Raw genomic sequence first — 227,540 nt, forward strand, 5'->3', positions numbered from 1 at the left:
TAGGGGGGTAGCGGTGTTCGAATCCAGGTGGCGATGAGGTCCGGTTTGAAGCGAGGTAGGGAGGTGAAGTGGAGAGTAAGAAGCCTTAGTAGTGTGGTGAGATGACTGACTTTATTTTTCCCGGCGGGGCTATATATACAACATTTTGCCGTGCGGCGGTGGGCTAGGCCAATAGCGGGCGGTGCTAGGTTGACCAATCACGCGGCGAGAGAGATAGCGAGCACATTTGCCGGCTCTATCGGTCTCTCTCGCGCCACGTATAAGGTCCCCACCCTCCCGCTACCGGCCGCAGTTCCCGCCGACCGCGCGGCGATCAACACTTATACAGAACAACATAAAAACACATTATGGGCATACAAATATTTTCATGACTTCTAATCTATATGTGGGCTTCAGTATGGCGATCACCACCCCCGAAAGTGACAAATACTAGTCTTTATTGAGGAGGTGGTAGATCGCTTACACATACTGAAGCCTCCTATGCTACATTAAAACCCCAGGAAGGGCCGCCAAGTTGGTGCATGTACTTTTACGTCGGCAACAGTGCCATTGGAGAGAAGGCATGAGATATTACAACTGAAATCATACTAATGAAGTTTGCTAAAATAATAAACACAAATTTTAAACGATTCTGCAGAATTAAAAAAATGAGTTTCATATTACATCATACTGTTTAAAATTGCACTGCACTTGTTTCAGAATTTGCAGTCTTAACTTAAAAAAAATTGTGTTTTGTTTCTCTGTTGTGAGGATTCAAAAGAGGAGGTGGCTTTGATAGAACTGTTTCTAGGTTACAGACACAAACCCCTTAGTTGGTGGTAGTGTAGGGAATGTACAGGATAGTGGGTTTGTTTGCATCTCAGCTTCTGCAGCTGTCCTTCGAATGTGTGGAGCGATTTCAATGAATGAGTATAGTTTATAAGTCAGTGTTGGCTTTGGCTTGAGGCATCCTGCTACTATTTGTGCCATTTCGTTGACCGCTATGTCCACCTGTTTGGAGAGGCCAGATTTTTGCCGCACTGGACACGCATACTCCGCTCCTGATATATACAAGCCTTGTGCCGAAGTTTTAAGTACTGATAGTATTGCGCCTATGTGATCTCTGCTTGTATTTGTATTGTATTGTTTCTTGCACATACCTTTTGCTTAGTTTTCATGCAATGTCCTTTATACATTAGCATTCTATCAAGTTTGACTCCAAGGTATTTCGGTGTTTTGCAGTGTTCTATCTTTGTTCAGCTCTCTGGCAGCCTCCCTATTCCTCAGGTTAAATGCAGAAAGTTGTGTTTTTCTTGGGTTTGGTTTTATGTTATTTTATTCCATACAGTAAAGTCTCCAAGTATCTGCAGGAATTCAAACAGATTTTCCTCAACCATCTGGAATGTGTCCTCCTGGGCAATCACGGCTAAGTCATCGACATAAATGAACTGTTTTGTTTGTAAGCCAGTGGTGGGTTGGTTGTCTGTATAAATGTTGTAGAGAATAGGTGTAAGAACACTTCCCTGAGGTAGTCCATTTTTTTAGTTCTCCATCTGCTGTTTTGCATGGAACCTTCTATTGGACTGGAGAAAACCAATAGTCTGGGCAAGCTTATAGTCTTTTGTTAGGGTGTAGATTTTTTTAGGGAGTTCATTGTGGTTGACTGTGCCATATGTTGCTGTAAGGTACACGAAGGTTATGCCCGTCACACTTCCCTTCTCAAAACCATCCTCTATATACTGTACAAGATTTATCACTTGACCCACATATGATATAACCTGGTCTGAATCCGGCTTGCTCATGTATAGTATTTTGATCTATTTAGTATGATATTTGATTTAGGATAAGTCATTAAAACACCTTACTTAGTTGACATGTAAGAGAGTCCGGTCGAAAGTTTTTCGGGTCAGCGTGATCTTTTCCAGGTTTTAGAAGCGCCACAACTCATGCCTTTCTCAGTGGATGTATTCGTAATTTTTCATCCACAGTTTTGTTTCCATATATCATCCAGTCCTGCTGCTTTGTTTGACTTCAGTGTTTCCAAGGCTGCTTTTATTTCTGTCAGTGAATTTTTCCTCCAGAAAGTTATTCTCAAATGGTTCTGCTCTACTGGTCTGCTTCTTTGGGATCCTCTTTTCTGATTTTCCATTCATTAGTATAGTGGTTGAACACTTAATTAGGAGAAACTATGTACGCGCTGTGTGTGGCTGAGGTTGGGTCGTTGCTTAAATCTTTAATTGCTTTCCATGCTTTTCTGTTTTAAACCAAGGTTTTCTAATAGTTTGCACTACTTCTCCGTTTTTGAGTTTTATATGGCGTTCGTATTGAACTATGTGAAAACATAATAAATTTATATGTTCTAAAGAGGATTGTACAACAACGTTGTATTTACAAAATTATTCTAATTTTCTTGTTTAAATTTATTTTGGTTTTTGTAAATCATAAAACAAACATCTAAAAATATATAAAATAAAGTATTCAAAGCTCATGCAGTAGACACTATACATTTACCTAATACCTACATTCTATTTTACAAATTTACAACGAAGAAAAAATAAACAAATTTGAGATGAATAAATCACTCAGATACCAAAATATCAAACCATCAAAGATGTTACTACATTATCTCTGTTTAAATCACGTCTGAAGAAACATCTCCTTTCTCTTCCTTAATCTCTCCTCCTTTCCTTTTTCCTCTTTCCTCTTTTTTCCTTTTTCCCATTGAGTAATAGTTTCGATTTAAGGTAATTTATAAACAAATACGTTTATTTCTATTTTTATATATCTTTAAATTTTTAATCTTTTTTTTCTATTGAATATGTTCTGTAACTTGAATAATAAAAATAAAACTTTTATTTTATTGGTTGGTTGGAAGAAATTGCCATTTGGCAATAAGCCTGCCAATGTACAAATAACATTATGTACAAAAAGTTAAATAAATAAATAAAAATAATATCCAAATTCCTAAATTCCACACCAGTCAAGGTCAAAGTTTTCAAAGGAATAAAAAACTACAATAATTTCCCTTATGAACTAAAAACTATTAAAACTAATATTATGTCAGTAAATAAATTCAAAGTAAATCTAAAGAAAGTTTTTGAACCGGAGTAAAAATGGTTTTCTATTTAAATTAGTAGGTATTACTGTTTTATTATTTTCTTTTTGTTTTGTATAATTTCATTTTTTTTTCATGTATATTCGAAATTATATAACTTAAAATTACTAAATAAATGCAATAGTGTGAGTCACTTTTCAAGCACAAGAGCTAGTCTCTGTTTTGGAGAGTAACAGCATTAAAATTTAAAAAGTATAAACGGAGATTGTACAGAAAAAAATGTACCTATTATATAATTATAAATCTATAAAAAAAAAGCATGATTAGTTATCTTACCGGAATTTAAACGCCCTTGCGAGAGGCAAAAAATGAAGGTACGGTAAAGCTACTGTAGTCTAGTAAGACGCACGAAAAATAAGGACTCATACAATTTTGCCATTTTCAAACGATATTTTTGAAAAGTCACGCAATTAAAAAAAAACATACCACACATAAAATCAATAATTTTTAAAAGTATTTCTATACTTATAAGTTGTATATAAATAAATTATAATTAGTTTTCGACTGGCAGATTACGCCATTTAAAATTTCGACCAAACTTTGGTACATCGATATTCGTATAAAGACTAATTATTGAACTAAAATTTCATGATAATAGATTAAGCATTAAAAAAAGTCTAAGCAAATTCTTATTTTTTTGTTTTTGAAAAGAAATACAAGCATTTTAAATCACATAAATTTTGTAATATTTTTCTTTATTTCTGCGTAAAATTATACCTTCTGTAATATTCTTAAACATTTGAAATTAGTAATAAATTTTATTTGATACCTCTTTTTAAAGAACTAATTTTTTTTTTAAGAAGAGAATTTTTGTGGTAAATATTCAATTTCTAACAATATTTTATATTGATTTTTATATTTTTCATACCGGCTGGCCCTGTGCACAGCTAAAAATATATCAACGCCGCATAGAATTAAGAATAGCCGATATGTATTTTCATAATTGACAGCAGACCGACAGCTAAAAAAATAAAATGAAAATATATACCATATCACTAAAATTAATGCGAAAAAAATAATGAAGTAAATGTTTTCGAGAGAAGAATAATTATTCAATACAATCGTATTACATGAGTAAAAACATATTTTTGAACAATTTATAATATGTCATTATTTATAAAAAAAAACCTCTCCAGGGATCGGGGTGGTGTTGGTAGCCTTAATGTTTTTTCAAAGCGTTGTTTTGCAAAGTACCTACCTAAGTTTACGGGGATTTGTCTATGATCAGAAACATATTTTTCCTGCATTTTGTCTGAATTATCGATAATACCGATTGCATTCTGAGTCTATGGTAATCTCTACTGTCAGATTCGCTTTATTTTTATTATAAGAACTTCAAACCTTCAAACTTCACGTAATATTATCCAACATTAACAATGAATAAACATAAACTAAATATTTTAAGAAAACACAGATAACATTTTAAAATAGTTAATTTTTGACTGTTTGATGGTTAGTTTTATTCGAAGATATGAAATCAAAACGTTAGAATTGCATTTTTTTCGATATGCAACGCTCTCGTCGCATAACAAAGAATCAGAAAGAATACATGATTGAATTTTGTGTACAAAATCCCGTATTGTTGAAACTGTCACACCCAAAATTGGAAAGAGAATTAAAATGGAGAGAGTTAGCTAGGGCACTCAATGCTCAGGAGTCTGGTACAAGTAAAACTACCGCACAATGGAAAGAAGTGAGAATGTTTATTTAAAATAATATTTATTACATTTTTAACCCATTATAAATATACTTCTTACTTATGTAAATCATTTTTATAGACCTACAAAGATGTCAGAAGTGGTGTTCGCAGAAAATATAGACTTTCGCAAATGCACGGCAATCAGGGATCAAACAAACTTACTGAAGCTGAAAAAAAATTAATGAGTATTATAAATTCTCAAGATACTAGTGGACAGCAAGGATACGGTGTGAATGACGATGATCAAAGCCATTCTAATGATCAGTCTTTTTTGTCGTCTGAGGTAAAGAATAATATATAACAGTCCTTCTCCACAAAAAAAAGGTGAAATCAACATATTGTTGATTCGACCAACTGGTCCGAGAAGAAGTATAAAAATTGATAATTATTGTCAGGTGAAATAATTTAGTCAGATGAATCTCACTCGCATCAATAAACCCTCTTTAACTCCACAAAAATCAGCTGTGAAAACATTCCCTGTACATACTCATAAACTGTTTTAAATACCGAGGGTCTTTATATTCAGTTTCGCTCATACTAAAAGATTTTTTTTTGTCCTCGAAATCGAGTAACTTTATTTTTTTCAAATTCTTAAACCGCGATTTTATTGAATTTAATTCTACTGCTTTCATTGCACCTTTCGATGTGAGTTTGGAAAATTGTATTGAGGGCTTATGTCCAGTATTGTCATTCTTTCTCATGACCAAATTGCAATGAGGAACTTCAGCCCTACGGGAAATTGGATACAAAAAATGTTTTCTTACGTGGGGTGAAAATTAGAGCATTAAATTGTACGGCAAAGTTTCTTGAAAATGTACAGAAAAAATAATAAAAAATATTTTAATAAAAACGCACTACTTTAAATGACGTCATTGGTTCATGTGAATCAACCTATAATCTGAGAGCTATGGAAGATTTCCGGTCTGCTTGTCGCTTCTGGACCAATAGGAAGAACCGAATGGGAATAAGCGGAAATGAACCTCTGACGTCACACGCGGAGTTATTTCAGAAATACAAAACTTTAAAACATCGTAGCGCCGATAATACGATATGTAAAAAATTAAAAATTTTTTTTTGACTTAGTTTAACAGTCTATTAACGAATAAAACATTTGAAAAAAACCACTGAACTTCCTCATTAGAGGAAAAGTAGCACTAGCTGTTTAATTCATTTGTATAATCTAGTTACAAAAAATCCTTAACCATTATGATATTGAATATAAACAAAAATACTGATGTTAAAACATAGGCAGATTGATGAATGTTACACGGTGTATAAAGTGGCCACTTAAAATGGCCAATGACAGATCATAAGCCCCGTAAATGCCTAGACTTTCATATTCCCTTCTCTAAAACGTTCTGTATTGCTGTTGTAATATGTTAAGTATTTTAATTTGGGTGTGCTCACTGTTGATTTTTGTGGAGTAAAGCGTGAGTTCTTCTAATTTTAGTAAATTTCAATTTTAGTTTCCATTTTTTATTTGTCTTTCGTACAATTTAATGATTTCTCAGGTTCATATTATATTGTCTGTTGAATTAATCATTTTAAACCCTATCAATATTTTGTATCATGTAAAAATGCTCATTGGTCATAAATAAATATAGTATGCTGTAATTCACTACTGTAGTCAAAAAACAACATTTTAAAATTCTTGCAGGATTTGCCAGATCTGAAATTAAAAATGGAATACCAATGCGCTCCATCAAGCTTAGAATCAAGTAATTCCAAACCGTCTGAAAAAGAACCAGAAGCAATATTTATTAAGGTAACACCAACATATAACCCACACATCTTACCCCTAGTATAAATGTTAAACTACTCGGTGTTCATTCAGATTTAGATCTTTCTCATCATTCTCAGGTCAATAAAACAGTAAGTGCTGATTTCTTCCATCTCCAGCAGATCAAATCCGTACGGAGAAATATTCCTATAGACGCAACTAAAGTTCTTGTGAAAATGAAATGAAAAAAAAAATGAATGCTTATGTTGTTTCGCATCTGGATTACTGTAATGGAATATACGCAAATCTCCCAAAATACCAAACTGATAAACTTCAATCTGTTTTCAATGCAGCAGCGAGGCTTATTACGGGAATAAAAAAATATTCTCACATCTCACAACATCTTCGAGGTTTGCACTGGTTAAAAAGCCCAGAGAGAATACAATACAAGCTTTGCTGGACCGCATTCAAATCCCTTCATAAAATGGCTCCAATATACTTATCGGACCTTTGTTTTAGGGAAAATACATGTCAAAGAAAATGTACTCTTAGATCAGCATTTGATTCAGGCAGAAGAAAACTTTTCGAAATCCGCCACTCCCCAAACACTAGATTCGGAGATCGTGCTTTTGCTGTTGCCGCCCCCTCTGCCTGGAACCAATTGCTTTCAAACTTACGAATCATCGACAGTCTCAGTCAGTTCTGATTCCAACTAAAATCTCACTTCTTTAGTTTATCATAATCTTAAATCAGGAAATATAATGTCACTTTATGTAAATTAACGTATACAATTGTAAAGCACCCTTGAGGTGATTTTTCCACAAAAATGGCGCTGTATAAATCAGACAAATTTATTATTATTATTATCAATTTGATACTTGTCTTCTTTTCATTGATGAATATTGTATTATTATTCTTGTTTCTGAGTGAAATGGAGAAATGTGTGTACAATAAAACCCGAAACTAGGTGTTAATCACTGCAATGTTTCATAGCCCCTTCTTTCATTTTTAATGTTTTTGAGATTTGTAAATTTTGAATGGAATATTCCCTCAGAAAACATTAATTAGCTATTTCTATTAAATTCTTTCATTTTACTTTTATTAAAAGATCCTAGAAAAATAAACTACTTCCTTTTTTATTTCAAATGTTTGATTCAGAGCTCAATTATTGCAAACTCCTGAATCTTATTAACTTTAAAATACCGAACTGTACTAAACATTGATTTTATTTTTATCTTTTTTTGTAACGTTGAATTTAATTTTTATTTGCTGTATGATCCTTATTTGTTTCTCTCACATCTTTAAAAGAATTATTATGTTGTTTTTTTCTAAAAATGATTACTTACTATGTTTGTACTTATCTACCTACAATGCTATTTTTGTAAATGCCCCTTGGGCGTCCATGTGAAATTAAAAAAATATATAAATGATCACCGATCACTGCAATTGTATTATGTTGTCTAGTGATCATCTCTACCACAACTTGCTTCCAATTTTTTTACACAGGTAGGGGCCTTTTTATATTCAAAGCAAAAACGCCTGTCCATGATTACTTAATTATTATATTCATGTTTTTGGAGACTAACAAAACCAGTAGCAAAAGACTATTTCTAAGTTCAATGTGCAACTTGTGCATAGAAAATACTATTTTTAGTTCAATGTGCACATTGAACTTGGAAGAAATTGTATTTTTGCTAGTGATTTTGTTTGTCTTCCCAAAAACAGAGATCTTGGAAAGTGGTGTTATTGCTTTTAACTCCCTCTGCTAACAGAAAATGACCTTTACATTGAAATATTTGATAACTATGTAATTTTTTTAGTAATCAAACTTATTAAAATCTTGTTTATTTGTTATTACAGAGTTCAAATATGGATAAGAATCTAAGATCGGGAAAGAAAACAAATCATAGAGGTGAAGAGTACCATTCTAAGAAGGGTCGCCTTCAAGAACGCCTTAAATCGCAATATAATAATTCACTTTCGTCGCAAATTAACAATCACTCACTGCAGATAGAACAACTGTCAAAGAGCTGCAGTAGTATGGCAGAGTCCATGGCGTTACTTGCTCAAGCAAACAACAATATAGCTGCTGCAATTAATAAGGCAGTAGAAGCTTGGACACAACAGACTTGATTCATTTTTTGCTGACAAAGATATTCACTTTTTGTCAAACAAGTATTACCTGCTGGTGTCTAATTATTAAAAAAACCCGGATTGGTTTTCTCGTATTATGTACTGGTATTTTTGTAAAATATAAACTATGCATAAGTGAAATAATTATAATTTATCATAAACATGATACATAACTCTTTTATTTTTACATTACAAAAAATTTTTTGTTCTGTTGGTCTGTCATAGTGGCGTATACTCACGGATTAGAAGCCCGAGGATTGAAATCTATTCTATCACAACTAGATTCCCAGTTTTCTAGTACAGTTCTGTACGATTAGTCATAAGTAAACAAATATTTATTTAAAAACAAGGTTTCATTTATAATGCATGAGAGGATCTAGATTTTTTTGTAAACCTGACCCAGCTTTTCCGACAGAATCCTGGAGGCAATTTGTCGACTTGTGTGCCATAAACTCCATTCGTAACACGAATTGGAATTATGTATTAAAAAAAGAAACCAATTATTCCCGCAGACAACAAGATGAGAGACTTCTTAAAATGCATTTTTTTAAAACAGTTTTTTTATTGTCTTGAAAATATTGTCTTCAATATAAGTATAAAATTACAAATGTTTTGTACATAATAATGTTTCAGCATCTATAATAGAGTAAAAACTCATCAAACTTTAGAGAGGGAGTTTGTTTTACATTAATTTTTATTGTTGTATATATTATCCCATCACAATAGATCTTCACAGGTCGCAGTGACGTCACGAGCTTGAATTGCACTGACCCCCACCTCTAAGAATATACATATTATATTTTATTTTCTTTATCTAAAACAGGTTCCTTAAAATTAGATATTATATTCTAAAAGATACACAATTTTCTACTGCATGGAGTTTAGGATATTAGGTCTTGCATGTTTTTTTAATTTGTATTTAAATGTTTTAATATTTAATATTGATTTTAAAGCTTCTGGAAGATTATTAAAATATTTTTTACCAACATAGGAATAATGATTTAAAGCTGCAGTTGTATTGCGTCTATGTAAAATTAAATTATTTGGGAATCTAGGTTGAAACGAAATATTTGTGTAAATAATTATTTATTGGCAAAAAAAATGTTTTTACTGGACAATTAAAAAACATGCTCATGTTTGAGTAAATCATATTATTCAATGCGTATTACGTCAGTATAAAATTTTTCAATTTTAAAGCCCAATGCAAGGATCATAGAATTATGATACACCTCAAAGCGCATAGATTCATGTTTGTGTACATCGCACTGTGTCTAAAAGTCTGACCGCCTAAGCGCATGCGTGAAGTGGCCGCGTAATGTTACCAGACCGCCAACAATATATTATCATGACACAAATTAAAAATAATTTTGTGTAATGTTATGTTATGTTTTACCACAAAAAATATTTTACTGACTGGACTATAAAAGAAAAACAGGTACTTTTATTAGGCAAACGTAGAAAAAATACTTAATAATCATTCAGTAATTAGGTAAATTAATGCCGCTTAATATTATACTAAGGTTTATTAATAGAAAGCCGGGTAAAAAAATCGACTACCCTGGCAATACTTACAAAATGTCTACTTTTGATAGACAGTAAAATAATTCTGAAATAACATTATTTGTGTATTCGCTGTTTACACATGAAATGTGATCCCACCGTATTCCCTTTTAATCCCAGCAGTATTTCGACACTTACAAACGACACAATACGGCATAATTGAATTTAAATCAGCATGCAATTGCGTACTAAGCGACAACTACAGAGTAACTAATCGCCAAAACATAAAACTACTCATGTATGAGCAGTTTAGTCGGCTTCAGTTTGATGCGTGTACGCGGTTTTTAGACGAATATAATTCTATGGCAAGGATATTTAAAATTTGAATCCGATCTAGTTTTCTTCACGAAAATAGGTATTTGTTATTAAAAAAAAGCCATATTTCCTAAGTTTTTATTTATATTAAATTTTAACGCATTGTCATACCAACCTTCGATAGCTCAGTTGGTAGAGCGGTGGACTGTAGAGTTATCTGGATTGTAATCCATAGGTCGCTGGTTCAAATCCGGCTCGAAGGAATCTTTTGCAGTTTATTTTTAAAAAAATTATTGACTTATTTTTAATTATGAAAAACTATAATTATTTTTCATAAATACCTATACAATAAAATAAGATCAAATCAATAGCAAGAAATAAAAATATATCCACGCGTTAAAATCTAGCTCCAAGGCGGAACTTCGCCTCTTTCTTAAAAAAAATAATTTTTAATCCTAACGGTTATGCACTTTTTTGAATAAATCGTAATTGTTTCTTCGGATTAAATAAAATGGATGATTTAATTTTAAAACAAAAAATAATAATGTTCATAAAATTATTGAAATATTTACTTATTATTAAAATATTTAGTGATAGGTACGTTCAGTAGCGTCAACAAAACAAAACAATAGTTCAGTAACTGTTTCATAGATGTCGCAAAAGGTAGATTTATTCGCTAAAAAAGAAAATGAGGTACCCAATACAAGATATTGTTACAATTAAATAGTTATTTACTAATAGTTTAAACATTTTCGGCCCACCTATTTTAACCAATTTAAAAGTGAAAATTTTACTGGTTTTTGTGTATTTTATTAAATAGATATGGAGTGTAGATAATATTTTCTGCAAGCAGCTGAGATCTCGACGAATGTGCCAAGACAATATTGTTAACGTTTTTGAGTCCGCAATCCAAGATCAGTACGAACCTGGCGTTTGCCAGTTACGAATGGTGTATTCTCGCGGTAATTTATTATACAGCACGCGGGTGTTTTGAAAATCGCGGTTGAAATTAAGCATTGCGCAAATTATTGTTATTAAATTCGTATTCATTCAGTTTTCTTCGATAAGAAACCGGTTTAGACATTGCATTACCGGAGTGTTGTGAAGTTTGACTAGGTGTTTCTCCGTGCACCAAGTTTGTTTTGAAAAGTAAGTAGTTTCAAATAAATTATTTATGTTTTTGCACCATGCATTGCGTGCTGCTAAAATGCACACGCCCGCTTACAATCATTTAATTATTAGAGTTATTTTCGTTAACATGTACAACCATTATGAAAAGTTTTGTTTACTTACCCGTGAAATGTTTTAGTACAACTAAATTCCACCATTAGAACACGTAATAACATATTTTTATGCAACTAATAAATATAAAAGTATTGATTGTCGGAAGCAAGAAAACCATACAATTAAAACAATTTAAGAATGAACGAGTCTTTGTGGTTCATTTTAAAGTAATTTTTTTTTCGTTATCGTTCGAGTTCAAGATAATTTTTTTGAGTTTTTTGTGCCATTAACACAGAATGACATATTTAAATATTTTTAAATATTAGGATTCCAGTAATTTTAGGATTCCATTGCTATGTAACTATTATTATTTTGTTGGAACAGGAGACCTCCAAAATAATCACAAAAAAATATAATTTTAGAATTCTTAATGTTTGCCGACAAGAACTATATTTAACCCCCTATGGAGCTGTTAATATTAACATATTACAACAGAGATGCAGAACATTTCAGAGAAGGGAACGTAGAAATATAGTCATCCAATGGCAGGTCATAAGCCCCGTAGATGCCTATGTTTCTACATTCCCTTCTCTAGAATGTTCTTTATCTCTGTTTGTAATATGATAATATTAACAGCTCCCAAGGGGGTTGAATCTAGGCCTTGTCTGCAAACATTTGGACAAACTCAAAACATTGTTGAGAGAAGTATAAAAAATGAAAAATATTTTCAGACGTTGCCTAGTATGTGAGTGAAATAATTCAATCATATGAATCTCACCCGCAACAATAAAGGTTTCAGCTCTTTAACTTCACAAACGTCAACAGATGGAAGAATTGAAGTAATACAGATGTTCAAATATAGGCAGAATGGTGAATGTTATACAGTGCGTAAAGTGGCCACTTAAACCAGCTAATGACAGGTCATAATACCTGTTGATGCCCATACTTCTACATTACCTTCTATAAAATGTTCTTCATCTCTGTTGTAATATGTTAGTATAAATAAGTTTAAATAAGCAAAAAAGAGGGACGATGTTTTTTAAAATGGAATACGGAAGTCTAGGCATTTACAGGGCTTATGACCTGTCATTGGCTGGTTTTAGTTGGCACTTTATACACGGTATAACATTCACCGTTCTGTCTATATTTAAACATTCACATTTCCTTAACTCTTCTAAAGTCGAATACCTATTGTTTATCGTGCAATATTGTTCTTATATATGTAGTAATCTAGCTTCAATAGGTGAATGTTATCAACTATCAAATATATAAATTTAGTAAATTCCAACCGTCCATGCGCTCAGTAGCTGCAAGACTTGTGGTAAAATAACTTCTATTTTTATAAATTTATTTTCTAAAATATCACTTAAACTCTAAACTTGATTGTCAAATATTTTTTTTTAAAAAAAGGGCCTGTATTTCTTACTGTCCATGCGCTCTGTCGTTCTGTGATATTTATTTATTGTACAGCGCCCCTGAGGCGATTTTCACAAAAATGGCGCTATATTTATTTATTTATATACGGCATTTCTGCCGTTTACATATATGTGGTATAAAGAGTGCTTAAAAATAAAAATATTAAAAAAAAATCGAGTATGAAATATTAATATACTCGTACTGTACACATTATTGATTACTTGAAGTACATATATATTTTAAAGAAATTATACACTAACAAAATACACAATCTTCTGAAGATGATTTGCTCTTTTTGATAAAAATATGTTGGTCACTTTATTTTTTAAGTTAGGCAGAGATAAACTAAATATATCAAAATGTGATGCATATTCATTCCCGGTATTCTGTAATCTAACAATAGGTGAGTTATATTGAGCTACCGTTCGAGAATTTTGACAATAACATATTGTAGATGTTCTGCTTAATCTAGGTGGTACATAGAATGAAATCAATTTCAGTAGATCAGGGGTATCAAACATTGGTTTTATTATTTTATATAAGGTCGTAAGATCGGTCGATGTTTTTCGTTCTCGCAATTTAGTTAATTTAAGAGAGTCTAAAATTTTGTTATAATTTAATTGATTAGTAGAAATTTTTTTTTATTTTTTTTAATTTTCCATGTATATATACATCGATTCAAACATTATTTCATCTAAGTAAATTATTTTTGATCTCGAGGATAAGGTGGAATCGTACGACAATAACAATAGTAGGAATAATAAATAGATTATGAACATTAATTTCAAGGTAGGACCAAACAAAAACGTGGGTTTTGGGTCTTCAAAACGATAGAGACTCGCCAATCTATAATGTGAACAAAAAACACCGCTCAAGTGCCATAGTCCAGGGAGAAAATATGGGAGTTAAAAGCGCACCAGGCGGGCATAACGTGTGACGTCAAAGTGACGGGAAAAACCAACGAAAAAAAGGTTTTAGAAATGAGATGTTTTATGTATTGGGTTTTAACATAAGTTTTGTTTGTTTTTCTCCCGAATGAAGAGAACAAGAGGACACAAAAACAAACAACAAAATAGTAAATAATTCATGTAAAAATTAAAATAAAAAAAAGTATTTGCGTTTTTATTATTTACCCAAATATTTCGATTATCAGGCCATTTTCAACGAGTTGTAAATAACTCACTTTTAGAAAATGAGAATCAAGTTGTGGTAGAGTGAGGTTCGAACCTCGGACCTTTGATCCGCAAGGCCGCAACGCTAGCCACGGGACCACAACCTGATTCAAAATGTATTCATGTATTCTCTTTCATTACACTACGTAAATATTGCGAGCAGTTTTGGCAGCTTTATTTTCTCAATTAAACGTGAAAAGAAGGTGTTGAAAATGCTCACTTTTGTCTACTTGACATTTCATTTCGATGAGTTGTAATCAAATAATACAAGTAACGTAAAAGAAAACATAATATATTGTAGAGCGAAAAACGACGCAACTTATGTTAACACCTAATACGAGTAGTACAAATATAGATATACATACATACCATTATTAGGTTTCTGTAAGGGCAGGCAGAGAGAAAAGAACGCCATATTGTACAGACTTCGCTTCCTCTATTATAGCCATTCTTGAATCTTCTCATACATGCTTTTTCTTAAATTCTGAGTTTAGTGGGTAAAAAAAGGGGAAACCAAACAATTTAAAACAGTGTTAAAAAAGTGTTTATTATTTTTTATATATTTCGGTATCAAAAAAGACTCTACTTTAAAGATTTACTTTAATTTTACTTTTATTTTATTGATATATTGATATAGAGGAAAAAAAATAATCATAACACAAATGTAAGGTAAAAAAAAGCAATCGGTTAATTTCTCTAAAATTTTATTGTGCACGCGGAAATATTGATAGACACAACAGAGTAGATAAATAAAAGGTCATTTAATAAGTGTAATTAAATTAATGAACTTAAACTTAAAATATAAAACAAATTTAATTTAATATAAAACTGATATTTTTATATCATGTTAAATAGTATTTGATGTTTTGAAGATAATATCTGTCAAATGTTCACCACAGAGCTGTTTAATCCGAGGTCCAATTTTCATTATTTCTCTTATTAGACGAGCAAAGTAGGGCTTAAAAAAATTACTACCCTGTCAACACTAACGAAATTTCCATCTTGTTTCTTCGACAATCTGACAGATGGAAAAATAATTAAATTTTTATGTAATGCATTTGCTACTTAAACATTCGTTTGCTAATTACACATGAAATGTAACACCATCCTGTCTCTTTAAGATCCTAGTGGTATTTCTACACTTTAAGAAGACACAACACGGCATAGTTGAATTCAAATCAGGAGTTGCGTATTGAGCGACGTTTACAAAGAAACTAATGGGTCAAAACGTAAACCAACTCATTTATGAGCAGTTTAGTCGCCTTCTGTTTGATGTGCATATGCGGTTTCTGGACTATTCTTAATTCTATGTGAATTACCTTTTTAAAAATGTGATATTTAGAGACTTCATTAACGCCAAAATATAGTAATATGGTGGCGTTCAAATATTTGCATAAATAAAATTGGCTGGAAAGCGATAAACGATATTTATTTTGGCGCCACTAAAATAAATTCAATATACGCTTTGTAAACCTGCCCACACCGGCGATGGCATAATAATCATGATTATAATTTGCTATAGCCTGGCAGCATTTGCTGGTGCAACTATATCTCGTGTACTACTTTTTGACTGCGTTATTTTTCCTTCAAAAAAGCATCTAAACGGTTTTTGAGCTTGTTCACCGAAATGGAATGGACAACGAGGCTTGGCGATTTATTCAAGTCTGAACTAGACGTGGGTAAGACCCTGTCACCGAGAGGATACGTGTCACTTGATCTGCATCACCAAAGTGACCGTATCTTTTAAGTAGTTCAATTGAACGAATGTGTCTTTTGCTCATTCATTCATCCCAACGTAAATAATAATTCATACAATAGCATTTTTATCTCGACATTTCATAATTATTGTCAATTAAATTTCAAGTGCGGCGCGCGGGAAATAAGGGAGAACAAAGCAGATAGTTTAGGCATTTAGGTACCTACTATAGATACAGAGTGTATATGTAATGTAGGTATCTAATCTACCTACTTGCCACAGAGATAAGGACACAATCTCGTTCAATGAATGAACGAAATGAGCTAGAGATCCATAAGACACGAAGATATGAAAGATCCAAATGACACAAAGAGCCAAATGACACAAAGAGCCATTTAGTTCGCGAACTAACTGACCGAGATGAAAGAAACATATCTCTAGTTCAATGTTTCTGACCTTGTCAGTATGACAGGGTCGTTCGCGAACTACACACCTCTATTCTGAACCCATTCCGCCGGAAAGAAAGTTTTTTTTAGGATTGAAGTGGAATTGGTTGTGTAATAACTTCCAGTGGTGGTACTCTGGTATAGAAGATCCAGAACCTACACTGATATACAAAAAAATTGTCAATATTTGTGTACATACTGCGTGTTTACCCAATAAAATAAATAAATAAATAACAACTTTTTCTGCAGTTCTCTAAACATTATCTCTCCGCTTCAGCTGTTGACAACAGAAAATTATTTATTACCAGTCATCTATCAAATCAACTCAAACAACAATTGTTATTGACTTTTCGATATATGTAGCTATTTTCTACACTATTCTAATACAACACTGGTACAAACGTTTACTAAAAAATAATGACATTAATTACATAACATGTTTCCATTACTATTGAAATATCAACACTTAGCACAGGCCTAATCCTTCTACAAATGAATAATGCCAAGTCGAGCGCCACATGTCCTATGGTATTGTCAACTGTATCATATCAAAGAAAAGTCTTTAGGAAATAGTGTTCGAAACACCATTTTTCAAATACAGAATCTTAAAATAATATTTGTAATCTGCAAACTTACTCAAGGAGAGAACTACCGCAACTGGGTTTGAAATTTAAAACATGGTATGCATTTTTAAATGAAGAAATAAGTTATGAGTCCGCCTCGTAGTGTTTTAGTTGGCGCGATGGACAACTATGCTTGAGGGCCCGAATTCGATTCCCAGCAGGTTTAACGTGAAATATTTAGATTTAAATTCGTTGCAACAGAGAGGGAAAACATTTTTGTAATGGGAATGTGGGCGTTTAGGTATTAACAGGGCGTATGACCTGTCGTTTGCTCGTTTAAGTGGCCACTTTACACACTGTATAACATTCACTACTCTGTGTATGTTTAAACATCCGCATTTCCTCAACTCTTTCGTTTGTTGACTTTTATAAAGTAAAAGTGCTGAAACCTTTATTGATGTGGGTGAGAATCATCTGGCTGAATTTTTAAAATTATTTTATATTTCTTATACCGTTAGTTGAATCAACAATGTTTTGAGTATGTCCAAATGTTTGCAGATAGGCTGGATTTCCTCCTTAGAAAGTTCGAAAGATCTAAATTGGTTGCAACAGAGATGAAAACCCTTTTTGAGTGGGTAATGTGGAAGTCTTTGGCTGATTTAGGTATTGAATAATGCCAAAAGAAGCCTCCTTTGACTAGATACGAGTATACACAACATTTAGAAATGCAAGTACCTAGATTTCCACATTTCCTAATAATTCTTTCGTCTCTGTTGAGACATATGTCAAAGGTATTTCCATTGTCTCTGTTGAGGTACTGGTCTCTTTAGATGAAATTCTAAGATGGTTGAAATTCCAGTATCAGCCTATAAAGATTTGGACATGCTCAACATTTTGAAAAATGTGCAATGTACAAACTACTAAATTTATTATCCCCATTCTTATGCTAATTAAATTATCGTTATTAAATACCCAATTAAATATAATAACCGATATAAAATAGATTTAATTAGAAGAAATGTGATATTTTTCAGAAATAACGGACCGCCCGTGAATAAAATGTGTATCAGTTACTTAACCCTTTCATCCCTGTACAAAGGATTGAGTTTTTAAACGGTGTCTTTTTGAATTATGTTATTTATAGCTTGAAAACGATTTATTTTTCTTCAACTCCATGTATAAAAAAAATACTGATTCAAATTTTTACCGTCAGGGAATGGCAATATAATTTTTTTTTTAAATACGATACATTTAAAAATATAAATGAAAAACCGTATTGTTATATTAAAAAAAACAATAATGTTTCAAGAAAAAAAACTTACGTGCAATCATAATTATTATATTGAAGTTTGTGAAGGAGTAATAATTTTGCACAGACAAACAGAAGATACAGTAATGATATCTTCACCATGGCGGTAAAGTTGAAGAAAAATTCTCCCGAGCGATCATGAAGGTATGCTACCGACACTTTATTTTCAAGTTTTGAGGTAGGTACGCCGATATGTACCGAGGGCTCAAGTACCCTACGGTAACAATATCTACACACTAAAAGTTACGTAAAATTTCTTCCATTGAGCAATTTCTGCTTAAATTACGATTTATTTCAATTTTAAATCGTTTTGAGCTTTTATCACTGAAGTTTATTTAAAATACAAAAGTAAAATACTTATTTAAATTTAGTTTTGAACGTGGATTAAAGTTACGGCGACAACTATTGGTTGAATTTAATCATATGACGTTTAAGATGAGGGGGGGGGGGACGTAATGAAAACACGTATTGACAGGTCAGTAGAGCATACCGAGGTAGATAGAGATGGTTGATAAGTTAAGTATACCGTGTCGGTTTAGCGTTTGTAATTGAAGAGTAATTTTTCAAAATGGCTGAAGTCAAAAAAGACCGCTTAGAGAAAAACAGTAATTTTTTGTTCTGTCCGTTTTTATTAGATCAAGCGATTTTTAAAAAATATGACATGATAAAATGATTTTAGACTTAAGTCATGCTATCAGATCACTAAGATACACTTTGGTTATTTGCAATCATCAACGATTTTATTGAAATAAGGATTTTTGAATGCATTTTGAAGAAACATGCAAAATTTTAAAGACTTATTGTTAGTGAACAATTTGTTTTTGCTGGTTATGCAGCTTTTAATTGTGATTACAATGACATTCTTCTTTTGAAATTCATAAATGTTAACTTAGGAAAATCACTCTTCGATTGCGACCCCGGAGTCATTTTTTGGAACTAATTATTTAAAAATGACCGAAACTACGCAAAAACGTCCAAATATGTACAAACAGTGATTGTTTATATTAATTGCGTTCTCATATAAGACGTATACGAGTTATTTTACACCAGGACAACTTTTTACCGTTGGGGAGTAAAGGGTTAGAAAACTATTTATTTTATGTTTCAATAATATTTTTTACAATCGATAATAAAAAAAATAAATTATTTAGCTATGCATACATATATAAATATTTGGTTCTTACGTATGAAATTGCCGTTTTGTGTAAAAAAACTTTTTTTTTAATATCTACTAATATGATGTATTGAATTAATCGAAATATCATCATCATCACCATTTACCCATCCGAATCCAGTGGTGCATAGGGCACTGTATTGGTACTCCGATCGCAGCCTATCTAGATAATTTTTGTTACATGGAAGGTAAGGGTAACATGTAGAAATAATAATACATAATATGTCGCCTGAAGTAAAAAAAATATTTGAACTATTGAGGGCATAATTTTAATCCTAGAATTTAATGAAAATGCCACGAAACTCGTGTCATTTAAAATGCTTTTATTTAATTTTGAAAACCAAAATTTAGATTTTTTCTTTAATAATTTTTCTGTTTACTTAATTATTTTGACTTTGTCTCTTTATGAGTACCAATGTACCGTCAGTTCATTAAAATCTTCAATAAACTTTGCTTATAAGAACGTAACAACTAGTTTTTACAAAATCATTCAAATGTGCGTGCTTACACAAGCAAAAATTGCATGTTTACTTAATTCACCGACAGCTACTGTTTAATCTAAATTTCAAGAGGCGTAATCTGCCGGATGGAAAATAATTAGATTTTTGTTACATAAAACTTTGGAAGTTTTTTTTTTTGAGAAATACTTTAAAAATAATTGTTTTTAATCAAACTCCAGCCTTGATAATATTTTGCCGTTGTGAAATTATCTGCAGTACAAAAGTAAAAAGATATAAAACTATTTTAATAATGCGAAGGTCATATCACTCTAGATTTAAATGAAATGATTTGTGCTCGGATTAATACATCGACTCCGTGGCGCAACGGTAGCGCGTCTGACTCCAGATCAGAAGGTTGCGTGTTCAAATCACGTCGGGGTCAATTCCTTTTTATAGTAACATGAGTTTCGTATTTGACAAAAATTTCAACACTAAGACCCCCTGAGAATGAAATTTGGTCTAGCTTAAAGCAATATTATAGTCTTTTCCACACCACGGCAAAAAAATAATATGTACATTTTTTTTATTTCATGGTAGATAAATGCACTTACCTGTGCTACAAAAGGCCGAATAATTTCAACTCGATTTTCTTTTCTGATATTTTTACCTAGGAGTAGAAACGAAATACTGAACGATACCCAAACTAATTTAACCGTGCCGCGTGGATTTCAATAATACGCGTGAAATGGGGATTTGGTATTATTACATAAATATATTTTGTATGCAATAATGTATGCACTCGTAGATAAATAAATAATCTATATCTATATTTCTATACTAATATTATAAATGCGAAAGTGTTTATTTGTTTGTGGGTCCACGTCTCAACATGCGCCCGATCGACTTGATTTTTTGCACAGAGATAGCCGGAGAGATGAGAAGTAAATTAGGCTACTTACTTTTTATCCTAAAAATTAAAATAGTCCACAAAAATATATATATAGTTACATTGAGTAAAATTATTTGAGAAAGAGTAGGCGATAAGGTAACAATCGATTTGAAATTAATTTTTTAAATTTCTATATTTGACTTGCTTTATCTATGGTTAGTTTGGTTCGCTTTTGGTTTTGGTTATGTAGCAGGATTTTGGATTTTTAAACATAATACATTGACATATTAATGCATAGACGCGCCCTATAAATTAAAATAGTTTAAAAAGTAGCAACACAAAAACGTATCCATAGTTATTAAGTTTGTTTATTTATACCAGGGCTGCATTCAACGATCATGCATATGCTCCCAAAAATTGGAAGATTCAAATTTTTGGATATGAAAAAGGTTATATATTAATGTTAAAAATTAACATTCGTTTTCAATCGATCCCAATCAAATTCTTTCCTCAAATTCCTTAAAATTTCGACGGATTTATTTATTTTCACTAGATTTTACGTTAAGAGGGAACGTAATGTATTCTTCGCAAATATTTTGAAGAAATTCGCTTCTGTCATAGAGGGGACAGTCAAATATTTTGAAGAAATTTGCTTCTGTCGTAGAGGGAACAGTCAAATATTTTGAAGAAATTCGCTTCTGTCGTAGAGGCAACAGTCAAATAATTTGAAGAAAATCGCTTCTGTCGTAGAGGCAACAGTCAAATAATTTGAAGAAATTCGCTTCTGTCGTAGAGGGAACAGTCAAATATTTTGAAGAAATTCGCTTCTGTCGTAGAGGCAACAGTCAAATAATTTGAAGAAATTCGCTTCTGTCGTAGAGGGAACAGTCAAATATTTTGAAGAAATTTGCTTCTGTCGTAGAGGCCACAGTCAAATAATTTGAAGAAATTCGCTTCTGTCGTAGAGGGAACAGTCAAATATTTTGAAGAAATTCGCTTCTGTCGTAGAGGCAACAGTCAAATAATTTGAAGGAATTCGCTTCTGTCGTAGAGGGGGCAGTCAAATATTTTGAAGGAATTCGCTTCTGTCGTAGAGGGGACAGTCAAATATTTTGAAGGAATTCGCTTCTGTCGTAGAGGGGACCGTCAAAGAACAGATGATCTAATGTCTCATCGTCATTTTCACAAAGGCACATTCCCGAAGTAAAGTTATTTATTCTCAATAAGTGCGAGGCAACAAGACAATGTCCTATTTTTAATCTTGACATCAAAGAGAGTTTTTGTTTTTCAATAAGAATTTTCCTGACGGAATGATATATTTTATCGAATTGGTTGAAAGTAGCTTGGTCTTTCAGCTATCACTATGGAAGAAATACCACGATACATTAGACAATGGTGACGTAAGATTTTTATTCTGTCATTGACATATAAATACATTTGGATATGCCCTGAGCCCTCAAAAATGATGACACTTAACTCATGCCCGCGCATCCATGCCCAATGCGTATTTAGTCGTTCTTCAACTAGGCGTGACGTATTAAATCGAAACTAAAATACCCAAAATATTTGCCTGCCCCCTCTAGAGGGAACACCCCTCTGTCGTAACAGAACCGAATTCTTTCAAAATATTTGACTGTCTCCTCTACGACAAAAGCGAATTCCTTCAAAATATTTGACTGTCCCCTCTACGACAGAAGCTAATTCCTTCAAAATATTTGCGAAGAATACAATACGTTTCTTCACTCGCTCAGAATAATTGGATACTTATTTATTTCTGACTAAATTCTAATTGATAAATAATAAAAACATTTGAAATTATTTTCTTTTATTTTCTGAATCTAAATAATAATACTAATTGAAATGTCCCTCGTTACTTTTGGCACACAATTTCATGTGATGTTTACGTTTAATTTAGACGGTAATAATATTTTACAGTCACATAACTATTTAATACTGATTCTGAACATCTAACATTATCAACAATATTTTGAGTTTGTCAAAATTTTTGTAGACAAGGACTAGATTCAACTCCCTGGGGAGCTGTTAATATTAACATATTACAACGGAGATGAAGAACATTTTAGAGAAGGTAATATAGATGGGGCTACAGGGCTTATGACTTGTCAATTATTTATTTAACACTTTATATACATATACAATATATATATTCATATAAGGGCGGGCATATTGCCTTAAGGCAATTTCTTCCTACCTACCCAAACCGTTCAGTTTGAGAAAATTACAAATACATGGACATATTGAATCCTACAATTTTATACAAAAATTAAAAACAAAGATTAACAAAATTAAAACGTGTAAAAAATTAAAACTATACTACGAAAATAAAAAAATAACACTATACCATGAAGAGAGGAGAGAGGATAGGAAGGAAAAAAGAAGGATAAAGGAACAATTTAAATATTAACATAGTGACATTTCAATCTTGACTTAAATGTAAATAAAAAAGGGGCGTCTCTAACGTTAGTGGGTAGATTATTCCACAATCGAGCGGCTACTACTGTGAAAGAGGAGGCAAGAAAATTAGAGCGATGCCAGGGTATTAAAAGGGTTTTTCGTTACTAGAACGAAGAATAGTCCGTGTCATTGGCTGGTTTAAGTGGCCACTTTACACACTGTGTAACATTTACCATTCTGCTCATATTTGAATATCTATATTCCTTCAATTCTTTCATCTGTTGATGTTCTAGACTTCCATATTACCTTATCTAAAATGTTCTTCATCTCTGTTGTCAATATGTTAATCTCACATTATATAATATAAATTTTTCCGGGGTAGGTGTTTTTTTTAGTTTCATCATAGCGTATATTCACCAACTTTATTCTTGTTTTTAAGAGCCAAAATCGCTCGCAAACGAGTGGAGGCGTATATATAAAAAAAAATTTTTTTAAAAGAAATCGAAAATACTTATTTATAAACAACACAAATAATTAATTACCCAAGATGATGAGCAAGAAGACATATTGGCACATTAAAATATTTTTTTAGAACGGCTAAAATCTAAAAAAAATAAATTTGGAAAAAAACAAACGGTTGCAACGAGGAGGGGTGAGGAGGGTGTCTGGTTATCCGTCAACCGCACGGCCGCGCCCCCCTCGCTTCTCCCCTGCAGAAGTAAGCAACCATTCGTTTTTTTCTAAATTTTATTTTTTTTGATTTTAGTCGTTCTAAAAAAATATTTTAATTTACCAATATGTCTTCTTGCCTATACTGAACATCGTGGTTTCAGATGTGACAGGGTTTAATGAACACCCTGTATGTGTGTAACTAATGGCACATATCATGCACGTATGTATGCAGATGTAGAGCGGCCATACAATTCAAACCTTACAAAGAAGCACAAAACAATTTATTTTAGTCGGTAGTATTTTTCTTTTACTTAACATTTTGTAATAAGTCAACGTGTCTTTAGTGATGTGAAAATCCATGTTTCGAATATTTTACTTAGGTACCTGCCAAATATTGGCATACATAACCGATTACCGATTCGTGGTTGTTATGTGTAGTTTTACGCATGTTACAAAAATGTTACTTTATTTTTTTTGTTTATCGGTGCAATAAACGTTCACTTATAAAACTATTTATGTTTTTGGAAGAGTCGAACATAGACACTACGTACCAGTAATAAAAATAATAATAATGGTTTAACATACTTAGGTAATAGATTTCTCTGGATTATGTCTAGTCTGTCTAACTAGGTACAACCTGTTTTAAGACAGACATTTTTATGCAAAAATAAACAATAACATGACTACTTACTTGTTAATTTATTATAAAGTTATACAATAAATATATCATTTACTATTTTAGAATATTTTTTAATAAGTTTTCCGATTTTTCTCTACCTAAATCCAGTAACCATTTCATTTAACCAATGAAAGCAAATCAATCACTCTGATATGATATTGTTACATGTATTCGATATCTTACTCATTTATCTTATGGTTATAACAATAACCGGTTATTTCGATAATTCATGAATCAAAAGAGACAATTAATAATTCGCCAGTCATAATAATTTGTTTACCATCTTTATAATAAATCATAATTTATTATTAGTAAAACAGGTAATGTAAAATCTAATAAATGCCACATAAATCACTTCCTATGGTAAATAGAGTAATTTAAATCAATTTATAATAACAGGTGAGACGAAAATAATAATTCGTATTTGGGCGTGTAAAAATACAGATCTGTGAGTGAAGTAGAAGCAGAACCTTATGAGAGTACACTGAAACCTTATTTTACTCGATATCGAAATAACATGGACTTAAAGTTGTACAAATTTTTTTGGATCATTAATTCAACAATCAAAATCCATACTTAATATTATAAACGTGAAAGTGTATTTGTTTGATTGTTTGCGTTTCCTTCGTGTCTGAACGGAGCTACCGATTAGGTGAGAAGTAAAACAAGATACTTATTGTTCATCCCAAATTATATAAATATATATAATAATTCTTATCAACAATGAGCAACATTATTTTTAAATGATTATTAGGTGGGAAGTGAAACAAAAAATATAAATTAATTCCTTAAATTTCTATAATGTAAGAAGCGTGCTGGATACGCTACCATTGTAAATATTTTATTATTTAAAAAAAAAGACATATTTGCGTTCTTATGATTAACCCAAATATTTAATTTTGAAGGCCATTTTCAACGAGTTATAAATAACTCACTATTAGAAAATGGGAATCAAGTGGGAGTAGAGTAGGATTTGAACCACGGACTTTTTGTCCGTGAGTCTGAGACACTAGCTACAGGACCACAACCCGATTCTTCGTATTTGGTCATCGGGTAGTCCAGGTAAGAATACTGTACACCGCTAAGTTAACTTTTAGGTAAGGATGTCCATCCAGACCTATCCCTACCTCCATATAGTATCTCAATGTCCTCAGCCAGCTTAGTGTTGCGAGTAAGAGCCCTTTAGTCCCAGTTGGTTGGGTGGACTCTTAACTTTATTCTGTTCTAGCCGAGATACATCGCGTCGAGAGCATGTTTTCTTCTTCACGCGAGAAAAAAAGTGTGAAGTCAGCCGCGACCTGAATATCGCCCCGTTTTGTCCGGGACACTAATTGAAGGGTCAATTTACTTGTATCGAATTGGTTCACGTAGGGATTGCCGCGAATTTTGTGGTGGTTTGAATATTCAACAACGTATACGGGAAATAGGTAACAGGTTTTTGACCTGTTACATAAGAAAGCGAATTTTAATAAATACAGTGATTTTCTTTTGGGCTTCATGGGTTTGAATTATTTGGCCAGTGAAGGGGTGATGATGGTTCTGGTTCTCCCGATCGGATTTGTTTCTTCCGGTTTACTTATAACCTAATGAACTACCCAATCGCCGTCAGAATTACGAAAATTAGATTGAGGGTGACAGACAAATTTACCATGTATACTTAGGTTGCTCTGACAGATTGAAAGCTGGAAATGTAAACTCTAAAAAAAAAACGTCAATCTTATGTAAAACAAAGAATTTAAAAAAGAAAACAAAAATGTTTTTGCAACAAATAAATGAGGTATAATTAAATAAAGTTGATGCTTCATCTAACGATAGGATAGCATCAACATTGCCCTGCAAAACGCGTAGTAAAGGAAAAAATATTAACTGTCTATGCCAGTTTACTGTAAATTGAATGCTATATGTTGCGCCTTTTTACGCTGCTTCGCATTTAATGACCGCTGAGCACACCATTTCCCACCAAATACAAGTTAAGTTCCGGAACCTCAGTTGAATGGAACATAATACGTGTGCTTAGTGTCGCATTTAGTATATACATATGATAAATCTCTGCATTTTTACGCAAATTTTAAAAAAATTCGACATTTTCCAACTAATGTCATTTTTTTGGTAGGTAACGAGTTATAATTTGTGATTTTTTTTCACATTAAATATTTCACTGGGGTGTCCTGTGTCAAGTATATATATCTACTTTAGTTAGGTCTATCTAATTAGTTAATTAATTAGTCCAGAGAGATTAAAAATAGGTCCTTCAACTGTCACCATGAAAAATTTGTTTTTCTATTTTAATGTTGAATTAATTTTTATATTAAGAATTTTTCTGAGGGAGCGAGATGTTTTTTCGGGACGAAAATGCAATATTGACACTTGTCAGCTCTCCGGCTATCCGTATGCTAAAAATCACGCCAAACGGTCGCTTCGTTGCGACGTAAATATTTTAGATGTAGCTAGTATAGGAGTAACGGGTTTATTTAATTATACGTCAGTTAAGTTAGATGCACTATTGCTCATTTTCGTAACTGGTTACATTCGATTGTTCCATCAATCGGTTATGCGCATCGCCACCGTTGAGTTTTGACAGCTGTAATGTCGTTCACAGATAACATTGAAGGCGATTTCACGGTCAATTGTGACGCAAGGTGATCTCTTGGACATTATCTGAATAGAAAACGGTTCTTATACAGATATCTTTCTACTAACTCTCATAAACCTGACCAGTATCGCTGATTCACTCAACTGATCCCCGAGAAAAAAACATTATCCACATCCCCATACAAACAATCACGCAATGCAACTAGTCAAAACTTTTTTACAATTGTGTATAGTTTTGATTGGCGTATCTCGTGTATTTTCAATTGGCGGCATTTGCTTTGAAGGTTGGAAAAAAACACGAAAATTCAAACACGATTTTGCCATTCTACGGTTAAAGGTTATTTTTGTGACAGAGGTTTAGGCTTTCAGATAGGATTCACTATCGTTTTAAAAAAATATATTTTAAATTTTGCAGTACGGCACACATAAACATTTTCTTGTGTGCTCTAATAGTAATATTGTAAATACATTTTTTTATGCAATTAAGATGAAGCTTGCAAATTGCCTGACGATGTCGCGAAAGCATTGAAACTGGTAGTTAAACTAATATTCTTCTTTTTCACACTAGTGAGGAAATTGAGAATTAAAAATAAATCCTGTTTTACAATTTTTACAGTGTTATAAAACAGCTATAAAACGTTTATTATGCATCGATATAAGAGCACGTGTAGCTCCAAAACCGGTAATTAAATAAATAAATACTGGTTAAAAAGGAAGTTTTTAAAACAAAGTAAAATTCTATATATTTTGTAAATTGCATTAAAATATTTTTTTCCTACTTACCCAACCGTTCAGTTTTAGAAAATAAGAAGCATACGGACATATTCTAAGTATTAACATAGAATCTCAAAATAAAACTGGAAGCAAAAATAAACTAAAAATCTACACTCTATGAAGAGAGGAAAGGGGGGGGGGGAGGAAAGAAGAAGGAGAAAGTAAAAAAATCAAATATTTAGATAGTGAAATTTGGATCCTGATTTAAATGTAAATAAAAACATAATTGGGTGGATTATCCCACAATCAAGCAGTAACTACTGTAGGGCAAAAAAAAAATAGAGCGGTGAATGGGTATATGCATATGGAATGAGCAAGTTTAGTGCCTTTTTGTGTTTTTTATTTGAATAAACTATAAAACTAAGCCAAATTTTTATTTTCAATTTCTATGTATCGTATTATAAGCGCTATGATTTTTTAAAGTTTTGTATTTCTGAAATTAATCCGCGTGTGACGTCTGAAGTTGTCTTTCGCTTCTTCTCGGTCAGTTCTGCCGATTGGTCCGTTGACGGCAAGTAAACCGGATATCTTCCACAACTCTCGTATAATTGATTGATTCATATAAACTAGTGACGTCGATCAAAGTGGTTCGTTTTTATTGAAATATTTTTTATATTATTTTCGTACATTTTAATGAAACTTTAAACTATCATTCAATACTCTAATTTTTACTACGCGTAAGAAAACATTTTTGGCATCTAATTAACCCGTACGGCTGAAGTTCCGTATTGTACTGACGAATATCTAAAAAAAATGTTTCTTTTTAGTAAGTATCATTGTGTAATTACCTTATAAAATACAATAAATTAAAAAATTCTTTAAAGGATTATCTATCAAGTTATCATTAAATCTTTTTTTTTTGTATATTTAATATCTCAATAGATACAAGAGTAAAATGAGTAATTATAAAGCAGTTACAGCGGCCACGTTCGGCATCTGGTTAGCAGTAAGAAGTTGTATAGTAATTTATTAATATTTATCTTATTATTAATTGATTTATCGTATCTGAAGAAAGAGACGGGTCCAGTTAGATAGTTTTATGAAAAAGACAAACGGAACTTCTTCAGACGAGTAAATGGCTCTCAGTTGGCACTTGTTAACGTGTGGTCGCGATAACTTTACTGCATTGAATAAAGAGCTAATATACACATGGAAAAGGCACCATATTATTAATCTTTAATTTGTCTGCATTCCATGAGTAAAATAAAACCAGAATCTTGGACCAGCATTTTCAACTCGATTTCTACTCCCAGGTGAAAATCCTAATAAAGGAAACCAATTGGGGATAACTCGGGTTGGTCGTTTAGTAGCTGATTCATTCGCCTACCATGCTTGAGGTGCTGGGTTCGATTTCTGGCGGGGTCAATGTGAGATACTGGCTTTAATGGCGGTTAAACATCCAAATATTTTCCTATCCCCGAATCATAAGACTAATCGAGATACGCTGCAATCCGTTTTGTGCTCTAAAAGTTGTGCCCTATGCACCACTGGGTGTGGACAAAAGTATGATAATGGTTATGATCTTTGACTCTTTTTTATTTATTTTTTATTAGTTAAATTTCTTTGTTTTTATACAATATCCATTAGAGGTAAAACAGAGTATTAAAAAAATAATGGATAATTACATAGCAATGAAATACATATTAATAGTAAAAATAGTAAACAAAAAAATCCCACAAAGGTATGGCCTGTTCGTGGGTATACAAGAAAATGTTAATTAATTTTTACTCCTATAAATAAATAGACAGTTGTAATATTTTTGTGTAACATAAGAAAGAGAAAATAAAATATTTTGTAAAAGATTATAATGTATTTTTTTTATAGTAATTAAAAGGAAATAAAAAATATACAAAACCATAAAAATATTCCTTATTATTAAAGAGTAACAAAATATATCATATAAAAAAAGACTTCATATCTTTAGTTTGAATCCAGGATAGTGCGTGTTTTTTATAAGAAGGAAAATTTTGAAAGTTTGGAATCAATGAAATGTTATCAGTAAAAAAAGAATTAAAATTTTTTGGGCCTATAAAATATGCATGTCTGTGTGCGAGCCTCGTTTTGCAATGTGGTATTTTTTTATCCATATAGTTTCCACAAGGTATCTTCAGATCAATCTATAGGCGGCCAATTCATGTCAGATCACAAGGACCCGACGCTTTCAAATATAGTCAAGATTTTCGAGGGACAACTCTATCACCTCCGCTTGATACCGGAGGTTACTGCGTCATTGCCTAAGTTATATATTCCTTACAAAGTCTAACCATACCACCCAGAATTCTTCTGATGCAGCTATTCTCAGTTTGCGGTTCTGAACACTAGTCAGGAGTCATGTTTTTCATCTATAAAGGATTATAGATTTTGTGCGAGTATTGTGTAAGTGAGTTTTGGTCTACTAGAGCAAAATGCTGATTTTCATATAGTCAACATACTACCTTTTTACGTGGAAGTTGCATTTATTATTTACCTTTGCTTATTATATATAAGGTTTATATTTGATTCTGCTTTTAAGAAGCTTCTACTTTCTCTTTCAGTGTTGGAATCACGAGGAATAATTCTATAGTGGGCTAATTGAGAACTTTTCAGCATTTGCTCTTGTGAAGAGGGAACTAATTAAAGCCCTTCAAAATAAGCCAGCCTGTTGATAGTAATCAACAGACCTTCCGTTCCATAAGAAGAGTTTCTGTAATTGTCCTACTTTGGTTTATTTTACCAATGTCTTGCACTAACTTGACTATGTAAGATACTACCTCTCGTGTGAGTTCTTTATGAAGTATCACCGATCCGATGTCTCATAGCTCAGACTTAGACTTATTTTCCTACTCTTGATATATCCATCTTTAAGTATTTGATCGTGCCATGTCTTTCTCGCTCTTCCTCGTTTTCTGCATCCATCATCATTTGCATCGTATATCCTTTTAGTCATTCTTTCGCTGTCCATTCGCTCTACATGTCCAAACCAACGCAGCACCCCTTTCTTGAATCTGTCGACAATGCAGTTTACGGATCTCGACATTTGTGCACCTATCATACATCGTTTTACCACGTATTTGTGCATTTTGACATAATTTAAAGATTAAACCTACTTTCATAATTATTTTTCTAATTCATATATTAGAGTTGGCACTAGAACTCCATTGTGAACTGCTCGTTTTGCGTCCTGCGACAACAATTTGTTTTCCAAGGTAGATTTCAGTGCACCGTTCACCCTGTTCCAGGCACTCGCCCTCCTTTCAATATCTTTTTCAGTTTTTCTGTCCCTAGTAAACACACTTCTCAGATACACAAATTCTTCTACCTGATTCAAAATATCTCCGTTCACACTGATCTCACATTTAGATATATTTTCATCTTTTTCAAAAACGATTACTTTCAATTTATCAAAATTCATTAGCAAGTCGCTTTCCTTGCATACATCGTAGACTTTCCATACCAAGAATTGCAGGTCTTGCTGCTATTATGAAGCACGGCATCATCAGCTTCCAAATATCCCCTTTTAAAATACTGACTAATTATTCTATTTATATTCCAATTTTTGGGCGACTTCCTTAATTGTACATTTTTTGTTCAATGGTTGCCGTGTGGTCGCGATACTTGAAATGTTGGTTCTATGTATTTACGTTTGTATTGGAGCCATGCGCGGAACTTGTTTGAAAGTCGAACGCAAAAACCAACCCGCGCAGAGCACTAGTATAGGAACTCCTTATTTGAGGAAAATAGCGTACTTGACTTCTATTAAATGTTATTTTACAGTATAACTCGACAGGAACACGGTTATTCGCATATACAACCGAACTTGATGGAATTGGGTCTGAAACCGCATCACGAAGAGACGATAAAAGATTTACCGATATTTGCTAACTCAGTCAAATCGAATTTATCAATAACTCTTAAAAGACTGTGCTAAAAAAATCATTTGGGCGCGGTGTTGTAACATAATGTTACATCAAACAAAAGACAGAATATTCTGAAGTTTAGACATTTGAAAAAAAAACAAAGACACACTTTATAGCATCCTTTTCGATAAGTTATAAACATATGATTTGGGCCTGAATTAGTTAAATAAATTTAAAAATGATAAATACTTCTTCCTTACTTCCCACCCCCCCCACTCTTCATAGTTTAGTGTAGTTTTTTAGTTAATTTTTGTTTTCAATTTTTTTATAAAATTATATGACTCTGAATACGTCCTTGTACTTGTTATTTTCTCTTACCGAACGGTTTGGGTAGACAGGAAGAAATTGCCTTTAGGCAATATGCTCACCCTTATATGTATACAAATTATATAAAATAACAAATAAATATATGGTGTTAAATAAAATAAATAAATGCGCCGGTCATTTAACTAGCATAAACTCCCGCTCACTGCCAATAAACGACTAAATCTCTTTCACACAAACACCGGTCACAGAATAGCGTCTCTGTCTTCCTTGTTATAAGTCCTATCTTCGTGCTCTCCCTTATACAGTCAAACATAATTATTGTTATATTGGCGTCACTTCCCTCCATATAATTATTCTTCGCATAGCTAGGATAGATAATTTTTTGCATTAATATCCCGCATATTAATATAAATTTTATTTTCCAAATCCGGTGCGTAAATGCCAATTTATAACAATTACAAAAAATAGAACATCATTATTTTAAAAAATAAGAGAAAAATATCAAGTTATGTATCCTGTATATCATCCTGTGTTAGTTTATAACAATGCTACGATAGATGTGAGGATTTATGAGGACACAAAAAATTATAAAATCAAAATTGACAAAGGTATCAGACAAGGGAATACAATATCGCCAAAGCTCTTTACACTAGCCTTGGAGGGTGTATTTAAACCATTAAATTGAGAGGATAAGGGTGTAAAGATCGATGCCATGTACTTGAGTTACCTTAAATTCGCAGATGACATTGTGGTCATAAGTAAAGACATGGGTGAACTGGGCGAAATTATTATGGAACTAAATCAGGCTTCAACAAAGATTGGTTTGAAAATAAATATTCATAAATCAAAGATTATGAGGCCAACAAAAAGAGACATGTTCATTAACAATAATAAAATCGAAGTGGTTAATGAATATAATAATAATATAATAATCTAGGACACAAAGTAAAACTTGGTAAAGATAACCAGACAGTGGAGTTGCCAAGAAGAAAAGGGCTTAGTTAGGCTGATTTCGGCAAACTAAAATATATTTCTGAAAATAAACAAGTCTCCCTTAAAATCGTGTATATTACCGGTGACGACATTCCGACTAGAAACCGTGTCTGTAACACAGAAAAGTAGCCAGAAACTAAAATGCACGCAACGATCCATGGAAATACAGATGCTTGGTATATGTCTAAGAGACAGAATAAGAGATGAAGAAATATGGCCCCGAACCGGAATCGCGGATGTCATGGATCGTACAGCAAAATTGAAATGGTAGGGGGCAGGACACTTAGCGAGGCAAAATGATGGCAGGTGGACACTTAAAATAATAAAGTGGAGACCATGGGCAAACAAAAGAAGTATTAGAAGGTCACAGAAAAAAAGGGTCGATGGTATTGCCTCAATAGCCGATAAAACATGGACGATGAATGCCAGTAATAGGAAGGAACGGAGAAGTTTGGAAGAGGACTTTATCCAGCAGTGGAGAGGATAAGGCTGAAGAAGAAGAAAAAGATCCTGTGTAGATTCGTGTTACATCACAGCTACACAAGAGTTAAAAATCTAGGAGAGGTATGGGTAACCCATATAGGTAAGGTGGAATGGTTGGGTGGACCGAATGGATGTTAGAAAAATGGAAGAACAAATATACATATTATGTATGCATATAGTAAAAATGAATGGTAACGTGTTCAGGCGTGAACGAAGAATACGGGCATGTGTATGAAATGTAACGAAAGTTTAGACGAGAGTTTGTTTCGTCTTTGTGGACGAGTGTTATAAATTCGTTAAATTTCAGATAAAAATTCTAAAAATCAAGTCGGTCACAATCGCAATGCCCTATGCACCTCTAAGAGTAGATAAAGGAGTGGTGATGACAAATAATACCCTTGAATAAGAAGTCTCAGTTCTGTGTGTGAAATAGAACCAGAATCCTGGACCAGTGTTTTCGACTAGATGACCACTCTCAGGTAAAAATCCTGAATAAGGAAATTGATTGGAGAAAAGTCCGTCTCGTAGTGTGATGGTTAGCGCGTTCGCCTACCATGCTTGAGGTCCGGGTTCGATTCCTGGGAAGGTCTACATTAAATATCGATTGATTAGTTAGTTCGGTGCACACACCTACACACACCTCATCACTTACTCGCATACAAATACACATAAACACGCTCTTACATATATCGTTTATATACGCACGCACACATTTAAGAAAGAACCATAATTTACTGTGGAATCATTTCTCATCCCCTATCAAATATGTTACTACAGTATCTCTGTTAAAGTCTCCCGTGAAGAAATATCTATTTTCTTTTCCTTAATCTCTCCTTTTTTCTTCTTTCCTCTTTAATCCTTTTTCTCATTGTGTAACAGTATTTTTATTTTATATTTTTTATTTGTTTCTTAAAATTTACAGTCAATATACATAATAACACGGTAATAATATTATAATGTACAAAAAGTTAAATAAAAAAAAATAATTTAATATGAATGCTTATTACGAGGGTTGTGTAAAAAATAAGGTTTTCAAATTGTTTTCAGGTTTAAGGCATTTTTTGTTGGAACTGAAAAATACATCATTGGAAAGCTTAATTTCTTAACTATTTTTCAACATAATCACCAGATTTTTCAACGCATTTTTGTTGACGACTAATCCACTTTTGGAATCCAGCTTCAAAGAAGTCCGCCGCCAGTCCGTGGAGGAATTTGGTGGCCGCTTTCTGCACTCTTTCGCCAGTCTCGAAACGTTGTCCACCCAAGTGTTGCTTTAATTTTGGAAACAAGTGAAAGTCACTCGGTGCAAGATCAGGGCTGTGGGAGCCTGTTTCACGAGATCCCAGCCAAAATTTTCGATTAAATCCTTGGTTTGGCGAGAGACGTGCGGGCGCGCATCGTCGTGGATCAGTCTTAACACCTTTCGTCAGTCTTCCTCTCCGGCAATTTAGGGTGGCTTTTCTGAGTTTTTTCAAGGTCTCGCAATTATTTTCCGAATTTATTGTGGTCCCTCGAGTCATAAACTCAACAAGCGGGACGGTCACCAAATTCCTCCACGGACTGGTGGCGGACTATTTGAAGCTGATTTACAAAAGTAGATTAGTCGTTAACAAAAATGCGTTGGAAAATCTGGTGATTATGTCGAAAAATAGGTAAGAAATTAGGCTTTCTAATGATGTATGTTCAAATAAAAAATGCCTTAAACCTAAAAAAAAATGAGAACCTTATTTTTTACACAACCCTCGTATTTATAAACTTCGCTGATCTGTCTTTTGACATTGTCTTTATTATGTTATTTAATAATTGTTGACTGTATGTTTCTACAAAAGAAATAAATATTATTAAAAATAGAATATTACGAATAGAGAAAGTTCAGTAAAAAATAATTGATTGAATAGAAAACTATGTTTTAAACTTTCAAAACTATGTTGATATGTATCGATTATGTATGCACATAATAAATATGTTCTCTACTTTCCTTGTTGATCATTTATCGCCATGTTTAATTACCCGACATCACGCTAATTCACTTTGAATGTTGTTTATTTTGAAGTAATTTCACTCTCAATTAGTTAATTACCAATTTTTTTACATTGTAAAAAATACATTTTTATTAGCTTGAGTGCATTTCAGCTCCTAAGGTAAAAATCCATGTCGAGCGGAAGTTTCATCGTCATAATTCCCTTTCCGCACATAGTGGTGCATAGGGCACTGCATTGGTACGTAAACCGCAGCGCATCTTGATCGTTTTTGTTACTTGAAAGTAAGATGATCAGTCTTACGCTTTAGGTGCCAGTCCAGGGACTAAGAAATACCCTAGTAAAAAAACATTTTATGTGAACCATGTCGGGAATCAAATCCGAGACCTCTTGCGCGGTAGGCAAACGCGCTGACCATTACACTACGAGGCCGATGTTTTTTAATTTCATATGCTGTCACAATATTTTAAATAATCCCACTTCGCCTGTTTATCTGAGAGAGCTCATTCAACCTCTTTCACAACACGGACTATCTCTTCGTTCTAGTAACGAGAGAACCCTTTTAATACCCTGTCATCTCATCGCTCTAATTTTCTTGTCTCCTCTTTCACAGTAGTAGCCGCTCAATAGTGGAATAATCTGCCCACTAATGTTAGAGATACCCCTTTATTATTTACATTTAAGTCAAGATTGAAATGTCACTATCTAACTATTTAAATTGTTCCTTTATCTTTCTTCTTTCCTTCCCATCCCATCTCCTTTCTTCATAGTAAAGTGTTAATTTTTTAAATATATTTTTATTTTGTTAATCTTTGTTTTTAATTTTTGTATAAAATTGTAAGATTCAATATGTCCATGTATTTAAAATTTTCACAAACTGAACGGTTTGAGTAGGTAGGAAGAAATTTATTTAAGGCAATATGCCCGCCCTTATATGTATATATATTGTATGTGTGTATGAAGTGTCGAATAAATAAAATAAATTAATAAATGATCGTAGAACGACGACGCATGTGATTTTATAGACTTGTTTTTTTTATTTTATAGTTACTTTACACGAGAGAGGTTTAATTTTTTTTTTGACATTTGATGTCAAATCTTGATAAGTTCTGAAGTACATAATTTGATACTTGGGTAAGCTATATTTTTTTGAGCCTGGAATATGAATCCTTTATGTAACCTTTTCAAGATCAATTATTAAAGAAAGTCAATGTCGCATTTTTGCATATTATATTTCTACATGAACAGAAACCTGTTACATAAAATAATATTAAAGTTGGTATTTGATTTTTTTATTACGCATTCGAAATTATAAAACCAAAAATAACTAAAACATAATAATACATACAGTTATCTCGAATAAAAATATAATATTATTTAATATCAATGCATTGAAAAACAAGTTTTTAAGTAAAAAAAGTGCAATTAATGGAAAAACAAAAATTGTGAAAAAACATTGAGATATAATATACAGAGATAACACCCAATTGTAAAATAAAAGTAACTGCACATGCAAATAGTGTAGCTAGAGATTTTTTTGAGAAATATATGTAAATCGAAAAACGTAGTACTTTACATAATTGGTACACATATTATATATATTTTTATGTATTTCATTGCTTTATATTTGTTTTATTATATATTATACCATATTATTTATGTTTAAGTAACATGTATTTTTGGCACATATATTTATTTTATATTTGTATAATAACGATTTCTAATTTCTTACATTTGATTAGCTAGGCATTTATAATTAAGTAGTTTTATTTTTTATGTTATTGTTTTATTAGTATAGGACTACTTATGCTCTAAAGATAGAAAATCTCCATCTTAGAAAAGGCTGTTCCATGTTAGATGGAGACTATCATAAATAGAGAACACTCCGTTTTCATTTTATATTAATTGGTTTTATATAGATTCCCTGTTATTAAGTATGTATATTATTTTTTGCAATAAATTTATAAATAAAATAAAAAAATAAATAAATCCAAATCCGAGCTAAAAAGTTGTCCCCAAAGAACAGGGATTGACCGGAGGAGATAGCAAGTATCGTCACGTCATATCACGTCGACTTTGACAAGCAAAACAAGTAGTACAGTAAAAAGCACGGACTGTTTACATCGGTCTACTGTAAGTTCTATTCAGTATGTCGCTCCCTTCCGCATACGCGTTACCTTTGTTTGTCGTTCCGCTTTACGCCCGACCAACTGAGCCGGACGGAGACAGGAGATAACTCACGAATTGTAACATATTGATAAGACGTTTTTTGACATTTCAATAGCTATTTTAAACAAGTATTGATTAGGATAAGAACATTACTTACGGGTGAAAGGTTATACCATCGTTTTTCCAGATCGATTTGAGCAGTATCTTAGCGTACATATAGGTATTTTAGTAATTTCGAGGAGAAAAGTAGCTGGCGAACGCTCGCAGCAGACTAAAGTTCGTTATATCAATCAGACCAATTGGCCGCAGGTTGAGGGAACATATTTCGAACGCTTATGTTTACTCTAGTACCGCTTAATACCGCAATGCGAAAAAATGAAAATTAAGAAAGACATTTTATTGCTATTAATAAATAATTATTTAACGCAAAACCATTAATCCAATTATAATTAATACATTTTTTTTTAAATATCAGTAATACTTTGATGATCTTAAATCACATTTAGCTTTGCATATAGGTGAAATAATTCGGTCGGATGAATTTAACCCGCATCAATAAAGATTTCAGCGCTTTAACTTCACAAAATACTGAAGTCTTTATCCACCCTTACATATTTAATGAAAGTGATTAGATATACAATATTTTCAGTGTGTCTCAATGTTTGTAGATTGGATTTTAAGGCCCATGGAGTTATAAAAATTGACAAATTACACCAAAGATGGAGGGAGAACATTTAAGAGAAGGAAATGTGGAAGTCTAGGTGTAAAGGTTTCTTCTCTTTTACTTCACTAAAATCAACATATGGAAAAATCGAAGAAATATTAAGAAATATGGTAGCTTATGACAGGTCATAAACCCTGTAAATGTTTATACTTCCACATTTCCTTTTCTAAAATATTCTCCATCTTTGTTGTAATTTGTAAATGATTATCTAAGTTTTGCAATTTCTAGTGGCATATTTGTGCTACGGTTCTCGGTAAAGGTACATTATTAATTGGTTTGCTTTGGGCTTTACATAAATTGCACAATAAATGCAGTTGTATGTAAATAGGAAACTTGCGTGAAAGACGTGTTATTGCAATTTGCAACGAGACGCTAACTTTCAAGGAAATTGAATACAACGGAAAAAGTTTCCCCGCAACGAAAAACTGCGTCGTATAATGGCAACAATACTTCAGCCACATTGAAACTATTATAAAAAACGTTCAAGTATAATTAGATGTTTTAATTATTAAGATACTTTTAATTATTTCAATTTATTAAACCAAAAAGAAAGACTACTTAAAGATGCTCATTGTGTAAGATGTTATAAACTTTGTACCGCTAACGTAATAAGTATTTAATTGTTACATATTACTATAGTATTTTGTATTTGCTTTAGAACTGACGCAAAACACAATGAAATAGATAAACTCGAGGTAGAACCAAAAATCAATAACAAATACATGGATGCAGGAGAAATAATGGTAATAATGAAATATACTACAGGTCTTTAGTTGTTTGATAAAATATTTTAACTTCTCTTATTATATATATTTTATCTTTCAGGAATGTTCTTCAGTATTTTTTTTTCCAAAAGTTTTAAAACGTGTCTGAGCGTCCAAAAACATTCATTCAGATTTTTTGTAAATTCTCCAATGATTGATTATTAAAAAAAATAAATATTTTTGAGTAGGTGCGTAAGTAATTAACAATTATTTATACATTTCGACCGAGTAATTCTATCAAATAAATCAAATTCGGTTAATTTTGATCACATACTGATAAAATAATAACATAAATCAGTTCACTATATGTATATAGTGCAGCCATAAATAAAAGTTAAAATTACAAGGTAATTACAAAACGTGGGTTTTTTAATTAGCAGTAAACACGTGGGTAGATTGATCACGTTGTTCGTTGAACAAATCGATTTTAAATAATACAATCCAAAACAATTTCAATAATCTGACAAAGATTTGAATAATATGACCTGGTTGTGGTCACATACATAATAGTATTATTGTGGATTCGCGTATCATAGTGTAGTGGTTGATACCTGCGCCTACCATGCTTGAGGTCCTGAGTTTGGTCGGTAGTTTTCCACTAGGGTATTTCATTTTTCTCTGGACTCACACCTGAAGAATAAAACTGATCACCTTACTTTTATGTATAAGATTACCAAGATACGCTGTATTTAGCAGGGGTGAATCGTCTATATAAGCAACTATGCGCAGCTTACCATTATATATGAGTATCCATAACATTTTATTATTTACAAAAATACAAACAAACAATAATTATTTTTCTTTACTTTTGTATTTTTCTCCAAATATGAATAAAATACGCTGAGCGTCAGCAGCAAGCCATAAAACTAGCCGACTATTTCAGCTTATTTCTTTATACACATAAGTATACTGTATAAGCTGGATATCAGCTTGCAAATTACACAAATTATTTGAAGATTCTTGATTTGGAAAACAGCATTTTAAACATGGCTTCTTAAAACCTTTTTTCTTTGACCACCGTTACTTCTATGCAGTCATATAGCAAGACATGTGGGGCCTGACGCGACTGTTTTTAGCATTATTCATTTCTAGAACTATTGGGCCAGTTGACGTTTCAAATTTCAATCGTAATGGAAATATCTAATACCTACTGAATTCATTGTGCTACTTTTTATAAACTTAAATATCAGTAACATACAATATAGCTACATTATATAATATATTACGAAGTTAATAATAATCGCCGTTTCAGTTGATTTTATATATGAGAGATATTGTATCACACAGAAAAACTGGAAAAATATCAATTTATTGTATATATTACTTATATTATGTACTATGTAGTTACAAATCAATGATATTTTTTATTGCTTACCTATAAATAAAATCCCCGTTCGCTACTGGTATTTGCAGTGTCCTATGCCACCGAGTATGCAAAGGGGTTTTATGATCATGATAACGATGAATGAGAACTCTTATTATTTATTTACCATACATTTCGTTTTATTTTTATAAAATGACAATTTAACATTGATATCTTTTATTTAATAATTTTTATACACGTATCGATTGAATTATTTGTAAGATGGACTGCGAAATGCGTCTATGATGAATGTAAAATAAATACACGTTGGGAATACAGTCAATTTGTAGGTGCCCGGGATCTAAATTAACCGAGGCTAGAATGGCCGGTAAATTGAGGCACTGAGGGCCGATAAAATGAGGCCCGAATTATTTAACACATTGACTGCTAGTTTAATTCTTTGTTCTCGGCACATGGATTTGGTAGAGTTTTTGAACATTTTCTTTTCAAATTATGTTATTTATAGCAGAAAAATGATTGGGTACATATTTTTATTTTTTTGTAAATAACTCTTCATATAAAAAAAATTGTTACACAAGTTTGAACCATCGCGTCAAGGAATTGTTATGGAAATTCTAGAGAAAAAAAAAGGAAAACCCGCATCATAATCGAACTACAAAAATATTTGAAAAAAATGAACTTAGCTACTTGCTATCATAGTTATAATATTGAAGTTTGTAAAGTAGTAATTTGACACAACCAACGGGTGGCAGCTCTGCGCAAAACTGATCCCCAGGAGTCAATTTTTGGAATCAATTACTTCAAAATGACTGAAACTATGAAAAAATGCCCAAATGTGTACCAAATAAGATTAGTTTTTTTTTACATGAGAGTTGCATTTATTATCTTCCTTGCATCTACAACTTTATGTATCTTAAAGTTATTTTTTTCTGCTTTTTAGAAGCTTTTAATTTCTCTTTCACTGTTAGGATCAGGAAGGATATTCTATAGTGGCCCAATCAGGAACTTTTCAGTATTTGCTCTTGAGAAGATAAAACCCCTTAAAACTCTTCAGACAAAGCCGGCTCGTTGACAGTCATCAACAGGCCTTCCGTTCCACTTGAAGAGTGTTCGGCATTTTGCGTCCTTCTTTGGTTTATTTTACCAATGTCCTGCACTAACTTGGCCATCTAAGATACTACCTCTCGCGTGAGTTTTTTATGAAGTCTCACCGATCCGATATCGCATAGATTCTTGCGCAAAATGTGTTAATATTATTAAATTAAAATAAAATAGATCCTGTTGTCTCTGAAAACGGAAAAAGAGGCAATGCATCAACAGGCGAGGGACGTCTTAAGGCGTTTCACCATCACATGGACAGCTGTTGATGTCGAAGATCTTAAAGCGATGCAGGTAGCTCATAAACCTACCGTGACCTGTGAGGGTTTGAGTCAGCTCAAAACAGACTTTTTGCACTCTCCTGAAATCAAAGGCAAATGGTAGGAAAAAACATTTTAGTAATTTGTCCGGTAGTTTCATTCAAATAACGGAAATTCTAGAGTTGAAGGATTAGTTACATCAAATGTATTCTCATATAAGAGATATATAAATGAGTTATTTTATACCTCGACAAATTTGTATCGTCAGGGAGCAAATGGTTAAATAAATATTCAAATCTTCATGTTTATAAATTATCAATGGAGGCGAGGCGTGATTTCCACCAATAAAATTTAATGACCCATTTAATTTGCTTACAGTTTTCTATTTGCACGACAATTTTTCTTTACTAATTAACAATAGTTTAAATGGACAATAATAATAATTGTTTAAATTATTCTTCATTCAAAACAATGAAATGGCTTTGTGATGCAGTTTCAGCTTGTATCCAGTTTTCAATAGGCACGATCAAGATTTAAGTAAATCGCACATTTAAGGAAAAGCTTGTTTCTTATTATGGCCAGCTTACCCAGGGCAAGTGATTGTGCGGTTTTTTCAAACTCGGTGGCTTAACTTAATTTTCTTTTATTGTTATGTTCGGCATACCTCGTTGTTCAGGTTTGTGACATTACCTGTTTCGAAATCCCAGCCGTACACCTCATTGATAAAAATATTAGTTGTTTGGAAATGGTCGTCGCAGGACTCCGAAGAGCGAAATTTTCATTCACCTAACTTATTCGCTAAATATGTATACAAAATTATCAACTAAACCTCGTATATGTATTTTGTCATATTAAATAAATCAATTATTAGTTTTCTTTTATTTTCCATTGCAAAAATATTGAATGAAGAGTGAGTGCCGGAAAACAGAGTGAACGGTGCACTAAAATCAACCTTGGCAAATAAACGTTTGTCGCAAGAGGCGGAATTAGCCATTCACAATGGAGTCGGGCGAATTTATGATAAAACTATGTATGATAGATGCACAAATGTCGAGAACCATCCATTATTTATTTATTTGTATACGGTTCAATGAACCTTTAAGAAAATTAAAATAACCGTCATGAAAAATTTCAACAAAGACTAACATTACACTGATGATTGTTGTACATATTTCTTGATAAAACTCCAAAGTTAATGATTTAGATAAAATTATTAAATAAAAATATCAATAAAACTTCATGGTTTATTTTTATTTTATTTGACCAACGAACGCTTTCGCCTAAATAGGCATTTTTAAGACTGGTGAAACTAAATAAAAGTAAAACTAAACAAAGAAGTTTTATTTCTAATTTCATCTAAATCATGAAAAATAAAAATATTTTGAGTTTGTCCAAATGTTTGTAGACATACTGGATTTCACTCGCTAGAGAGTCATTAAGATTAACAAATTACTACGGAAATGGATAACAGTTTAGAGAAGATAATATGGAAGTCTAGGTATTTACAGGGCTTATGACCTGTCGTTGGCTGGTTTAAGTGGCCACTTTACACGCTGTGGAAATTTTTTTTTTAGGCGTTGCCTAGTATGTGAAATAATTCAATCAAGTTAATCTCTTCACAACAATAAAGGTTTCAGCTCTTTAACTTCACTCAAATCAACAGATGGAAGTATTGAAGAAATATGGATGTTCGAACATAGACAAAATGGTGAATGTTACATAGTGTGTAAAGTGGCCACTTAAATATATAATTCTTTTTGCTTTTCGTGTTTTGTATTTGTATCCACACAGTGTCTGTATGAAAATATGTCATATACTCGTACATTTGGCATTTGTGCGGATGTTGGGCCACCGGAAGCTGACAGTAGCTTGTTACTTGACCTAATGTCTGCACAGTAGTTAAATGTGTGAGCTGTACTAATAATATAATGTTGTTTTCTTTTTCTTTATTTTTTTTTTCTCTCTTACTATTATATATGTATATATATCTGTGTGGATTTAAACGTGAATATGTTATATTTTATATGTATTTTATATATGTTTTTTAGACACTATAAGTATAATATATTAAATCATGTAAATGAATGCCTCGACACGGATTGTGCCCAGTGAGGTATTCATATTAAAAAAATATAAAAAAATCAGCTAACAACAGGTTGTAAACCCCGTAAAAACCTAGACTTCCATATTCCTTCTCTTAAATTTTCTCCATCTCCGTTGTAATTTGTTAATAAAAAAATAACATTATTTAAAAAAAACTAAATCCTAAGAAAAATACATTATTAGAAAATAGTAGGAAAAAATGAATGTACCGTACCATATGTAAAAAATACAAATATTTACTAATATTATAAAAAGGTAGGTAAATATTAAATTATACAGCATAATAGTTGTGAATAAAAAAATGAAAAAAAATCGGTTTTGAAGTTAAGTTTTTATTCAAAAAACCGTTATAAAAAGAACGAAGAAAAAACTTTTGTTTTCAACTAAACTTTAAATAATGAAGAATAAAATAAAAAAAAAATAATAAGGCCAAAAGGGAAAGAATTCCTAGAAATAAATGAACTTTTATTTCCTAATCAATGTTTGCAGTTTGATTTTCCATGAACCGTACCTTTGCTCCTCTTACAACCTTGGAAACTCGTTAAATATATTAAAGTATCCTACAGTAATTTAAGGAGGTATTCTATCCTAAGCTTAGCTTAGAATATGGAAATATCACATACTACGAATACTTTTTAATTTTTTTTTTTATGGAGTCTTTATTCAATAAAATATACATATTAATACATTATAAATAAAACAAAGTATTAAAATATATTTTGTCCCGATAAACTATTCAATAATAGTTTGTCATCGGGTGCTCAGACATTAGTTTTAATTAATAATCAAATAAGAAGAGTACAGACAATAATACTGTATACGTATAAAATAATAAACATAAAAATAGTTTAAAGATATTTTTTTTAAGTAAGAAAATAGAGTAAAATAATACAATTAAAATTAAAGAATAGTAATTTACTTAAATATATTTTAAATATAAGAAAAAAAAATAATAGACACATATATAAATAGTGTGTGCTCATAAATGTAATCAAAACAAGATAAAAAAATAAATTAAACAAAGTCAAGTAAAATTAGTAAGAAAATTGAAAGTACATATTAAAATTAAAAATAAAAATATAATAAAAATGTATCAAATAAATTAATAATGATTAATTGTATTTTCAAAATCAGTATGGATTTTGTGAAGAAATGCATCTGCTTTCTGCATACCTACGTTCAATTTAACTAGGAGTTATTTTTTATTTTATCTTGAAACGTCGTGCATACAATAATATTCACATGTTTGGGATCACAATTTTGTAAATGCTTGATCATTTGGAGCTCGTAAACGCAATGGATTTAAATACATTACTCCCTAGGGGGTGAAATCCAGTCTTCTGTCTACAAACATTTGGACAAATTTTATATTATTATGTAAGGTAGGTCCCATAAGGTTATGTCAGGGGAAGGATGGAAAAGAAAGGTAATTGGCCTGGAATAATATCGATAAATGCTTTTTTTATAATAAACATAAGGATTGAATTCTAGAAAGTTCCTTGTAATTGTTTGAATGACCTATTTGAAAAATTGTATATATTGGTATCGAATCTTATAAGAATTACATGTAAATGACCTACAATTGCTCCATTTATTTTTTATTGACTTGTATCAATGATTCATTGTCATTTAACTTTGTTTTCCAGTCTCGTCTATTTTTTCTTTGTTCTGTATATTTGGCAAGATCGCCAATTCAATGGGATTATAAATGGAACGGAGTCTGTTTGAACGGCATGATTGATTGGCCGACAGATTCAAGTAATGCTGAATCTTTAAAGAAGTCACGAAAGTGGTATAACACGACAAATAAGTCTAGAAAAATAAATTGCCTTCATATTTATTATGTTTCGTTATGTAGGATGCTTCGAGATATAAAAAAAATATTCTGACAAAGAAAGTTTCGATTGGTAGATGTTGAATGGTGATGTCACTTATTATTTGATTATCACAGCCTTTTTATTCAGTTTTTTTTTCACACAGCTCATTTATATTTTTGTTCAACTACGTGAAGAAGTATAGTGGGATTGGCATATTAGTGTCATTAAAGTCCTGATGAAGAGACGGGTACGTCATGAAACGGGTCGACATATAAAAATCAGTATGGTAATGCAAGCAAAGAGTGCGCACTTAACAAGCTTTTCATTTGAATAAATTTTTTAATGAAAAAACCCACCAACAATATTAACCATACAAAAATACAACATTTTTGGAAACAAAACAATGTATTGTTAATAAGCAAAAAATAATTACACCATAAAAAAATAGCATTTGTTTGCGTACTCTTTCTTACTATACTAGGTAATAGTACGCATAGCCGTTTTTTTGTAGATACAAGGTAAGAGTACGCATGTAATACAATCGTAATATTTCATTCACAAATCACTTTTAAATGCTCTAAAACAAATGTAATCAGTGCACTCATCGTGCCACCATGCTTCACATTTAAAAATAGATCCAATGGCATATTTCTTTGCAAATAGTGCAAACGTAGGACTTGTTGGCTCGTTTGATCATCTGAACTCATTGGTTTCATTCCTGCTTTTTTGATTTGCTAGTAATTTTTCTACCTTCCCTTCTTCCTCTATTCTTCCTTTTTTGTATATTTTTATGAATATCTCTAGAGTACGCGTGGGTACACTTTGGCACCCATTTGTTGACATAAATAAAATTATTTATAAAATGCCATTCGGTGACGAAAACAAATTCACTTGAAAAAGTTTAATGATCTTAAAATAAAATCAAATAATACTCACACTTTCTACAGTAGTCTTAGTTTTGTAAAAAAATGATTTTTTAAATCAATTTTCAGATCAAAATCACATTTTTTTGCTATTTATGAAAAATGCAATCCAACACGTAACGCGAACGACACGCTGCGCCAATTGATAGTTTAGGCTTTAAATAATCTGCTAACTCTTTCACCACGGTACTCTCATACATCTGTGAGCGCCTATGACAGCACTACTACACAGTTCTCACAGCATATGTGAGTAATTTATTATCAAAAAGGTTAATAGCTGAAGTATTCATAAGTGTAGAGTCTATATTCATGGTCAATAGCAAAATTATTGTTTAAACTAATAGATAAAATATGTAAAATGAGTATTTAAACAAATATATAAAATAAATACAATTTTAACGCGGGGAAAGGGTCAAACTTGCAGTGTTGTTAACTTGGGAAAAGTATTTCGAATAAATCGCGATGCATTCTTTGGTAGTGCGCACTTTTTGGTTGCTTTACCCTAAGTTGTTTAATACAAACATTTACTCACATTTATTGAAGGAATAATTTAACTTTCTTTTTATTTTATTAAAAAATATGGCACTTTATGCCTTTTAAATATACGGAGAAAAATATACGTATTTAAATTATAGCATAATGTGCCGTTTGTTTGAAAGTTAGGTGTCTTTTACAGACTATTTCTAAAACGGCCACGTTGGTTATTCTTTCTGTCTAAGGTATTTTCAATAGGCGCTTGTAGACCCACATCACAATTAAGATGCTTACGCTTATTGATAAAAATTCAAAAAAGGTAATATCTTTTCGCTTTGTCTTACAAGATGGAAGTTCGGAAGATACATCCGCTCTACTTGCGGTAACCATTTGTCGGGATTATTGCTCAAATGCCCGCCATTCACATCAAATCCTAATTGCAGCAACACGAGTCGCCAGAGGCTCAGCGGTCTACTTCGGCCACCACGTCAGACCTCTTTATTTCACACGACCACTATTAATAACAGGGCCGAGAACAGAAACTGTTTGGTAGTTTGTCATGCTTAATATTAAGACCCTGATATTATTTGGGCTTAGCAAATCGACGACCGCCAGCAAGCACAAAACTTTCCTGGCATATTTATTGACACGCTATCCTGCCGCCATGAGCAAAAAGGCAATTATTTGCAAAAGTCATCTTTTGAAATATGTCACTTTTTAGTATTTATCAACTTTATGCAAATTAAAAAAAAAACTGTAATTAATCATTACTAAAAACACAGAATATCAATTGTATCTAAAGTATAAATCCCATATTCATTTTGCCATTTTCCGTAACATATACTCCCAGGAATTTGAAACTCACGAGCATTTCGATGACTTGGTTTGACAGAGTCGTGGAATTTTGGACATCAAGGCATGAAGTGTTTTGCAATGTTCATTTTTAAACCGATGCATGCGGAGTACCTATTTAGACTATCTACAATGGTCTGAAGACCCGTGACTAAATTTGGTGCCCTATTTCTTGTATGTTAATTGTTCAATAGACCATTTTTTTTAAATTGAGTTATGAATATCAATATGTTCATTATCTTATTATGCATTCATTTAGCTGAAGAACTATTATATTTTCCGCTATTAAATAGTATTTTCAGCATTTTTTGAGTGCCAATCTCTACTCACTGATTTAACTTATTTGACTTTAAAAACAAATAAAATGTCTTTTGTACAATGTGCAAAATGGTCTATTGAACATACAAGAACTAGGATAGCGAATTGTCAATTATAACCGCATCATCGCATAATGTAAGAGCTATCCTAACCTAGACAGGATTCTTAAAAAAAATACCACACATATCAAAAAGTATGTTGTACGTAACATGTACTCGTTTTTCCTCTTGCGTTTTTTCTGCCATTTAAATTACGTGAACTAATTTAATTTGTCTCAGTACTATACGAGTATGCACTCCAGTTAACCTTTCGCTAATGGTCTAACGTCATACTGATCTGAGAATGCAATGTCCTTTATTATGCACAAGCTATGAGACACATAATGCAATGATCTCATTTGGAAAGCGAAAGCAACCGCAACTGTACATTGCATAGTCTGGTGAATAACACAACATAACGCATAGCACACGGCACATGTTGTCCTCATATATTATGCCACTTTATGATCATAATAACATATCAGCTCTTACGCAAACTACCGATAACTGATATATTTAACGATAATGCTAAGATTTATAAGCGTTGAATTTTACTGACTCAATTTCAGATTATAGAAAATGAGTTTTTTAGACATATTGTTATGATCGGTGGAACAAAAACACATGTCATTTTCTTCAACTTTATGTGAGAGCGGTTCAATGAATTTTTTCGGCCACTTTATGTCAACTCGATAAGTTCAAAAGTTTCCTTTGATACTTGGGTTAGTTATATATATATTTTATTTTTTTAAACCTGGAATATAAAGCCTTTATAGAACCTTTATGCAAAATGTCATACCACAGAGTGTAAAATGTTTTTATTATAATAAATAGACAATAAGGCTTGTACGTTTCAATGATTTACTTTGTTGAATGCTAAAAAAAAGCCCAATCAGCTTCTCTTTTAGAGGCTTGTCCGTTGGTGGAAAAGTTGGGGATATGGAAGGAAATTATGAAAAATACAACACAACACCCAGACCAATTGAGAAGTTGCAAGTGGCGGAAAGCGAACCCGCGACGCCAGTTTTACAGTTGGACGTCTAACCAATTGCGCTACGGCATTTGTCTGTAATACGTATGTACATAAATAACATACAATTCAAGAAATACAGGATGAAAAAATAAAAGAAAGTACAGTTGAATACGGAAACGCTTTTTTTTCAAAAGTATTTACACAATAATCTTAAAATTAAAGTCCTGGTGAATTGTAAGCACACAATTTAAAAAATACAATATTTACCTTTGCAATTTTAATTAAACTGGATACAAATTAGCATATACAATATACATCTCATGCCCGTGAACTTGTTCTAACTTGCTAGAAACCCCGTGTTGAATTTAATAAATGTGTAATTGAGATTTCTATTTCATTTAATTAGATTTATAAAAATAAGGAGACACTCTATTGGTGATACAACCAGGACCAACCCTTGCCAGGAAATTTGTCCCGACTTGCTATAAAATTCGTGTTTAGTCGAATCACATCTACCTTGATGATGGACGCTCCAATACGTTAAAAACTTTTCATTAGCAAGAAAAATTAAAAATATAAAATCAGCAGTGTTAAATGTGATACAATTTTTCTATTTTAGAAATATCGCTTAAACGCATAAACAAATAAGAGACGTGTTTTGCAAGTCTAGAAAGGAAGACTGGATCCATTTGATATCAGAGTAATCACAATACGTGTAATTAGGTTTCCTTTGTTCTTCTTCTACGCTTCTTGATGAAGCAAATCAAGTTCCAGTTTCGCAACGTTGTACCATCTAGCATCAATTTTGTACAATCTTCGCGGATATCGATAAGTTCAAAAGGTAATAGGCCAATCGTTCCAATTTGTGTGTGGCACTATGTGGCAATACCTAGTTGGTACAGAGCAGGGCCGCCTTTGGAGCGTTTGGGATCCAATTCACCCGACGTCAATGCACCTGGGTGTGAGATATCCGACAATTTTTTGAACGCTCATTACTTATATAATTGACAATATTGAGTAAAAAGACTAACGTATCAATAGCATGCTTTATTTTAGTAGTGCCTTGCGCCTGGGCTAAGATAAAAATATATATTTTTTTAATAACATAAACGGCAAATCTGCCTTTTAGAAAAATTTATAAAACTTACATATTTGTCTTTATTTTTTTTTTTTTTAAAAACTTAAATTTCCTTATACCCAAGATTTAAAAAAAAAAATAAACCTAAAAATTATATAAGATTTATATTTAAAAAATTAACCTAAAAATTATACCGCATATTCAGTAGAAAGTTTAAACAATTCAAGGATAAATGTAAAAAACAAAATTAAATAATAAAACATTCTACAGTAATACAAAAAGAAAATCAAAGTACTGTTTCAAACAGCTGGGCAAAGTGAACAAAAAACTGTGTATATTATGAAATGCATGAATAAATAAATATAATTATCATTCACCATCTTTGAAAAAGTTCAAAAGGTTTGTTCTATAGGAAAAATACCCTACACTAAATATATCAGATACGTGGGATATGTGGGTACAGGGTGTGTTTGGGTGCCTCACACGCAGTTTTTGTGACATTTTCGGGCACATACAATCAGAAAGATATCTCTAAGTAAAAAAAAACTATGCTACGCCCCAAATTGTTATTATTTTTTAATTGGACCTAGTTTTGATTGTTTTTTATTCTCATCAGAAAAAATATGTTTTTATTTAAATCTCGGTTTATTTCATTTTTTTTTTTACTGTTTTTCAAAGAAAGTTTTTATTGTTTCTTTTTCACATAGTTTCACAATTTATTGAATAAATGTCTAATTAAAAAAAAAACAGTATTTAAAAAAAATCATACAATAAATATGTATTGTAGTTTATGCATGCAAGAAATAAAAAAATATGCTAGTAGATATATAAATGGATAAATTTTATTTTTAATTATGGGTGTCCCACACTCGGTTCATTCACAGCGTAGCGTAAAATAGGTTCATTGTCGCCGGGTTAAAAATAATAAGCGACATCAAACCCTTCGAAACTCGTTTTATTGACCGAAACTTTGGTCGCTCACTAGCCAATGAGTATTAGCTTATTATTAAGAATAAAACACCCTTTGGGCCGATGGTGCGTTTTATACCTACACCTACAGAACAATATTTTGATGTATTATGTGACGTTAGGTTAGGTTAGGATAGGTTAAATTAGCTCATTAGTTAAATAATAGTTGTTTCATTTAAATAGTTTGAGTTTGTCCAAATGTTTGTAGACAAAATACTGGATTTCACTCCCTAGGAAGTTATTAAGATAAACAAATCACAACAGAGACGGAAAACATTTTAGAGAAGGGAATATGGAAGTCTAGGCATTAACAGGGCTTATAAACTGTCATTGGCTGATTTAAGTGGCCATTTTACACACTGTGTAACATTCACCATTTTGCCTATGTTTGAACATCAATATATCTTCGATTCTTCCATTTGTTGATTTCAGTGAAGTGAAAGAGCTGAAAAATTTATTGTTATAAAAAGATTTATCTGATCGAATTATTTCACATACTACTTCGATCAGACTGAAGAAATATGGATGTTTAAAGATGGGCAAAATGGTATATGTTACACAGTGTGTAAAGTTGCCACTTAAACCAGCCAACGACAGGTCATAAGCCCTGCAAATGTCTAGACTTTCCCTTTCCCTTCTCAAAAATGTTTTCCATCTCTGTTGTAATTTGTTATTATTTTTTAAAATTAAAATTAGCAGGAATTACAAATAATATTATCTAACCCAACCTAATCAATTGATTAAAAACAAAATTAACACGTTTTCTCCATGTAAGTAGTATTATTATATTGGTCACCCCAACGCTCTGTCTAAAAGTCCTAAAATCTTGGTCAATTCACAAAGCGGTTAAATAAACGTAACTAGTCAAATTGTAAAATGGATAATCGCCGATTAGCCCTTTTACAATACTGTGCCGTTTTGTAATTTGGCTAGCCAATATGTATTCCAGCTACTACATAGACTTGTGCCGTCCCTGGTCAATCACCAATAAGGTGTAATAAATAAAGAATTTGCCTATACATAAGAATCGTGAGCCGACTCGAGGTAATGTAGGGCAGTACGTGCGCTTGACGGTTTTTTGTTCCAGTTGCAAAATTGAACAGTGTTTTGTTCTGTTATTAATCATTTTCTACGACATGCACAAAAGGGATTTCATCCGATTTCGGACATTGCGATAGGGAGGGCATTCCTTCTAATGTGGTAAAATGCCGTAAATTTTGAATGTTTATTTATCACCTTCAATTTAATAATAACAAATAAACGTCTTTTTTTTAAAAAAACTGTACAAAAATATATTTTAAGAAAATAAATAATTACTTTTTTTCTATGGAGACTATTACTTTACACGTATTTACTACTTGGAAATCCCCCCCAGTCGCAATGCTCTGTCCCACCAGTCACAATTAAACGTCATTTTACAGAAAACAGCCAGTCAATAATTTCGGAAAAAAATGATGTTGGTACTATCGGGTGCAGCAATGTCAATTCCATCTTCTGCTAAAAATAATCAGACCACTTTCAACAATGTTTGAATATGTTCAAATGCTTGCAGACTGGCTGGATTTCCTCCCTAGGGAGTTATTCGTATTTATTTATTTATTTATATATACGCCCAATGGGCATTTCTATGGACACATTTAAACATATAAAATTATTATAACAAAATTAGAAAGACTCAATGGTTTATAGTAGACTTTGTGGGAGTGAAAGCGGGAGAGAGGTGTTTATAATTGAATTTGATTCAGTGATCGTTTGAAAGAAGACAACTTGTTATCAAAGAAATCAAGAGTGGTATGTTTGTTGGCAGACCTAAGAATTCTAGGCATAGGGGAATGAAAACCATAGTTAGTTCTATGGTTATCGGTATGAAAGAGTAAGTTTTGTCTGTCGTTTCTAGTTGGGATATTTAATTTTATTGAGCTCAGTAGTTCAGGCGCATTAAAGAGTGGGTTGAGAATTTTTAATAGGACTATACGGTCGGATTTATTTTGACGGTCTTCAAATATAGATATTGAAATATCGATATATAAAGATATTTAAATTTATTTTACCATTTCACATTTAACCATTTCACATTTCGACCACTTTTATACAAAAAACTGTAATAGCCACCTTCTGAAAATAGTATTGATCACAAAAAATCAATTTTTCAATTTGCAGAAAACACCCACGGCATTGACACGGATTGTCAGATTTTCTGATTCTAAATCTGAGCCGGTTTTCTGATCTATGTAATATGGGCTTTAATATGCTGTCTTCGATAGTGAAATACTTAAGTGTTGAGTTATCTCTACTCTTATCCTGTTGATGAAAGCTTTAAGTTGTAATTAATTTAAATGGTGTGTATTTAGTAATTTCTATATCATTTAAACTTGAAAAGGGAAGTAGTTATAGGTATTATTATGATTCCCACGGTAAAATTCCTGAAATTAGCTACAATTTAAGTATTGTTGCTGGTCATTAATGTAAAAAAACTGTCATTATTTATTTATATTTTTTAAATATTTTTTTATGTGGGAGTTACAGTATTACTAATATATATATATTTTTTTTATGTATAATGTAAATTGTTTGTTGGTAGGCTAATTGCAAAAGGGTAATTTCTTCCAACTAACCAACCAATAAAATAAACGTTTTATGCATATGATTCAAGTTACAAAACATATTCAATTTAAAATAAAAATAAAAGAACTAAAGATTTACAAAAATAGAAATAACTGTATTTGTTTATAAATAACCATAAATCAATACCATTACTCAATGGGAAAAAGGAATAAAGAACAAAAAAAGAGTAAAGGAGGAGAGATTAAGGAAAAGAAAGGGGATGTTTCTTCAGACTTGAGTTAAACAGAGATACCGTAGCAATATGTTTGATAGTGAATGGGAGATGGTTACGCAGTCGAGCCGCATGGACACGTTATGAATTAAAGAAGAAAAGAAAGACGATTTGTGGAGGGGTATTAAGAGGGTGCTTTGATAATTAGAACAAAGAGTTAAACCAAGAACTGATAAGCGTTGAAATTTTTCACGGAGGTATAAAGGTGCGTTAGGACTATGAAGTACAGTGAACAGAAGTGAGAGGGAATGATAGTCTCTCTGCTGCCCAATTTTGAGCCATTTTAGTTGCCTACGATAATCGGAAATGTGGTTAATTTCCTAAGACTAAATATATGCCTTATGCATGCGTTTTGAAGTCGTTCAAGTTTATCGAGTTGTTCACTGCTTAATTCAGACATGGAAACATCAGGATAATCTAGAATACGAATATGTGTAACTAAATATGAACATTTTCATTTAGACCATTATTGCAACTCTAAGCATAACCCAAAACCCTTCATTAGGTTAAATTGACCAAAGTGTATTCGTTTTTTTCCGTTTGGACATTATATGAAGCAAATAAAAAAATACAAAAACTTCAAATAAATCACTCTAGATCCAAAATACCACCCCTGGAATTGATCATAATTTAGGACATCTTAAAAAGTGCGACTTTTTTTTTATCATGTACTTCAGTGAGCACTTCGATCCTCAGGTTAAGTGACATAAAAACAACCCAGAGCTTAAACAGATTCCAGATAAATCGTTCTGTATTCCTTAAAAGATCAAATGGCAAACTGTCGTCAAATGGAATTCAATTATCCACGATTAACTTTTTAAAGCTCCCGAGGTATACGTAATCAGAAGCTGATATTTGCTGCATAATTTTGGTGTGATATTCTGAATCTCCCCTACCCCCTAAAGAGTGATTAAATTGAGGATTTATATTTTCTGTATGCGTTTACACTTTGCTCCATGTATGCCTCACTGATGAATTAACATCAAATTAATATCGAAATATGAAATATCTATTATAAAACTGTTTGAAAAACGGGAAAAACTGTTTGGTCAATTCAACCTAATTAAGTGTTTTAGGTAATGCAATAAAAGTCTAAATGATAATCATCATGTTTGATTTCACGTGTTCATATTTATTTGACGTTTAGTCATCGGTGTGGTCATGTATAAAGCGAAGTGTCGCATGCAAAAAAAAAGGTAGAGAAGATTCAGAATAACACCTTGGGCCGCGATTACAAACGCTATCTTCATCGGTAGATATCGAGACGGTATAAACTAAAGTCGATATTTATTTACGAAATATTTTAAAAAAATAATTTAAACTAAATTTTTTAAAGTATCTTCATCGGTAACCTGTAATTGAACATGTTTCGAAAACAAATTGTGTAGTTATTCTATTTTGAATACAGAAAATTTAACTTTAATTTGTAGATAAAACTGAAGATACGGGATACATTTTAATACGAACCCTGGTGTCATTTTCCATGTGGGTTTGAACACAGACAAGATCGAAAGTTCTATCAAGACAAAAAAATACCCGTTCATGGATTAATTTAGTTTCCATTCCAGGTAATTCCTTGGCAAATATTTTTTCAGTAACACGGAGCTTTCCAACGAGGAACTTTAGCCCAACGGGAAATTGGATACAAAAAATGTTTTCTTATGTGCTGTAAAAAATAAAGTATCGAATTGTACGGCAACTTTGAAAGACGTCACTAGTTCATATCAATCAATCAATGAAAAGAGGGTTGTGAAAGATTTCCGGTTTACGGTAATCTAACGGACCAAACGGCAGAAATGACCATGAAGAAACGGAATAAATCTTAGGACGTCACACGCGAAGTAATTTCAGATATACATAACTTAAAAAAATCATAGCACTGACAATTTGATGCTTAAAAAAAAGTTTACGGTTTAGTTTAATAGTCTATTAACAAATAGAAAAAAATATACAAAACCACTGAATTTCCCCATTGAAGATTGTATCGTGTTGAACTGTGTATTTTTTATTATGAGTCTTCCATGAAGTTATGCCATTTACAAGCTATGCGAATTATTGTCACTGAAAAGAAGATATATAACTTTTTATCCTTCAGTGATGAAGAATACCGAGACTCGTCGATTATTTAATTCCTTATTTATTAATTTGATGCGTAGGCATTCAATAATAGCTCTTGTCTTTATAAAAGAACTGCGGTGTGTTGATATAGTATGGATACAAAACTACGGAGAGTGTGTTCGTGTATGAATAAAAAAAGTACATTCTATAAGACCGATATCACAACAGAGACGAGGAGAACTTATGGATAGATATGAAGAAGTTATTGGGCATTTGGAAATCTAGAAATTTACAAAGCTTATCACTGGCTAGTTTCAGTGACCACTTTACTCGCCGTGTAACATTCACCATTCTGTAAAATATTTACTCAAATAAGCCATCAGTTATTTAAATGACTAAATATCCATATTTCCTTATTTAATTCTATTTATTTATTTATCGGCCTCGTAGAACAGTGGTCAGCGCATTTGCCTACAATGCAAGAAATCTTAGGTACGATTCCCGACATGGTTGACATGAAATATTGATTTATAAAGGTGTTTTCACCCATAATATTTCATAGTACCTGGACTGGCGCCTGAAGCGTAAGACTGATCATCTTACCAATGACGAAGTTCAGCTGTTTTTAAAATGCTTTTATTTGTTAAAAGACAATCAAACTAAGTCTTTTTTCAAAGTATTTTTATGTATCTTATTATCAGCGCAATGATTTTTTTAAGTTTTGGAATTTTAAAATTACTCCGCCTGTGACGTCACAAGTTCCTTTGGTGATTTCAGCTGCGATTGGTGAATTGGCTTACCGTAAACCAAAAATCTATCACAACGCTATCGTTGGATGATTCGTAAGAAGTAATATCGTCGTACAAAGAAGTTGTTGATCAGTTTTATTATTTTTTTCATACATTTTCAAGAAATTTCGCTGCACAATTCAATGCTCTAATTTTTACCGCGCTTAAAAAAACATTTTTTCATCCAATTTACTAAAGCACTGAACTTCCTCATTACAGCGGTGAATTAATGCAGCGCTCTATGCACCACTGGATGTGGAAAGGGTAAAGAGAGAACCCTTTCAGTACCCGCCCTATTTTTTTTGCCTCCTCTTCACAGCAGTAGCTGCTCGATTGTGGAATAATCAACCCCCTTATGTCAGAGATTTCCCTTTTTATTCACATTCAAATCACGAACTTATATTTGCCACTTCCTGAATATTTGACTTTTTCCTACCTCCTCGCATTTCTCAAACTGAACCGTTTGGGTCAGTAGGAAGAAATTGCCTTAAGGTGATATGCCCGCCCTTATGCACATGTATTTAAACCGCATATTTATATGTAAATGATGCTTTGATGTAGGATTCAAACAAAACTGAACTGATGGTGTATTACTTCATTTTTATTATTTTTATTATTCCGTATGAAACACCATCTGTCAGTGAGTGGCGTAAACATGGCGTAAACTTCGTGACGCGTCCGGTTTCTGGAAGGAATTATCGCTGTGTTCTATCGATCCCATTTCACTGATCATATCGCCCGGGGCTCAAAGCCCAGAGAATTGAACCCAGAACCCACAGTCTTCGTAGAGATCACAAATATGATTACGTACGTACCAAGCTGAAGTTAGTACTCATCCGTTGGCAAAGAGCAATTCGGATTTTAACGAGCGTTTGCTATTGGAGATGGAATAACTGTACCAGTCCTAACTACTGCCATTACAGTTCTATAGTTTTCTCTGATGATGAAGCCTCATCAGACAGGGTTAGCAAATCTGAATCTATTCATATTATTATATTAATACATTTACAGTAAATATTGGGTGTTCAATTAAGTTGTGTCCGATTTTTTTCCAAATTAAGAACAAGAGGCCACAGCAAAAAAAGCATCTTTGACAACTTTGCTACCCGTATTGAACGTGAACAGAAAGAGGTGTTAAACATGCTTACTTTCGTTTACTTGACCTTCCATTTTGAGTTATCCAATAAAATAATCTATGTTACGTAAAAGTAAATACAATATCTTGTAGAGCAGAATTTTCTTTCGAATGACCTTCAATAACCTTTGTATATATATATGTAACTTTTAATATTTTGTTATACTTTTGGTGTTCATGGTTAAATTTGGAAAAAATGGACACAACTTGATGTGATAACACTAAATATTTTAACTAATTGATTTTATGCTAAATTTTATATGCTGACAGCATTCAGAACACAAATGTTTCTTTCTTCAAGGCTCACAAATAAACAAAACTTATCGTCGCTTCAGTTCGTTTTTATCCTACATATAAAAACATAAATAAGTAAAAGTAGAGCTTAAAAGTTTTTTTTTACGATATGGACATAAATAATGACCACTACTTTAAAAAAAAATCGTTAAAAAACCCTGCAAGCAATTAAAAATATTGTTTTTTATTTGAATTTCATGAATGAAGGTTTTCTCAGAATTTATGTACAATTACTTCAATTTTGTTAAAAATGGTCTGTTAAACAAAAATGAACTAAAGCGACATTATGTAGTAAATCTTACCAAAGTAGCATTAAATTACAAGTTTATAATTTGTTTCCTATAATGGATGATAATGTTTTTGAGCTATTGTGTCAGAACAAATGTTGTTCAAAGTAAAGAAAAAACTATCCTCTTTATTTATTTGGATTGTATTAGTGCTTCATCGGTATGAATTATTCCAAAACGGTAAACTACTTAATTTTTCTAGTGTCTCTGTCTACCTCGGTATTATGAACCCGGCTCTACCGACACATTGATACGTGTTTTTAGGGAGATATAGCTGTCGATAAAAAATATAGTAATGTTTATTTTTCACAGTGGCAACATTTATTCCGAAGTGTTGCAATTTCACCTTACGGCACATGCGCATAACATTATCTCGCATCGACGCATGCGTTGTAACTTGAATAAAATCTCTAATTTGTAAATCTTAACCGCTAAATGGTACTGTTTTAACTGTCAATGTCACATTTAAATTAATGAATTTCTCTTTCGTTTTTTATACCGACTTCTGCGATAAAAAGTAGCCATCTGAAAACGATTTTAAATTGAAATAAATTGCAATTTAAGCAAGTGCTTGCTTGCATATGATTTTTGTCACTTCCAGTGAGTAGAAATGTATACCGTGGGTACGGGTGCACTCGATAACTATCGATGTACTTATATAAAAAACTGGAAGATACACGGTCGATAGTGTATCTCAATCATATTGCTACAAGCTCCCCCCCCCCCATCCAATTGTTCCATAGGAAAGCGATGACTGTACAAGTGCAGAATAAACCATTTTAATAGTATTTACCTGGGTATAAATACTTTACCGTTTAAACACATAGGTTATATAGATTAGTCCATTTGAGTTGACAGTCAATGATTACTCCCAGGTATTTTATGCACTTATCAAACCATTAGAAACTGTTCAAAAAATTATCGTCAAAAAAAGTCGCACTTTTCCCTCTTTCCAATTGTTCCAAGAAGCTAAACTTCTGGAAATTAGACAAATATATTGTTTTCAATGTTTAAAATATATATTTAAGAACCAAAATGTATTGACAAGTAATTCAAATAGATCAATTCAAAGAAGGAATCGTGTGTTAGAAATACCACATTTTAAAACGAGGCTAGCACAGAGACATGAATATTTTATAGGCCCAAAAATTTTTAATTCTTTTTTTACTGATAATATTTCATTGATCCCAAACTTTCAAACTTTAAAAATTTTTCTTCTTTTAAAAAACACGCACTATCCTGGATTCAAAATACAGATATTAACTCTTTTTTGTCCATGATATATTTTGTTGTCCTTTTATAATAAAGAATATTTCCTTTTTTAATTACTATAAAATTAATAAAGTACCTTCTAATCTTTAACATGATATTTTCTTTTCTCTTTTTTATAAAATTAATAAAAAAAATTGTATACCCACAAACAGGCCATGCTTTTGTGGTTTTTTTTTGTTTACTATTTTTATTGTTTGTTTTTATGTATTTCATTGCTATGTAATTATCCTTAATTTTCTGAATACTCGTTTTACCTCTTATGTTTATTGTAAAAAAACAAAAAAAAAAAAACAACTGAAACGCCATGGATGGCTTTGAAAAAACGGTCCTCATTTCTTTGTTATTCGCCTCGTGAAATCTTCTTTCTCCATTCTTTTTCTTCTATTTTATGGTTGTCTTGCATTACGTAACCCTGTTAGCGTTATTGATGCAATGGCAACAATGCCGCCATTATGGCACTCTGAAGGCGATTGTTTGTTGCGTGTCCACCCGATTTACTGCCGATGTTTTTTCCGTCAATCCGAATCATAGCAGATATATTTTATTAATAAAACGTGATGTTCTACATCCGTGAGAAACCACAATCAATGAGATGACCATTCAAAGTCAGCAGAGCTTATGAACAAGCGAGAATCATCATTCCTGGAACCTAGAACTCATAGCGTATTGCGAAGCTTTTAAGCTGTTTATCTCAATTATTTATTTCACTGTGTCTTTTATTTCTAAGTGCAATCGAAATGAGAGTTTAGTTAATATTTATGCGCAATCATTATTCGATTCGCGTCCATCATCACACATAATTTTACCTTTGATTTGTCTTTTTGTATTGCTTGAAAATATACTCCCATACACATATAATTTTGATAGTTGGATACGCAATTAAATATTTGTATAATGATGTTAAGCCTTGATTTTCAGTCAAAAAAATAATTTGATTAGTTTTTAAGACCGGCCTCGCGGTGTTGTGGTCAGCGCGTTTGCCTACTATGTAATTTATGTATTAACGAGTAAATAGTGCATTTTAGTATTTGCATGTCGGTGTAGTGATTGTCCGGACAAAGAGACTCATATTTACTGATAATAGTCGATACATTTTATTACATAGGAAGAAAAGTAGCGATGTTTAGTAAATTTCCCCACATACATACATGAAGAATATTTGCTCCACATATTCCTCAAGTGCAATAAATCCTTTGTTCTGTATTTCAACTCGCTAACAACCATGTTATACAATACCACATACAATCAATAAAAATGACCATAAACGGGAACAATTGCATACAATAGAATAGTGCAATGATTTCACAGTTAGATGCACAGTTTAGAAAGCTCTTCTGCATGTATTGCAGTATGGTGTAATAGTCTTATTGGAAAATATAAATTTTATATCAACATACGATTTATTTTAATTTAATTTTATTTTATTGAAATAAATGGCACTTAGTGCCTTTTACATATTAGTTGCATATATAAAAAAATACATACATGCAAGCGGAATTATAAGTAAAATATAGTATTTAAACAAATTATTACTAAACTGTTATTTACAAACTAAGGAGTCAAAAAAAAAACGATACACAGTTTAAAAATTATAATACCAGTTATAAAAATATTTGAAAAAGAAAAATTTAAAATGAAAAAATCCTCTCCTCTCTTCATAGTATAGTGTAAATTTGTAAGTTATTTTTTGTTTTTATTTGTTGTTTAAAATTATAAGATTCTGTTTAAATACGTCCATGTACTTGTTATTTTCTCAAACTGAACGGTTTGGGTAAGGCAGGAAGAAATTGACTTTTTAAAATATTTTTATTTATTGGGGATATCAACAGTAATACATGTAACAAAAATATAACAAATAAAATATACAGAGAATAAAACCAAAGACAGAAATACATTAAATACACGTACAATACATACTAGTGTGTTTGTGTGAGTGTAAGTGAGTGAGAGGGTGGGTGAGTGGGTGTTATATTGGAATGAGGGTGGACATGTGTCATGTGTGTAAATATTGCACAAGTGTCAAGTGTCGAAAATATAAATGTATATACAATATTAAGAATTAGAAATAAAATAAAATAAAATAAAATAAAATAAAATAAAATAAAATAAAATAAAATAAAATAAAATAAAATAAAATAAAATAAAATAAAATAAAATAAAATAAAATAAAATAAAATAAAATAAAATAAAATAAAATAAAATAAAATAAAATAAAATAAAATAAAATAAAATAAAATAAAATAAAATAAAATAAAATAAAATAAAATAAAATTAAATAAAATAAAATAAAATAAAATAAAATAAAATAAAATAAAATTAAATTAAATTAAATTAAATTAAATTTAATTTAATTTAATTTAATTTAATTTAATTTAATTTAATTTAATTTAATTTAATTTAATTTAATTAAATTAAATAAAATTAAATAAAATTAAATAAGATAAAATAAGACTTTATTATTGAAATGGCAACTTATGGCAATATGCCCGCCCTTATATGTATATAAATTGTGTATGTAAATAAAGTGTAAAATAAATAATATTATTTATCCGCCCGGACGAGGTAACCAAAATTTGTTCCGAGATTTGAAACAAGCACAACTGCACCTCCAAATTGCGTTCTTTTCGCTAACCTTGAATTTGGTGCATTCATTTCTTGCTTGAACCCAGGTTTGGCGACCGCTCCAAATAAGAACCCGCTATCACCACATATGGGGCGCCGTCACCGTCCCCCTGCGGGCGGTCTCATACATAATAATAACATATGTATGTACACATGCGTAATGTAGCATAATTAGCATTCGCGTTGTAAATTCATAATCAATTTACAATAGCAGTTGCTAAGAAAGTTTTCTATTTTTAATTTAGTATAACGAAATTTATTGAAGGCGTAAGGCTTGCGACCGGTAATGTACGTTCACCGAATTTAGTGCGCTGGTTACGTGCAGTAATAATAAATAAATATTGTACGGAATTACATTAATTTATTAAACATTGAGACTTATTTATCAATCATTCGCGGATTAAAAAAAATAAATTATTATTATTATTATTTTGCACCACAACAGGCCAGGAGGCCTAATTACAGTGGTGATTAACATCACGGAACACTAAGGATTGAAAAAAAATCACATTTCATTTTTTGTGTTTTCACCGGGAATCGAACCCGGAACCTTCAGTGTGTGAGTCAAGCGTCTTGGCCACATCACCACGGAGGCCGCCTCAATCAATTGTTAGGGATGGTATTACCAGTTGGGGCCTTTCTTGTAAAACCAATATTAAAAAAATCAATTTTTACAAATATCGGTTCTTAAATTGATCAACAGATCAGCTAGAATTGATAAGGAAGAGGTACCCGAACTTTTAAAAAGTTCAATCTGTTTAAGGTTAACTTCGCAAACGTCAACAGACGGACGAATCGAAAAAATATAAATGTTCAAATATAGGCAGAATGGTGAATGTTATACGGTGTGTAAAGTGGCCACTTAAACCAGCCAATGACAGGTCGTAAGCCCTGTGAATGCCTGGATGTCTATATTACCTTCTCTTAAAAGTTCTTCACCTCTGTTGTAATATTTTAATACTACATTGTTATCAATCGTTGGCTGATAAGATTGCTATGTGTGTTGCTGCGGTTGAAGAATACAGTTCTATGTGTGATATAGAACCTCTAAAACCTCGTAATTTTATTTATATTTATTTTATTTATTTATTTACATACAAAAGGTTATTGTACATTTTTTGAGACAATAAGTTCTAACTCCATGAGACTCAAAGTCCTGTGTTGAGATGGGACGAGCAATTATATGACACAGACACATGAGTATATCTCCACAAATATAGTATTAGAAACATAAAAAAATAATTATAAAAATATTTAAAAAAACATATATATGGCACATCAACATAGTAAACATTAAGCTCTAGCATTTGGAAAATCATCAAGGAGTTTCCTACTCAAATCTCTCCCACTAAAGAAAATCCAGTCCTTAACTCCTTTCTTGAAAATAATTTTTGTCCTTGAGAGCTAAATACGTTCTTCCAAAATATTAAACACTCTTGGTGCGATAAATGAGAGATGTCTCTGAGCAGTCGTATGCGTTTTGGGTATGACATAATTCATGCTTTAGGAAAACTAAAAGAGGGAAAATTAAAAGAGAATGAATTCTTATTATTTACTGAAATATAAAAATTTTCAGATCATTTCCAAAAAGTTATAAATAGCTTGTGCTGGAAAAATGGCAATCGACTTGTAGTCCGTGAGTTCACACAATACAACTATAAGACCAGAAATTTATTAGGTTGGAATTGAGAAATGAACAAGAAGCATTTCACATGCAAAGTGAATAAATTTCGCATGTTAATAAAATGAAATAACAATGCAATAATTGCTATCGCAAATACAAGCAATTCTTATATTATGATGCATTCGGTGTAATGCAGTTTGCCAAAAATTCCATAAAAAGTCCATTAACATGCGGTTGAGGATGCGAATAAGTCCATGTTGGTGGTAGTTTGACATGGTACAAATCGCATAAAAAGAATTTTTATTGTATCTTTTCCCTCCATCAATTTTTCCCCAAACCTTTGTCGTTAATCAAATGTACGAATTAACATATTACAACAGAGATGAAGAACATCTAAGAGAAGGTAATATAGAAGTCTGGGCATGTACAGGGCTTATGACCTGTCATTGGCTGGTTTAAGTGACACTTTACACACCGTATAACATTCGCCATTCTGCCCATATTTAAACATCTATATTCCTTCAATTCTTTCATCTGTTGATGTTTGTGAAGATAAAAAGCTGAAACCCTTGTTTATGCGGGTGAGATTCATCTAATTGAATTATATCATCTACATACTAGGCAACACTAGATTTAAAATATATATATATCTATACTTCTTCATGGACCAGGTGAATTTATCAAACATCAAGGAAGTTAAATCCAGTACTTGTCTAGAAAAAAATAGACAAACTTAAAATATTGTTGATAAATGTACGAAATCAATACGGTCAGGATTATATTGTTTGAAAACAAAATTAAATCTTTGTCGACGTTTATTTTTTGAAAGGTGATAAGAAATTTAATAACTTTATTTTATGTGTTTTTTCTACAGGTAAAATTATTTCATTTATTCGGAATATCAGCAGTAATACATGTAAACAAATTTAGCAAACAAAATATTCAGAGAATAAAACCAATGGCAGATAGATATTCACAGATATACTTTAAATGTACATAAATCGGTTTCTTTGTGCATGTAAATATATTTTAGACATTGCATTGGTTGTGAAGGTTAGTGTGTTTGTATGATTGTGTACGTGTATGAGAGGGTGGATGAGTGGGTGTTATAATGGAATGAGGCTGGACATATGTTTTTTTTACGCAAGTATCAAAAAGATATAATCTATGATGAACAAAATAAGATTGTATTAATATGAAATTGAAAAACTGATGAAATGTATTTATAGTATCCGTACCTTAAAAGATAAACCACAGGAGTCACATTAAACTAAATGTTCGGGTAACGAGATGATGTGGTTTTCTGGTTTCCAAAACATCATAACTTTTGAACCAAATTAAATAATTTGTGATATTTTTAACAAAAAATCTGTAAAAATGTGTAAATTAATTCATAATTTCAATCTAAAAAGAAATTTCAATGTTAAATAATGATTTTTTATATAAAAATAGTACATGAAAGAATAGCGTACTTGAGACTACTGATGTCATAAGCCTTGTAAATGTCCAGACTTCCGTATTCCCTTATCAAAAATGTTTTCCATCTCTGTTGCAACAAATTTAGATCTAAATGACTCCCTAAGGAGAAAATCCAGCCAGTCAACAAACATTTGGGCATACTAAAAACATTGTTAAATAATTTTAGTAAACATCTATATTCTCTTTATATTAACATACACGGCACGCAGTGCCTTTTACTTTACAAAAAACACAAAAAACACACACATTTAATAGACCATGAACACTTCGATATAATGTGAAAAATAAAATAAAAATAAATTTACACGTGAAAAGAAATATTCAGAGCAGCTTTACTTGACAAAAATACCCGTTCTTAAACAACACAATATCGTACATATAAGAACAATATTAATATACAATAATAACGACCTAATTTAAAAAAAAACTATGACTAGATTCAAAAGAGAATTACTGATTAAATAAGTATTTTTAAAATAAATCTAAAAAAAATAAGAACTTTTTACTTGACGGTCTTTTGGGCGGTGTCCAAAACCTGGCCTAGATTTATTTATTTATTTTTTTTGGAATACGAATCAATTGTACATTAGTTTAAAACTTATTAAAAAATATGGAGTGTCTAGAATAACCTACTTTGCGTAAATTTATTGTGAACAATGTGGTTTTAGCATTTTATGAAAAACATTTATCGTAAATGTCAACTTCGGCTATTTTTCTTGAATTCTAAGAATTATTTATTAAAAATAACAGATTTATTTGCGTTAAAAATAAATTATTCATCTATCCATGTTTTAAAAACACAAAAAGAAATTAACACAAAAAGTAGTATTTTTCGTCTAACATGCTTGAGGTCGAAGGTTCGATTCATGGCAGGCTGGAAAAACAGATGTATTTGCGTTGATATGATTTATCTAATCATTTAAATTTTTGGGACCATTTCCAACGAGCTGTAAATAACTAAGTATTAGAAAATGTACATCAAGTTGTGGTAGAGCAAGAGTCAAACCTCGGACCTCTGATCCGTGAGTACGCAACACTAGCCACGGGACTACAACCCGATTTTCTTGATTTTAAAGGTGGCTCTTTAATGCAATGTTTTATAGTTCCTGGCCTGGCACCTGAAGCCTAAGACTGATCCTTTAATGTAACAAAAATGATCAAGATACGCTGCAATTGGAGTATCAATTATACGCGCCAATAGATGCGGATAGAGAAATAATGATAACGAATATTATTTTTAATTTTTTAATTTATTTTTTATTTATTATGTACACAAATGCGGTCGATGCAACAAAAATAATAATGGAACGATTTGGTTACATTTAAGTACAGTAAATAAGTAAAGTAAGGATTGACCTACTTCTCCATTAAAGTGTATAACCTACTAATTATCTATAAGGATAATTAGTAAATACTATCACTATAAAATCGCTATTAAAAAATGGATAATGGAGGTGGGATGCGCACGGATTACAAATAGGTAGAAATATGTTTTTATTTATAGTTTTTTATTTGTGAGTTTTATGTATTTGTATTATATTTTATATGTATGTAAATTATGATCATTGTGTTCAATAAGACATGTTTTCAAATTATTTATAAAATGTCTTCTTTGGCAAGGGAATGCATAAATTGTAAAAGAACAAATAAATAAATAAAGTAAGTTGGAATTTCTGGGCAAATAAAAGTCAATAAATAAATTATTTGTGTATGTGCTAATAAATAAACAGAAATTACAATATTGATAAACGCCCTACGTGATTCAAATCTGTACATGTGTACAAACATTGGAATCTAATCAAAATAATATTATTCCCCTTTCCATTTCTCGATTTACCGCATTATTCTTCAACCGGATTATTCTTCAACGCCTTTTTTTCTGCTCAAGATGCCAAACTTTGGAATGAGCTGCCTCTTCCTGTAAAAAAAATCACCATCCTTGCTCACTTTTAAGAAACGCTTGAAACAGTATTTTATATTCATAACCTCCCTTTAATTCTTTATATTTTTTAATTCTCTTTATTTACTGCATCCGCTTCCTGTCTCCTTACAAACTTATTACCTTAACCCACATCCCTTAGTGTTTAATGTGTATAACTTTATGTATTCTTATTTAATTTGTATGTGCAAGCTTTATTTCGAAACAAAAAGAGCTGTTATTTTGAATAAATTTTTTTAGTATATGTTTTGATCAATTTTTCTTTTGATCAGACTCTCTTTTGGTCAGCTGGAAGAAATTGCTTTTAGCATTAAGTCCGACAAAGGACTCATTCTTTGTATTTGAAGATTTATTATAAATACCTATAACATTTTTCTGCTTTTTGTGAATAACTATTAGATATTTTTTGGATTGTCAATTTTACCTTTGAAAATTATTTTTTTTCCCTTCAATATAGTACAATTATATTTCGTTTTTTTTGTTTAATGTACTAACTATGATTAAAGACATACCATATTAAAAAAAAAAAACAACTTTTTTATTTCTATTAAAATTTTCATATGCCCAAACTGATCCAATTTTTTGTTCAACATAATAAATAATAATAATGTGTGAAACCGCCGTGTTATAAAATGTTAAATATTTTACGATTTTTTTTCGTTTACCTACTGTATTTTTAATTATAATTATATAATTAATATTTTAAGTGTTTATTTATACTGACTATGTATTTTTTATACGGTTAAAGGCTTTACGTGCCGTGTATATTAATAAATAAATAATGTTAAAAAATCTTTTAATCAAGAACTTTCAAACTGAGATCACACATTTAAAAAGTCAAAGCTAATGATTTTATTATCCAATCGATCAATTTGAAGATGATTTGATTTGACACCCGATTTTGATGTCAAGGTTTAAACAATTTGGCAGTGGTCCATTACAGTCATAGTATATATTTCTCTGGTTGAGTTGTCGATGCCTCTACAAAAATGGCTCCCACGTGAAGTCTTCCAAAATAGCTTTTTCAATTATAATTATCTGATTCAAGATGATTGTACATATTTCGACATCTCACCCGTGACCTAGTAAACTTCACCCGAGAAGAATGCTCTTCAGTATCTTGGCAACCATTTCAAGATCAGTTTTTCAATTTAATTAATTAATTGAAGGGTAGAAATACTATATACTTATCATCAAATAAATACTTCCACATAAGAACTGAGATGAAGAACATTTTAGAAAAGGAAAGGGAGAAAGGGAAAAGGGAGAAAGGGACCTGTCTCTGGCTGGTTTAGGAGTCCTCTTTTGACACTGTGTGACATTCACATTTACAGTCACTTTAAGTTGGTCGTTGTGTAATGCGGCTACTTACACTAGCCGATGACAGGTCATAAGCCCTGCAGATGCCTGATTTGCATATTCCTTTATCAGAAATTAATGTTTTCCATCCCTGTCGAAATTCGTTAATCTTATTAACTCCCTCGGGGATTAAATCCAGTCTTTGTGTACAAAAATTTTAGACACACTTAAAATATTGTTGAGAGGAGTTAGAAACTACGGGTTCTATGATATTTATAACTTTAACTGCAAAACGTACAAATATGACACTACCTTGTAATCAGGGGCGAACCGTGTATAGAAGCGATTATGCGCAGCTTACCATTATATTTGACTAACCATAATAATGTTTTACTGTAACTTTTTTTACAGAAAAACAAATAAATAATTATTATTTAATTTAAATAATTTCCACCGCTCGTATTTTTATCCTAATATAAATATTAATATTAATAAAGCGCGCCCAGCGCCTGCGGTGAGCCAAGAAACTAGCCGATTATTCCAGCTTATTTTTTCATACAAATAAGTATACTGTATTTTGAATACCTTAACCCTAGTGCGGGTTTTTTTTTCCTATATTAAACTTGCAGATTACACAAACTATTTGAAGATTCTTGATTTAGAAAACAGTATTTCAAATATTATTTCTTAAGGGCTATTTTTCTTTGAGATGCTTCTTTTGACATAAGACCATAATTACTTTCATGCGTCATATTGCAGGACATATGGCGCTCGACGCGGCCGATTTTCGCACTATTAATTTCTAGAACAATTCGAACAGAAGAAATTTTAATTGAATACCTAGTTGTGTATTAAAGTAATGGATAATATATCTATATAATATAAATATATCACAAAGTTACGTCGTTTGAGTTGATTTCATGGATGAGAATTGTTGTATTACACAGAACCACAGAAAAATATAAATGTATAATATATATTACTTACATAAGATTATGGTTCTTCTATGTAGGTACAAATATATGATTTTTTATAGCTTACCTGTAAATAAAATCACCATTTGCCACTACTTGTAATACATGCCAGGGCTAGTATTCTAAACGAAATCATAGCGCGGTATAGCGCGTTTTTACGTACTAAATACGCATTATAGCGCGCTGTAAACGCGTTCGGAATACCAGCCCTGGTAAACATAATTATTTTGTAAATTCTCCAATAGTCAGACTTTACCGGCTTTCACGTTTTTCATTGTCAGTTTTTAGAGTGAAAACTCTTTCGGCGATAAAATCAGAATAATTTTCATTATTCGAATGCTGTAAATCTCTCTGACATTTTCTATTTTGCTTATCTACTCTTAAATAATGCCGACTATAAACTTTAATGTTTTCACTAAAAGTGTTAATGTCTTTACACATTTAATTATTTCGCTTAATTATTTCATTTCATTTTTTTTTTGCACAACAACAGGCCAGGAGACCCAATTACAGTTGTGAATTACATCACAGATCACCCAGACTTGAGAAAAATCACATTGAATTTTTTGTGTTCTCACCGGGAATCGAACCCGGAACCTTCCGTGTGTGAGTCAAGCGCCTTGACCACTACACCACGGAAGTCGCCGTTAATGATGTCGAACCTTCTTATGTGTATTATTATATCTTTATGTTTATAAAGATGATGTCATTTATACTTCTTTATTCTTGTTGTTGTTTATTATGTAAGTACCTACAATTTACTCGTTGTACCATGAAAACCTTTAGGTTTAATTTCATACCTGCAATATAAAAGCATTCTAGGGGTATGTAGATAATAAATATGTTAATATTTGTAAAAATTGATTCGACGGACTTTGGGGGTAAAAATAAAAAAAAATAAATTTCTGAAAATTGAAATTAAAAAATGATTTTTACTTAAATAAACTAAGAACAAACGCAGAACAGTAAAAAATACTACACATTAGACAACATTACTGTGATTCATCTGATTACTTAAAAAATATATTAGAGACAAATTAAAAATAGCAATTAAAAAGCATATGATGACTGTGGTTCAAACTGTCAGTAGAGTCACAGTGAGTCACATCTTGCTGAAGGGTGTGATTCTATAAAATGCTGCAAACGCCCAGTTGCATTCCATCGGCAACACTACTGACTAGTCCTACTCGTTAGCGTCCACGTCGCGAACCCCGGACAGTGGGATCACAATCGTAACGGTGTGATCGCAGCAGATAACAAGAGGATGCAAGGCGAGTTTCTGGCGCCTGCAAACCAGAACCAACCAGCTAAGGGAAGGTAACCCCGACAGAAAAATCCACTAGAGAAGGCAACGGGAAACCACTCTGGTCATCTTTTCCCAGGAATTACTATGGCGAATACATACAATAAGCAGTTGTCCTGGCTGCGGAGTAGCGCAGGACCGAGGTGCTTTCGCTGTAGTGATCGCCAACGTCGGGGGATCTGACAAGGCACCTCAAGAAGAAGACGATGACTGTAATTAACACGAGGTATTACACGGTGAAACATAAAAAATACGTTCCTTATACCTCAATTGGATTTTTATAATGTAAAAAATATTTTTAAAAAACCTTGGGGTGCAAAAAATGATATCAATTTTTGAAGTCTAAAACCTTTCTGAAATATGATAAGCATTTCCCCTAGAGCTTTTAACATGCCATGCTATTTTAATAGAACGCCAGTGAAATAATAAAATAGCAACCAGTAAAACACATGTATTAGATAAAATAATATTTTTGGATGTAAAATTGAAATGTGTCAGATACATAAAGGTTTGCTTTCATATTATGTTGACTTCGCTTAAGCAATGAATAATTTTAAATACGTTAGTATTGATAAAATTTAAATTAAAAAGGAAATAATTGTTGACGGAATAGATGTCAGTGGCAAGCCGCGATTTATTTTATAGGTAATCTTCAAAAAATGATCATTAATTTGTACCTGCACATAAATAAATAATATGTTAGTAACATAATTGTAAATGCCTTTTTTTTCTGTGGTTCTGTGAAAATCAACTCAAACAATTATTACTAACCACGCGACATACGTAGCTTTATTCTACACTATTTTCATACAATAATTGTACAAAAGTTTATTAACAAATACCACAGTGACATTTAGCAGTAACTGGCAACACTGAGCGCTGGCCGATTCCTTTTAAAATTAATAATGCCAAAAATGGCCACTGCGAACGTCACATGTCCTATATGATACATAATATGCCAATGGTATTCTATCAAAGAAAAATAGTCCTTCGGAAATAATGTTCGAAACACTAGTTTTCAAATAGAGAATCTTCAAATAGTATTTGTAGTCTGCAAGCTTGTTTAGGACTAAAAAAGCTGACTTAGGTTAAAGATGAAAAATATGATGTACATTTTTGTACGGAGGAATAAGCTGAGGTAATCGGCTAGTTTCATCGTTCACTGAGAACGGGCTGGGCGCTGGGCGCACTTCATAGATATTTTTTTGTAGGAAGATATGAACGGTGGTGGTGATTTATTATAAACATAAATAATTTTATTTATTTTTGCAGAAATATGTTTTCTATAAAACATTAATATCGAAAGTCAAATGTAATAGTAAACTGTGCATAATCGCTTATTTTGACGATTGGCCCCTGATAGATGTTCAGTAATATTCAACGTGATAACGAAATTCTTTGCCAACCTACGCGGGGAAGTGATTGTTCAGACTCCCGAAAACAAGAATCAAGGCAACTCAAAATAATCTGGATCTCAAACGAGAGATTAGGGGTTCTGGTTTGTGGATTCGTGGGATGGCGATGGTTCATAGGTAGCTAGTTTAATCACAGAGCGTCTAAATGATTAAGAAACATTTTTTTTAATGAGTTGTTTGAAATATGAAGGGTGGAGGATTATGTTTTCTGTTTTTTTTTTTGATGAATATTAAAATAAACATATAAATATAAAAGAACCCGCTTAATAAAATAACCTACACTGTTTTGTATGATCTTAAATGTTTTTTTTTTAATATGATTAAATTGTCGTTTACAAATTACAACAAAGTTGTAAAACTTTTTTTTTTCAAGAAGGACATGTGGAAGTTTAAGAATTTACAGGGTTTGTAAGCTGTCATTATCTGCTTTAAGTGGACACTTTACACTGTGTAACATTCACCATTTTGCCTATATTTGAGCATCCATATTTCTTCGATTCTTCCATCTGTTGATTTGAGTAAAGTAAAAGAGCAGAAACCTTTATTTTTTATGAAGAATTTCATCTGACTGAATTATATCACATACTAGGCAACGCCCAAAAATGATTCTTTTCAATTTTTATAGTTCTTCTTGAACCAATTGGTTTGAATATAGTATTTTGTGTGAGTTAAAATGTGTAAACTTCCAAATTTTCTTCTCGAATTTTTTAAATATTTTTGTTGTTATTTGTAAACCTTAATAACTTCCTATGTAGAAAAATCCAGTCGTTTGTCTACAAACATTTGTACACACTAAAAATATTGTAATGAAATTATCGTTGCATTTTTTTAGTATTTAACCGACATCCGCCTTTTATGCGTTTTTTTCTTGTTCAATTATCTTGGAGAGTAGAGCCTTTATGACAAATTTTATTAAATATAAATATAGATCATGTGTTACTGTTGTTAGAAGCCATTATTAGTTAAAAACACAGAAAAATTGATATCCATCTAATCTTTCCTGTACCCATCATATCATTTATCATTACCAACATCCGCTTTTCCGTACCCAGTGGTGCAAATAGCACTGCATTGTTAAACCAAATGCATCAGAGTTCGATTATCTGTTATGCTATATGAAGGTAAGATGAACAGTCTCACGCCTTAGATGCCAGTCCAGAACAATGAAATAAAACAGTTCTAAAAACCTATAAAATCAATATTTTACATCCCCCTGCCAGGAATCAAACACGAGGTCTCAAGAATGGTATACGAACGCGTCAACCACTACACAACGAGGCGGGCAACTAGATGTTAATTTTTTTGTACAACTGTCTGAATAAATACATTACATTAAATTATAAAATTAATGTGAACATTCCACATATTTCCACTTTTTGTTTGCAAATATTTTGTATTGAGGCCAGTGGAATTTTCGCTGTGGTCCACGGGTTATTTCTCGAAATGGGACAACACGTACCTAATTAAAGTGCACCAGAAACCGGTTAAGTAGGTACTTAATGAAACTTCTCCTTTTTCGGTGGAACGATGACATTGTTACATTTGGGACGAAGTTTATAGTAATATTTATCAAATCGGCAATTCCATTTCTTTACATAAGGATACATTATTTGAAATAATTATTTTAAAGCAGTTAAGGCATTTTTCGTGTTTGTTCGTTTTTTTTTATTTTTTAAAAGGAATAACCCGCTAAGCCTTATTTTGAGGCTTGTCAGCAGGTGGGGTAAAGGGGATATGGAAGGAGGTAATGAAAAATACACCACAACACCCAGACCAATTGAGAAAAAAAATCTATCTTGGATTTTTTTCTGACAACTAACTAACTATAATGACATATTTAAAAGAAGGTAATATAGAAGTCTAGGCATCTACAAGGCTCGTGGCCTGTCAATAGCTGGTTTAAGTGGCCACTTTACACATTCACCATTCTGCCCATATTTGAACATTTATATTCCTTCAATTCTTTCATCTGTTGATGTTTGTGAAGTTAAAGAGCTGAATCCTTTATTTATGCGGGTGAGATTCATCTAATTTAATTTTTTCACCTACATACTAGGCAACGAATGAAAATGATATTCTTCAATTTCTATAATTCTTCATGGAACCGGGTGGATTTATCAAACCAGCCATTGACAGGTCATAAGCCCTGTAGATGCCTAGACTTCTATATTACCTTCTCTTAAATGTTCTTTATCTTTGTTGTAATATGTTAATATAAACAGCTTCCCAGGGAGTTGAATCCAGTCCTTGTCTACAAAAATTTAGACAAACTCAAAATATTGTTGATAACTATAATGCTTTTTATTAATCTATTGATTTATTTTACATGCCCCTTAATTTATTTATAAATAAAGCTAGGGTTTCCTAGGACAGCGGTGCCCATATTTTAACGGCCGTAGTGAACGGTGATGCAATGGACAGCCGTCGTAAAGGTGACTAGAGTGTGGTTTTCTAGGAAAACGGTGTTATCAACACCATTTAACACCGTTTTCCTAGGAAACCACTCTCTAATCACCTTTACGACGGCTGTCCACTGCATCACCGTTCACTACGGCCGTTAAAATACGGGCACCGCTGTCCTAGGAAACCCTAGCTTAAATAAAGACACTGGCTCCGATACGATCCCACTTACTATTTAATGATACACACACCTGAACACTTACTCCTACACTAATACACATAAACACACATCTACACTTACTCTCATACAAATACACATAAACACACCCTTTTGTTGTAATCTCAATTTAACAATATGTGTGATTCTTATTTAGAAACTTTGCTGGTCTGTCTTTAAACTGTATTTTTTTAAATGTTACTATATCATTGTCGACTGTTTGTTTCTTAAAAATAAATAAATAACACTTGATATCGATGAATTAATATTTTTTCGTATTATACATTCATCTTGTTCTTACAAATCCAGATTTACTTTGATGATGATTATATAAATAGTTTTATGTACTAAATGAATGAGTGAAACCATGTCATTTGAATATGAGCAATAATAATGGCACAAGTCAACTCCCACAACTTGATACCCATTTCCTTATAGTGAGCTATTTACAACTTGGTGAAAATGGCCCCGAAATTGAAATGTTAGGGCAAGCCATAAAATCTAAAATATTGATTTTCTTTAATCTTTCCGGGTCTAAGAGGGGTATCAAATTGATTTCATTGTTTGCATAATACTACCCATAATGTTAAGAATGTATCAAAATTATTAAAATAATTAAATAAACATTACAATTCATCGTTCAGCAGTTTAATAATTTTTGATCTGTTGGTTAGTTTGCACGTGTGCTTTTTGCTATTTGGTCGCCTTTTTCCAGCCATAACCACAACAATCTGGATTTTGTGCTTAACTTTTTAAATGCACTCCCCCTCCCAATTTTTCACTGTACCTCTACACTAGCGGGAGGGGCAACATTAGATCGGTGCTGTTCAACATGTCACAGAAAGAACAGCGTGATATCATATAAAATCCTCTCGAAACAGTATTTTATGAAAAAATGTATGAATTTCGAAGAAAACTCGAAATATTATGAAGCAGTTTTATAATTACCAGCATGACAATCATAATGGCGTAAAAAAAATATATTTGAAGAACTCACTTGGAAGTTGTTAATTATAATAAAATAAATACTATAAAAACAAATTGTAATTACTTTGATTTAAACCACCTTTTTTTTCTACCGACCGATTTCAAAGCCAAACAAGCTTCTTTATCAAAGTATAATTTTCTTACGAATAAAGCGTTATGTTTAAAGCATTTATATCCGTATGCAGAGACAAAACTTAAGGTGAGGAAAGTACATTCTTATTTCAAAAGCAGGGAATAACCCGAAGGTGAAGACAATAGAATGTACTTTCCTCACCTTAAGGTTTGTCTCTGCATACGGGTATTAGGCTCTGAAAAGTCAAAAATTTACATTTTGGAGTTTAGCCAAAAATGGCAATATTATCCGATACGATTTTAGTCGAATTAAATAAATAAGAGTGACATAATCATAGCTTTATCTTTCTGATAAAAATATGTGCCATAAAAAGGAACTTCTGCCCTACGGGAAATTGAATACAAAAATGTTTTTTTGCGCGCGGTAAAAATTAGAGCATTAAATTGTATCGCAAAGTTTCTTGAAAATGTACAAAAAAAATATTTTAATAAAAACGTACTACTTTGAACGACGTCACTGGCTCATATGAACCAACCAATGATATGAGAGATGTGAAGTAAATCGGGTTCGCTTACTGTAAACGAACCGATCGGAAGATTGACAGAGAAGAACCTCTGACGTCACATGAGGAGTTATTTCAGAAATACAAAACTTTAAAAAGTCATAGCGCTGATAATACGATACATATATAAGAATAAACAAAAATAAAAGTTGGCTTCGTTTAATAGTTTATTAACAAAAAAAACAATTAAAAATTACACTGAACTTCATTATTGAGTAAACTTTTATTTCTGCATTAGTTTTAGTAAACGAATAATGGTTTACTGGTAGCGTGGGTGTGTGCAAATCTGCCCTTTCAAGAAAGTAGGCAATAATAACAAATATTATTAAAGTTTTTAGAAATTGAGGTTCCATTTATTTGGTAATTTTCGCAGTACTATATTTATCGAAACTCGCTTTACAAAACATATTTATTTGAGTTTGTTTTTTAGAAAGATGAAAGAGTTCTTAAAGCACAAATTTTTAATTTGGTGTTTTTGAGCTGTGCCATCGTTATTTTGGGGTGCAAATGTATTTTATATAATGGGTGAATTCATATATACGAAATTCCAAAATTTTTGATCTTCATGTACTGATCAAATTCATGAAATCTAATAATATCCATACATGTGATATTATTCCCATGTAGTTTTCGAAGCATTATTATTTACAATTAACAATATTTAGTCGTTCTCTGCTGGAAGTATTTTTTATACGCCGAGGACTATCTGCACATAAGACAAATTATTCAATGAAATTAATTAGAGAATTTATCTATTGACCGAGAGTTTTCGTAGATTTATAAATGTATATTTACCTGAAATTATTACATTTTTTTATCATAACATTGATCGATTTATACTTCGAGTGTACATAAACAGATGAACAAATAAATAAATCCCTCTCTGAGACGAGAAATGATTTATCGCTGTTGTATATGGTTCGTGTCTATGTATAGTTCAATTATTTTAATTGAGTTGTGTTATTATGAGGTATGTAATTCTGCGTCTATAAATGGCGATGCAATTGATCGAACTCGGATTTGTATGAATTATTGGCATTCATAAATGTATAAATAAATTACATTTACAGTGACGCATTTCTATTGAAGTCCCGGGGAAGAACATACTATTGTATTAATAGATTTAACCGTATTATTATGAATAACTTACATAGCGCCATTTTCATAATATTATAATTGTTTTGTAATGCTATTATTTTAATTTGATTTCTTCTACTTTCTTATTTTCCGGTCTTGTTTTCTTCACTGCTGGTTAAAGGCCTCTTCTAAACGCCTCCACTCTTTTCCATCACCATCTTTTATCATTCATGTTTTACCGGCAATGGAGAAAATGTCGACCCATCTTTTTTGTGGTCTTCCATACCTCTTTTGTTTGTCCTTGGTCTCCACTTTATTATTCTGGGTGTTCACCTGCCATCATTTTGCCTAGAAAAACGCCCTGTCGAATGCCATTTTAATTTTACTGTACGATCTTTAATATCCTCGACTTCAGTTCAGTGCCTTATTTCTTTAATTCTTTTTTTTTCTCTTGGACATTCACCCAGCATCTGTCTTTCCATAGATCGTTGCGTGCATTTGAGTTTCTGGCTAATTAGAATCGATGGTTGTCGCATCTCCTAAGCTTTGCATATTATAAAATATTTTCTTGAATACTTTGTATGATGTGTTGATGGTAAACGTGACAGTGTATTTTAGTGTTTTCATACATGTTAATGTAATGACAGTCCTAAGAAGGGTACGCTTCGCAACCGGTAGACATTAAAAAGTCTGTATATGGTTATATACAAATATTTACTAGCCATCGTCATCATTCTCTTTTCACCCAATGGTGCATAGAGCACTAGTGTAAAATAAATAAAGTCAACACGACAAGTTCTTTTTTTTTATAATTCATTGCCCAAAAAAAAATATGTTCAAAACTCGTTTATTTATCGTAGCTGCTCCAAATTTAATTTACTTTGTCCGCATTTAGATATTTTTATTACAAACTTTTGTGACTTCAAAACAAAAAAAAAACTTTTTGAAACACTGTAAAATGAAACATTTGTCAGTGTGTAATAAGTTTATGTTCCTTTAAATATGTTTATTTTATTATGATATCAAAATTTTGAATTGGTCAGCTATATTATGAAAATCCCTCTCCTCCACCCCTCCACTCTATTTCCTCATCCCTTAATCTTTTTACGAGCTCTTTTTTTTCTCATGTCTTATATACTATATTCTTTTTCTCTTTACTATGTAACATCTTCTCTCATTATATTTGTGAAAAACTTAAACTGGGTGTATGTACTATTTTTTATATTTTGTATTCTTATAAAATAACAACTTTTGTTTTTCTTTAATAAATAAACATAAAATAAAATAAAAATGAAATGTTGTACATTTCGATCGTCTGTTAGATGAAGGTGGTGAAGTGATTAGTCCTACACTTCAGGTGTCAGTCCAGGGACGATGAAATATTGCAGATCAAACAACCTTTGAAATTAATATTTCACGCCCATTCTGCTAAGAATCGGACCCAGGACCTCAATAATGGTTGGCGAACTCGTCAACCTCTACACAACGAAGCGGGTAACTAGATATTCCAATCGATTTCTAATCGGATTCCTTATAAAGGATTTTAACCTAAGAGCAGCTATCGAGTCGAAAACACTCGTCCAGGGTTCTGGTTATATTTCACACATATGACTAAACTAGCTTTTACCCGCAACTTTGCTTACGTGGTATTAGGGAGACATTATTTAGCTAATTAATAAGTTGTGCCGTTTATCAATAGTTTTTGTTTATTAATAAGAATTTCCCCGATGGAATGATACATTTTGTCGGGATTGGAAGTAGCTTCGTCTTCTTACTATCACTATGAAAAAAATACGATGATCCGTTAGTACACGGTGACGTAATATCCTTATTCTGTTCACAAGTTCAAAATCCTTTTTTTTTTTTTTTTTTTTTTCATTTATTATGGCGTTTACCATTCTTGGTAATACTAGCCAGAAACAAACAGTATTTTAAATGGAGGCAAAACAATATTACAGACAAGACAGAAAAAAAAGATAAACCTCTAACAACTTTAACATAATAGATCTTAAAATTAAAATAACAATAATTGGAAATAAAACGAAAATCGATAATCAATAATAATAAACATTATTTTGAAAAACACCCAAAACGTTGATAATACATATTTTACAACGAAAATACATATAATATATAATTGAAACTTATTTGACAAAGGTAAACTATTCTAGAAGTAAAGGTAATTTAAGAGAACTTATTTCTATTTACATAATGAGAGCTTAAAATATTCAGAAACAACAATAATTATTTCAACAATGTTTGAGTATGTCCAAATGCTTGCAGATTGGCTGGATTTCCTCCCTAGGGAGTTGTTCTTATTTAAATTTATTGTAAAAGAAGAAGTATGAAAATTGGAAAATTGTTTTCAGGCGTTGCCTAGTAGGTGATTTGATTCAGCCGGATGAATCTCACCCACGTGATAAAGGTTTCAGCTCTTTTACTTCACAAAAGTCAACAGATGGAAGAGTTGAGGAAATGTGGATGTTCAAATATGGGCAGAATGGTGAATGTTACACAGTGTGTAAAGTGGCCACTTAAACCAGCCAATGACAAGTCATAAGCCCTGTAAATGCCTAGACTTCCATATTCCCTTCTCAAAAATGTTTTTCCTCTCTGTTGAAATAAATTTAAATAATTATTTGATGGATTATATTTTACAATAAATTTTATAACATTATGCAGTAATTCATTAAAATACCATTTTAAAGCTGTGACATACAAAGAAATTATTTAAAATCATTTATGTCTATATTATATACATATTGTTATCAATTGAATAAATATTTATATAATCCAAAATCCTACGATAAAACAAAAACAAAAAGCAAACCAAACTAACCACAGATAAAGCAAGTCAATAATAGAAATTCAAAGAAAAAATAATTTGAAATTCATTCGTTTTGACATTCCACCTTACCGCCTACTAATTTTCAAATAATGTTGCTCATTGTTGATACATACATATTTACTTTTTTCGATTCGGGATAAAAAATAAGTATCGCATTTTACTTCTCACCTCTCCGGCTATCACTATGCAAAAAAAATGTCAATAGGTCGCTTCGTTGAGACGTAAAGGAAACACAAACAAACAAACACACTTTCACATTTATAATATTGATAAGAATTCTTCATCCGCCTGAACCTGGGGTTTAAATCTTTACATTTCGATATTACGTCACGAGACAATTAATTTATATGGTGGTGTTTCTCTTAGAGTGTGTCGGCCATCTTTATAGTCCACCAATTACAAGAAGCATTTCGCGTTTAGTCCCTAATGCATATCTCACGACTTCCCTTTGAAATTCGTAAAGTGACCAGGCTTGGTCAGCGGACCAGAAAAGCAATTAAATTGGAAAGTCAACACGTTCTCTAGCGCCTGCTGTGCAAGGTACTATGAAGTACTGACAGGTGAACTTGGACTACGCTTATTTAAAAAAAAAATATTTCTTTAAAAATCGATAAGACAATTTAGGCGTGTTTTATAACAATTATATGCATATACAAATATTTATATTATTTTTGGAATTGCAATGTCAGTACCAAAACCAATTCGAATCATATTAACGTGATTAAACCTTGGATGCAGATGAAAACTCCTACTGTATTTCATAAGAAGGCAAACACACTCGTTTTACAATACAAAAAATGTGGAAATATATTTTTCATTTAAAAAAAGTGATAAGTTGGAAATGTGTATCGATGAAATAAAATGTAGGTAATAGAATACCAATAGAACGTAGTTATGCAGAGAGCAGCCAGTCCACAATTTCGGAAAAATTAGATATTGATGTTATCAGGTGAAGTAAGGTCGATTCTATGTTCTACTAAAAACAATCAGACCGCTTTTATATAAAAAAAAAACTGTATTAATCACCTCCGGAAAAAGGTGTCGATCACAAAAACGGCATTTCTCAATTTGCAGAAAACGCCCACAAAACTAGGAAAATCTTATGGTACTTAAAAAATCTTTTAAACTGGTCAAATACACAATAAGATTATTGTTTGTAATATATAAAAAAACTTATGTATTCATTGTTAATAGTTTGTTAAAGTCAAAAACATACAAGATTTTGTGTAGATTTTATAATTTACTTTTTTCACCAAATGGCTATTCAGTTTCACTTTTCTATGGCTGGCTGTTTTCTGTATAACTACGTTCAATAATAACTCATATTTTTATGCAAAGGTTTAACGTTTTATTTATGTGTTTTTACATACGACCAATGGGCATTTTTAAGGACATATTTATGCATGGAAAATTATTATAAAGGAAAGTAGAAAGACACAATGGTATATGGTAAACATGGTGGGAGTGGAAGCGCGAGAGAGGTGTTTATAATTTAATTTGATTCAGTGATCGTTTGAAAGAGGACAACTTGTTATAAGAAATCAAGACTGGTATGTTTGTTGACAGACCTAAGAATTCTATGTTTATTGTTTTAATGCAGCTTTCCTTAACAAATTTTATGGCTAAAAGGGACAAATTTTCTTGTAGTCCAAATTAATTCAGACAAAAAATTAAAATAAGCCATTGAAAAATACCTGTAGCAAAAGCTTACTCTATCTAAAAGAAAGAAAATTTCATGATAATAAGAAAATAGACATAATTTTTTTTCAAAAGTACATAAGGTTTCTTTATACCAAATGGACATTTAATATGTTTTTTACGTACAGTTCTCCGTAATTTATTCTGTAGCTTAACTAAAGTAGGCACATAAAAATTTTCATCGTGTAAAAATAATTTACATACGATAATAACACAAAGGAAAATATTTCATATGATTACAACATTACGAAATAAAGAAAAATAAATTGAAAATGAATACTCATTTCATAAATAATGCAATTATAATGAAAGATAAATCGTTAATATAATACCAATAGTACCGATCCTAGGGTAATTGTTGGCAAACCTGCAGAAAGTGGTTAAATATTTATTTTAACTTCGAACTTCATACTTAAATATCTATCTATATAGAAATTCAAAGCAAAGTTCCGGCTAAATTTTGCAGTGTAATACTGTTTGAAATTCCATTCATGTAAAATATAAACTCATCTTCTCTAGAAAGTATCCTAATTCTGCCCACCCAAGATTGAAGCCTTGACTAATACTCGTAGCTTCGCGAACTTCGATAAATAAATTACTGTTACGGTACGCCTTTATAATTATTGAGATGTTTTGATGAAGAAATCAAATTTGTTATTTGAACAAACATACCATGAATAAAGATATGTATTAATTGACGTTTTAATCGTAGCTGTCTTGTATTGTAAGCCATAAGGAATTGCATAATGTAAAATGCGTAGGAAAAATATTTGTGTACGAAGATACAGCTATTTTATTTAACCAGAAATCATGAATAGGACTGAAAAACTATAATTTATTTGAGGAGACAAATATCTCAATAAACACGAAGGAAATATTAGAGAAAGAAACATGGAACTATAGAAATTAATTTTATTTTATTTATTTACAATTTTAAAAAACCCGTTAGGGTAACATTAGAAATTTAATATTGTCTAGTCATTTTATGTCTCGTCTAGTCTAGTTAGTTTAGTCATCATGTGCTTTTTGAGATTGATTTTAAATTTGTCTCCAGTAAAAGTTTTCAAGTAGTAAGGTAAGTCGTTGTAGTGTTTAAGTCCATTATGTAGTATTTTTGACTGTCCTGTGTTTGTCTTTGCTTTTTCAATATGATAGTGTTGTGAAGTTATGTGATCACTTTTAACCCTCATGTGGCTATAATGTCACATGAGTCTACATAGAATACTTTCAAATGGGCCGGATTTCCTCCCTAGAGAGTTATTTGGGTCTAAATTTGTTACAACGATGAGGGAAAACATTTTTGAAAAGGGAATATGGAAGCCTAGGCGTTTACAAGGCTTATGATATTGTAACATTAACCTGCATCATTGACATGTCATTGGCTGGTTTAAGTGGCCACTTTACACACTAAAATATTTCATAGTCCTTGAACTGGTACCTGAAGCGTAAAACTGATCATCTTACCTTCATGTAACAAAGATTATCAAGATACGCTGCGTTGGTATACCGATGCAGTGCCCTATGCACCATAAGGGTCGGAAAGGGAAGGATAATGATGATGAATATATATTTTTACATGCAATTATGGAAAAAAAGAAACAAAAACATGTACTTTCATTTAAATTATTTATTGATAATTCTTGATGGAATTCCAATTGGTTAATAATAAATAAGTGGAAGTGTACCAAGTATTTTTTAAATTAATAACTTTTACGTAAATATAAGTTTTTACATCAAAAACATTTACTGTGTATAAATAAGCTCATTTCTTGAACTTACAAAAATGATGTCGTTGCAGACATTATTTTGTTATTTAGATTTTTTTTTACAAGCTGTGATCCCATGTGTGGGCTACATTTCGTAAATTTTGAATATTCCGTTTGACAAAAAAAAATAATTAATATCTCGAAATGCGTAAAAAAAATGTATTGAGCTTGTTTTGGCCGTGTACTCTTGAATATATATTTTCATTAATTTTACTCGGATGTTAAAATTACTTTGCATTTTTACATGTTTAATAATACCATTGTATTTTTCCAGTTAAGTGCTTGGAACGTTGCGGTTTTCTGGAGCTTTGTGTGTCGGGACTCGAACCCGTATAGTGTTCGCTTCGGGTCATGGACTGATGGACCACCTGATACTTCCGTCAGAAAGGAGACAAGAACAGGGTGTCTGAACCCGAGACTTTTATTTCTATAGCACGAGCAAAACTTCATACTGGCTCTCTCGTACGGTGAGTAAAGTAGTAATATTATTTATAGTATTTAAGGTAAAATAAAAAAAGTATAGTCTTGGATAAAAAAAAAAAACTTTTGAAAAGATACTTTTCATAAATTAACAAAAAATATGAAGTGTCAAGTTGATCACTGTACGTATATGTCGTAGTCAGATTGTCATTTAAGCCAGAATACATATTGGCTAGTCATATTACGAAACGGCTCCCTATTGTAGAAGGGCCAATCGACGATTACTCATATTACATTTTGACTGAATAACCACACGCCACATTGAATGATATATTTTGTCATTCATTCCGACTGACCGAATGATCAGCCGTTACGTTTATTATGTAAAATAATTATGTAATAAGGTGGCCATGGTTTCGGGTGATAAACGGACGTCCACTCCTTACTAATGGGAGAAGAAATACTACCTGGGCCCCGATTCCAATGGGAAGTTATCAGAGTTATCTTCGACTGTCTATAAAGTAAAATTAAAATTGATGTACTAAATTGTGGATATTTGTACGAAAATTTTTAATATCTTCATCGGGAACATGTAATTGAATATGTACAAAAAAAATATATTTGCACATTCAATTTTTTAGACAGAAAACTTTATTTTACTTTGTAGATATAATTGAAGATAACTGTTAATTTAGCGTTGTAATCGGGGCCCTAGGGTGGTATTATCAACGTAATTTTAACGCATTATATCACCTATTCACTATAGCTAGGATTTTCTAGGACAGCGGTGCCCGCATCTTAACGGCCGTAGTGAGCGGTGATGCGATGGACAGCCGTCGTAACGGTTTCCTAGGAAAACGGTGTTATAGGAAACCACTCACTAGTCACCGTTACGACGGCTGTCCACCGCATCACCGCTTACTACGGCCGTTAAGATATCGGCTCCGCTGTCCTAGGAAACCCTAGCTTGTAAATATTAGCGACTGACCGAAACAAGATTTTCAGTGGACACCGACTTTTGGCTGCTGTTCTAGTTTCGTCTAAAATGAAAACTTATTTAAATAAGTATAAAATAAAATTCTTATGTATAAAGCCTATTTCGAATCTAAAATATTTTATATGCAACAGCTATGGGGAACAGGAAACCAAAATGACGTAAACAGACTACAACGACAGCAAAATAAAAAATTGAAGCTTCTATATGACCTCCCTTATCTAACACCAACTCAAGAACTCTTAAAAAAACTGAACAATCTAATGTGAATGAACTTTTTCAACTAGAATCTTTAAAATTTATCCTTAAGTTAGCCACTGATATTATTCCAGACAAAGAACTAAAACATGAAATTAATTGTAATAAACATGGACATAATACAAGAATATCAGAACAATACCACATACAACATTCCAAAACAAGACAAGGACAATCGAGACTAATAAATCACGGACTGAAAGTATACAATAAACTACCGGACAAAACTAAACAAAATACTCAGACAAACTTTTCAAAAGGCGTAAAAAACATAATTATCAACATCAGGCTATAAATAAAATATGAGATATTACTTTTGTAAAATGAATGTAATAATCCGTAAGGGTTAATAAATAAATTTCAAATTTCAAAAAAAAAAAAAATAGGGAAATATCACGTTTATTTTTAAACATTTTTAAAGTAGGTACCTAATAAAGGTCTATGAAATACAGTCCAGTAAAAAAAAATGCAATTTTGAATTCCCGGAAAAAACGGTCATTCCATTGGCCGCGCCCCTAATACGTCACGTTTTATGTTTATTTGTTACTGGTCATTGAAATTTGATTAGAACATTATCACGAATCTTGACGTCACAACAAACACGTTTCCTTTTTCTAGCAACGTATTTTCATTAAATTTATATTTTACATTTGTGTATGAAAAAATTTCTCCACAATATCCATATTGATTTTGAAAATACAATTTATTATTCTAAATCCATTTTATATATTTACGGTATTCGTAGTATGGGATATTTCTCTATTACCGACAAGTGCGGCCATTGTGATTGAGCGGCTGGAGGATGAAGACGTTTGTGCGTCTTTTCATTTATTTACATTTTTCATTTATTTATTCAGATATTTAGAACATTACAAAAAAAAGATCCAATTTATTCTAAATACAATAATAGATCACAAATTACAGTAGATAGTTATGTTATTAAAATAATATAACAAAATGTAAAAAGAAAAATTAAAATTTAGAAAGTGCTTTCCTAAGGGAAGGCCCACTGTCGTGAAATATGTCGACATCCGAGGCGATGCAATTAAGTAGCAAGATTGCTCTACCAATTGGCATAACCATTGGCAGGTTGGTTCTGCATAATGGTAGGTAAAACAATCGATGCTGTCTTTGTCGAAGATAGTTATCAGGTACGAACAGACCTACATCCATCAGAATTTTAGAGTTATATATGCGACCATCGATCACCTGGAAAAAGTCGGTTGCGAAGAGCCAAGGATAATATCCACACTCTTTTAGGTGCAGATAGCGCAGAATTTTTTTCTGCACTCTCTCCACCATTAAAGAGCATCGAGCCTCATGTGGCGACCAAATAATGGAACTAAACTCCAAACAACTTCTTACCAAGGAATTATACAATGTCCTCATAATCTGAGTGTTAGAAAAGATCTTGGCATTTCTAAGAACAAAAGCAAGCATTTTAAGGGAGACATTACATATATTAATTATATGAAGATGAAAAGATAACTGAGCATCAAACAACACCCCGAGATCTCTGGACGTTGAAGCCCTTTCAAGCCTCATTCCGTCCATGAGATAACGATAGTTTATTATTTTGGATGCTTTTGTGTATGCCATTACAAAACATTTGGAACCTTGTTGTCCTCTATGGTTTGTGCCCTCTACCGTTCGTTTCCAAAAAGTGTGCAATATATTTTCATGGAGCAAAATAAGACCGATCCAATTGGATCATCTTTTCACTCAGCTGTTTTACAGCTACGAGTATTTAAATACGACGATAAGAAATGTGGCGCCTTAGAGTAACCACATAAAGTATCGGTGATGTAAACACAACAAAAAGGAAACATTTACAAACATATTCAAAAGGCTTGTTTTGTATGTTCATGGCGGATGTCTGAATCGGTTTGAGTATCTAAAGGAAGCAAAGTTGTTAGAAAGTACGTGTATTATTTTTTAGCCTGATTTAAGGAGGTCAACTTACATCATTTGACTATGATGTGGTAATTTTCGCAATAGAAATAAGTGTAATACATTTTATAAAAAAAATGTATCAAGGATAACTTAATATCCTGCAAAACCCCAATCTCTTCACTACTATAAATCGAATAAGTTCATGGATTAAATCACACAGGTCATACAAATTCACATGACGCGGTAGTATTAAGATTGATTATTTTTTATTACAACAGCAACAACAAACCATCACGCCATTTCCCCGTAGGAGTAGGCAGAGAGAATAGAACGCCATATCACTCTGTCTTTGCATACAGACCTCGATTCCTCTACATTCATACATCTTTTCATGCACGCACGCCGATTCCTACTCTAGTTTTATGTTCTTTTTGTTCAGTTTCTTGTACTTAAGTTTCTTCATAAAACTGTTGTTATTGGCTTAGGCCGTATATGAAATTAATAAATAAACAAATAAAATTTTTAATGCAAATTGAATAAAAAATTTGTAAAAAGTACAAAACATAATTATGACCATATTTATTTATTTAATTATTATATATATACGGCCTAAGCCAATTACAACAGTTACATGAAGAAACATAAATGCAAGAAACTGAACAAAAAGAACATAAAACTATTTAGCAAAGACAAACAAGGGCAAAACAATAATAGTATACAATATATTAAAAAAAACGAAAGACCAAAAACTTTGAGCTAAACCATGCCAATCCAACTTCATCCCACACTGTTTAGTCGCGAAGAGATCTACGAAAAGCCGGAAGATCTATCCCAAAAAAATCCAAGTCGTGTGATGAATTGACTAATCTACACATTCTGGACATTGGGGCATAAAAACCAAAGTAGCTCTTAGAAGATTTTATAAATAGCAGATTTTGACTTCTGGTGACACGGTTGAGAACATGAAAATAAATTGATTGCAACAGAGATGGGACATCACTTAAAGCATTTAGTATTTTGAAAATGCATATAAGGTCCCTCTCAGTTCTACGTCTCTCCAATGAAGACATATTAAGAGATTGCTCTATTTCAAAATAAGAATAATTACCCCTTTGTAATCCGATAATGTATGTATTTATAATTAACAAATAACTTGACAGACGCACCATCAATTCATCATGTATTTAGTATAGGAGATATGAAATATGTCTGTGACCGGAGAGAACGGTATTATAATAATAAAAATGTTCTACGGAAAAAAAAATCTTTCTCGAATTTGTCCTGGGTATCGGCAAATTGAATATGATTCGGAGTCTTTTTCTGTCGAGTAGAAAATATTCTAAATATCTTGTAAGTAAAGGGCAATATACGACATTGTTCACAAGTTTAAATAGGAATATAATTTTAAAATACGTGGTACACTTCCACTTATTTATTTGACCAATTAGCGCTTTCACCCTCTTATCTATTTCAACTTATTTTTAAATGTACCTTCACTTAAGAAAATATTTAGTTTTATATAAATTATCCATACACTATATAATATTCACCAGTCTGAAAATGTCCATTAGAGGGTGAAAGCGCTAGTTGGTCAAATAAATAAGTGGAAGTGTACCAAGTATTTTAAAAAATAACTTACATGTAAATAAAAGTTATTACATCATTACAATGGAATTCCATCAAGAATTGTGAATAAATACTTTAAATAAAAAAAAGGAATATAATTGATCTGCAGATACTGCAATACCGCTTAACTATCAATTGAATTTTTTTTGCAAAGGATCCTAAAAGCATTCTATTGATATTTAATTTTTTTATATAAAATTATTTATTACAATTTTAATCAACCAAGATTTATATTTATGCGGCCCACAACGTGATTTTGATCCATCGCTAAAACGAAAATTTTCCTATTTACATAATTTTTTTCGAAGAACTTTATTTTATTTTAATGGCATCCCAAATAAATAAATGAATTCATATCCGGACTGTGTATCTGTTTATCCAAACCAATGAATCTTGGCTTAAAAATTGTGTCGATGATGTGCAGTACATATTTGTGTGAATCTATGAATTGTATAAAATCTAAATAAAGGTCTTTATTATTAGATAAATCACTAACACACGCATTGCGTCTGGCAACAACTAATATTCACGTTGATACTGACAGAATTGTAAAAGATAAATTAACGATGACATCCCTGTATTTTTATATTTTATTAAAAAAGTTTAAGTGTATGTTTTTGCGGCTCTCTAATCTATATAATTATTTGGATTGGCCCGGGATCGAATCTGGTGAGGACAGCCCTGATTTAGAGTAAAAATAGCAATAACTCATATCTAAATCTAAATCAGGTGGTGGTCCCGTGACTAGTGCCTCGGACTCACGGCTCAAAGACCGTGGTTCGAATCCTACTCTAAAAGTAAATCATAAAAAAGTATTGTGTTCATGTGTGAGCTTTTGATACTTTTTTAACCTATATTGGGTACATATATTTTGTTAATTTAAAAAACTTTTTAATTCTTGTAATTTTTTAACATTTGCACTTTCATACATATGCATGAAATTTAAAAAAATTTTATATTTTAAAATTTTTCTATTTTCTCTTTACTTTTATCGATTGTATTATGTATAAATCATTTTGGATTCATTTCCATACCTTGTATTATGTTTATTTTGTAATTTTTAACAACTTTTTTATACACTTTTAATTTGTAGTGTATCATAAATTTTATTCTGTTTTTGTAAATAATGTTATAGTTTATAGTATAAAAACGTCTGTAAATAAATATTGTTAATTAAATTATTTTAGTAAAACATTTTCGTAAAAAAAAAACAGATTACGCGGTATCGTCGTATCGCCGGAGAAAACATACTATTTTTACTACAAGTACAACAAAATTTGTATTATAATAACCTTTTTTCATTCTTTCTTGCAATATGTCCGAAGAATAGTAAATTTTTTAATCTACACGTGGACAGTCTTGCGGTGTTTTAGTTCCTGGAGGAATATTGTATCTTAAATTTTTTTTTTAAAAAAAAACATTTAATTTTATCAATACAAATAAGCTCACACTTTCAGTGGTTTTGTATTAAATATTAAGTAGGTTGCTATACTTAAATGTCACTCTCATTAATCTAATCACTTTCACTGCATATACAATACGCGGTAAGTCGGTTAGAAAAACTACATTATGCTCCACGAGCGAGATCCAATGTATTTCTTGCGTAGGAATTTGTTCTAGTTATGTACGAACAGATAATATCTTCTAATAATTCTAAATACACATATTTTCTTCCATTCAGAATAGTGTCATAATTAGTAATATTATTTTTAATTCTCAATATAATATATTTCATAATCGCAATATTAAAAAACTGCTAAAAGTACTTAAAATTTTCTTGAAAATTTTTTCTGAGACAATTTTCAAATCTTAACATGATGTTACAAAAGAGATGAAAAACATTTTAGAGAAATGATATGGAAGTCTTGGCATTTACATAGTTTGTGATTTGTTTGCTGGCTGGTTCAAGTGCGCATTTAACACACATTTTTTTATGCGTTGCCTTATAAGTAATAGATTAATTAAACTCTTTAAATTAAAAAAAAGTCAGCATTATCATCATTCCCTTTCCGCACATAATGGTGAATAGTGGTGAATATACACTGCATTGGTACACCAATCTCAGCGGCGTATCTTGATCATTAAAATAATCGGTCTTACGCTTCAGGTACCAGTCCAGGGACTATGAAATTCTGGTGTGAAAACACCCTTTTTAATAAATAATTCATCAACCATATCAAGAATTGAACCCAAAACCTCTCACATGGTGGGCAAATGCGCTGACCGTCTTTATAACCAACATAAATGTCTGTGTTAGTAAATTTATTTGTTCTTAAATTTCCTTAAATAAAGTTTTGCCTTGAAATTTTATGTTTTTAATTAAAGGTGACAAATAGGAGAGAAAATACAGACTCAAAAGTTGGTAAAATTAAGTTAATATTCATATTCATAGGCAGAATGGTGAATGTTACACAGAATGTAGAGTGACCTCTTAAACCAGCCAGTGACAGTTCATAAGCCCTATAAATACGTTGACTTCGATATTAATTCTTTTAAAATGTTCAGCATCTCTGTTGTAATATGTTACGATGTGTAAGTTATTTCAAAATTGATTTTTTATTGATTTTGTTTTTTAAAAAAATCGGTAACTTAAAAAAGATACAACACGTCATGCAGCTACAGAATGCATTGACGGTTGGAATTCTGGACCCTTTTCACGAATTTTGTTTGTAAAATTTAATCCTTGATGACATTTTAATACGAAAATTTCATTGACAGACGTCTTGATAATATACATTAAACAGAGTAAACGTGATTTTTATGACGTTTATAATAGATTCAATGAATCGTATGTAAAAAATAAAAGAAAACAAAAACATGTTATATATTACAACGGAGATGAAGAACAATTTAGAGAAGGTAATATAGAAGTCTAGGCATCTACAGGGCTGTTAAATTTGGCCAGAATGGTGAATGTTACACGTTGTGTAAAGTGGCATTCCTAGACTTCTATATAACCTTATCTAAATTGTTCATCTCTCTTGGAATATTTTAATACTAACAACGTCCTAGGGAGTTGAATCCAGTTCTTGTCTACGCAAATTTGGACAAACTCAAAATATTGTTGAAAAACAAGTAAGTTTGACAAGTGTTCATGATAAAAAATAAGCATCAAACACCAAAAAACTAAATAAGAGCTGTTATTTATGTAATATTATCTGTATATTTATTTATATTTGTATATTACCGGATATATAAAACGACTTACTCGGGATTATGTCATTACTCTTTCAGACTTGCTAATTATGATAAGAAATTACAGCTGTGAGATTTTATCTCCAAGTTTATGTTTTAATTTCATAGCGCAGACGTTTAAGTTAATTGACTTTTCCGATAATGACCAACGATTCCCAAGCCGAAGCGACACATTAATAACACCATATTAACACATCGACTCTTTTTACCACCTACACACGTAAATAATAATTGGCAGTGCAAACTAAGTACTTATTATATTCTTCCCTTTAGCTTTTTTCAATTTTGTAATTCATATAAATATCGTTTTCTTTTTTTTTCGCTTGCATCATTTTTAGAGGCAATTGCGATGGGAATCCACCCCTTTAGGGTGGGTTACCTTTATTTTTTTTACTTCAATCCGTCAGCGCTTAGAATCTTCTTGGGTATTCCTTGATCACTTGACTATGCAGTTTTTATAAGGTCATGGTAAATTTAAAGACAAATTATTTGTTTTTAATATTGTTGATTCCCTTTCGTGCTGCTGCGAATATCCTTATCAATCTTTTGAATACATCCCGTGGTCTTGTTTCTTTCCTCCTCTTGATGATTACTAAAAAGAGCTTTTTGCTACTTTCCGTGGCCTTGTTATAGGTCCTGTCGGATATACATATCTGGTGGTCTCTAAAAAAGAATTTCAAGGCTTTAAAAAAGTTTTTTATTCATTTCAGCGAATTGATCATGTCCAATCAATTTAATCTTAGTCAGTGAAGAATTCGCTTCCCTCTTTTCGCAATCCAATAAAAAGCGTATTATGTACTTCTAGATTACCTTCTTTCAGCACAAAGATGCTAAGGCTACAACATTACCGAGGGTCCTTTCGGGCAGCTTTCCTCGTTCGGCAATCAGCAAATTTCCCGTGTATGATGGGCACCGCCAAGGAGACTTATGTCCTTAGATGCGATGTGCGGTATGTGGTGGGAAATTTATTGTCAAAATAGCACTTAATTTTTCTCATTTACTTACAAGAAAGACATCTTTTACTTATTTTTTTTGTATTATTTTGTCGATTTAACTTTTTGTACAAACATATTTGTACCTCAGAGGCAAATCCAAACGTCAAATTTTCATCACAAGCCTAAAGAATCTACTTCCTATGAGTGATTTATAATAATTTATAACATCAATTTATATATTCGGTATCTTAATACATTGGTTCATTCATTATAAGACTTACATTTCTTCAAAATCAACGGGCAAGATTATAAACTGGATACGAAAATCGAAATGTCATTTCATCGAATTCTGGATTTGCATCCGCCTGCCTCAGAGGTACAGATATATTTGTACATTTGTGGGTTTATTACTAAATGGACATTCTCCCAACCAGCAAAGTTAAAGGTATTTTTAATAGAATTTTTATTTCAAACAATTGCGAGAAAAACATGTTTTTTATTGTTATTTCCATTTTCTTAAGTTTTTTTGCAGTTTAATATAAAATATCGATTTTCGTTAAGAAAAATAATTATTTAAAACTAGCATAGCTGATGGATATTTCATCAAAGATAGAGAACTTCGAAACCTGGGAAAATGTCTTCTTCTTGATTTTACATAATATTTAAATAAATATCTACTCTATACCGGTTTAATAAACTCTCCTGTAAGAAAACCCAAAAGTCGTTTATAAAGTTTGGACAATCTCAAAATATTGATAGCTCACAATAAAAGCGTTCTCACGATTTAAATTTTTTGGTAGATTTTCTTTTAACATGGTAAATAAAACTTTTAGAAAATGGAGAACAACTTGTGGTAGAACGGGGTCAATCGAACTTTCTGAACTGAAGTTCACGACACTACCGTGGGACTATAATGTATTACAAGTTATTTATAATATAGTTTAGATTTCAGCAAATGACAATGAAAATCAATATGATAATATCTTACTAAAATTACAGTCTCCATTTATTGTGTTGTCTGTCGTGTCTAGTCTTTGCATGTAGGCAAATTTAAATAATTCCGATCCATTCATTCATAATTTCTGTGGTACATAAATTCAGTGAGATGGCGCCGTTCATAATTATACCTAACTCGTGAGCAATCAACTTATATTGTTCCGTCTATAGTTTATAATCTTAAGTAAACCCTATACTGACTACTGGATATATTACACTTATAATAAATACAACCGGATTTGGTTACATGTAAGTTCAATTTGTTGTCAACCATCTTAGAAAAAAATGCTACTACCAAGAGCAATTATAGAAGAAATGAATAATACTACTACTGGTCTATGGGTAAAGTATAAAATTATTTTGGAAATACCTACGCTTAAAAAAGAATTAAAGTTTCCTACAAACGAACTATTTTTTGGGGATGGGTATGTAAAACGTCAACGCAATATAATTAATTATTGATAAGTACAGTGCGTTAATGTGTCAGTGCCTGTCAGTGAAGCAAGGAAACACACAAATTTTGTTTGTTGTAGAAGGCATTTTAGAGTATTTTGTTTGGAAGCGTTTTGTCAAGCACAAAATTTATGGAATATTTAAATGGACTGCGCGTCTCGAAACGTAGGTGGTTACATTTAAATATTTGTAATATATTTATTTACCTTTTAAATCTCAGCTAGTGTTCATATAAAGAATGATTTTGAACTTGGAGTAGATACCAAAACAAGTTAACGTGTTTTTGTTTGTTTATTAATAGACTTTTTTTTATTTGTTTGTTTATCAAACTAAGCTAAAAACATATATATTTTTACTTTTATACACGGTTTTTCAGGGTCAGACCGCGAAACTTCAGAGGAACATTCCTCGTGGTTAGATTTTTAAAAAATCCTAACAACATTTTTCCAAAAAGTAATTAAAAAAAAAAAAACTGACATCTTAAAATGTAGTAAATCCTTAATTTCTCGGACAAGCAGTCCCTCCCCAAACCCCTACCCCTCTCCTACCCAGCCGCTTCCCGTGTCCGCGTCTGGTGCATATCGCTTCGTAGGTCAAATACGTTTTTATCGCATTTTTTTGTCAGGGAGGGGTAGGGGTTTGCAGAAGGGATGCTAGTCCGAGAAATTAAAAATTTACTCCATTTAGAGATTACTATTATTATTATTGTTTTAATGAATTTGGAAAAAAAATATTAGGATTTTTTTAAAGCTTACTATGGGGAATGTTCCTCTGAGGTTTCGCGGTCTGGCCCTGAAAAACCGTGTATATCGTATTATCATCGCTATGTATTTTTGAATTTTTGTATTTTTGAAATTACATCGCCCGCGACATCACGAATTTTTCTGACATTTAAAAACTTTAAGAACTTCGTACCTTTGAAACACAAAACATGGCTACCCGGAAACTGGAAATCTATCACAACATGTACCTGAGCCTGTGACGTATCAAAGTAGTTAATATTTTTAAAACGTATTTTCATGATTTTTTTGCGCGAAGTATATACTTTTACTATTTGTAAGGAAACATTTTTTATATCAAATTTTCCGTGACACTGAACTTATTATACGATCTTGAAAATAAAAAAGTGAAAGGGTTATTTCAGGGTTAAAAAATAAATGTACCAGTATGTTGGTCGTTAATTGATTAAAATAATACCCATTGTAAAGTGTCGCGCGTGGGTGCCATTCTTAGCACATGGCGCCCTCCCGGATGTTAATAGAACTAAAATGCTTCTGACCTATGGCGCCTGGTTGAACACCACAATGCCTCGTACTTCATTGGTTCGTGTTTTCACTTTTATCCATTGTTCTTTTTTTAAACCTTTTTAAAACTGTTTAACGTCTTAACCCGTGTTCTTTTTTATTGTTCTTGACTTTAACGTTTGTCTTACCGCCTTTTTTAGTGTTTGATATTTTTTTTATATTTTTCATTTATCACATTAAAAACCACCAGCTGTTTGTATTTTTATAAATATTTAGATGCAATTATTTTTACATGAATAAGGGGTTTTTTCTCAGCTCCACAATACAACGAAATAAATGAGAAATCTAACTGCGGAAGGTAAAACATTACTAACACTACCACTCAGTTGCAAGAATATTGGTGAAGATGTATGTAAGTATACGATAATTTTAAAATCTCAATAAAATAAGCAATTTATTTCTCAATTTGTCACTCAAGTGACAAGTGACTGTACATTTTTTTTATTCCGAAAAGAGTGGCGAAGGTTGTAATTTTATTAAAATTTCAAAAAATGGCAAATAACTTGAAAACTATGAGACTTTTAAGGCACAATTTTCAATTTTCTAAACCATTATGATGTACTCTTGTACGTAGGTATAAGATTATCCATTCATTACGCCATATCCTGTATATGTACTTCAGCGATTGTGTGTTTGTATGTGTTTTTATTTCTATGGATAATTTATACAGTGCCTTATTTAATAGCGCTTTACAAATATAAAATTAATTTTAATTTAAATAAAATGATTAACACCTCCTTTACTCATTCCAATTTCAATTGTATTCATTTATGTATGTGTAAATTACAAAATATAACGTCTTAATTCTACATAAATTATTAAAAGTTCATACAGTAGACACTATTTATAAAATAAATTGTATCGTACAAATTTACCAAGAAAAAAAAAAAAAAGAAATTGAGATGAATAAGTCACTCAAATACCGAAATGATATTAAAATCCTTAAATTTCACACAAGTCATGGTCAGAATAGCTTTTTCTTCAAAGGTGTCAAAAATTACAATAATCTCTCAAACAAACTAAAAACTCAATATTATGTATCTTTTTGGGTGATACCGTGTATGTTGGATTTGATCCGACGTTTCGGCTACCATTGCAGGAGCCATCTTCAGGGAAAACTGTGTGTTTTAAAGAGAAATGTATGTGTTTAAGTACTAGTAATTTGTACCGTGTCACAGTCAGCAGTAGGCACATTTCTAGTTTTGTAGGAAAGAATAATTATGTTTATGTACTAGTAATTTGTACTGTGTCGCAGCCGGCAGTAGGCACATTTCTATTCGTTTTTGTCATATGTAGTGCTGGGAACCATGTTGAATTTAATTTAAGCCCGTCGTCTTATGGTAGCCGAAACGTCGGATCAAATCCAACATACACGGTATCACCCAAAAAAGATACATAATATTGATAACAGTGACCGTGAAAACCTTCGCACCTATTAAACTAAAAACTATTAAAACGAATATTTCAATAAATAAATTCAAAGTAAATTTAAATAAATTTTTTGAACCCGTGTAAAAACAGCATTTTATTTTCATTGGATAATTGATTTATTATTTTCTGTTTTTTTTTTTAATCCGCATGTACTCGTATATTCAAAATTATATAAATTCCAATAAAGAAATAACTATAACAGTGTAAGTCACTCTCAAAGCACAAGGGCTAATATCTCTTTTAGAGAGTTACATTTATAACTTTTACTGGATGTATAAAAGTAGATTTGTATTAGAATTTTAAAAAACATGTATCATTTATGTAAATATATTGTTAATTTTTTTTTTTTTTGATAATCACATGTCTTTGTATTTACTTATCCGTCATTGATTTTTTTTTGTTTAAAAAAGAGAAATACTCTTACTTTAGTTCTGATTATTTACTCTAATATTTAAATTTTCAGACCATTTCCTAAAAGTCGTAAAAAACTTGTGCTGGAAAAATGGAAATCGATTTGTAGTAGAGTGGGGGTTGAACCTCGGACCTTTGGTCCGTGAGTCCACAATACTACCTCGAAACCACAACCCGGTTCAAAACCATGATTCGCACGATTAAAATAATAAATAAAAGAGAAGATTTGAAGGTTTTGTCTAGAATGTCATCAAACTCTCTTAGTTTTACACTTCTGCGGGAGAGCATCAATCGCAAATGCGTGTGCATCGAATTTAGGGCGCTGTTTGCGCACAGCTCGGTTTGATGATTTTCCTATTTATATAAGTTTATAAGTGTTGATAAGGTAATGTATAGTAAAATCGGGCTGTGGTCCTGTGGCTAGTGTCAAGGACCAACGAATCAAAGGCCCGAGGTTCTTCCTTACTCCAATTTGTTAGGATAATAACAATCCATAGTTAATAATTTCATCAAGCATTAATTTGTTAAAAAATACAAAATATTATGTTTTTTTTAAATATGTGTATTAAACTTAAGCAATAATAAAAAAAATCTTTGATACGAATGAAAATGCATAATCACAGAAATGACATGAATAAATTTTTTAAAGAAAACAAATATTTGCGTAATTGTGATTTACAAAATATATTTTTTTCCATAAGATTTATAAAACCAGCTGGTCCAAGCAGAAGTACAAATATTGAAAAATATTTTCAGGCGTTGCTTAGTATGTAGGTGAAATATTTTGGTCAGAATGTCACCCGTATCAATAAAGGTTTCAGGTCAGTACCATCGCAAAGATCAACAGTTGGAAGAATTGAAGGAATATAGACTTTTAAACATAGGCAGAATGGTGAATGTTAAACCATGTGTAAAGTAGCCACTTAAACCAGCAAATGAGAGGTCATAATCCCTGTAAATGTCTAGACTTTTTTATTCCTTCCTTAAGATGTCATTTATGTCTATTAACTATGTATTTTTACGATGTATTTTTTGTAATTCTTTTTTATTTAAAGATCTTCCATATTAACAATGGTTTTCTGGAGATTATTAAAAAACCGTAGTTTGCTGTGTCCGTTCTCTTATTTTTTCATTTCTCACAAAGTCAAACCATCGTATACCCAATACTCTTTTTAGACACCTTTTCTCTAAAACATCAACATTAGTTAATTATCAACTTCTTACTGTCTGCCGCGTGTCGACGATTATTTATAATGCACTAGCGGACCCGACAGACGTTGTCCTGCCCGAACGTTGGCTTGCCTGCTATCATCTTGGAAAAATATTTTTCATCTCGGTACTTGTTTGTGATTAAGTTCCAAAACTAAAAATTGTTGATATTAAAAAATATTGAATTTAAGTAGGTACTTGTGTATGGTTGAATTCCAAAACATAAAATAAATATTTTTTCAAATATGGCTTTCTTTTTGCACACGTCAAACTCCGGTCGCCTCACCAACAAAATGGTGTACTTATGTAGAAATACGATTTTTAAAAATGTATTGAATTTAATATTATTTTAGTGTTACCAAAAATCTAATAAAAATAAATAAATGGGTAGAAATTATAAGGAATTTAAGGAAAGAATCTGATTGAGATTCACAAAAAACAAATGCTGTTTATCAACATTCAAAAACAAACTTTTTACACTAAAAAAAACAACATATTTCCATTTTTTTGCAAATGCATTCTCCTCGAATGCAACCCTGGTAGATCGATGAATAAAACATTTATGCTCCTTACTTTTTTTTAACGTATTTGATTGAATATATCTACGAACACGCACAGCGCAAAGATCTATATTTCTCTGAAAACCGCACGTAAATCGGTTAAGCCGTTTAGGAGGAGTACGGTGACATCACACGTACAGAGGAATTATATATATAAAGATGCACGTGAAGGTAAGATAATCAATCACTCCTACGCTTCAAGCCCCAGTTCAGGGACTGTTAAATATTGTATATATAAAGTGAAAATTTACTTATGGAATCTTCTTTTTACTGCAACCTTACCGGGAATGAAACTTGGACCTCAGAACGGAAAGAAAATGCGCTCAACACCCAAGAAGAAGACTCATTTCCGTACGATTTCCTTTTCAAGGATATGAAAGCATTTTAATGCTTAAATTTATTTCAACAGAGAGGGAAAACATTTTTGAGAAGGGAATATGGAAGTCTAGGCATTTACAAGGCTTATGACCTGTCATTGGCTGGTTTAAGTGGCCACTTTACACACTGTGTAACATTCACCATTCCGCCCATGTTTGAACATCCACATTTCCTCAACTCTTCCATCTGTTGACTTTTGTGAAGTAAAAGAGCTGAAACCTTTATCACGTGGGTAAGATTCATCCGGCTGAACCAAATCACCTACTAGGCAACGCCTGAAAACCATTTTCCAATTTTTATACTTCTTCTTTTACCAGGTGGTAATTCAACAATGTTTGATTATGTCCAAATGCTTGCAGACTGGCTGGATTTCTGGAACCAGCCAATGACAGGTCATAAGCCCTGTAAATGCCTAGACTTCCATATTCCCTTCTCGAAAATGTTTTTCCTCTCTATTGAAATAAATTTAAATATGAACAACTCCCTAGGGAGGAAATCCAGCCAGTCTACAAGGATTTGGACATAATCAAACATTGTTGTATTTTAATGCTTTCATATCGTCCGAAAAATAGAATGCCAGGTTCTGGTTTATATTAAATAACATAGTATAACTTAAAACACGATTAACTGCAAATTTCAACTAGTTATTTTAAGGCACTGGGTCATCAATGTAAACATTGTTAGTAATAAAACATAAATAAATTAAGATGAAAATAAATTTAATGGCATACTTAATCGTCAATCATTAATTAAACTCTGAGATTATAACGGTTTTGTGAAGACTCGATCAAGACAAAGCTGTCTTTCAAACGATTTTCAATAACCCTTCTCAGGAATAGATTTTTCAAATACATTAACCAGAGTTATGGGTCCAAATGGCCCGTCGAAAGTATACAATTTTAAAGGTCAAAGCGGCACTAAGCAGTACTTCGCGGCGCGTTGCGGCATCACAAAATATAATTGTCACTGTTTTGGATAAAACAAACTGAACTTCAGCTGCGTATTATTTCTATCGATAATCCATAGAAAATTTGAGACGGTAGTGCAGTTTAACCTCAAATCGGACGATAATAAATACAAAGAAATAACGCAATTTACGTACTAAACGTATTTTTAATTTTTAAAATTATTTTATTGTATAATTGTTTCATTTATTTATTATACGAGTTCACAGTTAAGTGACGTTTATGAAATTTAAAATTACAAAAATATATCTACACTGCTTTTATGTAATATAAATAAACTTCTCCAGTATTATATAGTAGATTAATGTTTTGCAAACAGTTATTTCATCCATTCAAATGTATTAATGTATTATTTTTTATTCGCCATGCATTTTTGTTTCTAAACAGAAACAATGAAAAAAAAAGCGTAATTTTATTTTATATTATATTGTACACAAAAACAAAAACAATTTTTTTGGCAAGTTCAACCTGAATTATTGTTCTTATTTTTTTTGTGTATATTTTTCTGATAGATAATGGTTTTATTTTTCAAAAAAATATTTGACTACACAATCAAAATTAAAATACAAAATAATCTGTTCAATAAAATGTTTTCGTTTCCAGATTTTTTGTCGCAAACCTTTTATTTCTATCAATCTCTTCTGTTCTTGATTTAACACTGTTATTTGGGTTCCTGTCACATCTGTACATTAAAAATTAAGCAAATCCATTTAAAACTATTGTATAATCCAACCGTGGTACTGTTAGAAATTATTTGTAATGTAATGTATTTATTTAGATAGTTGTACAAATAAAGTTTGAACGACCGGTTATACCTTAACTAATAAAACAACAAAAGTATAAATTTTATAAATTAATTTAAAAAACAAAACATTCTTAAAAAATCCAGACGCTTTCCGATGACACTCCATCTACTTACATACTCGTGTTTGGATGTTTGTTTTTAACAAAATCATCGCCATCCGACGAAATGATGCTGTGGACCCAGCATCTCATATCTCTTTTGCCAAGTCATTAAACAGTTTAAGTCCTTTATGATATAGATTGTTTTGAGCTGCCTAGATTTTTGTTTTTTTGGGAGGCTGAAACCCTCACCTCCCCACGTAGGATAGAGATAAATTTCGTTATTACGCTGAACATCACAAAACATGTATTCGGGCAATAATTTATGATATGATATGATTATTTATAATACGATATCGTAATCAACATTCGAAATTTTATTTCTCAAAGTTAGTAATTTAGTTTTCGATCTTTTAAGCATCTGGCGAATGCACATTTTTTTTTTATAAGTTTTGTAATTTGTCAAAATGAAATTCGTTCAATAATATTTGAACACAATATTGATCGATGTTTTAAGAGTCATTATAAAATTATTCTAAATAGGCAGTCTCCTAAGGACAAGACAAATGCAAGACCTTGAACTGATAGATGACTTTGTGTACCTCGGCTCCCTTATCTCCAACAACGGCTGTTGCAGACCTGAGATTGGTCGCAGGATTCAAATGGCCAAAGAAGCAATGATTCGTTTGGAGAAGATTTGGCGAGATCGAGATATATCAATAAACACAAAAAAGCGGTTGATGGAAGCCCTGGTATTCTCCGTTTTTCTTTATGGGGCTGAAACGTGGACAATGCGTGCTTAGGAAAGGATCGATACATTCGAGATGTGGTGTTGGAGAAGGCTGATGCAAATGCCTTGGACAGCCAGAAGGACGAATGCATTGATACTGGAAGAGCTCCATATTATAACTCGTCTATCAGTGGTGTGTTTGAGAAAGATGCTGTCTTTCTTTTGACATATTGCTAGACGAGAGCCAGACAATCTAGAAAAGTCAATAATGTCTGGCCGAGTTGAAGGTAGGAGAAGCCGGGGTAAAATCCCATATAGATGGACTGACCAAATAAAGGTGGCTACGGGGCTAAAATTTGATGAGTCAGTACGTCGGGCTGAGGACAGACTGGAGTAGAACAGACTAATTAGAAGTATTCATGGTGATCACAATCCTCAGCATTGAGGGACCGACTTGGAAGAAGATAAAATTATCGAAAAAAACAACGATTTTCATTTCTTTGGGTCCAATTAGACCCACTTTCTGTTTAAGTGTTAACAAGGCGACCTATCCGAAATAATATAATACAAACCGAAGACCATTTCTTGTATCATCAAAGCGATCTTCCGCGTGTCGGATCGGATACAGAATAATGATATGAAGCATGCATAATTTATAAGAAGAATCTTCAGCGCATGTTTACTTTAGCTTGGTGACATTTCCGATGCAACCAGGTTACGAACTTAACAGTGGCGTGCGGTTGCTTTACATATTATTTTTACACCGCACCAACAGGTTAAGAGGATATACAGTGACAAAGAATTTAAAGAATAGGTATTTTAACATTGTTTTTCTGTCACTTTCTCGCATATTTTTTATTTTATTCATTAATTACATTATACATACATTTGTTAAGGACAGAGACACAGTTTATAGCGACACAATCAGGAACGACCCATGTCCGTGAACTTGCTCCGACTCGCTAGAAAATCCGTGTTGAGTCGGGGCACTTGTAATGCATTCATAACCATACATTCACACACATATATACATATATATTCGCACATACATATTTTTATTATATTTTATACATACATATACATATATATTAAGTTTATACACAATATTGATACTTCATACATTATTACATCTTACATTTATAAACCATTTACCAGTTAGTCCACATTTGATCGCAGAAATCCATTCCCGTTCCAGCAAACCAGTTACTCAAACCAGATTTGAATTTCGAAAATGACTCAGATTCCTTTGTTACCTGATCTAGTAAATTAAAAATTCTTGGACCTACCACAGAGAAATGTCTCTTAGCCAAAGTTATTTTACTTTTTGGTACGTAGTAATTTACTTTTGAGGAATATCTTGTTATTATTTCCTGTTGTGTTCTTTGTTTACTACTTGTGGTCCAAAAGTTGATCAGACATGACTTATAATAGATTTGTCTAATTGAAAGGACTTTGGCCTCTTTAAAAAATAAATCCGATGAAAAGGTAGGAGGATATTTAAATATTATTTTTAGTATGGTTTTTTGGGTTATCATGAGCGGTCTGTAGATTGTCTTATTTCTGATATGCTTAACTAAAACCGACAAAATTGTCAAAATCAACACTTCGTTGTCCCGTTTTTTACACCCCGAAACTGAACCGATTTGGTTTTTTTTTTTTTAAGAAAGGAGTATCGAAATGAAAAAATGATCATCTATTATCATATTTGTAAACCGTGCGTCCGAAGAGGGCGGATAAAACTGGACGCTTCTCAAGGTTCTTAGATGGCCTTAGTTCCCATGATATATAATTTATCAACAAACAAAATAACAAAACGGTAGAGACACACCAATGATAAATAAACAACAATAACTTCTCTAGTGCCGTAATTCAGAGAGAAAATTCGGGAATACGTTTGAATGGAAAGGCAAATCGCGTTTTTTCTTAAAAGCCTCAATAAAACTAGTGAATTACAAAAAATATCAAGAATTAAAGAAAAAAAATTATATTTTTTTTATTTTATTTATTTGATTAAAAAGTGTACATGGATAAAAATTAAGATACGTAAACAAAAATACATCTAATAAATACAAAAACCTGACCAAACCACTTTTTGTGGCTTGTTGTTAAGTTTACCTCCATAAATATTGATTGATTTATTTTATTTATTTAACTTTTGTACATGATGTTATTTGTACATTGGCGGGCTTATTGCCAAATGGCAATTTCTTCCAACCAACCAATAAATAAAAGTTTTATTTTTATTATTCAAGTTACAGAACATATTCAATAGAAAAAAAAGTTTAAAAAGCTAAAGATATATAAAAATAGAAATAAACGTATTTGTTTATAAATTAACTTAAATAAAAACTATTACTCAATGGGAAAAGGAAAAAAGATAAAAAAGGAAAGGAGGAGAGATTAAGGAAGAGAAAGGAGATGTTTCTTCAGACGTGATTTAAACAGAGATAATGTAGTAACATCTTTGATGGTGGATGGGAGATGATTCCACAGTCGAGCCGCATGGACACTATATGAGTTAGAGAAGAAAGAGGATTTGTGGATGAGTATTAAAATAGTGTCTTGAGAATAAAAACGAAGAGGTTAACCATTAACTGATAAGCGTTGAAATTTTTCACACAGGTATACATGAGCGTTAGGACTATGAAGTACATTGAACAGAAGTGAGAGGGAGTGATAGTCTCTCCGCTGTCTAATTTTGAGCCATTTCATTAATCCTACTTGAAAGTAAATATCTTTTTACAATTTAATTGTGGTATCGCCAGAACTAACTTAAAATCATGCCTTAGCATGCGTTACAGTTTGTCAAACGATTTTGTTGCGCGTTCTTATGATTTACTCAAATATTTAAATCTAAACAGCCATTTCTAACAGTTCAACTTTGACACTAGTCACGTCCACAATCTGTTACAATGTGTATTATAATATTTTCTCTGCGTGTACGCCTGTCGGCGGATGTAAAATACATTTTTGTATGTGAAACAGAACCAGAAGCCTTAATAAGTGTTTCGATGGCCGCTCTCAGGTAAAAATCCTGATTGTTGGTTGGCGCGTTTAACAACCATTCTTGAGGTCCTGGGTTGGATTCCTGGCAAGTGGATGTGAAATATTGATTTTCAAAGGTTTTTGAAATGCAGTATTTAGTTGTTCCTAGACTAGGCTCCTAGAACGTAAGACTGTAGAATTTACTCGGAAACACATGCCCACTGTCAGTTAACCTACTATCATCTCAAGGACAGTGCGGAAAGTAAATCATACATTTTTTAATGACAAATTGCTGACATGCGCGAAAATCATAGAGTGATAACATACTTTATCGGCCTTGTGTTCAGTGCGTTTGCCTACCACGCAAGAGGTCTCGGGTAGGATTTCCGACATGGTTGATATGAAATATTTATTTAAAAGGGTGTTATCACACAAAAATATGTCATAGTTCCTGGAATGGTACCTGAAGCATAAGACTGATCACATGAAGGCGGCAGATAGGCGCCGTGGTGCAATTGGTTTGACGACCAACTGTGAAACTGGAGTCGCGGGTTCGATTCCAGCCAGTTGCAAGAAAAAAATCCAAGGCAGATTATTTTCTCAATTAGTCTGGCCGTTGGGGTGTATTTTTCATTACCTTCTATAGAAGAAGACATGGAGTCCTCTCTATACCACTTGCTGACAAGCCTCTAAATATGAGCTTAGCGAGTTATTTCTTTTAAAAAACAAAAATCATCAAGATAGGCTGCGATTGCTGTACCAATGCAGTGCCCTATGTACCATTAGGTGCGGAAAGGGAATGATGATGATGATGACCAGCCTTAGTTACTCAGTCAAATCAGTTCCAACATGTAGTCCAGTTTAGTGCTCAGTGACTCTTGTAAAACTTGTACGCCGTGACTCTTTCTGTTACTCTATTTAATATGACAGGTCATAAACACCAATCGCAACACAACATCGTTTTCTTGTGTCAACCTCCAACTGGGTAGGAGCTATCATGTTTCCCACGTGAAAGGAGAGTGATGATGATATTTGTTAAAAACTTTCATTAGGTTTTTTTTCCGTGTGTTTTTTAATATTTGTGTTCTGTTATTTTGTCAAATTCAATACAATTCATCACTTCGGAATTGCCAAGATGGTTCTGTACGCCTCTGTAGCCAAAACCGTATACCTAACAGATGTACGCAACCACTGATGTTCGAACGGTACTCGAATATTTGTTTTTAACTACGTTACATTAATTTAACATCGCATAATTTAACATCGCTTCTTTCTTTCGAAGAGACAATAAAACATCTCTCATTTACGACAGTTGGCCCAATTCTTACCAAATTTGTCCGCGCCGTAAAATTGCTGGGTAATTGATTTTGTCCAACATTTTAAAGCTTAATTAGTGAAAGATTTTAAACACAATAATTAAATTGGAACTGACATCAAAATTGACAGTTACTGTTCCAAAACTTATTAAAAACGTGTGATTTAAAAAAAAAAGAAACCCGCAAAGCATCTATTTATTTTATTAGTAGATGAAACAAATTATATGGAATTCAGTTATATAAATAAATAATAAAACTGGATTTTTTGCAACAGTATTTTCTGCCTAGTTTATGGCACTAGACCAATTTTAATATTATAAAGACTCATTTTTGGTATGTTTCTATTATGTTGTTTTTTTGATAAATTGTTTTTTATGGGAGATACACCCAGAAACCTTTAAAATGCGTCCATAAACCCAAATATCGTCTTCGGACGTAGGGTAATAAAAATGAAAAGTAATTTTGAAAAACAAAAAAGAGAGGAAAGAAAAACAATGATTTTAATTTTTTATTGTTTAACTTTTTGTAGATAATGTCAATTGTACATTGGCGGGCTTATTGCCAAATGGCAATTTGTTCAAACCAACTAATTTAATTTAAGTTTGATTTTTATGATTCAAAGTTTAAATGCGATCTCTTATACGAATGTGTGGGAAATCAATGTATGACAAGGTTACGAATGATGAAATCAGGCGAGAGTGTAAATCTGAGTCAAGTATAATTGATAAGATTAAGAAAGGGTCTCTGAGATGGTTTGGTCATGTATGAACGAATGGACGACGAAAGAATGATAAAACAAGTATATATGGCGAAAATGAACGGCAACGTGAGACGATGACGACCAAGAAAGACGTGGCATGATCAGATAAACCAAAATCTTAAGTCTGGTCATGTCAAAAGCAGACAAAACCGAAGGGCATGTATGACAAGATGTATGAATGTGTATGCCAGGATAGACGTGTGTGGAGGTCCATTCTATCTGCCTACCCCTACGGGGAAATGGCGTGATGGTAGTAGTAGTAGTAGTTAAGTTACAAAACATATTCAATTGAAAATAATAAAGCTAAATATATAAAAATTAAAGAAAGATTTTTAAAAAATGTTTAAATGCCTATTCATCAAAATTGTCGAACATCGCATATCTTTTTTGTCTATTTATATTGCCTTTTTTTCCTTTTGAAGATTAGAAACTATAAAATAATGAACACATTTTATCTTATTTAATCAAGCAGATTGGAAGAAATTGCCATTTGGCGATGAGCCCGCAAACGTGAAAATAACCTTGTACAAAATGTTAAATAAATAATATTATATCTCGTTGTTTTCCAGTATTGAGGATGTAACAATAATAATTGGCATTAAAAGTGACTTGACTCCTGACTGTGTGCGGCGCAGGGTGCAGAAGACGCGGGATGGTGTCCATTGTTCATGGAGAGATTTATGGGCCACGATACCCGAGGTCTCAACTGCGCATGCCCCTTGATCACAGCTAATAGGGTGACCACGTGTAAAAGAAAACACTGGTCTGAATAAATAAATAAATAAAATGTGGATAATACTTTGCACAAAAAATATTGAGATCGGTTAAAATATGTCATTGTTTTATATACATACTACTTCAGGAACTACACTGGCTACGTTTTCCACAGAGGATCGAATACAAACTCTGTTGGCTTATGTATAAGTCACTGCACAACTCTGCTCCGGAATATCTAAGGGAACTATGCATTCCAGATGAACTAGCTGACAGGCGTCTCACGCTTAGATCAGCTACGTCTACGGCAGGAGGAAAAGTTATTATCCCTCTACGAAAACAGCGAACTAAATTTAGTGAACGCGCATTTGCGGTCGCAGGTCCTATGGCATGGAATGCTCTTCCACCAGAGGTGCGAGGCTGTAAAAGTAATGTGATGTTTCGGAAAAATACTTAAAACCCTCTTGTACTCTAAATCATTTGAATAAATCCGTAGCATGTGTCAACAAAATACATTGTTTCAATTAAATTACAAATTTAAAAGCTTCAATAAAAAAAAAATTAACTACAGAATCACTATGTAAAGAGCCCTTGAGGTATTATATTACAAAAATGGCGCTATATAAGTTATCCATAATAATGATAATGATACATATATATTTTTTATTTCACGTTTTACATAATACTTTTTTAAAAATATGAATACCTCACTGGGCATAACCCGTGTCGAGGCATTCATTTACATGGTTACGTATTTACTTATGGTGACTAAAAAATATACCTTAAATAATACATATTCATACTTTAATCAACACAGATTTATTTATACTTTTACATTGTTGGTATTCTTTTTTTTATACATAATAATTTTCCCTCACTGGCATTGCCGACGGAAACATTTTACAAAATGTGAAACACGCCTTAAATTAGTTATTTAACAAAGTTAATATTGAGTATAAATTAAATCCAACATGTTTACAAATGTTTCGACATGTACAAAATATTATTGATTAAATTAACTGGTGTGAAAAAGTGTAAACTATGAAAACTATTTTCAGGCGTTGCCTAGTAGGTGAAATACTTCGACCAGATGACTCTCACTCACATAAATAAAGTTTTCAGATTTTTTGCTTCACAAAAGTCAACAGATGGATGAGTTGAGGAAATGTTATGTTTTTTCCATTATGTTGTATCCTAACTCAACACAAGGCTCTTGGCCTCATAGAGTTAGGGATACATTATTTTTTGTATGAATAAATAAATAAATAAACGCAAGTGTTTATACATAGACAGAATGGTGAATGTTATACAGAGTTTAAAGTGGCTGCTCAAACCGGCCAACGACAGATTATCGGCTCTGTAAATGCCGAGACTTCCATAATCCATCCTCAGATCTCGTATTACAATTGGAAGCCAACGTTTGTCTTTAATGTTATCTAAAAAAATTGATTAAGTTTTCTCTATTAAAAATATAATAAATATAAATATATATATATTTTAAACATGTTTAATTATAGGTTACAGACGAAGATACTTTAAATTTTTATTCAAATGACATTATCGTACCTAATGATTGATTTTACGTATTGTACCTAAATTCGATATGTACCGATAAAGTGGCGTTTATAATTGCCCTCTAGAAATATAGTTCCTTTTCAGGAATGTTTTCCCTCTTTAGAATCTGCTATAAATGTTAATATACATAGTAAAAAGTAATAATAAGAGGAACACTAAAAATTCAATCAATACTCAAGTTTTTATTTAAACTTTATTCAGGACTTCTCTAAGATAAAATCGCTTGAAAGGAAATTGAGTCGATATAAATCGGCCTAATGGTGTATGTACTGGTTATTGCGTTTGCCTGGCGTTAAATGCCAGGCGCCAGGATTTGCACACATATTGGAGTATTGGCATTATGCAAAAATGAATAATCGGTATTTCGACTAGAGTTCTAGCAACTCGCTTCACACTAGCGAGCTCCCACCTTATTCGGTAGAACCAAGAGACGCGGGACTGATGTGGGAGGAGGCGAGAGTCCTTGCTAGCGACCGGGTCTCCTGAAGGCGTCTGATGATGCCCACATGCTCCAATTAGGAGCGGATGTGGGAAAAGAAGATAGAAGAAGATAAATAAATATGCGTCTTTAAGAAAATTCTTAATTAAATGTTGGGTGTTAAATTAAGCTGTGGAATTTAAAAAAAATATATTTATTATTATTTTTTGTTATTTTTTTATTATTTTATATTTTTATTTATTCATTTAAAATTACACTAATTTAAATATTAATAAACTTATCAAGGCTTTTTAGGCTATGCCCGTGTCAAGCCACAATAAATAACAATAAAAATACGTAGAAAAATTAATTAGATTAAATTATAATGACATGTGATGCAATAGAATAACAATCTAGAAAAAAAGGTGTATTATTGACTGATTTGTTGTAATTTATTATCTCTTCATTTGGAAAAAAGTACACAATTTATGTAAACACCCTTATTATTTCATGTCCGTTCCCTAGTTGGAGCAAATGGTGTCCACAAATATCTTCTAAGCATCTCTGTCGGCTGCCAGCTCCTGTGCATCCTCCCACGTCAGATTCGCGTCCCGTAGTTCTGACATGAACTGCCGACGAACAGTCAGCTGTGGACGTCGAGAACCTGATGCCTTGTAAAGTAGGCAAGCGCGGTTAAGGCTCTCAGGAGGCATCCGCAGCACATAGCCAAGCTTTCTTCTGAGACACCTATTCTCAAAACTCAGAATTTTTGCTGCTTTGGGCCCTAGTGAGGTGCCACGATTCGCATCCGTAGAGGAGAACGGGGGTTATGCAGGCGTTATAAAGGCGGCATTTGGTTTTGACTAAGTAAATATCCGATCTCCACACAGTTTTCATACTATTGAATAAGGCGCCTGCTACTCCTAGCCGCACTCGCAATTTTTTTTAAAGCTGCCATTTTCCGTAGCATATACTCCCAGATATTTGAAACTCTCGACACTTCCGATGACTTGGTTTGACAGAGTCAGGGGATTTAGGATTAAGGTAAGAGTTTTATAATTAAACTTTCATGACGGTTTTAAAAAATGGCGTTCTTATTAATTACCAACTCGGTAATATCAGCATATGTTAATTTGGTTTTTCTTTTATTTTTCTTTTCTTTTCTTTTCATGGTCATGACATTCCATATTTATATGCCATAAACTTATTATTAATTAAAAAAGAAATGGCCCACGCTCAGACGCTGAAGTCTTTGTGGGCATTTTTTCCAATTTATGATTTAGCTTAATTTTAGGATGTATTTTTCTAAAGTGTATTTTTGTAATTATATTTCTATGTAAAGAATATATGTCTGGAAAAAAAAAAGTATGTAGTTATGCAGAAAACAGCCAGCCATAGAAAAGTGAAACTGAGATAATAGCACCTTAGTGGAAAGAGTGAATAACCAAATCTACACAACATATTTTTGACTTTGACAAATGATAAACAATGAATACATTCTTTTTTTTTATTACGAACACGAATCTAATTATGTATTTGAAAAATTTTAATGATTTGTAAAGTACCGTAAGATTTTTCTAGTAGTGTGGGTGCTTTCTGCAAATTGAGAAACACTGTTTATGTGATCGACACTATTTTCAGATGGTTATTATTACAGTTTTTTTTTATGAAAACGGTCTAGCTGTTTTAGCAGAACATATAATTGACCTTACTGTACCCGATAACACCAGTATCTATTTTTTTTTAAATTTTGGATTGGCGGCTTTTTGCAGAACAACGTTCAATTCTTCTTCATAATTTTACAAAAAAATAATAAATAATATATTTTAATTCTGTTGCAACTGAGAGGGAAAACATTTTGAGATGGGAATATGGAAAGATGTTTTCCGTTTCTGTTGCAACGAATTTAGTACTAAATAACTCCCCAGGGAGGAAATCCAGCCTATCTGCAAACATCTGGACATACTTGAAACATTGTTAAATAATTTATAATCTTTATTTATTTTCTCCTTTATTCCTTCGATTGAATGTGGTGAATGAAGGTGTAAAAAATGCTCATTTTTGTCAACTTGTCATTATTTATTTTATTTTATTTTTAAATCTTAAAATAAGGCACTCATAAACATATTCTTATGTGTGCTCTAATAATAACAATGTTTATATATTTAATTATATTTTGAAGGCTTGTAATATATTTTTATATATATTTAACTTACAAAGTAATACAATATCTTATAGTGTAGAAAATTTCCTTCGAATTGCGTATAGCTATTACCATTTTTTGAAACTTTTGGTGTTCTTTTCTAAATTGGAAAAAAAACAGACAAAACTTTGATTGACACCTAATATAATATTATCTTCTAGCACTTATGTACTCTCTAAGCTCAAAACATCATTAAAGTTCAGTGTTATTTTGGGTGAGGTGCCAAGATTCAAACCCTGATAGAAGTAGCTGCTGACATCATACATGAATTGAACTGTCGGCATTTCGTTTTAACGAAAAACACGTATTATTCATATTTGGGTCACCTTATTCAAATCAAAACGTATTGAAAAACGATTAAAATTTCATCCTTGACATTATTCAACAAAAACCATGAGTCATAAATTCATGAAAAGTAATTTATTATTTGAATTTAAACAATGGCCCATAAAATATATGTATCAATGAATTATAAGACGGTACGTAGAAACACAGTTATAAATATGTTTATGTTATAGCGTTGTGTTTCAGGTGGTCCCTGTCATGACAGGACCCGTGTAACCGCATGACATCTGACATATCGATCACAAATCACGACCGATATGATACAACGTCGATCGCAGTCGATGTATTTATCGACTCCTTTATTTTTATTAAGAATACTTTGAAAGCTACTCTGATGTTTTGTTTGTATAAGATATGTACCGCCTCACAAATCTCTACGAGATTGACTTGAAATATTTACTTACTTAAATAGCTGTGATTAATGAACAAATTTTTTAATTTATCCAAACTTTTGTGCACTAGAGCTGGATTCAAACCCCTTGGGATCAACATTAATACACTACAACAGAGATGACGAACATTTTGTAGAAGATAAAATAGAAGTCTAGGTATTTACACTGGCTTATGATCTGTCATTGGTTGGTTTAAGTGGCCACATTACACACATGTAACATTCACCATTCTGTCTACCTTTGAACATTTATTATCCTTAAATTCTTCATCTGTTGATATTTGTGAAGTTATAGAGCTGAAAACTAAATAAATATAAATGCCTAATATGTTCTTCATCTCTGTTGCAGTATGTTAATTGTGATTATTAAAATACGCTTCAATTTGTGTACCAACACAGTGTCTCATTGTTTTACACCTTGCAGTGGGAGAATTAAAGTTTTTTTTTTAAAGGAATTACCTATCAAGCCTCAGAAGAGTTACTTGCAAATCACCAATCTTCGAAGTTCTGTACAGAAAAGTTTTTATTAGAAATATTTTTACAAACAATATGTTGTAATTCGAGATATTTTAGGAAATACAACCTTACAACGTAGTGTTTGATATAACATATAGATTTTATTTACAGGTAAAAAATATTTTCTTTATTTGTTTTTAAGTAGTAGTTTTAAATAATACTGCCGTCATAAGAAAGAAGGACTTTTCTACATAAAACAAAAAACAAAAAACGGAGAAAATAAATATTTTGTAACTCGGAGATTGAAAAATTCGCTGTGTGAAAAATACTACCAAAAATAAGTACATTATTATGCGACAGTATGTATTATAGTTTGTTCTAACGGAACATATATGTTAATTTTAATAAATTTTACGTTATGTATTTAAAATTAACATTTTCATCTTCTTTTTAGTAAAAAAAAGTACATGAAAATATGTTATATTGCAATGAAAAGACGTTTCTAGCTAGAAACGCCCTTTTTATTTAAGAATTCAGTAAACGTCTTTCTTTTTTAGTGTTAATATGCCAATTTATTCTACTTAACTAAAAAAAATAAACGTTACTAGTCATTTACTGCTTTTCGAAATAGTAACGCTGACCTAAAAATCAATTAGCTTCAAAATTACTAGCCGATCTTAAATTTAATTGAAAACGAGTATGTACATTCATTTCAGAGGTTTTTAAAAACGGAATGGAAGAAAAAATAAGTATTTTAATCAGTCTTTTATAATTAAAATAGTCAGAACAGCCTTTTATATTTAGTAAACTTTAGGACTTTTTGCAGTTTAGTCTAATTTATTCGTGAAAATAATAGGGTTGTGGTTATTTTGTACACCAATCGCAGCGTATATTGATATTTTTTTGTGTATTATTAGTCCAGGGACTATGGAATATTCTAGTGTGAAAACCATAGAATTAAGAATAGTCCAGAAAGAGCGTAGAATCATATTTGAATACATCGGACTGTGTCCAATAATTCCCCCACTATGCTCAACTTTCACCGCGCGCATTCACGAGGTCGTAACGTAATGTTGCTTGATGGGAAAAACAAAATCATTACACAAATATAAGGTTGAAAAAAAGCAATCTGTTAATTTCTCTAAAATTTTATTGTACACGCGGAAATATTTATTGACACAAAAGAGTAGATAAGTAAAGGGTCATTTAATAGGAGTAATTAAATTAACGAACTTTAAACTTAAAATATAAAACAAATTTTATTTGACATAAAAACGATATTTTTATATTATGTTAAATAATATTTGATGTTTTGAAGACAATGTCAGTCAAATGTCAACCACAGAGTTGTTTAATCCGAGATCCAATTTTCGTTAATTCTTTCATTAGATGAGCAAAGTATTGCTTATTGATAGCTTTTGTAATCACAGCCCTGGTCTATGTATGCATATACCCATATGTAGTAAGCAGGTATTAAGGATTTTAAGGATCTCCCGCTAGCTTTTAAATTACAAGTTAAGCTCTTATATTTATGATGCAATATCCTCTTATGTTTGTATTGTGTAATGTCGGAGATATAACTGCACTTTACTTGCACAAAGAACGCCGAATGATATGTTTTGTGAATGAAATTAACCCGTTAAATGCATTACGTTCGCGTTAATTACACGTGTTGAAGGGAGTGTAACACGTATAAACCCGGCGTTATTTTATTTTAAGTGACTGTGTTTTAGTATTTCATTTTTAAATACTAAATACTACTACAATATTTGTTTTATTTGGAGTACAAACAGATGTACATGTAAAATTGCTTATATCTATTTAGAGAAAGATAAAGGTTATGCATAATAGGGCCTGCCATCAAATTGTACGTAATTCTTTTAATTTTACAAAATAATGCGACGTTTTAAACATTATTTAAAAAAGGATAATTAAAAAATAAGATAATGGAACAAAAAATGAAAAGAAATACCCACAAAACAAGGAGATAGTGGGAAGGGAAAATAAGGAGAGTGACAAAGAGTGGTAGAGGATGAATGAAAGAAAGTAGGGGTGTAAAATTGCGCTTGATTTAATGACAAGAAATAAAAATAAAAAAAATATACAAAACTTTTTTTCTCCGCTATTCTGAATAAATTTGCCAATTCTTTCCTTTAAATTTGTTTGGTGACTTTTTGGAAATTCAAAGGCTGTGAAAATCCAAAGATTTAATGAAAACTCTGTTCAAAAATAATCCAGATAAAAAACGTTTTGGCGTTAACCTTGGAAATATAAGTTTTCTATTGATACATATTAGAATACAATAAAATATTATGTGCATGTCTCTTTGCACATCATTATGATATTGTAATCAAGCTCAAACAAACTATGATTCTTACATCAGGTTGCAAAAGTGCATTGTTTGCAAACTGTTAAATTGACTAGGGAAATGTTAAAGATGTACCGTTGGATTCATGTAAAATAAACTCGTAAAACGGTTAAAAAGTAGAAAAAAGAAGAGATGAAAAAAAATACACTGAAATTTAAGCATTGAAACCACATCATTCATTGATTTTGGTTTTAATGATTTTAGAATGAAAAATAGTAGGTACTTATAAATGCAGCTAAACTAAGATAAAAAAATCAAAAATAGTATAAAAATAAAACACAATATTTAATGATGAAATGCTATGTATTCATGTAATATCCAATGCACCTTTTTAGGTATTGTTGTTTTGTTAACAGAATTATAAAAATATATTCTTGGGTTGAAAAGAGTTAAGGCCCGTTACTTACACAGTGTGTGTGGCAGCCATCTGTTTAGCATTGTGATGTGAAAAAGGTTTTTTGTGAAGACGAACTCCAGTACAATGGAAATAAAAACGTTGGGAGCAGTACTCACCATACAGGAAGGAATACTTCTTCTGTCTTCTGATTTCCTGGGAACATTTCTATCGATATTACAAATATAAACAACTTTTCATGGAGGGAAAAACACTGCAAGGCCCGTTGTTAACGACCGTTTCTGCAGCGGGTATGCACCCGTTTTTTTATAGTTTTATATGGGCTAGTATGAACAAACGGATCGTCAACAAGAACTCCCGTTTCTCACCGGCCCGTTTTCACGGTATAAAAACTGAGAAAAACAGTGCACATCCGTTGCAAAAACGATCGTTAACAACTAGCCTAAGGAGGACTTAAATATTTTTACACATTGCGCAGGTAATAAAATTGCCTACCTTCCTAGGCAATGAGTTATAACAGTGCCAACTAAAACAAAATGCATTCCGGATGAACCCTATGAAATACATCTAACCGAAGTATGCAGAAAACTGAGGCTGAAATAATACAACTTTAATGAAAGAGTGAATAATCAAATCTACACAACTGTTGGAATGTTTTTTTATTTTAACAGATGGTTAATAATGCATTCATTTGCAATTTTTACAATGCAAAAAAGAATTTTATTATGTATTTGACCAGGTTCAATGATTTTTAAAGTCTGGCTGACCACACAACCTAAGATGTGCATTTTTCAGAAAAAAGCCAGCCCTCGTAAAGCTCTGATGTATGTTGTGTCATTATGTATTGAACATGTTATTTCATATTAACATTAAGGTACTTCATCGTATAGAATCACTTAATTTTTGTATTAATAATTTAATTATGTGTTAAAGAAATTTTGGTGATTTTTTTTAATCTGACTGACCACACAACTTAAAATATGCATTTTGCAGAAAACTGCCAAATCTAATATTAAATGATACCTCATTCAAACTTTGAATGTATGAGGTAATATTCTGCATTAAAACATATTTTTTTTAGTACAGGTAATTGTAAATTAATGAATTTATAAAATTAAAGTACTCAAACAATTTAATTTGTCGAGGACAACTATATTTTTGGAGGCATTAATCTTCTCATCATCATCTATACCATAAGATTTTTCAAGTGCTGTGAGTGTTTTCTGCAAATTGAGAAATGGGGTTTTTCTGATCAACACTATTTTCAAAAGGTTATTATTACAGTTTTGTATTTCAGCTTGGCTGTTTTTAGCAAAACATAAAATACACCTTACTGCACCCAATAACAACAATATCACATTAAAAAAATGTGAACTGGTTGCTTTCATCTGCATCAATGCTTAGTAAATATCTTACTTTCTCAGTGTGCGAAGTATACGAGCCACGAAAAGTGGGAAATATTGTGTTCAAAAAATATTTCTAATTAACGCTGTCGGGAATCGAATCCGGAACCTCGTAATTGTGCCGAACTTGACGAACACTTCAACAAGAGGCGGAACATTCTTTCGAGCAAAGCAAAACAAATGTTATATTATCCTATTACATATTTAATTCATTGTTACGTGCGATTTCTACGGGGGATGTCAATGCCATGGGAACAGCGAAACCTGTGTGTGAAATTATAAAAAAAATAACAATACTTAAGCGTTTTTTTTAAACGCCACAATCAAGTCGCTTATCTGCTCTAATGCATTGTTAGATTAAATCTCTCGTTTTATTAATTGAACATTCGTTAAGCTAAGTTAACGAGCTGTTAATTACAGAATATAATAGATAAATATCTCAATTAAGACGGATATTATTTTTAGTCAAATTGTGCATTACAGGGCTTGTAACCCGCCATTGTCCGGTTTAAGTGATCACTTGCAATTTGTACCACTCACAGTTGAACCCATTTTATGGTTAAAATTTTCTATTAGTCGGAAATGGGAAGTTGTGCCAGGACCTGTATTACAATGCAAATTTAACAGGGTTATCTTCATTTGTCTGTAAAGTAAACTTGATTTTTCTGTGTGAATAGTATACAATTCAGTGTTTTGTTTCTATGATTAAATAATTACAATTAACTCCCTGTAAAATTTTTCACTAACAAACTATATTTTCAGTCACATTAAAACAAAAATAGATACGTAAGAGGTCATGTAATATAATATATGAGTACGTATTGTGAGATTATATTAATAATTATTTTTAATGTTGGCGTGGCGCAGTTAGTTAGACGGTCAACTGTGAAACTGGTGACGCGGGTTCGATTCTCGCCAGTTGCAAGAATTTTTTTTTTTTTAATTGGTTAGGGTTGTGGTATATTTTTTATCACTTCCTTCCATATTATCTCTTACCTTAACACTGACAAGCCTTTAAAATAGAAGCTTAGCAGCTTATTAGTTTAAAAATAAATAGTTTTCCGTTATCCGTGGTTTTAAAAAAATCGGCGTATGCCGCATCACTTATTTATTTATTTAAAAGTGTTTTAGGCTTTTACACGTTTTGCATACTACTGTGATAAAAAAAAACAAATAAAAAAAAAAGCCGTTATTTTTTTATCAAACATACGCGGGCTCATCGATTCTAAAAAATCTATTTTTTAGGTTGGTTTACTGACATCTGTGTCAAATATCATGTCTACACCTGTATTTGTCCAATAGTTACGCACGTGTTTTGTGAACAACAAAAAGTTTATTTAACGATTTTTACAATGTCTGATTTTGTTGAGCGAAGAAGTTGCGTTAACTTTTGTTTGCGGAATGAAATTTCTGCTGCGGAAACATTAATAATGTTACAGAAGGCCTTCGGCCAAACAGTTAGCAAGGAATATTATTTGAGCGTTATGTAACGTTTACGTGAAGCTAATCGCAAAAAGAGACCAGAATTATGGGCAATTATCATGGTGCAAAAAACAATTCTTGGTTTTTGCACCATGATAATGCTCCATTTCGCCAAAAATTTAACCCATATCTTTCGACAACCATCGTATTTGCCTGGATTAGCACCGTGTGACTTCTGGCTATTCCCTGAGCTTAAAAGACCGCTCCGAGGACACCGTTTTGACACGATTGAAGAGATAACAACCAAATCGCTGCCCGCTTCTTCTTCGCAGTCTCAATCATGGGGATTGGTTTGTAGCAAAGTCCCGCATCTCGTCCTCCATTGGTCTCTATTTTCTGCAGCCCCCTTCATCTTGACATATGAGACGCAGTTTAAATCTTCGCACACTTGCTCCAAATATTCCCGTCGGGGGCGCCCTCTATAATTTGTCCCCTCAGCCATTCCCTTTATGATGTCGTGCAGGAGACCCTCATGGCGCATAATGTGGCCAATCCATCGAGGTCGCTTCTCTGAGATTGTTTTGATTAGGTCCCTACCTTCTTTGATTCTGTTGAAAACCTCGTCATTAGTGATGTGGTCTCTCCAAATTCCTAATATTTTTCTGTAGCACCACATCTCGAAGGCCTCTAGTCCTCTAGGCCTCGGTAAGGCACCATGTCTCGCAATCGTACCTCAATATGCTCCATACTCATGTCTCGGCAAGTTGCTTGCGGAGTTGCCCGATATAAAAGCTATTCAGAAAATCTACTTTAACAATTGTTTCGAGGATTAGAAAAAACGTTGGCATTAGTGTATTGTATCGGAAGTAGTTTGAAGGCGATGAAATATAATTAGAAGAACAAATAAAGATTTTAAAAGTTATAAACAATTTCACCTTAGTTTTTGATCACAGTAGTATATAAATATAAAGGCAGACATTTATTTTACAACAGAGTAGCAAACAAAAATAAATTAAGGGAATAAGAAAAATGAAGAAAAAATAAAAAATAGATTACATACATACATATTTTATATTACAGTGGAACAAAAATGCATTTTTTCCATCAGTTATTGTGTAAAAATCTTAAAACGATATTATGATAAACATTCGATTGAATTTCTATCATAAACATACATACGATTACAAACAACCCCCTGTTGATCGCGGGGGAAACGTTCTGGACATGGCCACGATAAGCGAAATTTCGCGGTCCATGGGAGATTTTTCACGAAACTCTATCGGATATTTTTCAGCTGATTCCTATGTCTGCACTTGTCAATTCACCAATTATTTTAAGGGAATGTAAGTTTGATCGTTATTTAAACCGATCAAATCAACCATTTCTTGCTTTAAAAACAGTTTTTCCCTTTTTTTAATTGATCGCACTGTAGACTCAGGCAATTTCAAATTCCTGTATACAACTGAAATATTATCACCATTTTTAACATTTTGATTATTTATAGTTTATTATCTGACGTCACTACATTGCAAAAAATATCGCGTTATAACGAATCCGCACTTGCCAGGGCCGCGATCAACGGGGGTTACCTGTGTTACGTAGGTACCTACATGAGAGAGGGTGATTGGTCTAAAGCTTTAACTATCTGTTTGTTATGCTCTAATGATTTGGCAATTTTTCCATGATTTTACTATTGTTTAGGAGTTAACTCGAAAACGATGAATCAAACAGTTACTTAACTAACTGTTAAAACAAAGATGGTTGCATAATGCTACCTAACGGAGCAGTAAATCACGAAATAATACGAAAATCATTTTCACATCGAAAATAAATTACAAAGATATCATCGGGTGTGGTAAAAATACATTAAATTTAATAACATAACTGCAATTGTAGGTTATGAAGATAAATGAATACGTGACAGTTGTTTTTGATAAATAATATAAGTACCTACATACCTACACCGAAATTTGAATTCGGGGTTAATAATTCTATGACTTGAATCTAGAAGAGCCAATGTTGGATTTTATATTTTTCTAGCCGCCATTTTATAGAGGGTCGATGTCGATTAAAAAAACTTGTGTATTTAACTATTTCATGCACACATACATGTGTTGTAATGTTTTTAAATAATATTTGTTTTCAAAAACGTCAAACAATTCATTGTAATGCCACGTAACGGCTAAATAAGTACTCTCCTGTTATATTACGATTTACGACGTTGGTCCTTAAAGATCCAAGCAACGTAATTATTTGTGTAGGTTTGCCGCGTGTTTTAATGGTCAGCGCGGTTATTAAAAAAAATATTTTTTTTATTCATTTATCAAAAGCATACAAAAATTAACATATAAATTATCAAGTCCTACTGAACTGCATAAAATGCAGTTCATCAGCAGGTGCTTATAGTTAAGTTCTAATATATATACATAATATTATCTCTTAAATTCTATAAACATATAAAAACTCTTATTGCTATGGAAAAAAAAATATGTACACCGTACAAGAGGTTTGGGACTCGACTCCGGACATTTATTTGTTTATTTTATTTATTATGGCTCACGTATTATAAACAATGCATTTGACATTGGTATAATAATTACAAATTGTTATTTTAGATATTGCTTATCAATTATTATTATTACACAGCATGCACAAATAACGAAAAGAAAAATTTACAATAGATTTTTTAAAATTTTGCAAGCTTAATTGAATTCTAAAATTTTTAACCGTAAGACTGAACATCTTACCTTCATGTAATAAAAATGATCAAGATATGCTGTGGTTGGTGTACCAATACAGTGTCCTATGCGCCATTGGGTACGGAAAGGGAATGATGATGATTTTTATTAAAGTTATTACAATAAGTTATTACTAACAGGTTTTTTACAAATTATTTTACCTAACATAAGTGACTGTTTGATTTTATAAATTACGTTATCATTAAAAATATAAATATCAGCATTAATTCTTACATTATTATACGATCTTAATATACGTGATAATGCATTAAAGTGCGCCATGTTATTATTGAAGGTTTGAGGAAAAATGTTGTGTACGATCTCAATCGCCGACTGGGAACATTCAGGGGTACATTCTCTAAACAAAATGCAAAATCAACATAACTATGGATTATTTTATAAAGATAAATCAAGTCTTTAATCCTTCTCCTAAATTCCAACTTATCTAGACCAAAATGTTCTAGGCGTTGATTATAAGACTTTGTGAAATAAAAAAGTGTTTAGGACTCGATAACTACTCTCAGGAGAAAATCTGAAATAGGCAATCAAATGGACATAAATCCGCCTCGCAGTAAAGTTATAAGCGCGTTTGCCTTCCATATTTGAGGTCCCGAGTTCAATTTCTGACGGGGTCATTGTGCAACATTTATTTTAAAGGTGGTTCACTTCAATATTTCACTATCCCTGAACTGGCTTCTGAAGTTAGACTGTTCGTCTTACCTTCATGTAATATACGATTAAAGTACGCTATAGTATTGGTGCACAGATACAGTGGCCTATGCCTTACTGAAGATTAGAATTTAAATCAGGAATATTTTTAATCTTGCACTTCAGAGACCCGCGAAAACGGGGAACGCACAATAGGCCTGTCGTTTTGGGAGCTAGGCAAGCAATGCACTGGAACCTACCCTCAGCGAAACACAAAATCTAAACGACATCAGTATGATGATGTCGGTGACAACAAAACCTGGTCACTGGTGAGAATTATTAATAAACGTAGAATAAAACTAAATGCGTATTTTTATTATTATACACATTTATATTTGTATCTTGCCATTTGAGACAAATGTCAAGGATAGGTGAAGGATTTGTATCGACAAAAGGACACTTCGAAGCTTTGAATTACTCCATATCACTTATAAATTATGATTGTAAGTTATCGTTGAAATCGATATATTTATAATTTACTCATTAATAATGTATTTTTTGAAATCTTTTGATCTTTTCGTTTAATATTTATTGATTTTTTTGTGGAAAAATATATTGATGGTGACGGACAAATTAATTTATTATTATAATATTGTATGTATATACTGAGGTTCACTAATGGTAGAAGGGGCATTAGAAGCAGTATATGTGAATTCTAAAGAACGCGAATCTTTCGCAAATAATACAATTTTTATAAAAAGTAATTAACCGTTTATTAAAAAAAGTTAAACCTTGTTTTTGGAATGTGCGGATCTGAAAAGAGGCCACAAGATCTTTATAACAGATCTGGATAAATGGGTAATAAGCGGTTTTTATTACAAATCACCTTTATTGCTAAATATTTCGGGAATCGAACTCGGGACCTCTTGCATGGCAGGCAAATACACTGATGATTTGTTTGTTTTGCATGTTTAATGATTGACAGAAAAGTAAATGGTACTTGCTTATAAAGTAATTTCTTAAACCAGCCGATGACAGGTCATGAGTCTTATAAATTTTTCATTTCGGTTAAGATATTTATCTATCTAGCAAATAATTGCCATTGCGTAAAACGTGGTCGGGTTTTTTGCTCCTGGCTGAATTCCCCTATGCTGTCAAGTACCCGATTAATATTGAATCAGACACGGTTGAAGTATGCATGTATATAAATACTTTGTTCCAAAGAGACATAATCTATTCGGAAGTGGGAGTCGTATGACATATAAAAAAAGTCCTTGAATCGAGAGATGCCACAAACGTCAATTTAAACTTAAATTTCTTCAAGATTATTTTGTTTTGACAAAACAAGATTTTTCCTCTCTCCACACTCAGTGGTGAATAGGGCACTGCATTGGTAAACGAAACGCAGCGTATTTTGAGTATCTGTTGCATGAAAGTAAGGTGATTAGTCCTGCGCTTCAGGTGCCAGTCCAGGGACAATGAAATATTAAGTTCAAGCAACCTACAAAATTAACATTTCACGTCCTTTTTGCACCCAGTAATTGAATCCAGGACCTCGAGTTTGGTAGGCGAACACTCCAATCACTACCCCAAGAAACGGACGCAACCGACTCCATTGATTCAATGGCTTCCCGGGTTCCTATGTTTCTAGTTGTGGTTTTAGCTTTGTTATGTTATATTTTGTTTTGTACATACAAAGATTCACATATTTCTATGTCAGTATTGCTAGTAATTTATTATTATTAAAAACAAAAAAAAACATTACATTACATATTTGATATACATGTATAATTGAATTATGACCACGTATACGTGATATCGTTTTTTTAAAGTAATTAGACTAAAACCTTTAAGCAAATCTCTATTGAGTAATTTTTTTGGTTTTTAAAATAAATCAATGCTTATTTTCCGAAATTCAATGATTGTCAGTAGTACTTCGTTGTTTTATGTATCTTTATCAATTTACGTTTAAATAAAACTGCTTTTGCTTCTTTTTGTTTTTTTTCGTTTGTGTGGTATGGCACAATTCAATTATTCCACTTTATCGTATTGACTTGAGAAGAAAAGTGGTTTCTCTTTTCTTCATATAAACGTATTCCTGTATTTTCTCCCTAGATAATGGCACTACAACAATGTTTTTTTCGAACTCTTTAGATATACATGTATACCCTTGGCGTGACAGAATATTTTGCTTTTTAATGAATTGTTTCTTGTAGGATCTAGAATCATTCAAAAACCCAAAAAAACACTCAGTTTTATTTGCCGTCTCTGGACGTACCATATTCAAACATTATAAATAATTTGGAAAAACAGAAAAAAAATCGATTTAATTTTTTATATTTTGATACTGTTTCTTAAAAAAACAACAAAATCGATTCAGTTTTGAGGTGCAAAAAACGTCCGACGTCAGAGAGGCATTTGAGAAAGAGTGACAGAAAAATAATTTTTAAAAACTTATTTATTAATATTCCCAGACACTGCTTATCCTACTAATTCTCTTCATTTATTTAATTTTGATATCTTCATCATATTCCATATTTTACTAAAGACATAATCATTATATTTCATGCGGCGTACCTTGTGATTAAAAAGATGAGTAGGTTTGATTAATACTAGGAAAGTACGTTAAATATTTGATTAAAATATAAGCATATTTAAGTAGGCGGTTAATTTTATTTTGACGAATATAATTAATACCTATAATAAATATGGATACGTTTTATTACCGCAGTAAGGAGGAATCATTATTCAAAATAGTACCTTCCTACGCGTAAACAATAACTTCAATAAGATAAAAATATATTAGCACGATATGATACCTTGCAAGGCATGTTGAATTAAATTTTCGACTTTGAATAAATGCAATGGATTTTGAGGTATTGGAATGCCTCGAGTGTTTAGTCATTTTAAAAGTTAGTAAATGAAGTGAAAACTTTCCCTATTTGTACCATTTAAATGCCGATGATTTGCAATTGTATATTCATTTCAAACCCTTTGACATTGTTGAAACACGTAAAGTATTGTCACTTGCACTCAAGCATATCTCTTCATGGACAAAAATACATGGACTTCTCGTAAATCCAACAAAAACCCAAATTGTACTTGTTGGTAGTAAAAAAATGTATTCAAAAGTTGATTTTTCCACACTTCCTGTTTTCAAAATAGATGGTACAGATATTCCATTCATGACTTCAGTCAAAAACTTAGGTATTATCATTCATAAGCATTTAGGGTGGCACGATCAGGTTAACGAAGTTAGTCGTAAACTGTATAGCACTTTGCACTCTCTTAAAAGATTACAGAATATCTTGCCAATTAATGTTAATCAAACATTAGTCCAGAGCTTATTTCTTCTACTTTTAAAAAAAAAATATACTGTGTAACAAGTAAATTACGAACTTTTGAATTACTTCTACTACAACTTCTTGAACATGTTTTTAATCCAATTATTTTTTGACCTTTGTACTCGTATAACTGCTACCTATTTTTGTTTATAAACTTTATTATGTATTATATAAGCACACTTGTATTGTAAAAGCCCTATGGGCGTTTAATGTATAAAAAAATAAAAAATAATATTATTTCGTTGACAATGTTAAAAGAAAATAGGATAAAATTCATTAGTTAATGTTTGTTTGTGTAGTTTACCTTGTTTGTGTAGTTTTGAAACCGGTCGGCAGAAAAAATAATGAATAAGTCGTTAAAAACAACGATGTTTTGTATTTATTTTATTACTATGTTTATTATTTGCTTATGCAAATAGTGACTACTCTGTCAACATTCACATGAAGGGATCGTTTACAAGAATCCGCCCACATGTCCCCCTATCGCATTGTATCGCATTCAAGTGATGTGTATTGTATTACCTGCATATGAGCATGTATGTACGCCGGTATTGACAAGCACTACCACATAACACGCCCATGTCACATTATCTTGTTTGACAGATCTGTCAATTATCAAACTTTCGCTTCGTTCATTACGCCAAAGCCGTGTAACTGACAGTTTTTATTAACCCACACACACGTATGTTTTTCTGTAGTGCAACAGAAAAAAAATGTTATCCAAACTAAAATATTTTTCACATCCATGTCAGTATCCTAACATCCGTACTGTATTCATCGATTCTTATAATAAAATATAACGTCTATACAATTCTAAACTATCCTATACGGATGTTTGATACAATGATGTGCTGCTGCGGTGATTGGTGAGTGGTTCAGTGATTGTGTTGTTGGTGATTTTACATATCAACAAATCTTCTGGTTCTTTCCAAAAATTTAAATTAAAATTTTTTGTTCGCTGCAATATTTTTCGCTAGCGTTTTCAAGTGTACGTATATTACAATATTTGAGTTTGTCCAAATGTTGTACACAAAATACTGGATTTCACCCCCTCGGGAGTTATGAAGATTAACCAATTACAAATGGCGAATATTACACAGTGTGTAAAGTGGCCACTTAAACCAGCCAATGACAGGTCATAAGCCCTGTAAATGCCTAGACTTCCATATTCCCTTCTTGAAGGTATTCTCCATCCCTGTTGTAATTTGTTAATCTTAATGATTCCCAAGGGGGTGAAATCCAGTCTATCAATCTACAAACATTTGGACAAAATTAATTATTGTAATAAAAGCAATTAGTCCAAGAAGAAGTTTAAAAGTTGGCGAATTGTTTTCAGGCGTTGCCTAGTATGTGAAAAACTCGTAATTCAGTATTATCAATTTACTCAAATAGCCGTAAAATAATAAATATTCAAATAAAAATACAATAAATAATTCTTGTAATTTTTAATAATAAAAATGAAATATATCTATTCGTTGCGTTGGGGAATCTTTAATCTAAAGGAGAAAATAATGTAGAAACCTCTTCAATATTACTAGTGTATGGAACTTGATTAAACTTTTCAACAAGACACCTGTATATGTTATGAAATTACACAAAGCAGCTTAATATCTCCCTTCTTGTATTGATTATTTAAAATTGTCAACCTTTTAACTTCCTCTTTAATTAAGCCATGTTTTTGCCGTCATTACTTTCACCCCTTTAGTAACAGCGGAGTTTAAAAACCTTAGCGACCACTTAAGTCGGTGAACACTATCTCTCAATTTTTTTATAATATTATTTAATTATATATTATAGGCATAGAAATAATCAAAGGACATGTAGGATACGATGTATGAATAAGGAAGAAGATAGTACTGTAAAAATGTTGAGGTATACGCATTTGCAGACGTCTTTTCTTTTTAACATATTACAACAGAGATGAAGAACATTTAAGAGAAAGTAATATAGAAGTCTAGGCATCTACAGGGCTTATGACCTGTAAATGGCTGGTTTAAGTGGCCACTTTACACATTCTGCCCATATTTGAACATCTATATTCCTTCAAATCTTTCATCTGTTGATGTTTGTAAAGTCAAAGAGCTGAAACCTTTATTTATGCGGGTGAGATTAATCTAATTGAATTATTTCACCTACATACTAGGCAACGCCTGAAAATGTTATTTTTTCAACTTCTATACTTCGTCATGGACCAGGTGGATTTATCAACAATATTTTGAGTTGGTCCAAATTTTTGTAGACAAGAACTGGATTCAACTCCCTGGGAGCTGTTTATATTAACATATTACAACAGAGATGAAGAACATTTAATAGAAGGTAATATAGAAGTCTAGGCACAGGGCTTATGACCTGTCAATGGCTGGTTTAAGTGGCCACTTTACACCTTGTCTACAAAAATTTGGACAAACTCAAAATATTGTTCTTACCTCTTTGTTTATCTCTTCCCTACAGAGAAATCGAGTGATGTTGATATTGGCAAAAAGTTTATTTTTTTAATGAAATCTACATTCATATATACAATTTAAAATAGTTTATAATATAAAAGATACTTAATACTAGATGAAAAATGATTTCAAGCTTATAATTTATTGACAATATACTTAGGTAATGTGTCAAAAGTTGTAAGTATTAAACTAAATTCGCATTTCTTTTTTTTTTTAATGTTTGTACACATATACTATTTAAATTAAAAATTAAAAATAGTATTTACCCAGCATTCATTACCTGATATTACTGAAATTACTTTGTTAACAATTTAAAAATGAAAGGAAATTGACATATTTTCGGACGTCAGAAAATAACTTGTGGTTGAGCGGGATTTGAACCTCGGAATTTCTGATCCTTAGTCCGAAACACTGCCTAAAACTAACCCGTCTCTTTATTTATATACTGTATTTTAATTACTGTGTTATTAATTGACCACCTTATCACAATTTGATTCCCATTTAGCACGATTATTACCGCCTTTTCGATAATGTTTCCAAATGTGAAATATTTAGGTCATCATCAAAACAAAAAGTTAAAGGCCGTTTACACGTGGGCACTGCAATATTGTTATGTTCCAGAACCCGAGCATTATCTACGTAAAAAATCCATTTGTAGGAAAAAATATTGTTCCGAGATATTGTCACCGTGATAGACGGCAGGCTATCTCCTCGGAACAATGATATCCCCCCCCCCATGTATTTTTACTGCCGCAAATCGTCACTTTAGTTCGTTTTTGTTCAACATACCAATTTAACGAAATCGAGTTGTGTGTACAGGAGTTCTGAGAACGCTTTTATTTATAAAATTCAAACGAAAAAAATGTTTAGGGGTTTTTTTTGGCGAATTTTGACTTAAGTTGTGGTCATTACTTATGCCTATTTCATAAAAAAATAAAGATGTATTTCTGCAGATTTGTGTTTTGGTATGTTTGATAAAAACAAACTAAAAAAACGAAACAGGGAGAGAATTTTTTTTTCTTGTTTAGTTTGTTATTTAACAATTCGAATACATCTTAGTATAAAATAAACAATATTTTTCGCAAACTCACTCGTAGCAAACGTTGTAGTTCGTAGTACATTAATTTTCGCAGCGTTCACGTGTGAACTACGGCCGAATTTCCGTATTGCCTCACCGTTGTATGCGGTCCAGGCTGTTCACGGAGCTGGGATAAGACAATATTGTCATATCTATTTTATTGTCCCCGTGTATACGATACTGAACGAGCGAATCAACCCGAAAATACCATTGCTATATATATCTGTTGAAATAAGGAAACCGGGTTATGTCTCTAAAGAATTACAGAATGCCATTGATTACAGAATACCTACAGTAAAAAATGATTATTCTTATAAAACTCAATCTTTTGTAAGGTATAAATAAGTAGAAGGGTTCTGTAATATGATTGACTCTGGCAGATGCGCAAAGCGTCCATTTTTCTTATTTGACTGGTAGGCAGAGTTTTCACAGAATGTATGTATTTATTTCGTAATATCATATTTTTGCATTTTAAAATTATCTGCTGTGAAAGCTTGGGAACTGGTAAATTATCGTTAATAATAGAAAGTTTGTTCCAAGAAATCGCAAATATATTCCGGTGAACGAAAATAAACATAGGTTTGTGACGTCATATAATATTTAAATGGTTCCAATAATAAAATACGGAAATCAATAAACTTACGATCGTATGAAAGTAAAAAAAAAAAAACAGTGAAATGCGATTTCAGACGAATGTGCAATAGAATTATGTAAAATAGGTGCACAAATTAATGTCGAGATTCGTGTGTAATTTTAGGCGGAGATTATCAACAAATTACATAGTTCTGCTTTGGTTTGGCCATGTAGAGCGAACAGACGGCGAAAGAACGGCTCAAAAGATTTACGTTTTTTTTTTCTTTTTCAATTTTTTTTTAACAGTATGTAATTATGTGTATATTTATATTAGTTATCTAAGTAGTAGATTTCAATAATAATACATGTAATTTATAAAAGAAAAATCTTCGCTTAGTGTTATTCAAAATTGTTTTAATTTTTAATTTTTTTTTTTTTATTAATATGTGTTGCTTTCTTACTTTCTTTTTTTTTCTCTTTTTTTTACAGGTTCAAAAAATTTTTTTCACCAAACACTAAATTTTTTAAGTATTTTTCTAACTAGTAATATTATTTTAAAGCGTGTATCTTTTTTTTTTGACTTATTAATTTGTAAATAACTGTTTAGTAATAATTTCTTTTAAATACTATATTCTACTTATTTCACCTACATGTATGTATTTTATTATATGCAACTTATAGGTGAAAGGCACTAAGTGCCGTTTATTTCAATAAAATTTTAAAAAAAATGTTGATGGATTCAGAAAACTAAAAAGACCAAAAAACATGGAATTACTAATTCCAACAAATGCCCGAAGATGGACATGTCAAAAACTCGGAATAGTCGGCGGGCGTGCACGAGAAAATGTATGATTTTAAAAAAAGCGAGATAATCGTATGTATGCGAAGCCCGGGTTGGCATTCTATCCTCTCTGCCTACTGGGATACGGCTTGATTGTTTGTATGTACATATTATCTATATAAATATAGCTACCTATATATGTATATATGTTTAAATGTGTCTAGTTGTCTGTCATCGTTACTTAATACAATAATACGACAAAATAGAAGATCAAAATTCATACTGTCAATTAAACACCTTGTTTTAAAAACCTCAAATGTACAAACAAATAATGTTTCAGGAGTGTTAAAACTGAATTTATCAATTTATTTATTTATTCATTCAAAATTACACTAGTTTAAATATTAATGAACTTATTAAGGCTTTTTAGGCCATGCCCGTGTCAAAATTAATTAGATCAAATTAGGCGTCCTCCGTGGTGTAATGGTCAAGACGCTTGACTCACACACGAAAGGTTCCGAGTTCGATTCCCGGTGAGAACACAAAAATTAAAATGTGATTATTCTCAAGCCCGGGTGTTCTGTGATGTAATTCACCACTGTAATTGGGCCTCCTGGCCTGTTGTGGTGCGAAAGCAAATAAATAAATAAATAATAACATAGAATAACAATATAGAAGAAAAGGTAAATGTAATAAATAATAAAATTCCAAAGAATACAATGCAAAAAAGATAATCAGAAATAATTTTTTCAATATTAATTATACAAATGAAGAATCACACATAATCAAATATACAATATAATGGTATCATTAAAATCAACAAAATAATAGGAAAATATAGTAGTATTAACAAAAAACAAAATAAGAGTATCATTGAAATCAACAGAAAAAGAATATATATATAAAAACATAATTGAAATGATAATTGAGATTAGTTTTCTAGAAACTCACTCAATACTATAAAGAAATAGGAGCAATCAATCATATACTAAATAATAGTACGTACGTCATTAAATTATACAAAAATACATAATGAAAAAAACATAAAATATAAAGATAAATAAAAAGCGAACCACAGTTTAACTGTTGTTTTTCTGTCTTTTTATGAAATAAAATCATAGATATACTTTATGTGCACTGTATAGAAAATGCAAATATTATAAATGGTATACGTAAATATGAAATAAGGTGCAAGTGTGACTTTTGCTGCTTTTAGATAATATTTGGACATTTGTAGTTTTAAAAGCTGACTACAGGCGCCGCGCCGCGCCGTTGCGCAGATGGTTAAACTGAGAAACTCCCGTCGTGGGCGTGGGTTCGATTCCCGCCAGTTGCAAGAATGATTTTTTTCTGAATTGGTCTGGGTGTTGTGGTGTATTTTCGATTACCTCCTTTTATATTCTCTTTATCCCATCTGCTGACAAGCCTCTAAATAGAGACTTAGCGGGCTATTCCTATAAAAAAACAACAAACTAAACAAAAGTCAGTATCAATAGTTGAAATAAAAATTACGGCTTTTTAAAAACTTATATATTTGTCAAAGTCTCTGTAATTATATTTTTTTTATATTCAGTAAACACTGAATTACTCTGAGTAAAAACTTATGTAAAAGAATATCCTGAACAGATTTACAAAGATTTGAACCGTCAAACAATAAGTGATTATGGTTCTACATGGTGCTAATAAAAGAGTTTCTTTTTTATTCGTACAGATTGATGTGGGCAATTGCTAATTTAAAAAAAAAATATGCGAACAATTTTTGCTGTTTTTTTTACAAAAACAACGTATTTTTAAAAGTGAATTTAGAGGTTTCTACGATTTTTTAGAAATATTTGGAAAAGACGCATAGCCACAGAATAATCAAATCCAATTATACCGTTTTGGAAAATTTTGGATATTTCATATTATTAGAACGAGGTCTTCAATGATAATATTTTTGTCATAACGGATTTACATATTATGTATGGTTTCTAAAAAAACGGTATTTAATATCCATCGCCTCTTTTGAGATTTGAGATACGTCCCTATCTATGCTTAAATATTATTTTTATTTCGATGTTATTTTACAATATCGTTCCGCCTTGATTTTTACACCTAAAATTATGATGCTTAAGTTATTCTAAAACATACAACGAACCGCTTTATTTTATGTTCTTGATGGACGCCTTTCCGGTTTTGCTAAAAAAAACTTAAATTATAATGCCGATGACTTTTATTTTGTTGTTTACATAATCAACGTGTTGATTAATTGATATAAAAATATGCTAAGTGACCATTGCACATAAAATTTTATAATTTGGGTGTCTCTCTGTCAATATTTAAATATATTCGCCATCAATAATAATAAAAGTTTTATGCAAAACCCGATCAATAAATATAAATAATAATGATCTTGTGTTTCTTTTCGCCGCCTCGTGGTTTAGTAGTCAACGCGTTTGCGTTTAACGATTTGATTCCCGACATAGTCGATATAACATATTTATTTCAAACGTTTTTTATTTACATTAAAATATTTCATAGTCCCTGGACTGGTACCTAAAGCGTAAGATTAATCGTCTTACCTTTATATAACAAAAATGATCAATATAAGCTACGATTGGTGTACTAATATCGTGTTTTATGTACTATTAGATTCGGAAAGGGGATAAAGAAATTCATTAAAATTAATTTCGCCAATTCTTAGTTTAAGGTGTAAAATTCACAATTTTGTCTATCTTCGAGCATCCGTATTTTATTATTTCTTTTATCCGTAAATCTTTTTGAAGTTTAAAAGCTCAAACCTTTATTTAATGTTTTAGCCCTTTTACTTTGATAAGAATTAAAGGATAAAATAATGGAAGAAATATGACTATTCAAAAATAGGCCGAGTGGTAAATGTTACACACTGTGTGAAGTGACCACATAAACCAGACAATTATTAAGGATAATAACAAGTTCCCAGCGGAGACAATATTTACGGAAAAAAATCGATTCTTCAGTTAATTAAAGAAAACGATAAAAAAATTATTAACACAAGCACATCTTTGCGATTTACAAATAATTTCATCTTACCGAAATGTAAACTAGATGATTCCAACAAAATAACGTTTATTTAGACATAAAAACTTAAGCAGCATCCCTAAAGAAATTAAGAAAATAAATGATAAAAATAAATAGTAAACTAAATTAAATCGGGTTGTAATCCCGTGGCTAGTGTCTCGGACATACGAATCAAAGGTTTAAATCCTACTCTTCCCAACTTTATCCACATTTTCTAAATTTACAACTCGTTAAAAACGCCCTTTGAAATTTAATGTTTGGGTAAATCATAAGAATGCAAATTTGTTTTTTTCTTAAAAAAAAAAAAAAAAATTAAACCAACACGTTGCAAAAAAACTACTTGATGAATCATTATTACTAATAATTACTAATGAAAAATGACGTTTTTTTATATTCTTACTTTAAACTCGTATAAAACTTGTTCTTATTATTAACTTTGTGTAAGCCCCTCTCCAAATACAAGACCGTGTCGTTTTTTGGAGAGGAACACCATAGAACCAAAAAACCATCAAAAAACGTCTGAAACATTATTATATATCCCCAGAATCCTGAACTCCTTGAGTTTTTACTGCTTTTTTTTCTTCAAATGTATTTTTTTATCTCTGTTTCTTTCCTTGGTTTCTCTTTCTCTCTTTTTCCAAACTCATTATCTGATCCCACATTTCATCATTATTTAATACGAATAAAATAAAATACTTAAAAAAAAAAATATAATGTTAATATGCCGGTGCTGTGGCGCAGTTGGTTAGACGGCCAACTGTGAAACCGGCGTCGCGGGTTCGATTCCCGCCAGTAGCAAGAAAAAAATCCAGGAAAGATTTTTTCTCAATTGGTCTGGGTGTTGTGGTGTATTTTTCATTACCTCCTTCCATATCCCCTCTATCTTACCCACTGATAAGCCTTAAAATAGAGACTTAGCGGGTTATTTCTTTTTAAAAAAATGTGCAAGCCTTATCTCCCAATTAAAAAAAAACTTTTATTTTTAATTAATTAGGTTTTTTTAAAAAATATATTTTATTTTAACACATGTCGTCGTCGTCGTCTTTCCCTTTCCGCGCCTAATGGTGCATAGGGCACTGCATTGGTTCACCAATCGCAGCGTATCATGATCATTTTTGTTACATGAAGGTAAGATGATCAGTCTTACACTTCAGGTACCAGTCCAGGGACTATGAAATATTCTAGTGTGAAAACACCCTTTTAAATAAATATTTTACATCAACCATGCCGGGAATCGAACTCGAGACCTCTTGCATGGCAGGCTAACGCGCTGACCATTACACCACGAGTATGTCAACATATGTATGTATCTTTAAATATGTATTTATGGTTTTTTAGTACAAAATTTTAACCAATCTCTTCTTTTGACCAGTCTGTTTTTTTGGTTGGCTGGAAGATATTGCTTTTAGCAATTAGTCCGCCAAAGTACTTATTATTCGTACTTGAAGTTTTAAATAAATAAACTATTAATTTTATAATTATATATAATAAATTAATTTAAATAAGTAATTAATGTAATTTAATTATATGTAATGTATTAAATAAGTAAATAGGATTGTAAATTCTTCTTTTGCTGTTGATTTGCATGGTTCAAACTATGCCAAATACTCACCTATTCCTCGGTTCTACATGTTAGCAAACAAACATGGAAACTTAGATTTATTTAATTTTTCTTTATACCAATTAAAATCATTACTTTTTAATCACTTCATTTCTAAATTATAAAAATGTACCAAGTGTTACACTTGCTTTACTGTTTATGCTATGATACATCGCCCCTGTTACTTCAATACTTTTTTTATTTAAACCCTTTATTTATTGTTAATTTGCTGCATACCTATGTAATAATTTCTTATATAATTTTTCTTTATTATTTCGTTATTTTCTGCTGATTTTATTTCATGTATCTATATTTTTTATACTGTGTTTTGTTTTATTATAATTGTTTTTCAATATTTTTTTATACTTTGTTAAAGGCGTAAGCCGTTGAAATAAATAAATTATAAAATATATACAACGCCATTTTTGAGAAAACCCCTCAAGGGCGCTAGCATCCTCAATAGTAGGTCATGAACTCAGTAAATGCTTATTTTTCTACATTATCTTTTTTAAAATCCTCATGCCTTTTGAATTATTTTTTCAATCTTAATAAACTCCTTGGGTTAAATCCAGCCCTTGACCATAGATTTAAATAACTAGATAAGCCTTTCTAAAGAAAGCTATCAAACTGTTGTGTTCTGTTTCGTTTCGCGATGCAATAACTCAGCCCACTTCATACATACCGTCCGTACCCACACGATACGAGAAATTTAGGGTGGATTGATTTTGATTATATTCAGCTTTATTTTTTTAATTAATTTAGAGGTTACTCTCAGGTTTTGGCCTCGTGGCGTGATGGTCAGCGCATTTGCCTACCACGCAAGAGGTCTCGGAATCGATTCCCGACATGGTTGAAATGAAATATTTATTTAAAAGGTGTTTTCACACCAGAATATTTCCTAGTCCCTGGACTGGCACCTGAAGATTAAGACTGATTATCTTACCTTTATGTAAAAAAATTTATCAAGATACGCTGCGATTAGTGTACCAATGCAGTGCCCTATGCACCATTAGGTTCGGAAAGGTAATGATGATGACGAAGATGACTCTCAGGTGAAAATCCCACAAATGGGTATCGTATGGAGATTAGTCGACTTCATGGTGTAGCGGCTAGTGCGTTTGCCTCCCAATAAATAAATTTAATGCAAATTCATAATACAATGGAGATCCTTATGTAATAATGAAGTTTAGTGCGACGGGAAATTGGTTATATATTTTTTTCTTACATGGAATAAAAATTATAGCAGTTAATGAGGAACTTCAGCCCTACGGGAAATTGGATACACTAAATGTTTTATTTTGCGCGGTAAAAATTGGAGCATTAAATTGTACGGCAAAGTTTCCTGAAAATGTACCGAAAAATAATAAGAAAGGTTTTGATCAAAACGGAATTTGAACGACGTCACTGGTTCATATGAATTGACCAATGATAAAAGAGTTATGGAAGATTTCCGAATTGCTTGTTTCCGATAGTAGAAAATGGGCCGATGAAATCAGCCTATCTTCCCTTTCTATGTTCTAACTTATAAATAGAATATTATTCAAAATGTTGCTTGTGAGTATGGTACACGAATATTATCTATACGCCTATCTATGCTAGGTACTGACATAAGTATTTCATCTATGATTTCTCATTACAAATCCATAGATGGCGTTTCTTGCGCTCTTGCAACAAAAACATTCGATTTGAACTCTGGTGTCAGCCATCTTGATTGTGTATTGTCAGTCGAAAACGTTTTCCCGCGCGCGCCAACCGACGGCAACGCGCAAGCCGCGGCCTGTGTGCGCATGCGCCTGACGTATAACTAATTGCATGGCGGGATGATTGACTCGCGAATTACCTGAGCGCCATAAACAGCCTCCAGGGATAGAGATGTACCGTCGACTCCAAAACATCGATTGAATAAAAGATCGATGTTTGAGAAATGTTGTCGCTAGTTGTTAATTTCAGAATATTCGATTCTTAACCCAGGAATATAATTAACATTTATAGCCTAATATTATTTAAGCAAAAATCTGCAAAGGAGTAGGTTGTACCTAGATACATTTATAATTTATCCTTTTTCTTATATTTTGTTAGTGTTTTTATATTAATTTCTCAATACTAGTATTTTATTTTACTTATAATTCTAGTAGCTTGCATGCCGTGGATATTTTCAAAAAGGCAGATGTAACAAGGATACAACGACAGCAAAAAAATAAATAAAACCAACTCGAATCGGGTTGTGGTTAGTGTCTTGGACTTACGGATTAAAGGTCCGTGGTTCGAACCCCACTCTACACCAACTTGATTCTCATTTTCTAATAGTCAGTTATTTGCAACGCGTTGAAACTGGCCCTCAAAATGAAATATTTGGTAAATCATAAGCACGCAAATATTGAAAACAAAAAATAACGTACAACGTATATACACTACTTGACTCCTATGACTGAAATGTAAGAAAAAATACATAAGTTTGACTAAAATACAAGACCGTGTCATAACAGTATCCAAAATACTACCAGGCAACACCACTACCACGTTCAAAAAGTAAATAAAATACAAGACAGTCAAAAATATTTCATACGTATAATATAATTAAACACTACAATGACTTACCTTACTACTTACAAAATAATATTTATAGTTTTTATTGAATATGAAATAAATAGTAAAAAAACACTTGATGACTATACTTACTACAAAGACATATCATGACTTCACTTTATGTAAGTAGGTATATATACAGAGTGTTCTTTAAACCCGGTCACATTCAAAACCACGATGATCAGTATGGACAAGAAGACATATTAGCATACTTAAAAAATATTTATAACAAAGAATTTTTTTTTCAAATAAAATATTTAAAATAACAAATTGTTGCTTATTTCTGCAGGAAAGAAGTGGGGAAGCTCAGTTGTCGGTGTATCAGACGCCCCCTCTCTCCCTCGTTTCTCCCCTGCAGAAATAAGCAATCATTTGCTTTTTTGATTTTTATTTTTTTTGTTTTAATTTTCGTTCCAAAAAAATATTATTATGTGCCAAGATGTATTCTTGCTCATACTGATCATCTAGGTTTCGGATGTGACAGGGTTTAATGAACACCCTGTATAACCCTATCGGGTTTTAACAATTATAAATTAATAAAAATATTACTGGCCCAGCTACATTTTGCTCTGGACTTGCCTATGTGAGTGGTACTAGTAGTTTATTATTGTTCCAATAAATAAAAAAATAAATATACGACACTTTTGATTTTTCAACATTTTTGTCTCTACATGGGTATCTAAATTTTGTAATTGTATTGTAATTGTAATGAATGTTTTTCTCATTATTATTGTGAAAAATAAACAACGATCTTCTTGGATAATGAAATTTATGATTTTTTGGTAAATACGTTAACGTAAAATGTACTGTATTTTTAATGAGTGTGTTTACTCAATCTGCAAAAAAACAATGATAAAAGACAAATAAAAGATACACTTCCATATTTTTTTTAAGTTTGAAAAGGTTGTGTTTAAAATGAGTTAAAGATTTAAAACCGATAATTGTAAGAATTTTGTCGATATGGGCAATATTTGTTGTTTTATCTTCCCATTTTATGCAACTCATTTTGTCAATTTCGACGAAATGTAACAATTTTTTTATTTGTCTTTTTTCAGTGTAACCGTCTCTAAGTCTTTATTAAATTATGGTTGTTTTATGTCTTTCGTCAATCGATTTTTTAAAATATCGACGCATCGTTAGCATCCCTACCTAGGGCTAATAATTCCGGCCTCACCTTCGCCCCGTGGCGTTTAAGTATGTAGAATACTCGCTGATTGTAAAATAACGGGGCGAGTTGCTTCATCTAACAGACCGTGAAATTGAAATAATCAAGTCAATGTTGATGTCTACAATATAATTATGGCAATAATTACGATCGTCTTCTTACTGTCGGCAATACAGTGTATTTTTTCCCCACTTTTTTGCGATAAATTTGAAATTAAAGTACCCACCCATTTGTTTTTTCTCGTCGGTCCGCCTAGCACATGTGAAGCCGAAATAATAATTTGTGTTTTTTTAATATTTAAGAAAATGTCTAATTTTATTCATTCACAGGACGTCGAGAACCTGATGCTTTGTAAAGTAGGCAAGCGTGATTAAGGCTCTCAGGAGGCATCCGCAGTAAATGGCCTAGTCAACTTGACGACAGTTGTTACTGGAGGTTTCTGCGTCCGTTTTTTTATAAAATTTATTCACACCTCACAAAGATAAACCTCCGCGAATCCAATTTTTTTCTTATGCACTTATTCTGAAACAAATTATTTTTCTGTTTTGGGCCCTGGTAAGGTGGCCACGATATGCAACCTTAAAGTAGACTCTTTTTATATAAAACACAAGAGTGCACTGTTAACTCTTTTTACAAAAGGCTTTTTTTATATAGTTTCTTTTACATAATTTCGAAATAACACCGCACAAAAATGAAACTAAAAATATTTTTTTGGGCGTAGTATTAATGGAATCCCAAAATCAAATATAATTGGTTTAAGGGATTTCCTATATCGCACTTTTACTTAATAGGTGAAGTGAATAATCTTTTTTACGATTTTTAAGTATTTTCTTGTCATGCTTATGTTCATGTCAATGATTAACCTCAAAAAAGTAGACTACACTTACGGAGAAATGGATTCAATGTTAAAAAAATCTCATGTAGACAATAACGTAGAAATACCGGTGACTCCATATTCATGTTTAATTGACTAAATGACTTAATCGGTGTACCATTGATACTGGAATAAAAGGTATTCAAATTTCCGATCCACCGGTTGCGAAAAAATAATGTGCTGTTCCTTGATCAGCACAGCACACACTATGGCTTGCATGCACCAATGTCCCGGTTGTGTCGCTTTGTAAACTCTAGATAAGATCGGAACTTTTTGGTGTAAATCTTTCTAGATTTTTACAATCATTAATATAGACCCGACCTTAAAGTAGTAATATTACTATTTTTTGTTCTTTCTTTAATTTTCTTTACTTGCGTTTTAATTTTTTTATTATTATAAATACATGGTGATTTCATATGAAATATGTTCTTTTTTCTATTACAATCTACTTTAATATATTTAGTAAATACTGTAACTTTTCAAAAATGAGACTAGCTCTTTTGCTTGGAGATATGTAGTTATTTAGTAATTTGAAATGATATATTTTCGAATAAAAATGAGAAAAAAAATACTATGAAAAAATGAGAAAAACAGAAAATAATAATAAAGTTATACTAATTAAAAGAAAATATTTTTTTTCTAGGGTTCAAAAAATTTCATTTACTTTACTTATAATTTATTTTATTTTTATTGTGCCTGTATGTATTATGAAGAAATGTATTTACTGTTGTCAAGTGGACTGAATAAGTCAGTAAATAAATAAATAAATGTTGTGTTTTCATTTTCTTCTTATTTTTCACATCCGCTCCTAAGTGGAGCATGTGGACATCACCTCCAGGAGACCCTATCGCTAGCCAGCATTTTTGCCTCTTCCCACGTCAATCCAGCGCCCCTAAATTACGCCAAATAAAGTCTAAAGATCGTCATTGACAGCCTTCCAGGACGGCTTGAGCTCGCAGATTTAAAAAAGAGGCAACTTGGGTTTAGGTGTGTTTTGTGTTTTCATCAGGTACAAAAAATAGTATATATTTTTTTTTTCTCAATTCCGAAACGATTTTTATACTAGGACCTACCCACCATTGTTCTTTTTTAGTCCACCTTTTTTACCCCTTAGCGTGGAACGTATCCCCCGTGTAAAAAGAGCTTCCAATGTATGTATGTTAATGGAATGTCATGTTTTGTAAGTGGCCTATGAATTTTGCATCAAAAATTTGCTTTTCGTCATTTAATCTATTCAAATGTCACCGGCAAGGCCATGCAGGGGTCGTTGACACGATGGAAACATTTTCACAATTATTTTCCTACACAAGTCTAGGTGGTTTTTTCGCAGTCCAATTAGCCGCTTTATTATGCCGCAAGTCGTTATGTAACACGGTTACTGCGATAGCGTATTATATGGATTCCGGTGTATCTGGTAGTTGATGGCTGTGGCGGTAACACTATTTCATTGCCAAGGTAATCTCGTACAACAAAGCGGATTTCATCGGAGATTTTGGGCTTTATAAAATACAGCGAATACGTTGTGCTGGAAACGGTCTCAAAACACTTTTGTGATTCGGTTTGAAAATGACCACACAAAGCGAAACAGCTGTCAATTTGAATAAAAATCAACATACATAAATGCGAAGTAAATTTCCAGTAGAATCAGGTTTTTTTTAGAAGGAAGTCGCTTTATTTTTTGCCTTGCTTTTTTAAATATCTTCTTTGGAAACATAACAACCTACAGTGCAGCCTATGCAAATGTGTAAACACCTGTCGGTGAACCAAGTAAATATGCGTATATTTGAATATTTCAAAATCTGTTAAGCACACATGAACAAAGGCCGTTAAAGATTAATACGGACTGTACATAATTATTATAAAACTATTTCGTGGGTTCAATACTAATGGGTGTCTCAAAACCATTTTGAATTTTGAATTTCGATTCATTTTCGTTGTGTCAAACATGGAACGCGGATATTTTGCATTTGTCAACAACATAGTTTGAAGCATAGATTAAAGAATTGTCCAGAAACCGCATACGCGCATCAAAGAGAAATAATTCAAATCAGGAGTTGCGTACTGAGCGACGTCTACAAAAAAACTAATGGGTCAAAACGTATAACTTCTCTTTTAAGAGTAGTTTAGTCGCCTTCTGTTTGATGCGGGTATGCGGTTGCTGGACAATTCTTAATTCTATGGGTGTAACATTGATTAAAAAGGAACTTTGGTGTTTATTTTGGATTTGGTAAGCACTGAAATGGTTTGTAACAAATGTGTCACATGATGCTATAAAGGTTAATTCCTGGATTATTTATATAATGTTTTTTTTTGCGAAAATCACCTCAAAGGGAATCGTACAATAAACATTCTAACACGTCTTGTAGCTAAAGAGCGCATAGGCGGTTGGGATACTAGTTATTTGTTCCCAATGTGAACGAAAAGAGGACTGTATAGTGTAAAAACGAATATCATTTAATTTAGTGCAAAGTTGGAGTGTTTAAATAAAGGAAAGGAGCACAGGAATATACCTACTTTTGATGCAGATATGGTGTTCTTTAATATTGGTGTACTGGATAATGGATGATCACCATGAATTATGATATTAAACGACTTACTGTAATAACTTTCACAACGACGCGCGACGATTCTAAGAATTCATATGCCATGTGTTGTAATCTCCAAATTTTGTTTATAATTTTCCGAATTCATTGTCATTTTTCCATTTTCGCTTATATGCTATCTCGATGTTAGGTAGGTCCAGGTAAGGATGGGAAACAAAGGTATTTAAAAGGGTCCGTAAAATCGGCCAGGAAAAATATCAATGTATGCCGTTTTATACAAAACCCCCAATTATGTTAAATTTTAACTATTGTATTTGAAAATGTTATAAATCCAGGCCCCGCCCCATCGACATTTGACGAAAAACGTAATTGATAGCCCAGAAATTGTTAGAGGCATTTCATATCGAGTCCCTGTCCGTAGAACTCGTCAATCTGTGCTCTTCGACATTCCTAACTCAATGACTAATTATTTAAAAAATAGCACTCTACGAAGAATACAGATTACCTATAATGACAGTTTTAGTGACATCGACATACTACATTGTAAATACCATATTTTTATCAGATCAGTTAAAGACATTTTAAATTTATCTCCTGTTGACTTTTAACTTTTAATTTGATTTTTAATTTTGTCTTTCAATTTTAACTTTTAATTTAAACTTTTAACTTAATTTTAATTTAAACTTTTAATTTTAATTTTAATTTTTACTTTTAATTTTAAACATTTGATTTCAACTCTTAATTTATACTTACCTACATCTACTACCTGCATCGAATAATTTATTGTTGGTTGTGATTTTTTACAATTAAATTGAAATGTTCATGGAAGCAGAGAGAGAGGGAGGAAAGTAGCTTTACAATGTCTTCTCCTTTTTATGAACTTTTTATGTAATATTTTTATTTTTACTTTTTTAGAATTAAATTATTTTTCTTCTCTCCTCTTGCATTCATTAGTGTGAAATCTGTAATTGGTCTTACTTTTTTAAAATTGTTCTTTTGTACCTTGTTTTATATAAAGACTGTATGATTTCATTAATAAATAAATAAATAAATAAAATGACAAATTGTTTTGAATAAAAAAATAACCACATTAAAATTTATTACAACAGAAAGGGAAAACATTTTTGAGAAGGGAATATGGAAGTCTAGGCATTCATAGAGCTTATGACCTGTCATTGGCTGGTTTAAGTAGCCACTTTACGCACTGTGTAAAATTCACCGTTCTGCCCATGTTTAAACATCCACATTTCCTCAACTCTTCCATCTGTAGACTTTTGTGAAGTAAAGGAGCAGAAACCTTTCTTTCATGCGGGTGAGATTCTTCCGGCTGAACCAAATCACCCGCTAGACAACGCCTGAAAACAATTTTCCAATTTTTTATACTTCTTCTTTTATCAGGTAGTTAATTCAACGATGTTTGAGTATGTCCAAATGCTTGCAGGCTGGCTGTCTCTGTTGCAATAAATTTGAATAACTCCCTAGAGAGGAAATCCAGCCAGTCTGCATGCATTTGGACATACTCAAACACTGCTGAAAAAAATAATCGTTTACGATATTGATCTAAATTATAACAATGAACAAAAGAAGGCATAAAAAAAAACAGTATTTTTTTTCATGCTTCTAATTTTACGGTCGGTTGGGGTGTTATGATCTTCGCTTTTATGCATCCAGCCATGGTATGCCATGACACAGTATTTTCAATTCCATAATTTATCGCTAATCCCATTGATATTGCCTCATTTGGGAATCATCTCTAGTGAATTATGATGGGATTTTAATTTGGTAAGACCAGAAGGCGTTTTGGTTCGTTCCGCCTTGTTCAACCCAATAAAGCCGACAAAATCAATTATTATTATCACAGAACATTTATTTTTTTATCACTCTAATTTTAATCCGATAACTGATTAACTGGTGCCTCAATTCAGGCATATCATGATTGGGATATGCTAATTTAAAATTCCCAGAAATATGCGTTTTTTTGCCTGACAAGAAATAAATGTTTTTCAACCAAATAATTTTTTAAATACCTTAAACCTAAATGATGAAAAACGGGATTTTCAATTTCTTCAGTTCAGAAAAAAAATCATTGGTTTTTTTTAATATCGAAGATTTTTTTTTTGTTATCTTATGTCTATTGTTATATTTTCATACACATTTACATGTCGGTTCATAAGGAAATTTTAGGTTTTTTGCGAATTTTTAGCCTTCATTTATTTTTTCTTGTACATAGTTTGATTGTCGATTATATTTTTGATTATTTTTTCATTACAAAGGTGCCTTATTAATTGTACCTACCTATCAATGGGAAACATGCATGCATATTTTTTCCCCTGAAGTTTATGTAACTCAACAATGTTTTGAGTGTGTCCAAATGTTTGCAGACTGGCTGGATTTCCTTCCTAGGGAGTTAATCAGATTTAAATATTCCATATTCCCTTCTAAAAAATGTTTTTTCTCAGTTGCAACCAATTTAGATCTTTGTAATTCGTTTATACAATTTGAATCCATACTCAACACAAGTTTGTACAATTCGTTTAAAAATTGATCAATTGCTTTATCTTAATCTCACGTATGGTGTACATATATATGCATTTTTTTCCTAACCTTAAGCGATATTCTGATTTTTAGTCACTGGATTCCGAATTCCAATGGTTTTAATCAAGATTGTGTTTTATGTCTTAAATTAGCATGGAAGGAGCAGATAGACACATTCTTTAAAAAAATAATTAAAAATAAATGCATACTGCAAATAAATCATATTTTCGTAATTTCAGCAAATGTTAATTTGGTTTTTCTTATATTTTTCTTTTCTTTTCTTTTCTTTTATTTTTCTTTTTTCTTTTCTTTTCATGGTCATGTCATACCATATATATGTGCTATAAACTATTTAATAATTAATATATTGAGTTTTTCTACTGACATTTCTTGGTGGAACTGCATTTTAATTATAATAATAAAAATACGTATATGGTTTTATTCCACTTTTATTAATATATATATATATTTTTTTAATTTTACCAGCGACCGGATTTCATCGTGGCCGACATCGTCAGACTGGTCCACCAGTCTGACGTGAATTATTTAATAATCAAAAAAAAAAATGGCCCACGCTCAGACGCTGTAGTCTTTGTAGGCATTTTTTCCAATTCATGTTATAGCTTAATTTTAAAATGTATTTTTCTAAAGTGTATTTTTGTAATTATATTTCTATGTAAATAATACATGTATGGAAAAATAAACAAATAAAATAAAATATATTTGAAATTTGAATAATTAATTGAAATGAGTTGAATGTTAAATAAGATTTACCCAATTTTATCAACTTAATACATCAAATAGTTTGGCAATCAAAATGCATTTTTTAGTAACATTTAACTACCTAAAAATGAAGCTTGAAATTGAGGTGATCCGTTACTAGAAATACTAGTATCCAATTAAAACTTCGTGTGATTTTAATTCGAATTTTTTTTTGTCAAATTAGCTGACGATATTTTACTACACGCCTGAATAATGATTTTATGTGTTTAATTATTTACTTATTAACTTATATATAATTTTTCTTATTAAATAAAATTTATTGATAATATTTAAATTTTGTCTTCTAAAAATAGAAAAACTCGTGCTTTGAAAGCGACATTGGAAATTGCATTCATTTTGCATATTAGAGTGAAAAAATGTTTAATTATTTTAAAATATTAAATCTGGAATTTAATTATTAATAATGTTATGTAAAACTTATCAAATTTGTTTGTTGATAAGAATATCTATCGAAAAAAAAAATGTTGAAAAGATCCTAAATATACCAGGTTTACCTAGTTAGGTTTGTTGTTACAGGAGTGGAAAAAAATCAATTGCAATGTCCCAGAACTGCCTTATATACACAGGAATAAAGTTGTTTGAAAAAACGCAGGAAAACATTCAAAATGAGAAAAGAGGGAACATATTTGAAATCGAGTAGAGAAAACTACATCTTGTATACGTCGACGTGAAATTTTGATTTCAAGGTGATCCTGCTTTGGAACATTTCGTTTTTCCTGGACAGGTACATGAATACTTTACCTTTCATGTAAAAAAAATGATCTAGATTGCTGCAATTTGAGTGCTAATGGAGTGTCTTATGCATCATTGTGTGCGGATAGGGAAACGACTATGATAGAAAACTGTACATTACTTTATCCGAGGAACTTTAAGGAGAAGCTATTTTTTGCGATCGGAGTAATGCCGTTACAGGGCACTGCAGATTGAATAAACATCTTGCTAGAATCAACCTTAATGAAACCAAATGAATGTTTTGCAGCGCAGATGCTAAAACACCTACATATATTTATGTAAATCCTGCGCTTCATATCATAAAAGAAGCTGCATCTTTGGGGGACCACTTTCCAGTGAACCCGAAAACCCTTTTGGAGACCGCGGATCTTCCTAATGGTTTAGCTCATACCAAAAAGAAATTATTATTAGTCAACAAACGAGTGAATTTATTCTTTAAACATTTTCGATTTCATGATTAAATGAACATAGTTATGCAGAAAACAGCCAGTCCAAAATTTTGAAAAAATGAGATATTAAAGTTATCGGGTGCAGTAAAGTCAATTCTATGTTCTACTTGAAACAGCCAGACCGCTTTCATACAAAAAACTGTATTAATCACCTTCTGAAAATGGTATCAATCACAAAATTGGCATTTCTCAATTTTCAGAAAACACCCACAACACAAGAAAATTTTTGCGGTACTTAATAAAATCTTGTAAATTTTAAAGTACTTGGTTAAATCATTAAAACTGGTCATATACATAATTCAATTCTTGGTTGTAATTTTAAAAAAAAACTAGTGTATTTATCGTTTATCATTTGTTAAAGTCAAAAACATTCCAACTGTTGTGTAGATTTGATAATTAACTCTTTTCACAAAAGTGTTATTATCACGTAAAGCCCGATGGTCGAAAAAATAACTCAGGTGGCAAAGTGGTTACTTTCGGACCCAGTTTAAAAAGTCGCTTTTGGGCCTGTTTCGTAGTGTTTTTTTTTATTTAAAAAAATATACTTTTTTAAACTTCACTTTTCACTTTTCTATGGCTGGCTCCTTTGCATAACTACGTTCAAATGTAACTCTACTGCTTTCATTGCCCCTTTCACTTTATGTTTGGCAAATTGTACGCAGGGCTTATGTCGGATATTGTCATTCTTCCTCATGACGACATAAACACGAATGGTAGCAGGATCAAACTTGAGGATGTGAGAGCACTCGCCTCTATCTACCTGTAATGGTCAGGGCATGGAGGAGAAGATTTAGCCATATACGTAAATGAGAGCACTCGCCCTTTACTTAGTTATCCAACACGGCACTTTAAAAACCTAAGCTTGGAGGGTGAGAAGTTCTATACGGGGACCTGTCACAATACATCTTCATAGGTTGTAGTGACGTCAGAATGTTATTTAGCACTGCCCCCATCTAAAATAACAAATAAATTTCACAAATATTGTTGCTTTATTCATTCAATGTGTAGCAATGCAATTCTAAAATTAAATGCTTTTTTTTTCAGAATAAGGTTTGGAAATCTACTATACTTAATATATTTTATTTACTGATATATTTTCAAAAAGGTTTTGGAAGTAGGTATAAACTATTTTATTTTATTTTAAACAATCAAACCTCTTACTAAGCTCTTTCCTTTACCTTTCATAAAAAAGTTTTTAAAAATACTTACGCACCCACACACAAGCACACAATTATGTAAACTCTTTTCTTAAATATTATGTTCTATTAGATTTACAGTGGATTTTTTCAATTGGCTCTAGTATTGTTAATATACTTCTACGTATTTGTAATAGCTGTAATATGTAATAGTTGTAAAAATTCCAAATAAAATAAAATAAACAAATAAACAAATAACAGAATGAACAAATTATATATCAATTATAGTTAAAGCATTAACTTTGTTGTCAAACTTTTTGATAAATGTTTTTAAATATTTGTATATAACCACTTACCGACTTTTCTATGTCTACCGGTTTCGAGTTTAATTGCTGTCCTGACGAAGAGACGGGTACGTCTCGAAACCGGTAGATATAGAAAATTCGGTAAGTGGTTATAAACAAATATTTAATAACATTTATTAAATTATTTATCGTTATTATCGGGTTAATTTTTTAAGTTATTGGGAATAAATATTTAAAAACTCGTTGCGGCATAAATTATTTTTCATAATTTAAAGCTGTAAAAAATATTAACGTATTTTAACTTTTATAGCTCACTTTTAGTGCGGCTTTGCCAAAAGATACAGGAATCGGTAGCACAATGGACTTAAGCCACTTACTTTAAAAAAAGTAAAACTTAGTCTCTAATGGAAAACATAATGTTCGCACTTAATCTCTCCGTTATACCTCTTAGTATAAGAATCACTTTGACGTTCCCGCAATAAATCGAAAACAGATTTACCGATATTTGTCGATTTCATCATCACCATTACCCTATCCACACCCAGTAGTGCGTATGGTACAGCATAAGTACTCCAAATGCAGCGTTTCTGAAATCTTTTTTGCTAAAAAAACAAACATAAGAGGTAAAGTAATCAGTCTTACTCTTCAGGTTCCAGTCCAAAAACAAACAAAAAATGCAGTATACACAGTAATATACTAGTATCACTTTTTTTTTTTTTTTTTTTTTTTTTTTATCAATATTCCTACAGAGATGAGGTAGAATTTTTTTTTTCAAATTCAGGATTATCGATATTCGAGCGTTTACAGGGCTTACGACCTGTCATTGGCTGGGTTGAGTGGCCACTTTACGTTTTCAACAACATTCCCCATTCCGCTTATTAGCGAATATCGGCATCATTTTGATTCCTGTATATATCCTATTAAATGAGAAAGCATTCACTAGCGTGTTGGAGCACCATCTATGTATTGATATTGAAGTTAAGTATTTTTAATTAGCATATTACTTTATTTTATGTATTTAAGACTCTTCCGAGTTAAATTAAGTACTAGTAATCGCCTGCAGATGATTCTGCAATTTATTTATACTTATATTTTGACCAGATCTTATTACACAACATTATTTTTTGGTATGTGTATTTTTTGTACATACACAAATCTGGATTTCTCCCGAGGGGGAGTAGGTATATATTTATATATATACCTACACTACCTACCTACTAAAATATATACCTACTCCCCCTCGGGAGAAATCCAGATTTGTGTATGTACAAAAAATACACATACCAAAAAATAATGTTGTGTACTAGTATCACCTTTGAAACATATATGTATTTAACTTTTTTTAAATTATTATTTTTTTTTATTTATAAATCATATAACACAAAGTATTTAACAGGTATAATACGTTGAATTACATTTCCAAGAGTCACGACAACTCAATTCGGGACATAGATAATATTAGCATTTAGAAAATAACACATATTGAGAACAACAAAGAAACTAAGCAAGTTTAGCACCTTTATAACTAAATATACAAAAACAATATATACGCCTAAAACCTTTTCTTACACAGACAGAATAAATATATATAAAAAAACGTTTTTAAAAATAAAAAAAAGTAGTGAATATACTAAGGGAGATAAGGTCATTAACATCACATCCCATGCAGATGATGCTGCCATAGTGATGATGAGAACACATCCATCTCAGTTAGTAAAGATCTGGATGCCTAAGAAATGTCGTATAGTACAATGAACACATGATTATTGGAAACAAAATTCAGATAAACAAAACGTGTGTCAGACCAAATCATGGTGTACACAACAGAGGCGAAGATAGATGGAAAATACGAAAAATCAAGTAGAAAAACTAAATAGAAAAACTAAATAGAAAAACCAAATAACCGCTCAGAACGTCAGAGATGAAAGTACTAGTTAAGTAAGTTTACCCTGCCTACTTACCTACTCATACTAAGCCTTCTTCTTGAGTCCAGTGTTGAACACAGGCCTCTCGTTTGAACCTCCACAATTCTCTATCATCTGTCACCCTTTGTCACTTTGGACCTGCAACTCTTCTGGTGTCGTCAGATTATCTAATCTTGGGCCTCCCTAGACTCCTGCGTCCTGTTCTCGGCCTCCAGTCCATCACTTTTTTGTCCATCTACCATTCGACATCCGAGAAACACGATTTGTCCAATTCCACTTCAGCTCCGCAATTCTTTTTCTTACATCAGTAATTTTGTGATCCAGTCCATCACTTTTTTGTCCATCTACCATTCGACATCCGAGAAACACGATTTGTCCAATTCCACTTCAGCTCCGCAATTCTTTTTCTTACATCAGTAATTTTGTGATCCGCTGATTCATCTTGTGAACCCTGAGCGACCACCCTGCTAACCTGGGCAAATTGAACGTTTTATAACCACGGTTTCAATTAAATTTAACTCTAATGCTATCATTGCCCCTTTCATTGAGATTTTGATTAATTATATGGAGGGCTTATGTCGGATATTGGCTATCTTTCTTGTGACCAGTAAAAATGTTATATTCTTAACAAATCTAGCTTAAAAAAAACTATTTCCAGTATTATATTTATTTGCAAATGAAAAATAATAAACAAAGATTTTTTTTATCACGATTTTGAAAAAAAATAATTAACTCTGACGACCATTATCCAAGTTACGAAAATAAAAGGATTTTTAATAAATCTGCCCCCTAACAGAAAAAAGGGGATTAATTCTGTATATTCCCGTGTATTTAAATCTGAATCGCTGATTTTTCCATTTAATTTGAGGTAAACCAACCACCACTTAAGACAGATGACATAAGTAGTCAAGTTATTTGATAATGTTATTTATATTTCCTTTGCTCTTTCTAAAACCGCATAAAACCCTTTGATTTCCGCAGATATTAAAATATTTGCAATACCTTTAAATTATATAATTTGTGGTTACAAAATCCAAAGTATTAATATAAATTGATGGTGACTTTTTACTTTTCTTCGAAAAACCATTAGTCACGCCTTAGATTCTACTGGTCATATTATATTATTTAAAATCGGAAAATATTTAACGAGTGAGTTTGTAATATTATGTTTCCATTTAAAAAAAATATTTTTCATGTATCTTATACATGTAATTTTAGGTTTAATGATCATCATCAACATCATCATCCCTCTATCCACTACCGATTGTGCAAAGGGCGGTACATTGTAACATCAATTGCATTGTGCATCGATCATCTGTTGCATCAAAGTCGGGTGATCAGTTTTACTCTTCAGGTACCAGTCCAAAGACAGACATATTGCAGAGTTAAACCACCTTTATAATAATTATCTCATATCGACTCTGCGAGGAATCAAACCTGGAACCTCAAATTAGGAATGCGAATACGCCAACCACTTGACAAAATATTCTTAAGGGAATATCGCAGAATATTTATAGTTTTTAAAAATTATCTTTCTTAAATTTACCGTATTATTTTTATATGGCTGAATAACATGCGTGGCTAAAACGTCGACCCCATATCCAATCTTGTTCGCCTGGCACATTTTTAGGTCCACTTTCATCTGCGAATTTACATTTTCTACAATGAATGTAATCATAACAAAACATCGCTCCCGTTTGACAGATGACTATTTGGCAGTATGTTTACGAATAGCTATACGGAGCTATGAACCAAATTAAGATATCATCATCATCATTCCATGTTCGCTCCCTAGTTGGAGCGTATGGTGTTCACGATGATCCTCCAAGCATCTATGTCGGCTGCCAGCTCCTGCGCATCCTCCCAAGTCAGGTTCTCATACACGAATTGCCGACGAACAGTTAGCAGTGGACGTCCAGGACGTCGAAAACCTGGTGCCTTGTAAAGTAGGCAATCGTGGTGAAGGCTGCACATGGCCAAGACAACCGTATCGCCTCCGCTTGATGACAGCTGTCACTGTGTGTAGAAAGTCAAACCACTGCACATCTAAGATTCTTCTGAGACACCTATTCTCAAAACTCAGAATTTTGCTGTTTTGGGCCCTAATGAGGTGCGATTTGCAGCTAGGAGTGCGGCTAGGAATTGCAGGCGCCTCATACAACAGTATAGAGGCTGTCTGGAGATCAGATATTTACTCAGGGAAAACCAAATGCCGCCTATATAAAGCCCGTGTAGCACATATTTTCCTCTATGGATGCGAAATTATGATAAGCTTGCTGAAAATATGCAATGTCATGTCTTTAACGCGCCCTCTGAATTAAAGAATAGTTAATATTTATTAATTGTAAAACTAATATTAAGCAAATTGCTTGCGTTTATAACTTAAATAAAATAACATTTTATTTACATACTACATTTATTTTTTTGTGAAGTCATCATCAATTAATATCATCTAATTTAATTAGTATTTGAATTATCTATGTTTATTTTCAATTAAAACTTATTATTTGCTTTAAATTACTTCCGCCGCTAAAATTTCAAAAGCAGGTCGCCCGTGGTTAAAACTTTGGCCACCCCTGCTATATCATATACATATCGTGAGCATACAAGGAAAACTGACTAAGAAATTACAACAGAGATAGAGAATATTTTAGAGAAAAGACTATGGAAGTCTAGGCATTTACAAGGCTTATGACCGCTATCATTGGCTGGTTTACACACTGTGTAACATTCACCACTTTGCCTATGTTTGAGCACCCATATTTCTTCAATTCTTTCATCTGTGAAGTGAAGTTACAGAGCTAAAACCTTTATAGTTGTGAAGAGATTCATCTGATCGAATTATTTCAAATACTAGGCAACGTCTGAAAACAATTTTCTAATTTAAAACTGTTGGAAATTCTTCTTGGACCAGTTGTTTTTATTTCAAAATACTGAATTTCACCTCCTAGGGAACCTTTGAAATCAACAAATTTCAACAGAGATAGAGAACATTGTGTTTTAAATAGTAATTTTGTATACAATACATCAACAGATATTTACACAAATCTACGCGATTGTAAAATAACGACGGATGTACAAATAACATGACATTTACTTTCTTTTTTGTTTGACCTTGAAAAGGTTATATAAAATCTTTACATTCGCTAATATAGCCAATACAAGTATCAAATGATATCTGCTCTGACTCAACGCGGATTTTCCAGCGAGTCGGGGCAAGTTCACAGCCATGGGTTGTTCCTTATTGTGTTATGTGCCGATAAAGTGTAGCACACAGAGATTCAATATTCGAAGTCCAACAAATCAATTGAGAAGACACGATGTAGTAAATTAATTTATTTACTTGAAAGACATTACATAAACCATTTTACTTGAATAATACCGTGTATATTAAAACTAAGTATTACGTCAGAGGGATGTAGTAACCACGAGAGATTACATTTCTAATTCCTCCTCAAAGAACTGTGTAGGGACTTATATAATACAATTTTGAGTCCTTGTGGAAGGGATAAGTAAAGATAAAAATAGTTATTTTTATCTTCATGATTATTTTTGTCTACATGCTCCATTTGGCGATGCATGTGTTACTTTACTAATGGATTCCATAAATAGCTATTTTGAATAGCAGCTGTAGATAACAGAACTTAAAATACACTGTTTTTAGTATTACAGATAATCTTAGACAAATGTCGCCCCATAGGGAGGACCCATAATTTTAGCAGACGGCTAATTATATAAATGCATCTGGGAACTAGGTACCTATTTTGAATCCTGAGTGATACGTTATTATCTACCCCCAGCTGATAAAATGCAACATGTGCCCTATGTAAGTGGAAAAACCATAACAATTGTGTCACTATAAATTGTGTATTCGTCCCCGATGAATGTTTTTTTACAATGTGATTGAAAACTAAAAAAATTATAATTTATTATTTTTTTAAGTTGTGAAATAAGTCCAAAAAAAATCTCGTGATGTAAATCACTTGCGTCAATTTTCTGTACGGCTGAACATACTATTTTTTTTATATATAGTAATAATAGTTTTGGAACAGTCTCGGCACTGTTAACATATTTTAGCAGCAAAAACAAATGAAGGAAACAAAACATTCCGCCTATCAATTTCTGGAACCTAATAATCGTTCTCAATCGCCGCAATTTGTCTGAAAGCTTTGAAACTATTTTAAATAAATTACTGGCTAGAAAAAAGCCTCTCAAAGCTGAGAATTTATGTGGCATCTTAGAAGATAAGTTTTGTTTACATTTAAAGAGTGCCGATTGCTACTTCTAGGTGGCATGGTATTTTATGAGGTATATGTAGATAAAATAGGCACCAGGTTCTCAAAATATTTTGATAACTCATTTGTTTTGTTATTGCTTACGTAAATTTAACATATAAGTTAGCCCTCACACGAAATCGGTATCGGTATCGGTAGAAAGAAGATAATGCACGTATCTACTACTACTACTACCATCACGCCATTTTTTCATAAGGGTAGGCAGAGAGAATGAACTGCCACACACGTCTATCCTCGCATTTATTCCTAGCTTCTTCCACATTCATACATCTTGTCATACATGCCCTTCGGTTCTGTCTGCTTTTGACACTACCAGACTTAAGATGTTGGTTTATCTGATCATGCCACGTCTTCCTTGGTCGTCCTCGTCTCACGTTACCGTTCATTTTCGCCATATATACTTGTTTTACCATTCTTTCGTCGTCCATTTGTTCTATATGACCAAACCATCTCAAAGACTCTATCTTAATTTTATCAATTATACTATTTTACACGTGTCTAGATATCCATAATATGAACTTTACTGATTAAAAGAAAGGAAGAATGTATATTATTACTGACTGGGATTGCTTGAACATGAATAACTCGCCAAAATTTAATTTGTCAAATTAGCACAACTTTTCCCGAGAATTGACTTTTTCGAGAACAAATACACCGATGTCAAAATAAATTTATATTTTTTACAACTTAAACAAATTTAAATAACCAATTATTCCTCAAATTTTTCAACTATCATTAAGTTCATGTTAGTAAATATTAAGAGTACGCTTTCATCTTTACTATCTACAAAACGACACCACCAAAATGCACAAACTGCGTATTCAGAGTTGGTGGTGTTTGCATTCCTTGACTCTGCATGTAATTGATGTATTTTTTCGTAAATACCATGTATACTACAGTGATGGAAAAGGTGAAAGTGTATTTTAGTATGTGCATGTTGGTGTAGTGAGTGTTATGACGAAGACACGAGTACGTCTCGAAACCGGTAGACATACAAAGTCGGTAAGTGGTTTTAAACTAGCATTAATCAAAATCTTTAACCACAGAGTTAATGCTTTGGACATAAATAATAATAAAGTTCCTAGTATTTTTATTTGTTATTTTTTCATTTTGTATTTATATTTTTATATTTGTAAATTGTTTAAAACCTCTGTATATGTATAAACCTTTTGGGCATTAATAAATTAAATAATATCAATTAATATTTTTTTAATAATATATATCCACTTTACAACGTCCTAATATCTAACGATTTCGAGGCGTACCCGCCTCTTTGTCAGGACACACTTTATTATTATGTAAAACTGGTAAACACCGTCACATTAATTAGTCAATATTTTCATTAATACAGTGTATAGGTAGGTACTGTAGTTAAATTTATGATATAGTTATCGTTATAATTATTTTCTTATCTGCGTCGAATGGTGCATAAGGTACCGTATGGGACTATAAACATTGAAACGAAAAACCAATTTTTAAATAAATATTTTTTGTTTCTATTTTATTTTGATAAACTAAAAAATAACTATTTTTCAAATGGGTGTCAAGTTGTGAATACTATTGTACAATGATAATATATATATTTTTAATCAAATAGATGTCTTTCTTCGGAATATGTATTTTTTTTTTTTTTTTTTACATTGAAATTATATTATAGTATATTCTTAAAAGTCGTCAAGGGAGGTATACAAATATGAAAAATCCCATCTAAGCTTTAAGCTGGTAATTCGATAACTTTTTTTTTCTACGCCGAAATAAATATCTTAATCGGTATGAGAAAGCTCGTATTACACGATCATTTATTATTCCCGATTAAAACATTTCTATGTATTTGATATTTAGAATTAATATATTATTATGTATGCGTCTCGTGTGTGGCTCAGCGCGTGTGATCTGGACCGCCGACTAAATGTCGCCTGCCGGAAGCTTATAAACCTAGTGGACATATTAGTTGAATTTACTAGTAAGGAGACATACATGAAATATGAAATGGAAAATTTTAAAAGAGTGACTCATTTATTGACAAAAACACGGCTATTTGTATGAGTGAAATCGATAGGAAGTCTCAGTCTTTTAAGTGGTTTTGGGTATGTGAAGGAAGTATTTTCACTAGGGGTAGACAGGGAGGATGGACCGCTACTTACGTATATCCTGACATACACACATTTCTAGTTTTATCAGAATTCATACCACTTGTTATAAATGCCTTTTGGTTTCGACTTAAAGCTTTGGTTTATCTGATTACAATCACATAACACATTTTTTTTGGTATTTTTATAGTATTTTGTTCTACGTTATCATTCTCGCCATACGTGACGTAGACGTTTTACCATTCTTTCGCTGTCCATTTGTTATACGTGATATATATTTTTTTTAAATTTATAATTGTTGATCGCGCCACTCGCTAGATAGCAGATGGACGCTAGAATGTTTTGTTTTTGCTAGCTCGCGGAATTTACGTTGCTTTGCGTTATCTTTTACTTTGTCACCAAATCCCAATACAAATAAACGCAATTACCTACCTTGTTCTGGGTTAATGTTCAAACTTCTCGTGGCAGGCTCTATCAGACCCTGAAGTCAGATCGACACTTGTCGGTTTCTTGATTGTTGATTCATACGGTAACACGACACAGTAGATTGGAATGACTTATTAAAAGCTAAAATAACTTCTTAGCGACCGCGCTGAGAATATCAAAATCACAATCACAGAGACTATTGCAGGAAACTGCTGCAAGATATTGCATATATTTAAATACTTTTAAGCGTGTTGTCCAGATGATCTTTGAAATATATGTATGTTAAGGTTTAAATATTTAATTTTTATTTTTGCTATTTTTTAATTATGAACGTGCTTCCACTTTCCATTATGTTGTATTCCAACTCAACACAGGGCCCTTGGCCTCATAGAGTTTGGGATACGTTATTATTGTATTTTTTTGTAATATGTATGTATGAATAAATAAATTTAAAAAAAAAACAAATACAGTTCAGTTGTTATTAAGCCGGAGAGAAAAAAGGTTGTACTCACAGAAGGATAATTACAAAATTTTCACCAGGGCGCAGTAGGTAGCAATAAATGTAACACAGCAACCAAGTATAGAATACACAATAAACATAGTACATGTGGCGCAACCAATTGTTATGATAGTATTTATACAACTGTTTCATAATATTTAGAGTTTTCTGTAAAATTCATCAATTTTATCATAAGATAGTTTTGTGTTTACAAGACAGTACAGCGGGGAGATAGGAAGGGAATGCATTTAAAATGTAAAGCTAGAAATCCAAATTTGTATGGTTATGGCTGGAAAAAGGCGACCAAATAGCAAAAAGCACAAGTTCAAACTGACCAATAAATCAAGAAAGCAAAAATGAATTATTGATAGTCTTCTAATTTTTTGTTTTGTTTAATAAAAAATGACCTTGAAAAATCATTTGAATTAGTTTTCTGACTTTTTGTACTGTTACAATGCTTAAAACTGTTAATTTTCGTTGATTTTTTGTTAAATTTTATAATTCTACATGGTTCTATTTTTATCTTCTTATGTAATAACTTGATTAAATCAAAAGTTAAAATATTAAATATTAATAAAAATAGTTAAAAAAATAAATCAGAAAAATTCATTTTCTAAAAATCCACTGGGTTTTGAAATATCGCCCTTTATCCAAACGATCCAGTCAACATTAATTTATTATAATAAAACCTTACACTAAGCCCTTTCTTCTCTCTTACAAGGCCGGGGAATTGATGACCCTAGTACTGTAGCGATAAAGGCTCCTTCAAACTAGGTTGTAGGTAGGTACTTGGTTCTGTCTACGTAAAATGTACCCAAATGACCTATTTCGGATGGTTGTACAAATTCACACGACACGGCAACATTAACTAAGGCAGATTTATTATAATTGTACACTTTATTCTTGATTATTTTTACTTAGAAACTTTCTCAACAATAGAGCTATATTTGTTATTCAAAGTTCCTAACGTAGACAATATTTACAGTCAAAAAAATTATTCAGTTGATCAAAGAAAATAATGAAATATAATTTAACACGAGGATATCTTTGAAATTTCAAAATAATTAAAATAACCAAAATGTTTTACTGAATAATGTTAGAATTTTTGGGCATAAAAAAATGGATAGTCTCACTACAGAAATTTAAAACAATAAAATACATAAATAAATGGAAAATAAAATTTAGGAAAAACTGGATAGTAATTTTATTTTATTAACATAAACGGCAAATCTGGCTTTTACAAACATTTATAATACGAGTACTAACATCTTTGGCCTAATATATATTTAAAAAAAAAAAACCATTTCTACAAGATTTATATTTAAAAAAATAACCTAAAAATTATACAGCATATTCAGTAGAAAGTTTACATAATAAAACATTATACAGTAATACAACAAGAAAATCATAAGTACTGTTTCATCCAGCTGGGAAAAGTGAACAAAAAACTGTTTATATTATGAAATGCACGCAAAAATTCACCATCTTTGAACAAGTTCAAAAGGTTTGTTCTATAGGAACAATACCCTACACTAAATATATCAGATACATGGGAATAACTGGGCATTACAAGCATACACTGTCCGTAAATTGTTGCTACAAAACGGTAGCAATGGGAGATAATGGGAGACATAAAAAGACAGAGAAAACAAGGTTACAAATACAACAAAATTAAATATTTAAACTAACATACAACTTTTATTACCTGACCGCTACGACTGAACTGAACAAAACATCACAATAGTTTGACATAAAAAACTTAAAAATTAAGACTATAAAAATTGATAAAAAACATACAAGATGATGACTTAACATTAACAAAAATGTTGACATACACAAATATAATACTAGACAACAATAGCACTACCACATTCAAAAGCAAAGGCAAACGTAGGACAGTCAAAAATACTGTACAATGGACTTAAACACTACAATGACTTACCTTACTACTTGAAAAATTACACTGGAGACAAATTTAAAATCAACCTAAAAAAAGCATACAATGACTGCATTTACCAGACGAGACATATGACTAGACCTTATAGTATTTTTAAAATGACCCTAACAAATATGAAGGACTATTTAAAAATAACTTTTTTATGTGAAAAAATATTCGAGAAAATATGCATATTTTTGCAATATTATTTTACATTATTAAACATAAAATCTTTAACAGGTCTATCCCGATTATCAGATGATAGTTTGTCATCGGGTGCTCAGACATTAGTATCAATTCAAATTCAAATAAAATAGTTTGTTTATTTATATTATTATTTAAGTTCAAATATAATAGTTTTTACTAAAAATAAAATGACATTATTTGAATTATCTGATCGTTGAGTTGTAGGTGATTTGTTATTCTTATTTAAAATAATGAAATCGATAATTGACAGCCCCGCTCTGCTTGAACTAATTCAAATTCGAATACCTGGTGGGTGCACTAGAAGTAAGGGATTGTTTTTTTGCAACAATTCACGGATCAACTTCGAAATGCACTCACCTATACCCAGGATACATAGGTATGGAAATGAATTAGAACAAATATTCGATATTTTGAATACAAATTCTGTTCATGAATTAAAACGTATTCTCACTCGTTATTTTTTAGAAAAGTAATGGATTTGTTTAAAAATATATTATTAAATTTAACTTTGTTTCCTGGAATACGTAATTTTTTATTTCTTTATTTTAACATGTTAGACATAGTTTTAATTGTACTTTGGTGGATTTTTTGCCAAATGGCAACTTCTTCCAACTAACTGATGGTGATAATTTTACCAAATAAAGGTATTATTTAGTAAATTCAAGTTTTTTTTTATTTTTTATTTTATTGCTTAAAAAACTTATAATAGTTTAAGTACTAATGTTCTATTCATTTTTTACTTATCTCTCTATTTTTTAGTTATTCTCAACTTTACTGTGTTATATTTATATTTAGAACATAAGATTTTCTCATGGTTATTGTTATCTTTTATTTAGAGATGTTAGGTTTTTTTTTTTACTTTTTTGTATTATATGTTCACTAAATTGTTTAGTTTGAATTATTCTTTTATTTCATATTATGTACCACATAATTATTGTGCACTGCTGTGATTATTTCTGTTAATTATTATTTTTTTGTAAAAGGTTCTTTGAATCGTTGATGAATAAATAAATATTATGATTATCTATTATATACGTCCTTATTAATAATTCAGTGTTAGTTCCTCTCAAGCAAGTGAGCTTGTCTCATTTTTGAAGAGGAACAGCATTTCAAATTTACCAAAACATTATATTATACTTAAAGTATGCATTGGAACTGTAATAAATGTACCCGAATTATTATTGTAACAGACGCGGCGGATCACTGCTTCGTCCGTAGCAATCGCGCCCGTCACAAGAACTGTATTTCTATAGGCGCTGGTGTCAAACGCAGAGTGGCCGGGCGTAGGCGGGCCTCGGCCGACGAACGATAAGCTCCGGGGGAGGTATCGTCGCCTAGAGATCCCTTGCGGGGTCGCTAGCGAGTAGCGCTGGCGGCCGCAATCCTGAGTCAGGCAACCGGGTTGTAAGGCCGGTATCTCTCCGTCGGTGGGAACGGCGGGGTGTGTTCCGGGGAAGTATCCAAGGGTCCAAATTATCCGGGGTCCAAAATCCAATCCAAAGAGTATCCGAGTTCCAAGTCCAGGGGGGTAGCGGTGTTCGAATCCAGGTGGCGATGAGGTCCGGTTTGAAGCGAGGTAGGGAGGTGAAGTGGAGAGTAAAAAGCCTTAGTAGTGTGGTGAGATGACTGACTTTATTTTTCCCCGGCGGGGCTATATATACAACATTTTGCCGTGCGGCGGCGGGCTAGGCCAATAGCGGGCGGTGCTAGGTTGACCAATCACGCGGCGAGAGAGATAGCGAGCACATTTGCCGGCTCTATCGGTCTCTCTCGCGCCACGTATAAGGTCCCCACCCTCCCGCTATCCGGCCGCAGTTCCCCGCCGACCGCGCGGCGATCAACACTCATACAGAACAACATAAAAACACATTATGGGCATACAAATATTTTCATGAATTCTAATCTATATGTGGGCTTCAGTATGGCGATCACCACCCCCGAAAGTGACAAATACTAGTCTTTATTGAGGAGGTGGTAGATCGCTTACACATACTGAAGCCTCCTATGCTACATTAAAGCCCCAGGAAGGGCCGCCAAGTTGGTGCATGTGCTTTTACGTCGGCAACAATTATTATATATTAAATTTAATTAAAAAAATATATTTAAAGGCGTGTAAGCACACTAACCAGTACGCTATGAGTCCGATTAATCTTCACTCAATTTCCTTTACTAAAATAGCTGTTTTTTTTACCTGATAGTAGCCACTAAATAAAAAAAAAACTATTCTCTCTAATTAAAGCGTGTCTTGTGGATTTGTTCGACCGCGGTCCGGTATGAAACAGGCCTATTAAGTGCCTAACTTCTAACTATAGCCGATGTCTACGTAGATACTAGTGTATTTACTTGGCGTGATCTATCCGTTCTATAGATATGGAAGCAGGGTTATCACAAAGTTATGTTATCAGCATTATTATAAACACCTCTCTCCCGCTTCCACTTCCACAAAGTCTACTATAAACCATTGAGTCTTTCTAATTTTGTTATAATATTTTTTTATGTATAAATGTGTCCATAAAAATGCCCATTGGGCATATATATAAATAAATAAATTATTCTCCTCTCCGTATTTTGTATGGCACTGTACTGGTGCTCCGATCACACCGTATACCTTAAAAATTAAACTATCAACTTTGTAGTCAATAGTCTTAGGTACTGATAGGGTCAAGGTGGAAGAGGCAAGGCAATGTGTGATGGGAGGAGGTGGGTGGGATTTTCCTAATTATGAGGAGTATTGAAAGCAAGGGTAAAAAATTTTGGAATACAGTCTTATTAATTTTAAGTTTTCTTAGATTTTTTTTTTAGTTTTTCAATATTTTCTAAGTTATTCATTATAATACCTTTATTTTTGACAGAATGTAAAAGATTAATTTTATGGTCATGAACATAATGGTTAACTTCTTATCTGTGTATATACTTAAGTTTAGTTTATATTTACACCAGATGATGAGTACAGAATACCAGAAACTAGTTGTGTTATTGTGTAATAAACTCTTATGGGGTAAAATTACAAAGTGTTTCATTTTAAATAAATTCACAACGAACACTGCCTCAATGTATCAGAGGGTCTGTTAATGTTTCACTTAAATGAGCTTTCTGTGGTTTCCTGTTTATTCAGCGAATGCAGAGAAGTTCCTTAATAATGTCACAATCAACGATCCCTCCAGATCCTAACACAATAGTTTAAGAAGTTAAAAGGAATATACCATTTGCATTAAATATAAGCCTTGTACATAATAAGCAATAACCATTTAACAATAAATTGTGTCATTATAAAAAAGGCTTCTGAAAATTACGTTTTTAATACTAAGATAGCTGGTACCATACTTACAACAACAACAAAACATCACACCATCACCCGTGGGGGTAGGCAGAATGAACTGAACGCCATATCACTCTGTCATTGCTTACATACCTCGCTTCCTTTACATTCATGCATCTTCTCACGCACACGCGCTGATTTTTCCTACTTCGGCCTTTTCCATCATCAAGTATTTATTGAATTTGGTCTTCCTCCATTTCTGCAGCCATCAACATTCGCGCAGTAAATCTTTATGACTTTTCTTTTGCCGTCCATTCACTCTACATGTCCAAACCAACGCAGAACTTATTTCTGTATTTTGTCGATAATACTTATCTCAGCCTTACATAATGCACGGATCTCGCATTTGTGCACTTATAGTACATAATCTACTTTCATCCTTGTTTTTCTTATTCCATACTTTGCTTGCATGCTTGAGGGTCTACACCAGGCCTCCATTGTAAAAGGCTAATTTTGCTTCCTGCGACCAACATTTATTTGCCAAGGTTGATCTTAGTGCACCATTCACACTTACAAACATTATAGGATGCTTGTCGAAGTCTCACAAATCGGCGTTAATATATTTTATTCGTGATAACCTTTAATGCGCTGGAGATTTTTATCTAATCAAAAATCTAATCTTTTGGAGAATTTGTTACAACGATGATCCAATTATTCACAATGAAAATTCTGGGTAGGAAAACTGTCGACCCTGAATATTATAATCTCGTTACTTAACTGAACGTGCTGTAGACCTTTACGAGGTTAAAAGTGCCGCTCGTATAAAACTCGCTATCACAATGCGACCTGCGTATTAGGCAACTTGAACAAAAAGCTTTTTGAATTTCTTTGTACGTGTTTAGTATCAAGTTTAAAACTGATATCTTTTTACGCGGAACTGTTAACAAAACCATATCTTGATTGTTTTTAAGAGTTATTGGGCGACCAGGCATTTGAAGTGACATCTTAATGGATAACAAAGTATTCTGTTTGGAATTTTATTACAAAACGTTATTCATAGATACAAAATCCTGATATACATAGTTTTTCTTTGAACAGGATGTTCTGTATTTGTTTCATCTGCTTTGGGGACAGTTGCATGAAAATTATTTTTAACGGAACGATTGTTACATTTTTTTTTAAATGATCATAATGTTTTACATGAAAAAGGGATGGCTAAAATCCGTTCTCCTCATCGAGACAAAACGTAATAAATATACTTACCTATCAAAGTCCCCTAAGCGCTCCATTTCTTTAGACTCCTTCCATGGAATCAAGATTCAAAACCCTTTGATCAATCCCCGAACCACCATTTTTTTGTATTTCTCTAGAAATATAGAATAAAAATTTTGCGTAAAAGATAAAAAGATTTCTAATAAAATAAACATATAAAAATCAAAGGTTCTGCGATCAAAAATTTCCCATTCAAATGTCTCCCTTCTCAAACAATTTAAAGAATATAGAAAACTAGGCATTAATACGGATTACATTAATAATGTATTATTTATTTATTTATTCATATAAAGATACTTACATATTACTAAAAAAACGTATCTCTAACTTTATGAGGCTAAGAACTCTTGCTGAGTTGGAATACAACATAATCGAAAGTGAAATCATGCATATTATTAAAGAATACTAAAACTACAAATTATCCAAATGTTTACTAACATTATTATAATTTTAACAGGTTTAATAGTATATAAATATATGCAATGTCTCGTAGCAGTCTCTTGCAATGGTCTCTTCTCCACATGAGCAAATGCTGAGAAGTTCCTGATTGGCCCACATTAGTATATCCCTACTGATCCAAACAGTTTAGATAAATTTTAAGAAATTTAATTGCCGAAAAATCCACTTTAGAAATATAAACCTTGTTTGAAATATGAGCAAGGTAAATAATAAAGCAACTCTTATATATATATAAATATATAAAATGGTCTCTTTTCTTAGACAAAATCTAAACTTGCACACTTACCCTGAAAATAGTTCAAATCAAAAGGATAAAAAAATGTTCCTAAAAATAAAAAGTAAGAAAACAAATTGAAACAATATTACAGCGAACTGAAAAATGGGGCCGAAAATAAAACGAACGAAAAAAATTAAACAATTATTTTGTTAAAAAAATATGGGATATTTGCGTTGTTATGATTTACCCAAAAAAAATAATTTTGAGGCATTTTTAAAAATCATTTGTAATCGAATCTTGGAACTCGGTATATTGAATTCACGATACAACCATAGAACTAACCCCGTCTTAATTATTATTGACTGGTTTTGGTAATCACTTTACATTACGTGTATCATTTACCATTCTGCCCTTGTCTAAAAAACACATATGTTATGTTTCAATATTTGTTAATAATGATAAGTTGTTCCAGATGCCGTGAGGAGTAGGATGGGGGCGGTGGACAGCGGCAATGAGACTCTCCTCTCGGACGATTCCTCTTCAGTGGAGTTGCGGGCCTCTCGCACTCCCCGCACCCTCCACTCCGCCACCGCCACCCCCTCCCCGCCAGGACTCCCCCCCCGCATCCAGCCCTACAGTGGGGTACTGGGAAACGTAAGTACCAAGCAAAAAATATTATATACGCATAAAGGGCTGGTCCAACCTTAAAGTTACTAAGAACTAGATTGTCCTAATGAATTTTACTGACGAGTCACTCAAGCTTTTAAAAGCTAAAAATAATCATATTAAAGCAAACGCGTTAGATTGCAAATTATGAGGCTTCCTTTTTTTAAATTAACTTACTCTGGTACGACTTACCCTGATTCACAAATAAGTATTATTTATATTGTTATGTACCGTGTCGCGTCGGTAATTATGTGTTCCGTACTTGATTAGATAAAAAATGTTTTTTTTTTTGTTTTTTTTTTACGGTAGACATAACAGGTAAAACAAAGTTTTTAAAAATAAAGGATAATTACATGACAATGAAATACATATCAGCAGTAAAAATAGTAAACAAAAAATCCCACAAAGGCATGGCCTGTTTGTGGGTATACAAGAAATGTTTATGAATTTTTTCTCCTATAATAAATACAGTTTTAATATTTTTACGTAACATAAAGAGAATAGAAAATATTCTCTAAAATGTTCTTCATCTCTGTTGTAATATTTTGATAGTAAAATTATTACTTCCTTCAATGTTTTTGCATTATTTCTAACATAAAGTGGCTCTAAAATTGGCACAGCACTCTGTAATGTATTTATTTTGACCTCAACTAATAAACAATATGTTTAAAAAAATAATTTCAAAAACAGAACATTGTTATAAAATCCAGACGCTTTCCTATGACACTCAACCTATCTGGATAGTTGTTTTTAACTAAAACCATCGCGATCCCACAAAAGGATGCGATATACACAGCATCCCTAATCCGCTTTGGCAACTCATTAAACGTTTTAAGTCTTGAGTAGCCTGGATTCTTGTTTTGGGGAGTCTAAAAACTTCACCTCCGGTGAATTTCGTTTTTACGCTGAACATCACTAAACATGTATTAGGACAAAAAATTATTTTTTAATTTAAATATTGATACTAACGTATTTAAAATTACTATTTTTTTCACCGAAACCTTGTTCATTACCGTCAACATATGTTGAATCTTTGTATGCCTGTCACATCACAATATCGTCTTTATTTCCCCATTTTGAGCTTTCTGCGTGGCATTGTATTGATTTTTGGAGCTTAGAAAAAAAATACTAGAACAATAATTGAAATTCAGCCAGAATGAAAATTTAAAATTGATTTACTTGGTATTAGACATCGATCGTCATCGGGAAATATTTAAACTGCTTTGGTTTTCAACAAATGCTACATACCACACACCTATGGCCCGCATGTGTCGGGAATATAATATATACTGCCGAAACAATAAAATTGTCATTTTTAATGATACTCTCTCGGCTTTTGCGAATAATCTCTTAGAAATAAATCTTAAATAATAAGTACACACGTACAACGTATTTTTTATTGCATTGTAACCTGTGGGAATTTTTTTTTTAATATTCAAAAATATGTATTACATCTTAATATATAAGTCTATTTTGTGTAATTCTATAATTGAAGATAAATTTGCATGTAAAATTGTATCGACAAATGCTTTCAAATCGTATGTTTTCTAGTACGTATCTTTGTTGAATTACATAATAAAATTCAATAAAATAAAATTAGGTGCTAGGATTAAAATGCTTGTGAGTTTGTTTGAAATCCTGTACACTTTTCGTTAAAAATTATCTTCAGTCAACTTGAACACGAATGCTTTAAGTCGACTTCATAAAAAAAAATACAATGCATTTAGGATTGCAGCTCTGTGTAAGCGGTTTAATATAAACATTTAACCGTATCAATGATCCATTTCGTAGAAGCCATTATCAAGATGGCATAAGATGCTCCCACAATACATAAATGAGGTAATGGGAGTTCGGACATTGTCGGGTGAACTCGGAAGGTATGTAATATTGTTTAGGGATGCAAATGAATCTCTTAAGCCACATCGATGTTTCCGAAATATCTATTTATTTATTAATATACATGTCACGCGGTGCCTTTAACCTTACAAAGATACATATTTAAAAGTATATTAACACGACAATATAATTAACATATTACAACAGAGATGAAGAACATTAAAGAGCAGGTAATATAGAAGTCTGGGCATCTACAGGGCTTATGACTTGTCAATGGCAGGTTTAAGTGGACACTTTACACACTGTGTAACATTCACCATTCTGCCCAAATTTAAACATCAATATTCCCTCAATTCTTTCATCTGTTGATGTTTGTGAAGTTAAAAAGCTGAAACCTTTATTTATACGGGTGAGATTCATCTAATCGAATTATTTCACCTTCATACTAGGCAACGCCTAAAAATGTTATTTTTTTCAATTTCTATACTTCTTCGTGGACCAGGTGGATATCAACAAGTACACAAAATAATACTACAATATAATGTGAAAAACATAAAAATAAAATTGAAAAGTATGATGTTACATCCTCGTAAATATTAGAACACAGCACTTTCGTATAAAGGACATATTTAGATTTTAAAAAAATAATTAAACAATGTGTGCTGATAAAATTTTAAAAGAACAATAATTTTTATATTTTTTTCTTTAAGCGGTACAAAATATAAATAATTTATTAAATACAATAAAATTATTTTATGTCTCAAATAAAAAAATAAAAAAAATAGCAATAATAATAATTACAATTAAAGTAATTTAAAAATAAGTATACATGTAAGTATGGTTCACAATAGTACCCATACAAAAGTAAACATAGAAAGCACTATAATCTAAAAAATGTAAATTACCGTTCACCATCTTTGAAATGATTAAATATATTTGATTTATATAAACTATACTTTATGTTTATAATATCAGTAACGTCGAAATAGTTATTGCCAAGTACATGGAGTCGATTCAGAATAGCATTATATGAGTATACTGTTCGCGAATTGTTGCTACTAAACGGAGGTACTTGACGAGTCCTTCGTCCAGCTACCTTAAAGTTAATGAGTGCTAATAGATTTGATTTCGTTTAAAATGTAGAATTAAATTATCAATAAAGTTATCATTAGCATCAAGATCAAACTCTAATCTGCACCCGATGGTGCAAAGGATACTCCATAAGTAATTAAAATGCAGCGTACTTGATCATCCGTTATAGGAAGCCAAAACAAATGTTTCTTGCCAACCTTCCCAGGACCTCATTCATGGTGGGCAAACGCGCCAATCTCCACTCTATAGGGCGGACTTCCCTCAACTTAATTTTATTTTTCCGGATTTTCACTTGATAGCAGCCATCGAGCCAAAAATATTTGTCCATGATTCTGGTTCTATTTCGCCCACATAACTGTTATTTCTCATCCACTCGGACACAGACAATTTACAAAGTTGGCAGCACATATTTATTAATTAAAGATTATTATCCATACTATTTCACATGATAAAAAAATTATATGTTTGTATCCGCCTCGTAGTCTGATATTATTATTTATTTCCTCCCAGTGAATGATCAGCCCGTTTGCCTATCAAGAGGTTTCTAGTTAGATTTCCGACATGGTTGTTTTGAAATATTTATTTGTGAAGGTTTTTTTTTATTTCACTTTGCCTGGACTGGCAACTCACTTTATAAATAAAAAAAAATAATTAACATACGCTGCGGTTGGTGTACCAATACAGTACTAAATGTTTCAGTCGCAAACGGCAATTTTATTTACAGGTAAGCTACAAAAAAATATTATTCATTTGTACCTATATAGTAGGTACATAATATATAACTAACTAACTAACTAACTAACCATCACGCCATTTCCCCGGAGGGGTAGGCAGAGAGGATAGAACGCCACACCACTCTGTCCTGGCACACTTCCTTTGCTTCCTTCACATTCATACATCTTCTCATGCAGGCACGTCGATTATTCCGACTTTTCACATGACCACTTTCAAGAATTTGTTGTACTTGATCATGCCATGTCTTTCTCGGCCTTCCTCGACTTCTACAACCAGACACATTCGCATCATAAATCTTTTTAGCCGTTCTTTCATCATTCATTCGCTCCACATGACCGAACCATCGCAAAAGACCTTTCTTAATTTTGTCGATAATGCTTAACTCAGCCTTGCATTCTGCTCTAATTTCGACATTAGGGCACCTATCATACATTGTTTTTCCGCACATTCGCCTGAGGGATCGCGTTTCAACAGCATTCAGTCTACTTTCGTCCCTTTTTTTCCAACTCCATGCTTCGCTTCCATACATTAGGGTTGGTACCAGAACTCCATTATGAACTGCTAATTTAGCCTCTTGCGATAGACACTTATTTGCTACGACAGACTTTAAGGCACCATTAACTCTGTTACCGGCACTAACCCTCCTTTCAATATCCTTGTCCATATTTCCATCTCTAGTAAACATACTACCCAGATATACAAATTCTTCGACCTGTTTCAAACTATCTCCATTTACTACAATCTTACATTCAGTCATAGTTACATTTCTTTCAAAGACCATGACGTTCGACTTTTGCACAAATACTATAAATAACAATTTTTACTATAATTCTGTGTGATACAATAACTCTCATTTATGAAATCAACTCAAACGACGCAACTTCGTAATATACTATATTGTGTTGCTATATTACCGTTAATTTAACACATAAATTATATAAAAGTATAAAAAATAGCACAATGAATTCAGTTAGTACTAGATATTCTCATTACGATTAAAATGTAAACTGGCCGATTTGTTCTAGAAATAAATAATGCCAAAAACGGCCGCGTCGAGCGCCACATGTGTCGCGAGTCATATGTCAAAAGCATCATCTCAAAGAAAAATAGTCCTTAAGAAATACTGTTTTCCAAAACGAGAATCTTCAAAGAATTAGCGCAATCTGCAAGTTTACTCAAGAAAAAAAAATCCCCCCACTGGGTTTAAGATGTTTAAAGTATAGTACACTTATTAGTATGATTAAATAAGATGGAGTGATTGGCTAGTTCCCTGGCTTAATTCTGGCGCTGGGTGCACTTTAATAATATTTTTATTTATAATTTGAGAATAGTACAAATGGTGGAAATGATTTATATGAAATAGTAATTATTTGTTTGTTTTCTGTAAATAAAGTTACCGTAAAACATTATTATAGATAGTAAAATATAATGATAAGCTGCGCATAATCGCTTCTATACACGCTTTGCCCCTGATATGCACCATAGGATATGAAAGGAGAATGATAATGGCACATAATTTTGAAAAAAAAATTAACTTGAAATGATGCGTTTTTCTCAGCATGTGTTCAAATGTTTATTTCAATGTCGCTATTTCCAACATCGATGTCTCAATGCGTCGATGTTTTGGTAGATGATGTTACATCCCTAGTGATGTTCGGTCGTGTCTGAATTTCCTTCGTGATGGCTTGAGGCTGGCTTTAATACAAACTTGTACAATATAGAGCTGTCGTGACAGATGCGCAGGCGCACTTTTCCTACCTACAGACAGCCGTAAAGCGCGAAAAAGGTTTGAGGTTTGAAAAAAGATTCGATAATACTTGCGCATTTATGTAACTGTCTTACGTTGCGATAGTGTACTTTTTCTCTAACTATACAAAAAGTACATAGTAGCTACCATCGTATAAACTACTGCAGAACTCCAACTATCCGAATCAATTGGGGCCGGACCCCATTCGTAATTTTTTTTTTTTTTTCTAAAAAAGGTCTATTTTAATTAATTACTGTATGTATGTTGAATGATATATAAATTGTAAATTGATATATAAATATAAATTGAATGATAGAAAATTAAAAATGATCTTTTAATTAATTAAATAAAAAGGCAACACTTTTACACGTTAAGTGTACTTGCAAGTGCTGTACATAAGTACAGTATGTGCGTATCGTACTGTAAACGAAAGTCATTGCTTGCTGAACATTTCGATCAAAGTAAGCTGTTTGACTGTCATCATCTGATTTCGGGCAGCCAAGTCATTCTTTTGCGAATTATAGTACGTTTCCGTCTTAATTTAAGTTGTAACAGTGATTTGGATAATCAGCGAATCGGATAGTCAGAGTTCGGATAGTTGGAGTTCTTCCGTTTGTTTAAAATCAGAGTTTGATGTAAAACCGTCATATAAATTACTAAAAATTGTTGATTCATTTGATTTATTTAATTTTTTAATTATTTAAAACATCAGTAATAAAATATATGTGTACTTTGACGAGCGTATTGCTAAAAGCAGTAACCTTCAGCCAATTAAAAAAAAGACTAGACAACCGAAAAATTAGTCGACAATAGGGAAATATCACATAATAAGATTACCGATAAAAATATATGAAATGGATTTATAATAATTATTTGTATTTTCAAAATCAATATGGATATTGTAGAAAAATGTTTTTATATATAAATGTAAAAAAGAAATTCAATAAACATATGTTAGTAGAAAAACGCGACGTATTTAGCCTTAGTTGTTGTAATGCCAAGACTCATAAGATTTTTAAGATTTTTAAGATTTTTAAGATTTACACAAAGTTCAATGGCAGGAACAAATAAACATGATTCGTGACGTATTAGGGGCGTGGCCAATGGAATGACTGTTTTTGCGGGAATTCAAAATTACAAATATAAAAGTATTTTTTATGCTACTAATAATTTATTTATTACTTTAAAAATGTTTTAAAAAAGTGATATTAACCTATTGTACTTGTACGTTTTTTTCAATAACAGCTGTTTTTTAGTGGTCAGATTGATTGCAAATGCACACATAAACTTATTAATAAAAATGTTTATGTAATACATATTACATGATGAGGAACATGGGATCAGTTAATGAGTTTAAAAGGAGACAGGAAGAGAATCTAGGAAAGAAAATAAATAAATAAAAACCCGGCAAAATCAATCTCTCTTTGTTTTGGGCAAATCATAAAAAAGCTCGTTATATTATTATAACCAGTTATTATTTTATAAGCAACTAGTGATAAAATAATCAAACAATGGTGAAATAATAATTTAATTTTGAGATTGCCGACTATGCAATACTCCAGTAGAGGTTGCTGTGTTTGCAACCCAATAATTTTAAAGTCAGAGATTCTCACAAATAAAGCTTTTTTTTCCACTGTCAGCGTCATGATATAATTTATGTAAGCAATGGACACCCATAATTTTATATAATGTTTAACCGTTTGTGTTTTCTTAACTTTTTTATTTATTTGTTTTTGTATTTTTTATAACTTTGATTACTTTTGTAATTTGTTTTTGGTAAGGCTGTAAGGAATTTCTATTGGCAATAAGTCCGTCATTTAACCATGTATACCTTTGTTTTATTTCGGTATTTATCACATTGTGTACGATATGATATTATGGTTAATATAGATTTTTTATTTTTATGATTATTATTCTTGATAAATTTAAATTATTATAAATAATAATTTAAAGAATGTGACTTTTAATATCTTTCAAAAAAAAAAAAATATTGTAGTCTAAATTTTTAGTTTATAACTCACTTTTTAAAGGTTTTGGATTTAACCGGCTTTTCAAGAAATACCCTCATTTGTTTACCAGCAAAATATCATAAAATGTAATTCATCGTCCCAACCGATTGTCGATACAGTTTTAAACCTTTGCTGAAATGTTTTATTGGTACGCCTCGATTCGGTATTTTAATAAATGAAATTTGCAGGATGATCGTATATCATACAAGCGCCCTTGATTACGCCAGTATAAATCTTCTCAGTGGTTACAAAGGGAAGTGGAACGAATGATAATCTGCATACTGTGCGTTATTTTCTCTTGCCAGGTAATTTATGATTGCCAAGTATCGTTACTCGTGATCATCTGACCGCGTTACTGCTCCGCTGAAGGGTAGACCTGTATAGTGATGTCAATGATCGGTTGTAGATATAAAATGATCTTTTACAATCGATTTTACGATATTTCCTATACATCGGTGAATAAGAGAATATGCAATGGCTGGGAATTTTTATGAACAGGTACTTGAACATTGTTTTTCTAACACGTCTCTCTGTCTTTAACGCCTCCCCGAAACTGTGCGATAAAAACAACTATACGTCAGACAGATGGTCTTACTAAAATCGACAAAATCGACGTTTCTTTGTCTCGTTTTTGCTCCTCGAATATTTTTTTTGTGTCGGTTCGCTTTTGCGTTTTTAAAAAAAGTTATTATATTTTTGTTTACCTTACGTTCAAAGATGGCAGATAAAACTGGACGCCTTTAAGGGTTTTTGGATGGTCTTAGTTCCCATATTTTTTTTTTCAAAAAAAGGAAAAACATAGGGACACACCCTATGGTAAATAAATACATTCTACCTAACACTCTAGTTTTTCATTTACGGAGACAATACGGGAATACGTTTGTAAGAAAAATCAGACCACGTTTTCACTTACGAACTAATTTTTCCCGTTCTACTACGTATTTTTCTTACACGATCTCATCTCGATCAGGCATTCTTATTGATTTATTAAGGTAATTTTTTTTACATCATAATTACATTATTGTCCACAGCTAGGGGTGCATAGGATATTACATTATAATACCAAATGCAGCGTTAAAACCTTGATTATCTGTACGTAAGTAAAGTTGTCATTCGTATGCTTTTGTGGGCTAAATTAAGTAATTATCCTACTTGCCAACATAATAAAATAGCTCTGAAAATCGAAAATTATTTGTTATTTGTATGGCAACTTGTCCGCTTTTTGGTCAGTGCATTTGCATACCATGCAGGAGGTATCAGGTTCAACTTTGGATTATTTTTTGTCAAATGTAGGTAAGCTGATCAGTTTTACGCTTCTCGGGCCGGTTTTGTGACTGTAAAATAATCTAGTCTTAAAACATAATTTAAAATAAAAAAATATAAAAATTATGTTGACCATGCTGGCAATTGAAAAAAGCAAACTAGACGACTATTAGAGTCAAGGCGTACAAAATATCGATTCGGCTATTTTTTTTAACTATAAAAAATAACCGAATTAATATCCGTAAATAACTCGACTATTCGATAATCTAAACGGGTTGATCTCATCACTATTTTAAACCATCTTACGTACAGGAAGACTTAGTCTGGGAACATTAATAAATTAATCGATCCGATACAAATCCTATTCAAATGTTCTATGTGTATGATATATAATATCATTTGTTTCCGATAGTATGATTTATAACAAATACTCCGTGATTCCCGTGAGAAATGGCCGTTTTAACAGCTAAACGCACCTATCTACATATTATATTTGAATACAGGTTTGTTTTTTTTTTTTAAATCAACAACTTTTTTCCAAAAATAAAAATATTAATGAAGCCTTTGTAAAATATTTTATATGCAACAAACTATAGGGAACAGGAAACCGAAATGACATAAAATATTTTATTTTGTTTTATTGGTCGGTTGGAGGAAATTTCCATTTGGCAATAAGTCATGTACATTTTGTACAAAAAGTTAAATAAATAAATAGCCATATTAATTTTGGTACATGCGTTTTATTACAATGAGTTTCTATAAATATACACATGTCCCTGGAAATTCGGTAAATTTTTGATTCTTAAAAATGAACGATCGGTTAAGAAACAAACCTTTATCTCTTTTTCGTAAACAACCTGTAGTTTTTGTTAGTACAACTTCAATTCAATACAAACTTATTGATTAACAGGCTGATAAAATCTTAAGTATATACTGTTGTTAAATGTTAGTAAATATTTGCATCTAGCCATTTACCGACTTTTCTATGTCTACTAGTTTCGTGACGTACCCGTTTCTTCATCAAGACACTAATTAAATTAACATGCAAATCCCATTATATACATGTTCAATGTTCACTATACCAGTTGGACAAAAATATACAACCGATGTTCTGATATGACATAATCTGCTGTAAGAAGTGCATCAACGTACTCTATTTATACTTTTTTAAATGTGTAATCTTGTCGGAACAATAGTTGAAAAAAGAAGAAGGGGAGAAGGAAGGAGTATGATTTTACTAAGTAAAGGGTGATCATAACAACGGAACATGGTAAAATGGACTATTTTGAAAGGTCATTTGATTATTGATTAGGTAAAAGCGGCCTCGTGGTGTAATGGTCAGCGCGTTTGCCTACCATTTAAGAGGTCTCGGGTTCGATTCCCGACATAGTTGATATGAAATGTTTATTCAAAAGGGTGTTTTCACACTAGAATATTTCATAGACCCTGGAGTGGTACCTGCACCGTAAGACTGATCATCTTACTTTTATGTAACAAAAAATGATCAAGATACGCTGCGATTGGTGTACCAATACACTGCCCTATGCATCATTAGGTGCGCAAAGGGAATGATGATGAAAAAAACAAATAATTTTAAGAATAAATGTACAAAAAAATTATATAACATTTTGTCATAGATGTGGAAAGCTGATCAGTCTTATGCTTTGGATCCCGACCAGAAATTATGTATAACGTGTCCAAAATCGAACCTGAGGTCTCTTGCGTGGTGGGCAAACGCGCTGACTTCTGGAGCACGACGCTACAAATTCTTATAAAAAAGTGATTATTTTAATTAAACACATTATTTTAAATGTTTGACCACAGAGTTGATGCTTTGAACTCAAATAACATTAAGTCATGTATGTTCTTGTACCTACATTTTAGAACCAAATTCGAATCGAAAAACAGCTGTTTAAATTCGATTTTTTAATAATACATTTAAGCCCTTCAAACGGTTATCAGTATTTTTTGACATATTTATAGCTTGAAATTTAAGGGTTTATGTGACCCCAAATTTTTTTAGGAATATGTTGGGTAAAGGTATTACGAGCTCCTTCAGAAATCGCCTCCGGCGTCTATAAAATCCTTAATGGTTTTAGGACAAATTTAGTAATGAGCGCTTTTTGTCCTAATTTAAGGTTGACCTTTTCAATAAAACAAAAAATTATTACTTTCTGGTATGGAAAATGGTAATTTACACAAAAGCTTTAATTTTGAAAAAAAATAAGCCTCAGCCCATTTCGAGGCACAATCTTAAAAATGTACAGTTCTGGACACAATTCAAGGGCTTTTTATCAAAACTAATCTCTAAAAAAGAGGAAAAAGCCGTTTTTTTTATATATTTGCCATCTCTCGAAGAACCCAAATATTAAAAATTTTAACACGTTTTAGAAAATTATAATCAAGTTGTGGTGCATCGGAGATCAAACCTTGATCTGTGAGTCCGCGACTAGCCAAGGGACCACAACCCGAATACCTTTATATTGGTTATATTTTTTCAAACCACATTCTGGTTATTATGAACTATTTTAAATATGGATGTAATTTTAATATCTGGGCATTTACAGGCATCCTGTTATTGTCTGTATCACATTCACCCTTTTGATTATGTTTGAACATCCATGGAGTGATTACTCTTCCATGAAAATTATAAGTGCTAAGACAAAAGGGTTTATTTTAAACATTATTATTAGTAGCACAGCGGTTTCGGATATAAAACGTAATAATTACCGATACTTAAATTTTCGTGCGGATTTGTTTTTAAAAACATAAAAATATTTTCATAAAATCAATGAATAATATCCACTATTGTTCGTCAAAAGCAGGTAGACAAATTAGGATGAATGAAATTCTTTTCTTTATCCGTGGGTGATATGGCTTGATCCTTTTTATGAATATTTTTTTTTGCTTCCCTGGGCATTATCTGATCGTTTTATAATTAAAGGTTACCGTAAAACTTCAATTTAGCTCGATTGTTTTATTTATTCTACAATGAAGATAAATGAACTGAATCGGTAACATAAGATAAATACTTATTATTTTAACTAAATAAAAACAACATTTATAATTTAAGAGAAAACTTTTGTTTAGCCTAATGCAGGTTTAAATAAAATCATACCTGAGGGTACTTATATTTAAATAATTTTAAATTATTTTGTTCCCCGCCAGCCTACCTAAGCTATGAGTTAGAACATACTAGGAATAATGTGAGATGTCGATCAAAAAAGTTATTTTCTTAGTCTGTCATAAGATATTGGTCTTTTTAAATGAAATCATAAAAAGACAAACATTTACGCACACTCAAAATCTTGGGTCTATTTATTATATATACAGCCTAAGCCAATCAATAAATAATAAATATAAATAACAGCTTATTCTGAGAAATACTTTAGCCTATTTTGGTGGCATTTTTTGTTTTCGTTCTTACAACTGTTTCGACTGAACGCGAACGGGAAATGTTGTAAATGTTAACTAATTAACTGTGTAAAGCCACCATTAATCTTGTTGACAAATAGTTCATATTGTAATAATCATTACTTCATTGAAACAAAGAAACTAACTAGCTCCTGACTTCTGACACAAACTTATAACCGCAATAATGGTGCAAAAAATGGCCACAAAGAAGTAACATTAATTTAATTGATTATGTTTAATTGACCTGTGTGTAATACGTTCAATTTAGTTTAAGGTTTTGAGAAATTTAAATACCCGAGTTCCGTGTCGGTTCAGCATCCGGAATTACAACCATTCTACAAAGATAGCGGTCAAAGTCATAAAGAAAACCTTTTGTTTTACCGTGTGGTATTTTGATGTATAGTGTTTGATAGTTGAACGTTACGCTTATGTTTGAACATTCAGTCAAAAGGTTCGAGTATGTAGAATATAGAGATTTTTAAATTACGCACATATGTGCGTAATTTAAATTAAATTAAAAAATTTCTATATATACTGGTGGTTTAACTTAAGCTGACGCGTTCAGAAAACTCACACTAACGCATTTGAAATCTACAGGATGTTGATTTTAAAAAACATTGCATTCAATTATAACCTAATGTGCTATCTTTTTTAAAAATTCGTTGTTGTATTAGAGGGTTGTGTACATGAAAAAAAATACAACGGGTTAAGAAAATGTAATATTAATTTACTAAAATACTTTGTTTCGTTATTTTATATTTTTCAAATATATTTTTTTTAATGTTACATTTTATTAATTATAGTCCTTCCAAGACCAAGGGGTAGTTTAAATTTTAAACAATGTATTTTTTTTATGGTCAATTTACTCTAGAACTAGAATACGAGGTTGTGTAGATTGTTTTAAGTATTTAAGTAACAAGATTTATTGTTAATCAGTAAGTGTGTATACATATTTTTTCCAGTATAATTTATACTGTGCATTTTGATAACACCCTCTTAATTATTATTATGATGATCATAAGATATTAAATAAAAAACATGCTCATTAAAAAAAAAATACTCGTAAGTACATGACATTTTCTGAAGTAATTGTTTTTTTTCGCTCTAATCCAAAAAATATTTTAAAATACATTTAATATAACAAAAAATAACATTAAGATTTTTTAAATCAGTATTCTGTACATTAAAAATGTTTTTGTGTAAGTTTTGCAAAAGCGCCATCACTACATAATCGACCTATTCATGATTTGATTTAATGAAATACCTACATATTTATAAACCGGTGTTTTTAATCTATAACTTAATACTAGTACATATTATTATATTTTTACTATTAAGAATCACAGCGAAATTCAGACGAACGCAGAAACATCCTGTGTATATTGTATTACCGTATCATTAGCAACTAATAAAGCAATAGTTGTACATGTCACGCTCATAAGCGCGTCTGAGCGCGAGAGAGACAGAGATTATTTTCATAATGCGTTTGCCGTACGATGTCATACCATGGGCTTATTCACGGATACTCCACAATGTGTATGTGTAAGTATAGAGCACGCGCCAGCTTATAAAAATCCACCAGTACTTCGTGCAAGGTATTTCTATGTACTGTACTACGTACACAGTCGGGGTGCCAAACCATTGCAGAACCAAAATCCAAACCAGCGCTCTTGACTCAGCGAATAAAAATGCAGCTCCAGTATCAGCCCGATCTCCGTATTCCAAATAATTTGATGTCTCCTTTAATGACTCTTTTCAAATCATAAAAGTAACAGCAACCAAAAATGCTGACATATACAAATATAATACTAGACAACTCAAGAAGAAATACAGGGAGGTCAAAAATATTATACAATGAACCAAACATTACATTGACTTATCCGACTACTTGAAAAATTATCTTCGAGACAAATTCAAAATCAACATTAAAAAGCACTTAATGATTATGTTGACATGACTTTACATCATATGTTTGTATAACCCGAACGGATTTTTAAAATAATAAACAATTAAAAACATTTTTTTTAATGTCAGGGGCCTTAAACCTACTACAGTAGATACATTTGAACGTAGTTATGCAGATAGCATCCAGTCCACAATTTTGAAAAAAGGAAATATTAATGTTATCAGGTGCAGTAAGGTCAATTGTATTTTCTGCTAAAAACAGCCAGACCGCTTTCATACAAAAAACTTTTTTAATCGCCTCCTGAAAATGGTGTCGGTTACAAAAACGACATTTTTCAATTTGCTAAAAACACCCAGAGCATTAGAAAAATCTTACGGTTCTTCAAAAATCATTGAAAGTAGTCAAATACATGATAAGATTCTTGTTTGTCATATAAAAAAAACAATGTTTTCATTGTTTATCATTTGTTAAAGCCAGAAACATTCCAACTGTTGTGTAGACTGGATTATTCAGTCTTTTCACAAAAGTGCTATTTTCTCAGTTTCACTTTTCTGTGGCTGGCTGCTTTCTGCATAACTACGTTTATTTTACTCTCTTGTGGGAATTTTTTCTCCAAATATTAAGTAAAGTGATTAAAAAAGCTAAAGAATGCCTAAGTCTTTGTTATGTACATGACTGATGCTTTAACAATTTCCCTTGAGGGAACGATAATACATCTTTGGCGAGAAATATGCCTGAGTAGTTTCCTTTAACTGAGTGAAAAACTTCCAGTGGGGCAAACCCAAAAATGATTCGTTTGGAAATCGGTCAGCAGATTAACATCAGTGATTTGGAAAAATGACAGCTTCATAAAGTAAGGTTATGTGGACACTGTGCATTTGAGGAGTTGGATAAACAACCCATTTAAAAAGTATATCTGGTAAGCTGCACTGCGGACCAGATATTGAAGAGCAGCACGTACCCGGTGCTAGCTGCTCATTCCTGAGGCAAAACAAAACTGACGAAGAAGTTGAAATTGACCCGAATTGAACAAATGTTTAAATTTCACAATTCTTTTCATTCGCTTGTCACCTTAAATGAAAATGTAAAAGTAAACTTCTCACGAAAGGTCATAATCACATTTACGCACCTACTTTTGCTTCATGCTAAAATCCGAACGGGTTATGTAATTTCTATCGATTTCAAAACGCTCCGAGTCCGCTTTGCATAATAAATACATCGCGAACCGTAGCGAGAGAAAACAATAAAGGCAAATATAAAGATTTGATTGTGCCGGTCATAAAATGCCCAAAGCACGCGTCTTCACACGCTCTCATCTGCTGGAAGGCAAAAAAAATAGGACAAAAATATCATAAATATATTATCGCCTCCGGCTATACAGGGGCGTGCATTTCCTTTGTATTCATAATTGCGTTCTGTATACGTTTAAGAGGCTTCTTGACTTTGTCTATATACGAGTATATACATATATTTTTGATTGATTTTTACAGACTAATAATTAATGTTGATTTGTGTAAACGAGGACACAAAATGATACAAGTTCAGTAAATTTGATAAGTAAGTCAAAACCTTTATAGACGAATACTAAATTAAGCTCTCTAGGGATTTAATTAAGATAAATAAAGTAGAAATAGAAAATCTATCTCAATAGAGCTTAAAAGTATTTTTTAAAAGAAAAATGTATGTCTATGCTTTAACAGGACTTGCGACTTGTAATCCTTAATTGATTTCACGGTTTTTTTTATTTGTATGAAATAATGTTTTTTTTTTAATCTGTATTACTTGATTGCTGTAATATGACTTACCCTGTGTCCAGATATATGAATTATAAAATTAGTGCTTCAAACATTGAAAATATTATATCAACGAGTACGGTGAGTAAAGCAAAGATGTATAAACAACTCACAGTAAAATACAGAATCGAGTGCCTTTCTAGAAATGGAAAAAGAAAATAAAGAAATTTCTAGAAATCTAAGTTTTATGGTCTTCGGTGATACAAGGAACTATGTTGGTACGCCTACTTTCCTGTCCTGTACAAAGTTGAGAGCAATGTTTAATGAGAACCTTGTTTATTTATTTATTTATTTGGTCGATCCATTTTGTAGGAAATTGTCATCTTACTCGTTCAGTTTCTTACTCATAACTCCTCGGGTTGTTACTAGCTTTTGGAGACTTTTTTAATGATTTCTAGCAATGACAAAGAGTTTTTTTTGTACATAAAGTATACTGTGGTATGTCTAAATTTTCCATTTCGCAAGAGTGCGAAAACAAGCTGTTTTAAATTTGTTAATAATTCTCGTAACTTATATTGACAATAAATTCCCAGTATATTTAGAAGTATTTGCTCATTTGACTATAAAAATGTGAGCAGAACACTGTAACATCATAGTTACATTTAACTTAATTGATTTAATACTGAAGTTTGTGGTAAATCTAGCTCAAAAAAATCGCAGAGATATGTCGATAATCTCCTAAAAAAGAGAAAAAAAATGTTTTTATTCTCAAGCGTGTGTGTCCTGTTCTATAATTCACAGCTGTGATTCGGCCTTCTGGCCAATCTTGGTGCAAAAAAATAAAATATAACCGTCAAAGGCTCAATCTTTGTTTTTTTATTATTTTGCTCATTGTGGAAAATCGTAGAGATGCGTCTGTGATCTCCTAAAATAGAGAAACAAATGTGGTTAAACTGCATTTTGAAACTCAAAACAGTTAAATTTAGACTTCCGACAGTGCGTTTTTGGGGCTGCAAATAAATATGCGAAAGAGTTTGAATAAAGCTCCAAGATAGAATGTCATGTTTTTGAATGTGGGTTGTTCGCTCGGTGTTGTCGTTCCCACGGTTAAGTCTACTCGCTACTCGCCACTCGCTATTCGCTACCAAGGTAGTGCTAGCGGTGTCGGAGTAAGGCAACTCGGAGCTTGTAGTTGGTAACACACGCAGAAAGGTGAAACGCCCGCGGCAGAATAAACAACAATCAAATCATGCCCCAATGATTTATGAAGTGCGCAAATCTTTACTGCCCAGATCCGGTTTGCATTTTCGTGCAGTGCCCACTAAATATTAAATAGTAGGCAAAGGTGACGGCTATTTCGATACGCGTAGCTACAATGCATATTTTAGGTATTTCGTGGTTCAAAATATCTGATACCTAATAACCTAACACCTACGAACAAGTAAGGTGATCCTTCTTATACCGCCAGATCCCAATAGTTATAGCAGTAAGAAAGAACATATCTTTTGCGGTAAATATTATAAATACGTCTTGTGCAGTAAATATTAATCCGCCACGTGGTCTAATGAGGAAACACCACTCGCCGTCACATTTCTTCAAACAAACGTTTTCCTGTATTTTCTCTCTGGATTATGTCACTAGAGCAATGATTTTTTTACGCACTATAGATATTTATCATCGGCGTGTTCCTGTAGTTTTGTATATTTGATGAATGATTTATTTTGGGAACTAGAACCATCCAAAAACCCTTAAAAGCGCCCGGTTTTAACTTCTGTCTTCGAACCTACGGTATACGGTATACCTACGGTAAAAATATGATAACTTTTTTTGAAAAACTATATTCTAATTCTTTTTCTAAGAAAAAAAAAGAAAATAGTTTCAATTAACATTTTAATATTTATGTCTTATTTAAATTGTATTCTTTGAAATTTTATTATTTATTACTTATACCTTTTTTTTGGATTTTTATTATATTGTATTACATGTCATTATATTTGAATCTAATTAATTTTAATATGTATTTATTATGGCTTGACATGAGCATAGCCTAAAAAGTCTTAATAAGTTCACTAATATTTAAATGAATAAAAAAAAATTGATGTGCAGAAAACGGCACAATGAAACGCCGATTGTTTTCGATATTAGTTAGGTATAATCAATTAGTCTGACCTGCGAGTATTTGCGAGAGACTAACAGGAAAATAAAGTTTGGCATCGCTTATTCTCTTAATGTCATTAAAATCATTTATGTAAAACATGTTTTAACACTGGAATATTTCATAGTCCCTGAGTGACCTTTTAATATACAAATTTGGAACAATCAATGACCGACTTCATCGTTTTCGCGACAGCTTCGAGATGTATATTTTTATTTTAATAATAAATTACAATGAACTTAATCCAAAAATTTTCACGAACAATCGTGAATGTTTAAGTTAAGCGCTATTTTTTTCACTAGTAGTGTCTCAATTATGAACGCTATCTTCATATGTATATATCGATACGGTATACTTAACTTCTGTACTATCTGTATCTTACCTCGGTATGTTCTACCTACTTGTCATATCGACATCATATGATCGAAACAAGCTAATGGAATGACCCCAAACAAATAGTCCGCGTTCTTTACGTCATTAACATTTTTTAAAGTTCTCATTTATAGTTTAAATAGGTTTCTGTAATAAAAAGTGCTCACTTCAAAGCGATTATAAACTCCAATAAATCCCAATTCAAGCAAAAAATGCTCGCTTGAACATGAATTTTGTATGACTTTTGGAAATCACTCAGAGGGTACTAATTATTTTTAATAATTTTTTCAGAGTGGTAATTTATTTGTTAATAGGACAGAATCTAGCGACATTATTTTCACATCTAGATGTTCGTTTTATTAAAGTGACAGTTATGACGGAATTTAATTCGACTTAAAAATTTATTTATTTCTCTCTCATATTTTTAATAGGCTTTTAAGAAAAAAAGTGCTAACCTCAAAACGATATTTTTTTTAAATAAATCATAATTAAAGGAAAAATTGCTCGGTGGAACTAAATTTTTGACACTTTTAATGCGTAGATAAACGTATCGAGGGGTTCTAGACCCGTCGGTATAAACGATGTACTTACATCAAAACTTGATGGTGGGTTTGTGTACCTTTATAGTCGGTCGGGAAGACTTTTATCTTCAACTATAAAGTTATACTGAAGCTATGTCATTTTAGAGCGTAGATATGTGTACCGTGACGTACGCTTTTCCTTGTTTCATATCGATGTACCTACCAAAATCTTGAAGGTGGGGGGTGGGTAGTATATCTTTATAATCGCAAGAGGAAATTTATCTTCAACTATACCGTCAAGGTGAAGGTATGACGTCTTTATCTTCCCATCATAATAGAGGCCCAGGTAAGGTCAGGAAAGTGGGTTAAAAATACCTTTCTTTTATAAATGTATAAGAGCGCAGCAATAATTTGGACAGATTCCATAATACTTACGTACCACAAATAACAACGCTTCTAAAAACACCAAATTACAGTGCATGTATGGGTACGTTGATCTACTATCGACTTCAGATGCTAGTCAAAGCTCGAGGCGTGACAGTTATAAAATTTTCATGATTTTGATTTATAACAACTTACCAAGAAAATTTAAAGCAGATATAAATAAAATTCATTGTGTAAAAAACAAATGATTTATTTCGTCTTAAAACAGTCAAGTTTCAATTAATGATTATTTTTATATTTAAGGAAAAGGATTTTAATTTGTTTTTTTTTTTTTTACTTTTATTTGGTGGATTATATTAAATAATTTAAATGTATGTGTTGCTACTTCATAAAGATGTATACCGCCAGAGACACAATATTTCAATAGCATTAATGTATAAATCTGTAAATAAATTATCTGTTAGGGCTCTACTTAGGTACAAATTAATTTGTCAGCATGCGTCGCACTCCGAGTATAAACTCAAGTTGGTACATGATTACAACACCAGGTTTACTAGTATGGAAGAGCTAGCTGTTCCTAGATACTGCAATAAATATGGCAAAAGGACACTGCAATACAGTATACCTAAAGTATTTAACATGTTACCAAAACAATATAAAAACACTGAGTTAAATACAGGAGTGCGACGTTTGCTCAAATTATGGTTATTAGAAAAAAGTTTTTTGTATTAGTGATAGTTTTTAATTTTTCACAATGTAATCTGTAATTGTTTTTCAAGTAAAATTATTGTTAATGTAGGTTAAGTGTAAATAATCTATGTAATTTATAAGAACCCGCTGACGAGTTGTATGTATGCAACTCAGCAGGACTTTAATTTAAGACTATTTTGTAAATATTTTTGAAAAAAAAAAAATAAAATAAAATTAAATAAAATTTAAAGAGAAAAATCCGGCAAAAAAACTGTGTTTGCAATTTGGTGAAATATACATGTATGTACCAAATTATGAATGTGAAAGTTTTTCGAACGAATGCCGTTTTTCGTTTCAAAATGCCCTAAAAAGACGAAACAATTGTTTGATTTTTTGTTTTTGTGTTTGAAAATAAAATAAACTGTTTTAAAAGACACAAATCAGTGTTGGATTTTGAAATTAAAAGTTATAACAGGGAGCTCTGAAAAATACACCTCAAGTCAATAAATAAACAAATATTTCTTTTTGAACCCGGGACCTCAAGCATTGTCGGTGAATGCGCCAACTACTACTATACGAGGCCGAATTACGAATATCTCCACTCGATTACCTTTTTTAGGAATTTTACCTTAGACTTCTCTACCTACTACGTTTTTATCTGTCTGATGTGAATTTTTGGAAAACATATGATTTGGACTCCCCTCTTAACTTATCATGTACACATTTTCAATTTTTATTATTATTTATCTTTTCGATGAAAGCGCTTTGATTATGAAGAGATTTATTTATATCTGGAAGAAACTCTCTCTTTATTGAAGATGATTACTGAGATGTGATAACAAAATAAGTGTGAGAGAGCTAACGCGTCACATATTATTGTACCGATTTATGGATGACGAAATATGTATTTGAGTTTTATTGCAACAGAGGGGGGAAATATTTATGAGACAAAAATACGAAAATCTAAGCATTTACAGAGCTCACGACTTCTGGCTGGCTTGTTCATGTGTCCACTTTACACTCTGTATAACATTTTCCGTTCTGCCCGTATTTTTTAAACATCCACATTTCCTCAATTCTAACATCTGTTGACTTTTGTGAAGTAAATAAGCTGAAACCTTTTATGTGGTGGATGTGATTCGTCTGGCTGAATTATTATTTATCATTTACTGATTTGATGTTTATTTTGTAACTGCAAATTTATACTTTTATTATTGAAATCAAACACTGATTTAAGTCTACTGAACACTTAATTTTATTTCTACAATACAAAAACAAAAATTTCTATGACAATTGTTTCTACATGACTATCAAGGTTCAGTAACTATCTAACAATACACATGTCAATAAATGCTTACTTTTTTTTTTTTCAAAAAACAAATAATAATAAATATTAATATTTAAAGCATTAACTTTGTGGTCAAACATTTTACTAAATGTTATAAAATAACTGTACATAACCACTTACCGACTTTTCTATGTCTACCGGTTTCGAGACGTACCCTTCTCTTTGCCAGGACACCAATTACCACGCTTTGGACCGGTAGCATGAAAAATTCAAGAAAAGTCGCTAAGGAGACCCTCCACGACCCCCGTCACAAAGTGTTTTCACCAATCAACTCAGTCTTTTACAAGGTACTCAAGTGGGCTAGTGTTTTTAATAAGTTTGCTTGTGTCGATTCAACTTTATATATTTAAATTAAATAATGGCAACTACTTATTTAATGTATTGAGATTAGATAGGTGGGCCAATTACGTGGTATTTTGTAACGTTTTTATAGCCTCATTCTTTTATAATAAATAATTTTATGTCAGTCGGTTACTCGCGCTATACTTAGACCCGGTGAAATGTTTACAATGAATGTGTTAATGGCGTTTTCGTGTTGACAAAATGTCAATATGGTGCTAGAAAGTATTATGCAATACTCTAAGTAAATTTTTATTGTTGTGGATCGTAAAATAGGTTATAAAGAATAAAAGAAATAAGTGTGTTGTAAGATTTCTTGCTACCGAAACACGTAAATTCCAGATAAACTGACGTTATTGAAACATATTTTTTAAATCAAAAACATTTTTAACTTTACGATATGACATTGTTCACTTCGTCATGATCATAAAACATGTGATTTTCTACAAATTTACGTGAGATTTCGATTTTTTATCTATATAAAAGGCAGGCATATAACCTTTGGGTAATTTTTTCCTACCTATCCAAACCATTCAGTTTGAGAAAATAAAAATAATATGGACGCATTCTGGGAACTATCTACAACTGTTGGTTTCCCAAATAAAATAAAATAAAACAAAATAAAATAAAATAAAATGAAATAAAAATTTTAAAAAAAGAAAATAAAAAAAAATTAAATGAAATGAAATAGAATAGAATGGAATAGAATAGAATGAAATAAAATAAAATAAAATAAAATAAAATAAAATAAAATAAAATAAAATATTGTACGTCCAGAATCTTATAATTTTATACAAAATTTGAAACAAAAATTACCAAAAATTCTGCACTTGACTATGAAGAGAGGAAAGAGGATGAGAATGAATGAAGAATAAGTAAAGAAAAATTGGAATATCTAGATTATGACACATGAATCTTGATTTAAATGTAAATAAAGAAGGGTCGGAGTGTGTCTTATATTAGTGGGTAGATTATTCCACAAAGAGCGGCTGCTACTGTGAAAGAGGAGGCAAAAAAGTTAAAGAGGTGAATGGGTGTTAAAAAGGTTCTCTCGTTACTAGAACAAAGATAGTCAATGTTGTGTTAGAGTTTGGAAGAACTCTCTTTTGAAACAGGCGAAGTGGGACTATTCAAAATATTGTTAAATAAAAATGAAAGAAGTGATAGAATGTCAATATTTTTTCTACGTCCAATACTAAGCCAGTGTAGTTACGTGCGGTATTCGGTAATGTGGTCAAATTTGCGAGGATACAGGATATAACGTATTCAGGCATTCCGCAACCGTTTATTATGTATGTGTAAGTGATAAAAATTACACAAGAACGGGCTGTTAGGTATATTTGGGTCTCGACTCCCGACTGCATAACCCATTTATTGCGTATTTTATTTGTGCATCGTTTATTGATAAAATTGTCTCTATTTCCGATAAATACCAATGATGTAATAAAGACTTCGCGTGTTATACTTAATTATATGCATATGCAAAACAGGGCGTAAAACCTGCGAGACATGCATAAATTCGGCCACAGTTTTATCCCGCGCTGAATTTCCAAAATTCAAGTGCTTAAACCAAATGATCCCATATATTACACTTTCCAATACAATTGTATTTTTTTCTTCGGTTTTGAAACAGGTTATCAGCCGCCGAAAGTAATGACGCTCGTTACTTTTAACGGCCAAATGTACACGTTACGATGTTTTAAAGAAACAACGAATTTATTTTACAACCAGAGCGAAAAATCGCTGCATTGAGATCAAACGTGTTATATTCAGCTGATAAAAACAACTAATCTATTTTTTAAATGTATTTTTACATCAACATCATCATCAACATCATTTTCTTTCGGCACTTAATCGTGTATTGGGCACTGCATTGGTACACCAATCACAGCGTATCTTGATCGTTTGGCCACTTAATCTATCCAATGACAGGCCATAAGCCTAGACTTCTACATTCCCTTATCTAAAATGTCCTTCGTCTCTGTTGTAATATGTGTATATTAACAGCTCTCTATGGGGTTGAACCCAGTTTTTGTCTTAAAAAATTTGGACAAACTCTAAACATTGTTAATACGTATTTATTTACATACATAAGTTTATTGTACATTATTTGAGATATAAGTCCCAACTCCATGGGACTAAAAGTCCTGTGTTGAGATGGGACTAGCAATTAGTTGACACAGACACATGAGTATATCACCACATATATAACATCAGAAACATAAATAATAATTTTTAAAAAATACACATAAATATGACACATCAATATGGTAAACAGTAAACTTAAACGTTCGGAAAATCATCAAGGAGTTTCCTACTCAAATCCCTCCCACTAAGGAAAATCCATTCCTTAACTACTTTGTTGAAAATAGTTTTTGTCCTTGAGAGCTTAATATGCTCTTCCAAAATATTGAACACTCTCGGTGCGACAAATAAGAGTTGTCTCTAAGCAAAAGTCGTACGAGTTTTGGGTATGACATAATTCATGCTCTTGGAAAACCTCGTATGGACATTTTGCTGACAGCTCTTCTTATTGTTAGACCAGAAGTGTGTAAGTGCTTATTTTAGGTACAGTTGTCTCATATCCAGCACCTTAATGTATTGGAACAACTGTTCTAACGGGTACGTTGGAGGGCGCCGGAATATTATTGTATTCGATGCCTTTTATTCATTATCAGTGTCTTGTATTATTGGCCTAACCAATTTACAAAAAAAATATTTACTTTTCATCTTGGTTTTTGAAAGCAGTGTTATTTTATAATTCTGCCAAAACTTCTATATATTAAATGGAGCAATAGATGAACTTTACAAGTCATTTACGAGGTTGGAATGTTGTCTTGTACAAAAAACGTGTTGTATGGAAACCACGTTAAAGGAGGGTTGACTGTAGGTACCTACTATGAAACCACTTTTTGGGTGTGAACGTTACTGGCAGGCGAAAATAATATCAACAATGTTCTAAATATGTCCAAATGTTTGTAGGCAGCCTAGATTCCTCCCAAAGGAGATATTTTGATCTAAAATTGTTGCAACAATGAAGGAAAACATTTTTTGAGAAGGGTTATGGAATTCTAGGCATTTACTGTCATTGACTGGTTTAAGTGGCCACTTTACACACTGTCTAACATTTACAATTTTGCCCATGTTTAAACATTTACATTTTCTCAACTCCTTTTTCTGTTGTGAAATAAAAGAGGTGAAACCTTTATCATGATTGTGAAATTCACCCGGCTGAACAAATTTATCTACTAGAAAACACCTAAAGAATTTTTTTAATTTTTATACTTCTTTTTATACCAGTTAGTTTTTATTGGTTTTAAGGTAAAGAAAAACACCTTTGTTCTTATTATTGACTTGATTATTGACAGTTTTAGACCATTTCCCAAAAGTCGCAAATAACTTGTGCTGGAAAAATGGAAATCGAATTGCGGTAGAGTGGGATTCGAACCTCAGCCCGTGAGTCCACAATACTACCACGGGACTATTACTAGGTTCTGTCACACCTTTAGTTGAATAAGCAATCTTTTAAGTATGTCCTAATTTTTTTTTATTTTTTATTAATTAATAACATTGTACATACATTTATTAGGGACAGAGACACAGTTTATAGCGATACAATCAGGAACGAACCATGCCTGTGAACTTGCCCGAACTCGCTGGAAAATCCGTGTTGAGTCGGGGCAATTGTAATGCATTTATAACCATACATACACATATATATATATAATATATAAGAACGGAAATAAATTAGACATAATTAACTATAGACCCATAACTATATTAAATACATTTTCAAAAATTATTGAAAAAGTTATCAAACTTCAATTATCTACATATCTAGAAAATAATAACATTTTGTCAGAAAATCAATTCGGCTTTCGAGAAAAAAAAGGAACAACAGATGCAATAGCAAAAATGATCCAGTTTATAACTACCCATTTGGATAGAGGTGATAAATGTATTGGTATCTTTCTCGATCTATCTAAAGCATTTGATACTATAAATCATGTTACACTTTTCCAAAAACTTAGAGGAATAGGCATCGACAATAAAGAACTAAAATTATTTCAAAGTTATATGCACGACAGAAAACAAGTTGTCAAAATAAATAATAAAATAAGTGACCAAACCAATATTACCTACGGAGTACCTCAAGGTAGTATTCTAGGACCAATCTTATTCTTAATATACATAAATGATCTGTGCCATTTAAACATTGATGGTTCTGTTATAAGTTTTGCTGATGACACCGTTCTATTATTCAAAGATAAGACATGGAAGGAAACATACGAAAAATCCGAAAGATATCTGAATATAGTAAAGGCATGGCTAGATACTAATTACTTAACTCTTAATAAATCTAAAACTAACTTCATTCCATTTCAAATCAGTTCTAGAACCTATTCACAAAATGCTGATTTTAACATCAAACTACATAATAATAATTGTCTTCAAAGTGCTCATTGTAATTGCCCAATACTGGATAGGACAGACAATGTCAAATACTTAGGAGTTATTATTGATATAAATTTAAAGTGGAAACAGCAGATTGAAAATGTTACTAATAAACTTAAGAAATTAACGTATTTATTCAAAACAATTCGAAATATAATTAATGTACAGGAACTTTCAAAGATTTATTTTGCATTGTGCCAATCAATTTTGGAGTACGGTATAATCGGTTGGGGTGGTGCGAGTGACACAGTTCTAAATAGTGTATTGGTTGCACAAAAATCCATCATTAAAATAATACTCAGAGTCCCGATACAGACATCCACTGAAGAAATATTCCATAAATCACAACTTATGACACCAAAACAATTATACGCTAAAACAATACTCACTTATAGATTCAAACACTACTCTTACTCAAATGAAAGACATAACCCCCACAATACATCACATACAAATAATATAATCACTAGATCCTCAACACATAAACAACTTAAACAAATACAAACTAATACCACTTTCAGACAAAGGGATTTTGAGTATTATTCAATTAAAATCTATAACCTACTTCCACTATCTATTAAAGCAATTAGTAATGAGAAAATGTTTAAAAAGGCTATAAAAAAATGGATAGTGGAGCTAGGTAGAAGTAAAATGGATTGTCTCATTCGCCCATACCAATGCTGAATCAACTGCTCCACAACTGTATGGCTATTGCTAGGTTTTTGTTGTTTTCATTGTGTGTTTTGTAGTGTTTTGTAATATAAATAATATAGATGTATATAAATACCTTGTTTTTAAAACTGTCTGAATATTTGTTTAATTATGTTTGTTTTTTAAGTGAGTCTTCTTTGTTTATTCTCAAATGTAATAAAAAAAAACTAAATTGTTAAGTGTCCTCGGCACGGGAAACCCCAGTGAGGTCACATTATTTTAATTATTAATTTATAGTTTGTAAGCGAAAAATATGAATAAATAAATAAATAAATATACAAATATACGAGTATATTCGCATATACATATTAATATTATATTTTATACATATTTATTAAGTTTAAACATATCATTTATACTTATACTACTTATTACATTTTACATTTATTAATAGAGATTGGTCGTTCACCAGTTATTCCACATTCTATAGCAGTAATCCATTTCCGTTCAAGCAAACCAATTACTTAAACAAGATTTAAATTTTGAAAATGACTCAGACTCCTTTGTCACCTGATCTAGTACATTAAAAATCCTTGGACCTACCTCAGCGAAATGCCTCTTAGCCAAAGTTATTTTACTTTTTGGTACGTAGTAATTCACTTTAGAGGAAAATCTTGTTATTATTTTTCTTTGTGTTCTTTGTTTGCTAGTGGTCCAAAAGTTGATCAGATATGACTTAAAGTAAAATCGTCTAATTGAAAGGACTTTGGCCTCTTTGAACAATAAATCAGATGAAAAGATAGAAGGATATTTATGTATTATTTTTAGTATTGTTTTTTGGGATATCATGAGCGGTCTATAGATTGCCTGAGCACAACCACCCCATCCTATTATACCAGATGTTGCCACTGATTGGAAGAGTGCAAAATAGACCGAACGAAGAGTGAAAATGTTTGTTGATAGGCTGAATTTCCTCCTTAGAGAGTTATTTCTATCTAAATTTAAGCCCTGTAAATTCCTAAACTTTAATATTCCCTTATCGGAAAATGTTTTCTTTCTCTGTTGCAATAAATTAAGAAAACGATATCTTAACTTTTTTTTTAATTGATGTGACTTTTCCGCATAGTTTTAAAGTCAAGTTAATTTCTGTGTCTGAGATTTGTTCAATACACGCACTTACTAATCGCCCTAATAATGAGTTATTAGCGAAATTTGAAGACGCGTCTTGCACTGTATGTCTACCCTTCCGTTCGTGATGGAATTTTGCCCCCCGGGCCTTCCCACGACTGCTGTAAATTATAAATTAAAGAGGAGTCCCGAGAATTTCAAAAATGCTCGCATTACCTACATGCATCTCCTACGACCATTTTAGACCCTTGAACGATTCATTAAATGAGAAAGTTTTGTGCTACCCGACATTGGGATTAAAAAAGGTATTTTTGTTGTTTTCTTTCTTAATTTGTTATGAATGCATTGTTACATTTTTAAAATAAATTATAATAATTACATACATGAAGAAAAATACATGCAAAAATCTTAACAAACAGAATATAAATTCAAAATGGTCCCATAAAATTTTAAATTTATATAAAAATCTACCAGGAAAAACACATTATTCATTAAATGCGCGTTGTTTCAATAAAAATATGTCCTAAATTCATACATTTAAACAAATAAATAGTATTAATATTTAAAGTAGTTTTTTATTTAATTTATTTTATTTTATTGTGACTATTATTACTATAATTATTGATATACATTTAATAAAACTCATTACTACTACGAGACTTTATTAATAATCTTGTAAAATTATATTCGATTGTATAAATTGCATAAATCTTAAATTAAATTTTATTAAAATTAATCTTATATATTTTCTAATAAACTGCTTTAATAACATATAATGAACACAAAATTTTGGTCTATATACAATTTTTAATTTTTCATTTGTGACTATTGGTGTTCACATATAATTAGTGAAAGACTTTAAGTGTTATTATTTTTTATTTAATAAATTGTATTTATATTGGGATATTTTTTACTGTTCGTGAACTGAAAATAAATAAATAAAAGCATAAACTTTGTGGTATAACATATTACTAAATGCAATTGAATATTTGTATATATATAACCCGTTCCGACTTTTCTATGTCAACCGGTTTTTAGACGTACCCATTTCTTCATCAGGACACCAATTAAACCAACATTCAAAACCAACTTTATACTTTCCTACAAATATAGTTACTTGAAACATTAGTGTAGAAAGTCAGATTTGATGGTAAGCTGTGCATAATCGCTTATCTGCCCCTGGTATACGGAGTATATTAAAAAAATATGATCTACAAAAGCAAAGACTTTGATCTAAGCCATGTTAATTCTTTTTCATCCCTCTTATCTATCTTAAAGGACTCCTAGTTGTGCGACAAATTGACTAATCTACACGTTCTGGACAATGAGGCATAAAAAACAATTTTGCTCGTACAAGATTTAATAAATAGCAAATTTTTACTTCTCGTAACACGGTTGGAAACATAAAAAAATATTGAGTGATTGAAATAATTATAAAATAACCCAGCAGAAAGATGCAGTTTTAACCAACCCCATCATTCTAATCATATAAGAAAAAGGATCAGATTTACATTCTTGATATTTAAAAAAGTGTGTACCGTTATATTGCGCCCATGAAAATAATTCAGTATTACATAAAATCTGTCTTTATTGAATTACAAATTGCCGCAATTACAACCCAGATATATTTTTTTACTGTGACTTAAAACTTTTCTAAAATGTAAGGATGAAAACACGTTATTGTTTATGCATATTCCCGCCTGTTTTCAATTATGAATACGAGGGATGACGACATATTTAAATGAACCGATCTTTGCGGGATTAATTATTACGTCACACCTTTGCCACAATACTTTTTTTTCCTTGTTTCAACAGGATCAAATCAAATCAAATCTAATTTAAATATAACTGATAGTTATTTGATATACAACCACCTTTTTCCTTCTTTCTTTCCCACGTAGTCAACTTTTATTACCTCTTGTCTTTGGTATTACTGTTCTGTTATTATCTTTCTTTATTTTGTCCATTGAGGTACTACGTAGTTGTAGTTATATTACAACAATGTTTTTAAAAAACATTTTTTTAACTTTTTATTTTTACGTATCATTCTATAATATGATGTAATTTTTTTATATTACATTCTGTAATTTATACTGTCTTTAGAAATGCCCACTTGGAGTTTATATAAATAAATCAAAATAAAATATATACATGTATATACAGGATGTTCTTTAAACCCTGTCACATCTGAAACCACGATGATCAGTATGGGCAAGAAGACATAATAGCATATTTAAAAAAAATATTTAGAACAAAGAAAATTTTTGAAAATAAAATATTTAAAAAAACAAATGGTTGCTTACTTCTGCTGGGGTGAAATGAGGGGAGCGCGGCGCAGTATCATACTCCCCCCTTCCCCCTCCTCGTTTTACTCCTGCAGAAGTAAGCAACTATTTGCTTTTTTTGATATTTTATTTTTTTTAATTTTGTGCGTTCTAAAGAAATATTTAAATGTGCCAATATGTCTTCTTGCTCATACTGATCATCGTGGTTTCGGATGTGACAGGGTTTAAAAAATACCCTGTATATACAAACGGTTTAAAAATAATGATCTAAAAAAATACTAACTTAGAGGACCAAAAGTACTGTTTTGTATTTATAATATACTATACTTACCTACATCTACTACCTGCATCGAATAATTTATTGTTGGTTGTGATTTTTTACAATTAAATTTAAATATTCATGGAAGCAGAGAGAGAGGGAGGAAAGTAGAGTAGCTTTACAATGTCTTCTCCTTTTTATGAACTTTTTATGTAATATTTTTATTTTTACTTTTTTAGAATTAATTTATTTTTCCCCTCTCCTCCTGCATTGATTGGTGTGAAATCTGTAATTGTTCTTACTTTTTTTAATTGTTCTTTTGTACCTTGTTTTATATAAAGACTGTATGATTTCATTAATAAATAAATAAATAAATAATGAAATGCGCATTTCACTTTTTAAATGAGTATACGCACTTGAGTTAACTTATTCGACAAAAACATAATTCAAAGAACTCACACGAGTTTCATTATATATTTTTGTATTATTTAATTTAGTACTCAATCTTATTCGGCATATTATTTATTACTCCCATTTCTTACTACAGTGTAGAGTGAGTATCTAGAAACCATATCTCAATTAAAATTTCAATTATGTTTTTATATATATATTATTTTGTATATTCTATTATGAGTGAATCTAAATTTGAGTAATTTATTTTTATATATTTATGTCTAATTGTCTTTTTTAAATTGTATTCTTTGGAATTTAAGTATTCATTGCTTATACCTTGTTTTTCTCTATTGTTATTTTATTGCATCACATGTTATTTTATTTTAATCTAATTGATTTTACCATGTATTTTTTATTGTTAGTTATTATAGCTTGACACGGGCACAGCCTAAAAAGCCTTAATAAGTTCACTTATATTAAAACGAGTGTAATTTTGAGTGAATAATAGAATCATTTTAACAAAGTTTACGTATGTTAAACTAAAATTGATACTGAAATAAAAAATTTATAATTAATAAAAAAAAACGAAAACTGTGTTTGTCGAAATACTAAAAATATTTATTCGTTTATCAAATCTAATTCTGCGTAATATTACACATTTATTTCATACTAAATTCCTTTTTTATCTTATTTTTATTTTACGATATTTTTGCCTCATTGGCAGTCGAAAATCTTCCCATACACGTGCATTACTAAAAGGCTTCATAAAAGGGTTATTTGCAGCATGATTTGATTATAATTTCACCATTATGAAAATGTTTTCATCCAAATATAATAAGGAATTTACAAATTGCATTTTTATGTGTCGTAAACATTATTTTTTATAATATTAAAATTGAGATATCAGAAGAATTCATAATAAAATTAATAATTTAGTATTATGTCTTTTTTCTTAGTAATAAAATACTAATTTAATGATATGTAAAATACGAAAATGTTCCCTTTTTATGATTAACAATTATTGTTTTTTTTTTACGACATATTACTTTGATAAAGTTCCTGTAGACTTTTGTGTTACAAATTTTATCACATTTTTCTTCTTCCTTGCTATGGTATATATAGCTATGTGGTCAGTTCTCCAGGGGATTTCTCCTCCTGTGAGGTGGATTCCCAGCTGACCTTCCATCTTTTGGGAATCTTCCACGAGGATGAGTCACGTGAGGCTGAATTTGTCGTGCGATGTAAGGAAGTTCGGCTTTGTATATCTTTAGATATTACCTTATAGTCCTCTTTTCTTTGTCTACTCCATCTTACGATGCCTTCAACCTCACATATCTCTTTTATTTTGTGTCTCAGTGCCTTCGTCTTGGAAGTCCTCAATGCTTGTTTGGTCCTGACCGTGTCAGCCCTCGCTTCAACACTATATGTCATTATTGGTGTTACGCATGCTTTATAAATTATCTTTTAGCTTTTAAGTATACAAGTAGTCATACTTGCTACCTAGATGGGTTCATGCTCATTTGGTTGTACATAGGAAGTAAGTACTACTGACTTTGCAACAATAACCGATGATATAGTCATAGAAATGTCTTTTTATTTTTATTTTTGCTGAATTTTTGTGCCTAACAATGTGTGCCTATGTAAGATTTAGAAACCTAAAATGCATATCTTATTTACTACTTTCCTTCTACACTTCACTCTTTTACTGTAAATCTTTTGTTATTTTTTTACTATACATTACTTTTACTGAGTTCAACCATAACAATTAACTATGTTTTCTTTATATTATATAACTTTGAATTTAACTTTAATTTTGTACAAATTGGCTACGGCCGTTAGTTATAATAATAAATAAATAAATAAACAGTATTATGCATTAATAATAGCAACTAATAATAAAATACTTTTTTTAAAAATTGTAATGCTAAAAGTGTTAATTTGAAAAATATTTTTTTAACGGAAAAATAAATATTTGCGTTCCTGCGATTTACAAGAATATTCCAATTTTGCTGGCAATTTTTAATGAGTTGTGAATAAGTAACTATTGGAAATGGGAATTAAGGTGTTGTAGAGTGGGGTTACAGCCACGGACCTCTGATTCGCGAGTCCAAGGCACTAGCCACGGGACCACAATCCGGTTTTTGTCTCTTCATGTTGTATATTGCTTGATTATTCACATAACTATAACTAATTACTACAGCATAACATTTACCTGCTAAATTTCAATTATATTTTTCTACCGAGAAGTACGTTCTAAATAACATTTTTTAATATGTAGAAATGATAATTGAACATAACGTATTATGTTTCAACAATTGGACGCTTTCTAGGTTTCCTAATCCTGGATTAAATTCAACGTATTTCATTAAAAATAATTTACCACTGAAACTTATCTACATTATTATTGAAGCAAAACAAAACACACAAATCATTACGTCATTTTTACGTAAGGGTAGGCAAAGAGAAAAGAAATCTATATCACTTTGTCTTTGCACACGAGTATAGACCTCGCTTCCTTTACGGTTATACATCTTCTCAAGCACGCACGCCGATTATTCCGGCTTGTGATATGTCTCATTACAAGTATTTGTTAAATTTTGGCATGCAATGTCTTTATTTGTCTTTGTCGCTTTTTACATATTACTTTTAATGAAAATGTAATATAGCAGAATAGAAATTATGACATAGGCATATCTATATATATGTACGAGTATAAACACCTTCGCAATCTACTTCTGTCTTTATAAAATAACAACTGATGGAAAAATAATTAAAAACTTAATTTTTACATTTAAAGCTAAAAAATAACATTCTTTGATTCAACTAAAGCAATCTACTTTTTAAAGTACTTTATTCAGAAAAAAAAAAGTTTTGATTTATTTTTTGCTATTTTTTAAATTTATTTATGACATTAAGAAACCCGTCAGGGTTATATTTACAAGAAATATTATAAGGTTGTGTTATGTCTTGTCTGGTTAGTGTAGTCATTGTGTGCTTTTCCAGGTTGATTGTAAATTTGTCTCCAATGTAATTTTTCAAGTAGTAAGGTAAGTCATTAAAATGATTACGAGTAAGTCCATTGTATAGTATTTTTAACTGTCCCGCGTTTGTTTTGGTTTTTTTAATGTGGTATTGTTGTTGTTTTACTGTATTATGTTTGTGTACATCAACAGTTTTGGTTTATTTTATGCCGTCGTTTTGTACGTTTCTCAATGGAATTTTGAGGATAATTTTTATCATCTTAATTTTAAGTATTGTGTGTCAAATTGGTGTGTTTTTTTTTATAAAGTTAAGTCTCAGGGGTCTGGTAAAGTAAGTTGTATATCAGTTTAATTATTTATTTTTTTGAACCTACCAAATCCCTTCTCTTAAGTAGAGAATTCCGAATCAGAATCAACGATGTTGTCACACATTGGTTTGAGGTCACCACCGGAGGTTCGTTGTCAGGGTTCGTCCTTGCACCATTCCTTTTTATAATCCTCATGGACTTCATCCCAAGGAAGTCAATTCTGAGAGATCGAGGAATATCATTCTCGTCCTTTCAAAAACTTTGCAGCCTAGAGTATGCCGATGATGCGGTTATAATTGACAAAAGCCTAAAAAGGTACTCTGCATGCATGGGTTTAAACATCAATATTGCAAACACCTATGTAATGTGTAACACTTTATGCCTTGATGCCCAAAATATCCTTGCTCTGTAAAACCAAGTAATCGAAAGGGTGGAGAGTTTTAAATACCTGGGAGTCTATGTTACGGAAAATGGTCGTTTTAAAAACAAACTAGGAGTGCGGCTAGGAATAGCAGGCGCCACATTTAACAGTATGAAGGCTGTCGGGAGATCAGATATTTACTCAGTGATAACCAAATGCCGCCTATATAAAGTTTGCAAAACACCTATTCTCCTCTAAGGATGAGAAACGCACCTCGTTAGGTCCCAAAACAGCAAAATACTGAGTTTTGAGAGTTTTGGGTGTGCGGTGGTTTGACTTTGTGCGGAATGAAGTAATAAGAGAACGGACGCAGAAACTCCAGTGATAACTGTCCTCGGGCGGAGGAGATACAGTTGGCTTGGCCATGTACTGAGGATGCCTCCTAGGGTGCTATTCTGAACCACTCTCGTGGCACGAGAAAACAGTTTTTTATACAAAATACACGAGATAAAACGGCCGCAAGAGCGTTTGGAATACCAGCCCTGAGAGCCTTAATCACGCTTGCTTACTTTACAAGGCATCAGGTTCTCGTCGTCCTGGACGTCCACTGCTGACTGTTTGTCGGCAGTTTATGCTGCACATGAGCTGGCAGCCGACAGAAATGCCTGGAGGATCTTCGTGGACATCATATACTCCAACTAGAGACATGGAATGATAATGATGATGTATCCTTGTTATGTCTGTCTTACTACCGGTTCCTAAGAAGACGATCATGAAGCTCAATTTTCTTTTAACGTAAGCTTCGTACATAATATTTTTTTCTCTTTTTGGTATGAGGTCTTTAATTTTGTAGGCGAGGTTATGTAATTGTGCCATTACTTTGGCGAGACCGACTATATGTTTCGTCCATTTTAATTGTCTGTCAATGGTCTGTCCTATGTCGCGATAGATCTTCACAGGTCGCAGTGACGTCAGGAGCTTGCATAGCACTGACCCTCACCACTAAGAATAAGAATAATAGAGAACCCTAGATACGTTAGCGTACGGCTGCGTCCTTGCACAGTTCTTATTCATAATATTGATGAACTTTGTATCATGAAAATCAATACCACCTGATCGAGGTATAGAAATTAACTCAACCTAAAATTGTGCGACTTGGAGTATGCATACGATACTACGGTACTGGCTGGCGATAGGGTCTCCTGGAGGCAACTGGTAATGTCCACATGCTCCACCTAAGAGCGGATGTGGAAAAGAAGAAGAAGGTACGTCAAGTGTTCTAGTTCTTTAAGAGTTTCGTTGTATATTTTAATGTTGATGTTATGGTTCTTTTTGCACGTCCTGTTCTTAAATGTATTTCAAAATTTGTTATCTAAATCTTTAAATTGTTTGAACTGTTTAAAAGCTATTAGCTTTTTTTTCTGTAAATAAAATGAAGATTAAATTTTCTCCAGGTCAATCAATAAATAGTACTCGGTTTGTTTTATGCATTAAAAAAAACGATATCTGTTCGTACAGACGTTCCTTATCACATTAAAATAAATTATAAATTTCATCTTATCGTATACCGTTACATGTTGACGTGTTTGTTACCCTTTACTGTACACCGGTGACCCTGCTTGGGCGGTGAAATGCACAAATCAGCCAACACACAAAATGGTTATTTACTTTTTATCACCCGAGGCTCAAATCCTACTCTATCAGATTTTGATTCCCAATTTCTAGACAGTTTTTCAAATAAGTTGAAAATAATTGAATTAGGGCACCTGGTGATTTTTTTGTGGACATTCATTGTAGTTTTTAAAAACACTTTGAATTTAGCCACTTATTATTAATTTAGTTACCGACCGATTTTAAAGCTACACACGCTTCCTTATTTATTTATTTTTTGTAAATAATGTTAATTGTTCATTGGCGGGCTTATTTCCAAATGGCAATTTCTTGCAGCCAACCAATAAAATAAAAGTTTTATTTTGAAAAATTTTGAAAAACGGATTTATACACAAAATGCACCACTGTTGGTAAATAGCGCAGAGTTTGACATTTGCAAGCAGAACTTTATATCTGAAAATTAACTATTTTATTTTTTGGAATTCAACCATAAACAAGTACCTAGGTACCTAATTAAATTCAATATTTGCAGATTAATAATTTTTAGTTTTGGAATTTAATAATAAATAGTTACCTATGTACATATTTATCAGTGAAAAGTATTTTTCCTTTTATCCGGACAGCTTTTGTACGCTTTTACATTTTGTTGGTTTTCTTTTGTTTATTTATTTTAAAGAAACAAACAGTCGACAATGATATAAAAGGAGGATCAATTAAGGACGAGAAAGGAGATGTTTCTTAATGCGTGATTTAAACATAGAATTTGAAGAAATATCTTTGATAGTGGATTGAAGATGACAAAAGTACAAAATTAATGATATACAATGCTTTTATACTTCCACACTTTGTATATGGATTATTAATATGGTCGCAATGTAGTAAACATATGCAAGAATCAATACAAAGAATAATGAAAAAAGCACTTAAAGTAATATTTAATTTTAATAAATATACTAGAGCTACAGAATTATATAGAATAACAAAAATGCTCAATCTAGAGGAATTGATCTACAAAGAAAAAATAAAAATGATATTTAAGATGAAAAAGAATAAAATAAAGACAAATATTAAATTTAATTTTAACTACAACATACATAAGATAAATACAAGAGCATCAAATAATTTAACTTGCGAACAACCTAGGACCAACAGAAAAAAAAACAGTTTTTTGTATCCAGTAATAAATTTTTACAATTCACTTTCTAATGATATAAAAAATATACAAAACATGTACGTACTTAAAAAACACCTAAATAAAACAGTTCTTACAGCCCATGTGACGAGTGATATGTGATGTCAATTTATTGAATTTTTATTTAAAGTATTGTGTTATTATATATAATATCCCATCATACCAGCACTTTTGCTGATTGGGAATATTTTGTACTAATAAAATATGTAATAAAATGTAATATGTAATGTTTAAAAACCTTGTATTTTGTCATAAATAAATAAGATTAAGGTCATTACCTTAATGTAATGAAAGATCCGAATAGTATTTTTTTAAATAATGCAGTGCCATATGCATCCCCTAGTGCGGATAGGGACATTATGATGAATTTCTAATGCCTAACTCGTTTTACCAAAATTTGGCGCACGTGCTTCTAGCATTACATTTTTTTTTTAATATCATGTTTCTGATCCAATATAATATTTGTGGTGATTAGTAACTTATAACTCGTCCCAACTCAACTCAGGACTTTTAGTCCCATGGAATTGAGACTAATGTCTAAAAAATGTGTAATAAACTACTTATAAGTAAATAAATAAATTAACCCCGAAATTTTTGTTTGATGAACGTCTTCTGTTTAACACCGTCTACCTGGTAAACAGGTAGGTAAATTGGAAACATATGTTTCTACGTAATACATACATACGTTACAATAACCGGTTTCACCAATGCCCCGGATATTTCACGAAGGCCCACACACATTACAATACTACATAAAAATCCCGTCTTTTTAGCTTAGGGCAACTTGATGATCGAATTGTTTTGTAATGCAATTAATCTACTGCTTCTATAAGAGACCTAGAACTTACCTAGTGGTGCCTAAGACACTGCATTGATTCACTGTTCACATCTTGATCATTACTCAATGCACGGCGGCAAGATAACGAACATTTTTAATTTTTTTTTTTATTAAATCAAACAATTTATTTTGTACTCCCAGGAGTTACAAAAAACTCATTTTGGGACAGAATAATATTTACATAAAGGTATGGTAATAATAATAATATAAATTCAAATTCAAATTATTTATTCACAAAGTAACATAACAAATAACAAAGGATTTCAGACGTTAAATTGGAACTTTATATCAAACCAAGAACCCTTGAGCAATGGTTCGACATTATTAAGGTATAATACTCTCTAATAGCAAGAGTATTTGCCTCTTAAACATAGTTTCACTAATTTGAAAGATGTCGATCTCCAAAGTGATAATGTTCAGCTGCTTGACTGATCTTCCAATCGGCATGACCAGAGGCAGGTTGGTTCTGGAAACCGGGAGGTAAAACAGTCTGTGCTGACGCTGTCGGAAAAAGCCATCAGGAGCATAAAAATTGATACTCTCTAAAATGGCCGAGTTATCGATGAAACCCCTTAACAGAAAAAATGGGTCAGTGTAAACCTATCCCTTCTAAGTTGCATGGTCCCAAGCATACCCAAGAGGGACCCAGTGGGATAGAGCAACGGATAACTACTATACTCCCTCATGTAGAGATATATATTAGTAACAAGTGATAATATGTACATAAAACTAAAATAAGATAGCAAGCAAGTATATAATACAAAGAAATTACAACAATTCATTAAAAAAATTAATATGAAATATTTTTATACTGTAAGAAAGAAATATCTGAGGAAAAAATAACTTAATACTAAATTTCACCTTCCACATACCTCCTCGGGTGGTAATTTTTTTAATGAATGCAGTCATTTTTTGGCGTTCTATAGGACTCCGTTAGCCTGTTGTACTCACTACAAGCAAGGTACAGCAGAGACCGTAGACCATACCTTGTCGTGCGTGATCCAGGTACGTGAATATTTTGACTCTGTCGCGTATTATACTGGTGGACGTCACGATTGAAGGTATATTAGAAAGAGAGTCTTTATTTACACCTTGAAGCACCGTTTTTGCAATCTCATAATACGGTATGACCAAAAATGGGAGAGTGTCAGTAAGTTTGTAAATGTCTTTGACATGCGTTTCCATTGGTATTTAATGTTGACTTTTCCATTAATCGAACTTTGGACCTCAAGTATAGTGAGAAAATACGCCAAACTCTACACTACTTGGCTGACTTTCTTTACTCGATTTTATTTTTCAAGATTTTTACCTGAGAGAAGCCGTCGAGTCGAAAACTCGCGTCCAGGATTCTGGTTCTATTTCAAATCTTAAAGAAACTTTGCTTATGTGTGGGTGAAGTTTTCAAAAAAAATATTCTAGTGTGTCTACTAACACAAATGAAATTTGTTTGTTAACTCGGTTCACCGACAGGGGCTAATACATTAACGTCTGTTTATTTAATATTCGAACTCACTGTAATTATTTTGAATAAACAGAAAATATTGAATGCACACAGCGTATTACCCACATAATATAGGTGTACACATACATACAAACAATTACACAGTTACATACATATATACAAATATAAGCATATCGTCTTCTTCTTCAGCCTGTAACCGTCCACTCCTGAACGTAGGCCTTCTCCAACCTTCTATTTGCACCAACAACCCGCTATTTGCATCCACGTTGTTCTCGAATGCTTCACAATATTGTCTCTCCAGTGAGCTGGGATCGTCCGGGGTTTCTGGTAGTGGTCCAAGGGCGCCAGCACAGAAAGCGTTTGGTCCATCTATCGTCTGAGCTGCAAGCAACATGACCAGCCCAGTGCAATTTCAACTTTTAATAATGTCCAGCACTCCTAATTTGTGCGACTCTCAGTTCATACACATTTGTTGGATAGTGTGATTGTCTCAAACCCATATATGAGTACTGGCAAAACACAAGAATCAAACACTTTTCGTTTAAGATTTTTTAATTTATTAAAAGCATTACACATACATTGGTTGATTACAGAGACAAGACTTATAGTGACCCAACCAGGAATGAATCATGCCTGTGAACCTGTCCCGACACGCTAGAAAACCAGTGTTGAGTCGGAGCACAGATTTATGGGGGTTTGGGCATTTATGACCAAGTTTTCCGAAAGCTGTCCATCCCAACCCAACCTTTCGCTTGATCTCTGTTGTAATTATTTACACATGCATAACATACTGCATATCATAATATTATTTATTTATTAGTGTATACACGGCACAAATGCCTTTTATAAACATAAACATAAATACAATTAACATACATTGTTCTATTACAAAATTATGAAGTAATATAGTAACAATATATTTATGCATATTACACAGTTGTTTTATAAATGTTCTATATAATAACTTTGGGATTTCAATACTTAACATACTTAGGTATAAAAATAAAGATAACGCAGTATATTCGAAATAGCAAAAATCATAATTCATTGATTTGTTGGTATTGTTGCAATGTATATTGAATGCCCTAGGAATAATACTAACTGTCTCCTGATAAGATCTCAGGGGTTCTCAACCGTTTTAAAAATAAAATAAAAAAAAGAATCAAAGTAATAAACCTTATAAAAAATTAAATATTAAAAACTTTGAAAAAATATATAAAAATTTAAATTTTAAAAACTAAAAAAAAAAAAAAAATTTCCAGTTGTACGTTTATAAATATATTTGACATGTATTTATTTATACATTTTTTTTATTTTTTTACAAATGAACATAAATACTTAAACATCAGTCAAAATCCTAAACTATTTCTTTAATAGCAAGTTTAAACTTCATTTGGCTAATGTGTACATAATATGTACATCAAATAACTATTTCAAATATTGTTATATTTCACATACATAACGGTATTTTTCATACGCTCGGCACGATCTAGACAAATCATGCATTACAACTTTTACATTTCGTTTAATAAAGATTCAAATAGAGTACCACAACACGTAAACAAAAGACTCGCCATAATTTACACCACGTAAAAAAGTTATATTGATTCTTTATTGGCGTAATTTCTATGTTACAACTCATTAGCCTCAAGCTTTGTAAAGCTCTCACGGTCTTGTATGGAGAACTTGACCCCTGAAGTCGCCATTCACTCAAATTTGTCACAGCCAATACGTCCTACCTACATTATACCAGTAATAACGTTATGTGGGTTAAGAACATTACTAAATCATTCGTTATTATGGTCAATATTGCATATATATTTATTATAAAGTATAGTTTATATAAATCAACTCTTTTTAATTATTTCAAAGATGGTGAACTGTAACTTACATTTGTCAAGCTATAATTATGTACCTATTTTATATTTTCAAAATTTTGATTGCTTTCTCTTTACTTTTTTCTAGTTTTTGTGAACATGTATTTTATTTTTTGGGATTCTTAATTTTAAATAGGTGCGAAGGTTTTCACGGTCACTGTTATCAATATGTTTTTCTTTTGGGTGATACCGTGCGTGTTGGATTTGTTCCGACGTTTCGGCCTCCATCGCAGGAGCCATCTTCAGGGTTAACTGAGAAACGTCGAAACAAATTTAACACACACTGTATCACCCAAAAAAGAAACATATTCTTATTTTTAACTTTAAAAAAAAAATTCTCATAAACTTCGATTTTGTAATTTTGTATTTTTTTTATTCAATGTAATTATGATTAAAGATATACATACCTATCGGTCCTTTTTTTAAAAAATTACTTTTAAAAACACAATTAAAAATATTTTTCGTACGTAATTTTTATATTCCTTTTAATGATTTTTTTTATTCCTTATAATGATATATAACTTTTTATTTTTTACGCAATATGTTAGCGTGTTCATTGAATGAAACCATTGTGATATAATATGTACATCTAAACTTTTTATGCTATTTTTTCCTCGTTTATCTACTGTATTTTTTTTAAAGTGTTTATTTCTACACAATATGTATTTTGTAAAGTAAAACACACTACGTGCCGTGTATATCAATAAATAAATAGATACATATTATGAGTATATTTTATTTATTTTGATTACAAACAGATGTAAAGTTTATAATGCTTGTACTTAGAGAAATAGAAGAAATATAGAATACATAGTAGAGCCTGCCATTCAATTACGTGTATTCACCGAAGTTTGACAAAATGAATTAACCAACGATTTAAACAATATAAAAAAATAAAAAAGTAAGTAACTGAAACCATATTCTTGGTAACATTAAAAAAATAAAAAATACCGACAAAACAAAGAGATAGTGGGAAGGGAAAATAAGGAAATTGACGGGAAGTGGTATAGTATAAATGAAAGGAAGTAATTTGACTTTGACTAGAAATAAATAACAAAACCTATATTCTGGATCAAGTTTGTGAATTATTTTCAGTATCTACTTTACGGAGAGTTTAATATACGAGCAGGTATATACAGTCTAATTCTCCTAAGAATTTCCCGGTTTTGACTAAATATTTTGCTACCGCCCACGACACGTCGCGTAAGTCGCTTAGTTGATTTACTTTAAATCTTGAAGTAGGGCACACATAAACATATTTGTACTGAGTACTATGCATTAATTTTTTTTTTTTCTTCTGGTATTCGGTTGACCCGCACTGCCTCTCCCCCTAATTTTCCAGCTATTTTAACCGTGTTTCGCCAAATTAATTTTAAAAATTCTGATTAGAAGAGGTACGTTAGAGGGCGTCAACCCGCGAGGCCCATAGTACATTCTTATGAGAATAAGAGTATAAACTATCAAAATTCTTGTTAATTATTTCACAAATACGATGAATGGTTGAATGTTTCCGATGATTAGTTCCAAATGTTTGTAAACCAGTACAGGAATTTTACCTCCTGAGATTTCATCTAATGTGACCCACATCGACGAAGGAAATAATTATTGAATATTTATCTCAACCGGGATTAAGGAATTATAGGTGAATGTAGAAATCAAGGCTTATAAACTAACATTGACTAGTATAAGTGACCACTTTACATACCGAGTAACATTGACTAATATGCCTGATGTTTGTTATTTCCACATCATAGTATATTTGTATTCACATTGATATATTTAGGTTGTAAATTTACAATATAACATAAATTTATCTGTAATACCAAAAATAAATAAAGCCAGATTAAATTTATCAATTTGGGGCCTCGTGGTGTAGTGGCCAGCGTGTTTGCCTGCCACGCAAGAGGTTTTGGGTTCGACTCCCGGCATGGTTGATTTAAAATATTTATTGGAAAAAACTGTATTTTAACAATATAATATTTTATAATTCCTGGACTGGCGCCTGAAGTGTAAGACTGATCATCTTTCCTTCGTGTAACAAAACATGATCAAGATACGCTGCGATTGGTGAACCAATGCAATGCCCTATGCACCATTGAAGCGGAAAGGAAATGAAGAATGAAGAAGAAACAATAATTCCATATTATATTTATCCCTAATGCATTTTGGTGAAAAGGTGGAGACGCTTCCAGCTCTCAGTAACTTTCTGCCAAAAATTACATAATTTTTTCAGAAATTACATGTATCTAGTCAAAGCAGGCGTCTTTTCACATTACATTTGACGCTTTCCCTTAGGCGACATCTGTTGACTTTTTGGTCAACTACTTCCATATCATTATGCGATCGAGCATTCATTCTAATTATACCTATTGTCTACTGCTAGGATACAATTAATTTTTTTTTTTTTTTAAATTAATTAACTCTTCATTTTAGCCTTTTGACAAATTTTGAGTTCGTCCTAATGCTTGTAGACCAATACTGGATTTAAATCCTCTTAGGATTTCACCTAAAGGGACCAATGTCTTAAATTGTAAATTTGTGGAATTCACAAACATTCGGCAGAATGGTAAATGTTACAGTGAGTAGAACTGTGGAGTGACCTTACATCAGTTAATGAAAAATCATAAGCCCTGTAAATGCCGAGGCTTCAACATTCCTTTCTCCTAAATGTTCTTCGTCTCTGTTAGATGCACTCTCAGTAATTTTCTTCGAGAATTTTACGGAAGAGGTATTTTTATGCACCTGATAGTTTTTGCATTACGCTTGTGTAATGCTGTCTTTTATTTTCTGTGATATCAAACCGATTTTATTCGATATCGGAATTGAATAACAATATCTGTTGTTATGCAATGAAATGTTTAAGTACCTAAACTTACGCAAGATCAATAAAAAGCAATAAAATATGCAAGGACTTTCTTTTAACCTGCTTTTAAAAATGTTTTTATTCTCATATGTCCACACACATTTTATTTTAACATTTTATATTAAAATAAACATTTGGACATTTATCAATGTTTTTATTGCAGTGGTTATCTTAAGGGTTTATTTATTAAAGTTGCTTTTATTTTTATTACCATATGTGGAAATCAGTTTGAAAATAAGCTGAAATTAAATTTATTTATTTGTGTCGGTAAGTATACACGAGTATCTACATTACAAAATATTACATTTGAATTCATATGTATGATAAAAAAAGTCAATTAATTTATATTTATATATATGTACATAAATAACACATAAATACACACGGAAATCAACATAAATTTATAAAATCCTAAAAAATATCTTGAATGCTCAACTCAAGAGACAAATTTACTTTGCTTTTTGACAGAGCAAACTATCATATTGCAATTAGGCTTAGGGAAGTTGCTCTCTTCAATCTTTGAACCAGTGAAAATAGCACGAAAATGGATCATGAAGATCATTCTTTAAAAACACTTGAGGTATCCAACGGAAGATCTATTCGCTGAATTTAAGATATTGGATGTAAGACACTCGTTTGTGAGGTGCCTACTACTAATTTTTAAAATAAATTAAGTGAGGTCAAAAGAACCCAACAAAATATAAACACTTGTTCAGCAACACAAATTAACTGTATTGTCCCATTTGTATCAACCGACTTTGTTAAAAAGCAATAAAATGTCATTGCGCCAAAAATATTTAATGATTTAATGCCAAATATAAAAGACTCAAAATGTAAAACAAATTTTAAAATAAAAATAACTGCACATATAAATAGTGTAGCGAGAGATTGTTTTAAATGTACGAGTATGTAGATTGATAAATGCAGTACTTTATATAATTAGTACACATATTATTATTATTTTTTTTAATGTATTATTATATATTATACTATATTATTTATGTTTAAGTAACATGTATTCTTGGCACAAATACTCGTATATATATATATATATACTTTATATTTGTTTAATAACAATTATTAATTTCTTACATTTGATTAGCTAGATATTTATAATAAGGTAGTTTTAGTTGTTATATTAGTATTGAACTACTTTTATTTTAAAAGATAAAAAATCTCCATCTTAGAACAGGCTGAGACATGTTAGATGGAGACTATCCTAAACAGAGAACACTTAGTTTTAATTTTCTATTCTATAGTTTAATATAGATTCTCCGTTATTAAATATTTACACTAATTTTATACAATAAATTTATAAAATAAATAATTAAAAAATATAATGCATCTCAGGGATGTGAAAATTTTCTATATTTGTACTATCAATATGAAAATTAGAATTAATATGAAAATCAGTTTTTTGTTTACCTACTCTAGGTACAAGTTCATACTTTTTCACAACACTCTTTTCTATATTTGTAGCTTTTCTTTATCTATTACATACATAAGAAGAAAAAAATATATAAATAGTACATTACGTTATTCTGCTGGATGACAATTTGTCGTTTGCATATATTTTTTATTTTGTTTTTATTATTCTATGAAAATATACTTTTATACATTTACTAAATGTTATAAGTGTAACTCTCCAAAAAAAGATATTAACTTTTGTGCTTGGAGAGTGTCTTACACTGTTATAGTTATTTATTAGAATTTATATGATTTTGAATATATGAGTACATGAGAAGAAAAATAAAAACTTATTAGATATAAAAGAAAAAACAGAAAATAATAATACATTCATACTCATTAAAATTGCATGAAGTTTTTACACTTGTTCAAAAAAAAATTTTTTTTTTCTAGTTTCACTTTTACATTTTAATGATTAATAATAATTTCTTTAGAACGTCGTTCACTCTCATCAAAAACACACGCACACATCCTAACTCATCCTAACATCTACACATTCTCACATACGTACACTCACACATTTGAAAAGAAATTTTATGTTGAATACATAACTGTCAGGTTTTCGTCAGAATATACAAAATGGCATTTTGATTTATTGGATTGGAACTTATTTTATTGAAGTGTAACTGGTATAAAAAAATGAGGTGTTTATAGTGATAAGTTTGCACACTGGGTAAAATTCACAGTACTGTTTATGTTTGAACATCCATATTTCTTAAATTTCTTACAACTGTTTATTTATATGAAATTTTTATTTATCGATAATCAATAACGGTTTCACTTCTTCAATTTCACAAAATTTAACAGTTATAAGGATGTAAGAAGTACGAATATTTAAACATGGATAGAATGGTAAATGTTAAAAAATGGCCACTTGATTCAGCATAAGTGAGTCATAAGCTCTGTAAATACCAACAAAAAAAATATTTCTCAAAAATATACTGAATTTCTGTTGTAATATATTCCTGTGTCAAATAAAAAATACAGCTATGAGTTTGTCGGCCTCGTGGTGAAATTGTCAGCTCGTTTGCCTACCATGCAAGAGGTCTCGGGTGCGATTCCCGAAATGGTCGATATAAAATATTTATTAAAAATGGTGTTTTTACACTAAAATATTTCATAGTACCTTAAGCGTAAGACTGATCATCTTACCATCATGTAAAAAAACGATCAAGATAAGCTGGGATTGGTGTACCAATGCAGTGTCCTGTGCACTATTAGATGCGGAAAGGAAATGATGATGATGTTATGAGTTTAAAGCGGAATCAGAACCGGAGACGAGTGCTTCAGACTCGACTGCTACTCTCAGGTGAAAATTCTAAATAAGGAAATTGTGTAAAGATTAGTCTGCCTCGAGGCTTATAATGTATTAAACTTCAATCCTAAATGGGCATATTGGAACTTATTTTATTGTAGTTTAACTAGTATTAAAGAAAACAAGGTGTTTTTAGTGATTTGTTTGTACAGTTGGTAAAATTCACAGTACTGTTTATGTTTAAACATCCATATTTCTTACAACTGTTGGTTCTTATTTATCGATGATCAATAACGGTTTTAGCTCTTGAACTTCACAAAATTTAATAGTTTTAAGGCAGTACGGGTTAGTACGTTTGTCTGCTATTGAATAAAAATAGATTATGTAACAAAAATAATACATAAAAAATCAATTCAGTTTCAGTGCTGCAGAGCAGCGTTTATTTTATAATTAAAAAATACATACAAGAATTTGTTATCCACTAAGTCTAAAGACTTTTCCGTGGGACACATTTATTTTTTTATGACAGGTTTATATTACATTTATTTTATTTATATTTTACAAATTTATTTATAAACAGGCACTGTAAAGCATCTAGATGATATTTCTTCAGTTCTTTTTTTTTTCATTTGAAGATCTTTCGTGTTAATGATGGTTTGTGGGAGATCATTGAACAATCTTGGAACAACGCAATTTGATGTTCGCTCTCCGAAGTAATTTTTAATTCGGGGAACAAACAGGGAGCCCAATTGATTCTTTGTAATTTTATAGTACTTTGTGCATTTTTACGATCGTTTTAAGACTAGTTTAAACGGGCAATATTGTCTCTTTCCTAACAGGTGACAAACCTTGGAAATGTCCAATTTTAAAATTATAAATGTTTTAGTAATGTATTTTTACTAAGTAGATATCGTATTAGAGTACGTTTAAAAAGTATACACTTACGGCAATGGGCATTGTCCAGCGAAGTTTGTACCTGTACCGCGTGGGCAGTATGAGAAAAGAAGGTGATAGCACACAGCATACCGATATTTCGTAATCACTCTACATACACTTCACGCATGTGCGCGGAACATTTTAATCTCGAATCAGTAATGGGTCCTTCATTACAAGAAACCTGCTGGTAATAATGAGAAAAATCCCTGTATTTTATTTGCTTGTTTGTTAACAGACTATTAATCTCAACCAAAAAAAAAACAGTATTTATATATTGTATTATCAGCGCCATGATTTTTTAAAGTTTTGTATTTCTGAAATAACTCCGCGTGTGATGTCAGCGGTTCTCTTTCGCTAATTCTCGATCAGTTCTTCCCATCGGTTCATTGACGGCAAGCAAACCGAAAATCCTTCACTCCTCTCTTATCATTGGTTGATTCGTATGAACTAGTGACGTCGTTCAAAGTATCAAAATATTTTTTGTTATTTTTATCGTAAATTTTCAGGAAACTTTGCAGTGCGATTTTTGCCGCGGGCAAGAAAACATTTATTGTTTGCAATTTCCCGTAGGGCTGAAGTGCATTGTTATTGCAGATAAATGATTTATTTATGTATTAGGAATCACAGCTTTATAAAAAAAATAAAGAACTAAAGATTGAAAAAAAATGTAATAAACATGAACATAATACATGAATATCAGAACAATTTAAACTAAGTAAATTGGTTTCAAGCCAGTTATTAACCATCGTAATACTTTTTGTAGCGTCATTAAAGGTTGACTCCCATGTTTTATTATAAACAATAATAGCAGTGTCATCAGCATATGACAATATTTCTCCTTCTGCTTTAAGATAGTTCATTTACATATATTAGAAATAATAGTGGACCCAGAATTGTCCCTTGTGGAACACCATGTTAATCGCATCTAGTCACATTATCTCTACATCTAGCCATTTGGTTTCGAAACTGACAGTAATATAAGAATTTGATTCGACTTCGAAATTTGCTTATTTCTCTTTCGTATGATAAAAAGACTCTTCAGGAAAAAACTGACCACCCCAGAACGATTAAATACAAAGCAATTCGTTTTTTTTTTTGCAATTTGAAACTCGGGGGAGCAAAAGTTTTGACACTTTTAATGAATAAATATGTGTACTGTGAGATATTAGACCTCTCGGCTCATATCGATGTACCTACCTCAAACCTTGAAGATAGAGCGTCGGTCGTGTATCTTCGTGTTCACTCAGGAGAATTTATCTTCAACTATGTCGTCTTAATGAAGGTACCTCATTTGGTGCGTAGATATGTGTACCGCGGCCTACGTTTCCGCTTGGTAAATATGAATGTACCTACCCAAAACTTGAAAACAGAGGGTCGGTAGTTTATCTAGCTGAGGAAAATTTATCTTCAGCTATGACGTCATGATTTAAGCATGATGTCCTCAACTTTCGATTGTAATCGCTGCCCTCGTCAACCTTCAACCGGTTTTATGAGACGAGTTATTGTCCAGTGGGTAGTGTTGCAGACTCCGGATCAAGAGGTCCGAGGTTCAAACCTAACTTGTTTCCCATTTTTTAACACAATTGCTTCTTTCTTTCGAAAAACATTCTTAAAGAAAAAAATTAACTCTAGACAATGCTTATGACTGGTTTAACAATATCAGTTTTGATAACTATTAAAAATAAGCATTGTACAGTATTAATAACAATTTTCAGCACTAGCACAGTAATAATAATGATAATCATGATTTATTAACAAAAATAGCAATTACTTTATCTACTACATACACACTTAGGTAATAGATTTTTCTGGATCATGTCTAGTCTGCCTAACAAGGTACAACCTGTTTTAAGGCAGACATTTTTATGTAAAATAAACCATTATATTACTACATACTAGTTAATTAACTATAAAATTATACAATATTAATTTATACCATTTATTATGTAAGAATGTTTTTGAGTAAATTTTACGATTTTTCTCGACCTAAACCCAGTAGCTATTTTTTACAAATTTATTAAATTGAATTCAGGTCATGGTTTTGCAATGTTTGGGCAATATATTGAATACTTTAGGGCCCAGAAACCTGAAATTTCCTTGCCCAAATTAAGAGTTTGTGGTAGACCCTATGACCCATCCTCTAATTTACATTGATCAATACGATTTATATTATGATAATATTTGGCTGATATCTACAGCGCAATTTTTGTGAAAAATCACCTCAAGAGCGCTTTAAAATTGTATATTTAAACTTACATTCTAACTAAGCTAAAGTGACATGTTATATTTTCTGATTTGAAATTAAGGGTATGACAATCTAAAGAAGTGAGATTTTAGTTGGGATCTGAACTGTTGATGATTCGTAAGTTTGAAGGCAATTGGTTCCAGGCAGAGGGCCGGCAACTGCAAAATCACGATCTCCGAATCTAGTGTTTGGGGAGCGCCGGAATTCGACAAGTTTTCCTCTGCCTGAGGTTCGATAGGTTACTTTTTCCATTTTCATTTCATGAAGTGATTTGAATACTGTCCAGCAAAGCTTGTATTTTATTATCTATGGGCTTTTTAACCAGTGCAAATCTCGAAGATGTTCTGAGATGTAAGAATATTTTTATTGCTCCCGCAAAAAGCCTCGCTGCTGCATTGAAAACAGATTAAAGTTTATCAGCTTGGTATTTTGGGACTACTACTACTACAACTACCCTCACGCCATTTCTCCATAGGGGTAGGCAGATTAATGGACCGCCACACACGTCTATCCTGGCATACACTCCTAGCTTCCTCCACATTCATACATCTTGTCATACATGCCCTTCAGTTCTGTCTGCTTTTGACATGACTAGACTTAAGATTTTGGTTTATCTGATCATGCCACTTCTTCCTTGGTCGTCCTCGTCTCAGGTTGTCGTTCATTTTCGCCATATATGTGCAAAAAAATAAAAAAATAAATACAACCTTCGGTCAAAGAGGATTGACCTACTACTCGGTTAAAGTGTACAATCTACTTCCATTATCCATAAGAACAATAAGTAAGGTCTCAAAATATAAAATTGCTATTAAGAAATGTATAGTGGAGGTGGGTTGCTCACGGATCGATGAGTGGATCAAGCCAAATATGTAAAATGTATGCACTGTTCATGAATTTTATTAATTAGTCTGTATAAATTGGTTATGTTTTTTATGAATATTTTTTATTTTATTTTGTTAATTATGTTAATTATAATTAGGTTAATTGGTTTAATTACGTTTTTTTTATTTTTCTTATTTTGTTAATTTTTTTAACTAACTAACCATCACGCCATTTCCCCGGAGGGGTAGGCAGAGAGGATAGAACGCCACACCACTCTGTCCTGGCACACTTCCTTTGCTTCCTTCTCATTCATACATCTTATCATGCACGCACGTCGATTATTCCGACTTTTCACATGACCACTTTCAAGAATTTGTTGTACTTGATCATGCCATGTCTTTCTCGGCCTTCCTCGACTTCTACAACCAGACACATTCGCATCATAAATCTTTTTAGCCGTTCTTTCATCATTCATTCGCTCCACATGACCGAACCATCGCAAAAGACCTTTCAACAAAATTTGCTTTCAAAAAAAAAGCAAGACAAAAGAATTTTTTTAACTTTGTTAAATATATTTCATAACTTTGTTAAATATTATTATCTTAGGCATGTTTCACACTTTTGTAAAATGTTTCCCTCGGCACGGGAGACCCCAGTGAGGGAACATTATTCTGTATAAAAAAATTAAAAAAAACAATGTAAAAGTACAAATAAATAAATAAAAATAAATATATACTTGTTTTACCATTCTTTTGTCGTCCATTCGTTTTACGTGACCAAACCATCTCAGAGACTCTTTCTTAATCTTATCAATTGTATCGTATATTCCATTACAGTAATATAGATATGTATTGGCGTTTCTATGTTTGATATTTCTGTGTTAATAACGTTATTCAGACTTTCTCGTCTTCTTTTCCTTTAAATTTCTTTCCTGTATCTTTAAATAACGTGTAACATTTGACCACTCTGATTTTTTTCACGTCCAGCTCGGGTGTTGAGGTCGACTACCCCTGGACGGAACTTGAAGTATTGCCGAAGAACTTTTTCTCCACTTGTATGTTTGATGTATTATTCCTTTTACCGTTAGTGCAATGTATGCCGCATATTGGGAGCACCCGCCAGAAGTGTGTTATGTTGTGTTGTGATCGACGATTATTTTTTCAGCCGTCTCCCGATTACCTAGACGCCAATTATGCGCCTGACCTAATTATCCGCGAGACTGTTTTCTTTTCCGATTGGCTTTACTGCGCGAGCTTTTGGACGAAGAAAGTTTATTAATTAATTGAACTTTAACAATATTTTTTTAAAATTTGTAATATGACAATGCGAACTAGTCAACCGTCCATGCGCTCAGTAGCTGCAAGACTTGTTGTTATCAAAATTCTAATTTTATAAATTTTCTTTTTATTTCGTTTTTAAAATATCACTTAAACTCTAAACTTCATTGTCAAATAAAAAAATTAAAAATAACAATGTAAATAGGGACTAAATTTCTTATTGTCCATGCGCTCTGTAGCTGCAAGACGTTTTGTTATCTAGCTCATATATTTCATAATTGTAATATATCATAATTGGAGACGAGGAACTAGAATCCCAACCGTCCATGCGCTCTGTGGCTGCAAGACGTGTTAGGATATTTATTTATTGTACAGCGCCCTTGAGGTGATTTTCACAAAAATGGCGGTATATAAATTATCCAAACATTATTATTATTATTGAGTTCAAGCCTTGACATTGGTGCGCCACTAGACAGCCCTTAATTTATTTTATCAATAATCAACAAAAATAATGTAAATTTGAATCACAAATAATTGTCCGCAATATTTTGAGTTTGTCCAAATTTTTGTAGACAAGGACTGGATTCAACTCCGCGGGGAGCTGTCAATATTAACATATTACAACAGAGATGAAGAACATTTAAGAAAAGGTAATATAGAAGTCCAGGCATCTACAACCTGTCATAAGGTCATAAGCCCTGTAGATGCCTGGACTTCTATATTACCTTCTCTTAAGTGTTCTTCATGTCTGTTGTAATATGTTAATATAAACAGTTCCCCAGGGAGTTGAATCCTGTCCTTGTCTACAAAAGTTTGGACAAACTCAAAATATTGTTGATAAATTACCTGGTCCATGAAAAAGTATAGAAATTTAAAAAATAATATTTTCAGGCGTTGCCTAGTCTGTAGGTGAAATAATTCAATTAGATGAATCTCACCCGCATAAATAAAGGTTTTAGCTCTTTAACTTCTTAAACATCAACAGATGAAAGAATTGAAAGAATATAGATGTTCAAATATAGGCAGAATGGTGAATGTTACACAGTGTGTAAAGTGGCCACTTAAACCAGCTATTGACAGGTCATAAGCCCTGTAGATGCCTGGACTTCTATATTACCTTCTCTTAAATGTTCTTCATATCTGTTGTAATGTGCTATTATATTTTATTATATATTACTATTTTGAGCTAAGTCACAAGTTTTTCCGAATCAACGACAGCAAATAAAATATTTAAGTTAGTATATGACTTACCCTGTCTAACAGCAACTCAAGAAACTAAACAATTAAATGAAACTGAACTCTTGAAACTAGAATCCTTAAAATTTATTCATAAATTAGCCACTGATGTAATTGTAGACGAAGAATTAAAACTTAAAAAAAACTGTAGTAAACATTAACACAATATGAGAATATCAGAAAAATATCATATTCAACCTTCTTAAACGAGAAAAGAACAATCGAGACTAATGAATCATGGACTATAAATTATACAATAAACTATCAGGCAAAACTAAACAAAAGACTCAGACATCCTTTACAAAAGATGTTAAAAATATTATTATTAACAATAGAATGTGAATTTTAAAAGAAAAAATATTTTGTTAAATGTATGTAACCCGTGAGGGTTTATCAATGAAAAAAAAAAAAGCCTACGATAGCGTTGTGATAGATTTTCGGTTTTCGAGTAGCTATCTCACCAGTCAGAAAAACTCACCGACAAGGGCTTGTTACGTCACAAGTGAAGTAATTACAAAACTTTGAAAAATCATATCGTATGTATAAAAAAGTTGCTTAGTTTGATAGCCCATTAGTAAACCAAAAAGATTAAGAAAACATTGAACTTCCTCATTACTATACAAGAGTAATATTCCGCCTACTGTTAAGATGACAGTTCATATTGTCACTTTAGTTAGTGATCTGAGAGTTGCGTTTGATGAATGGAATTCATGACTAGGATATGATTCCGTACAAGATGGGAGTGTCTGCAAGCTGACTGAGTGGAGTGTGGAAACTGAGAAAAAACAAGTACAGATACTAACAAACAAGCTTTGACTAGAGTTAAGCAAGCGCAGTTACAGCGCCCGGCCCCCTTTTTCATTGTTATTATGCTTAACCGTCTTACGCGTAGCTTTTGTGATTACACTGTATTAAATTTGTGTCCGCTTTTTATAATTATTGTTATTTATTTTTCTTTAATTATTTTTTTCTTTTCCCAATTATTTTGATACAAAGTGTGTTGATCGAGTGAATCGGAAGGTCGATCTGTTGTTCAACGCCAATAGTCCGTCATCCCCTGGCGAGTTTTCTGTGGTTTCTGAGTCATTAAGGCCCCGCCCCGTTCATCTTGATTCGGAAGTTTTTGATTGACTTTTTCAATATGAAAAAAGCATATGAGGAGATTTATTTGATTGAAAAATTGAATATTCTTATAATCAATGTAAAAACACAATTAAATGCCTTCTTCCGCTAGTGCCTTGCCGGGTCCCCCCGACGTCGGCGATCACTACAACGAAAGCATATGTATCTGTCCTGCGCTAATTTTACAATTCGCAGCCAGGACGACTGCTTATATGTACTCGCCGTAGGATTCCTGGGAAAAAATGACCATTGTGGTTTCCCGTTGCCTTCTCTGGTGGATTTATATTTTAATGCCTAAAAAGTACAAATGCAATTTTATGGTTAAACCTTATTAACATTAGCTTTAGGAGAATGCATTATATCAGCTTTTTATCGCATAATGTTTTTCTTTTTCTTTTTATGCTTTTATTAAAATAATAAAAACTGTCTTGTTACTTAAGAAGCCCTTATATTTAAAACGTATGAAAATCTACGTAGAAAGCAGAACAAATTCCCGAACAGCTGAAAAGTTCCTAAAATAGGCTATTGCCGGAAAATCCCACCAGATCCTTGCATATTTAAAATTAAATCAATCTAAAATACAGTTATCAATATGAAATTTATAAATGTAATCATAGAAATCAAATAAATAAAATACTTGAATATGATTAAAATAACAAATAATAATGTACCAAACTTTCATAAAATAGTATCCATCAAATTCTTATGTTTAGTTTTATATTTGTTAATTTATCGTCTAGGATGTAAAACACAAAGTAAAATATACTGAAATAACCCCACCCCACAAAAACCTTAATTTGTGACTGGTATTCATGAAGAGAAAATATTTTATTTATTTTTACATTAAATTAATACACAAAAGGAAACAAAATCTAGATCGTGCCATATTAATGACAAATAAAAGTTTGTTAGCATGTTTTTAACATGAAAAAAAACATTATATATCAAAGTAGAAACCTATCTTACAACTTTTAATTCCTATTTCTAAAAGGATAATAAGTTGATTAAAAAAAAAAAAAAAATATATATATTTGCACCAAATTCTGAACAAGACACAGTATTTGTTATTTTTTTAATTTTATTTTTTATTAATTACATAGGTTTACATTGGTTAGAGTAATGAGCAGTACGAGAAGACATGTGGTAAGGCAGACTAATATATACGTTTACTTATATATCAATATACACACACACACATATATACACTCATAAATATACACCCTTATATACACACATTTATATATTTTTTAAGCCAATCAACAGGCTTATGAAAGCCCTGACAGATTGGCATTATTGAGTATTTATTATAAAGTAACACTTAATCTAAACAATTTTAAATTTACAAAGGTGGCATTTTATGGCATAATCTAGGCGGACATGGCAAGTGTGTCATCGCGAATCAGGAGTGACAACACCGCTTGCTTCTTGAATGCTTGCCCCTGCTGTAGGAACACATCGACAGTACCGTTTAGTGAGATTTCGTTCACTTCTTTTAGGATCCTTGGCAAAGGGGAAAATAATCCGATATTAGTTTTATAATTTCCCATAGCAAAGACCGGATTGGTACGCAAGTTACGGCGAGATACATTAAGGTTTATCTGAGCAAGGATATCATGGGCGGCCTCCGTAGTGTAGTGGTCAAGACGCTTGATTCACGCACGGAAGGTTCCGGGTTCGATTTCCGGTGAGAACACAAAAATTAAAAATGTGATTTTTCTCAAGCCTGGGTGTTCTGTGATGTAATTCACCACTGTCATTGGGCCTCCTGGCCTGTTGTGGTGCAAAAAAATAAATTGCATACAGTTAGATATCAATTTGTGCAAGAATATCAAACCAGCCAAAATCCTTCTAAATTTTAAACTTAAGATATGAAAGTACTCTAGACGATCATAATAGTTAATTATGAAAGTATGAACGATTTAAAAATCATCATATAAATCACATACATATTTATGTATAAATTTTATCCTTCTTGTCTTTGTTTATAGTCTTGCGATGCAGTTTGATACGTTTTTAGTTTCTTTCTTTTCTTACTTAATAAGCCATTAGTTATTTATTTTTTTGTATGGCAGTTCATCAGGTTGGGCGAATAAAATATCTTCAACCTAATTATAAATTCTAGGAGCCATAAAGGTAAAATTTGTCTTAAAGTTTTAGTGCTTATTTTATTGTGAGATCCTCTTATTAAATATAAAATATTTTAGATATGTCTAAATCTAACGACCACGCTTTAAGTAGTCGCGACAAACAAGATATTGTCAACGCCTTTCCTAAGTAATTGTGAGTAGGGATATCAAAATGTGTGATTCCAAGTAACCGTAATAATTCGCTTCGTTCATATCATTATACTGTCACGAAGAATGCTGTTTTCTTCGGTTCCTATCTTGGTTGTTATCTAAGTTTTAAAAAAGGTCAGAATAAAATGGAACAGTATCCATTTTACTTTTTTTAACAAAGATTTTTCTACTTTAGTGATTAAGTTTTTGCTCGCTCTGTTAAGAAGAGTCTTCAACGAATTTGCGGTTCATTGGAATGTACAGGCAAGGCAGACTAGATTCTACGACTGCTTTTTTTAGATTCATTTGTTGTTCATCTTGATGTTGATGACCTAATAGTTACTACTCGTATTTCACAAAATGAAATTTTTCGCAGTTACGGCTGTAGATAAAAATTAAGGAAATCGTACGATTTTAACATTTCAAAACGCCGTTCTTTCAAAATCATACCATTATAAAAATGAAATAAATCAACAAAATATTAGACAGAAACTATTTTTTTCTAAAGTATTTTAGATAAAAATATATATATGTAGATATTTATTTATTTTGTTATTTATTTTGTTCATTAACGCCTAAAAGGCAATTACAAAAAAAAATGAAATACATGCTAACATACTAAATAATAAACACAGAATATACAGAAAAAATATGTGAAATTAGTTTAAAAGGATATAGTAAATTTTTTTACAAAGTTAAAAAAAAACAATAATAACAAAGGTATGCAAGAAAAAACAGTAAGCATATAAACAAAAAATGCAAAGATAAAAGCTTATGAAATAAATTATGTAAAGCAAACAATAAATAAAGTGTTACGGTAAGCAAGAAAGACATTTTTTAGTTAAATTAATAAACAAGCGAGCATATATTATCACGAAAAAATAAGAAATAAAAATATGTAGCTATGAGATGTGTATTTGCCAATACTACAATGCTAAATAGGTGCCAAGGTTTTCACGGTCACTGTTATCAATATTATGTATCTTTTTTGGGTGATACCGTGTATGTTGGATTTGATCCGACGTTTCGATTCCACTTTCGCCAGTGATAGCAAATTTCTTCATGGAAAAATTTGAAGATACAGCATTGGATACAGCAACTCTTGTACCAAAAGTGTGGCTGAGATACGTAGACGATATCTTTGCAGTCTGGCCACATGGGATGAATGAATTAAATATCTTTCTAGATCATTTAAATGAATTACATCCTCTGTTTACAATGGAATTACAAACGAACGACTCTCTTCCATTCTTGGATGTAGAAGTAAAAAGAAAACCAAACGGCAGTCTTGGGCATAATGTGTATAAAAAACCAACACATATGAATCGATACTTACACGCTGATTCACATCATCATCCAGCCCAAAAACGAGGATTAATAAATACACTTCTAACAAGAGCGACTCAATTATGCGAAGATTGCAAAAAGGGCGAAGAGCTCAACAAAATTTCAGATGCATTGGAGCATAATGGATATAAGAAGAAACAAATTGACAACATTATTAAATCGCAAGGGACAAAGAAGAACAAGGAAGAAGATATTACCAGAGGGACTGCATACCTGCCATATGTACAGAATGTAACTGACAGGATAGCCAAAGTGCTGAAGAAACAAAATATTGCAACAACGTTTGGGACTGTGGGAAAAATAAAAGACCATTTAGTAAACCCAAAAGATAAAAATCCTCTGGAAACTGAAGCCGTGTACAAACTAAGTTGCCAAGGATGTGATAAAGTGTATATTGGACAAACAGGGCGCACAGCAAAGAAGAGAATTGACGAACACCAAAGAGCGTGTAAACTTGGGCACCCAGACAAATTCGCAATAGCGGAACAATTTATAGACACTGGACATTTTTTCGCCTTTGAACCAAAAATTCTACATAAACCTAGTAATTATAGTGCACGAATAATAAAAGAGGCAATTGAAATACACAGACATCCAAATAATATAAACAAATACGACGGGCTTAAATTAAATTCAACATGGTTCCCAGCACTACATATGACAAAAACGAATAGAAATGTGCCTACTGCCGACTGCGACACGGTACAAATTACAAGTACATAAACATAATTATTCTTTCCTACAAAACTAGAAATGTGCCCACTGCTGACTGTGACACGGTACAAATTACTAGTACATAAACACATACATTTCTCTATAAAACACACAGTTTTTCCTGAAGATGGCTCCTGCAATGGTAGCCGAAACGTCGGATCAAATCCAACATACACGGTACCACCCAAAAAAGATACATAATATTGACTACAATGCTATTTGATATAATAGTAAAAAATAGCCTATATCATAATTTTTATTCAGTTTGATAACATTTTCATTAAAGGTAAGATCCAGAAAACGGAAAAGACCAAAAAATACATGGCATGACAAAATCCAACAAGTACTTGAAGATGAATATATCGAAAGTCTGGATAATCGGCGCGCGTGCATGAAAATATGTATGAAAAGATGTAAGATGTAAGTAGAGGAAGTGAGGTCCGTAAACATAAACAGATTAATATGGCGTTCTATCATCTCTGCTTACTCTTGTGGGGAAACGTCGTGGTGGTTAGTTTTTTTTTGTTCCATAAAATATATTTTTAAAGAAATATATCAAGGCTAGAAACCAAAAATGTTCACCGCAAGGCTAACCATTAGCTTTTTTATTGTAATTAAGTCGTTTCAATGTCTGAATGAATTGAATTGAATGAATTTTTCATTCGGGTTATATCAAGTATCAGCTCATTTTACGAACATGCAGAGGTAAAAAAACGAATGCACGACTTTTTGCCAAGCTTTTTTTGTCAACAGGCTTGTAATGTCTACCTGCTGTCAGAGTAAATCCACCGATTCGCTCTCCGCATGACTGGAAATATTACATCGATAACCATGCATACAAAATTATTAATATGTAGCATTATATGTACGTATTTTGAGATATAGATATACATCATTTCGTCGGATACTTGCCACATTAAACGTGATTTTCTAGCGATTAAGTTAAGATTATTAAGTACGTGGATATCTTCGACCAGCAATCGTAAGGCCTTTGAGGCAATACGGCCTACTTCTCACGACACGGGATCAGCAACCAATTGGCAGTTTTTCCTTTGAGCAGTCAACTTCAAATCTTAGTTTTTTTCTCCTGCCATTCATTCGAGCTGTGCTTTGCTGTCCATTATCTTATTAAATAAATTCAAAATAATTGAATTAGAGAATTGATAATTCAATTTCATTTGGCGAATGTGGTGCACTGAGTGCTTGGCTACCGTGGCCAGTATTTGCATTTGCGGCGTGGCGCGAGCCAGTTGCGGTGCGCGGGAGCCGCGCGCGATTTGCGGGGAAGTCAAACCAGTTAAAAAAAAAAAAAAACATATGGAGTGTTTAATTTTTTGTTTACGTTGCATATTATGTACAAGGTTTATGTTTCATAAAAGTGGACTCCAATGCTTTATAAACCTTTACTTTTAAGTGTTGGGATCAGGAGGAATACTCTATACCCGTAATGGGCTAATCAGGAACTTAAAAAAATCGGGAAATTCTCTTAAAATCTTGGCTGATACCAGAAATATTATTCTATATTCCTTGCATGATCTGGGCTGGTATTCCAAACGCTCACGCAGCCGTATTATCTCGTGTATTTACATACAAAATACACGAAATAAAAATTTTTCTCGTGCCGCGAGAGTGGTTCAGAATTGCACCCCTGATAACAATTTGTCTTTGGATGGATTCCAGTTTCCTAAAGTTGGCTTTTTTCAAACTTGTTACTTTATATTCCATGCAGCACCGATTGTTAGCAAATCTACCCAAATAGCACTAAACATATTATTGCGCGCGTCACGGTCAAACTGGTTTGACTTCCCTGCAAACCTGACAGATCTTGAAATGCGCGCGGTGCCCGCACCTGGCCCGCGCCGCAATACGCTCGCCACTGTGGCCACGCACCAAGGGACAGAACAAATTAGAACTTTATTTGTGCATGAGCTTGACTTTTCTGCGTCATTTCAAAAGTCATTTGAGCATTTCAAATAGGAGTTAATAGGGAAGGGGCAACTAATATTTTACACATTCATTCCGATTTTCCTAAAAAAATAATAATTACTATAGTTATTTTTAAAATCAGTGTAAAATTAAAATAAATAAAAAAATATAAGTTTATTCATATTATGGTGTGCATATTGGTACTTCGTCTCCTTGAAGCGTATCCAGTTAATTTTTGATTCAAAGAAGGAATATTGATATTTACGTCCACCGCCCACCCTAACAGGAATCGAACCCAGGACCTCAAGAATGGTAGGCAAACGAGCCACAACGAGACAGATTTATCTTCACTTGATTTTCTTGTTCAGGTTTTTTACCTAAGAGTAGCAGTCGAGTTAAAAACACTCGTCCAGGGA

The 227,540-nt window shown here is 31.8% G+C and overlaps 1 protein-coding gene, 1 long non-coding RNA gene and 2 other non-coding genes across 4 annotated transcripts; all 4 read left to right on the plus strand.

Annotated features, from left to right (window-relative positions):
- Positions 1-4,356: 4,356 nt before the first annotated feature.
- Positions 4,357-8,814, plus strand: LOC148275478 (uncharacterized). Its single transcript, XM_088235665.1, has 4 exons — positions 4,357-4,787; positions 4,873-5,076; positions 6,451-6,558; positions 8,374-8,814. The coding sequence occupies exons 1-4, from the start codon at positions 4,602-4,604 to the stop codon at positions 8,644-8,646; spliced, it is 771 nt and encodes a 256-aa protein (XP_088091791.1). The 5' UTR covers positions 4,357-4,601; the 3' UTR covers positions 8,647-8,814.
- A 1,821-nt stretch (positions 8,815-10,635) lies between these two features.
- Positions 10,636-10,724, plus strand: TRNAY-GUA (transfer RNA tyrosine (anticodon GUA)). The gene is given in 2 exon segments: positions 10,636-10,672; positions 10,689-10,724. It is a non-coding gene; the product is annotated as a tRNA-Tyr (tRNA).
- A 654-nt stretch (positions 10,725-11,378) lies between these two features.
- Positions 11,379-166,279, plus strand: LOC148275480 (uncharacterized). Its single transcript, XR_015824014.1, has 3 exons — positions 11,379-11,610; positions 84,652-84,844; positions 166,100-166,279. It is a non-coding gene; the product is annotated as an uncharacterized LOC148275480 (long non-coding RNA).
- Positions 20,272-20,343, plus strand: TRNAW-CCA (transfer RNA tryptophan (anticodon CCA)). The gene has a single exon. It is a non-coding gene; the product is annotated as a tRNA-Trp (tRNA).
- Positions 166,280-227,540: the final 61,261 nt, after the last annotated feature.

This window comes from Micrasema longulum, unplaced genomic scaffold, assembly GCF_059751315.1.
Source record: "Micrasema longulum isolate JH-2025_06_02 unplaced genomic scaffold, ASM5975131v1 h1tg001415l, whole genome shotgun sequence".
NCBI classification, from domain to species: domain Eukaryota; kingdom Metazoa; phylum Arthropoda; class Insecta; order Trichoptera; family Brachycentridae; genus Micrasema; species Micrasema longulum.

What these genes read in the sequence shown, in the direction of transcription:
- LOC148275478 (XM_088235665.1), top strand. Translation starts at nt 4,602, where the DNA reads ATGCAACGCTCTCGTCGCATAACAAAGAATCAGAAAGAATACATGATT. An exon ending in CTACCGCACAATGGAAAGAA is followed by an intron (nt 4,788 to 4,872) that starts GTGAGAATGTTT and finishes TCATTTTTATAG; the next exon opens with ACCTACAAAGATGTCAGAAG. An exon ending in CAGAAGCAATATTTATTAAG is followed by an intron (nt 6,559 to 8,373) that starts GTAACACCAACA and finishes TTGTTATTACAG; the next exon opens with AGTTCAAATATGGATAAGAA.